The 288,358-nt window shown below is 43.7% G+C and overlaps 1 protein-coding gene and 2 non-coding genes across 3 annotated transcripts; 2 read left to right on the top strand and 1 right to left on the bottom strand.

Moving 5' to 3' along the window:
• The first annotated feature begins 53,450 nt into the window (after positions 1-53,450).
• Positions 53,451-252,431, top strand: LOC126146468 (uncharacterized). Its single transcript, XM_049915626.1, has 4 exons — positions 53,451-53,482; positions 57,711-58,076; positions 242,124-242,222; positions 252,320-252,431. Exons 1-4 carry the CDS (start codon positions 53,451-53,453, stop codon positions 252,429-252,431), a joined length of 609 nt encoding a protein of 202 aa, XP_049771583.1.
• Positions 110,846-110,920, top strand: Trnas-cga (transfer RNA serine (anticodon CGA)). The gene has a single exon. It is a non-coding gene; the product is annotated as a tRNA-Ser (tRNA).
• Trnat-ugu (transfer RNA threonine (anticodon UGU)) lies at positions 211,979-212,053 on the bottom strand. Its single transcript has one exon. It is a non-coding gene; the product is annotated as a tRNA-Thr (tRNA).
• Positions 252,432-288,358: the final 35,927 nt, after the last annotated feature.

The following is a 288,358-nucleotide window of genomic DNA, read 5'->3' as shown; positions in this document are numbered from 1 at the left end:
GACTTTAATTTATTGACATTAAATGTTTTATAACAATTTCTGTAGCACAGTTCTTATGATGAGTTTTTAATAATGTATACAGTGTTTTACTTTAGCTAATAATGAAATAGATACTAGTTTATTCCCTGCATTAGTCGCAAAAATATGAAGTGTCTGTACTTCAGACTCACATGATAAAAGAAAAATTAGTACATTCTGGCACTTCACAGTAATTACAAGTGTTTCATTTAGATATAACTGTAATGAATTAAGAAATAAAAGAAAGTTTCAGGAGTGGAATTAAAATTCAAGGTGAAAAGATATCAGTGATACGATTCGCTGATGGCATTCCTATCCTGAGTCAAAGTGAAGAAGAATTACAGAATCTGCTGAATGGGATGAACAGTATAATGAGTACTGGATATCGACTGAGAATAAATCGAAGAAAGAAGAAAGTAATGAGAAGTAGCAGAAATGAGAATTGCGAAAAACTTAATATCAGAACTAGGGTCACAAAGTAGTTGACGTTAAAGAATTCCGCTACCTAGGCAGTAAAATAACCAATGATGACAGGGTAAGTAGGACATCAAAAGCAGAATAGCAATGGCAAAAAAGGGCATTCCTGGCCAAGAGAAGTCTACTAAAATCAAATATATTGGCCTTAATTTGAGGAAGAAGTTTCTGAGGTTGTACGTCTGAAGTATAGCATTTTATGGTAGTAAAACAGGGATTGTCGGAAATCTGGAACAGAAGAGAATTGAAGCGTTTGAGATGTGGTACTGCAGACAAATGTTGAAAATTACGTGGACTTATAACGTAAGGAATGAGGCTCTGCGCAGAATCGGAGAGGAAAGGAATACGTGGAAAACACTGACAAATGGAAGGGACAGGACGAGTGGATTAGATTAGATTAGATTTACTTTCATTCCAATTGATCCGTAGTGAGGAGGTCCTCCAGGATGTGGAACATGTCAGAAAAACAACAATACATGACAAATATTTACAACTACAACAAATAAGCTAATGTACCATTCCACAGGTCCCAAGTGGAATGATCGTCATTTTCTAATGAACACTAAGAGTCATTTTACAAATACTAATGCACTGGATTTAAAATAAAAAAGTTTTTTATTTATTTATAAGGTAATAAACATGTAATACAACTACTGAAATACTTATTTACAATGAACACATTACTGCACTGAAATGGTGCAGAAGTTAGATTATACTTACACACAACCACACACACACACACACACACACACAGACACAGACACACAAATTTTCAGTGAACACATTACTGCACTGAAATTGTGCAGAAGTTATGTTGTACTTATATACAAATCAGTTGGTTTTACTAAGGAATTCATCAATGGAGTAGAAGGAGTTGGCCACCAATAAATCCTTTAGGCTTCTCTTAAACTGAATTTCATTGGTTGTTAATCTTTTTATGGCTGCTGGCAAGTTATTGAAAATGTGTGTTCCTGAATAATGCACACCTTTTTGTACAAGACTAAGTGACTTTAAATCCTTGTGAAGATTATTCTTATTTCTAGTATTGATTCCATGAATTGAGCTGTTGGTTTGAAAAAGTGATATATTTTTAATGACAAATTTTATTAAGGAATAAATATATTGGGAAGCTGTAGTTAGTATCCCTAGTTCCCTAAACAGGCTTCTGCAGGATGTTCTTGAGTTCACACCACATATAATTCTTACTGCACGTTTTTGTGCCTGGAAAACTTTAGCTTGGCTTGATGAATTACCCCAAAAAATAATCCCATATGACATTATGGAATGAAAGTAAGCATAGTATGCCAGCTTTTTCATTTTTATATCCCCTATGTCTGACAAAATTCGCATTGCAAACAGAGACATCTGTTAAGACGTGAGGGAATGATTTCCTTGGTTGAGGGCAAAATTGGAAAGGAAGACAGAGATTGGATTACATCCAGAAAATATAATTGAGGAAGTAGGTTGCAAGTGTTACTCTCAGTTGAAGAGGTTGTCACAGGAGAGGTATTCGTAATTCGTGGCGGGCCACGTCAAACCATTCTGAAGACTGATGAGTCAAAAAAACAAAAAAAGATCGTGCCTACTTGGGTGGAATTTGTGAAATGTGGTAAATAAAAATATGTCGTGTGACTAGAGCCTCCTGTCGGGTAGACCGTTCGCCGGGTGCAAGTCTTTCGATTTGAAGCCACTTCGGCGACTTGCGCGTCGATGGGGATGAAATTAGGTTAGGACAACACAACACCCTTAGCGGAGAAAATCTCGGACCCAGCCGAGAATCGAACCCGCGCCCTTAGGATTGACATTCTGACGCGCTGACCACTCAGCTACCGGGGGCGGACTGTATAATGTGGTGATGCAAACTGACAAGGCAGAAATGACTGAAGTTTAACTATACTGTTCATTTGATGAAACTGAAATGACAAAGAGCTATCAGAAATTGTATTGCCCGACAGTTATCTGAAAAATGATACACACAGTTGAAAATTGTTTTAGTCGGGAGACTGAATCGCACTATTAGTTCCGGGTGGAACCTGAATTTTCGTCGTCCTGCTAAAGACAGAAATGTCGTCATGTCCAGCCAAAGTCCAACAAAAGAAATGAATTATTCTCCGCAAATGGTAGGAAGACCTTTCGGATGTAACAATGAAAATGACTCTTTCTCATTAGATTGCCTACATGACTCTTGCAAGACACAGTCCTTTTCTTAATTTGTGGTCATGATTTACCTTTTTGTTTCTGAAGACAGAACTAAAGCTTCGGAAACAGTAATCCCCTAATACCTATCATTGCTGTTGTTGTATAAGATTGTTTGACAACATTCTTCGACTGCAGAAACCGCCTCTGTAATTTTTCCGTTCGAAATAAAAAAGTGTGATTTTCATGAAACCTGAGTGATCGGCTTCATCTGCAGCTTTTAGGGGATAACAAGAATCTTCGCCTTCATGTCATCTCCGAATTTCTCTTTAGTATTACCCACTTATGATGTCTCCTAGACTCATTTACTTCAGGTAATATTCGTAATTTTTCGACCCTCTTTCTCCATACGCTTCCTTTAAACTATTCAACCAGGTTTCAGAAGCCTGGATATACACTCCTGGAAATTGAAATAAGAACACCGTGAATTCATTGTCCCAGGAAGGGGAAACTTAATTAACACATTCCTGGGGTCAGATACATCACATGATCACACTGACAGAACCACAGGCACATAGACACAGGCAACAGAGCATGCACAATGTCGGCACTAGTACAGTGTATATCCACCTTTCGCAAGCAATGCAGGCTGCTATTCTCCCATGGAGACGATCGTAGAGATGCTGGATGTAGTCCTGTGGAACGGCTTGCCATGCCATTTCCACCTGGCGCCTCAGTTGGACCAGCGTTCGTGCCGGACGTGCAGACCGCGTGAGACGACGCTTCATCCAGTCCCAAACATGCTCAATGGAGGACAGATCCGGAGATCTTGCTGGCCAGGGTAGTTGACTTACACCTTCTAGAGCACGTTGGGTGGCACGGGATACATGCGGACGTGCATTGTCCTGTTGGAACAGCAAGTTCCTTTGCCGGTCTAGGAATGGTAGAACGATGGGTTCGATGACGGTTTGGATGTACCGTGCACTATTCAGTGTCCCCTCGACGATCACCAGTGGTGTACGGCCAGTGTAGGAGATCGCTCCCCACACCATGATGCCGGGTGTTGGCCCTGTGTGCCTCGGTCGTATGCAGTCCTGATTGTGGCGCTCACCTGCACGGCGCCAAACACGCATACGACCATCATTGGCACCAAGGCAGAAGCGACTCTCATCGCTGAAGACGACACGTCTCCATTCGTCCCTCCATTCACGCCTGTCGCGACACCACTGGAGGCGGGCTCCACGATGTTGGGGCGTGAGCGTAAGACGGCCTAACGGTGTGCGGGACCGTAGCCCAGCTTCATGGAGACGGTTGCGAATGGTCTTCGCCGATACCCCAGGAGCAACAGTGTCCCTAATTTGCTGGGAAGTGGCGGTGCGGTCCCCTACGGCACTGCGTACCATCCTACGGTCTTGGCGTGCATCCGTGCGTCGCTGCGGTCCGGTCCCAGGTCGACGGGCACGTGCACCTTCCGCCGACCACTGGCGACAACATCGATGTACTGTGGAGACCTCACGCCCCACGTGTTGAGCAATTTGGCGGTACGTCCACCCGGCCTCCCGCATGCCCACTATACGCCCTCGCTCAAAGTCCGTCAACTGCACATACGGTTCACGTCCACGCTGTCGCGGCATGCTACCAGTGTTAAAGACTGCGATGGAGCTCCGTATGCCACGGCAATCTGGCTGACACTGACGGCGGCGGTGCACAAATGCTGCGCAGCTAGCGCCATTCGACGGCCAACACCGCGGTTCCTGGTGTGTCCGCTGTGCCGTGCGTGTGATCATTGCTTGTACAGCCCTCTCGCAGTGTCCGGAGCAAGTATGGTGGGTCTGACACACCGGTGTCAATGTGTTCTTTTTTCCATTTCCAGGAGTGTATGTAACGTTCACCTCATTTACAATTCAGAGCACCCAGCCTCGTAGATCTCTGTTGGCAATGGTGCACTGACTCTCACGAGCAGTTCTAAGCCTTTCGAATAGTTTTTCATTCACATTTGTGCGAGTTTCATTTTTGGCACGTATTTCATATTTCGTCTAAATCTTTCTTCTATTTACACAATTCATGTTCAGATTTTACAAAAGGAAACCGGCTTTGCACACTGCTTTGGTTTAAGTATTTTCTCCACGTTCATTTAACCAAAACATTTACAGCCTTTTCTTTGTCATTGAAAACTATTATCGCAAGTGTTGTCTTTGGACTTGGAACGTATTCCAATCTTGTTGTTGACTTAAATTATCACAACACTCATCGTTCGAACCACAGTTTATGAAACGGGTTGAGTTACTGCCTGTTTCTTGTTATGTTTCCACAATTTGTAAAGAAATGTCGACATCATTGGAAATTAATGTTCAAGAAATAAAACAATTAACTAATAAACACCATAATTGTATGCAGCTTTTGTAGTGTAACGACGCAAGTTTTGTATAAATGATTTTCTTTTGACATATGACCATGTGCAGACTTCGTCACCTACGTCAGTTACAACACACTTCAAAATTATTTAAATTCTTTTTAAATTGTCTCTGAATGGTTCTTGAACGAAACTGTAAAACATCATCATTTGAGTCGCATGCACAGAATTTCGTTACTCACTCCAATTTGTTTCTGCAAACCTTTTCAATTTAGATGTCGTTTTGTTTCTTCTCAGAAATTATATTAATGCAAGTTATCTGATTTAACAAATATTAGAACCACATTGAATAAACTTTCCAGATTCAAACTCGCGATGAACGTTGTCAAAATTAATAATCAATTCATTCACATAATTCCTCATAAATAAATTCTCGGAACACGTATTTGAACTTTAGCAGTATCCACTAGTTTATTATCTTCCTATATATAGACGTGAACCTGAGCCTTGATAAGATAGTCTGGTCCCTTTCATCCCCCAAACCAACCAACCAACCTTGATAAGATAGGTCTGAACATTTACAACATCATTAAACTTTCTATGACGTCATTGTTGCACAAAATTACAAAATCTTATTTTTTCAGTTTTTAGAAGCACGACGCAACAACTCGGTTTCAGGATCTTCTGTTGCTCTTTGGCTGTCGACCCGCGACGTATAGTGGCCAGCAATTTTCTCTCTGGTCCCGGCAGCGAAGATACTGTCTCCGTTCGTTGCGCCGCCCTCTCCGTACATGAAACATAAAAAAAAAAAATACAAAACTTTAGATAATTCACAACAATTACAAAGATTACAAAAATACATAAACAAAACACTAAATTCAATTCATATTCACCTGCAGACTGGGCTGACACTGGTGGATGGGTGACGCTTCAATTTCGCGTCCCACTATACTTTTTAAAAGTAGGTGGTTTTGATCGCATACCACATTCTTGGAGGCCAAAAGCAATGAGCACGATCTTGTCCACGTCTTCCAGTCCAACGTTGTGAGAAGGTGTTGTTAACGTCGAACCTCAAGGTGAACGTGAGGCAGGGCGCCGTCGTGTATAAAAATGATCTAACTGGGATCTTCGCGAAGTTGAGGAAACAACTAACTTTGCAGCATGTCCAGGTATGACATTCGTGTCATAGTTTCCTCGGTAAGAACATAAAGGTATGTAATTTTTTTGTGCAGAAACAGCACGGGAGACATTCGGTTTCGGTGAGTCTCTGTCATGTTCGACGGCGACTCCAGGATACTGTGGCCTCTAAATTCTCACAGCACGGCGGTTCACTTCACCTGATAGATGAAACGTCGATTCGTCTGAAAAGGTGAGACGTTTGGAAAAAAAGTGTCCTCTGCCATATCCTGGAGAACTGAAATGCAAAATAATTATATTCTGTTATTGCCCCGGGAAGCAATTTTTTGAAGTACCTGCAACTTGTAAGGTTTCATATGCAGGTGTCATTTCAGAACAAGGTACGTCGTTGGTTAAGAAAGCTGATGTCTCTGACCTGCCCGTTTTGTGGGCTTCCGAGGTCTCCGTGTGAACGTTTCTCGGATACGCTCGAAATTTTCGTTAGACGTTTTTTCCTTACACTCTTCGAAGCCGGAACCGTAGAAAATTAATGTGAAAGTGATTCGATAAACTCTCTGCCAGGCACTTAAACGTGGATTGTAGAATAGTCATGTAGATGAAGATGTAGGCTTGACTACAATAAGCAAGTTCAGATGGATGACGGTTGCAATACTTATGCAAACACTAAAATGGTTCACTGGATAAATTTACATAGAGAGCTGTTTCAACAGTCTTCGGTCTAAAGACCAGGACAACAACAACACACTGAGAGCAACCTGCAAATAAAACCAAAGAGAAACTAGGAAAATGAATTAAATTTCAGGAACAATACGTAAACAAATTAAATTTTGCCAGTGACACTGTACTTTTTTCAGAAACAGCAAAAGGCTCGGAGGATCAGCTGGACAGAAAGGGTAGAGTTTTTAAAAGAGGTTATAAAGTAAACTTCAACAAAATAAAAACACTGACAATAGAATGTTGTCCGATGAAATCAGGTGATGCTGAGGGAACTAAATTAGGAAATAAGACACCAAAAGTAGTAGAATTTTGCTGTTTATGCAACTAAATTACTGAATAAGGCAGAAGTAAAGAAGATATAAAATGCATACTTACTGTAGCAAGATTCTTTTTATTTAAAAGTGCAATATGTTAAGTGTCAGGAAGTGTTGTTGACAGTATTTGCAATGTAGACTCATACGAAACTGAAACGTGGACTATAAACAGTTCAAAGAAGAGGGTATTATTAGCTCTGGAAATGTGGTGCTTCAGAAGTGTGCTGAGTATTGAGTATGTAGTTCGAATACATTATGAAGAGTTACTGGCGTGGAGAGCTGGATCAAACCAGTCTTCTGACTGAAATCCGCAACATTAACAATAACTACAGCTGTTACTGCTATTAATACTGCTACAGTGTAAGAGGAAGTAATATGCTGCCTGGCTCTTGTCAGAATGTCAGCAGTAAACCTCTCCGCAATGCACAACGCCTCTCTTGTAGTGTCTGCCATTGGAGTTTGATGAACATCTCTGCAACACTGCAGATAACAACAGTATCTGTTGAGCCACGGTGAATGTGTGAAGTGGCATCATTCGAAGCACATGTTAGTGCGCTTAATCGACGGAACTGAATAATCGGTCACCAAGAAATGGGTCTGTCATTCTGTGGCACTATGGCTCGTTCAAGCCTGGTGCTACTACTGTGACACAAGTATAGGTGGTACCTCTTTAGTGATACAATTTTGTGCTGTGCTATTAAGGAATGACCGCCTCTGAAGGTGACTGGACGCATCGTTCAAAGCATTGGACTGACGTGAGACACATTCGGTGATTATAGGGTGTTTAACCCTCAATGACCGAGAAGAGGAAATTATAAAAAAGCGGCAAAGTGCGTGCCTGGAAGCCGAAAAGTATTGGTTAGCGTTGCTGCGTGAGGTGTGCAAGAAGCAGGCTTCGGTTTTCGGTATATTCTCAGATATCTTTTGAGGTAGGTTGCTCTGCTACGGGAGCCACACGCCCGTTGTGAGGCGAAATGAGTAGATGCTTAGATAAAGAAACGGCGGCATCTTCGCAACCCATTGACTGGCTGGAGGGACTGAGGACATGCTGGAAACCGTAGGTAGAAAATGAAACAGGCCTGAGGTCTAACCTGTAAGTTCTTTATTTATTTACCGTTGAAGAACTGGACGTCTGCTCCATAGGACGTATAGTATGATAAATGTCATACTGATGTTAATGACATTTTCATGCTAATAATTGTCTTAAGTGAAACTGCAAAGTGTTTCTTCGTGTATTACTTTTTGCATCAACTTGTGGAGGTCGGGCGAGAGCACTTGCCAGCGAAAGGCAAAGGTCCCGAGTTCGAGTCCCGTTCCGGCGCACAGTTTTAATGTGCCAGGAAGTTTCATTCACCTATACAGTCCACGGTTGTCATCGCAAGAGGATTTCGAAGTTGCGCAAAATCTCCTACGACGATTATTTGTACAATGAAAAAAGTTTTTGAAGTGCACTGATTGTTGTTAATGTTGTATCAGTTCTTGCGCCTGTTCTGGCCACGAAAAAGTTAACATTGACGTTATTACTTAAAGTCTTAATACATGGCATTGGCAACATGACTTACAGCAGTCGTGTTGTACACATTTCTCTAACTGTAAATGAAGAAGTTTATTTTCAAAGTTTGTGTTTACGGAAATTGAATCAATTGAATAAATAAACTGAAAAAAATTAATTAATTAACTGTAGAGAAAGCAAGAAGTAACATCTCTCCTTTTGAAATATTTTGTCGACGAATATTTCAAAAACAGTAACTGGTGTTTTTTTAAAGGCGGAGTGAGACTTTAATTGAATGCGAATGAAAGTTATTGACTGAAAATAATAACAAGGTACATATATCAAACTGTAAATTACTTTATTTCATATTTGAGTGTTAACGCACGTATAAGAGATTTGATGTATATTATGTAATAGCGTTGGTTGTGTAAGAAACGCAGACGATCAACAATTAAATTACGAAGGTAAATTGCGAAGGTGTGAGACCCGGGCCGCCACAAGTTTCCAACTTTCCTCACTGATTTATTTCAATACTCAGTAGCAGCTATTGTCCACCTGCCCCTTGATTTATGTAGTATAAAGACTTCAGACAAGTATTTTAACCACAAATATAACTTTTTACGCCCTGTCCTAGCTCAAGAGAGACGAACCTGCAACTATTAAACATCTAAAGGAGTAGTACGGTGCACGTATCGCGACACGGTCAAAGTAAAATTCTAATATATTAAAAATGAGACGTGATAACCGCACTCAAGAGCAAGCCCGAAAGCAGTGACGACCCGCTGTTTCAGAAGTTCTCAGTGTGGCAGACTACAGCATCCCGGTCTCGATCTTGTCAATGACAGCAGTGCCGGAGAATCTTTATCATGATGAGCGTCGGAGGCAGCGCCTGCCGTCGAAACTTCGTGATCGTCGAGCAGATCTTTATTTTCCCCGAACGAAAAGCTCCCATCGTCTACCTGCACCTCAGGACTGCAGCAGGGCTTCACATGGAGGACACGGACGACGTCTCTGCGTCTCTGTGTTCTTCACGGCGGGTCACAGTACTCGATTTCATATTTGATATCGGACAAACGAAGGAGGATACGATACCACCCGAAGTAGTGCTTTAGAAACTTTTCCGGTATTCCCGCTTTCCAACTGCGCTTAAAAATGAAATGTTTCACCAACTCGTCCTGTGTACCGTCTGGTTGAAACAGGAACAGTGTACCCATTGTCGTCTCGACGTCGAGACTGTGAAGCATAAAGAGCCGTCTGAGGCCTGTACTCTCTTGTTTCGTAATCAGTGCGAATATCACGACTGGCGGTGTTATATCCTAGTCTCTCAGTATGACTCCAACGTACATCGAAAATGTACCTGCTAACGTCTTGTTAAAGAGTTCTGCGAGGTCATTCGTTTGCGGGTGGTAGGCAGTTGTCATCCCGTAGGCTATGTCGGAACGTTAAATTACCTCTGATACTAGTTGTAGTAGATACTACTGTGACGAGACACCAAAGGACTTGGAAAAGCAGTTGAACGGAATGGATAGCGTCTTGAAAGGAGGATATAAGATGAACATCAACAAAAGCAAAACGAGGATAATGGAATGTAGTCGAATTAAGTCGGATGATGCTGAGGGAATTAGATTAGGAAATGAGACACTTAAAGTAGTAAAGGAGTTTTGCTATTTGGGGACCAAAATAACAGATGATGGTCGAAGTAGAGAGGATATAAAATGTAGACTGGCAATGGCAAGGAAAGCGTTTCTGAAGAAGAGAAATTTGTTAACATGGAGTATAGATTTAAGTGTCAGGAAGTCATTTCTGAAAGTATTTGTATGGAGTGTAGCCATGTATGGTAGTGAAACATGGACGATAAATAGTTTGGACAAGAAGAGAATGGAAGCTTTCGAAATGTGGTGCTACAGAAGTATGCTGAAGATTAGATGGGGAGATCACATAACTAATGAGGAAGTATTGAAAAGGATTGGGGAGAAGAGCAGTTTGTGGCACAACTTGACCAGAAGAGAGGATCGGTTGGTAGGACATGTTCTGAGGCATCAAGGGATCACCAATTTAGCGTTGGAGGGCAGCGTGGAGGGTAAAAATCGTGGAGGGAGACCAAGAGATGAATACACTAAGCAGATTCAGAAGGATGTAGGTTGCAGTAGGTACTGGGAGATGAAGAAGCTTGCACAGGATAGAGTAGCATGGAGAGCTGCATCAAACCAGTCTCAGGACTGAAGACCACAACAACAACAACTAGCTGTGACAATATAATACAGATGTGCTACCTAAACATTTTTTTCCATTATGTTTATTATACATACACTGACGAAAAAAAAGGGTCGCTGCACCAAGGAGGACCTGTGGGACATGAACGAAACTTGGTAGGCATTTTTCTACACCTGACAGTTGATGTCCATTCCAATTTCGCGTCAGTCACATAAGGGTGGCACCAGTAACACCACTATGAGGATGCTAATCAGGTTTGTTTTAAACCACACTATAAAGTTCGTGACCGTTAGTTACCTTTGAGACTGAGCTGATGTTAGTGGACACGAAAATGTATGATCGCAAGAGGTCTGGGCTTCACACGGCCAAGTCGCAATACCGAGAGGGAAGGCCATCTAGTTTCGCGTAAGGCTTTGGCGCATCCTACTCCATCCACAGCAGCAACCTGAGCTGTAGCTGGCACCGCAGTGACACAACGAACTGTCACAAATCGGTTACTTCAAAGACAGCTCTGAGCCGGAAGCCCTTTAGTGTGCATCCCGCTGTACCCAAACTACCACCATTTGCAAATTCACTGGTATCAATCGGGAGCTCATTCGAGAACAGAGGTCTGTTGTGTTTTCTGATGAAAGTTGGTTCTGTTTAGTTCCGTCAGTGATAGCCGTGTGTTGATCAGAAAGAGGCCGGTTGAGGCCCTGCAACCAACCTGTCCTCGTGCTATACACGCTGGATCTGCACCTGGAGTTATTGTCCGTGGCGCACTCTCTTACGGCCTTGCCGCAGTGGATACATCGCTTCCCGTGAGATCACCGAAGCTAAGCGCTGTCGGGCGGGGCCGGCACTTGGATGGGTGACCATCCAGGCTGGCATGCGCTGTTGCCATTTTTCGGGGTGCACTTAGGCTCGTCATGCCAATTGAAGAGCTACGCGACCGAATAGTAGCGGCTCAGTCAGTGAAAACCATCATAACGACCGGGAGAGCGGTGTGCTGACCACATGCCCCTCCTATCCGCATCCTCAACTGAGGATGACACGGCGGTCGGATGGTCCCTATGGGCCACTTGTGGCCTGAAGATGGAGTGCTTAGGCGCACTCTTGTGGTAGTCCTAAGCATCTTGACTCGAAAATTTGTACCTCAGTCTGGTGATTCGACCTGTTTTGCTGCCTTTTGTGTATAGCATTCCAGGGGGTGTTTTCTAACATGTTAACGTCGCCCACATACCGCTGTTCTGACCCAACATGCTCTACAGAGTGTCGACACGTTACCTTGCCCTGTTTGCTCAGCAGATTTGCATGCAACCGAGCGCTGACGGCGAACGACAACAACAGCGTCATCCAGAATCAACACTAACCGTCCCTGTACTGACCGACCAAGTGCAACAGGCATGGCACTCCATCCCACAAACCGGCATCCAACACCTGTGCATCTGAATACAAGCACGTTTGCATGCTTGAATTCGATATTCTGGCGGTTAAGTCGGTTTTTAATGTACAATAATTTTACATTTTCAATGATGTACAGTAATCTCTGATCTTGCATTGTTAATCACATAAATAAGTTACCTAGACAAAGGTATTCCCTTCCCGAAACTTCATTACTCTGTATTAATTATTGTTTGATGTGCTTTTTTTCCGTCGTGTGTAATGTACTTGTTTAAATCTGTAAACATTTAGATATTATGGGTTAATTAGAAATGAAATATGTATTTATTTGTATAAATTATTCTGTATTATGATGCAATTATTCTGCGTTAATCCCTTCAGAGAAAGTAAGGAAAAACAATATCGTTGACAGAGCAAAAATTCGTGTAGGAGCATTATCTCTGGACCAGAGTGTAACGTCACAAAAGAGCGCGAATTAGAGTTACTTGGTTGCAAGACGTGGGAGTGAACACATGCAAATGGCGTGTACCGTAGAAAGACGAGCCTATGTGACACGGAATTGTTACAGGCGAGGCAACAAGACCATGAAAAATGTAGGAAAATTGAGAGACTGCAATAAAATGAAGATCCTACTACGAGAACTGGTCGTTTCAAGATGTGTCCCCAACATTAAATAGAGCTAATAGGTGCATTATCGACGACCAACGAACACGGCGACTTAACATCTGCAACGAACTGGTATGAACGTTTCGTTTTCGATCAAGTTTGAAACTTAGTGTATCATTATTCAGTGGCCTAATCTGAGTGACCTTAACTGAATAACAAGTAACGTCAGTAAAAACTGTTGGTAGCTAATCTTACCATTAACATTAGTCATTGTCACCGACTTAGGGTCCCATTTCTTTCCAGCTATTGAATACCCAAGTGTCGTTGCTTAAATCTAAAAGAAGACGTTAATAACTGCCATTGTCAGTTTATTTGCTTGATGAAAAGATAATCGTAAGTAATTAACAATGAAATCTCAATTAACAACGTTGCTCAATAATATTCAGATTCAAAGTTATACTTGTTAATTAAATGAAGACAAAGTAAAGTAATTTAAAGTAACTCTGGCAATCTCGTATGTAAGAAATGAATAAATTAAGCTTATATACTTCACCTCTGAGTCTATTTAACAATCCTGTTGTGTGCTGGTTTGGTTAGTATTTTGACTTTACCAGTTCGTTGAAATATAACATTTGCTTATTCAATACAACAAATTTTCATAGTAATTACAGCCATTCAAGGTACGTAGCTTGCAACATCCAGGAATCTAGTGAATGTAAGTAAACGCTAATCTGAGGTTAGGTAAATTTTTGTCACAACAAAAGAACTACCTTCAGTCAATCATTTACTTTTTAATAACGAGCTTGAGTATGTTTTACAAATTAAAATATGTGAGTAGTAAGTAAATAAGACAATTGTTTTCTTTATTCATAAATATTTCATAATGTGTCGTGTTGTAACAAACATTCGTCAACTTTCTGTTACTACACTTACAGTCAAACAGTTACGTATTCATTCCTCTCAGCAATATCGCTTAGATATTGAGCAGGGGTGCGCAGTTAGGTTGGTGATTGTGTTCGTTAACTTCTCTGTTATTTAAATTGAATTTCTTGTGGTCACTTTGAGTCACTTGGTACCCCAGTAGGATGACACTGTTTTTAGTACCAAACGAAATCCAAGTACGTTGGTAGTGCAGAAGTAGAACAGGCTGTTCATTAGAGTAACTTGTTGTACTCTTCTCTCCACTCAACCGGTCAAAGTCGATAGCCTTGTCCAAAATCAAATTCATTAGGCACAAACGATGACGCCCATATTGTAGCATTAATCTACTAGTAAGGCCAGAGGGTACATAGTCTAAATTAGAAAACTTTTACACAAGCAGAGATCATTGCACGGGGTACTCCGTGCCTTGAAATGATGTCTTCTGGAAGAAACTTTGTAATTTCCGGAGTTTCGCCAATATGCACGAGTTTTGAGACAGCGTTGTGGACCGGGTAGTCAGTCCAGACTGTCCATCGATTCCCGTTTGCTGACATCGGGAACCTCCCCAAGAGGTCCGTTCCAGTTCGATGGAATGGCGCTGTTGCAGGCGGTATTGGTTCCAGATGCCCCGGAGGTAATTGGGGCACGTGCTTCCGTTGCTGGAATTCCTTACAGTGGCTCACGGATCGATACAGACATAGCCAGTGAAACCTGCCGTCTCCAACAAACAATAACACGTTGTAAGCACACTCAAGTTCAAATCTGAATGCAACGTCGTCAATAAAGTACAATTAACACGGAAAGCATATCAACGTAATCAACGTACAACCGAAACATAACTAAACTGGATGAAGAGTGCTGCTGTTTATGCAAACATCGAATATTTCAAAAGATGCAAACATTACAAACATAAGAAATTTCTATAATATTCCAGAAACCTTGAATAGTAAATAACTACCCCTGATGGGGCTAGAGCTGGCGGCTCATAGCACACCAGCCAACGAAGTTCCCCCCTACTCCAATCTACACGCAACACAGCTCATGGCAATATTAAATGACGTCGTAACATGCATTTTTCGCTAAATGTGAAACACTATGCATTTCTCCTCGATTGTGAAGTCCAACCGCTTGAAACACACTGGTTTCTTGGATATTAATTCATTAACTAATAGCCATAATCGCCACTAAATAAATGTTTATTTCGTAAAGAAGCCAATAAACTTCGAACTTGCAGCGAAAGCTGACATGGTTAACATGATGACAACCACTAAATACTAAGATAGTCACCTCACAGATGGTGATAACAGACAGACGTCCGGTACATAAATAAATAATAAAGCATCGCCAGTTGACATTTTCCTGATCTTGCCAAGGCGTCTGAGTGTGTACGTCATGTTACACTCTACGAAAAACCTACGTTTAAACGAATTGATAGCTATATACAAAACAGGTTTGAATCACACTTAAGAAAAAGAATGTAAAAAGTTGTGCTTGATAATTCATACAAAGCTTAGAAAGGTAGAAATTTTTAGTAGTCGGGGTGAAATCAAAAAGGACTCCACTGGTGTTCCTTTTATATGCGAATTACGTTCCACTTATCATTCAACAAGCAGAAGTGGTACTTTTAGGAGACGATACTAGTGTAATAATGAATCCTATTAAATAGAAAGCAACAGAACAGACTGTTAATGATGCTCACCATAGAATGTGATTTCAGGTTAGTGGTTTCCTGAAGACAGGCTTCCCTTAGAGGAAAAATACTATATACAGTTCTGTAGAAGAAACAGAGTCACACCAACAATTGATGTAGCACTTAAACAGGAGTCAGGGAATAGCGTAGTTTGATACAAATTTTTGATGGACGTTGAACTTCCTGCAACTAATAAGGCGAGTACACCGTTCGCTTGTTACATATTTTGACGAGCTTCAAACTGGAGCGACCAACTTTCAGTTATCTTGATGATGATGATGATGTGTAGTTACTACACTCCTGGAAATGGAAAAAAGAACACATTGACACCGGTGTGTCAGACCCACCTTACTTGCTCTGGACACTGCGAGAGGGCTGTACAAGCAATGATCACACGCACGGCACAGCGGACACACCAGGAACCGCGGTGTTGGCCGTCGAATGGCGCTAGCTGCGCAGCATTTGTGCACCGCCGCCGTCAGTGTCACCCAGTTTGCCGTGGCATACGGAGCTCCATCGCAGTCTTTAACACTGGTAGCATGCCGCGAGAGCGTGGACGTGAACCGTATGTGCAGTTGACGGACTTTGAGCGAGGGCGTATAGTGGGCATGCGGGAGGCCGGGTGGACCTACCGCCGAATTGCTCAACACGTGGGGCGTGAGGTCTCCACAGTACATCGATGTTGTCGCCAGTGGTCGGCGGAAGGTGCACGTGCCCGTCGACCTGGGACCGGACCGCAGCGACGCACGGATGCACGCCAAGACCGTAGGATCCTACGCAGTGCCGTAGGGGACCGCACCGCCACTTCCCAGCAAATTAGGGACACTGTTGCTCCTGGGGTATCGGCGAGGACCATTCGCAACCGTCTCCATGAAGCTGGGCTACGGTCCCGCACACCGTTAGGCCGTCTTCCGCTCACGCCCCAACATCGTGCAGCCCGCCTCCAGTGGTGTCGCAACAGGCGTGAATGGAGGGACGAATGGAGACGTGTCGTCTTCAGCGATGAGAGTCGCTTCTGCCTTGGTGCCAATGATGGTCGTATGCGTGTTTGGCGCCGTGCAGGTGAGCGCCACAATCAGGACTGCATACGACCGAGGCACACAGGGCCAACACCCGGCATCATGGTGTGGGGAGCGATCTCCTACACTGGCCGTACACCACTGGTGATCGTCGAGGGGACACTGAATAGTGCACGGTACATCCAAACCGTCATCGAACCCATCGTTCTACCATTCCTAGACCGGCAAGGGAACTTGCTGTTCCAACAGGACAATGCACGTCCGCATGTATCCCGTGCCACCCACCGTGCTCTAGAAGGTGTAAGTCAACTACCCTGGCCAGCAAGATCTCCGGATCTGTCCCCCATTGAGCATGTTTGGGACTGGATGAAGCGTCGTCTCACGCGGTCTGCACGTCCAGCACGAACGCTGGTCCAACTGAGGCGCCAGGTGGAAATGGCATGGCAAGCCGTTCCACAGGACTACATCCAGCATCTCTACGATCGTATCCATGGGAGAACAGCAGCCTGCATTGCTGCGAAAGGTGGATATACACTGTACTAGTGCCGACATTGTGCATGCTCTGTTGCCTGTGTCTATGTGCCTGTGGTTCTGTCAGTGTGATCATGTGATGTATCTGACCCCAGGAATGTGTCAATAAAGTTTCCCCTTCCTGGGACAATGAATTCACGGTGTTCTTATTTCAATTTCCAGGAGTTTAGTTTGTTTTTGTAAGTTTTTGTGTGCTGGAGTGCTTCCTAGGCACAGCCTTTTGTTTCAATAAGAGTGTAGTGTACAGTACCGCCGTTGCTATCGACCCTCAATTCGTACAAGCTTCTGTTTATTTGGTTAGAACAGCTCGGTGTTGGTTAGACCGTCAGTGAGAGAGCACTTCAATTTCCCGCTGTTAATAAGGCGAGTACACCGTTCGTTTGTTGCATATTTTTACGAGCTTCAAACACGAAGGACTGCAATAATGAACAAGAACTGTGATTGTTGTGTACAGATGCGAGCTGAGTTGGTGACCCTTCGCTCACAGCTCCAGGCTGCGTAGGCGTTCGTCACACAGCTTGAGGCTGCTGTTAAGAGGCGTCACTGTAGGGGACTGTACGCGGCGGTGCGGGGGACGTTGAGCACGTCCACTGCTGTGACCTCCCATCGGTCCACTGCTGTGACCTCCCCGGGTACTGCCTGCACTGAGGTTGACGCCTCACCCGTGGTCGAGTGGGAGATCATTCCAAAGTCTGTCAGGCAGCGAAAAACTTTCCAAGGGGCCGATCGTAGTGCTTCCCCAGTTCGTTTGACGAACAGGTTTCGGGCATTATCTGTGACTGACGACGTCTCTGAGCCGGATACAGTCGTCCACCCTGTTCCAGAGGAAGCCACTCGGCCATCAAGGTCTCACATTTCACAGAGGGTGGGTTTTCTGGTAGCTGTGAGCTCCAACATTAGGCGCGTAATGGGACCCCTTAAGAACATCGCTGCCAAGCAGGGGAAGGAAACCAGTGTGCACTCCGTGTGCATTCCGGGGGGAGTCATTCCGGATGTGGAAAGGGTGCTTCCGGATGCCATGAAGAGTACAGGGTGCAGCCAACTGCAGGTGGTGGCTCATGTCGGTACCAATGACGTATGTCGCTTTGGATCGGAGGAGATTCTGTCTGGTTTCGGGCGGCTAGCAGAAATGGTAAAGACTGCCAGTCTTGCTTCCGAAATTAAAGCGGAACTCACCATCTGCAGCTTCGTCGATACAACCTACTGTGCTCCTTTGGTGCAGAGCCGAGTGGAGGGTCTGAATCAGAGGCTCAGGCGGTTCTGTGACCGTGTAGGCTGTAGATTCCTTGACTTGCGCCATCGGGCGGTGGGTTTTCCGGGTTCCGCTTAATAGGTCAGGAGTCCACTACACACAGGAAGCGGCTACACTGGTATTGGGGGCAGTGTGGAATGGACTTGGCGGTTTTTTAAGTTAGATTGTCTCAGGGAACCACAGAAGGGGCGTCCGTCTAAAAGTGGGCAGGTAGAACGCAGTAAGGTAGTTGCAGAAACGATTGGTATTCTAGTTGTAAATTTTCGTAGCTGTGTTGGGAAAGAACCAGAGTTCCAAACCCTAATAGAAAGCACTCAAGTTCCAATAGGTATAAGTACAGAAAGCTGGCTAAAATTGGGAATAAGTTAAACCGAAATTGTTTCAAATGATCTAACAGTGTTCAGAAAGGATAGATTAAATACATTTGGTGGTGGAGTATTTATTGCTGTCAGAGGTAGCTTGCCTTGTAGCGAAATTGAAGTAGATAGTTCGTGTGAAATAGTATTCGTAGAGGATATACCTGATAATCGGACTAAACTATTAACTGGATCGTTTTACCGATTCCCCCCCCCCCCTCCCCGATTTAGAAGATATAATTGCTGAACAGTTCAAAGAAAACTTGAGTCTCATGTCAAATAAGAACCCCGCTCATAAAATTATAGTCGGTGGTAACTTCAATCTACCCTCGATATGCTGGAAAAAATGTACGTTTAAAGCCAGCGGCAGGCATAAACCATAATCCGAAATTGTACTGAATGCTTTCTTAGAAAATTATTTTGATGAATTAGTTGATGAGCCCACTCGAAGTGCAAATGGTTGCGAAACCATACTTGATATTTTAGCAACAAATAATCGTGGACAAATAGTGAGTATTGAGACGAATACAGGGTTTAGCGACCACAAGGCAGTTGCTGCTAGGCTGAATACCGTATCACCTACAACCATCAAAAAGAAACGCAAAGTATATCTATTTCAAAAAACTGATATACAAAAATGCTCTTAACGCCTTTTTAAGAGACAGTCTTCACTCCTTCCGATCTGGTCATGTAAGTTTAGAAAAGTTGTGGAATTTTTTTAAAGAGATAGCTTCGACAGCAACTGAGAGATATATACCACTTAAATTATTAAGTGATGGTACTAATTCACCATGGTACACAAAACGGGTCTGATCGTTGTTGCAGAAGCCCCGAAAAAAGCATGCCAAATTTAAAATAAACCAAAATCCCCAAGATTGCAAAGTTTTACAGAAGCTCGAAGTCTAGCACGTACTGCAATGCGAGATGCTTTTAAGGATTTCCACAACGAAATTCTGTCTCGAAATCTGGCAGAAAACCCAAATACATTCTGGTGAAATCACTGATGACAGTGCCACTAAAGCTGAGTTATTAAACACGGTTTTCCGAAACTCCTTCACCAAAGAAGACGAAATAAATATTTCCGAATTCTAATAAAGAACAACTGCCAAGATGAGAAACATAGAAGTAGATATCCTCGGTGTAACAAAGCAGCTTAAATGACTTACTAAAGGCAAGACCTCCGGTCCAGATTGTATACCAATGATGTTCCTCTCAGAGTATGCTAATAAAATAGATCCATATTTAGCAGTTATATACAACCGATCGCTCATAGAAAGATCCGTACCTAAAGACTGGAATATTGCTCAAGTCACACCAATACCCAAAACGGGAAGTAGGAGTAATCCGCTGAATTATAGGCCTATATCACTAACATCGATTTGCAGTATGGTTTTGGAACATATACAGTTTTCGAACATTATGAAATACATCGAAGAAAACGATTTATTGACATGTAGTCAGCACGGATTCAGAAAATATCGTTCTTGTGAAACACAACTAGCTCTTTATACTCATGAAGTAATAAGTGCTATCGATAGGGGATGTCAAATTGATTCCATAATTTTAGATTACCAGAAGACTTTCGACACCGTTCCTCACACGCGTCTTCTTCCAAACTGCGTGCCTATGGAATATCGCCTCAGTTGTGCGACTGGATTCGTGATTTCCTGCCAGGAAGGTCACAGTTCGTAGTAATAGACGGAAAGTCATCGAGTAAAACAGAAGTAATATCCGGCGTTCCCCAAGGAAGTTTTATAGACCCTCTGTTGTTCCTGATCTATATTAACGACATCGGAGACAATCTGAGTAGTTGTATTAAATTGTTTGCGGATGATGCTGTCATTTATCGTCTTGTAAAGTCATCAGATGATCAAAATAACTTGCAAAATGATTTAGATGTTGTTGTTGTTGTGGTCTTCAGTCCTGAGACCGGTTTGATGCAGCTCTCCATGCTACTCTATCCCGTGCAAGCTTCTTCATCTCCCAGTACCTACCGCAACTTACATCCTTCTGAATCTGCTTAGTGTATTCATCTCTTGGTCTCCCTATACGATTTTTACCCTCCACGCTGCCCTCCAATACTAAATTAGTGATCCCTTGACGCCTCAGAACACATCCTACCAACCGATCCCTTCTTCTAGTCAAGTTGTGCTACAAACTTCTCTTCTCCCCAATCCTATTCAATACTTCCTCATTAGTTATGTAATCTACCAATCTAATCTTCAGCATTCTTCTGTAGCAACACATTTCAAAAGCTTCTATTTTCTTCTTGTCCAAACTATTTATCGTCCATGTTTCAGTTCCATACATGGCTACACTCCACACAAATACTTTCAAAAATGACTTCCTGACACTTAAATCTTTACTTGATGTTAACAAATTTCTCTTCTTCAGAAACGCTTTCCTTGCCATTGCCAGTCTACATTTTATACCCTCTCTACTTCGACCATCATCAGTTATTTTGCTCCCCAAACAGCAAAACTCTTTACTACTTTAAGTGTCCCATTTCCTAATCTAATTCCCTCAGCATCAGCCGACTTAATTCGACTACATTCCATTATCCTCGTTTTGCTTTTGTTGATGTTCATCTTATATCCTCCTTTCAAGACACTATCCATTCCGTTCAACTGCTCTTCCAAGTCCTTTGCTGTCTCTGACAGAATTACAATGTCATCGGCGAACCTCAAAGTTTTTATTTCTTCTCCATGGATTTTAATACCTACTCCGAATTGTTCTTTTGTTTCCTTCACTGCTTGCTTAATATACAGATTGAATAACATCGGGGAGAGACTACAACCCTGTCTCACTCCCTCCCGAACCACTGCTACCCTTTCAAGTCCCTCGACTCTTATAACTGCCATCTGGTTTCTGTACAACTCCTGACACCTTCAGAATTTGAAAGAGAGTATTCCAGTCAACATTGTCAAAAGCGTTCTCTAAGTCTACAAATGCTAGAGACGTATGTTTGCCCTTCCTTAATCTTTCTTCTAAGATAAGTCGTAGGGTCGGTATTGCCTCACGTGTTCCAGCATTTCTACGGAATCCAAACTGATCCTCCCCGAGGTCGGCTTCTACTAGTTTTTCCATTCGTCTGTAAAGAATTCGCGTTAGTATTTTGCAGCTGTGACTTATTAAACTGATACTTCGGTAATTTTCACATCTGTCGACACCTGCTTTCTTTCGGATTCGAATTATTATATTCTTCTTGAAGTCTGAGGGTATTTCGCCTGTTTCATACATCTTGCTCATCAGATGGTAGAGTTTTGTCAGGACTGGCTTTCCCAAGGCCTTCAGTAGTTCTAATGAAATGTTGTCTACTCCGGGGGCCTTGCTTCGACTCAGGTCTTTTAGTGCTCTGTCAAACTCTTCACGCAGTATCGTATCTCCCATTTCATCTTCACCTACATCCTCTTCCATTTCCATACTATTTTCCTCAAGTACATCGCCCTTGTATTGACCCTCTATATACTCCTTCCACCTTTCTGCTTTCCCTTCTTTGCTTAGAACTGGGTTTCCATCTGGGCTCTTGATATTCATGCAAGTGGTTCTCTTATCTCCAAAGGACTCTTTAATTTTCCTGTAGGCAGTATCTATCTTGCCCCTAGTGATACTCGCTTCTACATCCTTACATTTGTCCTCTAGCCACCCCTACTTAGCAATTTTGCACTTCCTGTCGATCTCATTTTTGAGACGTTTGTGTTCCTTTTTGCCTGCTTCATTTTCTGCATTTTTATATTTTCTCCTTTCATAAATTAAATTCAATATATCTTCTGTTACCCAAGGATTTCTACTAGCCCTCGTCTTTTTACCTACTTGATCCTATGCTGCCTTCACTACTTCATCCCTCAGAGCTACCCATTCTTCTTCTACTTTATTTCTTTCCCCCATTCCTGTCGGTTGTTCCCTTATGCTCTCCCTGAAACTCTGTACAACCTCTGCTTTAGTCAGTTTATCCAGGTCCCATCTCCTTAAATTCCCACCTTTTTGCAGTTTCTTCAGTTTTAATCTACAGATCATAACCAATAGATTGTGGTCAGAGTCCACCTCTGCTCCTGGAAATGTCTTACAATTTAAAACCTGGTTCCTAAATCTCTGTCTTATCATTATATAATCTATCTGATACCTTTTATTATCCTCAGAATTCTTCCATGTGTACAACCTTCTTTTATGATTCTTGAACCAAGTGTTAGCTATGATTAACTTATTCTCTGTGCAAAATTCTACCAGGCGGCTTCCTCTTTCATTTCTTAGCCCCAATCCATATTCACCTACTACATTTCCTTCTCTCCCTTTTCCTACTACCGAATTCCAGTCACCCATGACTATTAAATTTTCGTCACCCTTCACTGTCTGAATAATTTCTTTTATTTCATCATACATTTCTTCAATTTCTTCGTCATCTGCAGAGCTAGTTGGCATATAAACTTGTACTACTGTAGTAGGTGTGGGCTTCGTATCTATCTTTGCCACAATAATGCGTTCACTCTGCTGTTGGTAGTAGCTTACCCGCATTCCTATTGTTTTATTCATTATTAAACCTACTCCTGCATTACCCTTATTGTATTTATAACTCTGTATTCACCTGACCAAAAGTCTTGTTCCTCCTGCCACCGAACTTCACTAATTCCCACTATATCCAACTTTAACCTATCCATTTCCCTTTTTAAATTTTCTAACCTACCTGCCCGATTAAGGGATCTGACATTCCACGCTCCGACCCGTAGAACGCCAGTTTTCTTTCTCCTGATAACGACATCCTCTGGAGTAGTCCCCGCCCGGAGATCTGAATGGGGGACTATTATGTGATTATTATGGGAGGAGGGACTTTGAAAATTCTAGAAATAATGTTCCAAGTAGAGGAGATAGGAGATATGAAAATGATTTCAGAAACAATACACATGAGGGAGGATGGAGGAGAGATAACAGGAATGATAGAAATAGGTATTGGGGAAGAGAACAAGATAGATAGGTGGTTTGTTGAAAGTAGTGAACAAAACGACAACTACTAACGGACAGACCGAGGGAACCAGCCAGGAAACGGTGGACAGACCCACTAGATGTCCGTAGTTTTGGGGCTAGACAATATTATGACAGGGCAACACATAACCGAAACTGGAAAAGGAGAGGATACAGTGTAAAGAGTAAGTACTATGAAAATACTGATGTTGTTAGAATGAATAAGTTAGAATTTAATAAGAGGTTTTGGGATACTGTGAGTACAAGTGATGTAGTTAATAAAAACAGTGTTCAAGCACAGGTAGTTAGTGAAAGTGCAGAAGTGGAAGGTATTGCAGTAGTTGGGCTGAAAAAGATACTGGTGTTAATGACAAGTCAGACACACCACAAATAGAATCTATTTTTGGAGGTTTATTTGATAAGAAGGGGGATGATGAAGTGTTTAATGCAGCCATAGACTCAATTGCTGAAATTCAGATACATAGGGGGGAAACTGAAGATGGGGTTGTTGTGGAGAAGGAGGAAGAAGTAATAGAGGGACATTTAAATAATGATCCTAAGTCAAGTGATGTTGTTGATGAGAGTGTGGAGGAAGAAATAAAAGTATTTATAGAATTGAAAAGTAATGATGAAGTAAAGATAAGTGATGTGACAAATATGGGTAATAATGGGGTTAATTTAAGTGAAATGCAGGCAAGGGAATGTGTATCTGATGACAAGCTATTTCCTATTGGGAACTATGAAACACTAATTTATGAGAATGGTAATAATAATAATAATAATATTAAAGAAAATATAAAGGGATGGAATGTAAATGTGTGTTTTCAAGAAAAAGGGGAAAAGTTTTTAGAAGTTTTGTGGAACAACTATGGAAACTGTATAAACAAAGATGCCTTTTGGAAAGAATTGGCAAAGGTAAGGGCAACCTTATATCCTATAAGGTGGATAAGAATCTGTAGTGGACTTTATAAAAAATGGGGTGAAAACAGTAGTTTGTTAAGTGGCAACACAGTGTTAAGAGGAACAGATAAAAACAGATGTATGTGTTTAAATGTCAATGCTTTGCAAACAGAGAGGAATGTGTCTAAGTGTAGGAAAGAGACATTAGACTTAGGAACTAAAGAAATTGAAAATCATCTGTTGTTTGAAAATACAGAAATAGACAAAGATGTTGAGCTAGGTTGTCCATATGTTAAAGTAAACATTGACAAGTGGGTAGGAAGAGTGTTAGTAGACACAGGAAGTCCTGTTTTTGCCATCACTTCTAAACTTAGAGATAAGATCAGAAATTCTCAACATTTTCCTGAGATACCAGTTGTTGGATTAAAAGTGAAAGGAAAAGCTACACAGTTCAAACCAGGGGACCTTGTACTCGTCAAGACACAAGAGAAATCAAAATTATTGTCAGCTGAACTTAAGAAGTTTTTTGATATTTACATTGGTCCATTTGAAATAAAAGAAAGCCCACATCCTAATGCGTATAGACTCATCTTTCCCAGATCAAGAAGGTTATTCGGATTAAGAAACAACACTGAATTAAAACCATATAAACATGATTAAGCACATTTCCCTTTTTGAATAAAGTACTTACCAACTTTCTGTAAAGCATTTTACCAGCAAAGATTTTTACTGCGTGTGTCAAATAGCAACTGCCGCTCATCCTATAGACCCTGGAAAAGTTCCAGATCTCTGAGAGAATGTTTTAATATTTTCATTGTCACTATTGAATATTAAATTTTGAGACATCTTCTTTACTTGCAATGGGCAAGTTTAACCATGCACCCAAAGAGGTGACAAACATTTATTCCTTTTTTGTATTGTTGAATATGAGACATACTTGCACCAAATAAAAAAGACAATGTAAAAATTGTTGTGCAAGACCCATCATTTTGTTACTATTCGTTTTTGAGGCATAAGATATGTGTACAATTTTCTACAGCTAATCAGATGTTCACCAAGTTTGATGTTTGTGTTATATTGTGACCAATTTCAGTGTGCAATTTTGGTATTAATATGTTCTTGTACTATCTTGACTATGTGTCTCAATGGGAGACAATATTTAAAAAACACTTTTTCAAATGCATATTATATTCATACATGTGACTTTTCTAGTGTTCGTGTATATATATCATGTGCATACTTATAATTATGTTCTATGTTTTCAATTCCATTATGTGGCTCAAAAAGAGCAGACAGTTGCAATTTTTCTTATGGACATATGACCTGTCCATCTATGTAATATATTTATGTTCCTTCTATTATCTTGACTATTCTGTGACTCAATGAGAGCTAACTTTGAAATAATTTACATATATTTTTTATATATCATAACATCACATGTGATGTATTTGTGTCTGTGTTTGATCATTTTCCATGTGGCTCACTGGGAGCAAAGATTATACAATTTTTTTGCTTTCATACTTTACTAAATATTTTTGTTATGCTGTCATACTGAGAGTCATTACACAAAGTACATTTGAAACAACAACTAAAATATTTGCAGGAAAAAGTCATTTTCAAACGGTGTAACAGTCATTGTATACATACACATTATGCCTAATAAAACAAAAAACTTATTAAAGTAGAACTTTTCCAAATGTTAGCCATTTGACACATTGGTCCTAATCGGCTAACATCATTAACATTCTGTAAATGATATTACCCGAGGGGGGTATTTTAATGGAACATATTAAAGGCTTTACTTTACCAAAGTATACGATACCCTACAAATTCAACCATTTTAACGAGTATTTATGATTATAGAAAAGTTATTGTGTAGGTTAACAATCATTGCATAACATGTCTCGATAAACAGACAACCCATTAAATTATACTGAATAACTGACCCACATGAAAGCTAACATCACTTGATCACTGATACAGCAAATGTCATCATGTAAAAACACTAAGTTCATCTTAAATAATTAATATGAAGTACGAAAAATAGTGGCCAACATACATATTTTGGATCTTCTTAAATAAAAATCACCCAGTGAAACCTATTTGTTCGCTAGGACCGTTTTCACTCAGTATTCACGTAAACTCTCCTATTTTAGACGAAAACCAATGTAATTCTTAATAATTCATGTTATTTACTTATTTATGCAAATTAGAGAACTCAATTGACAAACTTTTAAAAAACGGCCTTTTTGTACCAAAGAATTATTCTGTCAAGTCAACAAATCTGTCTGTCATTTTAATAACATGTTAAATTACGTCACTCGATATAAATTAATAACTTTTCTGCACAAATTATGATAACAGATGTACATGTGACTTATAAACGATATCTCTTTTTAGTAGTTATTTGACAAGCTTATAAATACAAGCAGCAAAAAGGGTCGGGAGCGCAGGCGGAATGTCACTTTGGTAAAGTGTGTTTGTGTGTTATTGTTCGAGGTGGATAAACAATGCAAAGAATATGTAAAAGGAGTACTACTTCGTGTTGTGTCATTGCCTTTGGTGGACAGTGGAATTAACATGGCCACCAGAGTAATAAATATTTGAAGTTTAAATATTTGTTGGTTTCGCTCATTATTTATCATCAAAAGCACATCAAAAACACGGGACCTCATCTTTTTACCCCTAGACAACCAGATTTAGAGCCAGCATCAGCATCGAGACACAGCAGCGATCCAGCAAGCAGCAGCGATTACCACAAAGCATTTTAATGGCGCCAACCTAACATCAAGTGCTAACAAGCTCCGTAAATGGGAGTGAAATAGTGCGATTATAGCAATATCTACAGCCTCCAACGTGCTCACATGAGGAAAGTTTCCAACCGATTTCTCATACACAAACAGCAGTTGACCGGGGTTGCCTGGTGAAACGTTGTTGTGATGCCTCGTGTAAAGAGGAGAAATGCGTACCATCACATTTCCGACTTTGATAAAGGTCGGATTGTAGCCTATCGCGATTGCGGTGTACCGTATCGCGACATTGCTGCTCGCGTTGGTCGAGATCCAATGACTGTTAGCAGAATATGGAATCGGTGGGTTCAGGAGGGTAATACGGAACGCCGTGCTGGATCCCAACGGCCTCGTATCACTAGCAGTCGAGATGACAGGCATCTCATCAGCATGGCTGTAACGGATCGTACAGCCACGTCTCGATCCCTGAGTCTACAGATGGGGACGATTGCAAGACAACAACCATCTGCACGAAAAGTTCGACGGCGTTTGCAGCAGCATGGACTATCAGCTCGTAGACCATGGCTGCGGTTACCCTTGACGCTGCATAACAGACAGGAGGACCAGCGGTTGTGTACTCAACGATGAACCTGGGTGCGGGAATGGCAAAACGTCATTTTTTCGGATGAATCCAGGTTCTGTTTACAGCATCATGTTGGTCGCATCCGTGTTTGGCGACACCGCGGTGAACGCACATTGGAAGCGTGTATTCGTCATCTCCATACTGGCGTATCACCCGGCGTGATAGTATGGGGTGCCATTGGTTACACGTCTCGGTCACCTCTTGTTCGCATTAACGGCACTTTGAACAGTGGACGTTACATTTCAGATGTGTTACCACCCGTGGCTCTACCCTCATTGGATACCTGCGAAACCTCACATTTCAGCAGGATAATGCTCGACCGCATGTTGCAGGTCTTGTATGGGCCTTTCTGGATACAGAAAATGTACGACTGCTGCCCAGGCCAGCACATTCTCCAGATCCCTCACCAATTGAAAACGTCTGGTCAATGGTGGCCGAGCAACTGGCTCGTCACAATACGCCAGGCACTACTCTTGATGAACTGTGGTATCGTGTTGAAGCTGCATAGCCATCTGTACCTGTACACGCCATCCAGGCTCTGTTTGACTCAATGCCCAGGCCTTTCAAGGTCGTTATGACGGCCAGAGTTGGTTGTTCTGGGTACTGCTTTCTCAGGTTCTATGCACCCAAATTTCGTGAAAATGTAATCACGTGTCAGTTCTAGTATAATATATTTGTCCAATGAATACCCGTTTATCATCTGTATTTCTTCTTGGTGTAGCAATTTTAATGGCCAGTAGTGTAAGTTTTAAATCCAACGTAAAAATATTCCTCCTGGATATCTGCTCCTATTCCATGGACGAATTTCTATTTGCGAACTGGCAAGCTATAAAACAAAATAAAATAAACTACTTTTCAACTGTAGTGGGATGAAGAGGAATAATTAACATCAATACAATCGTGTACAATGTATACCAGCAAACTGACTCATTCCACATCATTTCGATAAAAGAATCGTTCAAATGATCTCCGCAGTCTGTAACCAAGTATCTAACATCATCAACTTCTGTTTGAGGCGGTCCTGTTTAATGAACACCACTGCGCACGTGATCATTTATGAGTCAAAATGTTTACTGAATGACATTCTTGTTTACTAAAGGTCAGAGAATCAGATATATTGCAGCTATAAATCATGTGCTTCGGTGAACTTCAATTCTTTTGGTAGAGAATGTCACTTTATAATGATCTTTGTAATGATTTACAATGGTCTTATAACAATCTTTATAATGCTTTATATTTGTCTTACTCAGCTGTGGCTGCAAGAAGATGACATCGTAGGTAAATTTAAAAAATAATTAGTTTTCGCTTGCTGATATGTGCCTTCAATTTTGTATGAAATAGCTGTTTCAAGTCTTTAAATGTCTCTGCATTGCGTATCGAGCTCGATATTATTGTACTTGGCCTCCTTGGCCATTATCTGATACATGCTGTGACGCTACAGTAAACATATTAATTCATTATTAACTAAAATATTTCATTTGCTTTCACACATTCTGTATCTAACGCACTTGCAAATCAATGTGATATGTGGTGTAATCAGCATGATACAAGACGGCCTAAGCAGATCAGCACCTGGATCACTACAATGAGGTTGCCCACATACAGCCTAGTATGTCACTATGAAGTCTGTCCCTCCCTTCCTTCCAATAAAAGTTAGCATGTGATGTAAGAACTCAGAGTCATGCATACGAATAAATGTATCCTATCTGTCTGATACAAAATAATACAGAAAACTGCGAGGAAAATTAATGTATTTTTCGGAACTATTTAATGTGTAACTGAAATTCCATTGCATTATTATGTACATCCAGATTAAGAAGCAAATTCACCCGCTTCTGCATGTCTTATCAGTTATCGATGATTTATATGCGTCAACTCTCTGTCCATGAAAGTCAAGAGATAATTTGAGATACAGGTGAAACACAAAGATATGAGGCACTAAGAACCATAAGGGTTCAGAGCCAAGAAATAAAGTTTTCAGAAAAATAGATGTTTTTGAAAATCAAGTCTGTAGACAAACTATCTGCCTCATAGGTGCGACTTGTTTTTTAATCAAGCCTCAACATCCTACACTTCCTACAAAAGAATCATGTACCCATTTTATATTACCAAATTTTAGGATTAGTATTTAGGATTGATATTATTAATGTTCAAATGGTGCAAATGGCTCTGAGCACTATGGGACTTAACATCTGTGGTCATCAGTCCCCTAGAACTTAGAACTACTTAAACCTAACCAACCTAAGGACATCACACACATCCATGCCCGTGGCAGGATTCGAACCTGCGACCGTAGCAGTCGTGCGGTTCCGGACTGAGCGCCTAGAACCGCGAGACCACCGCGGCCGGCTGTTAATGTTAACCCACAAAATTTTCACATATAGGCTATTGGCAATAGTGTTTTTTTACTGTTATGTAGTTTTTAATTAATATAAAAGTAGAATGGGAATGTAAATAACAGACAGTAATTGCACCAATCACGCAAATACCACTCATCCTGACACTGCGTGGTCCTCCCTCTCGCCATTCCGTTTTCATGAATCTTATTGTCTGGGCTGAGGTTCATATAACACTGTCTGTTTAATTTAGGCATGAAATCTAGTAGTTTTGTTGATACTACGTGTTTTAATGTTTTAAGTTTTATCTAGTCGTTTTGTTAAGTCTTTGTGTCTCTAGGTTGATATTTGTCTTTTGCAAGGCATCTACAAATTGTGGAGAAATGACAAATTTGGTCTCAATCGGAATGTCTTGAAGAAAACAGTGGCCTTCCATGACCCCAATGAAGAGTATGTCACTTTAAATAAAAGATCAAGGCAATCTATTAAAAAACTTCGTAAAATTTTTGAAATGTACATCATTGCCACGAACACTTTTTTTTTCCGAGTGAGATCAGAAACTGTCTTAAACGTTATGGTGGTGCATTCCTTCAAGAGCTTCCAGATTTTATGGAAGGCCTCAGTACAGCCACCGAGCGTTCCTACATCAATGAAAATTTGTACTTTGGGACCTTACGGAAGGGCTCTCCGCAGATATTCATATATAGAGCGTAGGGATACAGCACGAATGAAGCTGGTTCACCATAAGGTCAAAAGATGTCAGGAGCATGCATACATGCTGCAATCTCAAAACTGACGACAGTGTGCAGGCGCCTGTGGTTATCAGCGCTTCATATCGGAAAAATATTTCCTCAGCAACGCTTATAGTCTCATATTTTCTGTCGTCGCAGAACAGCAACCAAATTACGGAACTTTTTGACCGCTCTGTATTGGAGAGATACCCTTGAGATGAAGATTTTGACAGTGACGGAAATAGTGGCGAAACTTGAGAAACCAGTAATAACGCAGTCGACTCCAGCAGAAGAGGGTGAGTCTATCTCAATAGAAATTGGCAGAACGGTGCAAAGCTGGCGAAAATCTGCTGCAATCCGGTAAAGAGCTAGAAGAGTAGGAAAGAGATGGGTACAGAAGTAAGCTGCGCGGGGTGCAGAGAGTTGCTCGTTGTGGTTATTGACACGTGTGCTATGTGTGTGTGTGTGTGTGTGTGTGGAGAGAGACAGGAGTGGGACGGGACGGCCGCTATCGCCGGACGAGTGCCGCTGTGCGCGCCTGCAGCTGTTGCGCCGCGCTGTGTCTGCTGTCTGCTGTCTGCTGTATGCTGCCCGCCGCGTCGCTGGGCGCTGCTGGTTTTTGCGCCCGCCCTCCACAAGGCGGGCCTTTGTGCCTCTATCGGTATCGGCCGCGTTATTAGCGGCTTATCTGGCAGTGCGCTCTCCTCTGTGCATCGACCCACGCTGCTCTCTCTCTCCCTCTCCACTAGTAGTACCGCGTGCCTGTCCCGTTCTCTGGTCCCTGCCGGAACATCGGCTCTTCCGCTGTCCGCTTTGAGTTACGTGGGCCCCCTGCTTCATGCTGCTCCATCCCATCTCTGGCACTCTCGCCCGAAAAAGATCCCCACTTCTGCAGACTCTGTTGCCTACAAGATCGACAACTGTCCTCAGTCAGCATGTTACCTCGCGTCCCGCACGATTAAATAACGATATTACGAGGGCAGTTCAATAAGTAATGCAACACATTTTTTTTCTCGGCCAATTTTGGTTGAAAAAACCGGAAATTTCTTGTGGAATATTTTCAAACATTCCCGCTTCGTCTCGTACAGTTTCATTGACTTCCGACAGGTGGCAGCGCTGTACGGAGCTGTTAAAATGGCGTCTGTAACGGATGCGCGTTGCAAACAACGGGCAGTGATCGAGTTTCTTTTGGCGGAAAACCAGGGCATCTCAGATATTCATAGGCGCTTGCAGAATGTCTACTGTGATCTGGCAGTGGACAAAAGCACGGTGAGTCGTTGGGCAAAGCGTGTGTCATCATCGCCGCAAGGTCAAGCAAGACTGTCTGATCTCCCGCGTGCGGGCCGGCCGTGCACAGCTGTGACTCCTGCAATGGCGGAGCGTGCGAACACACTCGTTCGAGATGATCGACGGATCATCATCAAACAACTCAGTGCTCAACTTGACATCTCTGTTGGTAGTGCTGTAACAATTGTTCACCAGTTGGGATATTCAAAGGTTTGTTCCCGCTGGGTCCCTCGTTGTCTAACCGAACACCATAAAGAGCAAAGGAGAACCATCTGTGCGGAATTGCTTGCTCGTCATGTGGCTGAGGGTGACAATTTCTTGTCAAAGATTGTTACAGGCGGTGAAACATGGGTTCATCACTTCGAACCTGAAACAAAACGGCAATCAATGGAGTGGCGCCACACCCACTCCCCTACCAAGAAAAAGTTTAAAGCCATACCCTCAGCCGGTAAAGTCACGGTTACAGTCTTCTGCGACGCTGAAGGGGTTATTCTGTTCGATGTCCTTCCCCACGGTCAAACGATCAACTCTGAAGTGTATTGTGCTACTCTTCAGAAATTGAAGAAACGACTTCAGCGTGTTCGTAGGCACAAAAATCTGAACGAACTTCTCCTTCTTCATGGCAACGCAAGACCTCACACAAGTCTTCGCACCCGAGAGGAGCTCACAAAACTTCAGTGGACTGTTCTTCCTAATGCACCCTACAGCCCCGATCTCGCACCGTCGGATTTCCATATGTTTCGCCCCATGAAGGACCCAATCCGTGGGAGGCACTACGCGGATGATGAAGAAGTTATTGATGCAGTACCACGTTGGCTCCGACATCGACCAGTGGAATGGTACCGTGCAGGCATACAGGCCCTCATTTCAAGGTGGCGTAAGGCCGTAGCATTGAATGGAGATTACGTTGAAAAATAGTGTTGTGTAGCTAAAAGATTGGGGAATAACTTGGTGTATTTCAATGCTGAATAAAACTACCCCTGTTTCAGAAGAAAAATGTGTTGCATTACTTATTGAACTGGCCTCGTACTTCCCTTATGCATTCTGGACGCTGGACACTGCGACTGCGGTTAAAGCCTCGCGAGTTATGGCTACGTTTGTGAGATTCTTCTATTTTCCCTTTGCACATAGTTTTACTTTACGTTAAATGCTGTGTTATCATTTCACGAATGACACCATATTTCATTTGATTTAATTTATCCGGTACTGGTTATAATGGTCGCCCAACCGTTGATATTCCTATATTCGCACTATATCACTCCAATATACGAAGCTTGTTAGCACTTGAACTAGAGAATTGGGTTGGCGCCATTAAATTGTATTGTAGTAGTTGCTGCTGCTGCTGGCTGGTTCACTGCTGTATCTTCATGTTAATGTTGGCTCTATATGTATTCGTCTAGGGGTAAAAAGATGACGTCCCTTGTTGTTGATGTGCTCCTTGATAAATAATGAACGACAGCATAAGTGAACTTCAACTATTTATTGACATGGTTGCCATCTTAACTCCAGTGACCACCCAAAGACGTCGTCACAGTACAGAGTAACACTTCTTTTACAACATCTTCGCATTGTTTTTCCAGATAAGACAATAACATACACACTTTACAAAAGTTCTATCAAGACTGGGCTGACGAGGCTTCTTGCTGGTTGTATTCATAACCTCGTCAAAGAACAACTAAGAAGATACGTGGTTTATAAGTCAGGCATCCATCTTTTATCGTAATTTGTGCAAAAAAGTTATTAATTTACATTGAGTGACATAATTTAACAGGTCATTAAAATGACAGACAGATTTGTCAACTTGTCAGAACAATTCTTTGCTGCAAAAAGGCCGTTTTTCAGAGGTCCATCTATTGACTTCTCTCATTTGCATAAATAAGTAAATAACGTGAATTATTAAAAATTACAGTGGTTCTCGTTTAAAATAGATGTGTTTACGTAAATAGTGAGTGAAAACAGTCCTAGTGAATAGATAGGTTTCACTGGGTAATTTTTATTTAAGAAGATCCAAAATAGGGTAATTTTTGTTTAAGGAGATCCAAAATACGCAAGTTGACCAATATTATTCGTATTTTATATTAATTATTTGAGTTGAATATACTGTTTTTAGATAATGACATCTGCTGTATCAGTGTTCAAGTGATGTTAACTTTTGTGTGGGTCAGTTATTAATTATATTTTGATGGGTTGACTGTTTATGTAGACATGTTATGCAATCACTGTTAACATACACAATTGCTTTTCTATTATCAAAATTAGTTAAACTGGTTGAATTACGAAGGTATTGCATACTTCGTTATAATAAAGCCTTTAATAGGTTCCGTTACAAGGTGCAAATGATAAATTTAATAATGAGTGATAGACTCAGTTCTTCCATGCAAAGAATATCTTATAAATAATTTCTCTTTTCTGAACCGATCAGCTCTAGTACAGACATACAGAATCTCTGTGATTTCCACTACTCAAAAGAAAAATCACTATGGATCTTATACTTCATACAGTACACCATCTTTTTTTTCTTTTTAGCTGTACACACCTGCAACAACCACTTCGCAAATTTACTGCCAGTTGTTGATAGATGGGTGCAACGGTAAGATGTAAAATAAACCTCGCAGTCGCCCAAGGTAGTCTTACAGCGCCGCTGCTGGTAACGATTAGGATTGTGAAACTACCGTAGGCAACTGTAAACTACCATAAGTAAGCGTAAACTATGGTAGTTTTTCTAATATCCTTCGTCAGGTAAGATCGTACCTGCGTTACCTATAAGTTAGGCGTCTTGCATGGCTATCGGGCGTTACCCCATAACGATCGCTTTATTCACGTACGTGATCAGCGTCCTACCAGATTTCCCTAGAAACAGGAAGCGGCGAACCGTATATATATATATATATATATATATATATATATATATATATATATAAAGGGTCGTCTAACGTATGAAACATTTTTGTTCTACACAGTTATTCTCCTTTATGTTACTTAAAAATGGAAAGTACATACGAAAAATTTAAACTGTCAATGTTTAATTCAGATTTTAATTCAAAATTGTTGATGTGTGATGCAGATCTATCATATAGTGCCAGAAAACCCAATTCCTAAAAAAAGCCCTCTGACTACATCAAAAGTAATTGCTTTGGTTAAATGAAAGCGGAGAAGTTATTCAATTACCTAATTTTTATCACTTATTCTTTAAGGCTACAAAATACACAATGGAATAAAACTGAATCAAGTGTCGTTCTAATTATGACTAAAATAAACAATCAAACTAACATAAAAACAAAGAAAAGAGGTTGGCTACCTATTTCTCTCTTACGCATCATTCATGTCTCTTTCCCTACCAATACTACCAGCAATCCGACCAGTTACTACGTCACTTTTGTACTGTACCAAAACTACCGAAAGGAAGTTTGGCGGAGCACATGACATACGGCAATGAAGAAACGTTCGTAAGGCTCTTCACCGAAAATGCTTTCGCCTGCATCTCCATTTACATCTACAGCGTGAATTACCTAACACTTACGCCGCAAATATTGCTGAGACGGAAAGTGCTATTGATGTGAGGTTTTCAAATGAAATGGCTCCAAGCGGTAATGGAACTTAAAATCTGAGGTCATCAGTCCCCTAGACTTAGAACTACTTAAACCTAACGAACCTATTGACATCACACGCATCCATGCCCAAGGCAGGATTCGAACCAGCGACCGTAGCAGCAGCGTGGTTCCAGACTGAAATGTCTAGAACCGCTCGGCCACAGAGGCCGGTGGTGTGCGGCTTTCACAGAATTAATTGGTAGTCATGGGTTCGTCTTGTTAGCGAATCGACAGATTTTAATAATACTTACAAAGTGTATTTTTGAGTAAACAAACATTTTTTAAAACGAACTATGACTATTGAGATTAACAGACTAAAAATACAATGTCATTGATGTTTGTTACAGGATTCCAGTGGGAATCATTTACGAGACACCGTATTTTGAAAAGTTCCCACACCGACTCTTGTGCAATACCTGTGTTAGCGCACACTAAAGATCAATGTAAGTGCATACACTAGTCATGTGGATTGACCACTAACGAGATATTTGACCAACACAGATTGCGTTACAAATTACCACCGGCAGCGGCAAAACATGCTTCCAGTCTGGTATGGAACGACTACTGCACACTTGCTAGCATTTCAGTGGAGATGTCCGAGCAGGCTGTAGTAATACGAAATTGATTATCAACGGGTGTAGTTAGTATGTCGTTGTAGATAGCGTCTTTCTGCTTTCCCCGCAGAAAAAAATCTACGGACGTCGAGTCCGGGGAGCGAGCTGGCCAAGATACAGACCCTCTGCGTCCAGTCCAACGCTCTGGAAACAATTCGTGAAGACGTGCTGTAGAGTTCGTGCACTACGGGCCGGAAAGCCATCATGTTCGTACCACAGGTCCCTACTAGTTTGCAGAGGAACGTCTTATAGCATCTATGGAAGTTAGTTAGGAGGTTGTGATACTTTCGCGCGGTCAGTGTTCTATTTATGAAAAGCGGGCCTATGAGGTGATGGTTCACTGTCCCACACCACATGTTCACTCTCCATGGACGCTGACGTTTCACCCGAAGAAGCCAATGGGGGGACAGACCATTAGTGCATGTTTAGGCAGTTTACCTGACCGTGACTGGTAAATGTGGCGTCAACAGTAAAAAAGATACACGATACTTCCGTAGTGTCCTGCCTTAATACCCGTGTAGAGAACTTATGATTCTCATAATCGTTTCCACTCAACTGTTAAGGGAGAGAAATGTGATAGGGATAGAACTACACTCCTGGAAATGGAAAAAAGAACACATTGACACCGGTGTGTCAGACCCACCATACTTGCTCCGGACACTGCGGGAGGGCTGTACAAGCAATGATCACACGCACGGCACAGCGGACACACCAGGAACCGCGGTGTTGGCCGTCGAATGGCGCTAGCTGCGCAGCATTTGTGCACCGCCGCCGTCAGTGTCAGCCAGTTTGCCGTGGCATACGGAGCTCCATCGCAGTCTTTAACACTGGTAGCATGCCGCGACAGCGTGGACGTGAACCGTATGTGCAGTTGACGGACTTTGAGCGAGGGCGTATAGTGGGCATGCGGGAGGCCGGGTGGACGTACCGCCGAATTGCTCAACACGTGAGGCGAGAGGTCTCCACAGTACATCGATGTTGTCGCCAGTGGTCGGCGGAAGGTGCACGTGCCCGTCGACCTGGGACCGGACCGCAGCGACGCACGGATGCACGCCAAGACCGTAGGATCCTACGCAGTGCCGTAGGGGACCGCACCGCCACTTCCCAGCAAATTAGGGACACTGTTGCTCCTGGGGTATCGGCGAGGACCATTCGCAACCGTCTCCATGAAGCTGGGCTACGGTCCCACACACCGTTAGGCCGTCTTCCGCTCACGCCCCAACATCGTGCAGCCCGCCTCCAGTGGTGTCGCGACAGGCGTGAATGGAGGGACGAATAGAAACGTGTCGACTTCAACGATGAGAGTCGCTTCTGCCTTGTTGCCAATGATGGTCGTATGCGTGTTTGGCGCCGTGCAGGTGAGCGCCACAATCAGGACTGCATACGACCGAGGCACACAGGGACAACACCCGGCATCACGGTGTGGGGAGCGATCTCCTACACTGGCCGTACACCACTGGTGATCGTCGAGGGGACACTGAATAGTGCACGGTACATCCAAACCGTCATCGAACCCATCGTTCTACCATTCCTAGACCGGCAAGGGAACTTGCTGTTCCAACAGGACAATGCACGTCCGCATGTATCCCGTGCCACCCAACGTGCTCTAGAAGGTGTAAGTCAACTACCCCGGCCAGCAAGATCTCCGGATCTGTCCCCCATTGAGCATGTTTGGGACTGGATGAAGCGTCGTCTCACGCGGTCTGCAGGTCCAGCACGAACGCTGGTCCAACTGAGGCGCCAGGTGGAAATGGCATGGCAAGCCGTTCCACAGGACTACATCCAGCATCTCTACGATCGTCTCCATGGGAGAATAGCAGCGTGCATTGCTGCGAAAGGTGGATATACACTGTACTAGTGCCGACATTGTGCATGCTCTGTTGCCTGTGTCTATGTGCCTGTGGTTCTGTCAGTGTGATCATGTGATGTATCTGAGCCCAGGAATGTGTCAATAAAGTTTCCCCTTCCTGGGACAATGAATTCACGGTGTTCTTATTTCAATTTCCAGGAGTTTATGTCGATGGAGAATGCGACTGCGCGGGGGTACTGACGTGCGAATCAACTGCAACAGCAGCAAGAACACTAATTTCCTCATTTTCTGTCGGCAGTTTTCTCCTTCTGTTACGTTGTCTAGGTGTTACACTACCACTTTCATACAAATGGTTGAAGAGGTTGATAAATAACTGCCGAGATGGTTGAAGTGGGATATCTTGCCGCATGCAGCGTACAAGAACGATCTGCATTCTTCCTACACTCCATACACGCCATAAGCATTCGGCGTTTTCTGCATAGGTAAATCGATCATCCACTTACAGCCTACAGCTTGAACTTTCACGCATTAACCGTCTAGCGAGTCGCAGTGCACTCAAGGAACACACAAGCGCATTGTAAGCAAGCGTAAGATCTTGGCTAGCTGCTACGCAGGTTGAATGGCACAAACAAGTGTACGGTATCTCCTAAAGATCTCGCGCTAGAATCCTGCAACAAAGCAACAAACACTACTGACATTCTAATTTACCCTGTATTTAGCTCCATTTAAAAAACGGTGTGTTTGCCCAAAAATACACTTCCTGAGTATTATTACAATCTGTTTACTGGCAAACAATACGAACCCCTGACCACCAATCCATTCTGTGAAAACCACATATCAACAGCACTTCACATTTCCACAATATTTGCAGCGAAAGTTTTAAGTGACTGAGCCTGCACACCACATAAACCACATTGCGATGTGTGGAGGAGGGTGCCTTCGACGCCACTAGCTATTATTTCCCACCTTCCTTGTTCCAGTCGCGACTGGTGTGTGGGGAGAACGACTTTATGCAAACTTTCGTAAGTGCTGAAATTTCTCTGCTTTTTGTGGTGCAATCATTTCGCTAGACATTATGTGGGAAGAAGTAATATGTCGCCCGACTCTTCTTCGAAAGTACGCTCTCAGAATTTCAATAGTAACCCTCCTTGAGATACAAAACAGTCTTTCTTGTAGCGTAAGCCCCTGTAACGCTGTCATCCCGACCTTGCGATACCCCTTCTGTTAATTCTGTTTGGTGAAGGTCTTACAGTAATGAAAAGTCTACACTAGTGTCCAAAATTAAAGCAACAAACAGAAATTTTCCAATCTTGCGTTTATTTTCGCACAAAACGGAATCAACGAGTGATAATAAAGAAGAAACACTATAAAGAACACAGAAAGTAAACAACTGAAACAGGTATAGCGGTAAACAAAAATGTTATTCGTTTTTTTCTGGCTTAACGGACTAGCACACACATTGCGACTACTGGTTAATGTGCTCAGTATGAGGTGTGACCATGTCTTGTAGCAATGCATGCCCGGAAACGGCAGGTCATGTTGTGAATGATGTCATCAATCTCATGCTGAGGAAATAACGCCCATTCTCTCCCATCCGGAGAGTGACCAGGCCACGTCATACGTCAACAACCCGTACTCTATGAGGTCGAGCATCATCGTCCATCAGTACGAAGTCTGGGCCCACAGCACCTCACAGAAACCGCAGATGGGGTCCCAAGACCTCCTCACGATACCTGACAGCAGTTTAACCTTGCCGATTTAACCGTACAATTTCATGAAGATGTGTTCCAGTGGTCCACATAATCCCTGTCTACATCATTAGGGATCCTCATCGATCTCTTTCCACAGTGTTTTGGTCCCGAAATCGTGTTCAGTTTTCCCTTCAGATGCGAATCCATCGAGAATCACTCCCCAGACTAAGAGGGTTTCATCTATGAAAACGACATTGGTGACGTTCGACCGTCCAGGCGGCATATTGATGACTCCACTCTAGACGTTACCTTTTGTGAAGACGCGTCAGAGGTAGACATACCCGCCGGCCGCGGTGGTCTAGCGGTTCTAGGCGCTCAGTCCCGAACCGCGTGACTACTACGGTCGCAGGTTCGAATCCTGCCTCGGGCATGGATGTGTGTGATGTCCTTAGGCTAGTTAGGTTTAAGTAGTTCTAAGTTCTAGGGGACTGATGACCACAGATGTTAAGTCCCATAGTGCTCAGAGCCATTTTTCTTTGTTGACATACAGCAGGTCTCAGACAGTAAGAGCCACTCTGCCGAAGCCCTCTGCAGACCGTTTGCCTCGGTACTGCACAACAAGGCGGTACTGTCGTGCTCTTACAGCTAAATAATGGTCCTCTCTTCTGAAGTCACAGGTGGTTGGCACTGGCCTGGTCTTACGGATACAGTTTCGGTCTCTACAAACTGTCGCCATATCCGAGAAACAACACAACGATTGACTTCAAGCCATCGGGCCAAATCAGTCTGCGACTGTCCTACTTCCTTTCTTTCTGTGGCCCTGCACGGCAGAAGATCTGGTAGGTGTCTTTTCTGTACCATACTGCACCGCCTGTGACTGTATCCACATCAGTTGTGAATGTGGGGCTACCCAGCAAACACTACCTTGTTTCATAGGTGCTCTGACATCATCACTGGCATGGTTGTCCGTTGACCGGAATGCCATCTTCCGTTCAGAAGACGATCGTATGGACATCTGGTTGATTGTTTGATTATGTCGTGAATTAGACACGGGACGGGGAAACAGCGGTTTGCTGCTTTAATTTTGGAGACCAGTGTATATTATACTAATTGTAAGCTACTATCCGGGAGTAAGAAACGCGAATACAGTTGCATGTTGCCTATCAAACAGCTTCGAAAGACAACGTACATTTGTTTTTCATCATCTCATACAAACAGTGACCCAGTTTAAAGATTCAAAATGCTGGCATTATCTAGAGATATACGCGGACGTGACGAAAGTAATGGGATAGAGATATGAACATATGCAGATGGCGTTACTATCGTGTATAGAAGATGTAAAAGGCTGTGCATTTGCAGGGCTGTCATCTGTATTCAGATGATTCGTGTGAGAAAGTTTCCGACGTGATTATGGCTGCAGGACGGGAATTGCTAGACGCTTGGGACATTCCATTTCGAAAATCGTTAGGGGATTCAGGATTCCGAGATCCACAATGTCAAGAGTGTACCACGGATACCAAATTTCAGACATTACCTCTCACCATGGACAACGCAAAGGCCAACAGCCTTCACTTAACGACTGAGAGCAGCGGCGTTTTGGTAGTGTTGTCAGTGCTAACAGACAAGCAACACTGAGTCAGATAATGGCATAAACCAATGTGGGACGTAAAAAGAACGTATCGTTTAGGACAGTGCAGCGAAATGTGGAGACAATGGGCTATAGCAGCAGACCACCGACGCGTGAGTGATTTCTAACATCACGAATTCGCCTGCAGCGCCCATCTAGGGCTTCTGATCATATCGGTTGTATCCTAGACGATTGGAAAACCGTGGTCTGGTCAGATGAGGTCCGATATCAGTTGATAAGAGCTATTGTTAGGATTCGAATGTGGCGCAGACAGCACGAAGCCATTTGCCTAAGTTGTCAATAAGGCATGTGTAAGCCGGTGATTGCTCCATAATGGGGTGCGCTGTGCTTACATGTAATCGACTGGGTCGTCCGGTCCCAATTAACCGATCATTGGATGGCAGTGGTTACTATCGGCTACCTGGGGACCATTTGTTCCCACACAACGATAGCATTTATATGGATCAAAATGTGCCATGTAATCAGGCCAAAATTTTTCTTGGCTGGTTTGAAGCACATTCTGGTCAATTCGAGCGAATGATTTCGCCTTCCAGACTATCTGACACGAATCCCTTCGAACACTTATGGAACGTAGTCGAAAGGTCAGTTCGTGCACAAAATCCTGCAACGGAAATACCTCTGCAATTATGGACGGCTGTGGAGACAGCATTCCACGTCCAGTTGCTACATTACGTTGGGAAAAAGGAGGTCCGACAAGATGTTAGAAGGTATCCGTTAACTTTTGTCAGCTTAGTGTAATCTTATGTGAACGTTTTAATATAATAAGACAAGTATTGCAGTTATACACTAAGTATGTACTGTATTTTGAGACACTCCAATTCACCGCATGCAAAATATCCAGACTACATTAACCTATTACTGAAGAATGAGGGCACATAATGGCTTGCAACAGACTACGTATAGTTTCAAACGTTTGCGAAACTGTTTGTCTCTGTCAGGCCTTACAAGATGATGAAAAGAACAAGTACACTACCTCCTCAGGCATAACGTTAGTAATAACTGTATTCCGAACGCATTTTTCAGTCAGTGCCCACACAGACCAATGAATGAATCTGCATAATTATGTTACTCTACTGCCCATACTTTAGAAGATGTGACGCTATAAACGTTGAGATGTGTGAAAAACTACCTTTTACTTAAAAGGGAGCGAAAATTACCCGCAATTTACCCATCCTGTTTTCTATAACAAGAGCGCTTGGCGATTTCCAACAAACTCTAAACACAATTTCAAAACTCTATTTGTTTCTTTTCGTCGCTTACATGCTTAACGTCAGATATTTAACACCTTAACTCATTTGCCGGCCGGTGTAGCCGAGCGATTCTAGGCGCTTCAGTCTGGAACCGCGTGACTGCTACGGTCGCAGGTTCTAATCCTGCCTCGGGCATGGATGTGTGCGATGTCCTTAGGTTAGTTAGGTTTAAGTAGTTCTAACTTCTAGGGGACTGATGACCTAAGATGTTAAGTCCCATAGTGCTCAGAGCCATTTGAACCTTAACTCATTTGTAACGAAATCAGGAGTTTGGAGCTATTTCATACAATGGGAATTCGATTCTTTAAGGAATTGGTGGTTTACTGGTACTCAAGAAACACTATAACAATTGTTTCGTAAGCCACTTCTTTCGTGGATAAATTGCATTTCTTGAACATTCTTTCACAGAATTTCTGCTTGGCACCTGATTTTCTACAGTTAACAGTGGTCATTGCACTTTAGGTAACTCTGCACGATTACTCGAAAGTATTTTACCGACATTATAATGTGTTTTCACCAACAGCGTAATCGAACAGTAATGGATTTCCTCGCTTATTTATGCACAGTATGTTACATTTTTTGAAGCGCTTGGACAACATCTAGTCTATGTACCAATTATTGATCCTCCGCAGGTCTTGCTGCATTTTTCTGGCTTTACCACCTTTCTATAGTGAACAGCGTCCACTTCAAGAGCCTCGTGGAGCTTCCGATATTATCGGCTAGATAGTTATATATACTGTAAATAGCAGTATCCCTATAAGGCTCCCTTGGGGTACTCTAGATATAATTGTTACATCTACATTGTTGTGGTTGGCAGGAGAGCCAACACCGTGTTACTAGAGGAAGCCGAAAGGCACGCGTTTTAGCTCACGCAGGCTGTCGTGAGGTCTGGAACAGGACAAAGAAATTAGAATTCAGAAAAAACAGACGTAGCTGGTGGAATACTTAACTTTAATCCATTAATAGAGAACGTCGCTCTTGACCGTACATCATTCACAGTATCAATAGTAACTGGTAATGGCGCCTTGCTAGGTCGTAGCAATTGACGTAGCTGAAGGCTATGCTAACTATCGTCTCGGCAAATGAGAGCGTATTTTTTCAGTGAACCATCGCTAGCAAAGTCGATTGTACAACTGGGGCGAGTGCTAGGAAGTCTCTCTAGACCTGCCGTGTGGCGGCGCTCGGTATGCAATCACTGATAGTGGCGACACGCGGGTCCAACGTATACTAACGGACCGCGGCCGATTTAAAGGCTACCACCTAGCAACTGCGGTGTCTGGCGGTGACACCACATACACTGCAAGATAAAAAAAAACGACGCATCACGAAAGAATTAGCCGAAGGTAACGGTAATCGATAGATGGGATGCACATGTACAGACACAAAAATAATGACAATTTCAGAAAAATTGCTTGATTTATCGAAGAGTAAGCGCTTCACAAATTGAGCAATAGCGTGTTGGTCCACCTCTTGCCTTTATGCAACAAAATTATTCGTCTTGTCACTGATCGACAGAGTTGCTGGATGTCCTCCTGATGAAGGACGCCGTGCCAGATTCTGTCCAACTGGTGCGTTAGATCGTGAAACACCTGTGCTGGTTGGACAGCCCTGCTCATAATGCTCAAAACTTGGTCAGCTGGTCAGACATCCAGCTACCTTGCTGGCCTAGACATGGTTTGGGAAGCACCAAGACAAGCAGTAGAAACTCTCACCATGTGTGGACGGGCATCACCTTACTGCATTGTAAGCCCGGGATGACCTGTCATGGAGGGGAACAAAGTGGGGCGTAGAATAGAGTCGACGTACCATTGTGCTGGAAGGATGCCGCGGTTGACAAAGAAAGGGGACCAAGTATGAAATGAATAGCTTCCCACACCATCATTCCTGGTTGTCACGCCGTATGGTGGGCGACAATGAGGTCGGTATCCCACCACTGTCTGGGGCGTTCTCGGACACGTGTCCGATGGTCAATGGTTCTCAGTTCGATGTGGGATTCTTCAATAAAGAGCAAACCATCGTGGGCTTACAATTCAGCAAGATAACACCCGCCTGCACACGGCGAGAGTTTCCACCGCTTGTCTTCGCGCTTGTCAGACCATACCTTGGCCAGCGAGATAGCCGGACCCCCCCCCCCCCCCCCCCCAATTGAGAAAGTCTGGAGCATTGTGGTTTGGGCCCCAACCAGCTCGGGATTTTGACGATCTAACGAACCTGTTGGACGGAATCTGGTACGATATCCCCAGGAGGACATCCAAAAACTCTATCAATCAAAGTATGAAGGCTTTCACGACCGGGTGACATATCTTCTGGTAAATCTTCCGGGATGTAAGGTCGTGGTCCATGAAACTCTTCAGCTCCTAACGTTTCGTCCAGAGCTGCGCTGGACATCTTCAGAGGGGTGTTTCTCCTCCGGTGAGTCTTGCCGACTGACGGGTCGGATGTCTGAGAGCGACTTATATATCGTAGAAAGTGGGCGTGGCCAGAGTTACACGTGATATGCAGAGATAATCTTTGTCAGAGATAAAACTTAACTATCGATCGTGATCTCGTCACGGATAAAACTGTCTAGCAATTCTGTAGTGCTACTGTCCAAATATCACTAAGTTTCATGGTCTCTTCTTTCCGAATAAACATAGGGATAATTTTAATCGGAAAGAAGAGACCATGAAACTTAGTAATATTTGGACAGTAGCACTACAGAATTGCTAGACAGTTTTATCCGTGACGAGATCACGATCGATAGTGAAGTTTTATCTCTGACAAAGATTATCTTTGCATATCACGTGTAACTCTGGCCACGCCCACTTTCTACGATATATAAGTCGCTCTCAGACATCCGACCCGTCAGTCGGCAAGACTCACCGGAGGAGAAACACCTCTCTGAAGATGTCCAGCGCAGCTCTGGACGAAACGTTAGCAGCTGAAGAGTTTCATGGACCACGACCTTACATCCCGGAAGGTTTACCAGAAGATCTATCAATGAAGCCAAGCCGAATAAATGCTTGCATATAGGCCAGAGGTGAATCAAAACAGCAGCACGGTCTAGGGCGCCTTGTCACAGTTCGCGCAGTTTCTCCCATCCGAGGTATCCGAGGTTCGAGTCCTCCCTCGGGCATGGTTGTCTGTGTGTTGTGTTTAGCGTAAGTTAGTTTAAGTTAGATTAAGTAGTGTGTAAGGTTAGGGACTGATGACCTCAGCAGTAGAACTTACCACAAGTTTGCAAGTTTGAACCAAAACATTACTGACTTGCTCAAATTGTGAAGGTAGTTCTCTTGTAGAAATTATCCAATTTGACAGTACAGGTATATCACATCATCAACCAATCTCCGTCCCATTCAGATAATTGGTAAGAACGTATTTTGCTCGCGAAAAGACTGTGCAGAACTGTATCGAATGCTTTTGGGAAGTCAAGCAATACGGATCAAACCTGACGAAAAGAGCTATCTGCGTTCTCAAATATCTCTGTTTACGCCAGAAGTTGTAGCTCAACGACAGTCGTCCTTCTGGCGCTCTCTTCATCAAGAAAGCACCGAGTCTTCAGGCCACAAGTGGACCATCGGGACCATCCGACCGCCGTGTCATCCTCAGCTGAAGATGCGGATAGGAGGGGCGTGTGGTCAGCACACCGCTGTCCCGGTCGTTATGATGGTTTTCTGTGACAGGTCTCTTCATCAAAGGAAGAGGAAAATTAGGATATTATGGTGGCATCCAAAGTAACCTGTGCCACAAGCTGCAAAGTAGCTTTCGAAGTACAGAACTACATTACGGGTTCACTTTTAGGTTCATTTGGCTGAGTACAGCTATTCGTGTACAATAACGTGAATTTAATATACTGTGAAAAATCTTGGCCCTTCATATGACACGTAAACACTTCACTTTCTGTCTGTACAAGTATGCGACTAGCTAAACAACAATGCGGTCAATTTTGATTTTGAGGAGGGATAAGGTACTGCTTTGCGGCATAATGTACCCTGATGTCTCCATCAACCAGGCTTCTAGCTCCGCGCCAGGATTTGCACTGTCGTTGTGTCGCATTACTAATTCAAATATGTTGCAGGAGGCGTATGAAATGGGAAAATGGTATTCAAGGAATCGTCTTCAGCTTGTGGGCTGTTTTTCTGCTACCATTCTTTCTCTACATACCTCTTGCAAACGGCACTGAAAAGATGAACTATCGGACGTATCACGCAGAAATTCTATTCTCAACAGAGACATCCTCGTGCTTCGACTTATACTGTTCATGGGATATAAACAAATAATCTACAACGAAAACGAATGCCCCTGCTGTGTTTGACAAAAACTTCGTGACATTATTGTTCCTCTTTCTTCGATTTTTTATATCATATCAAACAGTTCTCCTACACAAAATAGTCACGAATTTTGGCTGAAGCCCACAGCTCGCCTTCGACAAAAAAGTAACAATAACAATTCATTTAGTATCGCTACACTATTTCGGTTACGGCTCAGAACAGGTTAGATTCAAATGAAGCACAGTAACCTTCCTTTCAAAATATTTCAGTTTGTGTGATGTGAAGGTCGATGGCAGCACGTCATGACCTCACATAAATGCAGGATGCTTTACGATCGGTATCCCTGGGATCTGCAGTGTGATGATAGAGACTAGCACGAGTCGGGTGGTTGTAATGACTATTGGAATACTTTAGTAAATAAATTTACTTAACTTTGTCCTGCTACAGCACTCCAGGAACATAACTAATAACAACTATCTTTCTTGAATACAAATGACTCAATAACAAACATTAACAGGATTATACAACAGGCAAGATAACACAGTTCAAATATTATGTGCGTAATACATGTGCGAACTAGAGGCTGCGAACCTAGCGAGCTGAAGGTTATTCTAATCTGACTTGGCTCACTACCTGTAGCTGACTCGGCCGATGCGATCTGTCAGTCTCTCTGTCCGTGCCACACGGCGACGCTGCAAGCGCCAGCGCGTCCAGAGAGGTTGCAAGTGCTGGACCGCTATCGATTATCGCAACCTCTAGCGTGGTGTCTAACTTTGACACTACATTGTGACTATCAGTCACAGTTACTGGTTGGTTAACACAGAGAACATGCTTCGTTCCTAAGAGAATTTAATTGTGATTCCCAATACGAAAACGTGCCTCATTACTTTAAGAATATCAATGTTCGTGTATTTTAAGAGGAAAAATGTTGTTTTGAAAGGATAACACTACAAGTCATTTTACTTCGTTTATAGACTTTTTGCGCGTAACACACTTCCTAACAACGTCTAGACGCAACCACGCCTATATTAACAGTTACATGTATTCCACTTTCACACTAAAGTTTTCCATTGTTCTAGTGCTTTTCCGAATTAATCCTTCAGGTTATAGCCGTCCACGGTAGCCTTGTTTATAACTGTTCAAAGAGTAATTGTTCAGCCAACTGAAACTACCGGCTAACACCGACGGTGCTATTTCGTCCACCGGTGCCGTATACAATTACGCTCAACTTCCATGAATTTAAAGCACATCCTTGCTCACTATTACTATACATACTTTTAAAACTCATAATTCATCACTTTAGAATATAATGCAAATAAGGGTGCATCTTGCAGAAGCAATAAATTAAAAAACCCCACACAAGATGCCACAGATGTGGCGACATGTTTGAGGGATAAAATAAATACACTCCTGGAAATGGAAAAAAGAACACATTGACACCGGTGTGTCAGACCCACCATACTTGCTCCGGACACTGCGAGAGGGCTGTACAAGCAATGATCACACGCACGACACAGCGGACACACCAGGAACCGCGGTGTTGGCCGTCGAATGGCGCTAGCTGCGCAGCATTTGTGCACCGCCGCCGTCAGTGTCAGCCAGTTTGCCGTGGCATACGGAGCTCCATCGCAGTCTTTAACACTGGTAGCATGCCGCGACAGCGTGGACGTGAACCGTATGTGCAGTTGACGGACTTTGAGCGAGGGCGTATAGTGGGCATGCGGGAGGCCGGGTGGACGTACCACCGAATTGCTCAACACGTGGGGCGTGAGGTCTCCACAGTACATCGATGTTGTCGCCAGTGGTCGGCGGAAGGTGCACGTGCCCGTCGACCTGGGACCGGACCGCAGCGACGCACGGATGCACGCCAAGACCGTAGGATCCTACGCAGTGCCGTAGGGGACCGCACCGCCACTTCCCAGCAAATTAGGGACATTGTTGCTCCTGGGGTATCGGCGAGGACCATTCGCAACCGTCTCCATGAAGCTGGGCTACGGTCCCGCACACCGTTAGGCCGTCTTCCGCTCACGCCCCAACATCGTGCAGCCCGCCTCCAGTGGTGTCGCGACAGGCGTGAATGGAGGGACGAATGGAGACGTGTCGTCTTCAGCGATGAGAGTCGCTTCTGCCTTGGTGCCAATGATGGTCGTATGCGTGTTTGGCGCCGTGCAGGTGAGCGCCACAATCGGGACTGCATACGACTGAGGCACACAGGGCCAACACCCGGCATCATGGTGTGGGGAGCGATCTCCTACACTGGCCGTACACCACTGGTGATCGTCGAGGGGACACTGAATAGTGCACGGTACATCCAAACCGTCATCGAACCCATCGTTCTACCATTCCTAGACCGGCAAGGGAACTTGCTGTTCCAACAGGACAATGCACGTCCGCATGTATCCCGTGCCACCCAACGTGCTCTAGAAGGTGTAAGTCAACTACCCTGGCCAGCAAGATCTCCGGATCTGTCCCCCATTGAGCATGTTTGGGACTGGATGAAGCGTCGTCTCACGCGGTCTGCACGTCCAGCACGAACGCTGGTCCAACTGAGGCGCCAGGTGGAAATGGCATGGCAAGCCGTTCCACAGGACTACATCCAGCATCTCTACGATCGTCTCCATGGTAGAATAGCAGCCTGCATTGCTGCGAAAGATGGATATACACTGTACTAGTGCCGACATTGTGCATGCTCTGTTGCCTGTGTCTATGTGCCTGTGGTTCTGTCAGTGTGATCATGTGATGTATCTGACCCCAGGAATGTGTCATTAAAATTTCCCCTTCCTGGGACAATGAATTCACGGTGTTCTTATTTCAATTTCCAGGAGTGTAGTTTTCTTGATTGAAGGCGGACGCTTTTAATTCATTATTCTTAGAGACATTCTGGATCATTCAAAGAGAGTCTCACTGACAGGAGGCACCTGCAGAAACTGTCCCATATCCACTGTCTGTAGCCGGCCAGTGTGGCCGAGCGGTTCTAGGCGCTTCAGTCTGTAACCGCGCGACCGCTACGGTCGCAGGTTCGAATCCTGCCTCGGGCATGGATGTCTGTTCTGTCCTTAGGTTAGTTAGGTTTAAGTAGTTCTAAGTTCTAGGGGTCTGATGACCTCAGACGTTAAGTCCCATAGCGCTCAGAGCCATTTGAACCACTGTCTGTAGCATAGCGTGACTTGAGAGCGACAAAATGGCGCCGTGACTCGGATCATAACCTGCGATTTCGATGAGTGACATACAGTGAAGAGTCAAACAACTGGCGCACCTGCCTGATGTCTTGTAGGGTCCCCGCGAACACTCAAAAGTGACGCAACACGAAGTGGCATGTCCGAAGTAGTGATGGAGGGAACTCTGACACCATAAATCCTGCAGGACTGTCCATACATCCGTGAGAACAGTAGGGAGTTATCTCTTCTGAACAGCACGTTGCAAGGAATCTCAGGTAGGTTCAATAACGCTCATGTCTGGGGAGTCTGGTGGTCAGTGGAAGAGTGTTCCTGGAGCCACTCTGTAACAATTCTGGACGTGTGGGGTGTCTCATTGTCCTGCTGGAATTGCCCAAGTCCATCGGTTTCCATTATAGACATGCGTGGCTGCAGGTGGTCAGACCGGATATCTACGTACGTGTCACTTGTCAGAGTCGTATACAGCCCTAAAAGTGGTCTCATATCACTCTAGCTACAAACGCCCCATACCATTACAGAGTCGGCTCCAGATTGAACAGTACCCTGCTGACATGCAGTGTCCATGGACTCACGACATTTTCTCCATATCCGCACTCGTCCATCTGCTCGATACAATTTGAAACGAAACTCGTCCGGCCAGGCAACATGTTTCCAGTCATTAACAGGCCAGTGTCGGTGTTGAAGGGCCCAGGCGAGGCGTAAAGTTTTGTGTCGTGCAGTCATCAAGGGTACACGAGTGGGCCTTTGGCTTCTAAAGCCCATATGGATGATGTTTCGTTGAGTGGTTCGTACGCTGACACTTGTCGATGGCCGAGCAATTTGCGGAAGGGTTGCGCTTCTGTCACGTTGAACGGTACTTTTCAGTCGTCGTTGATCCCGATCTTACAGAATCTATTTACGGCTGCGATGTCGGAGATTTGATGTTTTACTGGATTCCTGATATTAACAGTACACTCGTGAAATGGCCGTATTGGAAAATCTCTGCTTCATCGCTACATAGGAGAGGCTGTGCACCGACTGTAGCACCACGTTCAAACTCACTTAAATCTTGAATGAGATTTTCACTCTGCAGGGGAGTGTGCGCTGATATGAAACTCCCTGGGAGATTAAAACTGTGTGCCGGACCCAGCACTTGCCCGCGAAAGGCAAAGATCCCGAGTTCTAGTCTCGGTCCGGCACACAGTTTTAATCTGCCATGAAGTTTCACTTAAATCTTGATTACCTGCTACTGTAGCAGCAGTAACCGATCTAACACCTGCGCCAGACTCTTGTTGTCTTATATAGGTGTTGTCTGCCGCACCGCCGTATTCTGCCTGCTTACATATCTCTGTATTTGAATACGCATGCCTGTACCAGTTTCTTTGGCGCTTCAGTGTATCTGGCAGTAAAAAGGAACTAGACACAGTGCATTAACAATATTATATGATTTGTCACAGATATGGGTATTACGTATGTAGCTTTATACAGGGCTATTACAAATGATTGAAGCGATTTCATAAATTCACTGTAGCTCCATTCATTGACATATGGTCACGACACACTACAGATACGTAGAAGAACTCATAAAGTTTTGTTTGGCTGAAGCCGCACTTCAGGTTTCTGCCGCCAGAGCGCTCGAGAGCGCAGTGAGACAAAATGGCGACAGGAGCCGAGAAAACGTATGTCGTGCTTGAAATGCACTCACATCAGTCAGTCATAACAGTGCAACGACACTTCAGGACGAAGTTCAACAAAGATCCACCAACTGCTAACTCCATTCGGCGATGGTATGCGCAGTTTAAAGCTTCTGGATGCCTCTGTAAGGGGAAATCAACGGGTCGCCCTGCAGTGAGCGAAGAAACGGTTGAACGCGTGCGGGCAAGTTTCACGCGTAGCCCGCGGAAAATTGGCTCATGCCACAACTGGAGACCGACAGCACCGACTTCATCTTTCAACAGGATGGTGCCCCACCGCACTTCCATCATAATGTTCGGCATTTCTTAAACAGGAGATTGGAAAACCGATGGATCGGTCGTGGTAGAGATCATGATCAGCAATTCATGTCATGGCCTCCACCCTCTCCCGACTTAACCCCATGCGATTTCTTTCTGTGGGGTTATGTGAAAGATTCAGTGTTTAAACCTCCTCTACCAAGAAACGTGCCAGAACTGCGAGCTCGCATCAACGATGCTTTCGAACTCATTGATGGGGACATGCTGCGCCGAGTGTGGGAGGAACTTGATTATCGTCTTCATGTCTGCCGAATCACTAAAGGGGCACATATCGAACATTTGTGTGCGCCTAAAAAACTTTTTCAGTTTTTGTATGTGTGTGCAAAGCATTGTGAAAATATCTCAAATAATAAAGTTATTGTAGAGCTGTGAAATCGCTTCAATCATTTGTAATAACCCTGTACATATTAAGAACGTTCTGGCATAAGAACAGATATTAGTGGCAACCACTGTGGCGCATTCTACGGAGGCGTGACGACTAACAAGTCGCCAGTCCACACGAGCGCCCACCGGCAAACTGTGGCCGAGAGGCAGCTGGACCACCCAGTTGCTGAACATGCCCCACAGCACGACGTGCTTCACTTTGATGACACCTTTGCTGTTGTAACCTGTTGTGGCCGCGACCGGAACGGTCGCAGGGTGGCCGAGAAAGCGCGGCGGGACAAAACGGAGAGCGGCCCGCGCACAAAAAAACTAACGGAAAGGACGGACACGAAACAATGGCGGACTATGGAGAAATACCTTACGACGACAACATGCAAGACACAACGGAGTGACAGAGACAACCAAACGAATCCAAGACGTCCACGATTAACGAGATCAACACGCTGTCGTGTCGAGGCGATGTGTCGAGACCCACGTAACGATTAGACTCGCTGGCAGAGCGAGAGGCTGGCTCTGGAAACACGTGTTCCACTGTGGCGCCCTCACACTACAAGCGGGCCAGGAGGCGCGCGTCGCCACAGCTTACGGCGCGATGACGCACAGACCTCTATGGGTCTTCGACGTCCATGACGTCTGGCGGGGATTCAAATTCCGCGGCGCGCGGTACCAGATTTGCAACCCGTGCCATCCGGTTTCTTCATATCAGTATATGTGAAATTCACAGGAGGAAATTCCTTTGTAAAATATTCTTCGTTGCCGCTACCCCTCCCCCGCCCCCACCCCCTCCCCCGTCACATGCAGTGTCGTCTTCCCTACACACCCACCCTGCTATCCCTCCCCCTATCCGCCGCATGCCTCTTCATTATCCCCACCTTGCAACCCAGTAAGCAACTGCTCACGACAGACGCAATCACAATCAGGTCTAAGCGCCCGGAGAGAGTAGCCACGTGTTTGTGAGTTGTTGATGGGTGGACTTGTGTGAGCACTGTTTCTGAGTAAGGACTTCGCCTCGAAGGTTAAATATACTATACAACGCAGTTAAAGGGTCACATGTACCTAATCCCGCGATTGTCTCTCATTTCGACGTGAAAGTTTGAAATTTGGTTCAGAGGTTGTAACACCATAGCTCTAATACTCTACTGATTTATTTTGCTTTTGTTTCATTTAACGTTACATCGTTGAGCTTCTGTAAATATTGTTTGATGGAATCGATAACACAGAATTGTATACTCATTTCTTTGTACAAACTTTGAGTCAAGGACTGATTCTATGTAATGTAGAATATCTGTCGTTTAAATGCTTTGTTCCATTTGGAGGGAACAAAACTTACTATATATATTATTGTAATTTTGTGTGAATAATTTTTTTTAGAAATGTCAATATGTGCAAATTTTCTGTTTTATTTAAAATATTTGGTTACTGCTATGTAAACTGCTGATCCTCAAATAGAGTTCTTAGTTATTCTGTATGTAAAGACTGTTGTGGTTCTCCTCGGGAACGGAACTGTGTAGCGCGCGCAAATTGTGGTTGGCCCAGGTAGGAAAGGTGGAACTGATAGTCAGTCGGGGACAAGCTACGAGTCCGTGCACTGCCATGTAACAGATGCATATTGTGATGGTTCCGAGAGAGGCTTTTCCTGCCGCTTTCCAATGCCTCGGAATAATGGATAAATAGCTGGAAATATTTTGGGATTGGTATCGATCATCGCCACCAAGAAATGACAGAGACCAGCAATTCTACCTGTAATTCCACCTAACAACATGCAGTTGCCACCACATTGCGCAATCATTACATCGGAATACTACAATGATGTACAGTGAAGGATCAGCTTAATGAAAGTGTTAGTGTGCTCAAATATAAGGTAATTTGTATCTGAATTTATGTACCTACCTTGATTTTTCTCCTCATCATAACACCTCTCAGGTTCCTCTCCTTTTGAGCTGAAGTGATATCCGAGTGTCCCTAATGAAAGAACATTTATGACCAATGTTATGCTAATTAATGTCTCTTGAACTTAGTAAAAAGAAAGTTAATGTTAATGTGGCAAGAGAGTGAGTTAAAGTAAATGTTGTTTTTCCTATTAAAACTGCTTATTAAAGTGCTGTTGCCAACTGCAAAATTAAAAGTTCTTAAGACTGAGGCTTCTAATGTTTTGCTTAGCAAATGATCACCTTGATATCTGTAGTAAATAAAAAAAAGGTGAGTCAGTTTCTTGAAATTTTGTCAACATGGTGTTTCGCTGTAGTAAAAGTGGAAAACTGCAGTTGTGAAACGTTATATACTCATGTTTGTTAAGTGTGTGTCTCTCTTGTGTATAGGAAGTGCATATTAATAATATAACAAGATCCACAGTTTATCTATTGTATTATTGCTGGGAATCAAGTAATGGGAATACCACTAATTATAAAAAACCATAATTTCTTTAAAGCCTGAAAGTAATAGGGTGTTTTGGTATCTCTTATAATTTTGCAAATAGTTCTGCTGCTCTAACTGCTAGCTTCATTCTTAACGTAAACAAATGTATGTGTCAGAGTTCACTGCACTCCCGTGTGACAAAGTATAGGTTGTGTTTATCCACTAAAATTACTAATAACTATTTTCTTGAACGAGAATGTTAATCACTCTCTTGCCTAGTTAGGCTGGCGACCATTTTCTTTATCCATTAAACAGTGCAGATAGGCAAAATTCCGTTTGTTACTGTTCAAATATTTACGTAATTCTGACTTTTATTTCCGATAAGCCACCTCCGTTAGGAACAACACGGTCAACATAACAAAATTCCTCTCAGAGGGTAACACTGCTCCGTTGCTTTATACCATAATTGCTATAACAAAATAATTCTGTTTTGCAAACTGCCTCCAGCTTCGAGGTTAAGGTATAGCAGTAGCAGTTAGGAGTGTTATACGTGGCGACCGTGACAGGACTATTTGTTCAGTCGGGGACATACTACGTAATAAACCAAATTTGGTATTTCATAGTACAAGCTACGTAAATGCTGCTGCAGTGTTATAAGGTGTCTACAAATATCCTCCGCAATTTGCAAAAGCGTGAAGACTCGCGACGTCACCCACGTGCTCGGTGATGATTCAGACAGCGAGGTGTCGACACGTGCGAAAAAAAGGCCTGAGGTCAGAACTTCGTGTAAGGTGTAAGATGGACTAATGATGTCACATTGGCAGTGCATTTCACTACAGCTCTGCCCAATGGTACCGTGGGCGTGTCAAATGATGGGAGGGTCGTCACATCCTTTCCAAAACACTTTCCCTCTCTACGACGGAGATACGGAGATACACGATATACAGCGTTGAAATCATGCAGTTTTCTTGTGGATTTCAGACACATCAGCGCATTCTCTCGACACGAAAAGGCTTCAGGACTTGGCACGAATGCCGGAAATTAAGCTACCCCGTCCCAAGGGCGTTGATTCCACACATTTCAAGGGCGGAAAACGACAGTTTACTGTGCGATGAGGAACAGGGCAACGCTCTTAACAAGCTTTTGCACAGCTGACAGTCCTCCATTCCATTTCCAATGACTGTAATTGACTAACTTCAACTAACTGGTACCTTTCTGACATCACTGTTATGTACTTGTGCCTGATTTCCTTATCCTGAAGTTTTTCCACTCTTATCCTCCTACATATGGACCTGACCTCCAGCACTTTCGGCCTCACGATACCAATTTCACTGCAGATTAAATAGTGACCAGTGTCATCAAAGAATCCCCTGAATACACGTGTGTCCCTCACAGCCTTCCCGAATTCCTGATCTGTTACTATATAGTCAATGACAGATCTTGTTCCCCTGCCTTCCCAAGTGTACATGTGAATGTTCTTATGTTTAAAAAATGAGTTTGTGATTACTAAGCCCATACTGGCACAGAAATCCAAGAGTTGTTTCCCGTTCCTGTTGGCCTCCATATCCTCTCCAAATTTACCCATAACCTTTTCATACCCTTTCAAGTCCTGGCATTAAAATCACCCGTGAGCAGAACACTGTCCTTGTCCTTTACTCTAACAACTACATCACTGAGTGCCTCATAAAAACTATCCATCTTATCTTGATCTGTCCCTTCACAATGCGAATATACTGACACAGTCCTAATTTTCTTGCTAGACACTGTCAAATCTATCCACATCAGTCGTTCGTTTACTTACCTTATTGCAACTACACTGGGTTCCATTTCTTTTCTGATTTAAAGCCCTACACCCCATTGTGCCATTCCTGCTTTGACTCCTGACAGGTAGACCTTGTATTCTCCCACTTCCTCTTCTTTCTCACCGCTTACCTGAATGTCACTAATAGCTTAAACCGTCCACCCCATCTTACTTGCAGCTCTACCTTTTTCCCGGAGTAGCCCCCATTGATATTAATAGCTCCCCATCTCGTTAGCATTCGTTTGCCGAGTCGTATCTTAGGAGTCCCTGGTTTGTCAATTAGAGGTGGGACTCCGTCATTTCCCAAGGGCCCGAGGCATTTTGCTCTCATTGTTGCCAGCATCATATTTAAAGTACTAGGGAAGCAGGTGGCTAGCCTTACTTGCCGTTTTACCCCTAACGGTTGAGGGACTAACCGGCGGATTCGGTAGTCTTTGCCGTCTGAGCACAAAGGTAACCACGACTCAGAATATGTTCGAGATGCAAGTTTATAATTAGTTAAAAAATATCTACACACACTTCTGCAATTCTACCGCAGCTTTGTAAATTGCAGTTAAAAACCGTAATATAACTTCTACTGATACTCTTTGCTGGCATGTCAACAACGCAATGAAGCCTTGAAAACGAAGCTATGCTTAGAATTGTGCACTGAAGTAAAAATTCTACTGTAAAGACAATAGACACATTGTTTACAATGTTTTCTAGTTACTAGCAGAGTTTATGAAACATTTTTAAATACTCTGTATCTTTTTGTACGACAAACAGCCGCAGGATGCCAAAAATACACACAATTGTTTCAATAACAGGTTTATTTCTCTGTGTGACGTGGCGGAAGCGTCGCTCGGCTACCCTGCTCGCAGTGGTAGATTAGACCGCCTCTCGCCTGAACCCCCACCTCCGCATTGCCTGCGACTGTACTCCGCTGCGCCGTATAACTGCAGCTCGGTTGCAGCAGGACCGAGCCGGCCGCGCATGCGCACGACCGACCACCTCTCTCTGGGGGTGGGGTAGCGGGTTCCGAGCAGCGCTTCCTCTCAGTGCGTCGCTGGACGGCAAGCGGGCTGGACGTGCCGGCGACTGCGGCCTGCTCACAGCCCCCACTGGACGCTCCTTCTCGGCGGATAAACTGTCGAGTCCCGCGCGTGGCCTTCGATCCTGGAACGGGAAGGGCGGAAGGCAAGCCGTCTGCAGCCCGCGACGCTTTCAAGGGGACGGCCGCGACCGAGTGCCGTGTTTACCGACGCCCAGCCGGAACATCGCTGATCCGGCCGCTTGTCATCGCCAACTCGGATGGCCGTACGTGGAGGGCTCCACTATTAAGGTGAGGCCAGCAACTGCATGGTTACTCCGCAGTTTTACGTTCAACTGCCTGGCGAGAGGCGCAGGACACACTCGAATGACGAATGCAAAAAAAGAAAAAACGACACTTAAATATATCTCCAATTTTAGCACGATTGTCATTCTTCTTACTACACGCGCAGAGTAATAAAACATGGCATTCGGAGCAGAAAGTTGCTGTTTGAAGTTTGCAGAAAATATTTCGCCACAAAACGCCTTTGTATAAATGATTGTCATCGAAATTGGCTTTTGAAAACCGTGACACCGTCGAACTTACTGTGATAACACAAAACAACGTGTCCTTTTTTTGTGTCTTCTGTTAGTAATATTTGATAAAGATCCCATACCGGTCAACCAATTTCTTAGTGGGTTCGCTGTGCCTTGTAACTGTTCTGCGAACGAACTGCAGTATCTGTTTCGTCTTCTGCTCTGCGTTTTGTATACGAAACTTGCAATGTAAGATATTCATAACTTTAGTCACCTTATATTTACGTGGAAGGACAACCTCCAAATTTATGTCATTTATCACGTAATAAAAATTCAGCTGCATTCTCAAAGTACTGCGTTTGGAGGGCATTGCACTTTTTTTTTACGGGTTAATTGCTCTCCTTGACCTTTGCGAGATCTTAGCTGTCATTCTGTAACTCTTTTATATATATTGCTGACTTCATTACACATTAAACGATGTCACCATTCCCGAACAATGAAAGATCTTTGCTCATTCAGTCTCCTAATTTCTTTATGCAGCTCAAGAAAAGCAAAGGTCCTGTCACACTTCCTTGGAAAAAGTAACATATAACTTCGGCTTCACTGGATGATTTCCTGTCAGTTACTAAGTACTGTGACACTCCTGACAGGAAATCACGAATGTAGTTTCACGCCTGAGACAACAGTTCATAGGTACGTGGTTTTATTAGAAGCCGCTAGTAAGGAGTGTCGAAAGCCTTCTGCAACTCTAAAAATATGGGTCAACTGCCGGACGCGGTGGTCTAGCGGTTCTAGGCTCTCAGTCCGGAGCCGCGCGACTGCTACGGTCGCAGGTTCGAATCCTGCGCCGGGCATGGATGTGTGTGATGTCCTTAGGTTAGTTAGGTTTAAGTAGTTCTAAGTTCTAGGGGACTGATGACCATAGATGTTAAGTCCCATAGTGCTCAGAGCCATTTGAACCATGGGTCAACTTCATAACCTCTCTCGTTAACGCTGATTGTTTCGTGTGAATACATAGCCAGCTGTGTTTCACAATAACGATACTTTCTGAACCTGCACTGGTTTTGCGTCATTAGACTGTTTGTTTGAGGTACCTGTTAATGTCTGCACACAATGTATGACGTAAACACTTACAAATCTATGTTAATGTGTAATTTTGCAGACTGTACCTGTTTAGTTTTTTTTTGTGATGTAGTGAGCTGTTAAAGTACCTATTCCTTCGTATAGTGAATGACTGCACACTATTTTTGAAAATGGAGCTAGCCTGTCACAGACTCTGAAATGAAAGTACTTGTTATACAGTCTGCATCAGAAGAGTTTCCCTTATTAATACTTAGATTTCTTTGCTGTATTAAAGGAATTTACTGTTAACTTACCCTAGTTCGTAGTTAGTTTAAATTTTGGAATACTTACTGCATCTTCTATGATAGAATTTAGGAAATACGTGTTCGATAACTTTTCCACAGTATTGTCGCCGTTTGCAACTCTATTATAGCTGTCACACAGCGAAAGGGATTACTTTCTCGTGTCAGTCATATACTTTCCATACGACCGTAAGTGCTTTGTTTACGTTCAAAAGAGTCTGCGTCTCGAGAATTATTTCCAAGAATCACATTCTGAAACGGAGACGGCTGACTTTCTATATTAGGCACACTTTCAGTTGTTAGGGTACTGTTGGTCACCACGAGAGCATCAACATCTGTGTGACGGTGCGCTGCTGGGGTATAGCTACCTTTATACGTCGCAAACCACTTTGTAGCGTTTAGCGGAGAGTTCATCGTATTAGAGGACATCATCTGTTATCCGCTACCCACCGAGAATGTACTCTCTCCAAGCCAAGTTGTCATGACTGACAGGGGATTCATCATTTGTACAGACAGCTTACGTTGCTCTGCTCCCTCAATGATGCCCAGATGGGCAACAGTCAATAGTCTTCTATATGAGCTACAACATTACCGGTTCTACTCCGTCATCAGTTCGCAAGTACACGGTGTGTTTCAAAAAGAATCAAAACTCTGTATTTACTGATAAAAACATTACAAACATGGGATTAATTGAAAAATACTCACAAAATCTTTAACTTTTATCTGTGCTATTACAAATCCTCTGTGTCCACCAGCAGCAGCAGCAAGAACAATGTCTCGACGATAGCTAAATTCGTCGTAAACTTTACACAATGCAACTGCTTTTACAGAATTTACGGCGGCTGTTATTCTGTTCTTCATTTCTTTTGCGTCACGAGGTAGAGGGGAGACGAACACACTTTCCCTCACGCATCCCCACAAGAACAAATCACATGGAGTCACCTCTGGCGATCTCGGGGCCAACACTGCAGGGCGTTGTCTCGGGGGCCCCGTGCGACCTATCCATTGTTGAAGGATAGTGTCATTGAGAAACTGACGTACATCTCTGTGCCAGTGTGGTGGAGCTCCATCCTCTTGGAAAATGAAGTCGCCGGAGTTGTCCTTAAGTTGTGGGAAAAGTCAGTTCTGTAGCGTTTGAAGAGAGCTCACTCCAGCCACTGTGTTTTCCTCAAAGAAAGAAGGGACCGAGCACTTTTTCACGAGAAACGGCACGAGAAACCCAGTCTGATATTTCGTTGTGGGGATTTGTAAAGGAAAGTCTCCTCGTCTCCCCTTTACCTCTTGACCTTCAAGAAGTGAAGAAAAGACTGACAGCCGCCATAACCTCTGTAAAAGCACGTAAATTCTCTAAAGTTTCTGGCGAATTTAGCTAACGTCTAGAAAAGGAGTTTTGTTATTTGGGGAGCAAAATAACTGATGATGGTCGAAGTAGAGAGGATATAAAATGTAGACTGGCAATGGCAAGGAAAGCGTTTCTGAAGAAGAAAAGTTTGTTAACATCGAGTATAGATTTAAGTGTCAGGAAGTCATTTCTGAAAGTATTTGTATGGAGTGTAGCCATATACAGAAGTGAAACATGGACGGTAAATAGTTTGGACAAGAAGAAAATAGAAGCTTTCGAAATGTGGTGCTACAGAAGAATGCTGAAGATTAGATGGGTAGATCACATAACTAATGAGGAAGTATTGAATATGATTGGGGAGAAGAGAAGTTTGTGGCACAACTTGACCAGAAGAAGGGATCGGTTGGTAGGACATGTTCTGAGGCATCAAGGGATCACCAAATTAGTATTGGAGGGCAGCCTGGAGATTAAAAATCGTAGGGCGAGACCAAGAGATGAATACACTAAGCAGATTCAGAAGGATGTAGGTTGCAGTAGGTACTGGGAGATGAAGAAGCTTGCAGCATGTAGAGCTGCATCAAACCAGTCTCAGGACTGAAGACCACAACAACAACAATAGATGATGTTCGTGATGCTGCTGGTGGACAAGTAGAGCTCTTGTAAAAAAACTAAAAACTATAAGATATTGTATTTTCCAATTCGTTCCAAGTCTGTAGTATGTTTTTGTCAATAAACATGGGGTTTTGAAATGGGGTCATTCTTTTTGAAACACCCCGTACATGATAAGTAACGTACAAGCACCATTTTTCACATTTCCTGATCCATTAGCGGGTGGTGCGTCCGAAGGAGAACTGTAGCGGAAGGAAGGGAGGAATACTTAACTCTTTGTTTTGTTCCTTTTTCACAAACCTTGGAAAATGAACTCTCACAATTTCAACACTATGGACTTATAATTTTGTCCAACACTTTCTTCACATTGGTCACAGGACTCTCACAAAATTAATTAATATTTTAAACAGATAGCTGAAATATGCACATACGTGATAGATGACGTTTCCTGTAAGGGGCTCCACATTACAGACGACGTCTTCAGCGTTGGTATGACGCTCTGGCGTTTTGATAAAATAACCACACTACTACATACTCTGCCAAGACGTGCTGAATAGTAACGCTCTGAAATTCTTATGTGAAATGTGTTGAAGTCTTTTAAATGAAACAAACGTTACCAGTATGAAAGAGAAGTTCTTCAAGGACTTCTCTTGAAGATGATCTCCACGTATTGGAAACATTGGGCCCAAATCGGGATCGTGAGAAGAATGATGGAAAGAGGATGGAAGACAGCGAACCCAAGGGGTCTGATTGTTGCAGATGTCGCAGCGCTCGTACGTGGTCTGGCGTTGTCATGCTGAAGCACGCCGGCCGTTATGACCGAGCGGTTCTAGCCGCTTCAGTCCGGAATCACGCTGCTGCTACATTCGCAGGTTCGAATCCTGCCTCGAAATTGGATGTGTGTGATGTCCTTAGGGTTTTTTTTTTTTGTCATCAGTCTACTGACTGGTTTGATGCGTCCCGCCACGAATTCCTTTCCTGTGCTAACCTCTTCATCTCAGAGTAGCACTTGCAACCTACGTCCTCAATTATTTGCTTGACGTATTCCAATCTCTGTCTTCCTCTATAGTTATTGCCCTCTACAGCTCCCTCTAGTACAATGGAAGTCATTCCCTCATGTCTTAGCAGATGTCCTATCATCCTGTCCCGTTTCCTTATCAGTGTTTTCCATATATTCCTTTCTTGTCCGATTCTGCGTAGAACCTCCTCATTCCTTACCTTATCAGTCCACCTAATTTTCAACATACGTCTATAGCTCCACATCTCAAATGCTTCGATTCTCTTCTGTTCCGGTTTCCCACAGTCCATGTTTCACTACCATACAATGCTGTACTCCAGACGTACATCCTCAGAAATTTCTTCCTCAAGTTAAGGCCGGTATTTGATATTAGTAGAATTCTCTTGGCCAGAAATGCCTTTTTTTGCCATAGCGAGTCTGCTTTTGATGTCCTCCTTGCTCCGTCCGTCATTGGTTATTTTACTGCCTAGGTAGCAGAATTCCTTAACTTCATTGACTTTGTGACCATCAATCCTGATGTTAAGTTTCTCACTGTTCTCATTTCTACTACTTCTCATTACCTTCGTCTTTCTCCGATTTACTCTCAAACCATACTGTGTATTCATTAGACTGTTCATTCCGTTCAGCAGGTCATGTAATTCTTCTCCTCTTTCACTCAGGATAGCAATGTCATCAGCGAATCGTATCATTGATATCCTTTCACCTTGTATTTTAATTCCACTCCCGAACCTTTCTTCGGTAAGTTAGGTAAAGTACACCCCTGGAAATTGAAATAAGAACACCGTGAATTCATTGTCCCAGGAAGGGGAAACTTTATTGACACATTCCTGGGGTCAGATACATCACATGATCACACTGACAGAAGGACAGGCACATAGACACAGGCAACAGAGAATGCACAATGTCGGCACTAGTACAGTGTATATCCACCTTTCGCAGCAATGCAGGCTGCTATTCTCCCATGGAGACGATCGTAGAGATGCTGGATGTAGTCCTGTGGAACGGCTTGCCATGCCATTTCCACCTGGCGCCTCATTTGGACCAGCGTTCGTGCTGGACATGCAGACCGCGTGAGACGACGCTTCATCCAGTCCCAAACATGCTCAATGGGGGACAGATCCGGAGATCTTGCTGGCCAGGGTAGTTGACTTACACCTTCTAGAGCACGTTGGGTGGCACGGGATACATGCGGACGTGCATTGTCCTGTTGGAACAGCAAGTTCCCTTGCCGGTCTAGGAATGGTAGAACGATGCGTTCGATGACGGTTTGGATGTACCGTGCACTATTCAGTGTCCCCTCGACGATCACCAGTGGTGTACGGCCAGTGTAGGAGACCGCTCCCCACACCATGGTGCCGGGTGTTGGCCCTGTGTGCCTCGGTCGTATGCAGTCCTGATTGTGGCGCTCACCTGCACGGCGCCAAACACGCATACGACCATCATTGGCACCAAGGCAGAAGCGACTCTCATCGCTGAAGACGACACGTCTCCATTCGTCCCTCCATTCACGCCTGTCGCGACACCACTGGAGGCGGGCTGCACGATGTTGGGGCGTGAGCGGAAGACAGCCTAACGGTGTGCGGGACCGTAGCCCAGCTTCATGGAGACGGTTGCGAATTGTCCTCGCCGATACCCCAGGAGCAACAGTGTCCCTAATTTGCTGGGAAGTGGCGGTGCGGTCCCCTACGGCACTGCGTAGGATCCTACGGTCTTGGCGTGCATCCGTGCGTCGCTGCGGTCCGGTCCCAGGTCGACGGGCACGTGCACCTTCCGCCGACCACTGGCGACAACATCGATGTGCTGTGGAGACCTCACGCCCCACGTGTTGAGCAATTCGGCGGTACGTCCACCCGGCCTCCCGCATGCCCACTATACGCCCTCGCTCAAAGTCCGTCAACTGCCCATACGGTTCACGTCCACGCTGTCGCGGCATGCTACCAGTGTTAAAGACTGCGATGGAGCTCCGTATGCCACGGCAAACTGGCTGACACTGACGGCGGCGGTGCACAAATGCTGCGCAGCTAGCGCCATTCGACGGCCAACACCGCGGTTCCTGGTGTGTCCGCTGTGCCGTGCGTGTGGTCATTGCTTGTACAGCCCTCTCGCAGTGTCCGGAGCAAGTATGGTGGGTCTGACACACCGGTGTGAAAGTGTTCTTTTTTCCATTTCCAGGAGTGTAGTTCTACGTTTAGGGGACTGATGACCTCAGATGTTAAGTCCCATAGTGCTCAGAGCCATTTGAACCATTTTGCTGAAGCAGAGGCTGCTCCATCTACGGTTGGAGATTCGATTACAGCACGCTGTTCCTTCCGCCGAGACATACGCCAATGCAAGAATAAGTCGCAACACCGAGAAATAATTGTGCGAAATAAATGAAACTTGGTAGGCATCTTTCTACATTCAAAGATGATGTCTTTTCAAATTCTGCACCAGTCGCATAAGAGTGGCGCTAGTAGCTTCACTATGACGATGCAAATCAGGTTCGCTTTAACTACACGCTTTAACGGCCATTAGCGTCAATTACCTTTGAGATTGGACGAGGCGAGTCGATGCTGCTCAAGAACGCATTTAAGGCGACGAAGACGCCATCATCATCGCCTCACTGAGTCCGAACAATGTCGAGTAACAGGGCTACGAGGAACAGGATGTTCCTTCTGCGATACTGCACAGCGTCTTGGCAGGAGTGTAGCCACCGTACGTGACTGCTGGCAGCAGCGGTGATGAAAGTGTACGGTCGCAAGAATGCCGGTCTCCGGGAAATACGGAAGCGTCCGATCCCGCCCGTCTGCTTTGACCCATGACGTCACAAATATGGCGGAAACGACTATAAACCACGATTCCAATATGGCGCATATAAAGTCGTTACGTACACATTATGAGGACGAAAATACGTCGAAAAACAAACACACACATTCCACAAAATGCCTAATGACACTACCGGGACAAGCGCGGGAATAGGGGGTTTTTGGGAGGGGACAAACTAAATATAAACAAATTTAGACACCCACCCGCATACAAAACCACGCAAAACGACGAAAAAAACCGACGTCACAAAACTCTCCAAATACCACTAAACACAATATCATTTGAATCGGACACTTCCCTTGACCTATATACACTCCTGGAAATGGAAAAAAGAACACATTGACACCGGTGTGTCAGACCCGCCATACTTGCTCCGGACACTGCGAGAGGGCTGTACAAGCAATGATCACACGCACGGCACAGCGGACACACCAGGAACCGCGGTGTTGGCCGTCGAATGGCGCAAGCTGCGCAGCATTTGTGCACCGCCGCCGTCAGTGTCAGCCAGTTTGCCGTGGCATACGGAGCTCCATCGCAGTCTTTAACACTGGTAGCATGCCGCGACAGCGTGGACGTGAACCGTATGTGCACTTGACGGACTTTGAGCGAGGGCGTATAGTGGGCATGCGGGAGGCCGGGTGGACGTACCGCCGAATTGCTCAACACGTGGGGCGTGAGGTCTCCACAGTACATCGATGTTGTCGCCAGTGGTCGGCGGAAGGTGCACGTGCCCGTCGACCTGGGACCGGACCGCAGCGACGCACGGATGCACGCCAAGACCGTAGGATCCTACGCAGTGCCGTAGGGGACCGCACCGCCACTTCCCAGCAAATTAGGGACACTGTTGCTCCCGGGTATCGGCGAGGACCATTCGCAACCGTCTCCATAAAGCTGGGCTACGGTCCCGCACACCGTTAGGCCGTCTTCCGCTCACGCCCCAACATCGTGCAGCCCACCTCCAGTGGTGTAGCGACATACGTGAATGGAGGGACGAATGGAGACGTGTCGTCTTCAGCGATGAGAGTCGCTTCTGCCTTGGTGCCAGTGATGGTCGTATGCGTGTTTGGCGCCGTGCAGGTGAGCGCCACAATCAGGACTGCATACGACCGAGGCACACAGGGCCAACACCCGGCACCATGGTGTGGGGAGCGATCTCCTACACTGGCCGTATACCACTGGTGATCGTCGAGGGGACACTGAATAGTGCACGGTACATCCAAACCGTCATCGAACCCATCGTTCTACCATTCCTAGACCGGCAAGGGAACCTGCTGTTCCAACAGGACAATGCACGTCTGCATGTATCCCGTGCCACCCAACGTGCTCTAGAAGGTGTAAGTCAACTACCCTGGCCAGCAAGATCTCCGGATCTGTCCCCCATTGAGCATGTTTGGGACTGGATGAAGCGTCGTCTCACGCGGTCTGCACTTCCAGCACGAACGCTGGTCCAACTGAGGCGCCAGGTGGAAATGGCATGGCAAGCCGTTCCACAGGACTACATCCAGCATCTCTACGATCGTCTCCATGGGAGAATAGCAGCCTGCATTGCTGCGAAAGGTGGATATACACTGTACTAGTGCCGACAGTGTGCATGCTCTGTTGCCTGTGTCTATGTGCCTGTGGTTCTGTCAGTGTGATCATGTGATGTATCTGATCCAGGAATGTGTCAATAAAGTTTCCCCTTCCTGGGACAATGAATTCACGGTGTTCTTATTTCAATTTCCAGGAGTGTATATATATATATATATATATATATATATATATATATATATATATATATATATATATATATATATTCTCTAATGTCGTTTCGTGTTAACAGTACCACCTTATTCCCAAGAATTAGGAGCTTTCACTCGGTTAATACTACGCAGAAATCCAGTCTGCGTTTGGGTCGCACCTTCTTGCCTCTTGTGCAGAAAGGCGTGCAGAATTCTGCTGCATCTATTTTCAAATACGCTACCACAGGAGCCCAAAAATCTTAGCAGAAATCCACATGGTTTCAAATCTGAGCTGAAGGGTTTCGTCATAGGTCACTCCTCCTATTCTGTCGAGGAGTTCCTTGAAAAATTAAGCTGTTTTCTGTCTTACACTGTTGACTGTTTTTGTATTAACTTATAACTTGTCGTCTCTTGAGCAATCATAAAAGTATTATTTAATCTATTATTACTTTTCTGTTGTATTTTCCTATGCTTAGACTTTCCATGACCATGGAGATTTGCTCCTCAGTCTGGTTCGACGGAACTAGCAGTGTAAAATCAAAAATAGAATACATACTTCAGCATCAGAGCTAGCGTATATAACTCTCTGACAGACTCTGTGCGTCTACAGTTAATAATAACTGAAATCGGAACGATCACAGAAAATGTTGTGGAGAGGACGAACGAAAGATTCCTTTTCGTTGACAGAAGGGAAGGATCAACAGACGTACTAAAGACATTACCTACACTCTGCTTGTTGGTTGGTTGATATGGGAGAATGGACCAAACAGCGAGGACATCGGTCCCACCGGATTAGGGAAGGATGGGGCAGGAAGTCGTCCGTGCCCCTTCAAAGGAACCATCCCGGCATTTGCCAATAGCGATTTAGGGAAATCACAGAAAACCTAAATCAGGAAGGCCGGTCCCCCCCCCCCCCCACCAGGGGGTCCACTACTCTTTTGTGGATACGTGCGTAGCGAGCATGGGACCCCGAGCTTATGTGGCCCTCCTTCCTTTCCGGGCTACATACCTTCCTTTTCTGCATCCTCCCCATCCCCCATCTTGGCCCCCTCACCCTCACCTCCGCCTCCTTCCTTCCCTTTCTCCCCCTCTGGGAGTATGTTTTGTGCCTATGTCCGGAGACGAACGCTCGAAATTGTAACACGTTCTTCGCTTTCTCTTCTTGCAAGTCTTCATCCTTCCTTTGTCCTTCTCTTTTCCTTACCTCTTCTCTTTACCTTTTTCTCCGCTGCGGCGTTTGAGACCTCTCTTCTTTCCTTTCCCTTTCTTTGTTTTTCCATTTCTCTTTTTTCTTCCCTGCGCGTGTCTGAAGGCCGACCCACGCATTTTCATGCGTAGCTGGTGACGGGGTAACGAGTAATTCCCCGCCCTGGGTAGACAGGTAGGACACGTACCTACCCCCTGGTAACGGCCAGGCCCAGGGAGAGGTGATTACCCGAGCTGATACCTTCAGAAAGTGCCGATTGGTCCCTCCGTCCGTTTCTCGGGAGGTGTGACCTGAGGTGTGAACAATCACCTAAAACGGGAGTGCCCTCAGAGAGGGCCCCCACAAGGAAGGAGCGCGCCATCGGAGACGCCGGTAATCATGGGGGATACTTCCGCAATGGTTTTCTCATCTTCCACTGTGTCTGCTCACAAGCGTAAGTTCAATGAGTCTCAGCCACAGACAGTTCTTCCATCGTTGGCACAGTTCCTTGTTGTTTCTCGAGTCTGGCGAAGGTCACGACTTCTCCACGGTCAACCCTTTCATTATTCAGAAAGGTGTCGACGCAACTGCAGGTCCTGTAAAGTCTTGTTCCAGATTACGAAATGGCACCTTGTTGTTAGAAACAGTCAGTACCCTCCAGGTACAAAAATTGCTGCGTACTTCACTGCTACACACCATCCCTATCCAGGTGGAAGCACACCGCACTTTAAATTCCTCACGTGTGGTCGTTTATACACGCTCCCTCGACGGATTGTCCGACGAGGAAATTCAACACTACCTGTCTGACCAGGGCGTAACGGCTGTTCATCGAGTCATGAAAAGGGTTGACACGAACATCGTTCCAACCCGTACTGTCTTCTTGACATTTGACAGAGTTCAACTCCCATCGAACATAAAAGCGGGCTATGAGAGAATTTCCGTTCGCTATTACGTCTCAAACCCTACACGTTGCTATCGGTGTCAGCGGTTCAATAATACCAGCCAGTCCTGTTCCAATCCGGCCAAATGTGTTACGTGTGGCAAGGATGCCCATGGGGGTGCTTGTCCACCCCCATCCCCTCGTTGCATCAACTGTATAGGTGACCACACTGCTTCCTCTAGAGATTGACCCATTTTTAAAGAAGAAAAGCTCATTCAGGAAATCAGACTGAAGGAAAAGGTGTCGACCTTTGCTGCTCGAAAATTATTCGCCAGCCGAAAGCCCACCGTGCCTCAGACAGGAAAATACAGCACTGTCCTTGCCTCTCCTCGGCCAACAGAGGAGGCGGCCACGCAGACTTGTGATCTCACCTCTAGTGCCACAGTCGCCAGATCGGCCAACGCAAAGATCGCCCGTTCAACTTCCCCAACACGAAATCGCCTTCAGCGCCTCTCCTGAGCTGGTGACCACATCGGCTGGACCCTAGACCACTGGAATACAGTGGCCTGAACCCGTCATTGACTGGAAATAGTCATTGCAGAACATTTTCATCCATTCATGGACCTCATGTTCTCAAACAACGATCGAATTCTTACGGATGACAATGCGATTTGTCGCCAGGCTACAGCTGTTCGCAACTGGACTTGTACAATCCATGTCAGGTCTAGTTGCTGCATTACGTTGGCAAAAGGAGGTCCGACGATATATTATTGAGAATCCCATGACTTTTGTCGTCTCAGTGCATGCTGTTCCTGTGGGGAAGAAAAACAACAAAACCGTACCTATATTAGTTACTACCCACCTTTCACACGGAGCACGTCCATATCTCACCACTGACTTCTAGTATCAGCAGCACACAGTTGACGTCAACAAGTGTATGGGCCTGAAGATGACGTTGTTACAACGTTGAAACTAGTTGCCAAAATAAAATCGACACCTTAAATACAGCTGGACCAATTTCTTCAGTTTTAATATATATTTATACCAGCTGACGTCCCACTGTCCTCCATTTCAACCATGGATGTACGAAGATTACCTATATGAGTCGGCATTTGGAGATGTGGTGGTGGTTTCCTGTGTGTGATACGAGAAAATAATTATTCTCACAGCACGTCAGGCCAACTAGTGGCTGGCCAGTGGTGTGTCTGATGGCCAAGTTCACGAACGATCGTGTGACCGTGCGGTTCTAAGCGCTTCAGTTTGGAACCGCGTGACTGCTACGGTCGCAGGTTCGAATCCTGCCTCGGGTATGGATGTGTGTGTTGTCCTTAGGTTAGTTAGGTTTAAGTAGTTCTAAGTTCTAGGGGACTGATGACCTCAGAAGTTAAGTCCCATAGTGCTCAGAGCCATTTGAACCATTTCACGAACGATCCAGTTGAGGTATTGACCGTCCTTCTAGTAGAAGGAGCACGCAGTGATCCAGATTTTGTCCTGCAGGAACGGGATGCTACCGTCCTCGTGCAGCAGGCGAGTGGAGTATTCCTTCGAAAGAAGCAGGGCGGATTTCACCACTCGGTTTTGAACCGTTCGCAGTGAGTCTGTGGCCTTCCGCACACCACGGCTGCATACTCCAACACTGGTTGGACCAGCGCTAGGAATTGCGTGACACCGTGGTGCGGTGGTAGCGTCGACTGCAGGCTGAGCAGCAAGTATAGAGCGCGAAGGCTCCCTATGACTCTGCCTCTGACGTCAGGAATGTGAGGCGCCCGGGTCTAGGGTGATACACAGGTAATTCACCGTCCTGCTTCGTGGGACACGTGCTCCCAGGATCTCGATTGGCGGGAGATCTGGAGGTAGCATTCTTCCGGTGAAGTGGCTCTCCACTGCATCGTATTTCAGCCGTCACTGCGTCGAGCATGCACCCAACGCGTAACATCCGAGTTCGAGGCGACGTCTCACTCATAAACGTGTACAGCCGCACCGGACCCAAGACAGAACGTTGCATGGCGGTTCTAGCGGGAGCGGACCGATAAAGGGAACACCTGGAACTGCGCTGGACTAAAAACGGAACGCCAGCAGGCAGATGGGTGCATGGGACCGAAGATGAAACACCAGAGCTCGGCCTGGCGCACAGGACTAAAGAGGGAATGGACAGCAGAGAGAATACCTGGAATCGCAGTAGTCCGAACACGGTACGGCAGCCCACAGACATGCGATTCGGACTGAAGACAGACAGACAGGCAGACGTAACTCACGTGCATTCCAAGCACAGTTGATGCAGCTTAAGCAGAGGCTGCTGTTCCTGCTTCGGTGATTCGTGCAGAAAGTGTTGTCCTGCCGCAATTGTGTAGTCTTCTCGGCTGTCACGTTTATGTGTTTACTCTTCTCTTGCTGCTGGGTTCGTCACTCCAGCAGCAGGTTCGGCCACCTCCTGTCTGAGCGTCAGTGAGCTTGACCGTCCAGTCCACTGACCAGCGGGTTTGCCGACATTCGCGCCGACGTGTAGGATCTCGAGGCGAGCTCACGAGCCCGCGATATCGTGACGCTGCCTCGTGCTGAAATCTGGGCGCAGATGCAGCGCCAGCCGGAGGGCCTTGTTCCGCAGTCTTTGTGGTGTTTCTGCCGCCTTGCCCCACACTACAGCGGCGTACTCGTGCACCGACCTCTTGAACGCCAGATACACTGAGATGCGCGTCGCGTGGGCAGAGTAGTCGTTGGGTTGGGTAGGGGACACAGCAAGCGCATCCTTCCGAGCGCTCGGCCGCTCTCCTCTCGCATGTGTGGTCCCCAAGTTGGGCGACGGTCCAAGGTCACGCGAGGTACAGGGTGTTTCAAAAATGACCGGTATATTTGAAACGGCAATAAAAACTAAACGAGCAGCGATAGAAATACACCGTTTGTTGCAATATGCTTGGGACAACAGTACATTTTCAGGCGGACAAACTTTCGAAATTACAGTAGTTACAATTTTCAACAACAGATGGCGCTGCAAGTGATGTGAACGATATAGAAGACAACGCAGTCTGTGGGTGCGCCATTCTGTACGTCGTCTTTCTGCTGTAAGCGTGTGCTGTTCACAACGTGCAAGTGTGCTGTAGACAACATGGTTTATTCCTTAGAACAGAGGATTTTTCTGGTGTTGGAATTCCACCGCCTAGAACACAGTGTTGTTGCAACAAGACGAAGTTTTCAACGTAGGTTTAATGTAACCAAAGGACCGAAAAGCGATACAATAAAGGATCTGTTTGAAAAATTTCAATGGACTGGGAACGTGACGGATGAACGTGCTGGAAAGGTAGGGCGACCGCGTACAGAAACCACAGAGGGCAACGCGCAGCTAGTGCAGCAGGTGATCCGACAGCGGCCTCAGGTTTCCGTTCGCCATGTTGCAGCTGCGGTCCAAATGACGCCAACGTCTCGTGCGCCAGAGTTTACACCTCTATCCGTACAAAATTCAAATGCGGCAACCCCTCAGCGCCGCTACCATTGCTGCACGAGAGACATTCGCTAACGATATAGTGCACAGGATTGATGACGGCGATATGGATGTGGGCAGCATTTGGTTTACTGAAGAAGCTTTTTTTTACCTGGACGGCTTCGTCAATAAACAGAACTGGCGCATATGGGGAACCGAAAAGCCCCATGTTGCAGTCCCATCGTCCCTGCATCCTCAAAGTACTGGTCTGGGCCGCCATTTCTTCCAAAGGAATCATTGGCCCATTTTTCAGATCCGAAACGATTACTGCATCACGCTATCTGGACATTCTTCGTGAATTTGTGGCGGTACAAACTGCCTTAGACGACACTGCGAGCACCTCGTGGTTTATGCAAGATGGTGCCCGGCCACATCGCACGGCCGACGTCTTTAATTTCCTGAATGAATATTTCGATGATCGTGTGATTGCTTTGGGCTATCCGAAACATACAGGAGGTGGCGTGAATTGGCCTCCCTATTCGCCAGACGTGAACCCCTGTGACTTCTTTCTGTGGGGACACTTGAAAGACCAGGTGCACCGCCAGAATCCAGAAACAATTGAACAGCTGAAGCAGTACATCTCATCTGCATGTGAAGCCATTCCGCCAGACACGTTGTCAAAGGTTTCGGGTAATTTCATTCGGAGACTACGCCATATTATTGCTACGCATGGTGGATATGTGGAAGATATCGCACTATAGAGTTTCCCAGACCGCAGCACCATCTGTTGTTGAAAATTGTAACTACTGTAATTTCGAAAGTTTGTCTGCCTGAAAATGTACTGTTGTCCCAAGCATATTGCAACAAACGGTGTATTTCTATCGCTGCTCGTTTAGTTTTTATTGCCGTTTCAAATATACCAGTCATTTTTGAAACACCCTGTATTTGTCAGTGCGAGACCACGGAATGAGTCTCGGATGTGTGGTCCCCAAGTTGGGCGACGGTCCAAGGCCACGCGAGGTATTTGTCAGTGCGAGACCACGGAATGAGGCCTCCCACAATCCACACTTGCTGGAGCTCACCTGGAATCTGGGAACGCCTACAGATGCTGCTGATGAGAGCCTTATAGGAGTCGACTGCAGGCGGAACCCCGGAACCGACAGTGGTGGAGGAAGAGCGTAGGTATAATTATTGAACCCATCCCATGTTCAACTAGCATTGCCACTTCTAAGTTCAACAACCAACCTGACCTATACAAGGTACATAAGGCGTCCTCCTATGACCAACGGAAGGCCATGGAACTGGTGAAAATAGAGAAGCTGCATTGTTTTACCACAATGAAATGCCTCTTAATCAACTGAAGATGTTCTTGAAACGTCTTCCAATGAAGATGGGACCTGAGCAGCTGAAGAGGGAACTGGAGACCCTGGGATTCCCAATATGTTCCACACGCCTGAGGAAGTCACCTAGGACACTCAAGAGTACGCCGCTGTTCCTCGTTGTCCTAGTCGACAACGGCCAAAAACGGAAAATTCTCCAGGTTGGAAAGATCGCGGATATTCCAGTGACAGTGGAACGCCTCCGACCTAAGTGGCGAGAGAGCTCAGTACTGCCGTTGGCGATGCACAGACCGTGCAGCACGCCACTGCCACTTGCCAGTTCGCTGAGTGGAGTGCGCAGCATCGCACCAGAGCAGAGAATGCCCAAAAAAGAAGGAAGAGACTCATCTTTGCTACAACTGTAGCTAACCACATGTGGCCGGCTGCAGGGGCTGCAATGCCTTCAGGAGACGCAAAACTGTCGAACTAGTTCTGTCGGGCGTCAGCTTCGAGCGAATAACAAGATGGGAGGTACTCATCCGCCCTCAGCAGCCCACTTTTTCATTGTATTTGCTTCCACAGTGTGCTTCCACCGAAGCCAACTCTATGACTTTCCCTCTTTACGTTACACTGAACGCACTGTTCTATTACACTGATGGTATAATTATTCAAAGGTGCTCTTCAGTTTCTCGTTGTCATTGAATGTTAAATACATATAGGATAGGGGACTATTACAATTTTGCCTGGAACTAAGTGTATAAAATACTTTAGTTCATTATTGATGGCGATTGATTCTGCAGAAAAAGATTGAGGTTGGTTCAAGTGGCTCTGAGCATTATGGGACTTAACTACTGTGGTCATCAGTCCCCTAGAACTTAGAACTACTTAAACCTAACTAACCTAAGGACATCACACACATCCATGCCCGAGGCAGGATTCAAACCTGCGACCGTAGCGGACACGCGGTGCCAGACTGTAGCGCCTATAACCGCACGGCCACTCCGGCCGGCAAAAGATTGAGGTATTTTCTGCCAACTCACAGTTTCTTTATTCTGACTATGGGTAGTAAATGGTGCATCCTACATGTAATTGGTCCCAAGCATATCCTGATGCATCCGTACACTTGTTTAAACTGGACTTCACGTATTATCTCATGTAAAAGAGCCATAGTCGATTCTCGTTCGTAAGCATGCTCTATACATGTTAAGCAACATGCTACGATGGGCTGCCCACAACACGTGTCATAGTGCTTTAATTACATTTATAGCTTTCTTGTAGGACAGCATTAAACTATTTACACTAAAGCAGTTATTAAGTTTTGAGACTGACGTCTAGAAAGTATCTGTCCATAAGTACCTGGATGTCTTTCATGCATAACATGGTTCACAGTAAAAAAATATTCTTTGGCCCTTAGGCCATAAGCCACGGCCAACTTTTCTTTTATATCGGCTTTTGGCCGAAGGCCATACGGCCACGGTTCACATCAAAACAATTCCACATAGTCCCACACAATTGTCGCTATTAGCCGCTAAGCACGACAACGTCCGTATAACGATTGGAAGCACCGCCGAAACATGTAGGCGGGAAAGTCCCATACGGCTCCTCTCCTGGACAGACATGACCTCTACAGCCGAATCAAATCTACGCCTAAGAAGGAATGCTTTCATGCAGGGAAAGAGACAAAAATCGCTTATTTTAGTGTTGTGGAAACTCGGTGGATTTGGTTCGTGATGTTTGAGAACTTCTTGCTACAGTCGTGCTTATGATAGTGATGTTCAGTTTCCGGGGCACTGAACTGCGTGGTTGTTAGCACCCCGGTAGCGTTCTCGCTTCCCGCGACCGGGTTCCCGGGTTCGATTCCCGGCGGGGTCAGGGATTTTCTCTGCCTCGTGATGGCTGGGTGTCGTGTGCTGTCCTTAGGTTAGTTAGGTTTAAGTAGTTCTAAGTTCTAGGGGACTGATGACCATAGCTGTTAAGTCCCATAGTGCTCAGAGCCATTTGAACCATTTGTTAGCACCCGCACAAATTCCCAATCTTTACACAGTCCAATCTCGCCACTTCCACAAATGATGAGCAAATGACGAGGACAACACTCAGTCCCCAAAAAAAATGGTTCAAATGGTTCCGATCACTATGGGACTTAACATCTATGGTCATCAGTCCCCTAGAACTTAGAACTACTTAAACCTAACTAACCTAAGGACAGCACACAACACCCAGTCATCACGAGGCGCCCGCATCTTGTGGTCGTGCGGTAGCGTTCTCGCTTCCCACGCCCGGGTTCCCGGGTTCGATTCCCGGCGGGGTCAGGGATTTTCTCTGCCTCGTGATGGCTGGGTGTTGTGTGCTGTCCTTAGGTTAGTTAGGTTTAAGTAGTTCTAAGTTCTAGGGGACTTATGACCACAGCAGTTGAGTCCCATAGTGCTCAGAGCCATTTTTTGAACCATCACGAGGCAGAGAAAATCCCTGACCCCGCCGGGAATCGAACCCGGAAACCCGGGCGTGGGAAGCGAGAACGCTACCGCACGACCACGAGCTGCGGACACTCAGTCCCCGGACGGAACAAATTCCCGACCCGCCCGGGAATCGAATCCGGGATCCAGTGATCCAGAGGCATCAACGCTAGTCACTATACCACGAACTGCGGACTTCCGCTGGTATAGTGTATAGCTGAGGATACTTTCTGTTTCTCAGGTTCGTTAGTTCGAATTCTGTCTGTGTCAAACAGGGGTTTAATATAAGTGTGCTTCATACTAAACAGGAAGACATTTCCTAATGTCCTGTAAAATCATATTTATCTGGTCACGGAAAGGTTTTTGGCTTCCGACTTCTTAGGGTCCGCACAGAAAGAAAGAGGGTTATCTGCCAGCGCGAGGAGGATAGAACCAGTGCGCGAAGTATCCGAATCCTACCTAACTGGGCAGCAAACAATGCCTGCTCGGTGGGGGCAGCGACTGGGGTGGACCCGCGCCTGCCTGCGAGCCACAAAATACCGGTTTCGGCGCCCCGGCCGGCGACACGCTACGCTGACATAATTGAGGCTCGCGCCCATCAAACTTTCTCAAACGATTTTCAGACACTGTTGTTGTGGTCTTCAGTCCTGAGACTGGTTTGATGCATCTCTCCATGCTACTCTATCCTGTGCAAGCTTCTTCATCTCCCAGTACCTACTGCAACCTACATCCTTCTGAATCTGCTTAGTGTATTCATCTCTTTGTCTCCCTCTACGAATATTACCCTCCACCCTGCCCTCCAATACTAAATTGGTGATCCCTTGATGCCTCAGAACGTGTCCTACCAACCGATCCCTTCTTTTGGTCAAGTTGTGCCACAAACGTCTCTTCTCCTCAATCCTATTCAATACTCCCTCATTAGTTATGTGATCCACCCATCTAATGTTCAGCATTCTTCTGTAGCACCACATTTTGAAAGCTTCTATTCTCTTCTTGTCCAAACTATTTATCGTCCATGTTTCACTTCCATACATGGCTACACTCCATACAAATACTTTCAGAAATGACTTCCTGACACTTAAATCTATACTCGATGTTAACAAATTTCTCTTCTTCAGAAACGCTTTCCTTGCCATTGCCAGTCTACATTTTATATCCTCTCTACTTCGACCATCATCAGTTATTTTGCTCCCCAAATAGCAAAACTCCCTTACTACTTTAAGTGTCTCATTTCCTAATCTAATTCCCTCAGCATCACGCGACGTAATTCGACTACATTCCATTATCCTTGTTTTGCTTTTGTTGACGTTCATCTTCTATCCTCCTTTCAAGACGCTATCCATTCCATTCAACTGCTCTTCCAAGTCCTTTGCTCTCTCTGACAGAATTACAATGTCATCGGTAAACCTCAAAGTTTTTATTTCTTCTCCATGGATTTTAATACCTACTCCGAATTTTTCTTTTGTTCGGAGACACTAATAGACAAAAAAAGATTTTCTTGTTAGTTATAGCTTTATATGTCAGCTTCATGGTGAAGCGTCCATTATATCGTTAATGGTCCTAATATTGTGATATATCACATTTAAGTGGTATTCAAGAAGTTTGCAATAAAATGTAGGGACTGCTGTGATTTTGCGTTTGCGTTTGGTACATCTTATATCGTGCATTGCTGGGTATGAAATTTGGCTAACGCATTGAATTTCTTTTTAGATTTAGTAGGAGGTCTGTATCTACATACCACACATCTCGAGAAAATTGATTTCATATAGCACACTAAGCTCCGATTTCACTCGCCAGAATGAAATATTCCTAACTTGCCTCATATCTCACAAACAGTTCGGTATCTCCTAACAAGATTTTGGAAAATGATAGCACCCAAAGAGGCGAGTATTTTGCCATGTGCCTAACATGCAGAACTTTCATATCTACAGCACTGCAGAACCTATAGTGTTTATTTTATTATTTCTTTTTCTCTGTGCACTGCTGTAAATTTTTAAATACTGCGTATAAATTTTAACAGTCCCTAAAATTCTTTTGGGTTTGAGACCGCGTTGTTATCTGTAAAATTCTGACGTTTCGGCGACTGTTGCAAGGCGCCTACAGATGACAACGCGGCCTCAAACCCAGAAGAATTTCAGTGTCTGTGACAACGGCCGCGGAAGCCTACGTTTACATGTAAATTTTAAGTTCTTTCCTGTGCTTGCAGAAAAATAGAAAAATAATGATGAATTAAAGAGGGTCCACATTTTTGCAAGCTGACAGTAAGCGTTTTTCTGTAATAACCAGACATTGCTCCATCACAATTATGGCATCCTCCATGGAATTTTTTTTCTGTTGTTCCTGAAATAGGCCTATATACATACAGATTTACGTATGGTAGGACATACGTTATATCGGTTGTTGTTGTTCCTTAAATTACATATGCTCTTTACCTTTGTGTGTTCCCTGCGGCTGCCAAAAGAAATTAGTCACAGGTCTAAATTAGTACACCATATCATGTGCAAAAAAAAGGAATACCTGAATTGAATTTTCGTTTAGAATACAAGCTTTAAATACGTCCAGTTAAAATCGTGGTATATGCCTTGGTTAGGCTTATCATTGCTGTATTTGACTTGTCCTGAACTGCGGATGATTTTCATGTTGCCTGAAAAATAAGTTTTTCTTGTTGCTTGTGTATTTAGAATGGTCTGTCGGCATCAGTAGAAATTTGTGAGGCTTTTGTATGGAGCACTGTTTGGTGTGGTTTGTTATTTATAGATTGTATTGCGTATTTTAACAGCATTTAATTACATTTTCTCTTGCTCATTTATGAATTATGAGTTATGTTGCTTTGGTGTGGGAAACGTTTCACTGCACAATTTACGTATTTTATGCGATTTTGACAGTTATTTGTTTCACTGATTTTGTTTGTGATTGACGGCCGCTATATTTGAATTTGTTCTGATGTGTGTGTGTGTGTGTGTGTGTGTGTGTGTGTGAAGCTATGCCATTTCTGGAAGCGATATGTTTCATATTATTGATTGACTGATAACATACCGCTTCCAGAAATGTCTATAGCTCTGAGCACCACTTCTGTGCGCTGACCAACAGCAATCAGTCAATATTTATAAATCCTGGTGCAAAATTCCGAATATTGGTAACATTTCAGATAACTCTGCAAAAAAGCTAAAACCTCGCAACAACAGACCTGCATTCTATAACGCGAACAGCATACCAACAATTTTATTCAACAGTAAAGGCACTCTGCAACCCTTTTCACAGAGTGGTGTGTATAAAAATCATATGCAAGCAGTGGAAAACTTACATATTGGTCAGTTAGACAGAGCTGTGGCAATTACGTCACCTGAGCGTGACAGAAGCTGGACGTTAAGGAAGAAAGATTCAAACTTTGTTGATCATCTTTTAATAGAAAACTATTCAAATGATTTAGAATGTGAATTTTTACATTCTGTTACAAAAAGCAGAATGATGACCCTACAGGAAACACTGAAAACAGACAAACGCATGGCAAAGAATGCCACAATGCTTAGTATGAGATGATCAATTTCCTTTTTTAACTTTGTTAAATTAACATCTCGTCACAATACTGGATTCAAATTGTAAATTCATGTTATTTCTTATCGGTTGTTAAATATATATGCACATAAAAATTTCGTTTCGCTCTTATTTTTAATTAATGTGATTATTTCTGTGTGACAACAAAATTATGTTTTTCTACGTAAACGCTGTACGCTATTTTTGTATGTTCTGTACAAATAATACTTGATAAGTCGCACAGCACTTTTTTCTGTGTTTTTGGCGTAAATTTCTCGCCTGATGATGATTTAAAAGGCAAAAATCCGTTCCATGACCAAATAATTACGATTTTCCAGAATAGTAGGAATTATTTTCTTGTTTAATATTATTTCATGTTCTGCCAAGCATAAACGGAAAATTCAGTTAATGTTAAGAAATGTGCTTTTCACAATCTATGCTACACGCTGCACAGCCTCAGTGGAGTTCTGAGGTGGCTAAATTAGTGTTACATTGCTTGGTTTTTGCTTCATCGATGTGTCAAAATTTTAACTCTTCCGATTTTTTAAGGGGATAACTGGGTGTTGTGTCCTAATATCGAGAGAGATGGCTGAATCCGAACTAACATTGTCCTTTTTTTAATGTGCAGAGGGGCCATCATAAATAGCGTTGACTTCAGTGTAGTTATTGGTTCCAATGGCTCTGAGCACTATGGGACTTAACATCTGAGTCCCCTAGAATTTAGAACTACTTAAACCTAACTAACCTAAGGACATCACACACATCCATGCCCGACGCAGGATTCGAACCTGCGACCGTAGTTATCGCGCGGTTTCTGACTGAAGAGCCTAGAACCGCTCGGCCACACCGGCCGGCAGTGTAATTATTGTCTCTGAATAAAAGTGTCCTTTCTTTTCGCGTCACTGTTTATTTCTTTCAGTTACTTTCTGTAGTATACTTTAGCAGCTCATTATATGTACGGCCCAGGTTTCATCGAGCTATGTTACTTGGCAGTGCCTCATCTGGGAAATTTACTGTCGTCCTTACGTTTCGCATACCGGCGTACATATCCTAGAGAGCCAAAGCGTTATGACCACCTGATGGCGTGTTGTTCCACCTTTGTAACGCAGTACGGCAGCGATTCTACTTGACGTGGATTCTAGAAGTCCTTGTCGTGTTCCCGGAGCACAGGTCACGCAATTCATGCAGATCACGACCAGATGTTTCTCGGGCGCGGAGATAGCACCCCATAGCGTCGCAAGTGTGTTAAATTGGATACAGAACAGGAAAATTTGGCGACCAAATCCTCACTATCATTGTACGAGGTGCATTCAAGTTCTAAGGCCTCCGAATTTTTTTCTCCGGACTGGAAAGAGATAGAAACATGCGCATTGTTTTAAAATGAGGCCGCGTCCATTGTCAATACGTCCCAGAGATAGCAGCACCGTACGGCAGATGCAATTTTACCGCCAGCAGCGAGAATGAGAACTGTTTTAAATACTTAAAATGGCGACGTTTTCCTTACTTGAACAGCGTGCAATCATTCGTTTTCTGAATTTGCGTGGTGTGAAACCAATTGAAATTCATCGACAGTTGAAGGAGACATGTGGTGATGGAGTTATGGATGTGTCGAAAGTGCGTTCGTGGGTGCGACAGTTTAATGAAGGCAGAACATCGTGTGACAACAAACCGAAACAACCGCAGGCTCGCACAAGCCGGTCTGACGACATGATCGAGAAAGTGGAGAGAATTGTTTTGGGGGATCGCCGAATGACTTGAACAGATCGCCTCCAGAGTTGGCATTTCTGTGGGTTCTGTGCACACAATCCTGCATGACGACCTGAAAATGCGAAAAGTGTCATCCAGGTGGGTGCCACGAATGCTGACTGACGACCACACGGCTGCCCATGTGGCATGTTGCCAAGCAATGTTGACACGCAACGACAGCACGAATGGGACTTTCTTTTCGTCGGTTGTGACAATGGATGAGGCGTGGAAGCCATTTTTCAATCCAGAAACAAAGCGCCAGTCAGCTCAATGGAAGCACACAGATTCAACGCCACCAAAAAAATTTCTGGTAACCGCCAGTTCTGAAAAAATGGTGTCCATGTTCTGGGACAGCGAGGGCGTAATCCTTACCCATTGCGTTCCAAAGGGCACTACGGTAACAGGTGCATCCTACGAAATTGTTTTGAAGAACAAATTTCTTCCTGCACTGCAACAAAAATGTCCGGGAAGGGCTGCGCGTGTGCTGTTTCACCGAGACAACGCACCCGCAAATCGAGCTAACGTTACGCAACAGTTTCTTCGTGATAACAACTTTGAAGTTTTTCCTCATGCTCCCTACTCATCTGAACTGGCTCCTAGTGACTTTTTGCTTTTCAACAATGAAAGACACTCTCCGTGGCCGCACATTCACCAGCCGTGCTGCTATTGCCTCAGCGATTTTCCAGTGGTCAAAACAGATTCCTAAAGAAGCCTTCGCCGCTGCCATGGAATCATGGCGTCAGCGTTGTGAAAAATGTGTACGTCTGCAGGGCGATTACGTCGAGAAGTAACGCCAGTTTCATCGATTTCGGGTGAGTAGTTAATTAGGAAAAAAAATCTGTGGCCTTAGAATTTGAATGCACCTCGTAGCTCGATTCCTGCCGCGGGGCACGGACATTTATCCGGTTACAAGGTGCCATGGCTGTCGGAGAGGATATCACGCTTGCAATGATGCACGTTGTCCACAGTAATGTTTATTCACGTTACCATCACAGGTACTATGGAGAGATGGGTGTCATCTACAGGATAACACTGCCACCCACTGTCCTAGCACTGTGCATGCTTAGAGCAGTTGTTGACCAGAAAGATGGCGTATGCCGACTCTACCTTCGACCTCATCAACCATGAAACGTGATTCGATCGACCAGGTGAAACGTTTCTACTGATCGTTGGGTCGATACGGGAATACGTAGTGGTCGTCTCCTGCAAGTCCTAAGTTCAACAATATTGCACCGAACAATGTGCTAAGAAGCGATGGTCCCTGCTCTGTGCTCTGCCGTCAGTTCTGCAACAGGTCGGCACTATCCTGGTTTACAGAGCGGGTAAACCTCCAATTCCTGCTCTTTGTTGTGAGGCGTGGACGTCCGACAGCTTGTTGCCTACTTATGGTTTCACAGTCGTAGAACAGCTTTTCATGGTTGCTCATAACAGTGCCACGAGGTCAGCCAACTAGCTTCGGTTTTTCAGAGATAATCGTTCTCGGGTGCCGAGACTTACTATGCTGCCCTTTGTCATAGCTGCTTATGTCAGTGGATTTTCCCACAGACAGTCCGCATCATACAAGATGGAGATGGAGAGGGCGAGGGAGAGGGGTAGGGAGGGTGGAGGGGAAGGGGGAAGGGTAGAGGGGGAGGGGAGAGAGAGAGAGAGAGAGAGAGAGAGAGAGAGAGAGAGCAGCTGTTATGACATGGGGTACACCTGAACTTATGTGCATATACGACAATTCCGCACCTTTGAGGAAAACGTGTTAAAGCTTGTTTGCTGGAGAGTCCTGAATTAAAACTGGTCGAATATTCTCTAATCTTTTATAACATTAGGTAAGAAGCTGTGCAAACTGGCATCGAATGTCTTGCAAAAATCAAGTAACATTATATAATCCTAGCAAGTTCATCTACTGCGCTCTGTATTTCATGGACGAGCAGAGCATTTTCAAGATGACATGATCTGATCGACGGGATTTGTATTCGTATCTGTTGCGGAGATTTTCGTGCCACAACAAGGAAACAGTATGCTGGCATAAAACAAATTTCACAGTTCTACAGCAATTGGCTTCAGTGATATTGGGCTATAGTTAGGTGCATCTGTCTGGCGACTCTTCTTGAGAACGGGCAGGACAGAAGTCTCTTTGTTTTCCTTCAGAGAACACTGTTGCAGCGGTTCTAGGCACTTCAGTCTGGACCCGCGCGACCGCTACGGTCGCAGGTTCGAATCCTGCCTTGGGCATGGATGTGTATGATGTCCTTAGTTAGTTAGGTTTAAGTAGTTCTAAGTTCTAGGCGACTGATGACATTAGAAGTTAAGTCCCATAGTGCTCAGAGCCATTTGAACCATTTTGAGCCACACTGTTGCTTCAACGACCTATGATACAAGGGGTATCCATAAAGGTTTATTTATTGACGATGGTGTAAGTCCCCTACATATATTCAAAAAAGGACGCCCCTCGAAGTAATTACCCGTATGGGATGCTAGTCAGTAGATACGATTTACATGTACAGACTAACAAATGATATGTTTCGGAAAAATTGGACGATTTATTCAAGAGAAAGAGCTTCACAAGTGGAGAAAGTTGGTCCACCTCTGACACACCTGCAAGCAATATTGATTGATACGGTTGTTGGATGTTCTCCCTTGGAATATTGTGCCACATACCGTCCAATTGGTGCATCAGATTGTCAAAAAGCCCGAGATGGTTGGAGCGCCCTGCCCATTGTGCTCGAAACGTTCTGTCCGCTGCTCGTGGTCTCGCGGCCGCGTTCTCGCTTCCCGAGCAGGGGGTCCCGGGTGCGATTCCTGGCGAGATTTCCAGCTGCCTCGAGATGACTGGGTGTTTGTGTTATTCTCCTCATTTCATCCTCATTCGTGAAAGTGGCGAGATTGGACCGAGCAACGGTTGGGAATTTGTACGGGCGTTAATACAGCGCAGTTGAGCGCCCCACAAACCAAACATCATCATCGAAACTTTCTCATTTGGAGTAAGGTACGGTTTGACAAGCACGAACACAAGCGCAGAAGCTCTCACCGTGTGCAGGCGGGAATTACCTTGCTGATATGTAACTCGAGGATAGCTTGTCATGAAGGGCAACAGAACGGTGCGCAGAATGTCGTCGACGTTCCACTGTGGTAAGAGTGCCGTGCATGACAACCAAAGGGGTCTGCTGTGAAAAGAATCGACTTCCCAGACCGTGTTTGGTTGTCGGGTCGTATGGCGGGTGACCACCAGGATGGTTCCCCACCGCTGTCAGAGCGGTGTCCAGAGGCGAGTCCGGCCTGCTGCCTCATTCACCTGAGTAGAATTGTCTACAGTGACCAGCGAAGACTTGTCTGGAGACACCCCAAACAGCAGTGGGATACCAACCTATCACCTGACAAACGGCTTGACAAGCAGGAGTTACGGTCTGGGGTACCAATTCTTTTCGTAGCAGGACGCCTTTCGTTGTCATTTGCGGCACCTTTACAGTACAGTGGTACGTCGACGGTATTCTAAGCCCTGTTTTGTTGTCCTCCATAGGAAACGATCCTGGGCTTACATTCCAGCAAGATAATACACGCTCGCACAAGGCGAGAGTTCCTAACGTTTGTCTTCACGATTTCCAAATCCTCCGTGCTCGCCAAATCCTGACTTGGTCAGCAAGGTCCCCGGATCTGCCACCATTTGAGAAGGTTTGGAGCATTGTGGGCGGGATGCTACAAGCAGTTCATGATTTTGAAAATATAAGGTACCAGGTGGATAGACTTCGGCACTATACCCCAGGAAGACATCCAACAACTCTATTAATCAGCACCAAGCCGAATAACTGTTTGTATAAGGACAAGAGGCAGACCAGCGTGTTACTGAGTTGCTCAATCTGTGAAGCTCTTTCTCTTAAATAAATCACCTAATTCTTTTGAAATTGTAATTATTTGTTTGTCTGTATATGTCTGTACATATACATCACGTGTAACGATGTGCGTCCCATTCACATGATTCCTTCGTGGGGAGTAGTTTTTTTCATTTTTTCAGTACATTTGGAGCGTCCAGGGGTATGGGAGCATCTCTGTGTGAGGTTGGGTCGAGGCAATGTGCAGCGTCTCGGGATCAGGCTATTAGCCTTGGCAGACATCATCAAAAAAGATAACGTTCATTTGGTAATCTCTTACAGCACGTGGTGAGAATGGTCAGTGGCATTGAATTACCTGATGGCTGTCATGACATTAGTACCCAGCAATGCCGACTCCAGTAACTCAGGCAGCAGGCAGTGTGACTCGGCCGCACACTGTCAGAGACAGTGGCGTTGCAAACCGCCGAGTTACTTGCGGGGGATGTCAGCCTCCAGCAGTGGAACTCGAACCATCGAGTGACTGTGCTTTGGCCTAGGCGGCCACACTAGCACAGAAGGGTGGACGTCTGCACCTCCCACGCCTCATTCCACTGTCATCCAGGGCAGAAGTCTGGCAGCCGCTCGGCTGGGCCACGAGGTAACCCACGAGTGGAGAAGTAAAAAGTCCAAGGAGGAGGACTCGACACTACCAGAAGGTGCGGTGGTGGACGCCCGAACCTGGAGCGTCGCATACTGCCGCATGTCACACGCTGGTCCGGCGTGATCTTCTCGTCCCTGTAGCTGCTGGTGGTCTGCTCTCAAATTAATGATAATTTATACCCATTCCTGACCCACTTGTTGTGCTAATGCGCCGTTTACAGCGGCACTTAATGCAACAAATCCGTGGTGGGACAGTGGTAACTGCTTGCCTTGTTCTGCAAGAGCTGTGGTTTCCCGCTGTAGCTGCAGCACTGCGGTGACTGGCTTTGTCCACAACGTACTGCATAAAGAGCTGCATAGGGTGCTGCATTCGGCGTACCTGCATGTTTTGCGCCGTTGGCTGCCTTCCACTATTGTTTCCGAGCTGCTAATTTCTGAGGGACCGCCAACAAAATTGGTGGCGCCGTCAGAAAATTTACCCGTCATTGCGATAACTTGTTCCCAATGGGAGACCTTGTTCCCTAGAGACTTCATTTTAGCCGTTGAGGAGACAGTCCATTCATAAAAGCCACAGCGCCATTTCCTCAGCTGTAGAATGAGGAAGTAATCACGGGGTGCATTGTCAGGAGAGTATGGGGTGGTGAGACAAACGATCAGCAAACACCCCCTTGAATTGCTTCCCATGACGTTTCATTTTGATAGCCTCCACTAACCTCAGCTGGTGGATACGGTAGCATGCTTCTGTGACGATTTTCTGCCTTGCAAAGATAATCTACATTACCGTTTGTGGAAACTGCAATACCAACAGGGAAAGGCATGAATTGGTTCAAAAATGGTTCAAATGGCTCTGAGCACTATGGGACTTAACATATGAGGTCATCAGTCCCCTAGAACTTAGAACTACTTAAACCTAACTAACCTAAGGACATCACACACATCCATGCCCGAGGCAGGAATCGAACCTGCGACCCTAGCGGTTGCGCGGTTCCAGACTGAAGCGCCTAGAACCGCTCGGCCACTCCAAAGGCATGAATTCAATCAATTTATTACCACAGGTTAGGTTCATGACAAGTAACAAATAATTACCATGTCCTTTGAGGCCGACTATTCTGTATGTCGTGTGGCCACCATGCGCTGCAATTAGAGCTGCTATACGCCGTGGCATTGAATCAATAAGGTTCTGAATACGTTCCTGAGGGATTTCCCTCCACGCAGTTTGTATCCGAGGCCACAAATCCGTGACACCAGTTACTGGAGGACCGTGACGCAGCAGATGCCGACCAACCATATCCCAGACATGTTCGTTGGGCGACATGTCTGGCGAACGTCCTGGCCAGGGAAGCAATGGTAGCCGTCGCTCTTCGTAGTAGGCCTGTACATTCCTCGCAGTATGTGGCCGGGCACTGTCCTGTTGAAATGTGGCCTGTGAAGGTGCCTGAAGCAGGGCGAGTACCTCAGGCTCCACAACCTCCCTTAGGCACCGGTTGCTGTTCAAAGTGAAGTGTCGGCAGAATTGCCAACACTAATTTAGAGAGGGGGCCGAAATGCACGCGTCAGCTCACGCAGGCTTGCTTTAGGTCTGAAACAGGATACGTAATGAATGCTATAAAGAAAAGTACGTAGCTGCTGGAATACTTAACTTTAATCCATCATTTGTATACAGCATTCTTGATGATACAAGTGAGACACTCTCTAGAAATGGTTAATAGCGCCTTGCTAGGTCGTAGCCATGGACTTAGCTGAAGGCTATTCTAACTATCTCTCGGCAAATGAGAGAAAGGCTTCGTCAGTGTAGTCGCTAGCAAAGTCGTCCGTAAAACTGGGGCGAGTGCTAGTAAGTCTCTCTAGACCTGCCGTGTGGTGGCGCTCGGTATGCAATTACTGACAGTGGCGAAACGCGGGTCCGACATGTACTAATGGACCGCGGCCGATTTAAAGCTACCACCTAGCAAGTGTGGTGTCTGGCGGTGACACCACACAAAGTGCCCGCAACGCGTACGAGGCCAGATAGGTTGTTTAAACCAATGGAACCCCAAACCATCACCCCTGGTGATTGTCCGATGTGCCGCTCCACGATGAAGTCCTCCGGGTAGCGCTCACCACGGTACCGCGGAACACGTATGCGGCCATCACTGTAGGACACGTTGAAGCGAGACTCGTCGGAAAAGATTACATGTTGCCACTCAGCACCCCAGCGACGGTGTTCTCGTCCCATTGCAGTCGGAGAAGCTTGTGTTCTCTGGACAATAGCAGGTGACGTAATTGCATGTGTGCAATCAATCGAACCTGCAGCAGACGGCGTCGAACGGTCGATGCAGACGGGTTCACACCTGTTGCAGTGCTCCAGCGACGAGCAAACACTGTGGATGACGCTGTACGGTTTGTAATAGCCATGCGGACAAGATGTCGGTCATCCCGTGCTGTGGTCATGTTCCGTGGTCCAGTTCCCACTCGTCGCTGAATACGACCACCCTCTATCCACTGCTTCCACACACGCGTCACTGCCGTAGCGCCATGCCCTGTGCGAGCCGAAATGTCACGGTATGACAACCTCGTTTCCCGGAGACCGATCATTCTGCCCCATTCGAACTCGCTCACATGCCAATGTGTCTCCCTTTGACGTCGACGAGGCATACTGGCATTCACTGTATTGTTTCCACCTCGCGTGACAGCTCTGCACCGCCTACACCAGGCGCAACACCGACCCTCTCGGACCGACACGAGAGGGCGCTGCTCGGACTACGTGTGCCCCACCTCGCTGCAGAACGTATCACGCGTTGTCTGCACACCCGTCACCACTTCCACCAAGTGTGGAGCTATTCGGGTAAATACTTCTCGGTGTAGCATTTTTCACAAACAGCAGTGTATTAACACTAAATCACTGCAGTCCCAAAAATCACAAAGCATCACTTTGCCCAGTGATGCTGGGTGTTCGCCTTTTTCAGTGGTGTCGATTCCACACGTTTCCAGTGCTTCTTTTTTTTTGTCTTGGACTCATAGTGATACATTGTAACCTCCCCCTCACTTATCGACCTTAATGACAGTGAAAAATGAAACCGCGTGTACCTAATGGGAATTTTGGAAAAGCAATCGTCACCGAAGTTAACCTGTCAGTAAAGAGGGAGAAAAGGGTTACATCTAAATGAAAGGATAAATACAAATGAGACTGGTGGAAATTAATTTTGAAAAAGGGGTAAAGTTAATAAAGAAAGTAAATGTGCGGCCGTTCCATTAACAATTAACTAGCGGTAATTAGATATTTGAGATTTGGGGGAAATTACGGTCGCCAGTCCTAAGGACAATTACTATAGTAACTGAAAAAGAAAGGTTATTACACATATAATTAGCACTAGAAGCGTGGCAACTGAAGGTTGACACATGCAGTGTGAAAACTGAACGTTTGTCACAAGTAATCAATTTCGCTACACTCTGTCTTAATTTAGCAAAAGAATTAATAAAACCGGAAAATCGAAAGTTAATTTAGTGACTGAAGTTAACAGTGAGCTTTCTTTCAGAAGTACATCGAAATTCAGTAAAATACGGTTAGTCTTGGACTACCTCAACAATCATTTCAAAAGCTATTTGAATCTACGCAATTTAGAAATAAGAGATTTAACATTGATCTTGAATTAAATGATTCTGAACAATTAACAATAGTAAAATTTAGTACGTACCAAGCTGAGCTGCAGTCACAGGTAAGCTAAAATACGGTAACAAAACTCGCACTCTTAATTTCTGCTTGTGTAATCTAAATATTGTGGCCAGCTATGAATACCTTAACTGAACTTTGAAATTAAAGCAGTGACATCGAATGATATTACTTTAATGCTGGCGTCTGAATTTCAACGACACTCGGGTTCTTTTCGGAAAAGGAAGGGACCCTGCTTGGTAATGCAATTGGGACAATGAGCAACAAATGTTCATGCTAAGTTGCTCTAATTATAGTTACGAAAATGGTACAGTTTGAAAAGCTGAGGTCTGCCATACAGTTCTAAAACTTTACGTGCCCCCAGTCTTCCTTGTTGGCTGCTTGAAGGTTTGAAACCGTCGATCGAGGAGGTGGCGACAGTCACTCATTGTCGGCCGTCGCTGTTGCAGAAGCTGGATGTTGGCGCGCCTTCTTCTCGACGCGGTCACCAGACGAAACGGGCTCTTGATGTGCGCCAGCTAATGCTTCCCGTCCGCGACACCATGTCAGAAACTATCATCGCAAGTCGAGCGCAATTACATGCTGCCAAACCCCGAAAGCGCGGCAACTCGCGGGAGCGTCACACAACACACCTGCTCCACTCGCTACTCCATCCAGACTCTCCCTCTGCCCGCGCTCCACGCGACCGAGTTCACTACCAAAGATCCTAAACACTTTTGTTCTCCACACGACCTATCGATGTAATCGTTCGATAGCAGTTTTCCCTAGGCAAGACCCAGCGTAAAAATACAAATAATATTTACGAAACAAACCAATTATATATCGACATAAATGCATAAATATACAAATAGTAAAACAATTACAATATACAAAGACACAGAAATGTTATATCTTCAGGTAACAAAATAAGGAAAACAAATTTATAGTACAATAGATGGAAATAGGAGGTTACAACATGCGTTACAACATGCAGCACTTCGCTATGGTGATTAGGTGGCTAAAAATACACTCCTGGAAATTGAAATACGAACACCGTGAATTCATTGTCCCAGGAAGGGGAAACTTTATTGACACATTCCTGGGGTCAGATACATCACATGATAACACTGACAGAACCACAGGCACATAGACACAGGCAACAGAGCATGCACAATGTCGGCACTAGTACAGTGTATATCCACCTTTCGCAGCAATGCAGGCTGCTGTTCTCCCATGGAGACGATCGTAGAGATGCTGGATGTAGTCCTGTGGAACGGCTTGCCATGCCATTTCCACCTGGCGCCTCAGTTGGACCAGCGTTCGTGCTGGACGTGCAGACCGCGTGAGACGACGCTTCATCCAGTCCCAAACATGCTCAATGGGGGACAGATCCGGAGATCTTGCTGGCCAGGGTAGTTCACTTACACCTTCTAGACCACGTTGGGTGGCACGGGATACATGCGGACGTGCATTGTCCTGTTGGAACAGCAAGTTCTCTTGCCGGTCTAGGAATGGTAGAACGATGGGTTCGATGACGGTTTGGATGTACCGTGCACTATTCAGTGTCCCCTCGACGATCACCAGTGGTGTACGGCTGGTGTAGGAGATCGCTCCCCACACCATGATGCCAGGTGTTGGCCCTGTGTGCCTCGGTCGTATGCAGTCCTGATTGTGGCGCTCACCTGCACGGCGCCAAACACGCATACGACCATCATTGGCACCAAGGCAGAAGCGACTCTCATCGCTGAAGACGACACGTCTCCATTCGTCCCTCCATTCACGCCTGTCGCGACACCACTGGAGGCGGGCTGAACGATGTTGGGGCGTGAGCGGAAGACGGCCTAACGGTGTGCGGGACCGTAGCCCAGCTTCATGGAGACGGTTGCGAATGGTCCTCGCCGATACCCCAGGAGCAACAGTGTCCCTAATTTGCTGGGAAGTGGCGGTGCGGTCCCCTACGGCACTGCGTAGGATCCTACGGTCTTGGCGTGCATCCGTGCGTCGCTGCGGTCCGGTCCCAGGTCGACGGGCACGTGCACCTTCCGCCGACCACTGGCGACAACATCGATGTACTGTGGAGACCTCACGCCCCACGTGTTGAGCAATTCGGCGGTACGTCCACCCGGCCTCCCGCATGCCCACTATACGCCCTCGCTCAAAGTCCGTCAACTGCACATACGGTTCACGTCCACGCTGTCGCGGCATGCTACCAGTGTTAAAGACTGCGATGGAGCTCCGTATGCCACGGCAAACTGGCTGACACTGACGGCGGCGGTGCACAAATGCTGCGCAGCTAGCGCCATTCGACGGCCAACACCGCGGTTCCTGGTGTGTCCGCTGTGCCGTGCGTGTGATCATTGCTTGTACAGCCCTCTCGCAGTGTCCGGAGCAAGTATGGTGCGTCTGACACATCGGTGTCAATGTATTCTTTTTTCCATTTCCAGGAGTGTATTTCAATCGGTTTGACACAGATGCAACATTTCCACTATAGCGTTGTTTCGATGGGCTCTTTGAATGAGTAACAGTCTCAGAGCCTAGCAAGTGGAGATGATCGACAGGTACAAAATGTCACGCAAGATGTTCGCGATGATGGAGGGCGTGGTGGTGTTGGACTCGAGAAGTGCGCACAAAGACATTCCACAAATAACCAATTATCATTAAACAACACAAATACCCCCAGGTTAATCTGAATACCCAGTCAAGGGGAAAGCTACAAAATTAAAGTTTTATAACGACCATAAACCATCCCCCTTCCCTAACTCTACCATCATTCACATCCACACAACGTGACTTCCTTTCGAAATTTTATGTATGATGATCCCCAAAATACACTACAATTTAAACAACACGAAATAGTTAATTTGTTCATATTGAGTAGGAAGGAGCGATCTGTAAATATTCAACTTGTAAGAAGACAAATTCTTAGCTAAGGCTGCTTTTGTAAAACCTTTTCACATTTGATCTGTGAAATGTGAATAGTATATACAAGTGTAAAATATTAAATTATAAAAATAACTTGCATAGTTATAAACATAATACATAGAGAGAATTATTATTAAACATACCTCGGTATAGGTTAATGCAAGTACCCAAAGCAACATTACGTGGAGAGTTGTCCAATTCTTTCAAAATATATCAAGAAAGAGCAGGACAAGAACCAAATGAAAGAAATATCCTGACGTCAACGCAGCATTAAAACAACAGCAGCAGTACATAACGATCGTAGACAGTTTGAAGATCAAGTTAGCGAAAGGCACAGGTGAACGACAAATCTTCCTCATGTCAAAAGTGGCAGAACCTTGTTTGAATAAAAGGGACTAACAAAATATACAGCAATAAAGAAGAGTATTAGAAGCAAGTGATGGTGATGAATATTATTAAACTAATGCACACTCACGGCCATCCATTAGACCACACAAGATAACACGAGTCTCTTAGCGTCAAATAATGATGAATGGCCACGGCTTGTAATGTGCACATCTGCCTAGTGTGATTAAACGCCAGCGTTAGTCACAGAGTGGCGCTTGCCACTGCGCGACTTCCCAGCAAGCCAAACATTACATATGCACAAAAGAAACAGAGAAAAAATCGTTCAAATGGCTCGAAGCATTATGGGACTTAACATCTGAGGTCATCAGTCCCCTAGACTTCCGCTCTGCCACAGTGGTCGGTATCGGTAAAAGAAACAGAGCAGGCTAGCGTTCCAACGTCATATACTGGCTGTACGACCCGATAATGATTACCATTTTGCGGTACATCCAGCAACACGTCTTGTGTTAACTGGGACTGCTGATATTTTAAAAAATATCGGCAATCCGATACATCGATACTTAAATTAATATCGTTACTGGCAGTCGGTATATCAAAAAATATCGATATACCGACATATCGGCGGAGAAAATATCGACATACATGCCTATGAAATTATCGGCTGCACATTGTTAATATACTACCGGTTTTGTTTGTTGTTGTTGTTGTGGTCCTGAGACTGGTTTGATGCAGCTCTCCATGCTACTCTATCCTGTGCAAGCTTCTTCATCTCCCAGTACCTACTGCAACCTACATCCTTCTGAATCTGCATAGTGTATTCATCTCTTGGTCTCCCCCTACGATTTTTACCCTCCACGCTGCCCTCCAATACTAAATTGGTGATCCCTTGATGCCTCAGAACATGTCCTACCAACCGATCCCTTCTTCTGGTCAAGTTGTGACACAAACTTCTCTTCTCCCCAATCCTATTCAATACTTCCTCATTAGTTATGTGGTCTACCCATCTAATCTTCAGCATTCTTCTGTAGCACCACATTTCGCAGGGGCAACAGTCTGGATAATTGACTGATCTGGCCTTGTAACAATAACCAAAACGGCCTTGCTGTGCTGGTACTGCGAACGGCTGAAAGCAAGGGGAAACTACGGCCGTAATTTTTCCCGAGGGCATGCAGCTTTACTGTATGATTAAATGATGATGGCGTCCTCTTGGGTAAAATATTCCGGAGGTAAAATAGTCCCCCATTCGGATCTCCGGGCGGGGACTACTCAAGAGGATTCAAGAGTTGTCTTGTGACAGCCAGAGCGAGAGCACCAGCAGCAGCGAGTACTGTTTGTATAAAGCGTTTATTTTGCATTTTGTTTACGACCTTCCACTAAGGAAGGGATTCTATTTGTGTTTATCTGCTCTGCATAGTAACTAACAGTTCTTGATAAAACTTTACGTAGTTTTCGTGTTAGATTTCTTAGTGTTTTCTTGATCGTTTAGAACAGGAAGCGCCCTAAAACCGTCTTTGTTTGTTTCGCGGCCGTTAGCCACTAGTCACTTGAATCAGCAGTTGTCTTGTGACAGCCAGAGCGAGAGCACCAGCAGCAGCGAGTACTGTTTGTATAAAGCGTTTTTGTACTTATTTGCTGCGCTTAGCTTTTAAATAGTTTTTCTGGGAAAACCTAGCGTAGTTTTCGCGTCTCGTATTTCAGTGAGTGTTTCTTGATTATCAGAGTAGCTCATCAGAAGATTATCTTGGGAATTTGTCACTGTATAGGGTAGGGTAAACATAGTCATGTGTAGGGACTGTGGTTGTTGTGAGCGGACGCAAGGAGAATTGGCCACTCTTCGGGGGCAGGTGGAGGCTTTGTCTGTTAGGCTCATCGAGCTCGAGGCGCAGGCGTCGGCTCGTAGTGGCGTTGGGGCAACTATGGTGAGACCTATGCCTACTTCGGTGGCCTTGGAATCACATGGAACCCCTGATGTCGCTGCGTCTTCCGGCAGTGAGCATCTTACCGGTCAGCCATCACTCCAGGGTGAATGGCGGACAGTGGTGGGCTCGCGCGTGCCTGGCCGAAAGGCGAAGGTGGGATCTGGCCGCGTGGCAGCTGCCTTACCCCTTTCCAACAGGTACGGGGTGCTTCCTAGTGGTGATGACATCGTTTCCGAGCCACCACAGGATGCCTCGCCTGTTGGGCCAGTGGCCGATTCTCCGGCAAGGTCCCGACAGTCACAGAGGGCGGGCCTATTAGTTATAGGGAGCTCCAACGTTAGGCGGTTTATGGAGCCCCTCAGGAAAATAGCGGGTAGGTCGGGGAAGAATGCCAGTGTGCACTCGGTGTGCTTGCCGGGGGGTCTCGTCCGTAATGTGGAGGAGGCCCTTCCGGCAGCTATTGAACGCACTGGGTGTGACCGGCTGCGGATAATAGCACATGTCGGAACGAATGACGCCTGCCGCTTGGGTTCTGAGGCCATCCTTGGTTCCTTCCGGCGGCTGGCTGATTTGGTGAAGACAACCAGCATCGCACGCGGAGTGCAAGCTGAGCTTAATATCTGCAGCATAGTGCCCAGAGTCGATCGCGGTCCTCTGGTTTGGAGCCGTGTGGAGGGTCTAAACCAGAGGCTCAGACGACTCTGCGACTATAATGGTTGCAAATTCATCGACCTCCGTTATTGGGTGGAGAACTGTAGGGCCCCCCTAGACAGGTCAGGCGTGCACTACACACCGGAAGCAGCTACTAGGGTAGCAGAGTACGTGTGGCGTGCACACGGGGGTTTTTTAGGTTAGAGGGACCCCCCCTTGGGCGAAACGATAAAATACCTGACGGCTTACCAGAGAGGACATTATCATCGTTGATAAAGAACGTCCGTCCTCAGAGACCAAAAACAGGAAAAGTTAACGTAATATTGGTAAACTGCAGGAGTATCCAGGGCAAGGTTCCTGAATTAGTATCTCTTATTGAAGGAAATAGTGCGCATATAGTATTAGGAACGGAAAGTTGGTTAAAACCGGAAGTGAACAGTAACGAAATCCTAGACACAGAATGGAATATATACCGCAAGGATAGGATAAACGCCAATGGTGGAGGAGTATTTATAGCAGTAAAGAATTCAATAATATCCAGTGAAGTTATTAGCGAATGCGAATGTGAAATAATCTGGGTTAAGCTAAGTATCAAAGGTGGGTCAGATATGATAGTCGGATGCTTCTATAGACCACCTGCATCAGCAACCGTAGTAGTTGAGCGCCTCAGAGAGAACCTGCAGAACGTCGTGAAGAAGTTTCGTGATCATACTATTGTAATAGGGGGAGACTTCAATCTACCAGGTATAGAATGGGATAGTCACACAATCAGAACTGGAGCCAGGGACAGAGACTCTTGTGACATTATCCTGACTGCCTTGTCCGAGAATTACTTCGAGCAGATAGTTAGAGAACCAACTCGTGAAGCTAACGTTTTAGACCTCATAGCAACAAATAGACCGGAACTTTTCGACTCCGTGAATGTAGAAGAGGGTATCAGTGATCATAAGTCAGTGGTTGCATCAATGACTACAAGTGTAATAAGAAATGCCAAGAAAGGAAGGAAAATATATTTGCTTAACAAGAGTGATAGGGCACAAATCGCAGAATATCTGAGTGACCACCATCAAACGTTCATTTCTGAGGAAGAGGATGTGGAACAAAAATGGAAAAAATTCAGAAACATCGTCCAGTACGCCTTAGATAAGTTCGTACCGACTAAGGTCCAAAGCGAGGGGAAAGATCCACCGTGGTACAACAATCATGTACGAAAGGTACTACGGAAACAAAGAAAGCTTCATCATAGGTTTAAGAGTAGTCGAATCATAGCTGATAAGGAAAAGCTGAACGAAGCGAAAAAGAGCGTAAAGAGAGCAATGAGAGAAGCATTCAACGAATTCTAACATAAAACATTGGCAAACAATCTAAACAAGAACCCTAAAAAGTTTTGGTCATATGTAAAATCGGTAAGCGGATCTAAATCCCCTATTCAGTCACTCGTTGACCACGATGGCACCGAAACAGAGGACGACCGAAGAAAGGCAGAAATACTGAATTCAGTGTTCCGAAACTGTTTCACTGCGGAAAATCGTAACACGGTCCCTGACTTCAGCCGTCGCACGGACGCCAAAATGGAAAATATTGAAATAAACGATATCGGAATTGAAAAACAACTGCTATCACTTAGTAGCGGAAAAGCATCCGGACCAGACGAGATACCCTTAAGATTCTACAGTGATTATGCTAAAGAACTTGCCCCCTTTCTATCAGCAATTTATCGTAGATCGCTGGAAGAACGTAAAGTACCTAGCGACTGGAAGAAAGCGCAGGTCGTTCCCATTTTCAAGAAGGGTCATAAATCAGATGCGAATAATTATAGGCCTATTTCGCTTACGTCAATCTGTTGTAGAATAATGGAACATGTTTTGTGTTCTCGTATTCTGACGTTCTTAGATAATACAAATCTCCTTCATCATAACCAACATGGATTCCGCAAACAGAGATCATGTGAAACTCAGCTCGCCCTATTTGCCCAAGAAATTCACAGTGCCGTAGACACTGGCGAGCAGATTGATGCCGTATTCCTGGACTTCAGGAAGGCCTTTGATACGGTTCCGCACTTACGTTTAGTGAAAAAAATACGAGCTTACGGAATATCGGACCAGGTTTGTGATTGGATTCAGGATTTCCTAGAAGAAAGAACACAACATGTCATTCTTAACGGTTCAAAATCTGCAGATGTAGAGGTAATTTCGGGAGTACCGCAAGGAAGCGTGATAGGACCTTTATTGTTTACAATATACATAAATGACTTAGTTGACAACATCGGTAGCTCCGTGAGGCTATTTGCAGATGACACGGTTGCCTACAAGAAAGTAGCAACATCAGAAGACTCGTACGTACTCCAGGAAGACCTGCAGAGGATTAATGCATGGTGCGACAGCTGGCAGCTTTCCCTAAACGTAGATAAATGTAATATAATGCGCATACATAGGGGCAGAAATCCATTCCAGTACGATTATGCCATAGGTGGTAAATCATTGGAAGCGGTAACGACCGTAAAATACTTAGGAGTTACTATCCGGAGCGATCTGAAGTGGAATGATCACATAAAACAAATAGTGGGAAAAGCAGGCGCCAGGTTGAGATTCATAGGAAGAATTCTAAGAAAATGTGACTCATCGACGAAAGAAGTAGCTTACAAAACGCTTGTTCGTCCGATTCTTGAGTATTGCTCATCAGTATGGGACCCTTACCAGGTTGGATTAATAGAAGAGATAGACATGATCCAGCGAAAAGCAGCGCGATTCGTCATGGGGACATTTAGTCAGAGCGAGAGCGTTACGGAGATGCTGAACAAGCTCCAGTGGCGGACACTTCAAGAAAGGCGTTACGCAATACGGAGAGGTTTATTATCGAAATTACGAGACATTCCGGGAAGAGATGGGCAACATATTACTACCGCCCACATATATCTCGCGTAATGATCACAACGAAAAGATCCGAGAAATTAGAGCAAATACGGAGACTTACAAGCAGTCGTTCTTCCCACGCACAATTCGTGAATGGAACAGGGAAGGGGGGATCAGATAGTGGTACAATAAGTACCCTCCGCCACACACCGTAAGGTGGCTCGCGGAGTATAGATGTAGATGTAGATGTATCAGGAGAAAGAAAACTGGCGTTCTACGTATCGGAGCGTGGAATGTCAGATCCCTTAATCGGGCAGGTAGGTTAGAAAATTTAAAAAGGGAAATGGATAGGTTAAAGTTAGATATAGTGGGAATTAGTGACGTTCGGTGGCAGGAGGAACAAGAGTTCTGGTCAGGTGACTACAGGGTTATACTACCGGTTTTAGAGCTGTATATTTAAGTATTGCTTTGTTATTAGATATTCTGTAAATCAACAAAGTAGCAGCCTTTCTATCCCCCTTAGAGCAAGAATTGAAATGAAAACGATGCATGCTCAATCTTGGCGATAACCACTTGGGCTACAATAGAAACTTCATGTAAGTGGCGCAATTAAAGGTGAGTGATAGGGCCGTTGTTCGGTTTTGTCACATATCGGGTTTGACAGGAACACTTCAAATTGTTCTCCCTGTTCTTTATTTATTTATTTTCGTTTCTGCAAACGCCAGCTACCTAGCAGGTGTAGTGTCAAAATTACGTGGTGAAGCTAAACGTTGCAGTTTCTGTTGGCGGTGTCGAGAGCCGATTACGGCAGCATTTTCGCTCACACGTTTCCGCCCACCGCAACGACTGCTCTTGTCATTTAGATTTTTGTTGATCATTTTCAGCAACTGTTTGTGAAGAATATCGATGTGAAGAAACAGAACACCAGGTGCGTTAAAAATAGCGCTGTTTTCTCACACTCGAAATAAATCTTGTTGTTCCATTCACGCCGCAACTCTCCCCCCCACCTAACCCCTCTCGCCCCATTAGTTCCGTTGGAGTCCTTTTGTACCACATAGAATTGCTTCTCACAGTCGAAAAGAAAGATTGGGTGTAATGAAAACTGAGAAGGTAGTAAGACTCCTTCACACAGTAAAGTTATACAATTTCAAAAGAATAACTTTAAATGTTTTCATAATATTGTGAAAAAAATGTAATATAAAATAAAATTATTGACACTCGATACGGTTTTTTTTTTTTATATTGATATGTCGGGGTAAGATGTCCCCGGTATGCGTCAACTCTTTCTCGATAAAGTATCGATATATCGATATTTTACGAACAACCTGTGGGGCGGCGGGAGGAATTACTTTGTTTTAAAATGTTCCTATTATTTATGCTGTTGTTTTGCCGTTCTCAACACTGGCTCTCTAACTACAATTTTGGCAACCAGAAAGTGATTAGCAAAACGTGAAGGCTGTAATTAGAATTCCTAGTGCCCACTTCATCTGATAAATACACTTATAGCTGCAGCTTATAGCTCTGAGGAATTAGGAGATTGTCTGGGATCCATAATAAAAAACGATCGTGAAAAAACGTTCTCTGTATTCTGAAAGTCACAGATGAGAAAAAAAAAAAAAAGAATCCACACAACCTGACTAACAGAGCAGTTCAGTCTAATGCGCAGGTGCAACTATAACTGTCCAAATTAAATGTTTAAATGAATGCTCGCCATAATTTGATGATAATGTTCATCAAACGCCACGCTAAATAATGGTAGAATGTCTGTCCCGCGGCGGCACGTGAAAATGCGACATACGCAAACTGAAGATAGATCATTCAAGTCATCCCAGAATTAACACTTCACTCGAAAATGATATCATGGTTACGCGTATCCCGAGTAACTTAATACGGCACCCGAGGCTGTTTATAGCAATGATACCAACGCGACGCGACTCCCGACACAGATGGTGTACTATTCAGCGTCTGGAGAGAACTGCGGCCTTCCTTAATCGCGCAGCGTTCTTATATACACTCCTGGAAATGGAAAAAAGAACACATTGACACCGGTGTGTCAGACCCACCATACTTGCTCCGGACACTGCGAGAGGGCTGTACAAGCAATGATCACACGCACGGCACAGCGGACACACCAGGAACCGCGGTGTTGGCCGTCGAATGGCGCTAGCTGCGCAGCATTTGTGCACCGCCGCCGTCAGTGTCAGGCAGTTTGCCGTGGCATACGGAGCTCCATCGCCGTCTTTAACACTGGCAGCATGCCGCGACAGCGTGGACGTGAACCGTATGTGCAGTTGACGGACTTTGAGCGAGGGCGTATAGTGGGCATTCGGGAGGCCGGGTGGACGTACCGCCGAATTGCTCAACACGTGGGGCGTGAGGTCTCCACAGTACATCGATGTTGTCGCCAGTGGTCGGCGGAAGGTGCACGTGCCCGTCGACCTGGGACCGGACCGCAGCGACGCACGGATGCACGCCAAGACCGTAGGATCCTACGCAGTGCCGTAGGGGACCGCACCGCCACTTCCCAGCAAATTAGGGACACTGTTGCTCCTGGGGTATCGGCGAGGACCATTCGCAACCGTCTCCATGAAGCTGGGCTACGGTCCCGCACACCGTTAGGCCGTCTTCCGCTCACGCCCCAACATCGTGTAGCCCGCCTCCAGTGGTGTCGCGACAGGCGTGAATGGAGGGACGAATGGAGACGTGTCGTCTTCAGCGGTGAGAGTCGCTTCTGCCTTGGTGCCAATGATGGTCGTATGCGTGTCTGGCGCCGTGCAGGTGAGCGCCACAATCAGGACTGCATACGACCGAGGCACACAGGGCCAACACCCGGCATCGTGGTGTGGGGAGCGATCTCCTACACTGGCCGTGCACCACTGGTGATCGTCGAGGGGACACTGAATAGTGCACGGTACATCCAAACCGTCATCGAACCCATCGTTCTACCATTCCTAGACCGGCAAGGGAACTTGCTGTTCCAACAGGACAATGCACGTCCGCATGTATCCCGTGCCACCCAACGTGCTCTAGAAGGTGTAAGTCAACTACCCTGGCCAGCAAGATCTCCGGATCTGTCCCCCATTGAGCATATTTGGGACTGGATGAAGCGTCGTCTCACGCGGTCTGCACGTCCAGCACGAACGCTGGTCCAACTGAGGCGCCAGGTGGAAATGGCATGGCAAGCCGTTCCACAGGACTACATCCAGCATCTCTACGATCGTCTCCATGGGAGAATAGCAGCCTGCATTGCTGCGAAAGGTGGATATACACTGTACTAGTGCCGACATTGTGCATGCTCTGTTGCCTGTGTCTATGTGCCTGTGGTTCTGTCAGTGTGATCATGTGATGTATCTGACCCCAGGAATGTGTCAATAAAGTTTCCCCTTCCTGGGACAATGAATTCACGGTGTTCTTATTTCAATTTCCAGGAGTGTATAAAGCCGCGGTGCGGACGGCTAAGGGAACGCCAGATCAATTCCGTTCTCCCGACTAGCCGCTAGGCTAGCAATGCACCACTGTAAGTTATTGAATAAATCATCGCTTCCTTTGCTGATGGCCGATGAAGCTCTCAATTTAAATGTGCATTCAGCACACAATTAAGTCATCATAATAAAAGTCTGACGTGGCTAAGTCAAATATTTTGGGTGAGAGAATTAATTTAATTACACTGCATGCAGTAGACGAGCTCTGAGCTTGCCCTTTGGAGATACGCTATCGCTATAGTTTTATAGTTACTCAGTTGAAACTTCTCACATCTTTATGATTATAGCGGATCTCCATTCTACTTAAATTTAAACACCCCAGCCTTATTTATTAGCCTACTTAATCTATCTTGCTTCCTTAATTTTTAAGTCAAAACCCAGAAAATCATGAATTTCAAAAAAAATTTTAATTTGTGAGATCCAAAGTACTGTTTCTATTAAATTATTATGAAAAAGGAATCTGAATATAAATTTTTAAGTCTCTAGCTCTTTTCTGTTGCGCCAATGATTTTTACAGAAAAACGTCCAAATTTCGAAAATGGTTAAAGTTACTGAACTGACATTCAACACATATTGATTTAGTATTACTCCTGACATGCTAGAAACGTTTCAGGTTATTTACCTGATTTTTAAAGTATTGCGCAACATTTATGACGTCAGAGCTAGGCTGGCACACAAGGGAAGGACTGATGAGACTTTTATAAGGCGTGAACAGGCTGCTTCCCTACAAACCCTAGTGTTAACTTGGTGGCTACCACATAGGACCAGAGAGAGCACGACAAGGCAACCGCGCCGAAGCGGTCGCGGCGGATCGCCCTCCACAGGTGCGGCCGACGTGGGCGGTTCTGGACAACGCGCTGGCCGCGGCGGCTCAGTCGTAGGGCGTTCAAATCTGCTCGTAGCCGTGACGAACGAGAACCGTCACAGTGCTAAAGACTGATCCACGAGTTACCCTAACACCTCGACTGTGCTACGCCGATCTTTGAGGACAACGGCCTCCTCGTGCTATTCCTGTTCCTCATAGAGAGATTGTGTGTCGCTTTGTTCTCTGCCTTCAAAATTTTTAATCACACTGGAAGTGTCTGTACAGCCTAATCTCTGTAATAAGCTGGTGCATTGCTGCAGCAGGTCTCTACCACATTATAATATACTGCTGCAGCATTCTTCAAATGAAGGAAACGAATTACCACTCGGTACTCCATTTTGGAGCGTAAAATGTATCAGTTGACATTCGGAAAAGCATCATCCACGCAATTCTGAAGATAACAACCGACAAGTGCGAGAATTATCGCACAATCAGCGTAACACTTCATGCATCCAACAATAATAAGATACAGAAGGATCAAAAAGAAATTGGAGGATCTGTTACATGACGATCAGTTTGGCTTTAAGAAAGGTAAACCCACCAGAGAGGCAATTCTGATGTTGCGGCTGATTATGGAAGCAAGGTTGAATAAAAATCTAAACACCTTTAGAGGATTTATCGACCTGGTTCAAATGGCTCTGAGCACTATGGGACTCAACTGCTGTGGTCATAAGTCCCCTAGAACTTAGAACTACTTAAACCTAACTAACCTAAGGACATCACACACATCCATGCCCGAGGCAAGATTCGAACCTGCGACCGTAGCGGTCGTGCGGTTCCAGACTGTAGCGCCTTTAACAGCTCGGCCCCTGCGGCCGGCCTTATCGACCTGGAAAAAAGAGTTCGACAACGTCAGATGAACAATATGTTCAAAATTCTGAGGAAGATAATGGTACGCTGGAGGAAGAGATGGGTTTATACAACATGTACAGGAGCCAAGAGGGTGTAATAAGTGTGTGAGGCCAAGAACGAAATGCTGGGATTAAAAATGGTGTAAGGCAGGGTTGTAGCTTTCCGCCTCTGCTGTTAAATCTGTACAATGAAGAAGCAGTGATGCAAATAAAAGATTCAAAGGTGAGATTAAAATTCATGGTGAAAGGATATCAACGATAAGACTCGCTGATGACACTTCTATCCTCAGTGTAAGAGAAGAAGAATTACAGTATGTGCTGGGTGGAGTCAACAGTTTAATGAGTACCTAAATATGGATTAAGAATGCAACAGGAAAAGACAAAACTAATGAGAAGTAGCAGAAATGAGAATAGCGAGAAACTTAACATCAGAACTGTTGATCACGAAGCAGATGAAGTTGGGGATTTCTGCCACCTTGGAAGCAAAAACCGCTCGTGACGGTGAAATAAGGACATAAAGGACAGACTGGCAATGGCAGAGAGGGCGTTCCTGACCGAGACACATCTGCTGGTGTCAAACATAGCCTTAATTTGAAGAAGAAATTTCTGAGAATGTTAGTTTGGACCACAGCATTCTGTGGCAGTGAAACATGAGCTGTAGGAAAAGCTGAACAGAAGAGAATCGAATCATTTGAGATGTGATGCTACAGAAGAATGTTGAAAATTAGGTGCAGTGGTAAGGTAAGGAATCGTTGAGCAATGGAATATACAGAAAACTGTGGTGTCACCGCCAGACACCACACTTGCTAGGTGGTAGCTTTTAAATCGGCCGCGGTCCGCTAGTATACGACGGACCCGCGTGTCGCCACTGTCAGTAATTGCAGACCGAGCGCCACCACACGGCAGGTCTAGAGAGACGTACTAGCACTCGCTCCAGTTGTACAGCCGACGTTGCTAGCCATGGTTCACTGAGAATTACGCTCTCATTTGCCGAGACGATAGTTAGCATAGCCTTCAGCTACATTTGCTACGACCTAGCAAGGCGCCATTACCAGTATAGATATTGAGATTCTATTAATGTATCATCAAGAGCGATGTTCTACAAATGTGGATTAAAGTTAAGTATTCCAGAAGCTACGTACTTTTCTTTATAGCATTCATTACGTATCCTGTTTCAGACCTCACGCCAGCCTGCGTGAGTTTAAGCGCGTGCCTTTCGGCTTCCTCGCATTGTGTCTAGGCTGTCTTGTCTAGACACAACAAAAATATTGACAAGAAGCAGCTACAGGATGATCGGACATCTGCTAAGACATCGGGAATAACCTCCCTCACTCTACAGGGGGCTGTGGAGGGTGAAAACTGCAGAGGAAGACCCAGATTGGAATACAGCCAGCAAATAAATGAGGATGTAGGCTGCAACTGCTACTCTGAGACGAAAAATTTTGGCACAGGAAAGAAATTCGTGGCAGGCCACATCCTACCAGTCAGATGATGCTTCACACAAAAAGACCTCATGTTGTCAATGGCCCACAGAACTTTGATTTGGCTCCCCTAGAGGTGCGCCGCTGCGCTGTGGCGAAGGGCTTTATTTTTCCCGTACTGGAGACGTTTATATGCAAAGGAACAAACAAAATTGATTAGAGGAGGTGAGATCCCACTGATGCTGCTGCGAGAGTACGCTGGAGTCTGGCAGCTGGAGGCCCTGCTGGAACGAGCACAGTGCCCGGAGCGCCGGCCACTTGTTAGGCGGAAGGCGGCCCGGGCCCCTGGGTCGCGGCAGTAAGCGCCGTAAAGCCCGCTAATGTACGCTGAGGGCCCCGGCGTCACGGATAAGCGACGCGGCTTGGCGCGCTCAGCGCTCGCCAGGAAATTACGCTGTGCGCTAATATCCCGGCGCTTAAAGAGCGCCGCGCAGCGGTGGATCAACCCTCCTCCCCTCACCCCTGTCCCCCTCCGCCGGAGGTGTGTGAGCCACGCATTCCGCTCCCTCCCTCGTGTAAAAGCGACGCCGGCACCTCTAGCAAACACAGGTCGTCTCGATACTAATTGAACATATGCTCACCGCACGAAAAAAAAAGCGATCTCAGAGACAACCTGTAACGCCGGAAATGCATATCCTCCTATTTCCATCTATTGTACTACAATTTTTTTCCTTGTTTGGTTACATCAAGATATGACATTTGTCTCTTTATATATTGTAATTGTTTTACTGTTTGTATATATATATATTTACGCATTTATCTCGATGTATAATTGGTTGCTTTGTAAATATTATTTGTATTTTTACGCTGGGTCTTGCCTAGGGAAAACTATGCTATCGAACGAATATGTCGATAGGTCGTGTGGAGAACCAAAGTGTGTAGGATCTTTGGTAGTGTTAACTCTGCCGCGTGGAGCGCGGGCAGAGCAGAGGGAGTCTGGCTGGGGTGGTGCAGTGGAGCAGGTGTGTTGTGTGACGCTCCCGCGAGTTGCCGCGCTTTCGGGGTTTGGCAGCATGTAATTGTGCTCGACTTGCTATGATAGTTTCTGACACGGTGTCGCGGACGGGAAGCATTAGCTGGCGCACATCAAGAGCCCGTTTCGTCTGGTGACCGTGTCGAGAAGAAGGCGCGCCAACATCCAGCTTCTGCAACAGCGACGGCCGACAATGAGTGACTGTCGCCACCTCCTCGATCGACGTCTTCAAACCTTCAATCAACCAGCAAGGAAGACTGGATGCACGTAAAGTTTTAGAACTGTATGGCAGGCCTCAGCTTTTAAAACTGTTCAAATCACAAAATTACAGCAACTTAGCATGAACATTTGTTGCTCATTGTCCCAATTGCATTGCCAAGCAGGGTCCCTTCCTTTTCCGAAATGAACCCGAGTGTCGTTGAAATTCAAACGCCAGCATTAAAGTGATATTATAGCATTTCACTGCTTAAATTTGAAAGTTCAGTTAAAGTATTCATAGCTGGCTACAATATTTAGATTACACAAGCACAAATTAAGAGTGCGAGTTTTGTTACCGTATTTTAGCTTACCTGTGACTGCAGCTCAACTTGGTACATACTAAATTTTACTACTGTTAATTGTTCAGAATCATTTAATTCAAGTTCAAAGTTAAATCCCTTACTTCTAAATTGCGTAGATTCAAGTAGCTTTTGAAATGATTGTTGAGGTAGTCCAGGACTAACCGTATTTTACTGAATTTCGATGTGCTTCAGAAAGAAAGCTCACTATTAACTTCAGTCACTAAATTAACTTTCGATTTTCCGGTTTTTTAATTCTTTTGCTAAATTAAGTCAGAGTGTAGCGAAATTTATTACTTCTGACAAACTTTCAGTTTTCACACTACACGTGTCAACCTTCAGTTGCCACACATCTAGTGCTAATTATATGTGTAATAACCTTTCTTTTTCAGTTACTATAGTAATTGTCCTTAGGACTGGCGACCGTAATTTCCCCCAAATCTCAAATATCTAATTACCGCTAGTTAATTGTTAACGTAACGGCCGCACATTTACTTTCTTTATTAACTTTACCACTTTTCAAAATTAATTTCCACCAGTTTAATTTGCATTTTTCCTTTCATTTAGATGTAACCCTTTCCTCCCTCTTTACCGACAAATCAACTTCGGTGACGATTGCTTTTCCCAAATTTCCATTAGGTACACACGGTTTAATTTTTCACTGTCATTAAGGTCGATAAGTGAGGGGGAGGTTACAAACCCTTGAAATTTCCTGACCACAATAATACACAGGTTGATTCAACAAGAAGCAATACACTACCGCTCATTAATTTCAATACACCCAATAAATGACATCTAGTTCTCTGTAGATAAGGTCTAATACCGTGGGTACGGTTGAGGAAGCGAAGGAATAGTACAGCAGTTGTACACAGGCCATGATTTTTGTTGGTGGTCATCGACATACAATAGTATCCGACAAACAATGTTGTGTACATAAACGTTATGTACCTACCTGATATGTTTGTTTGCCTATCTGATATGTTTGTTTGCCTATTTGCGGATGGACGCCGCATGTGGTGCACCTATGTTGTTCTCTGTAATGGTATCGTGTCCACAGCGAACGGCAAGCATTGCTACGATACATAATATGTGTGCACATCGCTAGTATGGCTCCACGAGTAGAGATATCTATGGAAAAACGTGCTGCAACATTAGCACTTAGCCAAGTAGGTTTATCTATTCGCCAAATTGCGAAACAGTGTAGTGTGTCTATAGGTGGAGTGCAATACACCCTTCACCGCCAGAAGACAACAAGTAGCAATAAAATGGCTCTGAGCACTGTGGGACTTAACATCTATGGTCATCAGTCCCCTAGAATTTAGAACTACTTAAACCTAACTAACCTAAGGACATCACACAACACCCAGTCATCACGAGGCAGAGAAAATCCCTGACCCCGTCGGGAATCGAACCCGGGAGCCCGGGCGTGGGAAGCGAGAACGCTACCGCACTGCCACGAGCTGCGGACTAGTTAGCAATAAGGACATACCACAACCAGGACGACAACGTAAAACAATTAAAAGTGATGGAATTACCAGTAAGATAAATAGATTCAAAACATCGCCCCAAATTCGTGCAGAATTGGTAGAAATGAAGACCACAACAATATCTGTTGCAACAGTAGGAGATTGACAGTAGCCGGCTTGAAAGGAAGTATCACAGCTAGAAAACCCCTTCTAAGACCCATACGTAGACAGAAGATAGTTAAATGGGCTAGAAAACATCGTAATTGGACATCGGAAGAGTGGGCGAAGGTATTATTCGCCGATGAATCAAAGTTCGAGATTTTTGGAACCTGAAGGAGATTTGTTCACCGATTTGCAAGAGAAAGGGTGGCCCAGCAGTGTGTTCTGCCTACAGTTAAACACGGTGAAGGTTGGGGATGTTTTGCATGAGATAGAGTTGACGGCATTGTGAAAAGAGGATGTATGGATCAGAAGCAGTACCACCGCATACTTCAGTACTAAGTGGATAGCACTAACAGGGAAAGGGTGCACCTTACAACAGGATAATGACCCAAAACATCGGGCGGCACACTGTACGAACTACATTGCATCAAAGGAAAAACAGAAAGTGCTGAATGATGTGGTATGGCCGTCCCAAAGCCCAGATTGTAATCCCATTGAAATGGTCTGGGACGAAGTGGACAGACGTATCGCGGAAGTTAACATAACCAGCAAGGAATGTCTCTGGTATATTGTTAACGATGTGTGGAATCATATAGATTGACGATACCTACAAAAACTGACTGACCGCATGCCTCGAGTTTGTGAGGCAGTCATTAAACCCAAAGGCTACTATGATGAAGTAAAATATAATGATTGTGATTGTATTACATACGAGGTGGAAGTTCATATAATTATATTTTGTGAGGAATAACGTTTTATTTGTATTGTAAATCTGAAATACCAGGGTGTATTGAAATTAATGAGAGGTAGTGTATATTCCAAGTGTTTATTACAGAGACAGAAAAAAAATTCGCATGTCAGCGGATAGAGTAAGTTCCCAAGTTTTATGTTCGCACAGACACTATACCCAACTATAAACCTGAGAACCATGCGTTGCTCGAGAAACATCGAAACGATTTCATTCCAAACGAAGTTTATTCCGAGTTTATTCAATCAACAACTTCAACAATTCTATTTCTCATCTCTTGCAGAGTAGCTGGCGTAGGTGGGACAAGGAACCTGTCTTTCATGTAACCCCACAGAAAAAAAAATAGCGATTTGTGGGCGCTGGTGACCTGGGAGGCCAAAAGAATGTACAACCTCTTCCAATGTTGTTAAGATAATGCCGCACCTCGAGGTGAAATGGAGATGCTGCGCCGCCATGTATGAAAATGAGATCATCGGAATCTTTGTGAATTTGTCACTCCCAAATCCTTACATTATGATTGTTTACTTTACCCGATAGAGGTAACGTCGATTCGTCCGTGAATATGAGTTGTTCGGAAAAAGTGTCGTCTGCCATATCCTGGAGAAATTAAATGCAAAGTTCGTACCTTTTGTTGTGATTGCCTAGACGCAATAGATTCAGTAACTGCATCTAGTAAGGCTTCACACGCAGGTGTCGTTTCAGAACAATGCTATGAAATTGTTTGAGGTAGTTGAAGTTCCTGGCCTGTCAGTGTCGTGGGCTTCCGAGGGCTCTGTAGGAACTCATATCGGATACGCTCGACATTTTCATCAGACGTCCGTGGCCTACCAGTGCTCTTCCCTTGGCATATGCAACCATCTTCCAAGAATTTTGCACGCCGATCATAAAACTGATTGTGCATTTGAACATCGGGTGACTTCGCGCAAATTCCAACACACAAAATGATTTCTTTTGTGGTGCAGGCGCCATGTTGCTACAACCAAACAACGTAGTTGTACCACAACGTTGAAGCTTCCTCTATCCACTGACATGAGCAATGTGTTTCTATCTTTTATAGTTTGTAATAAACAACTAAAATCTGTTCTTTCTTTTTGTGGCAGCCGCTACTGAACATTAGAAAGAGGAGGAGGTGTAATGTAGTGAAGTCGAACTAAATCAGGCGATGCTGAGGGAATTAGATTTAGCAACGATACACTAAAAGTAGTAGAAGAATATAGCTCATTTGGGTAGCAAAGTAACCGACGACGTCCGAAGTGGAGAGGATATTAAACGCATATTGACAGTATTAAGATCATCATTTACGAAAGGGACGAATTTTTCAACATTGAATGTAGACCGTTAGGAAATCTCTTCTGCAGGTGAAACGTCCTGGCAGATTAAAACTGTGTGCCCGACCGAGACTCGAACTCGGGACCTTTCCCTTTCGCGAGCAAGTGCTCTACCAACTGAGCTACTGAAGCACGACTTACGCCCGGTACTCACAGCTTTACTCCTGCCAGTATCTCGTCTCCTACCTTCCAAACTTTACAGAAGCTCTCCTGCGAACCTTGCAGAACTAGCACTCCTGAAAGAAAGGATATTGCGGAGACATGGCTTAGCCACAGCCTGGGGGATGTTTCCAGAATGAGATTTTCACTCTGCAGCGGAGTGTGCGCTGATATGAAACTTGCAGTATCCTTTCTTTCAGGAGTGCTAGTTCTGCAAGGTTCGCAGGAGAGCTTCTGTAAAGTTTGGAAGGTAGGAGACGAGATACTGGCAGAAGTAAAGCTGTGAGTACCGGGCGTGAGTCGTGCTTCGGTAGCTCAGTTGGTAGAGCACTTGCCCGCGAAAGGCAAAGGTCCCGAGTTCGAGTCTCGGTCGAGGACACAGTTTTAATCTACCAGGAAGTTTCATATCAGCGCACACTCCGCTGCAGAGTGAAAATCTCATTCTTCTGCAGGTGTTTGTCTTCTGCGTAGCCTTGTACGGAAGTGAAAAGCGGACGATAAGTGGTTCAGACAAGAAGAGAACAGAAGATTTTGAAATGTGGTGTCGCAGGTGAATGATGGTGATTATAAGGGCACGTCAAGTTGTTAATGACTGAAGAGGTAATGTATGAAACTGGGGAGAAAACATACTTATGCTGTAACTTGAGTAAAAGAAGGGAGGTATCTAGGTATCGGGAATTTGGTAATGGAAGTAAGTGTATGTATATGTTGGGGGTGGGGAGTAGAGTGGGTTGGGAAGGAGGAATGTAAGACTTGCAGAGAGAAATCAACGTTTGAATACAATAATAAGATATTACAGAGATTACGGGATGCACTAGCTATGCGTAGATAAAAGGCTTAAAGTGGACAGACTAGCATCGAAAGCTGCAGCAACCAGAATCCAGACTGAAGACTGGAACACTAGCGACAACGACAAGACTGCGAAAAAATGAAGAATGAATGGAAGAGGAACAGTTTGGATCTGTGAAGGGAAAAGGTAGAAGAACAACAATTCTCATGCTACGCTCCGTAGTGAAATGTGGATTGAAGTAAAAAGTCGGGTAACTTCATGGCATTTGTGGACCTGAATAGCTATTAGTATGGGATGAAATAAGGTATCCCCAATAAACCTGTACTGCTCAAGCTACGGCGTTGTATGTGGCGCAGGCTAGGCGGTGCATCGTCATACCCTTCCGTCCTCAACTCCCTCCCCCCATTCCCCCTCCTACCTTTCCTGTTCCACTCACTGGTGGTGCAATGGATGGAGGAGCACTGTGGGAAACATCTCTACAAGTCAGAACAAACTCTCTAATTTTACAGTCATTGCCATTAAGCATAGTTTATAGTGGATAAATGGTTCAAATGGCTCTAAGCACTAAGGGACTTAACATCTGAGGTCATCAGTCCCCTAGAACTTAGAACTACTTAAACCTAACTAACCTAAGGACATCACACACATCCATGTCCGGGGCAGGAGTCGAACCTGCGACCGTAGTAGCCCCGTGGTTCCGGACTGATGCGCCTAGAACCGCTCGGCCACAACGGCCGGCTTATTTTGGATAAACTAGTATAATTCTAGGCACGGTTTCGTAACGCCTGTTCTCTTAATTTGACGAGAAAATTCTCTACAATGCACATCGCCATTCTTTTGACGTCCCCCACTGTAGTTCGGTGATGATCCCTGTGACAAAGATAACCGTCGACGGCTTGTGCACCTATTATTTGAATCTTTCCTATTTTTTCTTTTAAACTAACTTGATAAAAACTAATAAAAGAATTAAGTATATAATATTATTTCAGTATATAATATTATAAGTTTTAATGGGCTTCATTCTCAGTGAAATGCAGTTACAAGTAGATGACATCCGCTTTCGGATGACTAGCAATCCCTTTCAGTTAATATGAATACCCTATAATAATACTTAAAAATGTATTTTTAATAACATCTACATCTACATCTACATCCATACTCCGCAAGCCACCTGAAGGTGTGTGGCGTAGGGTACCTTCAGTATCTCTATCGGTTCTCCCTTCTATTCTACTCTCGTACTGTTCGTGGAAAGAAGGATTGTCGGTATGCCTCTGTGTGGGCTCTAATCTCTCTGATTTTATCCTCATGGTCTCTTCGCGAGATATACGTAGGAGGGAGCAATATACTGCTTGACTCCTCGATAAAGGTCTGTTCTCGAAACTTCGACAAAAGCCCGTACCGAGCTACTGAGCGTCTCTCCTGCAGAGTCTTCCACTGGAGTTTATCTATCATCTCCGTAACGCTTTCGCGATTACTAAATGATCCTGTAACGAAGCGCGCTGCTCTCCGTTGGATCTTCTCTATGTCTTGTATCAACCCTATCTGGTACGGATCCCACACTGCTGAGCAGTATTCAAGCAGTAGGCGAACAAGCGTACTGTAACCTACTTCCTTTGTTTTCGGATTGCATTTCCTTAGGATTCTTCCAATGAATCTCAGTCTGGCATCTGCTTTACCGACGATCAATATTATATGATCATTCCATTTTAAATCACTCCTAATGCGTACTCCCAGATAATTTATGGTATTAACTGCTTCCAGTTGCTGACCTGCTATTTCGTAGATAAATGATAAAGGATCTATAAAAGTATTTATTCATTAAAAATAGTAAAAAAATTAACCATGCTTACACTAGAATCGATAGCTAAGTACATCTTTGACCACAAAAACATCGTTACTAACAGTAACTTCTCAACATTAAAAGGCTGGTCCAAAACCGGTAGGAGACGGTACTAGATGCAGTACGATGCGCCAGAGCCATACTTCGAGACGATGGTCTTCTCTCCTCGGCAGTGCCACGTGGCCGTCTTGAGCCCGTACATTCCCGTGACTACCGCTGCCAGCATTCATGTACAGTAGCTAAATTCCTGCCACGTCCTTCTGCGATATCGCAGAATGAACATCCAGTTTCTCGTAGCCCTATTAAATGACTTCGTTCCAACACATTGAGGTGTTGATACTGGCGTCTTTGTCACCTTAAAGGCTATCGTGACCAACATCAGCTCACAACGTCCGGCTGCGAAGGTAACAAACGCTTACGACCATTACAGCGGGTATCTAAAGCAAAACTGGCATCGCTCTTGTGCGACTGGCGCGAAAACCGAATAAACGCCATCTCTTTGATGTAGCAACATACCTACCAAATTTCGTTTATGTCGCACAACTGCTCTTCGTTGTTGTGATTTTTTTCCGTCAGTGTAGATTGTGTACTACACAATCTGTACACACTAGATCTGTGCACTGTGAGTTATGCTGCCTCCAGACATACACACACTTTCTAACTGTAATACTCGATTTACTGTGTTACAATATTAACATAAGAGACTTCCTGGCTGATTAAAACTGTGTGCCGGACCGAGACTCGAACTCGGGATCTTTGCCTTTCGCGGGCAAGTGCTCTACCAGCTGAGCTACCCAAGCACGACTCACGCCCCGTCCTCACAGCTTTACTTCTGCCAGTACCTCGTCTCCTACCTTCCAAACTTTACAGAAGCTATCCTGCGAACCTTTCAGAACTAGCACACCTGAAAGAAAGGCTTAGCCACAGCTGCAGAATGTTTCCAGAATGAGATTTTCACTCTGCAGTGGAGTGCAAGGTTCGCAGGAGAGCTTCTGTAAAGTTTGGAAGGTAGGACACGAGGTACTGGCAGAAGTACAGCTGTGAGGGCGAGGCGTGAGTCGTGCTTGGGTAGCTCAGATGGTAGAGCATTTGCCCGCGAAAGGCAAAGATGCCGAGTTCGAGTCTCGGTCCGGCACGCAGTTTTAATCTGCCAGGAAGATTCATATCAGCGCACAGTCCGCTGCAGAGTGAAAATCTCATTCTGGATTAACATAAGACTTCATCTGTTAATGAGTAGTTTATGACAGCATCCTAACTTTTTTTAATTCGATCAACAACAACCGCACAGTATAAAGTTCTGAAAATTGTATATCTGTAGCCCCTAGAAGCCGCTGGATAGGCAGCTTCTATCTGGAATGTGGCTCGCGTTAGCCGTATAGTAATACACTCTGGTGTGTAAAACTTAAGGATGACAGTAACTCTCTCATAATGTGTCACTGCCTAATAACATAGCTCGATGAAACTTGGAAGTGCTCCGTCCCGTTCTACATAGCGAGCTCCGAATATTCCGCGAATCTACAGACGGGTCATACTTCCCGGCGACACTCAGCTGTTCTCTGTGTTACCTCTCGCCGCAGCCGTTGGTGCACACTGTGGCCTTCTATTAGAACAAATCGTGGAAATTTCCAGAAAGTTTTTGACAAGCGACTTCTAATCAAGCTGCGGGCCTATGTGGCATCGTCTCAGTTGTGCGACTGGATTCCTGATTTCCTGTCAGGAAGGTTCGTAGTAATAGACGGCAAATCATCGAGTAAAACTGAAGTGATATCAGGTGTTCCCCAGGGAAGCGTCCTGGGACCTCTGCTGTTCCTGATCTATATAAATGACCTGGGTGACAATCTGAGCAGTTCTCTTTGGTTGTTCGCAGGTGATGCTGTAAATTACCGTCTAGTAAGATCATCCGAAGACCAGTATCAGTTGCAAAGCGATTTAGAAAAGATTGCTGTATGGTGTGGCAGGTGGCAGTTGACGCTAAATAACGAAAAGTGTGAGGTGATCCACATGAGTTCCAAAAGAAATCCGTTTCCAAAAGAAATCCGTTGCAATTCGATTACTCGATAAATAGTACAATTCTCAAGGCTGGCAATTCAACTAAGTACCTGGGTGTTAAAATCACGAACAACTTCAGTTGGAAAGACCACATAGATAATACTGTGGGGAAGGCGAGCCAAAGGTTGCGTTTCATTGGCAGAACACTTAGAAGATGCAACAAGTCCACTAAAGAGACACACTACACTCGTTCGTCTTCTGTTAGAATATTGCTCCGCGGTGTGGGATCCTTACCAGGTGGGATTGACGGAGGACATCGAAAGGGTGCAAAAAAGGGAAACTCGTTTTGTATTATCACGTAATAGGGGAGAGAGTGTGGCAGATATGATACGCGAATTGGGATGGAAGTCATTACAGCAAAGACGTTTTCCGTCGCGGCGAGATCTATTTACGAAATTTCAGTCACCAACTTTCTCTTCCGAATGCGAAAATATTTTGTTGAGCCCAACCTACATAGGTAGGAATGACCATCAAAATAAAATAAGAGAAATCAGAGCTCGAACAGAAAGGTTTAGGTGTTCGTTTTTCCCGCGCGCTGTTCGGGAGTGGAATCGTAGAGAGATAGTATGATTGTGGTTCGATGAACCCTCTGCCAAGCACTTAAATGTGGATTGCAGAGTAGTCATGTAGATGTAGAAATTGGGGGTTCCACGTACTGTCCAACTGGTAGTGACTATCATGGTTCATCAGATATTCCACCAGGCACATTTCTACGGATTCTTTAATAGTGCAGCCGGCCGCGGTGGCGGAGCGGTTCTAGGCGCTTCAGTCCGGAACCGCGCGACTGCTACAGTCGCAGGTTCGAATCTTGTCTTGGGCATGGATGTGTGTGATGTTCTTAGGTTAGTTAGTTTTAAGTAGTTCTAAGTTATACGGGACTGATGACCTCAGATGTTGAGTCCAATAGTGCTCAGAGCCATTTGAACCATTTTTTTCTTTAATAGTGGAGTCAGAATGACAGTTCTATCATACTGTGAATCTGGGCAGAGCAACATATATACTGCTAGCCGTCGTCGTAATCATTTTGTGTTTCAATATTACCGAGTTATACCAAAGTGATGACCTCCACTTTGACCTAAAACAAAATACCATTGTAGGATCCATCCTACAAATTATTGATGATACGAGAGAGCCCTGATTATTGAGAAACCATTGCAGTGTTATTATTAAGGAAGTAACAGTAATTAAATTTCAATAATTTTCAGAGCAATAATTAAAGTAATTGCAATCGAACGGAATCTTAGAGGGTGACCCAAGGAGCCCTTTGCTATACATTCTTGCCACTGAAGAAGTACTCCGAATTGGAGAAAATGAAGAAGATGTGTATGTATATTCATACGCTGACGACATAGCCGTAGGTTCAACAGATATACAGAAGCTGCAGAGAATCATTGAGAAAATAGACAGATGGTGCAGTGAACACAAACTACACATAAATAGCAAAGACAGAAATGGTAATTTTCAGAAAAGGAGGCAAAACACCCAAGAATGCGGAAATCAGTATCCGAGGACAACAAATAAAAATCTCATCAGACTTTAAATACCTAGGAGTGACATTACAACCAACAGCCAAATGCTTCACAAAACATACAACAGAACGTGCAGCCCTAGCAATAATAGCAATACATGACATCAAAAACATCCGCCTACTCAGTCTAGAAACGGCCATGAAATTATTCAGCGCAAAAATCTTGCCAATCCTGGCCTATGGGATGGAGGTTATATGGGACCACCTGACAGAAAAAAATCTAGAAACACTAGAAAAGGTAAAATCGACCTATCTAAAAAGAGCACTAGGTCTCTCAAAGACAACAACATCTAGACTAGTGTACCTGCTAGCGAGAGAGACATTCCTAATTGAAGACATCAGACTTCGATATATGATGCCACACACCAGGGCTTCCAGAAAGCAACTGAAGATCATGGAGGACAAACGAGAAAAAATATGGCCGGAGTTTTATGGCACCGAAGCAACAACGAACCGCTCATGGACAGCACCAAACTTCGAACAGCGACATGTTGTAACTAGACTTTCTACTCACGGCTTTCATCATCTAATCTGCAAAAACAAAACTTACCACGACCCAACCGCAACATGTGTATGTGAACTGTGTAACGAAGCCTGTGAACGATATCACATAGAACTGTGCAGTAAAAGACTGAAATCGATAAATGAATATGCAAAAATGTAAAATGTAAATGTAAAATGTTAAGCAAAGTAACTGTATATGGCTATTTGGCTGCAATTTTATTAAATAAGTAATTGCTACAGTCCAGTAAGCAGTAATTTGAAAGATAGTGCTCAACAAAGTAAAAGCCAATGAAAGATATTTTTGTTGTCCTATTTCATGGATTAATAACGTTAACAAAACTACAATCAGTCAGAAATGTGTGTTAACGTCTTGAGCGAATAATAATAGTAAACGAACGGAGTGATTAGTAGGAACTGTTAATGATTAATAATAAAAGTTGAAATTATAAGAACCCAATGAGTCAGTAAAATCGTATCACGAACTTGGCCATTCTTTTACAATCGTAATTTTCACTTTATAAATTAATTAACTGTAATTCACAGGAAAGTGATTATTAAACGAAGCTATATCACCACAGTAAATCTGAAGGTAAATGACAGCGTTCGGTAATGAATAAACATAAATAACTATTTGAGTAAAATTAAAGACAGTAAGCATTATAGTGGGTGACGTCACTAACTTTTGTCGAATCCTGATTCGGCATGGATGTGTGTGAAGTCCTTAGGTTAGTTAGGTTTAAATGGTTCTAAGTCTTCGGGACTGATGACTTCAGATGTGAAGTCCCATAGTGCTTGGAACCATTTGAACCATTTTATACTAATTTTTGCATTTACTTAACCGTTTACTAGTGATGAGATTTTCTTGTTTTTTTATTATTTTCTAATTGATTTCCATGACCTGTTACATAATTGGAAGGTATTTGTTCACTGTGATGTATCCATTTGAAATCACGCAAGACCAATATTTACCAGCATTCTTCCGAAAGTTTTTCACCAGCAACAGACAGTTATTATAATGACAGTAATTTTCCTCACTTAGTGATTGGCGACCGTTGATTTTCTTTAATTCATTAACTACAATTACAAAATTTTCCAAATTTAACTAACTACTGTGATTCCATGCAGCGATATTTTATGTTCGTTTGATTTTTAGTTCGTTTGATTTTTAGTTCTTTTCATCATTGCTGCAAGTACGGAGTATTGGCGATTCGGTTATAATTGAACCTACATTTCTCTGATTTCGTTTATTCTTGGGAGAGATGCCTTTCCCGCGCTACGGGGAACCTTAGGTACACGATCCTTCTAAATTCTAATTATCCGGAAGTTTAGCGGCGGCCTATAATCATTCCTGGAAAAACCGAGTATACAGCAGACGAGCTGCACAAAGTGTGCCTCACGCCGACGCGTCTTCCTTATTTCTGTTCCCTACCTGCGGCTTCGGCGAAGACTTCGGCGACTGCAGCGGCGGAGACGAAGGTCGTCGGTACAGTAGTGCTGGTGTGGAGCAAGCTACCCTTAAAGGGCTTAGGCAGAAAACACGTACAGAAAATCAGGGCTGGGATGGCTTTATATGCGTAGAGAAGCAAAACCGCTCTCGGGGAGGAGAAGCGAACGACAAATCCTGCCGGCTCGGAAGCAGTGAAGTGGCGGCCCCATTACTGGGCTAACCCTGTGCAGCGCGCGTTTCGCGGGTAGGGGACACTGAATCACTGGTAGTTTTCAAATAAAAACAAACTCGAACAGATTTCAGAGGAAAAGAACAAGGTGCGACAAGGATAAGAATTTTGGAATAAAAGATTGTATTAAGCCAGCAGCTTTCAATGTAATGGGTTTGGGTTCGCAGGAGGTAGAACTGTTCAAGGAATTACACGATGGAAAAGTGCGAATTGGCATGTTAAGTGAAACCGAGAAGGAGCTAAAGGTACAAGAGAGGATATATAGCTGTTTTTAAATGAATAGACAAGCTTGTTGAGCACTGGCAATGGCGATAGTGGAGGTCAAGATTAGAATTTCAGCAGACCAAAATTCTCCTCTATAGGAGTATACCATCTTGAGTCAAGATGGTATACTCAGTGATAAAACAAAGCAGTAAGATTTTACCAGAAACATTGACCCTTAGACAATGTGTCTAATAGTGTATTTTAAACACGACAGTATGCCATCTGAGGCACTGTATAACATTAAAACACTTGACAATGGCATTATAAGCCGAAATCATGATCGTGTAAGTGTAAATGTAACACTGCAAATAAAAAGTCTAATGGCGGTACTGACTTTAAAGAATTGTCTAAATATTAAGAAGCCCAGAATCGCGGAAATTACAAAGTAAGAGTGAATCATATCAAAACATGATAAATAATGGAAACCGTGAGGAAAAGAAGGCTGTCATTTATTTGAGATTTATACAGAATGGCTGACAATGAAACAGATTTTTAAGTAAGTCAGAGACAAGAAGTAATCTAGACACTGAATCAGAGGATTTAAAAAAGGTAAAGAACTTTAAGAATATGCACGACATTAATGAAGAATAGTAAGGAAGCAGAACAAAATGTTTAAAGCAGGTGGAGAGAGATCTGATGATCGAGCAGGCCAAGGCAACATGTTGACATCCTCTAGAGGATTTTTGGTTACAACAGTGGCATGTGAACGAGCGTTATCCTGCTGGAATACTGTTCATCAATTGCAGCACAACAGGTCGGATCGCAAGACTGGTGAACGAATTTTCAGTCAGGGCGCGCGGGGTGACCACGAGAACTCCCCTGCTGTCATACGAAATCTCACTCCAGACCACAACTCCAGCCGTAGCTCCAGTGTGTCTTGTACAGGTTATTTGCCGGTCCTGAGCTGGGGTCCCTGTTACGAACACAAAACCATCAATGGCAAGGGGGCAGAACCAGTATTCGTCAGAAAACACAACAGACCCCCACGTTACCCTCCAATGACTTCTCGCTTGACCCCACTGAAGTGACTAACAGCGATGGTTTTGGGTCAGTGGGATGCACTGTACGGGGCGTCTATTTCGGCACTGTCCTTGATGTAATCGATTTGTAACATTACGTTGTGTCACTGCGGTGTCAACTGCTGCCAAACTTACTGCTGCAGACGCAGTACGATGCGCCAGAGTCATACGCCGAACACGATGGTCTTCCCTATCGCTAGTGCCACGTGGCCGTCCGGAGCACGATCTGCTTGCGACCGTACATTGTTGTGATGACCGCTGCAAGCACACATGTGCTCTAACTACACTCCTACTAAGTCTTTCCGCAGTATCGAAGAAGGAACATAGAGTTCTTTGGGGCTCTATTACATGACCTCGTTTACACTGAGTGAGGTGTTGGTAATAGCGCCGTTGTCGCCTTGAAACATCCCCTCACAAAAAGTTATCAATTACTGTACTGGTTAACCCCTTGCGTTATTTTATTTTCAAACAGCTGAGCAGAACTGAACGTATTCAGACATTTCTCTCTTTACTTATTCTGATCAACACTAAACTGACACACAATATTTTTAGCCCAACGCAATCTGGCTTTCAATAATCCCTACAAAAGAATGGCCCTGACTAACAATAACCTATACCTTTCATGGATCACTTACCTCACAAAAATCTTCGTTACTCGAACTACTACAATACAGTGGGCGCCAATACTGGCAGCTAAATAAAGGATCCTAACTACTGAAGGCACTAACTACTGATAGGCATAGTTAGCAAATGAAAGATTTTGATAGAGAACAAACAATGTATTTACCTTAATAATGTTCAAAAGTCACACACACATTATATATATATATATATATATATATATATATATATATATATATATATATATATATATATATATAAAATCAGTTCATGATATTATACAGTATTACAAATTTACTCCTTCTGATGGACACACGTCCAGATCGTCCGCTCTCAAAATTCTGCCATCTCTGCCCATATCCACCTCTGCTGGCGGCTCACCTCCAACTGCACAACGCTACGCGCTGTTCACATCCAACTGCCCAACACTACAATATGAAGTATTCCAACAATGCAAACCAGCCACAGACTGCCCACAGCACAGTCAGTGATTTTCATACAGAGCGCTACGTGACGTTACCAACATAAAAACCTCGACAGCCTACTTACAGCCTAAATGCATTGTTGACTAACATCAACTCAACACGTCTAATATCAAAGGTAACTAACGCTCAGGACCGTTAGTACGTATATTTAAAACAAACGTGATTTGCATCCTCATAGTGGCGCTACTAGCGCCCCTGTATGTGACTGGGGTGAAATCTGAATAGGCGCCATCTTTCGGATATACGATGGTTTGAACTTTAATAGTGGTAACTATTTAGTTACAGCTCGTACAAAATAGATACGTGTTTCAAAGTTTTACTTACCTTCAAAGTAGTCGCCAGCATTGTGTGTAACCCGATGCCAGCGTTGTGGAAGTCGTAGGGTACTCTTTGCAAAGCCAGTTGTGTTGACAGTTCGAGCGGCGCGGTCTATTGCCCGACGAATTTGTAGCAGTTTTGAAGCGAATACCGTGAAGTGTTACCTTCAGTTTAGAAATCGAGTTGAACTCGCGAGGGCTTAAGTCAGGGTAGTGCAGTAGGTGGTATAGCACTTAGTAGTCAAACAAATCAGCAACAGCTTGCACTGTACGTAATTGAGCATTGTCCTGCAAAATAATGGTCAGGCCCTACAGAAAGTGTCATCACTTCTGTCTCTAAGCTGGTCGTAGGTTGTGTTCCAAAAATGAACAGCGTAGAGACAGAAGGGATGCAGGACCTGACCATCATTTTGCAGGACAGTGCTCAAGCACGTACAGTGCAAGCTGTTACTGATTTGCTTGACTGATGAGGCTGCTAAGTGCTGTACCACCTACTGCACTCCCCTGACTTAACCCCTAGATTTCTAAACTGAGGGAAACACTTCACGGCATTTGCTCCAGAACGGCTACAAATTCGTCGGGCAATAGACCGCGCTGCTCGAACTGTCAACACAACTGGCACTGCTAAGAGTATCCTACGACTTCCACATGGCTGGCAACGGGTTATATACAATGTTGGTCACTACTTTGAAGGTCAGTAAAACTTTGAAACACGTATCTATTTTGTACGAGCTGCAAATAAATAGTTGCGACTATTAAAGTTCCAACCCTCGTATAAACACGCTTACCAAGTTCCGTTTATATCGTACAGCCCCTTCTGAAGTTGCGATTTCTTTTTGGTTCAAATGGCTCTGAGCACTATGCGACTTAACTTCTGAGGTCATCAGTCGCCTAGAACTTAGAACTACTTAAACCTAACTCACCTAAGAACATCACACACATCCATGGCCGAGGCAGGATTCGAACCTGCAACCGTAGAGGTCGCTCGGCTCCAGACTGTAACGCCTAGAACCGCACGGTCACTCCGGCCGGCCGATTTCTTTTTCGTCAATGTATTATTGCATTGTATTGCATGTTAACCGGGGACCTATAAACGACGGAGAGGTTCCGGCCAGCAGTAAATTGATTCTCAAGATCTCTACTAAAGTGAGTATGGTTAACATGCAACAGTATTAAAGTAGAGATCACTTGAAACTGACTGATGGGACAGTGTTACGAAAAAAATGGTTGAAATGGCTCTGAGCACTATGGGACTAAACAGCTGTGGTCATCAGTCCCCTAGAACTACTTAAACCTAACTAAGCTAAGGACACCACACAACACCCAGTCATTACGAGGCAGAGAAAATCCCTGACCCCGCCGGGAATCGAACCCGGGAACCCCGGCGCGGGAAGCGAGAACGCTACCCCACGACCACGAGCTGACAGTGTTACGAAGTATTGCAGTAGCAGTCACAGGATTTGTAAATATCCAACCACTTTTTGAAATCAGCATAGTTACTCAGTACTTTGCAGCCTAATGAAGTAATGGGTTACCCTATTGTACCTCGTGACGCCCTCGAAACACCGGAGGCATTCGCAAGTAGCATTAATCTACCGCACAGCTGTGCTTCGGGTCGGGCAGGGGTGTGTTGGCTCTGACACGGCAGTAATTAGCACCGGCGCAAAACCGTGCAACATGACGGCAGCAGCAATTTAACCCGCGGCCGTAATGGGAAAGCGATTGGCCGCAGCGCGGTTGCCAGGCCGTGCGTATCTGGGAGGGGTGGTATCACTCACAGAAGGGGAGGCTAAAACCCCCCCCCCCTTCATCCCCGTCCCTATCACCACCGTTGCTACTGTTCGGACGCAACCAGGCTACACAGAAGTGAAGCAGAATATCAAGTTTCACGTGTCTGATAACAACGATCACTCTTTTTTTGATTTTACTGGCGACTCGGTGCGAATACACCTCAGTTGTCCAAGTCCTTCCGCCAGTTCATCTACTTCTACATCTACGTACACACGTACATAAATACTCCGCAAGCCACCATGCAGTGCGTGGTGGAGGGAACTTGTACTATTGCCAGTCATTCCCTTTCCTGTTCCACTCTCAAATGGAGCGAGGGAAAAACGACGGTCTGTATGCTTCCTTACTATCTCTGATTTATTTTGTCTTTTCTTCATGGTCCTTGCATGAGATGTATCATCGTGGCAGTAGAATGGCTCCAGAGTCCGACCCAAATGCCGGTTTTCTAAACTTTCTCAAATGTGTAAGTCTGCAGGCTTTCGTGGCCATTGTCACTGAAGTTAAAAATCTTCTGGGTTATTAGGCCGTGTCATGTTCCTTCTAAAATGCTCGACGTTTCGACCCCTCTGCTGGGATCGTCCTCAGGATTTTTGGTGTCCACTACTGCTAGAGGACTGTCAGAGACGAGTGTCGCGTCCACTTATAAATGGGTAATTTTCTGGCCTTCGTGCTGGAGAAGTGATAGTATTGGTTAAAATTCATATCGCTACCATTGGTGGGCCATAGTCATAGGCTAATACAGAAGAAGCGGCGTTGGTAGCTCATCTACTGTGGATACCATTGGCGGTCGTCGTCATTGGATAGAAAGGCACTTGCGACCGAACCGCTGAATCTTTCCATCAGTAAATGGGGTATGTTCTCCACTGACTCGGTTGTTTTAACCCCCTCCACTGGCGGAATGACCCACTTCCCAATTCCGTATGTATAAAACCAATACGGACTTGTAGCTGCCACGCCTTTGCGCTTACTGCTACGTATTTTAACTGTAAATAGCTCAGTCCCAATGGTAAGAGGCAGTAGTGAATTCACGTAGTTAATATTTGAATCCAGCACAGCTGCCACAATCTCAGCTCACTTTTACTCCACTCCTACCCTCGCCATTGCACCACATTAACTAGGTGCTACGTGGACCTTGCTAAATCCACTTGCGTATACATTTTTGACCGTTACTCGCCAGTATTTACCTAATGATTAGTACACTCCTAACCGGACTATTTCCCTACGAGCTGTGATGATTGAACGGGTTCGATCCACGACCTACAGTTCCCTACAGTTCACACGGTAACACTGCCTACCTGACCCACTTAACTTGGTAGTGAGCTTATGTATCCAATCACCACTGCTAGCAGCAGTGGATAATCCTATCAGCACGACGAGAGCAGCAGACTTACCGTCGAATCCTCCTGAAAATACTTATAACTACGGTCGCCAGCTCTGAAGGAGCAAAAGAATAAATCAATTTTTGGGCTCGTTTCAAAGTGAAATGGCTTGAGTTGAATTTAAACTTAATTCTGAATATTACTATTTCTGATCATTCTAGATGATTCTACAAAGCAAATACTCTCTCAATTTCTGTGAGTTGGCTTGGTAATTACTACCAAGACAGGTTATGCAACTTCGGTTAACAAAATTCTATCCTTCAACTTATAAATGATTTTGGATATTACTCTTTGGACCATTGATACAGAATTAGTTAAGTGACTTTACTTAAAAGGTTGCTCAGAAAAAATTAAGTAACTATAAATAGGCGACTCATTCTGGTGTGACCATTGCTCTTTTCAACATTCTTATATGCTAAAGTATTCTACAACCAAAAGAATTGTAAATGAAAGAGGCGATGGTGGCCTCAGACTGATTTCACTATACTATGTTTGAGGTAACTACACTTTACAATGAACAACATGCGTCGTAATTTTACTCATTACTATATTCTGTCCTCTGCACCTGCATAAAAGAAAACTGGTATTCTCCTTTCACATGTATACAAAGTTCGACTTAACAATTGCAAGCAGTCTTGCCTTGGGTAGACGTGTCGGTGCTGGTGGTGAGATGCATGTGGCTAATGCAGCTCTTCACGCCTCATGCCCTTAATGGCGGCTGGAACTATGAGCTGTAGCACTCGTATAAGCTACTGCACGTCCGCCATAAAATCTGGGCACAGGAACTCTTACAATCAGCCCCAGTGGCATAAAGGCGGCTTCAACAACCATTCGTCGCGTTTTACTCCAAAAACGGCGACGATATTCGCCTCTTCGCTGTCGCACAATCACTTTTGCCAGAGCACAGTTACGCACGTCCGATCACGTCAACACTCCCCAGGCCATTCCATTGTTCAGTCCCTGTGTCTCCAGCTACCCCTAGCTACGCTCGTATCACCAAGAGTGGGGGCATTCCCCTACCACCTTTTTACCGAAATCATTTAGTATTTAAGAATATTTATATTTACTACCCTGGAGTCCATACCAGTCATAATAATTTACTACTAGCGCTTTACAACATTAAATTATACAGTAATAACTTATAATTACCAAGAAAAAGAATACATTTGACTCCGAGAGCTTAGTGCATTGTCTGACAGGCAGCGCTAATTCCCAGTTTCGCCAATAGATGGCATCAGGGTGCACTCCCTGGCAGTCTCACACAAGCGCGCCCGTTTCCGACGCGCGGGCTCCATATTACTGTCAGCCCACCATCATTTCAGTTCCGTTACACACTATTCCACACTTATGCTGGAGAAGGGTTATTGGTTGAAATGCCTGATACCGCTATTGGTTGGTCGTCATCAGTGGCTAGATTCGAAACGGACAGATCAAGAGATGGGGAATGTTTATCCAAAATATTCTTGTCCGCCGAGGTGACTCGCAGCGCGTTCTTTATGCCGCTCACACACCGCGGCCGCATATTTACTTCCTTGATGGTGGGGAGCCACGATGCCGGAAGCCTATAGCCGTCCTCTCTATTGAAATTAGATGCATTCTTAGAAATTTCAACCGCTTCTCGGACCTTTCTTCTTTAAATATTTGTTTCTTTAGCCAGTACACGTATGTTATTAAAATCGATGTCAGAGCCACAGTTCTCGTGATGTTCCGCTATTGCCGATTTTGCACTTTGTTTTAGCCGCATGTGCCGTTCGTGTTCCTTAATGGGTTCTTTCACAGTTCTTCCCGTTTCGCCCATATATACTTTGCCGCAGCCACATGACAGTTGATAGACGACTGCACTGTGGAGGTAGTCAGGTGCATCCGTTTTCCGTCGGAAAAGTCTTTTATTTTGTTCTGACTAAAGAAAGATGTCGGAATACCATTTTTCTTTAAAATTCTGCTTATGCGGTCAGTGACCCCAGAAACGAACGGTAAGTTGACGGAGTGAGAAGGCGATTCCTCGTTATTCTTATTAGTGGTATAAATATTCCGCCTAAAAGCCCTGTCGATTGAAAACTATCATAACCATTTGCCTTCAATGTCGTCTTTAAAAAATCCAACTCCGATTCTAAGTTGTCGTCATCGCTGATGCGGAAGGCACGTGAAGACAGAGTGTTGAGTACTGCTTGCTTCTGGGCTTGGTGGTGGTGCGAAGTGGCATCTAAATACCTGTTTGTGGTAGTCGGCTTCCTGTACACTCTGTGACCTAGAGTGTTATCAGATCTTCTGTATACCAACACATCAAGGAACGGGAGACCGACCTCACTCACAACCTCCAAGGTGAATTTGATTTTGGGGTGAATTCCATTTAAGAAATTGTGGAACGCATGAAGTTCTTCTTCGCCGTGTGACCATATAACAAACGTATCGCCCAAATAGCGGAGCTAGCAACAAGGCTTCGAAGGAGCACTACTTAACGCTTGTTGCTCAAAATGTTCCATAAAAACGTCTGCTGCAACTGGCGAAATGGGTGAGCCCATGGCAAGGCCGTCAGCCTGTTCGTAGAATTCACCATTGTATTTAAAATGGCTCGAACGAAGACATAATTCAATTAAGTCACAAATATCTGGAGAAACATTTTCTCTTATGATCTCCATTGTATCTGATAGTGGGACGTTACTAAATAACGAAGTCACATCAAAGCTAACCGTAATGTCACCTGCAGATATCCTCAGTGTGCGTATAATTCCTAAAAATGTTTCGAATCTTTCATAAAAGTGTTTGTTTTACCAACGAGATGTCTCAGTTTGCCTAACAAATGACGTGCTAAAAAAAATAGGAAAAAGAACGTCTGCTTGCCTTCAGGAATTCGCATTCTTGACACAGCATTTCCGTAACACTCTCGTGTTGACCGAACCTACCGGTAACCAACGTGGAAGCAGCTCTCTCAGTTGCTTCGATGTCTTTCATTAATCCGACCTGATGGGAAGTGTTGAGATGTGAAACGTCCCCTTAGAAAAATTATACATGACTTTGTTTAAACTGACACACAATATTTTTAGCGCAACGCAATCTGACTTTCAAAAATCCCTACAAAAGAATGGCCCTGACTAACATTAACCTATACCTTTCACAAATCACTTACCTCACCAAAAATCTTCGTTACTCGAACTTCTGCAATACAGCGAGCGCCACTACTGCCAGCTAAATAAAAGATTCAAACTACTGAAGGCACTAACTAATAATAAGCATAGTTAGCAAATGAAAGATTTTGATAGAGAACAATGTATTTACCTCAATAGTGTTCAGAAGTCATAATGTATATAGCAGTTCATGATATCCAGTCTTACATATTTCAAAACTCCGCCATCTCTCTCCCCACATCCACCACTGCTGGCGGCTCACCTCCAACTGCACAACTCTACGCACTTTTCACATCCAGCTGCCCAACACTACAATGGCACACAACAATGCAAACTAGCCACAGACTGCACACAGCACAGCCAGTGATTTTCATACAGATCGCTACTTGGCGTTACCAGTAAGAAAACCTAAACAGCCTACTTACATAGCCCCCATGCTCCCCACAAAAAATTTTACAAAGTGTTTTGGGCACTGGCCAATACAGATTTGAAAAAAATTTTCATAATTACAGTAAGAAAGATATCAAATGCACACACTTATTAATACAATGTTGGTCAAAAGCTAAAATTTTCTCACAGTCCATAAAGACAATCCTGATCATTCATCACAGTAACTCTGCCGTTCCTTTTCTCAAAGTCTGAGCAGTAAAAGACAATGCACACGGAAGTAGTGGATTTCCATGCAGTCTTGAAAAAGTAGTGTTGTCCTTCCAACGGAAAGACAATGCTGACTCTCGACATGCAGACAGGTAATGGGCCACAACAGAGCAAACCCACAGCAGAGTCATTCGAAGCTTTGAAGAATATTGGTAGGTAGGTCATCACAGAGTAGACCCACTGTAGTCCTGGTAGAGATTACGGTATTGGTGGGCCACCAGAGGTGCAGACCCACTATAGTCCTTGTAGAAATAATGGTACTGGTGAGTCAGCAAAGGTGTAGACCCACTGTAGTCCTTGTAGAGATGGCCAGCAGCACATCTGTTGTGACTGTGCAGGTGCACAATCACCATTGAAGAGTCTTGCGGAGCAAGCAAGTCCATGAACTACCACTTGTGCACTCACAAAAATTTTTTTTGAAATGTCCTTAGAAACAGCAATGCTGTTATCCAGTCCCTTGCTGAATTATTAACACAAGTGCAAACACTAAAAGTCCCTACTTCTCACATATTGTCCATGACCAACAGAAACGTGTGCAGTGAAATGTAACTTACAAGTTAATAATATGATGAACTGATGTCAATTACAATTTTATAACATAAGAATACAATTACAAAGGTACAAAATATATCATTAAAGAACATAACAATACAGATAAAATTTGTAGTAATACGGGCTTTAAAAAGAAATCGAACTAACATATTCAATAGTGTTACAAGAATTATGACATAAGTAAATACATAAAAGATCAGAATAACTTTCGAGACATCAACTTCACACATGAGCATTAAAACAGAACAGAATAAATAATGTCTAAACATCTTTACAAAGAAAATAACATATTATCAGAAAAATTCTACAACATAACTCTTATTAGCTAAACACTTTAACCGAGCGAGGTGGCGCAGTGGTTAGACACTGGACTCGCATTCGGAAGGACGATGGTTCAATCCCGCGTCCGGCCATCCTGATTTAGGTTTTCCGTGATTTCCCTAAGTCACTCCAGGCAAATGCCGGGATGGTTCCTCTGAAAGAGCACGGCCGACTTCCTTCCCCATCCTTCCCTAATCCGATGAGACCGATGACCACGCTGTCTGGTCTCCTTCCCCAAACCAACCAACCAACCAACCAACCTAAACACATTAAGACAGGAAAAACACAAATTCACATAGTGTAATAACACAAAAATAGAGGACAGGGTTTGTTTTCATTGTGACATTTGGTACTGCAGTCCACCCCAAAACTTCATTCCATATATCTTTCCTCTTATTTCAACATTTGTTTCCACCAAAAAAATTCTATCCCATGGGTTAATGTTAGTCAGGGCCATTCTTTTGTAGGGATTTTTGAAAGTCAGATTGCGTTGCGCTAAAAATATTGTGTGTCAGTTTAAACACAGTCACGTATAATTGTTCTAAGGGGACATTTCAGATGGTTCAAATGGCTCTAAACACTATGGGACTTAACATCTGAGGTCATCAGTCCCCTAGACTTAGAAGTACTTACACCTAACTAACCTAAGGACATCACACACAGCCATGCCTGAAGCAGGATTCGAACGTGCGACCGTAGGAGCAGCGCAGTTCCGGACTGAAGCGCCTAGAACCGCTCTGCCACAGCGGCCGGCGGAAGCGTTTAGAGATGACTACATTTCCCTAGAATTCTCTCAATGAACCGAAGCCTCCCGTACAGTCGAAAAATTTTTGAAAATTTGTTCATGGAAATAATAGCGGTCGAAAAGCATTATTAAAAAATTTTAGTTAGAAAACAGTGTTTACCAATGAAATAATTTATTTTTGTTTTAAAAGTTGATCAGTTTCGTTTTGTGTGATATCATGTTCAGATCAACTTCTCTGTGAAAGGAGTAACATTGAAATTTTAGAGGAGGAGTAAAAATACGCACAATATTAAAATAATGCAACTTAAATAAATGAAGTATCTAAGATCACTGTTTATATTTGAAAGATTTACCAATTAACAATATTACGTTAATTATAAATTACAGTTATTTGTTTCGAGTCAAAACTTTAATAACTGTACACTACTTCTACATCTTTTACTGGTGGACGGAGCACTTTGATGTAAATACCGATCACGTGATTACTTGTGGCGTCCTTTACGAGCTCTTTGTGCTCCACAGGCGTCTCGTGTAAGTGCTTATAGAGAGCAGTTTAGATTAGATTAGATTATATTTACTTTCATTCCAATTGATCCGTAGTGAGGAGGTCCTCCAGGATGTGGAACATGTCAGAAAAACAACAATACATGACAAATATGTACAACTAAAACAAATAAGCTAATGTACCATTCCACAGGTCCCAAATGGAATGATCGTCATTTTTTAATGAACACTAAGTCATTTTACAAATACTAATGCACTGAATTAAAATAAAAAAGTTTTTTATTCATTTATAAGGTAATAAACATGTAATACAACTACTGTAATACTTATTTACAATAAACACATTACTGCACTGAAATGGTGCAGAAGTTAGATTATACTTACACACACACACACACACACACACACACAAATTTTCAATGAACACATTACTGCACTGAAATTGTGCAGAAGTTATGTTGTACTTATATACAAATCAGTTGGTTTTACTAAGAAATTCATCAATGGAGTAGAAGGAGTTGGCCACCAATAAATCCTTTAGGCTTCTCTTAAACTCAATTTCATTGGTTGTTAAGCTTTTTATAGCTGCTGGCAAGTTATTCCTGAATAATGCACAACTTTTTGTACAAGACTAAGTGACTTTAAATCCTTGTGAAGATAATTCTTATTTCTAGTATTGATTCCATGAATTGAGCTGTTGGTTTGAAAAAATGATATATTTTTAATGACAAATTTCATTAAGGAATTAGGATTAGGGAACGGTGGGGAAGGAAGTCGACCGTGCCCTTTCACAGGAACTATCTGGCATTTGCCTGAAGCGATTTAGGGAAATCACGGAAAATCTAAATCAGGATGGCCGGACGCGGGTCGAACCGTCGTCCTCCGGAATGCGAGACCAGAGTGCTAACCACTGCGCCACCTCGCTCGGCAACAAACGTACCAATTGTGCGGCGCAGCGGCCATTTTCTGTACTGCTAAGTGCCTGGATTTATTACTAAAACTTATAGAACAACGTTAGGTATCATTATTTCATGTGACTTACCGCAACCCATCTAATAATGCGAGCCGGGCATCAAAGGCGTCGTCCGATTCCCAACTCGATTTGTGCCCTATACTCCCGGCCAGTGTGGCCGAGCGGTTCTAGGCGCTACAGTCTGGAACTGCGCGACCGCTACAGTCGTAGTTTAGAATCCTGCCTCGGGCATGGACGTTTGTTATGTCCTTAGGTTAGTTAGGTTCAAGTAGTTCTAAGTTATAGGGGACTGATGACCTCAGAAGTTAAGTCCCATAGTGCTCAGAGCCATTTGAATCATTTTGTGCCCTAGAAGAGCCGCATATTATATGGAAATCACCACTTGGCCCTGCACCCATCACTGGCATGAGATATCACTCCAAACGCAAAATACACTCCTGGAAATGGAAAAAAGAACACATTGACACCGGTGTGTCAGACCCACCATACTTGCTCCGGACACTGCGAGAGGGCTGTACAAGCAATGATCACACGCACGGCACAGCGGACACACCAGGAACCGCGGTGTTGGCCGTCGAATGGCGCTAGCTGCGCAGCATTTGTGCACCGCCGCCGTCAGTGTCAGCTAGTTTGCCGTGGCATACGGAGCTCCATCGCAGTCTTTAACACTGGTAGCATGCCGCGACAGCGTGGACGTGAACCGTATGTGCAGTTGACGGACTTTGAGCGAGGGCGTATAGTGGGCATGCGGGAGGCCGGGTGGACGTACCGCCGAATTGCTCAACACGTGGGGCGTGAGGTCTCCACAGTACATCGATGTTGTCGCCAGTGGTCGGCGGAAGGTGCACGTGCCCGTCGACCTGCGACCGGACCGCAGCGACGCACGGATGCACGCCAAGACCGTAGGATCCTACGCAGTGCCGTAGGGGACCGCACCGCCACTTCCCAGCCAATTAGGGACACTGTTGCTCCTGGGGTATCGGCGAGGACCATTCGCAACCGTCTCCATGAAGCTGGGCTACGGTCCCGCACACCGTTAGGCCGTCTTCCGCTCACGCCCCAACATCGTGCAGCCCGCCTCCAGTGGTGTCGCGACAGGCGTGAATGGAGGGACGAATGGAGACGTGTCGTCTTCAGCGATGAGAGTCGCTTCTGCCTTGGTGCCAATGATGGTCGTATGCGTGTCTGGCGCCGTGCAGGTGAGCGCCACAATCAGGACTGCATACGACCGAGGCACACAGGGCCAACACCCGGCACCATGGTGTGGGGAGCGATCTTCTACACTGGCCGTACACCACTGGTGATCGTCGAGGGGACACTGAATAGTGCACGGTACATCCAAACCGTCATCGAACCCATCGTTCTACCATTCCTAGACCGGCAAGGGAACTTGCTGTTCCAACAGGACAATGCACGTCCGCATGTATCCCGTGCCACCCAACGTGCTCTAGAAGGTGTAAGTCAACTACCCTGGCCAGCAAGATCTCCGGATCTGTCCTCCATTGAGCATGTTTGGGACTGGATGAAGCGTCGTCTCACGCGGTCTGCACGTCCAGCACGAACGCTGGTCCAACTGAGGCGCCAGGTGGAAATGGCATGGCAAGCCGTTCCACAGGACTACATCCAGCATGTCTACGATCGTCTCCATGGGAGAATAGCAGCCTGCATTGCTGCGAAAGGTGGATATACACTGTACTAGTGCCGACATTGTGCATGCTCTGTTGCCTGTGTCTATGTGCCCGTGGTTCTGTCAGTGTGATCATGTGATGTATCTGACCCCAGGAATGTGTCAATAAAGTTTCCCCTTCCTGGGACAATGAATTCACGGTGTTCTTATTTCAATTTCCAGGAGTGTATATTTGGAAGCAGTAGTTAGTATCCCTAGTTCCCTAAACAGACTTCTGCAGGATGTTCTTGAGTTCACACCTCATATAACTCTTACTGCACGTTTTTGTGCCCCGAAAACTTTAGCTTGGATTGATGAATTGCCCCAAAAATAATCCCATATGACATTATGGAATGAAAGTAAGCATAGTATACCAGCTTTTTCATTTTTATATCCCCTATGTCTGACAAAATTCTCATTGCAAACAGAGATTTGTTAAGACGCTTCAGCAGTTCTGTGGTGTGCTCCTCCCAGTTGAATTTATTATCAAGCTGTAATCCCAAGAATTTAACACTGTCCACTTCTTCTATCTTCTTGTCATCGTATGTTAGACATATACTCTTGGGACACCGCTTACAAGTTCTGAACTGCATGTAGTGTGTTTTTTCAAAGTTTAGTGACAAAGAATTGGCTAGGAACCAGTGATTAATGTCCACAAATATTTTATTGGCTGATCTTTCTAAGACTACACTTGATTTGCTATTTATTGCAATGTTTGTATCATCGGCAAACAAAACAAACTTTCACTGGTAATGTTACTGATGAAAGGTCATTGATGTACACAAGAAAAAGTAAGGGCCCCAAAATGGAACCTTGTGGGACCCCACATGTAATTAGTTCCCAGTTGGATGATGCCTGATAGCTTCATACATGTCTCTTTCCTAATAACACCCTTTGTTTCCTGCCAGAGATATAAGCAGTGTATTATCGTTGACGAAATGACTATTATTCCAATTGCATTTATTATATCTGTAATATCTACCGTGTGTGTTAATATTATCACGCATATTTCGTTCCGAGTCAAAGTAGTAATATTTCTTTATGTTTGACTTGTAATCGGATCATATCGATATTTACACAATTACAGTGGTTACTAAAGGGGCATTTCCGGGCCATCTTCGCTCTTCGTGTTTCACGCACGTCCCCTTAGAGGGCACTCTGTGTGATAAATCAGCCGTCAGTGACATGATCTTTTGTTGTATTTCGTTAAGAAATATTTCTATCTGTCTCTATTGATTTTATCCATATTCCACGGCTGTTGGCCATCGTTGACGTAGTGCTAGAGACGGTGGGCGGAGTTCTTGCTAATTACACGACGGCAACTACACGGCATGTGGCAGCTGATCTTCGGCCTTCCCGGAGGGGTTCCTGCTCCGTGCCACCGTCTCCGAGAGCCATCGTAAACATTTCATGTCTTACTGTTATGGTTGTCTCCTTTTGTAATTTTGTATATTTTCACGTCGACTCTAAAATTGTAATGTTACTCATTTCAAAGACTAACTAGTGTGAAGATGATCTGAGACAGAACGAAATCGACGGCCTTTAAAGATAAAAATAAATTACTTTATCGCTCGAGGCTGCTTTTCAATTTAAACATTTAATTCCTTAGAATGGACCTTAAATTGCTCCTTCTATTAAATTTCGCTTTGCAGCATTAGGATGATACAGTGTTTAGCCAACGTGACTGTGGCCACTTACATGAACGTTAAGGGAATGTTTTTCCTACTCTTCTGCATTAATTTACATTTTTCCGGATTCAGAGAAAACCTTCATTCATAACACAAAACAGAAATTCTATGCAAGTCATCCCGTGTCATCCTACGGCCACTCAAAGACAATTTCCCCTGCACTACGACATTGTTAGCAAACTGTCAAAGACTGCTGCCGACCCTAACTGTCATACTATTTATGTTTATAGAGAACAAGAGTGCTCCTGTCACGCTTCCCTGCGATACATCTGATGATACCTCTGTCTCCGATGAACACACGCCGTCCAAGACAATGTACAGGGTTCTGTCGTTCAAAACATATTCTGTACGCTCTTACCTTTATTAACAGTCTGCAATGCGGCGCGGCGTTATAGCTGCCCAGATATTTACGAAAGTGGAATCTGCCTGAAGTCCCTCATCCCCGATCCTTCAGACTGACAAGGGGACCATCAGACCGGTTAATTATGGATTTTCACGAGTCTCGGGTATGTTGTAGAGTGTCCTGTCCTGAGCACCTGGATGGCGACTTTTCCTGTTGTGGGGCAGCGGGCCGTCTTTTACAAGAGCCTGGAAATCATTTCTGTGGTCAGCCAGAAAGCGATGGACAACATACTGACCGTAGTTCCCAGTGTGCAAGTCGAGCCGACTGAAAGAAATATTTCTATTCTGTATTTACTGTGCGGGGAGCGGTTCTAGGCGCATCAGTCCGGAACCCCGTGACTGGTACGGTCGCAGGTTCGAATCCTGCCCCGGGCATGAATGTGCGTGATGTCCTTAGGTTAGTTAGGTTTAAGTAGTTGTAAGTTCTAGGGGACTGATGACCTCAGATGTTAAGTCCCATAGTGCTCACAGCCATTTGAACCATACTGGGATCAGGAATCACGATTATAAATGAAAATTTTGAGTTCCAATTGACACATAAATTTCATCAACTTTCACACGCACAACATAGTAATATTCCTGATGATAATCGCTATTTCTCTATCATGAACAGCACTACGAGCAGTTCAGAGACGACCCCTACGGTAAGTTCCCAATAAACGGTCTTTCGCCTTGATTTCTAATAAACTAATTGCTCGCCACAGAAGCGGGAAATAAATATAACCAATTGCCACGGGGTTTTGTTAACATTACGGGCGGCACACAGTTATTTCAGCTAAATCTAAGCGACCCATGACGGTGTACAGTCCTCGCGAGTTCACTTCCAACTTGTACCGCACACATGCGTTTAATAGTGGCCGGTTTGTGACGTCACGCGAGGCAGCCGGCGTTTGACTGACGCGGACCGTACAGTAGCTGGGTGCGAAGTGAAGGGAAGTCACTGCCTGTCAGGCCGTATTTATATATTTGCGCAGCCGACGGCCAAGGGAACACCTGCTGTCATCCGCTCTACGCCCCCGGCAATAGCCGCTAAATGGCCGCTCTCTCGGACACAAAATATTTTATAACACTGTTGTGTATTAATTTAGAATTTTCATAATTTTTGTATGAATTTAATTAAGTTGGTTATAATCACGGAAAAATATTTAGCTCGACTGCATTTAAATTTTGCCGTCTAGAATTTTTAGAACGGAACCGACAGTAGAATATGACCTCTGAACTACAGTTTTAAGGGACCTTGTATTGATTGTCATTAAAGCAGACTCTTGAAACTTGTTATAGCCGCATCATTTAATGGATTTAATCACGGGCTGTAATCAGAACTTTCTATCATTACTCTAAACAATAATTAATCTACTGCAAATAAGGACTTTTTGTTCCAAACTTAATTTTCAGTGAATTACTCGGAAACCATTAGAGGTAGCTCAATGGGGTCACGTAGTTACTGAGGCTTCATACAAATTTCTTAGCTTTCTAGGTTTATTTCTTAGCGCCACTTATTTTTCGTAAAAACGTAGATTCTGACTAAAATTTTGCTCCGATCAAGTTGAAACTTGTAACAGTTGACTTTGACATACATTTGCATATTCTGACCAATTTTTGGCTTTCTAGATTTACTATTTAGCGCTACTTGTTTTTTAATTTAAAACCATGTATTTAGGGAAAGATATTCATCCGATCGCTCTGAGATTTGAGAATTTAAACATTAATATACTGAAGCATATGTTGACAAAGCTTGGAAAAGTAACTTTACTTTTTAATTTCATTCTTAAATTATGGTGCAATACTTGTATGCTACGCGCATGCGCGTTATGGTGACATGGAGCTATAGTTCAATTCTTTTATCTTGGCGGCTCGCGCATGCCCGCCCAGGCGCGGGAGATTGCTGCGTTGCCAGTTGCACACGACGCACGCGCCAATAGAAGCAGCGCCATAGTATAGCATAGTTCGCAAGCTTACGTTTAGGGGGAAGTGCGCAGTTAATGAAGTAAAGCCACCACGGCCACATTATCCCTTTCGCTGCTACAAAGACGTACTCCCTGCATTCCGTGCTGTGCGTGATTTTGTCACTGCACTGCTCGCCTGTGCAGACACATCGTGTTCCGACTGCTTTGACACTCTTATCAATCGATTCCACAAAAACTATTTGGCCCAAAAATTAGATTTTTACACGTCTTCTTGACTGATACCTTCCCCCCATAAATGACTTAATTTTGTTTCGATGTTCAACGCAGTTATTATGCAGCATTAAATATAGTAAACCATTGCACGAAATTTTGAAGAGTTTGCAGGGGTAAAAGTCCATAGAGTATACTTTCTGTATGGTCGATTTTAGTTGCCACAATGTTGAGAATGAAATGTGGACAAGATACCTAAATTTCAATAAAATTTACTGTATAACAATATCTCATTTAAGTACGACATAGGTGCCGTATGTAATATTGAGAAATATTCCGTCTTTCGCGACTGTAATAAACGTTTTATTTACACTGAGCACGTTTGGCTTTATTTTAAAGCACTTCAATCAAAAGGAAGTAGACAAAATACATTAAACAAAACTGTGGACTTACAAAAACATTAGGACTTGAATATACCGTCTATCAGTGAAGTGCTCTGAGCTATGTCAAATATAATTTTTGTGTGTGGCACACACAAACATCATTTATTTGCTAAAACACTGATCTGCCAACACAAACGTTGAATATTGTGTTACCGCAGCACAAAACTACGAAAGGTGACTTGGCAATGGAGGAGACAAAATACTGTCCACTGAAGATTCTTCAAAAGAGAGAAACGCGTCTGGTCTAAATAAGCCTCTTATTACAGGTGCAGAAGAGGAATATATTTCAGTACCATTGGTAAAACTGCGACTGTGGAACAAAAACAAGAAGGAGAACATGAGTATGTGCCATACCTTTCCTTGATTGAGGTGCTTTAAAATAAAGCCAAACGCGTCCGGTGTAAATAATACTTTTATTACAGTCGCGAAAGATGGAATATTTCTCAATATTACATACGACACCTATGTCGTACTTAAATTAAATGAGATATTGTTATACAGTAAATTTTATATGAAATTTAGGTATCTTGTCCACATTTCATTCTCAACATTGTGGCAACTAAAATCGACCATACGGAAAGTATACGCTATGGACTTCTACCTCTGCAAACTCTTCAAAATTTCGTGCAATGGTTTACTACATTTAATGCTGCATAATAACTGCGATGAACATCGAAACAAAATTAAGTCGTTTATGGGGGGAAAGTATCAGTCAAGAAGACGTGTAAAAATCAAATTTTTGGGCCAAATAGTTTTTGTGAAATCGAATGATAAGTCTGTCAAAGCAGTGGGAACACCATGTGTCTGCACAGGCGAGCAGTGCAGTGATGACAAAATCGCGCACAGCGCGGAATGCGGCGAGCACGTGTCTGCAGCAGCGAAAGGGTTAATGAAGAGACAAAGCACTAGAAATTTCAAAAAATTGCATTCAAACGAATATAATTCGTGAAGTAAGGCACTTCAATATTGTTTTAAATAATGAAAATATTACGCACCGGACAAGGTTTGAACTCATAACCTTTCGCGTAGCAGCCCAACACCTTTGCTGTTACGCTAACGCACCTCGTCTGACTGCCTAATGCCATGAGAACTATAACACATACGCAAAATACTGACAAACACTGTTGGTATGACTATGAATTACTCACGTTTCGTCGAAGTACAATAGGAAATAAACAATTACTACTGTTCTTTATTGCAAAAAAGCGGTTCGTGAGAGTGATACAAACACCTTTCCTTGCTATCGCCTGGATTAGGAGTCTTATTGCTTGTTTGGTTTAATTAATTAATAGAATGTGAAGCAATTTGTATAAAGAATGCTTTTTCCAAGCTTTCTATAAAAGAATGTCTGCTATCAAGACATTGCTGTTGTTCTATTACTTTATTTATGACTGAACGTTTCTAAAACTGAAGACACTCGTCCATGCTCTGCACTGCAGTCGAGATGTGGCAACGTCGTTCTCTGTTCATTGGCTGACTGTGTTTTGTGACGTCAGATGCGCAGAACGAACCTAAACTCGGCCGCCAACATAAATGACGCGCACTTTAGTAACAGTGAACTGTGTTTAAGCCCCGGCACACTCGCTCACCCCTGTACCTCTCAAATGATGCAGCGCTTGTTTCGCCAAAATGTGACGGCCACTAGTTTCCCAGAAAATCGAGGTAGAAGTTTTCTGCGTGTCTGCTATACACGTAAAACGTTTATTGTATTTTGACCTAGCGAGTGAAATGCAGTCGCTAAAGTTAACGGCTGCTACGCTGGCGGTACGGCTTCCATTCGAGCCCCTATACTTTCTATTTTTTTTCTATTTCTTTTTTTCTTACTTACAAAATAACATTCGACAGTAATATCAGGTTAAGTTATTCAGAAATAGTCATTTCCGCAATAGTAATTACAGTAAAAAAGAATCATCCCAGCAAGCGTTCTTCAAATCTGTATTCCGTTTCTTACAGAATAGATTATAGAAGCATCTTACTCAATAGCGCTTGCAGCGTTTGCGGTGCTAGAATGTATCATTCTGCATGGTGTTTGTCATAAAAGCAATCGAAACGCAAATTCGTAGAGCACTACGCACGTTACTTAAAGCTGTTGCGTTGCAGGTTCATGGATTTTTCAGAAGCTATACCGGAAAACACAGGTCGTTTAAATTCAGAAGCAATATTTCTTTCTTCGATCTTTTCTATGCGAACCACCTGTATTTGATCATTCCTGTGAAAGCACATGAATGAAATAGACACAGAATTAAAAAATGTATTTTTATGGCATCTTCCCTCGTTTAAGCGATTTCTCTGTTAGTCTTTAGCAAGTCGAGGGCATTTTGAATTTTTCATAGTAAAATTTTTAACCTGCTTGTAAAAATTAACCTCTCTCAGTTCTCAATGGGAGTGCAATTGGCTGAATAATTTTTACAGTGAAAATGCATGAATTTATTTGGTCTACAAGATTTGATCGTAATTCATCTAATCAGTCTGCCCTCCCCACGTATCATAATGTAAAGAAATTTTTCGTGTTTGGAACAATGTCAGATTTTAAAAATTCTTCGTACAGCACTTTGGTCAACATCCTTAAATTACGTTTTTTTGAATTTATGATCCAACTCATCAACTCCTTTTTGTACCATCCGATCAAATTTCCCCGATGGTTCTTGCATACATAAGGAAACTTAAGAGAATATCTTTCCTGACGCAGTGCTCTGAAGGAATACTAATCTTGTTCATTTTTTTTTCTGCACAGTGACTGTTTTCACTCCTTCTTCCATAAGAGATCTATTACACGTGTATTGGTACTAGCAGCCGGTTTGATCGATTTCAATTACATAATCGAAGTCAGTATTAGAGATGAAGGCCTCTCACTGTACCTGGTATCCTTCGGAATCTTCTAATATTTCGTTTATCGTTGTGAAATCTTTGGAGCTGTCTATATATTTGGAAATTTAACTACGAACCCAAAACGTAATAGGCATTTGAAGGAAGCGTGCTATAACAATCGCTTTATTCGTGAAATTACTACGGTGAAAACGTCTATTTTTGAACAATTTTGCCGGTCGGGTTGGCCGTGCGGTTCTAGGCGCTTCAGTCCGGAACCGCGAGACTGCTACGGTCGCAGGTTCGAATCCTGCCTCGAGCATGGATGTGTGTGATGTCCTTAGGTTAGTTAGGTTCAAGTAGTTCTAAGTTCTAGAGGACTGATGACCTCAGATGTTAACTCCCATAGTGCTCAGAGCCATTTGAACCATTTTACTGACACCTACAGCACTCGCGAACGCTCTTTACAGATCACGTCTACGTGCAGGGTGCTTCAGAGACGGTGTTTTCCCCTGTAAGTTACAAAACAATAACAGAAAGAAACTTTTATTTAGGCAGGTAAACGAAAGAAACGTCACTCTTTCTGCGTAATTGATTTAGTTATTCTCCGTTGTTACAGCAGCAAGCTATAATTTTTTTAATGGACCATTATTTTTTCTACCACGTAGTTGATGTGTTTAAAGCAGTTGTGTAAAAATCAGTTTAGATCGAATTTGTAGTAGTTTTAGTTCGGGAACTAGAAACATTCAAAGTTTTTGGGGTAATGTTGTACGTAATTGGCTTTGTCCGGATTGATTTTCTGGTGGCCGACTGTTCATTTGAGTTGGTGTTCAAACGAGTGTCTGTCTTCCGGACTGCACAGCTCTATCCGCCTTATAAACGATCTGTGAACGAGATGTAAAGTAAATGGTGTGACGGAGCGATCACCTTCTTCAATGGGCTGTTCTAAGAGATGTTTGGTTAGATTACAGAGTATAGCCTTACACAGCCGTACAGGGGACAGCCCGGAATGTTAAAGCAAATGAGATCTCGTCTGCCACGGATATGATGTGGAGTAAACGTGGCGTATACCGGGTGATCCAAAAGTCAGTATAAATTTGAAAACTTAATAAACCACGGAATAATGTAGGTAGAGAGGTAAAAATTGACACAGATGCTTGGAATGACATGGGGTTTTGTTACAACCAAAAAGAAGTATTTCTAGACGCGTGAAAGATGTCTTGCGTGTGTCGTTTGGTGATGATCGTGTGCTCAGGCGCCACTTTCGTCGTCCTATCCGCCGTCTGCTTCACGTCTGCTGTGCAGCGAGCTACCTTAATTTAAGTATTAACTGTATTTTTCTTACTTGTAACTTCTTCTTCCGTGTGTTTTTGTTTTTAGGAAGCTTTAATTGTCGAGTACTATTAATAGTGTTCCATAGATTTCGTGTTTGTTTTGAATACAGTCAGAGAGAGTCCCTTTAGTCAACCATAGTGCCAGTAGTGCTAGTGTTTGTTTTCAATACAGTCCAGAGACAGGTAGTGCTATTTTCATTGTTTTCTACAAGAAGTGGCTAGCAACCACAGTTTAGTCAATAATCAGCCGTCTCTAGTGAATTAGCAGTCTAGTTAAAGGTTGATTAACTCTCTTCAGTAAATTGATTCCTTAGGATGGATAGGATGTGTGACTGCTGTGTACGGACGCAGGAGGAGCTGGCCACTGTTCGAGAACAGCTGAGCGTGTTGATGGCCGCGGTCAGCCGTCTTCAGGCTGCTGCCTCGGAGTGTAGCGGCAGTGGGGAGTCTGGTGCGTCGCAAGGTACACCCCACGTGTTACATACGTCTCACACTGTCCCTGCTGTCGAGACATCTTCGCGGGTACCGGGCGCGGTTGGGCCACCCTCTCCCCAAGGGGAGTGGCGGGTTCAGTGGCGTTCGCGGCGCACGAGGCGGAGGGTCAATGTGGAGGCTGGCCGTGTGGCATCGCCCGCTCTGCCTGTGAGTGGACATGTGGCTGCTCCTTCAGCAAGGTCCGAGCAGGCACACGGGGGGAGGGGTTTATTAGTTATTGGGAGTTCCAATGCGAGTCGGGTGATGGAGCCCCTTAGGGAAATAGCGGAAAAATCGCGGAAGAAGGCCAGTGTTCACTCTGTCTGCTTGCCGGGGGGTCTCATCCGAGATGTGGAGGAGGCCCTACCGGCGGCTATAGAGAGCACTGGGTGCACCCGACTGCAAATTGTTGCTCATGTCGGCACCAATGACTCCTGCCGTCTGGGTTCAGAGGTCATCCCCAATTCGTACAGGCGGTTGGCGGAATTGGTGAAGGCGGAAAGCCTCGCTCGCGGGGTGGAATCAGAGCTAACTATTTGTAGTATCGTTCCCAGAACCGATCGCGGTCCTCTGGTTTGGAGCCGAGTGGAAGGCTTAAACCAGAGGCTCAGACGATTCTGCGGAGATCTGGGGTGCAAATTTCTCGACCTCCGCTATCGGGTGGAGAAATGTAGGGTCCCCCTGAATACGTCAGGCGTGCACTACACGCCGGAAGCGGCTACAAGGGTAGCGGAGTACGTGTGGAGTGCACATGTGGGTTTTTTAGGTTAGAGAATTCCCTCCCTAGGCCCGACAAGACGCCTCCTGAGACGCGGCAAGGTAGGAGTAGGCAAAACACAACAGGGAATAACAATATTAATGTGCTAATAGTAAACTGCAGGAGCGTCTATAGAAAGGTCCCAGAACTGCTCTCATTAATAAACTGTCACAACGCCCATATAGTACTAGGGACAGAAAGTTGGCTGAAACCAGACGTAAACAGTAATGAAATCCTAAACTCAGATTGGAATGTATACCGCAGACAGAGGCTGGACAGTGAAGGGGGAGGCGTGTTTATAGCGATAAGAAGTGCAATAGTATCGAAGGATATTGACGGAGATCCGAAGTGTGAAATAATTTGGCTGAAGGTCACGGTTAAAGCAGGCTCAGACATGGTAATTGGATGTCTCTATAGGCCCCTTGGCTCAGCAGCTGTTGTGGCTGAGCACCTGAAGGATAATTTGGATAATATTTCGAGTAGATTTCCCCACCATGTTATAGTTCTGGGTGGAGATTTTAATTTGCCGTATGTAGACTGGGAGACTCAAACGTTCATAACGGGTGGCAGGGACAAAGAATCCAGTGAAATTTTTTTAAGTGCCTTATCTGAAAACTACCTTGAGCAGTTAAACAGAGAACCCACTCGTGGCGATAACATATTAGACCTTCTGGTGACAAACAGACCCGAACTATTTGAAACAGTTAACGCAGAACAAGGAATCAGCGATCATAAAGCGGTTACTGCATCGATGATTTCAGCCGTAAATATAAATATTAAAAAAGGTAGGAAGATTTTTCTGTTTAGAAAAAGTGACAAAAAGCAGATTACAGAGTACCTGACGGCTCAACACAAAAGTTTTGTCTCAAGTACAGATAGTGTTAAGGATCAGTGGACAAAGTTCAAAACCATCGTAAAATATCCGTTAGATGAATATGTGCCAAGCAAGATCGTAAGAGATGGAAAAGAAGGGACGTCGAGCAGATGTGCAGAACTATAGACCTATATCTCTAACGTCGATCAGTTGTAGAATTTTGGAACACGTATTATTTTCGAGTATAATGACTTTTCTGGAGACTAGAAATCTACTCTGTAGGAATCAGCATGGGTTTCGAAAAAGACGGTCGTGTGAAACCCAACTCGCGCTATTCGTCCACGAGACTCAGAGGGCCATAGACATGGGTTCACAGGTATATGCCGTGTTTCTTGACTTCCGCAAGGCGTTCGATACAGTTCCCCACAGTCGTTTAATGAACAAAGTAAGAGCATATGGACTATCAGACCAATTGTGTGATTGGATTGAGGAGTTCCTAGATAACACAACGCAGCATGTCATTCTCAATGGAGAGAAGTCTTCCGAAGTAAGAGTGATTTCAGGTGTGCCGCAGGGGAGTGTCATAGGACCGTTGCTATTCACAATATACATAAATGACCTGGTGGATGACATCGGAAGTTCACTGAGGCTTTTTGCAGATGATGCTGTAGTGTATCGAGAGGTTGTAACAATGGAAAATTGTACTGAAATGCAGGAGGATCTGCAGCGAATTGACGCATGGTGCTGGGAATGGCAATTGAATCTCAATGTAGACAAGTGTAATGTGCTGCGAATACATAGAAAGATAGATCCCTTATCATTTAGCTACAAAATAGCAGGTCAGCAACTGGAAGCAGTTAATTCCATAAATTATCTGGGAGTACGCATTAGGAGTGATTTAAAATGGAATGATCATATAAATTTGATCGTCGGTAAAGCAGATGCCAGACTGAGATTCATTGGAAGAATCCTAAGGAAATGCTATCCGAAAACAAAGGAAGTAGGTTACAGTACGCTTGTTCGCCCACTGCTTGAATACCGCTCAGCAGTGTGGGATCCGTACCAGATAGGGTTGACAGAAGATATAGAGAAGATCCAACGGAGAGCAGCGCGCTTCGTTACAGGATCATTTAGTAATCGCGAAAGCGTTACGGAGATGATAGATAAACTCCAGTGGAAGACTCTGCAGGAGAGACGCTCAGTAGCTCGGTACGGGCTTTTGTTAAAGTTTCGAGAACATACCTTCACCGAAGAGTCAAGCAATATATTGCTCCCTCCTACGTATATGTCGCGAAGAGACCATAATGATAAAATCAGAGAGATTAGAGCCCACACAGAAGCATACCGACAATCCTTCTTTCCACGAAGAAAACGAGACTAGAATAGAAGGGAGAACCGATAGAGGTACTCAGGGTACCCTCCGCGACACACCGTCACACACGCTGGCGGAGTATGGATGTAGATGTAGATGCTTAGCCTCCCAGGTCCCCAGACCTCAGTCCGTGCGATTATTGGCTTTGGGGTTACCTGAAGTCGCAAGTGTATCGTGATCGACCGACATCTCTTGGGAAGCTGAAAGACAACATCCGACGCCAATGCCTCACCATAACTCCGGACATGCTTTACAGTGCTGTTCACAGCATTATTCCTCGACTACAGCTATTGTTGAGGAATGATGGTGGACATATTGAGCATTTCCTGTAAAGAACACATCTTTGCTTTGTTTTACTTTGTTATGCTAATTATTGCTATTCTGATCATATGAAGCGCCATCTGTCGGACATTTTTTGAAGTTTTTTTTTTTTTTTTTGTTCCAATAAAACCGCATGTCATTCCAAGCATGTGTGTCAATTTGTACCTCTCTATCTTCATTATTCCGTGATTTATTCAGTTTTCAAATTTATACTGAGTTTTTGATCAGCCTGTACTTCTAACGAATACGTTGCCATGCTGCTGATGCACGGCGAATATCGACGCGATGCCAATGAAGCAGCCATGGTTCATACCGAGATACATCTGGTTCAAGATCACCATTAGCCATTAAGTTTTTCGTGCTGAACAAAGACTTCGAGAAACAGGTACTTTGAAAAAGCGGGTCGGTAACAGACGAATACCAGGAAGAAGTCGCGATAAGGGATACGGAAGTGCGGAAGTGTTTTGTTTTAGCTGTAGTCTGTAACACCAACAACTTTATATCTCATCCGCATGGCGTTTGGAGGGTAGACCGAGTTGTGCACCCAGGAAAATGGACACACGTTTGAACGCCTCGTTTAAATGAACATTCCGCCACAGAACATCTGTCTGAACACAGTATAGCACGTTTCAGCCTCCTTTATCTATCTTCTACCCCGAAGAGCAAAAGAAACTGGTACACCTGTCTAATATTGTGTGCTGGCTCCGCGAACACGCAGAAATGCCGCAACACGACGTGGCATGGACTTGACTAATGTCTCAAGTTGTGCTGGTGGGAAATGACGCCGTGAATCCTGTAGGGCTGTCCATAAATCCGTAAGAGTACGAGGGGATGTAGATCTGTTCTGAACAGCATGTTGCAAGGCATGCCAGATATGCTCACTAATGTTCATGTCTGGAGAGACCGGTGGCCAGCGGAAGTGTTTAAACTCAGGAAAATGTCCCTGGTGCCACGCGGTAGCAATTCTGGACCTGTGGCGTGTCGCATTGTCCTGCTGGAATTCCTCAAGTCCGTCGGAAAGCACCGTCCACATTTATGGATGTTTGTGATCAGACAAGATACGTACGTCTCACTTGTCAGAGTCTTATCTAGACGTATCAAGGGTCCCATATCACTCCTAACTGCACACGCCCCACACCATTACAGAGCCTCCCTGAGTCGCAGTCCCCTGCTGACAAGCAGGGTTCATGGAGTCATGAGGTTTTCTCCATACTCGTGCACGTCAATGCGCTCGATACAGTTTGAAACGAGACTCGTCCGATCCGGCAACAAGTTTCTAGCCATCAACAGTTAAATGTCGGTGTTGACGTGCCGACACGAGGCGTAAAGTTTTGTGTTGAGCAGTCATCAAGACTACATGAGTGGGCCTTCGGCTCCGGAAGCCCATAATCGGTGATATTCCGTCGAATGGTTCGCACGCTGACACTTGTTGACGGCCGAGCATTCAAATCTGCAGCAATTTGAGGAAGGGTTGCACTTCTGTGACATTAAACGATTCTCTTCATTCGTCGTTGGTCCCGTTCTTGTAGGATCTTTTTCCGGCCGCAGCGATGTCGGAGATTTGATGTTTTATCAGATTCCTGATATTCACGGTACACTCGCGAAATCGTCGTACGGCAAACTCCCAACGTCATTGCTACCACGGAGATGCTGTGTTCCATCGGTCGTGCGCCACTATACCTCTACCTTCAAATTCGGTGAAATTCATTTAAATGTTAATAACCTGCCATTGTAGCAGCAGTAGCCGATCTAAAAACTGCGCCAGACACTTATTATCTTATGAAGGTGTTTCCTACCGCAGCGCCGTATTCTGCCTGTTTACATATCTCTGTATTTCAACGTGCATGCCTGTACCAGTTTCTTTCAGTGTATCTACACTACTGGCCATTAAAATTGCTAAACTACGAAGATGACGTGCTACACAAGCGAAAATTAACCAACAGGAAGACGATGCTGTGATACGCAAATGATTAGCTTTTCGGAGAATTCACACAAGGTTGGAGCCGGTGGCGACACCTACAACGTGCTGACATGAGGAACGTTTCCAACCTATTTCTCATACACTAACAGCAGTTGACCGGCGTTGCCTGGCGAAACGTTGTTGTGATGTCTCGTGTAAGGAGGAGAAATGCGTACCATCACGTTTCCGACTTTGATAAAAGTAGCCTATCGCGATTGCGGTTTATCGATTCGCTACATTGCTGCTCGCGTTGGTCAAGACCAATGACTGTTAGCAGAATATGGAATCGGTGGGTTCAAGAGGGTAATACGGAACGCCGTGCTGGATCCCAACGGCCTCGTATCACTGGCAGTCGAGATGACAGGCATCTTATCCGCATGGCTGTAACGGATCGTGCAGCCACGTCTCGATCCCTGAGTCAACAGATGGGGACGTTTGCAAGACAACAACCATCTGCACGAACAGATCGACGACGTTTACAGCAGCATGGACTATCAGCTCGGAGACCATGGCTGCGGTTACCCTTGACGCTGCATCACAGACAGGAGCGCCTGCGATGGTGTACTCCACGACGAACCTGGGCGCACGTCATTTTTTCGGATGAATCCAGGTTCTGTGTACAACATCATGATGGTCGCATCCGTGTTTGCCGACATCGAGGTGAACGCACATTGGAAGCGTGTATTCGTCATCGCCATACTGGCGTATCGCCCGGCGTGATGATACGGGGTGCCGTTGGTTATACGTCTCGGTCACCTCTTGTTCGCATTGACGGCACTTTGAACAGTGGACGTTACATTTCAGATGTGTTACGACCCGTGGCTCAACCCATCATTCGATCCCTGCGAAACCCTATATTTCAGCAGGATAATGCACGACCACATGTTGCAGGTCCTGTACGGACCTTTCTGGATACAGAAAATGTTCGACTGCTGCCCTGACCAGGACATTCTCCAGATCTCTCACCAACTCAAATGGTCTGGTCAATGGTGGCCGAGCAACTGGCTCGTCACAATACGCCAGTCAGTACTCTTGATGAGCTGGGGTATCGTGTTGAGCCTGCATGGGCAGCTGTACCTGTAGACGCCATCCAAGCTCTGTTTGACTCAATGCCCAGGCGTATCAAGGCCGTTATTACGGCCCGAAGTGGTTGTTCTGGGTACTGATTTCTCAGGATCTATGCAACCAAAGCGCTTGAAAATGTAATCTCATGTCTGTTCTGGTATAATATATTTGTCCAATGAATACCAGTTTATCATCAGCATTTCTTCTTTTTGTAGCAATTGTAATGGCCAGTAGTGTATACATACATAAATTAAATTCTGGTGTTGCGCTTTCTGTCTGTACATTTGGCTTAATTCAGCTATTACTGTAGGGATTTTGGTCCAGATTTGACTAACAGACATTTACGAGGAAGGTTAATGTATTATCCCCCGAGCTGCGTAAAGGATGACGCTGCTATTTGGCAGTACAGCCGGCACATTCCTAGACAGCAGCAAAGTTCGACCAACATCCCAGGTGGATGTGGTCTGGAAACTGAGGGTGTGAGGCAACGAAACCAGGCCCGACCACTTCTTCCTCGGGGACTGATGACCACAGATGTTAAGTCCCATAGTGCTCAGAGCCATTTGAAACATTTGAACCAGGTCCCATACGATTTTCATGTGTTTCGAAATCCTTAAGAACAACTGCGATGACTTCGCTTTGATAGTGATGAAGAGGTGCAAGTAGAGATGCGGTTGTGGCCACGTCAACAAATTCAACGTTCTACAGCGACTGTATCTCTCGTTGGGAGAAATGTATTCGTCGCCAGAGTGATTTAGTACAAATGAAGAATAAATATGCAGATTTTTAATAACGTTACTACACTACCGGCCATTAAAATTGCTACACCAAGAAGAAATGCAGGTGATAAACGGGTATTCATTGAACAAATATATTATACTAGAACAGACATGTGATTAAATTTTCACGCAATTTGGGTGCATCCATCCTGGAAAATCAGTACCCAGAAAAACCACCTCTGGCCGTAATAACGGTCTTGATACGCCTGGGCATTGAGTCAAACACAGCTTGGATGGCGTGTACAGGTACAACTGCCCATGCAGCTTCAACACGATACCACAGTTCATCAAGAGTAGTGACTGCCGTATTATGACGAGCCAGGTGCTCGACCATCATTGACCAGACGTCTTCAATTGGTGAGAGATCTGGAGAATGTGCTGGCCATGGCAGCACTCGAGCATTTTCTGTATCTAGAATGGCCCGTACAGGACCTCCAATATGCAGGCGTGCATTATCCTGCTGAAATGTAGGGTTTCACAGGGATCGAATGAAGGGTAGAGCCACGGGTCATAACACATCTGAAATGTAACGTCCACTGTTCAAAGTGCCGTCAATGTGAACAAGAGGTGACCGAGACGTGTAACCAATGGCACCCCATACCATCACGCCGGGTGATACGCCATTATGTCGATGACGAATACACACTTCCAATGTGCGTCCACCGCGATGTCGCCAAACACGGATGCGACCACCATGATGCTGTAAACAGAACCTGGATTCACCCGAAAAAATGATGTTTTGACATTCGTGAATCCGGGTGTGTTGTTGAGTACACCATCGTAGGCGCTCCTGTCTATGATGCAGCGTCAAGGGCAGCCATGATCTCCGAGCTGATAGTCTATCCTGCTGCAAACGTCGTCGAACTGTTTGTGCAGATGGTTGTTGTCTTGCAAACGTCCCCATCTGTTGACTCAGCGTTCGAGGCGTGGCTGCACGATCCGTTACAGCCATGCGGATGAGATGCCTGTCATCTCGACTGCTAGTGATACGAGGCCATTGGGACCCAGCACGGCGATCCGTATTACCCTCCTGAACCCACCGATTCCATATTCTGCTAACAGTCATAGGATCTCGACCAACGATAAACCGCAATCGCGATAGGCTACAATCCGACCTTTGTCAAAGTCGGAAACATGATGGTACGCATTTCTCCTCCTTACACGAGGCATCACAACAACGTTTAACCAGGCAACGTCGGTCAACTGCTGTTTGTGTATGAGAAATCGGTTGGAAACTTTCCTCATGTCAGCACGTTGTAGGTGTCACCACCGGCGCCAACCTTGTGTGAATACTCTGAAAAGCTAATCATTTGCATATCACAGTATCTTCTTCCTGTCGGTTAAATTTCGCGTCTGTGGAACGTCATCTTCGTAGTATAGCAATTTTAATGGCCAGTATTGTATTATTTTAAAAAACTGCAAGAGTATTTTCATAAAATGGCATTACATTTCAGCACAACCTCGAATTGATAATTTGTGTGCATTTTCTGTTATTGTAATTTAAATGCTTAACTTTTTTGTGAAATAAAATTTGTGCAAACGGAGGTAGTGTCACTCTACAAAAACGTGAGGTAAAGCGGGTCAGTGCCGCAGTTGCTTCTACGATTTTTCCATTTAAAAAAAATCCGTCTACACACAATAAAAGATACCTCACAAAGGAATTATGCTAAGCTCGAACGGCTAAAACCAAATAAAAACAACTTCAAACGCCTAGCTGTGTCACTTCTGCCACCCACCAAGGTCATATATATGAAGATGGTATCTGTTCTTTAGGATATGTTAGAAAGAACATAAGGCTTACCGGCCAATGATCTTCTTCTGTGTGGATGCACTCACATTGCTCAAACTCTTACGGGAATCGGTAGATTGACTGCCGCGTGTAATGAGTATAGGGGGCAGGGGCACTGCAAATGTAGTGTGTGGACAGTCAGTTGGAAATATGAGTCTCACGGGGAGCGTGCCAGAGATAAGTCCCTGCAGTCGCACTGTTATGTGTGTCCTCGATGGCTCAATCAGATAGAGCATCTGCTACGTAAGCAGTAGATTCCAGGTTCGAATCCTGGTCGGGGCACCCATTTTCAACTGTCCCCGTTGATTTTTATCAACGCCTTTAAGCAGCTAATAGTCTGGATTTCATTGTAATTTCAAGGTCGTAGGTATTTGAAGTTGTATGTTCTTTTCCAACCCATGTTTGGAGGTTAAAGAATGTAACGACAGCAGAAACAGAATCCGCTACGGAAAGAATACAGTTTTCTACGGACTCGTATTGCCGGAAAAGATGTAATTCTCCGTTACGCGGCAATAATTTTCCACTGAGTTGCTAGTCTCTAGTCTTTAGGTTGGTATCCTTCAGGTACCGAATGTAGAAAAATGCGGAGTTTTTCAGTTAGATTTTTCTGTTAGTCCTGTTCGGTAGGGAACCATGGATTCGTACAATGTTGTAGGATGAGACGCGCAATTGATTTGTAAATGAACCCTAGTGTACCACCTGATTAACTGCGACAAAGCCAAAGCTCTCATTTCGTTTCATATCCTTCGAAACTATTACAGCCAGATATTTACAGGAGCTGACTGATTCCACTTGTGAATTATTGATGTTGCAACCATAAAACACTACCTTCTGTCCGTTTTCTGAGTTTTCTAGATTTATATTTGTGTGCATTTAAATTAAGTTGTCAATCTTTGAACCGCTCTGAAACCGTTTCAGGATGTGACTGAATACGTTTGCAGTTTGTTTTTTTTTTCAGACAATACTTCATTACGTCTGCAGAATACAAGCCTCTCCATACATTACGATCTTCGACTTTTCCCATCCAAGTTTGTATTGCTTGTTTCTCTGTGTCGTTACTCCACCTTCCAATAACTATTTCCGTCACGAGAAATCCAACACGGAAGATCCTTAGGCCGTCGTTTCATGCCGCTATGTGCTCGCCGCATTTGCACTAAAGTTTAATAGCAATAAACATGATGTTCTGAACTGTTTCTCATCAATTTGTTTGTCTTGTTGGCTTTGTTGGTTTGCAAAACATGCCTCTTGCCACTGTTGGTTTTGTAGCCATAAATTTTTGAACAATTTGAGCTTTTAATTCCCACAGTTCGCTCCTATATGTATGTACTGGCAGTACTTAAACAGTATACACAGGGTGTTTCAAAAAAGACCGGTATATTGGAAACGGCAATAAAAACTAAACGAGCAGCGATAGAAATACACCGTTTGTTGCAATATGCTTGGGACAACAGTACATTTTCAGGCGGACAAACTTTCGAAATTACAGTAGTTACAATTTTCAACAACAGATGGCGCTGCAAGTGATGTGAACGATATAGAAGACAACGCAGTCTGTGGGTGCGCCATACTGTACGTCGTCTTTCTGCTGTAAGCGTGTGCTGTTCACAACGTGCAAGTATGCTGTAGACAACATGGTTTATTCCTTAGAACAGAGGATGTTTCTGGTGTTGGAATTCCACCGCCTAGAACACAGTGTTGTTGCAACAAGACGAAGTTTTCAACGGAGGTTTAATGTAACCAAAGGACCGAAAAGCGATACAATAAAGGATCTGTTTGAAAATTTTCAACGGACTGGGAACGTGACGGATGAACGTGCTGGAAAGGTAGGGCGACCGCGTACGGCAACCACGGAGGGCAACGCACAGCTAGTGCAGCAGGTGATCCAACAGCAGCCTCAGGTTTCCGTTCGCCGTGTTGCAGCTGCGGTCCAAATGACGCCAACGTCCACGTATCGTCTCATGCGCCAGAGTTTACACCTCTATCCATACAAAATTCAAACGCGGCAACCCCTCAGCGCCGCTACCATTGCTGCACGAGAGACATTCGCTAATGATATAGTTCAGAGGATTGATGACGGCGATATGCATGTGGGCAGCATTTGGTTTACTGACGAAGCTTATTTTTACCTGGACGGCTTCGTCAATAAACAGAACTGGCGCATATGGGGAGCCGAAAAGCCCCATGTTGCAGTCCCATCGTCCCTGCATCCTCAAAAAGTACTGGTCTGGGCCGCCATTTCTTCCAAAGGAATCATTGGCCCATCTTTCAGATCCGAAACGATTACTGCATCACGCTATCTGGACATTTTTCGTGAATTTGTGGCGGTACAAACTGCCTTAGACGACACTGCGAACACCTCGTGGTTTATGCAAGATGGTGCCCGCCCACATCGCACGGCCGACGTCTTTAATTTCCTGAATGAATATTTCGATGATCGTGTGATTGCTTTGGGCTATCCGAAACATACAGGAGGCGGCGTGGATTGGCCTCCCTATTCGCCAGACATGAACCCCTGTGACTTCTTTCTGTGGGGACACTTGAAAGACCAGGTGTACCGCCAGAATCCAGAAACAATTGAACAGCTGAAGCAGTACATCTCATCTGCATGTGAAGCCATTCCGCCAGACACGTTGTCAAAGGTTTCGGGTAATTTCATTCAGAGACTACGCCATATTATTGCTACGCATGGTGGATATGTGGAAAATATCGTACTATAGAGTTTCCCAGACCGCAGCGCCATCTGTTGTTGAAAATTGTAACTACTGTAATTTCGAAAGTTTGTCTGCCTGAAAATGTACTGTTGTCCCAAGCATATTGCAACAAACGGTGTATTTCTATCGCTGCTCGTTTAGTTTTTATTGCCGTTTCAAATAAACCGGTAATTTTTGAAACACCGTGTACAATAGCTACGACCATCAGATCGTTATGATGATATTTTCGCTTCATCCAATATAGATCATAATTAACGGCGCAAAGGCCTACAGCTGAAAACACACGATAATACAAGCAAAAGGGTCTCAGTAAACATGGGCCCTAAAAACCATACCTTCAGAGCTAAGCGCACCTCTTCATCTTCGTTACCGTGAAACAAATCTCTTCCACTGCAACTCTTTGCTTTCCAAATTTTGGTAGAACATACTATGGACCTAAACAAGAAGAAAGATGTCCAATAAACATGGGCTTTATTATGTGTACTTTAAGAGCTGTGAAAACTTGTTCATCATCACTACTGTGAAACATCTCTTCTACTGAACAAGCCGTCATTGCTCTTAAGGCACGTATTTCAAGCTCATTTTTACTGGACTTTTTTTCTTGTTTTCGCCCGTGCTACCTCCTTGGAAAATTTGGAACGCAAAGAGCTTACAGTAGAAGAGACTTGCTTCACCGTATCGAAGATGGAGATATGCTCCTAGCTCTTAAAAATGGTTCAAATGGCTCTGAGCACTATGGGACTCAACATCATAGGTCATAAGTCCCCTAGAACTTAGAACTACTTAAACCTAACTAACCTAAGGACATCACACACACCCATGCCCGAGGCAGGATTCGAACCTGCGACCGTAGCAGTCCCGCGGTTCCAGACTGCAGCGCCATCCTAGCTCTTAAGATATTTGTTTTAGAGCCCATGTTTACTGAGACTTTTGTCCTTCTGGTATCGCGTACGTTCAGCTGTATGCATTTACGCCATTCAACATGATCCACCCGGTATAACTTCGTAACTGAACTTGTAAGTAAGTTATAACAGACAACTCTGATTTACCTCTAGAAATCTACCCCCACATTTGTACACTGCTGTCAGCTGTACAGTTCACAGTGCAGGGTACGTCGTTCCAATATTTGCGATTTTCTGTCCTGTTCGGGCAGCGAACGAGGGAAAACAGGCTGTACCCATTTCTACGTCTCCTACTCTCTTTTATTCATGATTCCTGCTTGGAATAAAGAATCTCGACAGCAATAATGTCCAGGACGCTTCGTAGAATACATTCATCCAAGACTGCTCCACAAGAAAACACTCGCCTTCTCCCCTGAGATGTCTATTTAAGTTCTCCTAGTACTTGTGGTACACTTTTGTAGGTACTGCCACAGCTGCTGAGATTCTAGCAGCGCGTTCCGAATTCGTTCAGTATCTGCTCTCATCTCTGATTCATTAGGATTCCACTCTCGGTAAACAGTATTCTGGATTTGGTCGTATTATTGTCTCGTATGGTGTTTCCCTTAACATACGCTGCACTTTCCAAGACCAGTTTCAGTAAACCGGCCGCGCAGGATTAGCCGAGCGGTCTCAGGCGCTGCAGTCATGGACTGTACGGCTGGTCCGCTAGCCACCCAACGGTGTGTGGTGGAGGACACTTTACGTGCCACTGTCATTACCTCCCTTTCCTGTTCCAGTCACGTATGGTTCGCGGGAAGAGCGACTGCCGGAAAGCCTCCGTGCGCCCTCGAATCTCTCCAATTTTACATTCGTGATATCCTCGAGAGGTATAAGTAGGGGGAAGCAATATATTCGATACCTCATCCACAAACGCACCCTCTCGAAACCTGGACTGCAAGCTACACGGCGATGCAGAGTGCCTCTCTTGCAGAGTCTGCCACTTGAGTTTGCTAAACATCTCCGTAACGCTATCACGATTACCAAATAACCCTGTGACGAAACGCGCCGCTCTTCTTTGGAGCTTCTCTATTTCCTCTGTCAACCCGACCTGGTACGGATCCCACACTGATGAGCAATACTCAAGTATAGGTCGAACGAGTGTTTTGTAAGCCACCTCCTTGATGGACTACATTTTCTACGGACTCACCCAATGAATCTCAACCTGGCACCCACCTTACCAACAATGAATTTTATATGATCATTCTACTTCAAATCGTTCCGCACGCATACTCCCAGATATTTTACAGAAATAACTGCTACCTCCCTCGGGCATGGGTGTGTGTGTTTGTCCTTAGAATAATTTAGGTTGAGTGGTGTGTAAGCTTACGGACTGATATCCTTAGCAGTTAAGTCCCATAAGATTTCACACACATTTTAACAGTAAACCTAAGTTCCTCATTTCCTTAATACAGGTTTTATTGCACTTATTTAATTTTCAGCAGTACGCCGACCACTTTAAACAAAGTGACATGCTCCAAATATAGTTTTCCATCTTCTATAACATTTTTACTTTCAGGACTTGGTCTGTGTTATTGTGAATATTTTAACGTTCAGTGTCGACCCTGAATACGTAGTACCGTCTGTCCATTTTCCAGGTATAGCGTGGCAGTAACGGACACCGTATTCACAGAAACCACTGTTTGCGGGCTAGATGCGGTCACTGTATTCTGAAGTCAGGCCTTCACCGCACGTCCTGAAATCGCACAGTAGAGTGGGCGGCCCCTCTATCCGCTCTCACAGTTCTCTTTGACGTCAGTGAGTCGGCAAACTTTCGTAATGTGAACTAAATTCCGCGGAAGCACCCACGCCCACCATAAGAGATGCTGGAAGTTCCTGGAATGTTCTCGCGTGCGGATGGCATTTCGCTTCGTTCTGAGAACACCATTACCGATCCTCTGTTCCGGATGTCGAAGAAGGATGGAGGGAAGCGAAACTTCTGGATTGAAGGGCAGCTCAGCTTGAAGTGTTGGAGGAACGCGAGAGCACATACCACAGCTGGAACGTTATTTCGATCTCTCTGAAACTTCTCTATATGTTACTTTGAAAGTGGTCTCGTACAAGGAAACACTGTGGAATTTGTCACACACATGAACCTTACTTCGCTTAATATTTTGTAGTCCCAATTTCTTCCCATAATGATGGTAGCTAAACAGCAACAATTACCACATTTTAAGCAAACCTGTGAAGATGCTGGAATTTTTTGTCATATGAAAACTTTGTGCCCCATAGTACCTCCCCTTTGACAAGAAATGGTCCACCGGTTCAGCTAACAAGATACGACCAGTGAGCCACTTTAACAGCTTCACTTTCGCCAATATCTCTTTCCTATCTTCCAAATCTCACAGAAATTCTTCTGCATACCTATTTGCACTATGGATTTCAGAAGATGGCTCAACGTAAACTACAAGACACAAAGAAAATATACACACATCAGTGGATGAAATTCGAAGTCTGTGGGTAGCGTTGGCGACACAGCAAATGTCAATGTGTGTGCGTGCAATCCGTTGAAGTAACTGCTGCTGCCGATGATGCCCAGAAAGGCGCAATGACAGCAGCCCGCTTGCCAAATCAGTTCATTTGGTTGCCTATCTGCAGGCGCATACTTATTCCATGCAACAACATCAGCCGGATCATTTGTCAACATGTCAAATTCGTAACTATCGAGCCATACATTTGATAAGATTCCGTAAAATCGCGTCTTTTTTTTTTATCGTTTCAATGTGGACCTAACTGATGAAATGTGAGAGGATGAAGTCAACCTACTCACATGTATCAAATTTTTGAAATATGCGACCGAACCGCCGAATCTTTCCATCAGTAAATGGGGTATGTTCTCACCTGACTCGGTTGTTTTAACCCCCTCCACTGACGGAATGACCCGCTTCCTAATTCCGTATGTATAAAACCAATACGGACTTGTAGCTGTCACGCCTTTGCGCTTACTGCAACTGTAAATAGCTCAGTCCTAATGGTAAGAGGTAGTAGTGAATTCACGTTGTTAATATTTGAATACAGCACAGCTGCCACAAGCTCAGCTCACTTTTACTCCACTCCTACCCTCGCCATTGCACTACATTAACTAGGTGCTACGTGGACCTTGCTAAATTCACTTGCGTATACATTTTTGACCGTTACTCGCCAGTATTTACCTAATGATTAGTACACTCCTAACCGGACTATTTCCCTAAGAGCTGTGATGATTGAACGGGTTCGATCCACGGCCTACAGTGCCCCACAGTTCACACGGTAACACTGCCTACCTGACCCACTTAACTTGGTAGTGAGCTTATGTATCCAATCACCACTGCTAGCAGCAGTGGATAATCCTATCAGCACGACGAGAGCAGCAGACTTACCGTCGAATCCTCCTGAAAATACTTATAACTACGGTCGCCAGGTCTGAAGGTGCAAAAGAATAAATCAATTTTTGGCTCGTTTCAAAGTGAAATGGCTTGAGTTGAATTTAAACTTAATTCTGAATATTACTATTTCTGATCATTCTAGATGATTCTACAAAGCAAATACTCTCTCAATTTCTGTGAGTTGGCTTGGTAATTACTACCAAGACAGTTTATGCAACTTGGGTTAACAAAATTCTATCCTTCAACTTATTTAATGATTTTGGATATTACTCTTTGGACAATTGATACAGAATTAGTTAGGTGACTTTAGTTGAAAGGTTATTCAGAAAAATTTAAGTAACTATAAATAGGCGACTCATTCTGGTGTGACCATTGCTCTTTTCAACATTCTTATACGCTAAAGCATTCTACAACCAAAAGAATTGTAAATGAAAGAGACGATGGTGGCCTCAGTCTGATTTCACTATACTATGTTTGAGGTTACTACACTTTACAATGAACAACATGCGTCGTAATTTTACTCATTACTATATTCTGTCCTCTGCACTTGCATAAAAGAAAACTGGTATTCTCCTTTTACATGTATACAAAGTTCGACTTAACAATTGCAAGCAGTCTTGCCTTGGGTAGACGTGTCAGTGCTGGTGGTGAGATGCATGTGGCTAACGCAGCTCTTCATGCCTCATGCCCTTAATGGCGGCTGGAACTACGAGCTGTAGCACTCGTATAAGCTACTGCACGTCCGCCATGAAATCTGGGCGCAGGAACTCTTACAATCATCCCCAGTGGCATAGAGGCGGCTTCAACAACCATTCGTCGCGTTTTACTCCAAAAACGGCGACGGTATTCGCCTCTTCTCTGTTGCACAATCACTTTTGCGTGAGCACAGTTACGCACGTCCGATCACGTCAACACTCCCCAAGCCATTCCATTGTTCAGTCCCTGTGTCTCCAGCTACCCCTAGCTACACTCGTATCACCATGAGTGGGGGCGTTCCCCTACCACCTTTTTACCGAAATCATTTAGTATTTAAGAATATTTATATTTATTACCCTGGAGTTCATACCAGTCATAATGATTTACTACTAGCGCTTTACAACATTAAATTATACAGTAATAACTTATAATTACCAAGAAAAAGAATACATTTGACTCCGAGAGCTTAGTGCATTGTCTGACAGGTAGCGCTAATTCCCAGTTTCGCCAATAGATGGCATCAGGGTGCACTCCCTGGCAGTCTCACACGAGCGCGCCCGTTTCCGACGCGGGGGCTCCAAATTACTGTCAGCCCACCATCATTTCAGTTCCGTTACAAATATGTCCTGTGCGTATATAGCGAGCTATGTTCAACGTGAGTGATGTTTTTTGAAACCTTTAATTTATTTCACAAGGTGGTATCAGCGATATCGAGTAGTATGATATGCTAGTGAAATATGGTATTTCTGTAAATATCAGACTAATTAACACTCTGTTAACTAGTTTCCTTGTTTCAGTCTGGTGGAATGTGAGTAGTGACATCTAACAGAAACGTGTAGAAAATATTGGCTGGTCAGAGGAAGAGCAAGAAGAATTGGACTGAGGTTATCGTATGGATTGGGCGGAAGAAAAAAGAAACAGAAAGGGATGAGGAAAGCGTAAACGGTGTTGTCAGCGTGGCAAAAATGCTTGTTTACTGTTTGCCAGAAGGCAGGCAGCTGGGATACTTCAAGATGGAGCGACACCAATAATAGGAAAATTTTTTATCTCGATCAGAATGCAAAGCGGTTTTACATTAGAGACAGATTACTGGGATAATAGTAAGTTCCAAAGTTATATGGTTGAAATGGGGAGAATGTGGAGACAGAAACTTAAGCACGGGGCAGTGAAAATGCTGTACATATTTAATCTTGTTTTGCAGTTATGGAATGATTGCGGGTATTGGAAATGCGAGGACAAATCTTTTGGCACCATTGACTAAGAAACCGGTAAAACTGCAGAACGTGTGAAAATCGCGTCACCTATCCATTTGCATATATGCTAACCAAGCCCAGAAAGCACTGACCTAATCAAATAATCCAATGCTAAAAATAAGTTTTATGTTCTATGATTGTGCAGGAAACCATGTATCCATTCTTCTGGAAGTGGTACCAGTGGCCTAGTAATATACAGTGTGAAAACTGTCCCTGGCAGCTTACTCTAAGCCAGAGCCACAGCGAGGTGATACTGAACTCTTGGCAGAATTGCCGAAGCTGTACATATTTAAGAAATTTTGTAGGTTTGCAAGTAGGTTTAATAAAAATGAAGCATAACTGAAAAGTATTGCTTAACTAAACTGCGTCGATGAAAAATAATGGAACCAACAAATTAAATGTGTCATTATAATAAATATATTTGAAATTGAATGTAAAAAAATCTGTGTCTTATTGTTTATGGCAGCTTCTGTACATAGGTTTAAGCTGCTGTTGTGATCTTCAGTCCGTGGACTGGTTATATTCAGCTCTCCATGCTACTCTATCATGTGAAAGCCCTCAATACCTTGTGCAACCTACATCCTCCTGAATTTTACCCCCACCCCCAAAAAAAAGAAACACACACACACACACACACACACACACACACACACACACACCTACTTCCCTCCAATACTAAATTGGTGCTCCCTAGATGTCTCAGAATGTGTCCCACCAACTGATCCCATCTTCTAGTCAGGTTGTCCCACATGTTTCTTTTCTCCCCACCTACTCATTACCTCTTCGTTAATTACGTGATCTAGCCATCTACTATTCAGCATTCTTCTGTAACACCACACTTCAAAAGCTTCTGTTGTCTTCTTGTCTTAACTGTTTACCGCCCATGTTTCACTTCCTCACAAAGCCACACTCCACACACAAACACTTCCCCAAAACACTTTCTAACTCTTAAACCTATATTCGATGTTAACAATTTTCTTTTCTTCAGAAACGTTTTCCTTGTCCTTACCGATTTACATTTTATATCCTATCTACTTCAGCTATCATAAATTATTTTGATGGCCAAATAACAACACTTATCTAATACCCTCACAAGGGAACCTCCCCATCGCACCCCTCTCAGATTTAGTTCTAAGTTGGCACAGTGGATAGGCCTTGAAAAACTGAACACAGATCAATCGAGAAAACAGGAAGAAGTTGTGTGGAACTATGAAAAAATAAGTAAAATATACAATTTGAGTAGTCCATACGGAAGATAGGCAACATCAAGGAAGTGTGAGTTCAGGAGCGCCGTGGTCCCGTGGTTAGCGTGAGCAGCTGCGGAACGAGAGGTCTTTGGTTAAAGTCCTCCCTCGAGTGAAAAGTTTTATTTCTTATTTTCAGTTTATGTGACAAACTCTTATGTGTCCATCATTTTTTTGGGAGTGATTATCACATCCACAAGAAAACATAAATCGCGCAAGGTAGAAGAATCTTTTTACCTATTCACCAAGTGTACAACTTAGGTGATTCGACAACATATTCCTGTCATGTGACGCACATGCCGTCACCAGCGTCGTATAGAATATATCAGACGTGTTTTCCTGTGGAGGAATCGGTTGACCTATGACCTTGCGATCAAATGTTTCCGGTTCCCATTAGAGAGGCACGTCCTTTCGTCTACTAATCGCACGGTTTTGCGGTGCGGTCGCAAAACACAAACACTAAACTTATTACAGTGAAGAGAGACGTCAATGAACGAACGGACAGATCATAACTTTGCGAAAATAAGAAATTAAACTTTTAACTCGGGGGCAGGCTTGAACCACTGACCTCTCGCTCCGCAGCTGCTCACGCTAAGCACGGGACCACGGCGCTCTTGAGCTCACGCTATCCTTGATGTTGCCTATCTTGCGCATGGACTACTCAGTTTGTATATTTTGCTTATTTTTTCATAGTTCCACACAACTTCTTCCTGTTTTCTCGATTGATCTGTGTTCAGTTTTTCAAGGCCTATCCACTGTCCCAACTTATACTAAATCTGAGGGAGGTGCGTTGGGAGGTTCCCTTGTCAGTATGGTCTGAGTTAATTCGGGTACATTCCATTATTCCTATTTTGCTTTTGTTGATACTCATATCCTCCTTTCAAGATACTTGTTTTAATATAATGTACAGCAGAGAACTGATTTATTTTATCCTCACAAAACTAATACTACGGCTGAAATTAATAATTAGTAATAAAATAAAAGCGCCATAATTAAATGTTAAGAGTGTATCCCTTTCCAAGAACAATGCTTTTCTTAAAATTTTACTTTGCAAGTTTTTTTTTCTTTGAGTGAAACAAATTCATGATATGACAATGTAGTTAAATTTAGCGGCTGTGTCGTACTCTATCGGCAAGATAGATACGCTTAAGTCTGCTTTCAGTCATGCGCCACATGAAGTAGTTTTCTTATCATCTCTAATTTGCTGAAGCGACATTCACAGATGTTTCAGCCACTGGCATTGTCACAAATACTCTCAAAGCTACTTCAGTGTTTGAATATCTGTCTCGTAATCCGTGCTTTGAAAGAATCTCGAAAATATGCATATAGGAAGCCTCGTCAGTGCTCATTATGAGCTCTTTCGCCACAAACTTTAAACCAGATATTTCGTCAACAAGCTCTGCTCTATTTGATACCAAAATCAGTTGCGCATTTTTCAAGGTTATATACAGAGCTTTAAAACATTTCCTGGCAGGAAATCAAATTCAAATGATATGGTGTGACAATATGTGAAATCTGTTTTCCATTTCAGTTATTATCCTACCAAATGCTCAGTCTCGCTCCAGTCCTCAGTGGGCAGGAATAGGAAGCACTCGGAAGCCTTCGGATAAATAGCATATTTGCTTCAGCGCCCTGTAACATCCACGAGATAAATTTTAGCTACAGTGCGACGAGAGGAAATTATGCCTCTAACAGTTATAAACATTATCTATCCGACATGTGAAAAAACAGTGAAAACGATGATAAATATTAATTATTTATATAATATTTTATGATGTAATTGGACAAATCGATATGTATCATACAAAGACAATGATAATTGTACATTCCTTTTATGATCTGCGTTTGTCTTCCTTTGTTCTTACCTTTTGTTGAATGGCTTTTGTAGGTTGCGGACGCATATCAAACTGAGGTCTGTTAAGAAATTGTAATTATTTGTTAATTATTACTAGAGAATAGGGTTCACTATTATTATAAATATGAGTGAATAATTATTTGTAACTTTAATTTCTCTCTCAGTAAGCATTATCTGTGTTAATTATTTCTTTCCGCTGCAATGAGCGCAGCCATTAATGATAGCGATTTGTATCGCGATTTTGTCTGTGTTTTCCTTAGAAAAAAGTCAAATGTTTGCTTGATGAAGTCTAAATAGTGCACAATACAAAAGTAGAGTTTAATAAGCATTTCAAATACTTATTTGCTCTAACAATGGAAAGTCTCTATCGATTGTCTGCCGCCATCTTAACAATTATCTCAGCGGCAAATTCAAATTACGAAACTCTGCTGATATAAATACCGAAGGTAATACAAATGTGTAAAAATAAATGTGCACCGGTGGTCCCGAACTCATTTCAATGAAAATGATTCGAATCAGATTGGTTCTTTAAAAACAGTGCTCATAGCACGATACTTATAACAAAATTTTCTAGCTGATGTATGGAGCCGAAATTAATTATGCACGAGTTGCGAAGAATATTGTTTCAGGCAACATACGTCAGTGTTGTCGCGGCTGATATTCGGTGGTTTTAATGATCATTTTGCTGAAGATAACTGTTTCCATCATACTCAATAGCTGTATATAATCTGTTGTATGAACTGTGATTTAGTGACACTTACACAACTTGCAGACAACACTTTAACACGACGTTAACTTGGAGTTCTTTAGCAACTTGACCAAATCTTTAGCCGGAAGAAAAATTATTTAGTAATTACTCAATGTAATAAAGTAAGATTATCATTTTCATTTACAAATTAATAAAATACCAAACCACCGAATAAAACAGCGAACGCCACAGCCCGCTCGCGGATTTCTTAGATCCTGCGGTATCGTAGTGCAGAAGCAGCGAAAATCCCATTGTGGAACATGAGAGAGCTGTGTGGTGGTAGCTGTCAGAACCAAGCGCGCCGACCTAAACCGTGCTAACAACAGACGTCTGGAAGCTATTTCTTAAGGACACTGTGGAAATGAAGTGACACTGTGACAAAACCTTGCGCTTATAGTGCATTCCGAGGGAATAGCTTGTCCTCGCAGCTGCTAGACAGGAACACGGAGGTTGGCAGAACTCACATACCTGTCCCGGTTCATTCTTAAGGCGTCATCCTTTCTTATTCTTTTTGTTTCTGGACAGTTTTTACCCTCCCTTTGTGCCTGCTCCCATGGAAGGGGTCTGTGTTTCCAACCAATCGGTCCTGCCCTTCCCCAGGTATGAACGCTGTTTTAGGAATCTGTCGACAGATTCTTCACGAAACTGCTGGAACTGTACAAATAACTAATATTTTCTAAAATTGCTGCTCGTCAATTTAAAATATTGTTGGAAAACACGACATATACTCTGCTAAAATGAGCCAAAACAATAACAGCCTCGAAAATGACCGCCCTGTATAGAAATACGCTACCATATTCTCGAATACGTCTGAAAAAATTTTAACCTTCATAACTGGATCTGATCTTAAAAATACCTTATTTGATACAGAGTGGTCGTTTTCGAATTCAGAATCTTTTAGGTTTCTGTGCCTGGGGGATTGTCGTTTATTATCTGAACTGATAGCGAGGTAAACTTCCCGTAAACACTAGTCACAGTTTAGAATACCAGATTAGCTCGATGCACAGAAGTGACTGTAAGACAGTGGGCATCGCCGCAGCGCACTCGTAAACGAAAACAGCAACATGCCGAAGCTGGTGAATAACGAATACCACATCGCGTTGGCCAACAAGTGACGGCTTCCTTGCAACAACTAAGCATTTCCCAGATTTGCAGGAGGCTTTTGCTAATTATTCTCAGGAAGCGTGTTACCAAAACGCTTCCGTAGCCGAATAGTTAAAAAAAATAAAACAATTAAAAAGTGTTTATCGTCTCTGCCTTCGGTGCGGAAGGAACCGGGTTCCATTCCCGGTACCTCCTCAGTTGTTTTCTCAATTAGGGAAGTCTGGAATGGGATCTACTCAGCCCTTATGAGGCTTGAATACAGAAGTAGCGGCATCGTCAGGATTCGTGTACTGGCAGTAACGGCTGGATGGATTGGCGACGTACTGTCCCATGATTGTAGATCGCTCCTCGTACTACCATGCAGGCTGGAGGAGGTCAGTCGGAATAGGCCTAAGGCATAAGTCGTGATTGAAGGGAACGTGGAATGCATGCTCACAGAAGACCAGTTTGGCTTTAGAAGAGGGAGAGGTACGCGAGAAGCCATTATGGCCCTAAGTCTCATAATAGAAAAAAGAATGGAAAAAGGAAAGGACACCTACATAGCATTTGTTGACCTCCAGAAAGCCTTTGATAAGGTTGAATGGAAAAAGCTATTCCAGATATTGAGGGAAACCGGAGCTAGGTATAAGGACAGGAGAACGATATGGAACATATACAAAGAAGAGGTGGCAATAGTGAGATGTGGGGAACATCAACAACAAGCAAAAATTAAACAGGGTGTGAGACAGGGATGTGCACTCTCCCCTGTACTCTTTAATATGTACATACAGAAAGCAATGGACGAGGTCAGAGAAAAGTTAGGACAAGCTAATGGAATCAGGATCCAGGGAAAAATAGTTGATATGCTGCGTTTTGCGGATGACATTGCTGTCCTAGCGGAAAATGAGGAAGAATTACAAGTAGTGTTGGAGGAAATGGAAAACACTCTTGCTACACGGTACAACATGAAAATTAATAAGTCAAAAACAAAAATCTTAGTTGCAAGCAAACAAAATAATCAAGCAATTACGAATATAAGGCTGAATGGAGAGAAGCTGAAAGAAATACAAGACTTTGTCTACTTGGGAAGCAGAATAACATCAGATGGTCGTAGTAGGAAAGATGTAATAAGTAGAATAAATCAGGCAAAGATTGCATTCTATAAAAGGAAATGACTCCTCTCATCAAATATGATAAGTCTGTCGTTAAGGAAGCGGTTAATAAAGACCTTTGTTGGGAGTGTGCTTCTCTACGGCAGCGAAACCTGGACACTTGGAGAGGACGAAAGAAGAAGGATTGAAGGATTCGAAATGTGGTGTCTGCGAACGATGTTAAAAATTCCATGGACGGCCAGGATGACAAATGAAGAAGTCCTGCAGAGAGCGGAGGAAGTTCCAGTTCTTTGGAAGACGGTCAAGAAGAGGAGAGATATATGGATGGGACACATTCTGAGACATGAAAGTCTTCTCCACACTATAACGGAAGGCCTTGTGGAGGGCAAATGGGCAAGAGGCAGACCTAGAAGAAAGTACATAAGCCAGATAATGCAGGACCTAGGATGCGGAAGTTCCACGGAATTGAAGAGGCTGACCGACAATCGCACTGAATGGAGAGCTGCTGCAAATCAATCGTAGGATTGGTAACTTAAGAAGATAAGTCGTGAGTGGTGTTTGCTAAGTGTGGCATCAACAACAGGGATAAATTGGAAATCAGTTCTCTTTATGCTGAACTACCATAGTGATTCAGGACGGCAAAATCAGGATAAGTGTAAGGCTAAGGCAAGGATACTGTCACCACCGACATTTTGTTTGTATACAGAAATAGCAATGAAGAATGTAATGCACTGTCTCCATATAGAAGTTCTTTTCCATACAGAAAAACAGCACGATACGTTCCGCCGATACCAGAAAGCAAGGAAATGGATAGAATTACATAGAACTTTCGCCAGCCTATGGCTATAATGTAGAGATAACGTCAAAATGGGTCGAAATTATATGGAAATTCTGCCAGCTAATGGCTATAGTGTACCGATAAACAAAAGGAAATCTACGATAACAGTCTGCACAGCAGGAGGACACGCTAGAGGACTGTTATATTAGGACGAGACACTCACGAAGAAGTGGATGAATTTTGGTGTCGGAATAGAGAAATGAAGAAGGAAGATGTAAGGGAGATATCACTGAAAGGATTTCATGAGGTTAGAGTTTCTATAAAAGGAAACAGTTGATGACTTCTAAAACTGTACTCCTGCCATCAGAAAAGTATTCTGGAGGAGCCATTTTTTGGAGCACTGCTCGGTATGGCAGATACCTGGACTGTGGGGATAGCGGAAATCAAACGACTGAGCCTTTTGATATGTGGTGTTACAAAAGAAGATTTGATCCATTGATAGAGTAAGGAGTAAAGTAGTCCTCCAGGAGTCAACGATAAAAAATTGTAATAAAAATGCAACGAAGACAGAAAATGATTTGGGCACATACTGCGACACGAGCTGCGAAAACTGCAGTTGAAGGGATGGTGGAAGGAAAGAATCACAGAGGAAGGCTTTCATATGAGTACTATAGACAGCTGTCGCAGATTTGGGGAATTTCAGTTTGTAATTTATTCATCCACATAATTTTGCAACGGTTTCTAGCAGTTACGTGAAAAGTTTACGGTATTACGTCTCTACAAAAAGAATTCCCAGTAGTGGTGTCTAGCCAAGATACAGGCGTGCACAATCACTTTCTGACTCGCACCCACCTACGTCCGACACGTCGGCGAATTTAGCGACCCTAAAACCTGTAAAACTCCCCCGTTTCGCTTCCACTGCACAAGCTCTTACGTTGCACTCCATCTGGTGAGACATTCTTAGACTTTGAACAAAATGATAGGATAAGGAAGAGGTTGGTTGCCCAGCAAATAAATACCAATCTCGTCTGGTAAAAATAAATTATGTTGTTGAGCTCCTTTTCCCGCCCATAAAGTTTGTACAGGTAAGTATCATATGTATAATCAAAGCAATATGTGCCTAGCACCAGAATTCAGGAACCTTATACTTGAGTCACTATTTCAGAATAATTTTCTTCCCAGCGTACTCTACGAACTCGCGATACCAGTGGGCAGAGTTGCGCTCAAAACTTTGGTTCTGTAGTAAATGGTAGGATTGGAAGCGTTCGCAGGGAGAGAAACATAAGTGAATTTGTGTGAGAGGAACTGAAAGCCGTTTATTAGTTTGTCTGTTTGTTTTTCATACTTTTAGAACCGCATCATCGTTCACTGTGTGTTCCATAGCCTTACAAAATACAAACTGCATTTTATAAGTAATAAAAATTAGTTGCTCGTGTACCTTCTGCACTTTTATGTAACCAAAGCAATTAATTTTGACGCACAAAATATCTATATAATTATAGTTGATATTTTGTACTCAATAGAACATTCTGCATTATGTTCAATCGAAAGAGTCCCCTATTACCATTGATAGGTGCGGAAGTAGTTTAGCAACAACCAAAAGCACGTTTTATATAAGGTCGACGAAGTATTCAAACGATGTCTGATATGCGTGGCTTTTTTTTTTTTTTTTTTTTTTTTTTTTTTTTTTTTTTTTTAGTAAATTCCGTTGTCTAGCGCCTTACGATAAATCTGTATTGGTCTTTTGTCTGTTTCTATTACATCACTGTTTCACGTTACAAATCGACAATTTTCTAATAAAATCTGAATGAAACACTGACAATTTCAATTTTGCTATGAATTCCGTTCATTTTTAAGTAACAGACGGTAGGATAATTGTGTAGAACAAAAATTTTCCGGAAGTGACACAGCCAGTTATATATATCCTCACTCAGTTTCTAGACAGGTCACTGCGTACAGTTTCTGGGGAAACCCGGTAATATACTGATCACATACGAAAAAAAAGCGATCGAAATGAGGTAGCGCCCGATAGGTATGAAACAGTTACTGACAACAGTTACTGGGCAAAATACCTTACTCTACGCTTACTTACTATAGTACATCCTGTCCTACGGTAGTTTTACAACTGTACCAGTGGGAGATAGATTTCCACGCAAGCATTACTCGCACACGTCCAACAACTCTACTGTACAAAATATTCTACCACGTGGAACTGTACACATTAAACGCAAGGATGTTGAAATAGTTGTTGGCACCGTTCACCAAAGGATTCTCCAGCCCTAACACATTTACCGTCTCAATCACGACCCTAGGGCCATTCGCCAACGTATAAAAAACCACTAAAAATATGTTCCAACAGGACAGCATGGCCCCAGTTACTATTACGGTCCCTGCTCCTGAAAAAACTTCCGCTCGCGTTAGCGTCCTCGTTGTTCACTCTGCCGTTGCTGCCGTCGCCTTCTGGAACACTGGCAAACATGACTACCTTACACGACCTTCAATTCCACTGCTCTGCCGTCTTCAAAAATGCATAAAAATAATACCATAAATTCGATTTTTATGCGGAATGCAACAGTTACTTGGAAAGTTTCTACAGCATATTTCCTAACCTTCTAACTTACGTTATTATGTAATCTAATGTTTGCTAATGCGCGTGGTCAGGGAAATGAAATAACACTGGCACGTCGTGCTGAAATGAAAAAGATGCTGTAGCTGGTAAGTGACAGCGATGCGCGACTGCATCAGACCAATGTTAGCTCTAAAGACCGGAACAACACTGCTACAGAGACTTTCATTGCCTAATGCAGAGCGATTGCTGCATCCGCTATGTTCCATTTATCTATGTTCTCATTTCCTCGTAGTCCTGCGTATCGTTAAAAGGACAGAAATTTGTAAGCCATTCATAGATGCACGGTTCCCGGACAATACTCGTTACTGGACATTGCTAGTTTTGCGTGCTGCCACGTTCTGCCCCCCGGTTTCGGGAGGAGGAGTAATTCGCCGTTTGTGCGCCTGCTCCACCCCGGGACCAATTTTGCGGCATAATTTGCCATTCAGCGGGCGCTGCGGGCTGCGCCGGGTGATGGCTGGTTCACAGCCAGAGCGGCGCCCTGCAGCTGCCAGCCGCGGCTAAGCACGAGACAAAGCGGCCAATCCGCTCGGCGCCTCTGGTTTCTGTTGTTTATGGGGGATTCCCCGTGCGGCCCTTGATTGTTCCGCTCTGCGACGACGCGCCCTCACTCAGCCCTGTCCCTACCACACACACACGTACACAATGGAGCCGCGCGACACACCACAAACCTGTGAGGGCCTGGTGGTAGGGCGGAAATATCAGCTCCCTGCAGCCCAGCGATATCAAAACTGCGTATACATCTTCATCTACATCTGCAATCGACGAATCATTGTGATGTTACTTAAAATCCGTCTTGATTGCAAATTTTTTTTTTTTTTTTTTATTATTCATATGACCGGTTTCGGTTCATTCAGAACCATCTTCAGATCTGATATTTCAGTTACAGGAGTAACCTGTCCAAATCCAGCAACTTTCACATGCTACGTCATAGATGTGACGTAGCATGTGAAAGTTGCTGGATTTGGACGGGTTACTTCTGTAACTGAAATATCAGATCTGAAGATGGTTCTGAATGAACCGAAACCGGTCATATGAATAATAAAAAAAAAAAAAATGCAATCAAGACGGATTTTAAGTAACATTATAAAATCACTGATTGCTGTTTCCCCTTAAGACATTATATCTGTTTTTGCAAAAAATCAATCATTGTGAAATGCGTAGCAGGGAACATTCTGTACTGTGTCACAAGTTGTTTTAGTGGTCTTTAGTCTGAAGACTAGCTTCACGCAGCCCTCCACGTGACTTTATGCTGCGCATCTTTGCGTGACTACATCATGATGGTCGCATCCGTGTTGGCGACATCGAGGTCACTACTGCATCCTACATCAATTTGAAATTTTTTACCGCATTCAGAGCTTTATCACCTCTACAAATTTTACCGTCTCTCCCTAAACTACCAATTACTACCAAACTGATTATTCCTTGATGCCTCAGCAAGAGTCACATCAACCGATGCCCAACTTCAGTCAAGTTGTGCCACAACATTCCTTCCTCTCCAATTCCATTCAGCTACCTCTTCATTAATTATCCGATGTACACCACTGGCCATTAAAATTACAACACCGAGAAGAAATGCAGATCATAAACGGGTATTCATTGGACAAATATATTATACTAGAACTGACATGTGATTACATTTTCACGCAATTTGGGTGCATAGATCCTGAGAAATCAGTACCCAGAACAAACACCTCTGGCCGTAATAACAGCCTTGATACGCCTGGGCATTGAGTCAAACACAGCTTGGATGGCGTGTACAGGTACAGCTGCCCATGCAGCTTCGACACGATACCACAGTTCATCAAGAGTACTGACTGGCGTATTGTGACGAGCCAGTTGCTCGGCGACCATTGATCAGACGTTTTAAATTGGTGAGAGATCTGGAGAATTTGCTGGACAGGGCAGCAGTCGAACATTTTCTGTATCCAGAAAGGCCCGTACAGGACCTGCAACATGCGCTCGTGCATTATCCCGCTGAAATGTAGGGTTTCGCAGGGATTGAATGATGGGTTGAGCCACGGGTCGTAACAGATCTGAAATGTAACGTCGGCTGTTCAAAGTGCCGGCAATGCGAACAAGAGGTGACAGAGACGTGTAACCAACGGCACCCCGTATCATCACGCCGGGTGATACGCCAGTATGGCAATGACGAATACACGCTTCCAATGTGCGTTCACCTCGATGTCGCCAAACACGGATGCAACCATCATGATGATGTACACAGAAACTGGATTCATCCGAAAAAATGACGTTTTGCCATTCTTGCGCCCAGGTTCGTCGTTGAGTACACCATAGTAGGCGTTCCTGTCTGTGATGCAGCGTCAAGGGTAACCGCAGCCATGGTCTCCGAGCTGATAGTCCATGCTGCTGCTAACGTCGTCGAACTTTTCGTGCAGATGGTTGTTGCCTTGCAAACGTCGCCATCTGTTGACTCAGGGTTTGAGACGTGGCTGCACGATCCGTTACAGCCATGCGGATAAGATGTCTGTCGACTGCTAGTAATACGAGGCCGTTTGAATCCAGCACGGCGTTCCGTATTACCCTCATGAACCCACCGATTCCATATTCTGCTGACAGTCATTGGATCTCGACCAACGTGAGCAGCAATGTCGCGATACGATAAACCGCAATCGCGACAGGCTACAATCCGACCTTTATCAAAGTCGGAAACGTGATGGTACGCATTTCTCCTCCTTACACGAGGTATCACAACAATGTTCCACCAGCCAACGCCGGTGAACGGCTGTTTGTGTATGAGAAATCGGCTGGAAACTTTCCTCATGTCAGCACGTTGTAGGTGTCGCCACCGGGGCCAAACTTGTGTGTATGCTCTGAAAAGCTGATCATTTGCATATCACAGCATCTTCTTCCTGTCGGTTAAATTTCGCGTCTGTACCACGTCATCTTCGTGGTTTAGCAATTTTAATGGCGAGTAGTGTACCAACCTCATCTTCATTACCCTTCTGTAACACCACATTTCGGAACCTTCTTTCCTCTTCTTGTCTGAAACTTTTATCGCCCAGGTTTTATTAGCGTACAAGGCTAGAACCTAGACATACACTTACAGAAAACACTTCGCGAAACATTTAAATTATTGTTACCAAATATCATTTCTCCAGAAACGCTTTTCTTGAAATTGCGTTCTAAATTTTATACACCATCTGCTTCGGTCATGGTTACTTATTTTCTTGCAAAATGATTTTTTTAATATCTCATTTCATAATCTAATTGTCTAAGTATCGGCACATTTAATCCTAATACAGGGTGTTTCAAAATGAATATACGGGTTTTGTAGTACATATCACATTCACCTTACAGTTATAAATAATACACCAAATGCAAGAGAAACGCAAACAGTTTTTCTTAGAATTATTCAGTGTGGTCACCGATCACGCATCTAGTCGATAGGCGAATTATTCTGAAGCCCTGATCAATGTGTCACGAAACTGTTGCAATAACTCTGTGTCTAAAGTCGGATAGATCAGCTAGTATCGGAAGCACGTACACATGATCGCCTCAGATCGTGTGTGAACGCGGAGGTCATGCATAAAATGCTGTGTCACCCGGTCCGTTGGGCCCAATCCACAGGGCGGACAGAATGTCTTTTAACCAGTCGCGTGCTGAGTTACGCCTGTGAGGCGGCGCACCATCTTGCTCCCAAATTGAGATGTGTTGTTCAGCTTCTTCCCACTGAGGCACGGGCCATAGCTGTAGCACATCAAGATAAGAAACATCAGGTACAGTCGATACATTGAAAAAGAAATGCTCATAAACTTTCCGCGGCGATATTCCTTGGGGCTAAGCGTGAAAGACTCGCACTCGTTCAACACGTTTTTCAGACACTCTTCGTCATTCCATACGCCTACCGGCATACAAACAAAACTGTTTGAGTTGCTCTTTTATTTAGTGTGTTATTTATAATTTAAGTTGAACGTAATAAATGCTACAACGCTTTAAAACCGGTATATTCATTTTGAAACACCCTCTACTTTCCATAAACAGTCGTATAGTGGTGCGGTATCTGTATTCTACAGTGTCTCTATAGTTCGATGCAATGTTCCTTCGGACACGTGTGCTTGTCCACGGAAACAATGCACCCAATTCTAGAGACACTGCAAAATACAAACACTACAACACTGCACTGCTATTCTTCATGGCAAAGCACGATAGCCTGACGAGAGGAACAATGTCTCTTCATATACGGTAGTTACATGAATGGTGTGCGAGCACTATGGGACGTAGACACTAGGACATGCATATGAAAGTTTGGGGCGGGCCCGGATGAGTGATCGGGTAGTGGAAGTGGTTAAGACAACCATTCGCGACATGAGGGGAATGTAGGTTCGATTTCCGGTCCAGTACACATTTTACTATGTTTCTAGTAAATCGTATAGCTGTTGTACAGTCGTATTCTCAGTTTGCGAGTTCATTTAACCACATTTCATAAACTTTAACATTTTTGGATGTTCATGTTATAACTTATTTTCGAGATGCTATTGCAGTCCACTGCTCTTACAAATCCTCTGCTGCCTTTGAATGAATTACAATGTCATTGGTAGACCTCAGAGTTTTTATTGCTTATCGTTCAATTTCACTTTCCTCTTCAAATTTCTCCTTGATGTCCTTCACAGCGTAGTCATTGTACAGTTTGAATAACACCAAGGATTGGCCACAAACCTTTCTCACTCACTTCTCAACTACTACTTCCGCCACTTGCCCTTCGACTCCAATAACTGCATTCTGCTCTACATATAAGATACAGATAAACTTCCGCTCGCTCTGCTTCATTCCTGCTACTTTCAGAATCTGAAAGAGTGTATTCCAGTCACATAGTAAAGAGATTTCTCTAAATCTGTTCCATATATCACGATCTCTACTCGTTCCGTTCACGGTTTGAATTAGCGTACAACGACAGCTTGTATGACTCTGTGCGAGTTTTTATTTGGCTGGTTTTATCTCCACGAGCTGTACAGGATATCCTCTGAATATTCGTAGTTTCTTCCTAGACATCTCTTAAACACGGTCTCTAGAGACATATGACATCTTTTTTCTGCAAGTTAAGATTTTTAAACGCTCGTGTTAGATGAAAAATTTTCTTTGGACGACTATCAACAACATCGATATACTTGGAAGAATGCTTCATACGCACTCTACCGTGTTACAATATATTTATTCACTATCGGTTTCGATCATGGATCATCTTCACACTGGAAAAAAATTTATTGTGACAGCTTCACGACTCATACACGTTATTTAACCAGTAAGGTACGTGCCGTTACTGACCTGAAAACGTCAAAATATGATCATAATGCTCTTTACGATATTGTGGCCAAGTATAATCGTTCTAAGAAATCTGGAGAAGGTTTCGCTCACCCGGTGAAGAAACCTCTTTCGAGGAAACGTGGTCACGAACTGCGACAGTCATGGAAAAGGCTGAGGCGCTGAAATCGCAGTACCCGGGGCAATCGCTGGGAAAACTGGCGTCACTATTGAATGTCAGCGAGCGAACGATGCGTCGAATGGCAGAGGAGGACCTCATGCGAGCCATTTCATCTACATCTACATCTACATGGATAAGCTGCAAATCAGATGTAAGCGCCTAGCAGAGGGTTCATCGAATTTAGTCCAAAACTGTCTCTCGGATAACGTTGAAATATTCTGGTCAAAGGAGTTCTGGCCCCCGAATAGTCCGTATTTAAACCCCCTCGACTACTATGTTTGGAGCGTTGTCGAAAGAGTTACCAATAAGATGTGTTGTTGTTGTTGTTGTGGTCTTCAGTCCTGAGACTGATTTGATGCAGCTCTCCACGATACTCTATCCTGTGCAAGCTTCTTCATCTCCCAGTACCTACTGCAACCTACATCCTTCTGAATCTCCCACAACGGAGGGGTATCTGTTGAGAGGCCAGACAAACGTGTGGTTCCTGATGTGGGGCAGCAGCCTTTTCAGTAGTTGCAGGGGCAACAGTCTGGATGACTGACTGATCTGGCCTTGTGACACTAACCAAAACGGCCTTGCTGTGCTGGCACTGCGGACGGCTGAAAGCAGGGGGAAACTACGGCCGTAATTTTTCCCGAGGGCATGCAGCTTTACTGTATGATTAAATGATGATGGTGTACTATTGGGTAAAATATTCCGGAGGTAAAATAGTTCCCGCATCTCCGGGCGGGGACTACTCAAGAGGACGTCATTATCAGGAGAAAGAAAACTGGCGTTCTACGGATCACAGTGTGGAATGACAGATCCCTTAATTGGGCAGTTAGGTTAAAAAATTTAAAAAGGTAATTGGATAGGTTAAAGTTAATATAGTGGGTATTAGTAAAGTTCGGTGGCAGGAGGGACAATACTTTTGGTCAGGTGAATGCTGAGTTATAAATACAAAATTAAATAGGGGTAATGCAGGAGTAGGTTTAATAAAGAATTAAAAAATAAGAATGCGGGTAAGGTACTACAAATAGCATAGTGAACTCATTATTGTGGCCATGATAGACACGAAGCCCACGCCTACCACAGTAGCACAAGTTTATATGTCAACTAGCTTCGCAGATGACGAAAAGATTGATGAAATGTATGATGAGATAAAAAGAAATTATTCAGATACTTCAGAAGACGGAAATTTAATAGTCATGGGTGACTGGACTTCGATAGTACAAAAAGGGAAAGAAGGAAACGTAGTAGGTTAATATGGATTGTGGGGGGGGGGGGGGGGGGGGGGAAGAAATGAAAGAGGAAGCCGCCTGGTAAAATTTTGCACAGAGCGTAACGTAATCATAGCTAACACTTAGTTCAAGAATCATAAAAAAGGTTGTATACATGGAGGAAGCCTGGAGATACTAGAAGGTATCAGACAGATTATATAATGGTAAGACAGAGATTTAGGAACCAGGTTTTAAATTGTAAGACATTTCCAGGGGCGAATGTGGCCTCTTACCACAATCAATTGGTTATGAACTGTAGATTAAAACTGAAGAAACTGCAAAAAGGTGGGTTCAAATGGTTCAAATGGCCCTGAGCACTATGGGACTTAACATCTGAGGTCATCAGTCCCCTAGAACTTTGAACTACTTAAATCTAACTAACCTGAGGACCTCACACACATCATGCCCGAGGAAGGATTCGAACCTGCGACTGTAACGGTCGCACGGTTCCAGACTGAAGCGCCTAGAACCGCTTTGCCACTCTGGCCGACCAAAAAGGTGGGAATTTAAAGAGATGGGACCTGGATAAACTGACTAAACCAGAGGTTGTACAGAGTTTCAGGGAGAGCATAAGGGAACATTTTGACAGGAATGGAGGAAAGAAATACAGTAGAAGAACGGGTAGCTATGAGGGATGAAGTAGTGATGGTAGCTTTGAGGGATGAATTAGTGATGGTAGCAGAGGATCAAGTAGGTAAAAAGACGAGGGCTAGTAGAAATCCCTACGTAACAGAAGAAATATTGAATTTAATTGACGAAAGTAGAAAATATAAAAATGCAGTAGATGAAGCAGGCAAAAAGGAATACAAACGTCTCAAAAATGAGATCGACAGGAAGTACAAAATGGCTAAGCACGCATGGCTAGAGGACAAATGTAAGGATGTAGAGGCTTATCTCACTAGGGGTAAGATAGATACTGCCTACAGGAAAATTAAAGAGACCTTTGGAGATAAGAGAACCACTTGGATGAACATCAAGAGCTCACATGGAAACCCAGTTCTAAGCAAAGAAGGGAAACCAGAAAGGTGGAAGGAGTATATAGAGGGTCTATACAAGGGCGATGTACTTGAGGATAATATTATGGAAATGGAAGAAGACGTAGATGAAGTTGAAATTGGAGATATGATACTGTGTGAAGAGTTTGACAGAGCACTGAAAGACCTGAGTCGAAACAAGGACCCGGAGTAGACAACATTCCATTAGAATTACTGACAGCCTTGGGAGAGCCAATCCTGACAAAACTATACAATCTGGTGAGCAAGATGTGTGAGACAGGAGAAATACCCTCAGAATTCAAGAAGAATATAATAATTCCAATCCCAAAGAAAGCAGGTGTTGACAGATGTGAAAATTACCGAACTATCAGGTTAATAAGTCACGGCTACTAAATGATAACGCGAATTCTGTACAGACGAATGGAAAAAACTTGTAGGAGCCGACCTCGGGGAGGATCAGTTTGGATTCCGCAGAAATGTTGGAACACGTGAGGCAATACTGACCCTACGGTTTATCTTAGAAGAAACATTAAGGAATGGCAAACCTATGTATCTAGAATTTGTAGACTTAGAGAAAGCTTTTGACAATGTTGACTGAAACACTCTTTCAAATTCTGAAGGTGGCAGGGGTCAAATACAGGGAGCGAAAGGCTATTTACAATTTTTACAGAATCCAGATGGCAGTTATAAGAGTCGAGGGACATGAAAGGGAAGCAGTGGTTGGGAAGGGAGTAAGACAGGGTTGTAGCCTCTCCCCGATGTTATTCAATCTGTATATTGAGCAAGCAGTAAAGGAAACAAAAGAAAAATATGGAGTAGGTATTGAAATCCATGGAGAAGAAATAAAAACTTTGAGGTTCGCCGATGACATTGTAATTCTGTCAGAGACAGCAAAGGACTTGGAAGAGCAGTTGAACGGAATGGACAGTGTCTTGAAAGGAGGATATAAGATGAACATCAACAATAGCAAAACGAGGATAATGGAATGTAGTCGAATTAAGTCGGGTGATGCTGAGGGAATTAGATTAGGAAATGAGACACTTAAAGTAGTAAAGGAGTTTTGCTATTTGGGGAGCAAAATAACTGGTGATGGTCGTCGTAGAGAGGATATAAAATGTAGACTGGCAATGGTTAGGAAAGCGTTTGTGAAGAAGAACAATTTGTAAACATCGAGTATAAATTTAAGTGTTAGGAAGATTTTCTGAAAGTATTTGTATGGAGTGTAGCCATGTATGGAAGTGAAACATGGACGATAAATAGTTTTGACAAGAAGAGAATAGGAGCTTTCTAAATGTGGTGCTGCAGAAGAATGCTGAAGATTAGATCGGTAGATCAAATAACTAATAAGGAGGTATTGAATAGAATTGGGGAGAAGAGGAGTTTGTGGCACAACTTGACTAGAAGAAGGGATCGGTTGGTAGGACATGTTCTGAGGCATCAGGTGATCACCAATTTAGTATTGGAGAGCAGCGTTGGGGGAAAATCGTAGAGGGGACCAAGAGATGAATACACTAAGCAGATTCAGAAGGATGTAGGTTGTAGTAGGTACTGGGAGATGAGGTAGCTTACCTGAGAAGAATGGAGAGTTGCATCAAACCAGTCTCATGACTGACGACCACAACAACAGTTACGTTTAAGTAACAACAGCTAAATTAGAAGCACAGTGGCTGATCATGTAAGAGTGAGGAGAAAATAAATGGTACAGACACAATACGAGTACAAACTATGTCATAACATGACGGAAATGTTGTATCACAATTGATATATAAGTGACCAAAAAATGAAGGAATCTGCAGTTTTCAACATTACGCTAAAGAACTTCGATGTTTTTCCTGATAGGCAGCACGTTGAAATTCTATCAGTGATCTTATTCAAGTCCCACAAGCCAAAGTCACAGAGAACGTTCGTTTGGAGAAACACATTTATTAATAGTGACACAAAATTTTCTTGACAACAGTTAACGAACGAAAGATATAGCACTATCACATTCCAGCTTCGTTTAGGATTTTATTGTTGTAGCTAAAGAAAAGTAATTATAATCTCTCACCACGTACAATATTTAAGCGTGGGTAGTAAAATTTGAAAATAATACTTTCTTTTATTTTTATTTAGACTATCCACGACACCGTGTTGTGTTCTGTCTGGAAGGAAATTTCTGATCCGGTCGGAAACCAAGTTATATAACTGACAGGACCATATTTTCTTTGGAAGTGATATGGAAACAAAAGCTTTTCCGAAGTCTAGAAACACCGAATCACGTTCCCCGTCCACCGTGGTCAATATCTGCAGTTCTTAGTGCGAACACTGCACTGAATAGAAAATTGTCTTGATTGATGCCCTCGAGCAAATATCATTTATATTAGTATCTACAGTTTAACATGAATTTCGAACTAGCGTGCAACTTGGAAATTTTCACGCAATAACAAACGATTGCAAAGGTAAATTAAGCGATATGTGGCAGATCGACTGCAACCTGAATTCGGAACTCTTGAATCCGCAGCTTAATGCCTACACATCGAGCCTTCTATTAGATGTAACTAAGCAAAATGTGCAAACCTCCTTAAGAATTATATGCAGCTTCACGATACCATTTATAGGCGTATTAGTATATAGACTATAGAAACGCTATGTTGCAACTAAAAGACAGTACTTTTACATTCAACTTATAGTAATATTCAGTATTACTCTGCCAGAATTGTCTTCCTTTCAGATATTAACGCAAATATTAATTTAATTGGTTTTTTGGTGAAGAGAACGGCGTTGGAAAACGGGAAGCTTGTGCAGGGCGCACAAAAATAGCATTATTGCCCTTGAAGTTCATAGTACAATAAAAAGTACCACGTGAAAAGTGACGTGCTACGGATATTAAAAAATATAAAATATATTGATACTCTCACCGCCATTACCTCCTAACCATACTTAACTCACAAACCTCTCCGTATGCACTAAGGCCAGTCCAGAAGGCGCACTTTAAGAGGTCTCCCCGTTGTTGGCTACAGAATTTATAGCGAGCGCCTTTCTTTGCGTCTTATTAAGAGGCAGAATTATACCTGCCGCACGCAGCGAAGCCGCTTTCTGCATTTTAAGGCGGGCACGAGGAGGCGCTCTGGGATAATACAAATTAATTTAATTAACCTATAATGCATAACTTTGCGAGAAAGGAAAGATAGAATCTGCGCAAATTGTCTTTTCCAGTATTTATATTTCATATTCGCGCTCACCGTGGTTTATTTAAGTCAGCGGGAAAACGTCTTAAGCCAGCTTCGTGCAAAGGTGTGAGGAGGACCCCTTCGTGATTATTCGCTCTGAATATTTCTGCGCTGCACCGCGCAGCACCTGGCCCCAATCTGCAACGCAGATGGCGCTGCTGCGCCCGGTGTGGGGGAAATTTGGCAGGATGGCCAACCTGCCAACGGGAGGGGAACCCCCCTATTGCGATATCTTGCTCGGTGAGTGCCCAGGAAACACAGACGTCAATCAAAAGTACACGCTATATGATCTATTATCTACTAGATCTGCTCTGAATGTAGCAAAAAAATGGTTCAAAAAATGGTTCACATCGCTCTAAGCACTATGGGACTTAACATCTGAGGTCATCAGTCCCCAGACATAGAACTACCAGGTGCATTCAAGTTCTAAGGCCTCCGATTTTTTTTCTCCGGACTGGAAAGAGATAGAAACATGCACATTGTTTTAAAATGAGGCCGCGTTCATTGTCAATATGTCCCAGACATGGCAGCACCGTACGGCAGATGGAATTTTACCGCCAGCGGCGAGAATGAGAACTCTTTTAAATCCTTAAAATGGCGACGTTTTCCTTACTTGAACAGCGTGCAATCATTCGTTTTCTGAATTTGCGTGGTGTGAAACCAATTGAATTTCATCAACAGTTGAAGGAGACATGTGGTGATGGAGTTATGGATGTGTCGAAAGTGCGTTCGTGGGTGCGACAGTTTAATGAAGGCAGAACATCGTGTGACAACAAACTGAAACAACCTCGGGCTCGCACAAGCCGGTCTGATGACATGATCGAGAAAGTGGAGAGAATTGTTTTGGGGGATCGCCGAATGACTGTTGAACAGATCGCCTCCTGAGTTGGCATTTCTGTAGGTTCTGTGCACACAATCCTGCATGACGACCTGAAAATGCAAAAAGTGTCATCCAGGTGGGTGCCACGAATGCTGACGGACGACCACACGGCTGCCCGTGTGGCTTGTTGCCAAGCAATGTTGACGCGCAACGACAGCATGAATGGGACTTTCTTTTCGTCGGTTGTGACAATGGATGAGACGTGGATGCCATTTTTCAATCCAGAAACAAAGCGCCAGTCAGCTCAATGGAAGCACACAGATTCACCGCCACCAAAGAAATTTCGGGTAACCGCCAGTGCTGAAAAAATGATGGTGTCCATGTTCTGGGACAGCGAGGGCGTAATCCTTACCCATTGCGTTCCAAAGGGCACTACGCTAACAGGTGCATCCTACGAAAATGTTTTGAAGAACAAATTCCTTCCTGCACTGTAACAAAAACCTCCGGGAAGGGCTGCGCGTGTGCTGTTTCACCAAGACAACACACCCGCACATCGAGCTAACGTTACGCAAGAGTTTCTTCGTGATAACAACTTTGAAGTGATTCCTCATGCTCCCTACTCACCTGACCTGGCTCCTAGTGACTTTTGGCTTTTTCCAACAATGAAAGACACTCTCCGTGGCCGCTCATTCACCAGCCGTGCTGCTACTACCTCAGCGATTTCCCAGTGGTCAAAAAAGACTCCTAAAGAAGCCTTCGCCGCTGCCATGGAATCATGGCGTCAGCGTTGTGAAAAATGTGTACGTCTGCAGGGCGATTACGTCGAGAAGTAAGGCCAGTTTCATCGATTTCGGGTGAGTAGTTAACTAGAAAAAAATCGGAGGCCTTAGAACTTGAATGCACCTCGTACACAACACTAACTAACCTAAGGGCTTCACACACAGCCATACCCGTGGCAGGATTCGAACCTGCGACAGTAACAGCAGCGCGGTTCCGGACTGAAGCGCCTAGAACCGCTCGGCCACAGCGGCCGGCCTGTATGTAGCTTTCTATCACAAATTTGTTGCGATCAACAGACGTACTAATTTTTTCATTTGTATGACCACATTTTCAGTAACTGCTTTACAGGTGTTAATTTTAATTCCATCACGGGAGCAACAAGAAAATTCGTGCTTTGTCACCAGGCGCGTTTCGTTTTATTGAAGTAAAACACCATCAGCAGCCTGTAATGAAAGATTTTTACAATTTGACTTGCTTTTTAGGTCGAAAAATAGTTCTTTACAAAAGATGTTGATTTTTAGAATGAGATTTTCACTCTGCAGCGGAGTGTGCGCTGTCATGAAACTTCCTGTCAGATTAAAACTGTGTGCCGGACCGAGACTCTAACTCGGGGCCTTTGCCTTTCGCGGGCAAGTGCTCTACCAACTGAGCTACCCAAGCACGACTCACGCCCCGTCACTCCGCTGCAGAGTGAAAATGTCATTCTGGAAACATCCCCCAGGCTGTGGCAAAGCCATGTCTCCGCAATATCCTTTCTTTCAGGAGTGCTAGTTCTGCAAGGTTCGCAGGAGAGCTTCTGTGAACTTTGGAAGGTAGGAGACGAGATACTGGCAGAAGTAAAGCTGTGAGGATGGGGCGTGAGTCGTGCTTGGGTGGCTAAGTTGGTAGAGCACTTGCCTGCGAAAGGCAAAGGTCCCGAGTTCGCGTCTCGGTCCGGCACACAGTTTTAATCTGCCAGGAAGTTTCATGTTGATTTTTAGTTACGGTATTTCATCCCTTCTTTTCCACTCACGTCTGGGAACACCGCCTGCTTGTTCGTTTTTGGGTCATTTCTTTCATCCTCAGTAGGCGGATGTGATATCGATAGGTACGATGCCACAGTGTAGGTACAAGTTCTTAGGTTGGCACTACGACATCGACGACAGCTCCCTCTAGGCGGCGCTGTGCAGCTCTACGAGCGCCGCTCCAGATTCTGCCCAATTGTTCACGAGCACACGACCAACTAACATTGTTCCATCTTCATAGTGGGCGAGCCACTACAGATTTTGCCTGTGTTAACTTTGATACATCCGACTTCGCACCTGTGTGCTCGTCATAGCCAAAGTTATGCTAACCCCGTACTTATTGTCTTACCTTGAGTAAACATCTTTTACTTTCAAAGTAGTACCGAGATTTTTACCTCACCTGCTCCTACTCGCTTCCTACATTCGGGCTATCCTTCAGTTTACAGGAGCAGATCCACGCGCCGTCTTCCAGGCGAGATACAAAAGAGGATGTAAGTGATTCACTTCCTTGCAATTACCAAATAAGCAGAAACCAGTTGCAAAATCATGTTTCTTTATGATTTTGCGACTGGTTGCTGCTTATTTGGTAATTTTATGGTTTACGGTCGCTACACAACTTGGGAACTACATGGAGCCCACCATTCATCATTTCCTTGCCATATGAACGCGGAGACATAATGTCGTTGTTTCACAGCAACGACATCGGCGACATAGCAGGAATCGAATATATTTGATGGAACCAATTTGTATCTTAACCATCTTCATTGTTTGTGCTAGTTATCGATTGGATCAACAGCCGAAATTTGGCCCCGTTATGGTTGCGGGATAGCAATTAATTGGCGTTCACCAGTAATATGTTTGACGGCCGCCTGGTAATTCAAGGTGAGTTGAGGTCCATATTTACCCACTGTTAAATGTCTAATGAACGATGGCGCCTGGGAGTAACGAAACGGCGGAACAATTACTCCTGCCGAAAAAGAGACGCGATCAGCTCTGAATGTTCCATACAACCAGCGATCCGTAAGATACACGATGGTGTACGTCATTCCACTACAGTAGTAACCCTTACACAGTCACCGAAGAAGACCACGAGTCATGTCAAATTAAGAAAAAGAAAAAAAAACATGGTTTGAACCGATGCACATCTATTTGTTGTAGAATCCTAGAACATTTAATCAACTGAAGCGTTATGATCCACCTAGAACAAAATAAGCTTGGGTAGGGAAGCTACTGTGGGGTACTGATACAGATCACGAGAAGTTCAACTCGCCCACTTGTTGCAAGATATCCTCAGTGCAAGCATAGTGGAAATCAAGATGATCCGGTGTTTCTATAAATTATAAATTATATCTATCCATTAACACAGCTCGCAAATAAAATACGTTCCTGTGGGATACCTGATCAGGTTTGCGACTGGGTCGACAATGTCCTGGATCGCAAGACGCAGAGTCATCTGCAGAAACTGAAGTAATAGCTGGCATGACCCAGGGGAGTACCTGCAATAGGTCAGTTGCGGTTCATTTATGCTGTAGCAACATAGTCCGAACAGTTCTAGAGTATTGTTCCTGTGATCAGGGTCTTTGTCAAGAAAACACGACAGCAGAGACCGAAAGAATTGCGAGATGCCCTCCTGGATCGTAACAGACTGGCATAGCTCAAACGACAGAGTGATAGAAATGGTCGGAAAATTCAAATTTTAACCCTTGGAAGATACGCGGAATAGTTCTCGTGGAACACTCCTGGGTAAATTTAGAGAACTTGACTCAAAAAAAACTTTGCCACCATTAAGCTGCCACCGTCATGCATCTCCTGCAGAGATAGTGACAACAAGTACGAGAAATTAGGGCGCGTAAATAGAATACAGTCATTTTTCTGTCGCTTATTATACTTAGGGAATAGGACAGAAAGTCGATAGCATTGGTGCCATATACATACCGCGATGCACCGCACGATGGCTTGTGGAGTGATGTACGCAGCCTGACAAGAAATTGAAGCACACAGAACACGCAACTGGCAGGTACAGGGTTATTCTAAATGATGGGCTCATTTTCAAAACTTCGTATGTATTCAAGTACAAATCCAAAATGAACAACCTTTTCTTTTTTTTTTTTTTTTTTTTTTTTCATCAGTCTACTGACTCGTTTGATGCGGCCCGCCACGAATTCCTTTCCTGTGGTAACCTCTTCATCTCAGAGTAGCACTTGCAATCTACGTCCTCAATTATATTATTTGCTTGGCGTATTCCAATCTCTGTCTTCCTCTACAGTTTTTGCCCTCTACAGCTCCCTCTAGCACCATGGAAGTCATTCCCTCATGTCTTAGCAGATGACCTATCATCCTGTTCCTTCTCCTTATCAGTGTTTTCCACATATTCTTTTCCTCTCCGATTCTGCGTAGAACCTCCTCATTCCTTACCTTATCAGTCCACCTAATTTTCAACATTCGTCTATAGCACCACATCTCAAATGCTTCGATTCTCTTCTGTTCCGGTTTTCCCACAGTCCATGTTTCACTACCACACAATGCTGTACTCCAGACGTACATCGTCAGAAATTTCTTCCTCAAATTAAGGCCGGTATTTGATATTAGTAGACTTCTCTTGGCCAGAAATGCCTTTTTTGCCATAGCGAGTCTGCTTTTGATGTCCTCCTTGCTCCGTCCGTCATTGGTTATTTTACTGCCCAGGTAGCAGAATTCCTTAACTTCATTCACTTCGTGACCATCAATCCTGATGTTAAGTTTCTCACTGTTCTCATTTCTACTACATCTCATTACCTTTATACCAATGAAAAGAAGCAGTTCCAAAGTTTTTTGGCGGGCGGCGGCGGGTGGGCTGTGATGGTTTCAGAAGCGGTCGGCAGTCATCGCGCGGCTATAGGGCCGTCATTCCGTTTCACTGTCAGCTGTGAGTGAGATGGCGACTGTCGAGCACAAGGTTTTCTGCGTTCTTGAGTTCACGTAAAGTGAGTCGCAAATTGCAGTACAGTAGGCATTTCGTGCCAAATTCGGTATTCAACCACCATTCGCAGAAGCATTGGCCGTTGTTTTAAGCAATTCAGACAGACTGGGAGTGTGTGCACAGGAAAAAGCACAGGCCGACAGCGTGTGTCATAGGATGATGTCCGACGGATGCGAGAAAATTTTGTGTGCAGTCCCATTAAGTCTACCAATAGAGCCAGCCGAGTACTTGGAATACCCCAAGCAACTGTATGGAAAGCTCCGAGACGGCGTTTGCTGTATAAGCCATACCAGTTACAACTTGTGCAGGGTCTCAGCCCCAATGACAAAGAGAAGCTTTTTCAAATGGTTCAAATGGCTCTGAGCACTATGGGACTCAACATCTTAGGTCATAAGTCCCCTAGAACTTAGAACTACTGAAACCTAACTAACCTAAGGACATCACACACACCCATGCCCGAGGCAGGATTCTAACCTGCGACCGTAGCAGTCCCGCGGTTCCGGACTGCAGCGCCAGAACCGCTAGACCACCGCGACCGGCAGAAGCGTTTTCCATTTTGTGGTTATGCGCTAGAAAAGATGGAGGATGACGCATTTCTACAGCGTGTCATTTTTAGCGATGAAGCGACGTTCACCTTAGTGGAAAACCCAACAGACTCAATGTTCGCATACGGGGTTTGAAAAATCCACATTCACCATTGCAACACGAAAGAGATTCACCGAAGACCAAAGGGTTGCTTGCCGTATCCCGTAGAAAGGTTTATGGACCATTTTTCTTTGCGGTAAGGACTGTAAGGGGTATCACGTACCTGGACATTTTGGAACAATGGCTTTTCCCTCAAGCTATGGAATATTCCCAGGACTTCGTTTTCCAACAGGATGCAGCTCCGCCCCATTGGCACCGTGATGTACGAGGCTTTTTGAATGACTCCCTTCTTCAGCGCTGGATCGGTCGCACAGGACATGACGACCTGGCTCTGCTGGCCACCGAGACCTCCTGACATCACAAAAAAAATGGTTCTGAGCACTATGCGACTCAACTTCTGAGGTCGTCAGTCGCCTAGAACTTAGAACTAATTAAACCTAACTAACCTAAGGACTTCACACACATCCATGCCCGAGGCAGGATTCGAACCTGCGACCGTAGCGGACATACGGTTCCAGACTAAAGCGTCTAAACCGCACGGCCACACAGGCCGGCTCCTGACATCACAACCTACGACCATTTCCTATGGGGTTATGTGAAGGAAGATGTTTACGTCCCACCTGTACCAACCACTCTGAACGATCTGCAGGAACGGATGACTACTGCCGCGCACTCAGTAATAGCAGACACGCCTTTTGCGTGTGTGGGACGAGTTTGGCTCCTGCGTCGATGTTTGCCGTGCTGCCAACGGTGACCACATTGAACAGTTGTAACATTTATCACATTTATAATTATTAAACAATTTTATAAACTAATTGATTTATTACATTGACATCTAACGTTATGAACAAAAAACTGTGAAACTTCCTCTTTTCATTGGTATAAATCTTGTTTATCTTGGATTTTTGTTTGAATAAAAATGAAATTTAGAAAATGGGTCCATCATTTAGAATAACCATGTATGTAGATAATGTGTGAGCTGCAATTCTGTCTGACAGGAGCAATGGTCACCAGAGCGCAGCCGTGTTGTTAGTGTTTAGTTCTCTTACGAGGCCTAGTAGAGTAGAGCAGAGTAAGAGGTGCATTCAAATTCTAACGCCTCTGATTTTTTTTCTCTGGACTGGAAAGAGATAGAAACATGCGCATTGTTTGAAAATAAGGTCACGTTCATTGTCAATACGTCCCAGAGAAGGCAGCACCGTACGGCAGATGGAATTTTACCGCCAGTGGCGAGAAAGAGAACTGTTTTAAATACTTAAAATGGCGACGTTTTCTTTACTTTAACAGCGTGCAATCAATTGTTTTCTGAATTTGCGTCGTGTGAAACCAATCGAAATTCATCGACAGTTAAAGGAGACATGTGGTGATGGAACTATCGATGTGTCGAAAGTACGTTTGTGGGTGCGACAGTTTAATGAAGGCAGAACATCGTGTGACAACAAACCGAAACAACCTAGGGCTCGCACAAGCTGGTCTGACGACATGATCGAGAAAGTGGAGAGAATTGTTTTGGGGGATCGCCGAATGACTGTTGAACAGATCGCCTCCAGAGTTGGCATTTCTGTGGGTTCTGTGCACACAATCCTGCATGACGACCTGAAAATGCGAAAAGTGTCATCCAAGTGGGTGCCACGAATGCTGACGGACGACCACACGGCTGCCTGTATGGCATGTTGCCAAGCAATGTTGACGCACAATGACAGCATGAATGGGACTTTCTTTTCGTAGGTTGTGACAACGGATGAGACGTGGATGCCATTTTTCAAAAAGCGCCAGTCAGCTCAATGGAAGCACACAGATTCAACGTCACCAAAAAATTTCGGGTAACCGCCAGTGCTGAAAAAATGATGGTGTCCATGTTCTGGGACAGCGAGAGCGTAATCCTTACCCATTGCGTTCCAAAGGGCACTACGGTAACAGGTGCATCCTACGAAAATGTTTTGAAGAACAAATTCCTTCCTGCACTGCAACAAAAACGTTCGGGAAGGGCTGCGCGTGTGCTGTTTCACCAAGACAACGCACCCGCACATCGAGCTAACGTTACGCAACAGTTTCTCGTGATGACAACTTTGAAGTGATTCCTCATGCTCCCTACTCACCTGACCTGGCTCCTAGTGACTTTTGGCTTTTTCCAACAATGAAAGACACTCTCCGTGGCCGCACATTCACCAGCCGTGCTGCTATTGCCTCAGCGATTTCCCAGTGGTCAAAAGAGACTCCTAAAGAAGCCTTCGCCGCTGCCATGGAATCATGGCGTCAGCGTTGTGAAAAATGTGTTTGTCTGCAGGGTGATTACGTTGAGAAGTAACGCCAGTTTCATCGATTTCGGGTGAGTAGTTAATTAGAAAAATTTGGAGGCCTTAGAACTTGAATGCACCTCGTACGTCGTCAGACGTTGAGCGGTGACTGAAGGACACCGAGATACCGCGTATTCGTGAGAGACAGCATTATCAACACCTGGCAGAGTTTGAAAGAGGCCTCACTGAGAGGGTCGCTGTTTGGTTGACTGCTCGAAGTATGCAGTATCCAGATTATATGGGTATTCAGAGGTGGCAGCGGCCCTCTGTTGGCCTGCATGGGAACTTGATGGTGGGCACACTCGACGTCAAGGTTTCGCTGACTAAAGAAAACAGATCGTAACGCCTTCACATCTACGCCTCACATCTGAGAGCTCCCTGCAACACAGTGCGTCACTCCGCAGCACTGCAGCCCGACAGCGGAATTATTGCCCCGTGTGTAGGCTGCTGTTAACACCGCAACACACACAGCTGTGTTTGGAGTGATGTCGGAGCGGAAATCACGGACTGGTGGTGAATGTCGTCGCACTGTGGCCAGTGATGAATCCCAGCTCATCGCCTTAGTACTACCCCCAGACGACAATTTTCGGTGGGTATGGTGGCGATGTCCGCCCTCGTGGTCTCGCGGTAGCCGTCTGGCTTCCCGAGCACGGGGTCCCGGGTTCGATTCCCGGTGGGGTCAGGGATTTTTCTGCCTCGAGATGACTGGGTGTTGTTGTGTCGTCTTCATCATCATCATTCATCCCCATTACGGTCGGAGGAAGGCAACGGCAAATCACCTCCAATGGGACCTTGCCTAGGAAGGCGGTGCGGGTCTCCCGCATCGTTCCCCTACGCTCTGTAAAGAAGCGTGGGACTTCATTTCCATTTCATGGTGGCGATCTGAGGAGCGGTCCCTTTGTCCTAATGTTCTGGAGTTGTGCAGAGATGTCACCCCGGTGTCATGGTGTGGCAGCCATGGCGTATGACTGAAAGTCAGGTAACTGCTGACGTCACAGTGGTACGTCACGGTTGTCTTTCGTTCTCACGTGTTACCTCCCAGGTGACAGAATTCTGGTGGCATTTTTCAACGGAACAGTGCTCGTGCACATATGGTAAGTAACTCTACGAATTTCTGCCTGATGTTGAGGTACTTCCTTGGTCAACAAGAGTCTCGAACTGTCAGGGGGCTATCTCTGACGCCAGTTGCGACCCAGTGTCAGAATGGAGGATATCAAGGACCAGATACGACAGATGTGCGCCATATTGCCTCTGGAGAGGACAGAAGGTCTTAAGACATAACTTGCTACCAAATCAGCGCGTGCATCAATGTCAGACGCAGTGCAAAGAAGTCCCGATAAGTTGGCTCCTATTGATAAGTTCTTTGTAAATTTCACTCGATACAGAAATCAATGCAGAAAACATCACATCTCCTCCCAACCCAGAAAGCTACATTTCTGTTTCCTCCTCCCATTCCGGGTGTTCCACATTTTTTTTTTTCCTTTGTCAAGCCGTGTAGATGTAGATGAAACGGATATGATTAGTTGTAGTCTCAGATCTTCACAGTGGTGTAGTTGTCTATGACGAAATCGTATTCAGCAAAAATTGCGTACCGGTCTCTTCATCTCCAAGTAACTTCTGCAGCCTATGTCCATATTAAACTGCTTGGTGTCCCTCTACAGTTTTTACATGACACACTTCCCACCACTACGACACTAAAGATTGTTTCATGCATCAGGATGCGTCGTATCAACCGATCCCTTCTTGTAGTCAAATCGTGTCATAACTTTCCTTTTTCCCCAATTCGAATCAGACTTCCTCATTAGTTAGTCGATCTACGCATATAATTTTCAGTATTTTTAGTTAGTCGATATATACATATAATTCTCAATATTATTCTGTAGCACAACATTTGAAATACTTCTGTTTTTGTCTATTTTGTATCATCCAGACGCAGAGATGGGCAACTAGCTCTTAAAGTAGATAAATGTGAAGTTGTGCACTTAGTGAGTACAAGATTGATGAGTCCCAACTAGAATCAGCCATGTTATACGGATATTAGAAGGTAATAAAATTTAATGATATGAAGGTGCAGTAATAGGTAACGCAATTTTCAGACTACAATTCATTTATCGCATAAGTCACTGGTCAGCGCGACGGGATGCCAAGGAAATGGGCTCGGGTTCGATTCTCGGGTGGGTCGGAGACTTTCTCCGCCTAGGGACTGGGTGTGGTGTTGTCTTCATCATCTAATCCCCGTCGACGCGCAAGTCACCGAAGTGGTTTCAAGTAAAAAGAGTTTTACCAGGCGGTCGGTCTACCCGACGGGAGGCCCTAGCCACACGACATTTCATTTCATTACACGAAACCGCATGTTGCCTTGAAAAAAATTGCATGTAAAATATTTGCACAGTTCGTACATGAATACAGCTCAAGTGAAGGGAGTTGATCAGGAGACATCGAGCGTAGAGAAAGGAAGGATAGCGCGAATTGTCACAGACTTGTTTGACTGGCTGGGTAGGGTAGCAGACATGTAAAAACGTTCTGGCAGGTTAAAAAAGTGTGCCGGGCCGGGTTTCGAACCCAGAAAGTTTTCCATTCGTGGACGAATGCTCTGCCAACTGAGATACAGCCACGATTCATGACCCATCCTCACAGCTTTACCGGTAAAAGAGAGTTATCAGCAGAAGTCAAGCTGTGAATGAATGGGGGTCGTGAATCGCATCTAGATGTCTGATATATGGGCAGAGCATTTGCCCGTGAATGGCAATGGTTCCAGACTCGTAACACAGCCTGTCACACAGTTTTAATCTGCTAGGTAGCCTCAAATCAGCATAGCCTCCACTGCGGAGTAGAAAGTCCTTCTCGCCGTTATTAAATCTTAACTGGCAGACACTGAAAGACAGACGCCATACGTATAGCGTGGAACTGCTTCGAAAATTTGAAAAAGCGCCTTTCAGGGCAACACTTACGAATATGAAACCTCGGCTAAAAACAGTGGTAAGGAGTAAGTTTGATGTTTTGAAATACTCCACAGTAAAGGTTTATGGTTCAAATGGCTCTGAGGACTATGGGACTCAACTGTTGAGGTCATCAGTCCCCTAGAACTTAGACCTACTTAAACCTAACTAATCTAAGGAGAGCACACACATCCATGCCCGAGGCAGGATTCGAACCTGCGACCTGCGACTGTAGCGCCTAGAACCGCTCGGCCATCCCGGCTGGCATTAAAGGTTTAGTAATACTTCATAAATAAGATATTTCAAGTACATGTACTATGATTTTTTATTTGCTTAAGTCTTAGTTTGTAAATATAAATTTATCTACATAAAGAACATGTTCTTAAAATACTAATTTCTACCCAAAATTTTATTCCCAAAATATTCGCCAAAGGGTACTTAACATCGTTTACTTGCAAAATTAGTGCACTTAACATAGGGCAGCACTGACTTACCACTGTTTACTTGCTGGGGGAATAATGTTTTACTGCAAAATCTGTCAAAAATACAAATTTAAAATTTCCGAATTGTTTCTGCGGTTGATACTAAAATCTTCATTAACCATATTTGGAATAATAAAACATAACAACCTCAAAGATTATTCTATGATTCAGCACATTACAAAATTAATTTTAGCAAGCACCTTACTAACTCGTGTAAGTAATGTTAATGTTGACCCTTCACATTTCTACTACCACTCTGTCGCGTGTATTCACGTAAACTATGTTAAGGCGCACAACTTAACATTGTTTATATTTATCTAATGAGCAACAATTCTTGGAGCACATTTACGTCCAATAACATATTTAGGATCTTTTTGTCTGAGTCCTAATTATCCACGTTATCCTCAGATTCGCACAAAACGTCACTGAAAATTTTCCTGGCACGAGCATCGCTTGAATGAATGCTGCGAGGAGGTGGCAACCTTCAGATCTTTCTCCTCACATTTTATCCTACTTGCATATTGAATCTGGGTGCGAGATTTTCTTTCTTCATTTAATGTTCGATTTAGTTGTTACTTGTCGACTTTTGTCTGGTGTTGCACGGTGATTACATGAGTGTTTAGGGGGTACCTTGCTACGTAGTTACGGACCTCTGTGTACTTAACATTTCATTCTTGTTGGAGTCTTTTCCATAAAAGACGTTTGGTCTTGACCAGGAGCGCTGGAGGGGAAACAGACGGAACTTTCGCACCTTCTGGTAAAGCTACCGGTCAGTTAGACAGCAGGGTCCTACGTTAGCGAACAGCACAGACAGTCGGGCGAGCTTTTCAGGGATTATCCCGCTGGCTCAGCCTCCGCGTACAATGAGCGACGGAACAGGAGACGTGTTCTCAGTAGCAGAACGGGAAACCACTGGGGGAAGAGGGTGGGAACTCTGCTTGTTAGTAAACTTTGTGTGGCATTTTCAGCTGTACGTTTGCCACTGTACTGCTGTGTGTGGTCTCCAGACACGTAACCTCATGCAAAATATATAAAATATATAGCGTCCGCAAGTTTCCAAACTTTTCAGTTCCGATGGCAATGCTGTGCGTAGCCCAACAAAATTAGCAAAAGTTTCTGACAAGTCTGGATGTGGGAATGGGGTGACACTTGTTTCCGTTTTCCATGTAGTCGGTATCTCATTTACGGACACATCTTTAATTTTGTTGTGGACGCCAATGAACGGACTTGCAGATCCCTGACTTGAATAGCACTTAGGCCCTTTCTGGGACTGATTAGAAAAGATTATGCCAGATGCCTTTCCGAGGAAGGCTATCAAAGTTGAGAGAGGCATTCAATTCAAACTTCTACTTCGTTATTCTACTCTGGACTCGGCACTCTTACGTGTTTTTCATTGACTTCGGCCTTCAGCCAAGTCTTCCAAGTTTCACTTTTAACTGTGAAGAGTATTAAGGAGTATCGCAGTTGGCATGGGCTCAGCCCAGCAACAGATTAGCAGCGGCTGTCGCACCACGGCTTGGCCGCAGCCTCTTCGACGGCACTCTTGGTTAAGACAACGTTTACACTGTGCTCTCCCGGATTCAAAATCTGCTATATATTGAGGGAAGTGTAGTCCATCGCTGGTTTCTATTTTTAGTCTTCCTAATCTGGCCTACCCACTTCATGCACTAGTATGCAAGTTGTTCTGCAGTCTAAATCTTCTTTCAAAAAGGGATTTTTTTTCCATAACCACTCATGTTTTCTTTTGTTATCGTGTTAACTCATTCGAGCTCACCCGCCTGGCGATGTTTCCTTCTGATTCTTCCTTCACTCACTGATCTTTTGTGCGCCCTGTTCGAATACATACCTTTTTTGAGTAATTTTATAGTTGTGCAGTCACGGTTGAATGTGTAATTCGTGTCCTTTATGTGTCTGGACACCATCTCAACTGTAATTGTCCAGCATTCTACCCTCATAACCATTCACTTTCCCATCATTGCTGTAGTTTAAATACCTAACTTCATTCTCAAATTGTTTTATAAACTCAACGATTATGTGTCGTGTGTAATTTTGCATATTATTTGAATAAATCTTATTTTACCAGATCGAATGCTACCATTCAGCAACAACTGAAGTAAATTATTTAACTGAAATGTCCAGGTCCTCCAACCACAAGGGATACGTGAGACCCCTGACGAGTTCAGGAACTTATCAAATAATATTTTGGTATGAGCGTGGGAGTTGGTTTTTTCAAGCATCCTGTTAGCTTCATGTTGGTAATCTATTATTTTACATGATCTGGGGTGATAGATTCAACGTCAATCTAATCCGCACACACGCAAAGCACCTGATGAGAAAGACATCATGATCACAGAACACCCGGCTTCTGGGACTACTACTTGCAGTTGTGTTTTTGGCACTTACAACATGTACACATACTAATGAAGTTGCAGTTGGGGAGAATTTGGGACAGAGTTGCCTTATTCTCAGTTTACTGCGCAAATGCCAGCCATGTGAAACGTCCCCTTAAAAAAATTATGAATTACTGTGCTGGTAAACCCCTTACGTTATTTGATTTTCAAACAGCTGGGCAAAACTGAACGTACTCAGACATTTCGCTGTTTACCTATTCTGATCAACACTAAACTGACACACAATATCTTTAGCGCAACGCAATCTGACTTTCAGTAATCCCTACAAAAGAATGGCCCTGACTAACATTAACCTATACCTTTCACAAATCACTTAGCTCACAAAAATCTTCGTTACTCGAACTACTGCAATACAGCGAGCGCCACTACTGCCAGCTAAATAAAAGATTCTAACTACTGAAGGCACTAACTACTGATAAGCATAGTTAGCAAATGAAAGATTTTGATAAAGAACAAACAATGTATTTACCTTAACAGTGTTCAAAAGTCATAATATATATATATCAGTTGATGACATCCAGTCTTACAAATTTACTGTCTCTGATGGACACACGTCCAGATCATCCGCTCTCAAAACTCCGCCATCTCTCTTCCCACATCCACCACTGCTGGCGGCTCACCTCCAATTGCGCAACGCTACGCGCTGTTCGCAGCCAAGCGATAGAGCAGTGTTACCCTCTGAGATAAATTTCGTTATGTTGACCGTGTTGTACCTAACGGAGGTGGCTTATCGGAAGTGAGAGTCAAAATTACGTAAATATTTAAACAGTAACAAACAACATTGTTCAAAGAATAAAGAAAACGGTCGCTAGCCTAATTAGGCAAGAAAATGATTGACATTCTTGTTCAAGAACTGAAACTAAGTATCAGTAACTTTAACGGACAAACACAACCTATACTTTTCCACACGCGAGTGCAATGAACTCTGGCACCTGAATACAGTATGTTCGCGTTAAGGTTGGAGCTACCAGATCAGAACAAACTATTTGCGTAATTATAACCTTATAATACTACACACTATTACTTTCAGGGCTTATTCAAACTGAATGGTCTTTATAATATTACTATTAATATTCACTGTAGAATCATGAATTGGACATAGGTTCAGTATTACTTTTCAAACATTTTCCTAGCTGACAAAATTGTAAATGTAGTTCACTGCAAAATTACGAACTGGTCACAGATTAAGTCTCTCTCAGGTAAATAGTTTTCTATTTAGAATGAAAGTTAAGTGGAATTCACTAGCAGATTGCTTCTCACTGTCTTTTGAATAAAAAAGTTACTGCTTTCATAGATAGTTGTCTTTCAATTAATTGTTATGTAGCATGACCACAATAGACAAACTATGGATCCTGTTACAACATTAATATGGACTTTTAATACACAAGAGGAACCCAATATTGTATAGAATTTGACTTGAATAGCAAGAGCAAATAAAACTTTCTGTAATTAAGTAACTTTGGCATTTGAACTACTTTCAATGGAGGGGGCCCTTAATCTTGGCCACTGTAGCAGTGCACACTAAACACACTTTCAATACACTAAAGAAACAAGTACTTAGCAAGCATGAACATATAAATCTCAACAGGTGCAGTTCTGAACTTTTACTACAGTGAAATACAAATGTAAGATATTTGTGAGATCCTTTCAACGAACAATATTAAATTTAGCACACTCTATTGCCATATTAATTTTAATATGCTTTCAATAAAGGACACTCGGTAATCACTTTCGTTCAAACGGAGAGGAACGTGAGAGGTGTTATGACAAGGAAAAAATCAAGGTACGTTCGTAAATTCAGTTATAAATTACCTTATATTTTAGCACGATAACACATCCAATGAGCTGATCCTTCACTGTACATTACTATTTGCAGGTAGAATTGCTGGACTCTGTCATTTCTTGGTGGCGATGATAGATATCACTTCCAGAGTAGTTCCAGCTCTTTATCCATCCATCGGAGGCATTGGACAGCACCACGTAAAGCGTCTCTCAGCACCAGCACAATACACAACTTTTACATGAGCAGTTGACAGTTCGGTCGCTCGTCCCCGACTGACTCTCAGTTCCACCTTTTCCACCTAGGCCAACCACAACTTGGGCGCGCTACAGTTCCGTTCCCGAGGGGAACCACAACACCATTTACATTCCAAATAACTAAGAACCCTAAGTGAAGGTCAGCAGTTTACATAACAGCAAACAAACATTTTAAATAAAACAGAACATGTGCATATATTGGTAGTTCTACACAAAATTATTTAAATAAAATTATTTAATTTTAAAGATAACCAAAGAGATTATATAAGGAAGACAAAACATATAATTTGCTCATATTGTACATATTACAAGGATTGCACTTCCTACACACTAAAAGACATCAAAGTTTTTAACAGAAAAGAATAAACACCCTCATGCTATCTATTCAATCCAACAACATTTACAGAAACTCGACGATATAACACTAAATAAAAAAAAGAAAAATAAATCAGTGCAGCATTAAAGCTGTTGTTATTGTTGTTGACGTCTTCAGTCCTGAGACTGGTTTGATGCAGCTCTCAATGCTACTCTATCCTGTGCAAGCTTCTTCATCTCCCAGTACCTACTGCAACCTACATCCTTCTGAATCTGTTTAGTGTATTCATCTCTTGGCCTCCCTCGACAATTTTTACCCTCCACGCTGCCCTCCAATACTAAATTGGTGATCCCTTGATGCCTCAGAACAAGTCCTACCAACCGATCCCTTCTTCTAGTCAAGTTGTGCCACAAGTTTCTCTTCTCCCCAATCCTATTCAATAACTCCTCATTAGTTATATGATCTACCCACCTAATCTTCAGCATTCTTCTGTAGCACCACATTTCGAAAGCTTCTATTCTCTTCTTGTCCAAACTAGTTATCATCCATGTTTCACTTCCATACATGTCTACACTCCTTACAAATACTTTCAGAAATGACTTCCTGAGACTTAAATCTATACTCGATGTTAACAAATTTCTCTTCTTCAGAAATGCTTTCCTTGCCATTGCCAGTCTACATTTTATATCCTCTCTACTTCGACCATCAACAGTTATTTTGCTCCACAAATAGCAAAACTCCTTTACTACTTTAAGTGTCTCATTTCCTAATCTAATTCCCTCAGCATCACCCGACTTAATTCGGGTACATTCCATTATACTCGTTTTGCTTTTGTTGATGGTCAGCTTATATCCTCCTTTCATGACACTGTCCATTCCGTTCAACTGCTCCTCCAAGTCCTTTGCTGTCTCTGACAGAATTGCAATGTCATCGGCGAACCTCAAAGTTTTTATTTCTTCTCCATGGATTTTAATACCTACTCCGAATTTTTTTTTGTTTCCTTCACTGCTTGCTCAATATACAGATTGAATAACATCGGGGATAGGCTACAACCCTGTCTCACTCCCTTCCCAACCACTGCTTCCCTTTCATACCCCTCGAGTCTTATAACTGCCATCTGCTTTCTGTACAAATTGTAAATAGCCTTTCGCTCCCTGTATTTTACCCCTGCCACCTTCACAATTTGAAAGAGAGTATTCCAGTCAACATTGCCAAAAGCTTTCTCTAAATCTACAAACGCTAGAAACGTAGATTTGCCTTTACTTAATCTAGCTTCTAAGATAGCATTAAAGCTATGGTGCTACAAACAGTTAAAAAGAGATCGAAGAATTACTTCAAGAAATCTCGTAGTTACAATGCAGTGTTTGCCATGTGTCAGCTCTAAGATCTCAATTTCACTTTACGATAGATGACCTTTCTTTTTATCATGCATCAGGTTCACTGACTTAGTTGGTCGAATTTCGACCACAGGCCGTACTAGTGTTCATAAATGTAGATCTAAAGCGCGGGAGGCGATAACCACCGCTGAGGTGTAAACTGTAACTTTGTTGCGCCTCTTGAACAAAATCAGGAGGATCACGGTTTAAAAGTGTTGAAGTTTCGCCTTCCCGGCGGGGCCTGCTTTAAGCTAAGCTGACACGCCGGAGCGCCGCAGGCTAGAGAGGCGCGCTTTTGTTTTCCCGCCGCCGTCACAAAGCAAAGTGCGAGTAACGAGCTCACCCACGCCCGGGTTGGACGCCACGCCGCCGAGGAACCCGATTCTTTAATGAAGGCCGGCGACATCAAACGCCTGTCCTGTCCTGTCCTGTCCCGGTCTCCCCCCCCCCCGCCCCCGCAACGCTATCACGGCCTGCACTCGCGCCGCCCTTCCGCCTTCTACCCCTGTATTTTTGCAACCCCCCCTTCTCCACAGCCGCCAGCCCGCAATAATTGGCGGGAGTCCTCGTGCTCTCGCAGGGTGCTGAGCTGGGCTATGGTGCGCCACGGTGTGTTGCATGGGGCGCTGGCGCCGCCGCAACCAGAGCGCCTAACTGCCCTTTGATCGCGCACCAGAATTACGTTACGACTTTCAAGCCGACGTGGCGCCGCAGCCCACCGGCTCTCGCCATCTCTCTCTCTCTCTCTCTCTCTCTCTCTCCCTCTCTCTCCCTCCCTCCCTCCCCCTCACACACACACACACACACACACACACACACACACACACACACACACTCAATCACCCACGCACTCAAGGACAAGCATGCCTGTGCAGACCACCACGGCGACCTGGTGGATGCGTCAACAAACAGCTGTCGCAAAGTGTTGGTGCAATGCAAGCCGTGCCTTCTCGAATTTAACCACTCTGGTAACAAACGACGCTGTAACGGTACTTTGACTACCGCGCCGCCGCCAGTACAAAGATACGATTTACGATCGCGCATGCAGAAGAGCGCTGCGCCAGCGATAGATTTTTTATAAGTAATTTTGATTTTTTTGTTTTTTTTTTGTTTTAACAACTAGTTGATTACTCTCTTGTCTTCATACGTTCAAGACGTGTATTTTTCGGCGCTGTGTTAAATAAGCTTTTATGTGGAAATTAACACTATATTACGAAACTAAGTTACTTCAGTAGTGATTCGCAATGCTTATCACCAAATTTATAAATTAATCCTAACAGTGACAACTTCAAGAAATTTTCATCAAACGGAGAACAAGAGGACTAGTGAACAATGAAAAAAAGGACATACTACAATAAAATTAAGTATTCCAGACGCAGCCACGAAGACTATATTGTAATAAATACTACGCTTCTAACAGAATTATAAGGTAAATTTCAACTTATTTCTGATGATATTTCCTTACAGTCGCTTTTGTAGTGTTCCCGACCCGGTCTGTCATGCACGGTCAAATTACAGCACTATTTCAATCAGTAATACGAAGTCCGCCTTCTCTGTAACTTATTCCATCAAAATTCAAAATCCAATCAGATTTTCTGTTTTATATTTCCACGGCAGAATCCCGAGGAAAGGAAACACTACAACGCACAACGGGTTTCATTTTTATCTTTGCTTGTGACATAATCTCGTAGTCTGCTATCGATTATTGACCTCAAAACCATGATTTTTTTGTTTGTTTTTGGTCATAAATATCCCAAGTTATTTAGAGGGGTAATATTGGGAGTATTTCGATGTAATAACGTAGAAACATACATTACAGCTGTTAGACGTAATAGTTCGCATTCTGTTTTCATAAATGATACATTCGAGAAACAAAAATAAATTTACATTTGGATCATATTGGCCGCAGTGGGACTGACTGCTAAAAACCATGAAGTAAATTTTAGTATCATATTGGAGTTTTCATTTCAGTTCCCGTCCTTGCAAAAAAATTAATGAATTTAGGATAGATCCACCTTTTTGCAAATACACAGACTTTTGTTTCGATTTATCACCGAAACATTTTTCACCGCAATTTTGTCGTCCTAAGTGGGCTTTTTCTTTCATTTTCCTCAAATACATACATACAGATTATGTTTAGGTTACAGCATCTGACACATCAGATTTTGTTTTTATTTAAATTATATATGGACTTTACCTTTCATTTTACATTGTATGTGTACATTTTATTTTACATTGTAATGGTCCTGTAGCTGCCAACCAAAATCATTACGTACTAATTTAGACCAATGGCTTATTTTGGTAGGTAGCCATAGGACACATACAATGTAAAATAGAAAGTAAAGTGCATACATAATTAGAATAACAACAAAGTCCAATGTATCATATTCCCTAACCTAAACATAATTTATACATATATACTCCAGGAAAATATAAGGAAAAAACCACTGAGGATGCCACAGTTGTGTTTGTACGATAAAATAGAACAATAATTTGTGTACTTGCAAACAGGCTGACCCATCCTTAATTCTTTATTATAAATTTTATTACCTTGCAACAGAAGCTCTCCTTCGCAGGAGAGTTTCTGTGAAGTTTGAAAGGTAGGAGACGAGATACTGGCAGACGTAAAACTGTGAAGACAGGGCGTGAGTCGTGCTTGGGTAGCTCATATGGTAGAGCACTTGCCCGCGAGAGGCAAAGGTCCCGAGTTCGAGTATCAGTCCGGCACACAGTTCTAATCTGCCAGAAAGTTTCAACTTTCCTTTTACTTATTTAAACCACGCCACTAGAAGGACACAGGACCCAAATCTCCAGCGCACTCTGCATCACATCTCTTGAATTGGTGGGGTGATGCACGACCATGAATAGACTTTTGGAAGTAGCCAACAGGCAGTTCAGTGTAATTTAACATTGAGGTAGGTCGCGTGGACGAAAATACATGTAATTTTGTGATTGTCTACCAAAGTTAGGTTCGTTAATTGACTGAAAGCTGTTGTTGTTCTGTTTGTCAACTGCTTTTTATAATAAGTAAAATTATATGATGACGTGTTCTGAATTATTCCTTGGTATATGGAACATGGTGCCAGCACAAGTGAACCCTAGGACCAAACTAATTGACTGGACTGTAGCCAGTGTAATTCATTATCGTTCTTTGTCGAAATCCACAGAAAATGAATTTGTGGTGTAATAGTATGGGGACTAAGAACATTAGTGATCATTAACCTCAAGTGTTAGGAGACGACACATGCTCCACGGAAAGGGTTGCATTAACAGATTCTTAATAATGTAAGTGTAGCTTTACCCATTTCTATGATTACAAACCGAAGTAAGTGTTTAGACATTTGGTCTAAAGGTATGTTGACATAGCCAAAAATTGGATATTGTCAACAATGTAACCGGGACTGTTGTTTGGCACACGAACTGTAGCCAAATGTTTGCAACATTTTACCGGCCACTGTGGGTCGGAAATGTTGTGTCACCGTATTTCCGAGTCAGAAATGTTTACGCGGTCTACAGCGTGGCCGCCAAATGTACACTCCTGGAAATTGAAATAAGAACACCGTGAATTCATTGTCCCAGGAAGGGGAAACTTTATTGACACATTCCTGGGGTCAGATACATCACATGATCACACTGACAAAACCACAGGCACATAGACACAGGCAACAGAGCATGCACAATGTCGGCACTAGTACAGTGTATATCCACCTTTCGCAGCAATGCAGGCTGCTATTCTCCCATGGAGACGATCGTAGAGATGCTGGATGTAGTCCTGTGGAACGGCTTGCCATGCCATTTCCACCTGGCGCCTCAGTTGGACCAGCGTTCGTGCTGGACGTGCAGACCGCGTGAGACGACGCTTCATCCAGTCCCAAACATGCTCAATGGGGGACAGATCCGGAGACCTTGCTGGCCAGGGTAGTTGACTTACACCTTCTAGAGCACGTTGGGTGGCACGGGATACATGCGGAGTGCATTGTCCTGTTGGAACAGCAAGTTCCCTTGCCGGTCTAGGAATGGTAGAACGATGGGTTCGATGACGGTTTGGATGTACCGTGCACTATTCAGTGTCCCCTCGACGATCACCAGTGGTGTACGGCCAGTGTAGGAGATCGCTCCCCACACCATGATGCCGGGTGTTGGCCCTGTCTGCCTCGGTCGTATGCAGTCCTGATTGTGGCGCTCACCTGCACGGCGCCAAACACGCATACGACCATCATTGGCACCAAGACAGAAGCGACTCTCATCGCTGAAGACGACACGTCTCCATTCGTCCCTCCATTCACGCCTGTCGCGACACCACTGGAGGCGGGCTGCACGATGTTGGGGCGTGAGCGGAAGACGGCCTAACGGTGTGCGGGACCGTAGCCCAGCTTCATGGAGACGGTTGCGAATGGTCCTCGCCGATACCCCAGGAGCAACAGTGTCCCTAATTTGCTGGGAAGTGGCGGTGCGGTTCCCTACGGCACTGCGTAGGATCCTACGGTCTTGGCGTGCATCCGTGCGTCGCTGCGGTCCTGTCCCAGGTCGACGGGCACGTGCACCTTCCGCCGACCACTGGCGACAACATCGATGTACTGTGGAGACCTCACGCCCCACGTGTTGAGCAATTCGGCGGTACGTCCACCCGGCCTCCCGCATGCCCACTATACGCACTCGCTCAAAGTCCGTCAACTGCACATACGGTTCACGTCCACGCTGTCGCGGCATGCTACCAGTGTTAAAGACTGCGATGGAGCTCCGTATGCCACGGCAAACTGGCTGACACTGACGGCGGCGGTGCACAAATGCTGCGCAGCTAGCGCCATTCGACGGCCAACACCGCGGTTCCTGGTGTGTCCGCTGTGCCGTGCGTGTGATCATTGCTTGTACAGCCCTCTCGCAGTGTCCGGAGCAAGTATGGTGGGTCTGACACACCGGTGTCAATGTGTTCTTTCTTCCATTTCCAGGAGTGTATAAAAGCGAGCTGCGTTTCAACAGGAAGAACGTCAGCAATAAAGACGGAATCGGGCTTTGCAGATGTGTTCTTGTTTGGGTAAGCAAACTGCTGTCAAATCTTTAACTCCTGGGCTGATGCTGACTCCTTCCTTTTCCAGAATGCTGAAACAAGATTTCGAATATACTTACATTGTTCATAAGCTATACGCTCGAGACCTGTTAAGACCAGTACCAATATAAAATGCAATATATCAGTCACCCTTCGGTGTTTGGCTACTTATGATTCATGCAAGAGTCTGAAAGTATACTTCTCAGCGAAATTCGTCATGGTGCCAGGCGTTTGAAATCTATAGCGTAAGAACTGAAAAAGTTCATGAAAGTAGTACGAAACAACGCCAATATAATAAATATTTTATTGTGATTCACCAATGCAATGACAGAATATAATTTTGTAACGGTTAATATTAATGCGAGCCACCACAGCTGTACCGATATACATTTATTGCGTCAGGATAGATGATGGAACTCGTTTGTTAAAAAATTGTCTGATTGCCGATTTATGCAAGTATCATGGCTTAAGAGATGTAGTTTTCAAGAACGGGACCTACAACTACTGAAGAGAATCGTTCAACGTGACAGAAGTGCAACGCATCAACAAATTGCTGCAGATTTCGATACTGGTCCATCAACAAAAGACAGCGTGCCAACCATTCAACGAAACATCATCGATATGGGCTTTCAAAGCCGAATGTCCACTCGGGCACCCTTGATGATTGGACGACACAAAGCTTTACGTTTGGCCTGGGACCGTCGACACCGATATTGCACTGTTGATGAATGGAAACAAGTCTCGTTTGAAATCACATCGGGCAGATGGACATATCTGGGTATGTGAGTCCATGGACCCTGCACATCAGCAGGAGACTTTTCAAACTGGTGGAGGCTCTGTAATGGTGTGGGGCGCATGCAGTTGGATTGATATGGGACCCCTGATACGACTCCGACAGGTGATACCTACGTAAGCATCCTGCCTGATCAACTGCATCCATTCATGTCCATTGTGCATTCTGACGGACTTGGGAAATTCCAGCAGGACAATCTGACACCCCACAGGTCCAGAATTGCTACAGAGTGGCTCCAGGAACACTATTATGAGTTTAAACACTTCGGCTGGCCACCAGACTCCTCACACATGAACATTAGTGAGCATATCTGGCATGCCTTGCAACGTGCTGTTCAGAACAGATCTACATCCCCTAGTACTCTTACGGATTTATGGACAGCCCTGCAGGATTCATGGTGTCAGTTCCCTTGAGTACTACTTCAGACATTAGTCGAGTCCATGTCACGTCGTGTTGCGGCACTTCTGCGTGCTCACGCAGGCCCTACACGATATTAGGCAGATGTACCAGTTTCTTTTTTTCCAGGGGCAGATGTGGACTCTGACCACAATCTATTGGTTATGACCTGTAGATTAAAACTGAATAAACTGCAAAAAGGTGGGAATTTAAGGAGATGGGACCTGGATAAACTGAAAGAACCAGAGGTTGTGCAGAGTTTCAGGGAGAGCATAAGGGAACAATTGACAGGAATGGGGGAATGAAATACAGTAGAAGAAGAATGGGTAACTTTGAGGGATGAAGTAGTGAAGGCAGCAGAGGATCAAGTAGGTAAAAAGAGGGCTAGTAGAAATTCTTGGGTAACAGAAGATATATTGAATTTAATTGGCGAAAGGAGGAAATATAAAAATGCAGTAAATGAAGCAGGCAAAAAGGAATACAAACGTCTCAAAAATGAGATCGACAGGAAGTGCAAAATGGCTAAGCAGGGATGGCTAGAGAACAAATGTAAGGATGTAGAGGCTTATTTCACGAGGGGTAAGATAGATACTGCCTACAGGAAAATTAAAGAGACCGTTGGAGAAAAGAGAACCACTTGTATGAATATCAAGAGCTCAGACGGAAACCCAGTTCTAAGCAAAGAAGGGAAAGCAGAAAGGTGGAAGAAGCATATAGAAAGTCTATACAAGGGCGATGTACTTGAGGACAATATTATGGAAATGGAAGAGCATGTAGATGAAGATGAAATGGGAGATACGATACTGCGTGAAGAGTCTGACAGAGCACTGAAAGACCTGAGTCGAAACAAGGCCGCGGGAGTAGACAACATTCCATTAGAACTACTGAAGGCCTTGGGAGAGCCAGTCCTGACAAAACTCTACCATCTGGTGAGCAAGATGTATGAGACGGGCGAAATTCCCTCAGACTTCAAGAAGAATATAATAATTCCAATCCCAAAGAACGCAGGTGTTGACAGATGTCAAAATTACCGAACTATCAGTTTAATAAGTCACGGCTGCAAAATACTAAGGCGAATTCTTTACAGACGAATGGAAAAACTAGTAGAAGCCTACCTCGGGGAAGATCAGTTTGGATTCCGTAGAAATATTGGAAGACGTGAGGCAATACTGACCTTACGACTTATCTTAGAAAAAAGATTAAGGAAAGGCAAACCTACGTTTCTAGCATTTGTAGACTTAGAGAAAGCTTTTGACAATGTTGACTGGAATACTCTCTTTCAAATTCTAAAGGTGGCAGGGGTAAAATACAGGGAGCGAAAGGTTATTTACAATTTGTACAGAAGCCAGATGGCAGTTATAAGAGTCGAAGGACATGAAAGGGAAGCAGCAGTTGGGAAGGGAGTGAGACAGGGTTGTAGCCTCTCCCCAATGTTATTCAATCTGTATATTGAGCAAGCAGTGAAGGAAACAAAAGAAAAATTCGGAGTAGGTATTAAAATCCATGGAGAAGAAATAAAAACTTTGAGGTTCGCCGATGACATTGTAATTCTGTCAGAGACAGCAAAGGACTTGGAGGAGCAGTTGAACGGAATGGACAGTGTCATGAAAGGAGGATATAAGCTGAACATCAACAAAAGCAAAACGAGGATAATGGAATGTAGTCGAATTAAGTCGGGTGATGCTGCGGGAATTAGATTAGGAAATGAGACACTTAAAGTAGTAAAGAAGTATTTCTATTTGGGGAGCAAAATAACTGATGATGGTCGAAGTAGAGAGGATATAAAATGTAGACTGGCAATGGCAAGGAAAGCGTTTCTGAAGAAGAGAAATTTGTTAACATCGAGTATAGATTTAAGTGTCAGGAAGTCATTTCTGAAAGTATTTGTATGGAGTGTAGACATGTATGGAAGTGAAACATGGACGATAATTAGTTTGGACAAGAAGAGAATAGAAGCTTTCGAAACGTGGTGCTACAGAAGAATGCTGAAGATTAGGTGGGTAGATCATATAACTAATGAGGAGATATTGAATAGGAATGGGGAGAAGAGAGGTTTGTGGCACAACTTGACTAGAAGAAGGTACCGGTTGGTAGGACAAGTTCTGAAGCATCAAGGGATCACAAATTTAGCATTGGAGGGCAGCGTGGAGGGTAAAAATCGTAGAGGGAGACCAAGAGTTGAATACACTAAGCAGATTCAGAAGGATGTGGGTTGCAGTAAGTACTGTTAGATAAAGAAACTTGCACAGGATAGGGTAGCATGGAGAGCTGCATCAAACCAGTCTCAAGACTGAAGACCACAACAACAACAACCAGTTTCTTAGCTCTTCAGTGCGCATATATATATGACTTTCTGTGTTCCATAGCTGTGGACTTGGCAGTACATATGACAGCCCAAAAAACTGTCATGACTAAATTTTGGATCAGCCACAATGTTACGCAGGAATCTTTACCGTAACGGGGTGTACAAATCAGCTCATAAAAATAAATAATATTTGTAATTGTGTATCTAGTTGAAGGATTAACTCCTTTTTGACAATTTGAGGATAAACCATCTAAAAAGTCGCAAGATAACTGCACCACGTAATTCGTAAGGAAGCAGACCTAGTAAAGTCATTTCGTGGTGTGGAGTCAAGAGCGGAAGGGCAATCTAAAGGTCGATAGCTGCAGTATAATGTATTCGTAGCTGAGAGGCATAGTCGGTGGTCTGCAACAAGGCTTGTTTAGTTCAAGCTTAAAGGATTTCTTCGTTAATTAATTAATTTGTTTAATCCGTAGAAATCACGAAATTAGCAGAACCAACAGTTATTATTAAGATACACTGACAGAAGAACATCGTAGCACCAAAAAATAACTAATATAGATTAATGAAATTTCTGGAACACATTTGTCTTGGTAAAGTATTTAAGTGATTACCATTGCAAGATCACAGGTTAATATAAGTGCGAGATTAGCCATTGCAAATGTGAAAAGCTGGTTCATTAATAACCAGTGTAACCGCCAGTATATTGAATTGAAGCGTGAAAACGTGCATACTTTGTTTTTTTTTCAGATTCTGGTTGTCAGTTTCTGGGATGGCGTTCTATGCATGTTGCACTTGGTCGGCCAGTACAGGGCCGGTCAAGGGTGTTTGTGAATGGCGATGAAGTTGCCGTCCGATGACGTCCCATATGTGCTCGATTGGAGACATATGTGGTGATCGAGCAGACCAAGGCAACATTTCGACACCCTGTACAGCATGTTGGGTTACAACAGCGAAAAATATTCCTGGAATGAAACTTCCTGGCAGATCAAAACTGCGTGCCCGACCGAGACTCGAACTCGGGACCTTTGCCTTTCGCGGGCAAGTGCTCTACCATCTGACCTACCGAAGCACACCTCACGGCCGGTACTCACAGCTTTACTTCTGCCAGTATCTCGTCTCCTACATTCCAAATTTTACAGAAGCTCTCCTGCGAACGTGGAGAACTAGCTCTCCTGAAAGACGGAATATTGCGGAGACATGGCTTAGCCACAGCCTGGGGGATGTTTCCAGAATGAGATTTTCACTCTGCAGCAGTGTGTGCGCTGATATGAAACTTCCTGGCAGATGGTTCGCAGGAGAGCTTCTGTAAAGTTTGGAAGGTAGGAGACGAGATACTGGCAGAAGTAAAGCTATGGGTACCGAACGTGAGTCGTGCTTCGGTAGCTCAGATGGTAGAGCACTTGCCCGCGAAAGGCAAAGGTCCCGATTTCGAGTCTCGGTCGGGCACGCGGTTTTAATCTGCCAGGAAGTTTCGTATCAGCGCACACTCCGCTGCAGAGTGAAAATCTCATTCTGGATTCCTGGAATGCTGTTCATGAATGGCAGCACAACAGGTCGACTCACAAGACTGACGTAGAAATTTGCAGTCAGATTGCGTGGTATAAACACGAGAGTGCTCCAGCTGTCACACGAAATCGCACGCCAGGCCGTAACCCCAGTCGTATTTCCAGTGTTGCAGTGCTATTGTAAATATAATACTGCCATTAATTTTGAAAAATTAAGCAAATACTATAACGAGAGTAAGCTTTTGTTAAGTGTGGTTTATCTGTTTAAAATAACCTCTTCGACGCAGCTGGAATAAATGTATTAAAACATATTTTGTAAATGATTATGTAATAGTTCAAGTACAACTGTAATTAATTACGTCAATTTTGTATGTATATGCTCTAATGCAATTGTAGATGGTTCATACTTAAGGTTTTTGTAAGCAGAAGTGTAAATTGAAAAGATGTAGGGATCAGAGGTAGAGCGGAACTCCGTTCTGTGGTGGAATGGAAAAAGTGGTGGGGCGCGCGAGTGAGATTTGGCGCGCAAGTGGCCCATACAGTCGGTAGCTGCCCTGCAAGTGGTGAACACGCATTACGTTGGCCAAGCACTAGAGGCCCTGAATTTATTTGCAAGACTGGGTTTTGGCCTCGGACGTGTTCTACATGATTGGCGCAGTATTGCAATAAATTAATAGCTCAGAAATTTGCAATTTTAACGTCGCCACCAAGAGCAAGATAGAGCTATGTACATCAAGAGCCGTACCTGCGCAATGTTACTATGCAGCACCGCCTCACGCCACCTTCGACATCAGTAACAGGCAAAGTACTTTATTTAGAAGTGTATCACAGTAAGAACCATCTTTCTTCATTCAGAGGAACATAAGTGTTAAATGTAGCTTGGTGTTTAACCGTGATTTTCCTATGTCATTTACCTCAGTAGGGTCCTTACCCAAACGAATTTATTCCGAGTATCCTGATGTTTATTGAAGCTTGAATAATAGTAAATTACTGGCAATAGTACTGTTTAGATAGTAAATTTTGAAAATCATTATTAAATAATAAAGTTTGCACGTATCAGTTTAAGGGGCACCGCTTTGCGTGACCATGAGAATAAGTTTTCAATAGCATTTCTGAAAGTAAAGCAACATAATTGTTTAACTGCAACAATCTTAACAGTAATTGTTTGTGTTGCTTCTCCATGTCAAAGAAAGCCAGACAAATATTGGTGTTAGCAAAACATTAACAAATAACAATACTAAAGAAATGAAATTTGGTCGTGTTAAATAATAGTTTCGGTCTATGAATGATAACTATAAGTTTAATATTTTTTTATATACTTGTTGAAACACATGTGTGCCTTCTTTAAATAATTACTGAAGTATAGTGACAAATTCCATAAGTAACAGAAAGTGGGATTAATAGTACTTACTGCCAAGTGATCGTAGTAAATGGAAATTAAGCGGTTGTGTTTAAATTACGTAGTAAGTGAAAGTAGTTATTTATTCAGTGTCGAAAATGGACTTCATCTTTTTGTGTAGACACTGTGCCCGATTTGGGTTGGCGCCCGTTTTATTAAGCGAAACAGTTTATTGTTATAACAGGCTTTGTCTGATAAAAGGTTTCCAAAAGTAATTATTCTCACTGCTTTTCCCACAAACTGGATGATTCGGAGAAAAATAGTTCGACACTTTACCATTAGGTTGAACACGGTTAAAATCTCTCTCCGAGAGTCGATAGTTTGGAGTGTTAGTGCTGCGTAAATTTGTGGTGGTGTTCCTGCCGCTACTTACCACACAGCTCCGTCCTTACAGTGGTAGAATTTAAACGTTCTGGTGCCGTACTGACGAGAACGCGAAAGTACCGTTGCACGCACGGCAGACCATAACTCCAGTCGTATGTCCAGTGTGTCCAGCACGCAGACAGGTTGGCTCCAGACAATCAACTGGCCTCCTAACCGACACATGGTCGTCACTGGCATCGAGGCAGAATCAGTTTTCCTCATAAAATACAACAGATCTCTTTCCTCCAATGACCTCTCGCTTGACACAACAGAAATCGCAAATGATGGTAATTTGGGACGTATGGATCGGACCTGTCCTTGAAATAACCAATTTTTTAACAGTTCATTTTGTCGCTGTTGCGCCTACTGCTGCTCAAATTGTTGCTGCAGGTGCGCCACGGCACGCCAGAGCCATCCGCAGAACACGACGGTCTTCCCTCTCGGTGCCCGCATCTCGTGGTCGTGCGGTAGCGTTCTCGCTTCCCACGCCCGGGTTCCCGGGTTCGATTCCCGGCGGGGTCAGGGATTTTCTCTGCCTCGTGATGGCTGGGTGTTGCGTGCTGTCCTTAGGTTAGTTAGGTTTAAGTAGTTCTAAGTTCTAGGGGACTGATGACCGTAGCAGTTAAGTCCCATAGTGCTCAGAGCCATTTGAACCATTTTCTTCCCTCTCGGTAGTGCCATGTGGTCGACCGGAGTCCGGTCTTCTTACGACTGTACATTCTCGGGACCACAGCTTCTAGCAATCATGTACAGTGGCTACTATCCTGCAAAGTCTTTCTGCGATAACGCGCAGACGCAACATCCAGCTTCTCGTATCTCCATAACCCGACGTCGTTCAAACTCAGCGAGATGCTGATAATGGTGTCTGTGTCGCCTTAAAGGCGTTCTTGACGAATATCACCACGTGTAGTCACAAAGATAACCAATGCTCACTACAGTTACACTGTGTATTTAAAACGAACCTGATTTCCGTCCACAAAGTGGCGCCACTAGCTTCATTCGTATGCGAATGGCGCAAAACGTTGAATGGACATTACGTATCAGATGTAGGCACACGCCTCCCGACTTACGTTTACGTCGCACAACTCCTTCTTAGTGTTATTTTTTTTCTGTCGGTGTATTTCCGGCCCTCAATAGATCACAGCATGTGGCTGTAACACCGAAAATGCAGGATGCATGGCAGCATGGCACATGCCACCTTTGTATAATTTTTTTCTGAATTGTATGTAAATATTTGTAATTTAAATGAAATGATAATTAAATTGACACCCTAGCTGCAAGCAGGCGTTGATACACTTCATTGGGGACATGTTGAAAATGTGTGCCCCGACCGGGACTCGAACCCGGGATCTCCTGCTTACATGGCAGACGCTCTATCCATTTGAGCCACCGCGGGCATAGAGGATAGTGCGTCTGCAGGGACTTATCCCTTGCACGCTCCCCGTGAGATCCACATTCCCAACATGTCCACAACACTACATTCGTAGTGCGCCTAATAGATGTTTGCCCATCATACTCATTACTCGTGGCAGATTAATCTACTTGTCCCGTACGAGTTCGGGCATAGCGTGTGCGTTCGCACAAGAAGGTCAAAGGCCGGGAACCCATATTTTTAACTATATATGACGGTAGTATCTGTTCCCGAAAGAACAGTTACCGTCGATGACCATGCAGCTTTGCTAGAAATGAAATGATAATTAAATTGACACCCTAGCTGCAAGCAGGCGTTGATACACTTCATTGGGGACGTGTTGAAAATGTGTGCCCCGACCGGGACTCGAACCCGGGATCTCCTCCTTACATGGCAGACGCTCTATCCATCTGAGCCACCGCGGGCACAGAGGATAGTGCGTCTGCAGGGACTTATCCCTTGCACGCCCCCCGTGAGATCCACATTCCCAACATGTCCACAACACTACATTCGTAGTGCGCCTAATAGATGTTTGCCCATCATACTCATTACTCGTGGCAGATTAATCTACCAAGCAGGAGATCCCGGGTTCGAGTCCCGGTCGGGGCATACATTTTCAACATGTCCCCAATGAAGTGTATCAACGCCTGCTTGCAGCTAGGGTGTCAATTTAATTATCATTTCATTTCTAGCAAAGCTGCATGGTCATCGACGGTAACTGTTCTTTCGGGAACAGATACTACCGTCATATATAGCGTAATTTAAATACTTTCTTTTAGTAAGTAAGTACATTGCTTCACTGTATGCGTAAATTTAGGGAGAAGTCTGTTGACGTTTCGTTGTATTTATCTGTGTCTTACTGTGAAACTTGTAACCTCTGGGAAAAAGCCAAAGGAATTGTTATTTGCATCGACTAGCCGCGATAATATCTGTGCTTGTGCGTTGTAAAATCTTTGGGTAAGGATTTGTTGCGCGGAGAGAGAGAGAGAGAGAGAGAGAGAGAGAGAGAGACGGGTTCCAACGCTTATAGTGTGCGGAAGTGTGGCGTTAACGCTCCCGCACTAGAGAGAACCACTTTCGGCGGCACCATGTACGCGCGCCGGCCAGATGACTGGTAGCAGGAGTACGGACAGTGGACGGGCGGAAGAGGCTGTATTAATTACGATTGCCCGTTCCTGTAACTAGCCGTGGCTCCACAAGATGCTACCTTCTTCAACAGCTGCAGCAGTTCCAGCAACACAGTTTCGTCGTATGCAAAGCACTGAAGTAAGACTGTTCATTGGTAAAAAGGCTAACCCAGCAGCACAACTGAATGTGATTTGATTCATAAAATTTATTTAAATAATAATCAGTTAAACTCAGGGCGATTGCGTCCTCATTGCCCCAGACATTGTTACCAAGCAGGATCCTTGTTCCTTTTTCTTTCCTTACATGCTAACTGAGTGTCATAAGAAACAAACTGAATAGTTACAGCGAGTCTATTAATGCATAATTTCACTTTTAAGAATTTTAGACTCAGTCTACTTTCAGTTAACCGTTGTACAACAGAGGTTTCAGTATATGACTAAAGTAAAGCAATTTCATTTTTCAAGTCTGAAAATCAATCACTGGAAAAAAATCCAATTCTAAAGAAATGTACAAACTAAGAGTGCGGAAGTTTTATTTATTGGAGCACATACCTGTTTGGTTTGGTACAGATTGTAGTGTTTAATTCTCTTCAGGTCAGTAAGAGAGGCTCAGCTATTCAGACAATAATATGAAATCCAATTTGCAAAATAATTAACCGCAAAGTAAAATCCGCTTGTTTTCTTTCTAAATTTCTTTGATGACGTTACTTTGAAGTCACTGAAAGTAGTCATTCTTCCCGTAACGTAGTTCAGTACTAACATACAGTTTAATTACGTATTTTCAAATCATTACTCGATTGCATTTTTAAAAATTTAATGCCAGACATTACCTATGAGTGACTTCCCAGTTTCCTTTATCGTTACACACTCACTTAAAATGACTGACAAAAAAAAAGGACAATCTTCAGCTGCCACGCCAGTGTTTAATAATACATGTTTTTCTTTCCCATCATCTTGTACAGGATTTTGGATGTAAATTGTCCTAGTGAGCTGGCGACCGTTAATTTTTTACTTTTCGTTCATTAGTGTAACTTTTGGATTCATGATCAGTGGTACCCCTTTTGTGTCCAGTGTTGTTCGTGAGTGAATGCACAAAATAACTTTCATTTTCCAAATTGTAGCCCTGTTCGGTTTAAATTACTTTTCAATTTTAGTAGACTTTCCATCAGAAGGGTCGGTTGTACACTTTCCTCCTACTTATAGGTACCACTTCTTTGGGAAAGATAGCCTTATCCAATTAGAAAAATTCCATTAGGCATACACGCGATCCACTGTCATATTTTATATCGCAAGCAGGATACGCTGATTAGTAAGAGGGAGGTTACATGGCCTCTTTACCATTTAATAACTCGTCCAAAGGTTTTGAACTTCAATGACTGTGTGCAACCCGCGAGGATGGATCATAAATCTTCTGCCACCTCCTACCGGTCAGCTAGGTGACGTTATAAAGGTCATCACGGGTTTTTGGCTGTTTGTCACAGGTCATTTTTCTTACATAGTACGTTTCGTCTCCGCACACACACTTTCAACTGGATTTAGGTGCAGGAGAAGGTCCATCGAGAAGCGAAATTGTAACCTCCCCCTCACTTATCGACCTTAATGACAGTGAAAAATTAAACCGCGTGTACCTAATGGAAATTTGGGAAAAGCAATCGTCATCGAAGTTAACCTGTCGGTAAATAGGGAGGAAAGGGTTACATCTAAATGAAAGGAAAAATGCAAATGAAACTGGTGGAAATTAATTTTGAAAAGGGGTAATGTTAATAAAGGAAGTAAATGTGCGGCCGTTACGTTAAAAATTAACTAGCGGTAATTAGATATTTGAGATTTGGGGAAAATTACGGTCGCCACTCCTATGGACAATTACTATAGTAACTGAAAAAGAAAGGTTATTGCACATATAATTAGCACTAGAAGCGTGGCAACTGAAGGTTGACACGTGTAGTGTGAAAACTGAAAGTTTGGCAGAAGTAACCAATTTGGCTACACTCTGACTTAATTTAGCAAAAGAATGAATAAAACAGGAAAATTGAAAGTTAATTTAGTGACTCAAATTGATAGTGAGCTTTGTTTCTGAACAACTACGAAATTGAGTAAATCACGGTTAGTCTTGGGCTACCTCAACAATCATTTCAAAAGCTACTTGAATCTACGCAATTTAGAAATAAGAGATTTAACTTTGAACTTGAATTAAATGATTCTGAAGAATAAACAATAGTAAAATTTAGTACGTACCAAGCTGAGCTGCAGTCACAGGTAAGCTAAAATACGGTAACAAAACTCGCACTCTTAATTTGTACTTGTGTAATCTAAATATTGTAGCCAGCTATGAATACTTTAACTGAACTTTGAAATTAAAGCAGTGAAATGCTATAATATTACTTTAATGCTGGCGTTTCAATTTCAACGACACTCGGGTTCATTTCGGAAAAGGAAGGGACCCTGCTTGGCAATGCAATTGGGACAATGAGCAACAAAGGTTCATGCTAAGTTGCTGTAATTTTGCGATGCAACAATTTTAAAAGTTTGAAAAGCTGAGGTCTGCCATACAGTTCTAAAACTTTACGTGCTTCCAGTCTTCCTTGTTGGTTGATTGAAGGTTTGAAGCCGTCGATCGAGGAGGTGATGACAGTCACTCATTGTCTGCCGGCGCTGTTGCAGAAGCTGGATATTGGCGCGCCTTCTTCTCGACACGGTCACCGGACGAAACGGGCTCTTGATGTGCGCCAGCTAATGCTTCCAGTCCGCGACACCATGTCAGAAACTATCATCGCAAGTCGAGCGCAATTACATGCTGCCAAACCCCGAAAGCGCGGCAACTCGCGGGAGCTTCACACAACTCACCTGCTCCACTGAACCACCCCAGCCAGACTCTCTCTGCCCGCGCTCCACGCGACAGAGTTAACACTACCAAAGATCCTAAACACTCTGGTTCTCCACGCGACCTATCGACGTATTCGTTCGATAGCATAGCTTTCCCTAGGCAAGACCCAGCGTAAAAATACAAATAATATTTACGAAACAACCAATTATACATCGACATAAATGCATAAATATATATATATATACAAACAGTAAAACAATTACAATATATAAAGAGACAGAAATGTCATATCTTGAGGTAACAAAGCAAGGAAAAAAATTATAGTACAATAGAAGGAAATAGGAGGATATGCATTTCCGGCGTTACACGATCTCTTCCCGTTCTGCAAACCACTCCTGCACCATCGGTGACATGTGTGCGGGAGACTGGTCGTAGGTTACTCCGTCAAGATGTAGTTGTCGCACTGATGGGACTATAATGTTACTCACACTCGGCAGCATCAAGTCCACTATCTACCCTGCGAAGCATTCCAAATCTTCGTGAACACATCCAGCATCAAATTTCGACAAACACACGGCCACTGCGGGGTTACTCATGGATGTAATTGGGTTCGAAACTAGCATCTTGCCGCCTGTACACTCGTACTGGACTACTCTTCGTTGAGGACAGCACCGATTACGCCACTCAAGATTGACGGTATCCTCAGCAAACACTAATCGGTGCGTCGATGACCATCAATGAGCGTCTCCTTGATGGCTGCATGTTTCCTGAGTACTCCGGCCTCCGGAAGCCGGCGCCAAAATATATCTACCGAGTCGAGACACGAAACGCAGTAGTTTGTTTCAACTGCATCGTGTTTAAAAAAGCATTTTTGTATTGACAGGTTCATTATCCTGGACAGGTATCGTTAAAGGCCAAAATCCAGTTCCCAGACGCCTACTGGATTCTTCAGTATCTCGAGAACATTTTTTTCATTGTCGCGCATTGCACTCTCGAATACGATACAGTGCCCTGGCCTCCAACTCCATCGTATTCCCTTTCTCAAAATGAGCAGTGTCGCGGTCACCAATGGCCTGTTAACGATGAGGCATGGCGCACAGATAGTGCGACTCAGCTGAGAGCGATACGCTGCAGATAGCTGACCTTGTTCGTGTAGCGTCATTGGCTACTATCGAACGGATGGTGCGCTTGCAGACCTAACGCGCCGTAACAGACTGTTAGTCTGTTACCGTGTTATATCAGTGAAACTGTGTGAATAATTCTCACATATGATGTAAAACGGAGGTATTAATTTTATGATTGGTTCGAATATGAGACACTTTACATATACGAGGTGCATTCAAGTTCTAAGGCCTCCGATTTTTTTTTTTCTAATTAACTACTCACCCGAAATCGATGAAACTGGGGTTACTTCTCGACGTAATCGCCCTGCAGACGTACACATTTTTCACAACGCTGACGCCATGATTCCATGGCAGCGGCGAAGGCTTCTTTAGGAGTCTGTTTTGACCACTGGAAAATCGCTGAGGCAATAGCAGCACGGCTGGTGAATGTGCGGCCACGGAGAGTGTCTTTCATTGTTGGAAAAAGCCAAAAGTCACTAGGAGCCAGGTCAGGTGAGTAGGGAGCATGAGGAATCACTTCAAAATTGTTATCACGAAGAAACTGTTGCGTAACGATAGCTCGATGTGCGGGTGCGTTGTCTTGGTGAAACAGCACACGCGCAGCCCTTCCCGGACGTTTTTGTTGCAGTGCAGGAAGGAACTTGTTCTTCAAAACAATTTCGTAGGATGCACCTGTTGCCGTAGTGCCCTTTGGAACGCAATGGGTAAGGATTACGCCCTCGCTGTCCCAGAACATGGATACCGTCATTTTTTCAGCACTGGCGGTTACCCGAAATTTTTTTGGTGGCAGTGAATCTGTGTGCTTCCATTGAGCTGACTGGCGCTTTGTTTCTGGATTGAAAAATGGCATCCACGTCTCATCCATTGTCACAACCGACGAAAAGAAAGTCCCATTCGTGCTGTCGTTGCGCGTCAACATTGCTTGGCAACATGCCACACGGGCAGCCGTGTGGTCGTCCGTCAGCATTCGTGGCACCCACCTGGATGACAGTTTTCGCATTTTCAGGTCGTCATGCAGGATTGTGTGCACAGAACCCACAGAAATGCCAACTCTGGAGGCGATCTGTTCAACAGTCATTCGGCGATCCCCCAAAACAATTCTCTCCACTTTCTCGATCATGTCGTCAGACCGGCTTGTGCGAGCCCAAGGTTGTTTCAGTTTGTTGTCACATGATGTTCTGCCTTTATTAAACTGTAGCACCCATGAACGCACTTTCGACACATCCATAACTCCATCACCACATGTCTCCTTCAACTGTCGATGAATTTCAGTTGGTTTCACACCACGCAAATTCAGAAAACGAATGATTGCACGCTGTTCAAGTAAGGAAAACGTCGCCATTTTAAGGATTTAAAACAGTTCTCATTCTCGCCGCTGGCGGTAAAATTCCATCTGCCGTACGGTGCTGCCATCTCTGGGATGTATTGACAGTGAATGCGGCCTCATTTTAAAACAATGCGCATGTTTCTATCTCTTTCCAGTCCAGAGAAAAAAAATCGGAGGCCTTAGAACTTGAATGCACCTCGTAAACCCTGCACTTCGTTTATTCAGCTACGAACTTACAAGTACTCTGTTAACATGCACCAAGTCCGTAGATAGCATTTTCACGAAAGATTTTGTGGTTTCTTGGAGCGAATCTGGAATACTGACAAGGTCAGTTTCCTGTACTTTTTGTAGTAATATTTCCTCTTCCAGACGTTCCCGAGGTAAGCAGAATTAATATGGCATGCTGCATTTCATTCCCATCATTGCTATGCCGGATTTTATTTCTGACTGCCATTTACAATGGCCAGTTATTGTGTTGTCAGGTGTACGTATCGCTTTTATGGAATTCGAGATGCTCTCGTGTACTCACTTATACATTCCCACAGATAAAAACATATCGATTACCTCTACGGGCGCTCGGCATTTTTTGACTCAGGCGAAATAATACTGTTTCGGCGCTTAAATTCCGCCATTCCGCGTTAGAAAGAGGAAGCAAGGCTTAGCTTAGGGCGATAGCGAAGCAGTTACAGACAAAGGCAGGTGTGGCCCGGAGTAGCTCACTATATACACGAACAATCCATCCCTTCAGAAATACATCCCGGTCATACTGCAGTATTGCCATGCATTGCAGCCATATTGCAGCACTGTTGACGTTACACTATTGGGCCAAGCACTGCCGTATGGTGTGACCTGTATAAACGCAACTTACTGGAAACACATGCGACTGGCCTGTAATCAAAGTTCTTTTACTCTATTTTTTCCAGCATCCGGTCCCACAAATGGTATCGTAACTGTTACGATATCATGATGAATTTAACTTTAATATACCCGCTAACTGAAAACCATTTAGAACAGCAGCTGAAAGGATGCGTTTGTAACAACACGCAACTAAAAATCAACAAGTATGTAAACAGTATTCGTGTCGCTATATTTCACGAAATTGTCTGCTTCAGTGGATGACTAAAAGAGAACCACGCACTGCAGTTAGGTCCAGTGGTGCACACAATGCCGACCGGCCACTATTTCATCCTCTGGATTCGATTAAAGTGTGGAGGGTCATGAGTAGTGGAGCAGAGCAGTTTCTGAGATAATGATGTATGACTCTTTATGAACTGAGACATCGCATAGCAGCTGCTGTGGAAGCTGTAATACAAGACATGCTCGCTGCAGTGTGGGAACAGTTTCTATTCTGCTTTAACATATGCTGTGCATCTCAAGGGAGACATATTAAACACCTATGAAAAGGTATGAAAAAAATTTGAGTTTCCCGTTGATAAAAAAAAACAAAATTCATTGTATATGTTTATTAGTTTCAGAAATATAAACGTGCCAAATCGGATGATTCTTTTGGATACACCCTATATAACACTGACCCTTTGTGACCCACAGAGAACCTACTTTTGCAGAATGGTAAAGTGTGAGAAGTGAGCCCATGATGATTGTACAGGATGGACTGAAGATGACTTGCATGAATATGTGTGTTTACCGTGGTTGATATGAAAAATATAAAATTTCCCGTTTGTGACCTACAGAGTACCTGCTTTTACACCATGGTATGGGGTGTAACAGTATATTGCACAGTGCTGGGTTATATTAAATATAATTTAAACCCTCAAAAATATGATCTCATAGTCCATACACAATGATCATGCGTTGTTTAGTTTTCACTGAAAAAATTTGCCATTGTCATCTAGTTTTCTCCTTACCAACCCGATTATATCCAAAATTCCAGTATGTAAGGTTCCTAAGTAGTGATAACCTGTCTTCGGTAACTAGCCAATAAACTGAAAGAGGTAAGTGTTGAGTTTGCGAACAATATTATATGTGTACATCCACTTTTTTGGGAACAGAAAAGGAATGCCTTTCTCGACCTCGGTTACCTACGCCCCCTGCCCTGTCAGATCGGCTCTGCCGCTTCCTGCTGGCTATAAACGCCGGCGCTCCGGGTGTGAAGCGGATCGCTCGGATGGCGCCAGCACGCACCCCTGTGGGGCGCTCAACGGCTGCCAGCGCGCCGCTAACGCGTCAGTCGAGAACCGTCGCGTCGAGTCGAGTCGAGTGTAGTCGACCCTGGGGCCGTTATCGATCAGCGCGCCTGGCCCGTGCTCACCCCACCCCACCCCCCTCCACCCTAAAGCGCTCTCGCCCCTTCCGTGGCTCGGCGCGTACCCCACGGCTGCTCTGCGGCTGCGCCCCTAAGTTTGCGCGAGGAAATTAAATAGACCGCTGCCGGCACCGCATCCTTCCTGCTGCGCCCAGACAGCGCCGCACGCGGTGTGTGTACGCTGCAATCACCGCTGGGCTCCGCCAGTCTGCCAGCTGTCTGCCCATCCCTAGCGACGCCGACACGCGGTCGGGTGTCTACGAAAGAGCAGCGGGAAGAACTCGGTACCCTGACTGCAACATTCTTTAGTTCAACTTATCGTCACTGTTTCTGATCAAGAAAATGTGGTCTTGCCAACAATAACTCAACGAACACTGTTTCATTTTTATAAGCACGGCCAGTTACGAGAATTTATGCTCATTTTAGGCACTCTTTTTCTCACAACGTGACACAACGAGCTACTCCAGCGCCTCATCTGTATGACAGGGAATATAAACGTAATATGTGGCACCTCGACTGGAACTAAAACACAACTAACGATAATACATGGTAATACGTAAAAATATACATCCAGGAAGTAAAAATTCCGAAAATGATCCTGGAATGGGAGCCAGAGGGAAAGAAGAGAAGAGTACGCACTGTGACCACCTGGCTCCAAAATGTACGATTAACGATGAGAAGCTTGGCCCGGAGGAAGAAAATACACAAGATCGAATCATCATGAGGAGATAAATAACGATCTTATGTAAAAGATGTAATACTTTGTCATGTTATATTTGTTATGTCGGAGAAAAACCTTTGTATAGAGGAAAATCTCAATAAATAACTAATAAAAATATACGTCTGAAGATGAGCATAAATGCTCGAAAAGCCAAATAAGTAATCGGTGCTTCGAGAATGTATACTCATTTTCAAGTGTATATTCTTACGTTTTTCCATCTATTATCGTCAGTTGTATTTTAGTATCAAAATAAAATAACACTTCTGACCCGACTGGTGACGTTAATTCATTTACTTTATACAAAATAACCTAATAAGCATAATATCACAGGCTTTCCATCAGTTATTGCGCCGTTTAGATTATAAGTGTCTTGTGTTTCATTAAAACCTTACACAGGAACTTAATTTGATAGACCAAGCCATACAATAGATCATTTCACTATAAAAACTGCTATAAAGCGATATAATTACTACAATACCCCAAGTTGTACTCGTCGTAGTAGTGTGATAAAAACGTCGACCAGAAAATAAATCAGGACATGTTCCTATTAATAGTAGGAAACCGGATTGACAGAAATAAATAAAGGCTCTGATAGACTGCAGCGCATATTAAATCGCCATCCAGAGATAAAAAGCAATGCTGATTGATCAGAAGCTGGAAGTCTTAAAGACACACTCACTCACTCACTGTCTCTTGTGTCAGCATGTTTCATATACACACTCGTATACACAAGTACACAGGCCTATAACGTAATGAGCATAGTTACAGTAACAATGGTTGTTTCACTAAGCTTGTGAATTCACTATTGTGCGAGGTGGCTTTTTATCGGTTAGCTATCAAATCTCTGTGTCATTGCATCCAATAACGAACATGTACATCTAAACTCTGTAAACCACTGTTAAGTGTATAACAGAGGGTACATTCCATGGTATCATTTATTAGGGGTCTATCCCGTTAATTTCACATATTGAGGCGGGAAAGCATGACTGCTGACTCCTTAATGCCTCTGTGAGCATTCTTTTGTCTTCGCGATCTGTATGGGAGTGATACGTAGGAAGTTTGTACTATATTTCTTAAATCATCATATTTTTTTGCAGGCTTTCACAGGATGGCTTGGATGTATCTCCAAGTGTCTGCTAGTACAATTTTTTCAGCATTTCGTGACATACTCTTATGGGTCAAAGTAACCTGTTTCCATTCGTGACGTTCTCCTCTGTGTTCGTTCAATACTAACGCCGTTAATCGTGTTTGGTATGGATTCCACACATTTGAACAAGCGTTGTGTATGCAATTTCTTTTGTATGCCGACTGCATTTTGCTAGCAGTCTGCAATGAATCGCAGTCTGTAGTGTGCTTTATATACAACTGAGATTATGCTATCGTTCCACCTCGTATACGTATGAACTGTTAGACCTATGTATTTGTACGAATTGACCGACTCCAACTGTGAGTCATTGATGTTATAAGATACTGCATTTTTTTAGTTTTGTGTTGTGCACAGTTTTACAAAAAAAATGGTTCAAATGGCTCTGAGCAGTATGGGACTCAACTGCTGTGGTCATAAGTCCCCTAGAACTTAGAACTACTTAAACCTAACTAACCTAAGGACAGCACACAACACCCAGCCATCACGAGGCAGAGAAAATCCCTGACCCCGCCGGGAATCGAACCCGGGAACCCGGGCGTGGGAAGCGAGAACGCTACCGCACGACCACGAGATGCGGGCGCACAGTTTTACATTTATGAACATTTAAAGCGAGCTGTAAATATTTGCATCATTTTGAAATCTTATTAAGATCTGATTGAAGATTTGAATAGCTTCTTTACACATTACTGTATTATAGATAACTGCGTCATCCACAAAAAGTCAGAGGTTACTATTAATTTTCTCTGCGAGGTCATTATTATACAATAAGAGCAGCAAGATGCCTAACACACTTTCCTGTGGCACACTCTAAGTTATTTCCACGTATTTCGATGGAGAGTCATCACGCTGTGTCCTCCCCACCAAGAGATCCCCAGTTCAGTCACAAATCACTCTTGATGAGCCTATAATAAGCGCAGGAGGTTTATACATGCTGGAGATCAGAAGGGTTCGCAAGATCTTGTTGCGGCGATGACGCCTCGCCCAAAGATTCGTCGTGCTTTTGTTCACTGTCAGGTCTCCGTAGGCATTCTGCAGTTACCTATTAATATGTGTGATGTTCCAGATTTGTGCCAAAAGAAACTCAGTGACAGCTCTCTGCTAGGAAAGCACCTCCGTTATGGATGCCGTTTTGAACGTTTCGTATACCGCCGCCGCCTATAATAATTCCTTGAATGTTCCACGATGTCCAACAACAAATTCTGCCTCTTTTTCCAGAGAAATTGGCTATGAAAAAAAAGTATTGCTGTACTTACTGACCACCTCTCTTACATTGCATGTGGCCACCTGTGCAGTATTTCGTCAGAATCAGTAAATAAGATTGGCCTGCATCTATTGGTAGTAGAAATTCCTGTTTGACCTGAAACCTATTGCGAGTGAGAAGTCATGACATTCGTCTCTAGTCCCTGTCCGTTAGGATTTTCTTAGGACTACCGATCTTACCGCCGTGTTAGATCACTGCGTGTGCTTCGCCATTCCTTGTAGTCATGCCGGGCAGTCCGCGTTGATACAGACAAATCGGACAACTCCATCCACGGTCTACATCTACATCTACACCCATACTCCGCAAGCTACTTGACGGTGTGTGGCGGAGGGTACCTTGACTACCTCTATCGGTTCTCCCTTCTATTCCAGTCTCGTATTGTTCGTGGAAAGAAGGATTGTCTGTATGCCTCTGTGTGGGCTCTAATCTCTCTGATTTTATCCTCATGGTCTCTTCGGGAGATATACGTAGGAGGGAGCAATATACTGCTTGACTCTTCGGTGAAGGTACATTCTCGAAACTTTAACAAAAGCCCGTACCGAGCTACTGAGCGTCTCTCCTGCAGAGTCTTCCACTGGAGTTTATCTATCATCTCCGTAACGCTTTCGCGATTACTAAATGATCCTGTAACGAAGCGCGCTGCTCTTCGTTGGATCTTCTCTATATCTTCTATCAACCCTATCTGGTACGGATGCCACACTGCCGAGCAGTATTCAAGCAGTGGGCGAACAAGCGTACTGTAACCTACTTCCTTTGTTTTCGGATTGCATTTCCTTAGGATTCTTCCAATGAATCTGCTTTACCGACGATCAACATTATATGCTTATTCCATTTTAAATCACTGCTAATGCGTACTCCCAGATAATTTATGGTATTAACTGCTTCCAGTTGCTGACCTGCTATTTTGTAGCTAAATGATAAAGGATCTATCTTTCTGTGTATTCGCAGCACGTTACACTTGTCTACATTGAGATTCAATTGCCATTCCCTGCACCATGCGTCAATTCGCTGCAGATTCTCCTGCATTTCAGTACAATTTTCCATTGTTACAACCTCTCGATACACCACAGCATCATCTGCAAAAAGCCTCAGTGAACTTCTGATGTCATCCACCAGGTCATTTATGTATATTGTGAATAGCAACGGTCCTATGACACTCCCCTGCGGCACACCTGAAATCACTCTTACTTCGGAAGACTTCTCTCCATTGAGAATGACATGCTGCGTCCTGTTATCTAGGAACTCCTCAATCCAATCACACAATTGGTCTGATAGTCCATATGCTCTTACTTTGTTCATTAAACGACTGTGGGGAACTGTATCGGACGCCTTGCGGAAGTCAAGAAACAGGGTATCTACCTGTGAACCCGTGTCTATGGTCCTCTGATTCTCGTGGACGAACAGCGCGAGCTGAGTTTCACATGACCGTCTTTTTCGAAACCCATGCTGATTCCTACAGAGTAGATTTCTAGTCTCCAGAAAATTCATTATAGTCGAACACGGTGAGATGGTTACCACGGCCGAACTCAGTATCTCATTTCCGTTATTCTGTCACCCCTCCATATCAACCCACCTGAGTGCGATTATTTCATACAAACTGACTGGCACATGCACATCACTTCACTCCCAACACTTTTATGAAGCGTTACAGATGTGTCTGTTGCCAGTTCTATTGGAAGTATAGTGCTCCAAAGCGATCGCTGAGCTGTTTAAGGAGATGACTAGTATTTTGCCCAGCACCGTAAATGTCACAGTCTCAATATTTGATGTTTGCTAAATAACCGATAATGAGAAGTTAATACCTGATATTTATTTCATGTTTGCCATTTCGGAAGGGATATCAGTTTTGCTAATCCGCTGTAACAACCTCGCTCTCGAACGGACATTAATCGCCAGTCAAAAACGAAATGGGAAATGCTACTCATTTACATCGTCATTAATACGTCCAATATACAAAAACATAACATTTTATTGCGAATTGTGTTTTTTTTTTTTTTTTTTTTTTTTTTTTTTTTTTTTTTTTTTTTTTTTTTTTTTTTCTCTCTTGTTTATTCTATGCGTCAGTGATTTGTGAACGAAGCTTTCTCGCCGTTAGTCGGTTCTTCTTGTTGTTGATCTGCGAGCTCTCCTCACCTCACAGCAGTATCACTAATTCAGATAACAAGTCGTTATTCTTTCTGTCTCTTTTCAGAGTGTTAGCGCCGGCCGGTGTAGCCGAGCGGTTCTAGGCACTACTGTCTGGAACCGCGCGACCGCTACGGTCGCAGTTTCGAATCCTGCATCGGGCATGGATGTGTGCGATGTCCTTAGGTTAGTTAGGTTTAAGTAGTTCTAAGTTCTAGGGGACTGATGACCGCAGATGCTGAGTCCCATAGCGCTCAGAGCCATTTGAACCATTTGAAGAGTGTTAGCAAAGTTGAACATAGGAAACAGAAGTCATCTATTTGCGTGTTTCCCTTGAGGTAATTGTGGTAGTACAACTAAGTCACTATCTTGACAGCGAAAAACAATATATTGTAACGGAATTATTCTCCCACAGTTAAATGGTGAAACTTAACATGGGTCTGATTACATTAATTTTGTGGAGCGAGCTCTACGATTGTACACGATGTGCTTAGTTACTGCCTGTTGCACGATGGAGTAAGAATTTGTGTTTTAACCTGTGCTGTAAGAATCACTGCCACCATTCCTTGAGTATTCTTGTTGTGATTTTCAGCCCGATGGCTGGTTTGATGCAGAACTCCACGCTAGTCTATTCTGTACAAGTTTCTTCATCTCTGTGTATCTATTGCAACCTAGATCCACTCGAATCTCCTTACTGTATTCATCCCTTGGTCTCCCTTTAAAATTTTTGACCCCTCACATCTTCCTCCGTCACCAAACTCACTACCCATTGATTCCTCAAAATATGCCCTATCAACCTACCCCTTCTTGTATTCAGAGTATATCACAGACTTACTTACTTCCCTATTGGTTGCAGCACCTCTTCATCAGTTAATCTACCCATCGAATTTTCATCCTTCTTCTATAACAACACATTCTAGAAGTTTCTACTCCCTCCTTCCCTGCACTGTTTATCATCCACGTTTCACTTCCCTATAAACCTGCGCTACAGACAAATATCTTCAGAAAAGATATCCAAACACTGACATACATGTATCTTTTTCTGTCTGTCAAACACGCCCGGGTTCCCGGGTTCGATTCCCGGCGGGGTCAGGGATTTTCTCTGCCTCGTGATGACTGGGTGTAGTGTGCTGTCCTTAGGTTAGTTCGGTTTAAGTAGTTCTAAGTTCTAGGGGACAGATGACCATAGATGTTAAGTCCCATAGTGCTCAGAGTCATTTTTTTTTGTCTGTCAAAAACACCCAAAACGTCGCGGAAGGGCAATGTGACTGTAACTCTGGGAATCTGATGATGCAGCCAATCAGAAATTAGCCACGAAAAATAGCTTTTTCAAAGTATTTGTATGTTGCCATGAATCTCTATGGTAACCCCTGAAAGGCAAAAGATGTAGGAACGTTTATACACTATATTTTTAGATTCGCTCACTGTTAGTGACGTATTGTAGCACGTCAACATGCAGAAACGACCATCCAGCAATTGTCAACCGCACTGGTGTAGGACTGGGACGACCTGCCACAATAACTCCTTATTAACCCTCTGGTCGGCGTGGGTGCAAGGTTGCACGCCACAAACTGCCGCCCACGGCCTCCACACTCTGTATGTCCCACCTTCTGTAATGTCCAGGGAACCACCATAAATCGTAGTGAATTCAGTGCACTTATTGTCTTCGTACAAAATTGTCATTTCTGTTCGCCTCATTACGCAGTTCTTTCACTTTCCTATGGTTCTATACCGCAGCTCTTTTTTCTATTATATACTGTCGAAGTTTCATCGAGCTGTAATACATGTAAGTGAAACACCACGCTAAAGCGGTTTTAGTCCGTAAGTTTCGCACACCAGTGAAAAAAATATTTTTTTTCTGTGTTTAAAATGTATGTAGCTGTATTACATGTCAGTGAAACACCACGCTAAAGTGGCTTTCGTCCGTAAGTTTCGCAACAACAGTGAAAAAACTAATTTTTTTCTTTGTTTAAAATGTATGTGCTTCGTCATTAGCCGCGTTTCCTACATGTAACGATCACCGAACTATGTGATTTTCTACAGCCTGCTTTGTTTTCGTGCCCAGTAAGTATTAAAGCTATTAAAAGTGACTGACTGGTAGGGATGGGAAAACTTCGCGTAAACAATAACGCGACAAATAAAGCGCAATATGCAGTTCGTACCTACTTAACCAAGAAGCAGTAGTTTTTTGCAAGACATCACAAAACGTTGTTTTCGTTCGTCCCCGTGTAAAAATGTTGAGAATCTGAAAGCAAAATTACGGTAATACTGTTAACTGACAATTATTTGGTACTGAAATTATGACTTAATTTTCTTTTTGCAATGCGGAGATACACGAGTAACGTAAAAAATGATCCTTTCATTCCAGCCTAAAGAACTGATGGCTATGTGTGACGTCTAATGGTAATTTCTTCAACCGTTGACGTGAAATATCACGAAGCTTCTGTACAACAAATCCTACCGCAAAAGAGACCTTTTTGAGAGATCTTTAATACAGTGCACCATCTGAATTGTCCATTTTCCTGGTACGTAAGTTGTAAGGTGGCTATAATTTCGCACCTCACAAGCACTCATCTACATACTTTTCCGTGATTTACAACCGTAATTAAGTATCATTTGATACGTTGTACATCGTATATATGAATATTTAAAAAAGACTGACAATGTCACGTACACCTTGCAAATAGCTCTTAACGCTTATTGCATGAAAGGTGATGTTGTTGTTGTTGTTGTTGTGGTCTTCAGTCCTGAGACTGGTTTGAAGCAGCTTTCCATGCTACTCTATCCTGTGCAAGCTTCTTCATCTCCCAGTACCTACTGCAACCTACATCCTTCTGAATCTGCTTAGTGTATTCATCTCTTGGTCTCCCCCTGCGATTTTTACCCTCCACGCTGCCCTCCAATACTAAATTGGTGATCCCTTGATGCCTCAGAACATGTCCTACCAACCGATCCCTTCTTCTGGTCAAGTTGTGCCACAAACTTCTCTTCTCCCCAATCCTATTCAATACTTCCTCATTAGTTATGTGATCTACCCACCTAATCTTCAGCATTCTTCTGTAGCACCACATTTCGAAAGCTTCTATTCTCTTCTTGTCCAAACTATTTACCGTCCATGTTTCACTTCCATACATGGCTACACTCCATACAAATACTTTCAGAAATGACTTCCTGACATTTAAATCTAAACTCGATGTTAGCAAATTTCTCTTCTTCAGAAACGCTTTCCTTGTCATTGCCAGTCTACATTTTATATCCTCTCTACTTCGACCATCATCAGTTATTTTGCTCCCCAAATAGCAAAACTCCTTTACTACTTTAAGTGTCTCATTTCCTAATCTAATACCCTCAACATCACCCGACTTAATTCGACTACATTCCATTATCCTCGTTTTGCTTTTGTTGATGTTCATCTTATATCCTCCCTTTAAGACACCATCCATTCCGTTCAACTGCTCTTCCAAGTCCTTTACTGTCTCTGACAGAATTACAATGTCATCGGCGAACCTCAAAGTTTTTATTTCTTCTCCATGGATTTTAATACCTACTCCGAATTTTTCTTTTGTTTCCTTTACTGCTTGCTCAATATACAAAGGTGATGGATAGTCTTTATTATGAAAACGGCGTAATCTATGACTGCCTATACTATTAGAGGTTGGAACGCCAGTGGAAATGAAACTGCAGGCGTAACTCAGGCCCTCGGAGGAAAAGCCCGCACATGTGTGTTGGTCCTGTTTAACACAGGAAGTAACTCAAGACGGACGGTCGGCACACCTGGGCGCTGAAGCACAGTACGCCGGTGGCCGGCTGGTTTGTAGCAGGCCCGGAAGGATAACGAGGTAATACTTCGGAATTTTTGCACGCAACAGAGACGAACGAGTAAGCGTTACCTGGGAAACCAAGCACGCTGGGCTATTTCTGAGTATTTTTACTCTGAGAAGCGTGCCATTGTATGAATTCCTAATTAACGGGTATAGGTATTCCTTCGCAAACATTCCGCGCTGGACGACAAAAGATTAAAATATGGTTGGTTGGCGTTCGGAATAATCTGTAGAGAGGGAGAATGTTCAGTGGTTTCGAGAATGATTCGCCTTGTGCAGTTACGAGCGATGGGAGCCGAGCTTTGCTGGGAAGCCTACGGTGGAGAGAAAGATCCTTCCGTTTTGAGCACCCGTGTTCGACAGTCGCTCAGCACCAGCTTTGTTGCTACAGACGGAGTTGCTGTCTTTGCTCTCAGGAGATTTTATAGTTAGAACAGTTAGGCACTGTACTGTTGCGAACTTACACGACTCTGAACTTCGCCTCCGAGTAGGAAGTCGTCATTCAGTACGCAGCATTCAGTGACTGAGAGCACTTCTTCTGCCTATACTCTCTTTGAGACGTTATCTGAACTCCGTCCTTGTGGCTGGGAGTTCGCGTTTCTCGTCCGTAGAACACATAGAGGAGAAGACAACATTAGATTATACTATTATGCTGTTTGTGTGTGTTTGAATGATTTTTTTTAAATATTTTGTGGCTGGACTTCTTCCATCGTCGCAGACGTGTACGAGAACTATCACCCAGACGCACCGGACGCAGTACGTCAGGTGATATTGGTCACTGTTTAATTTTATTAGGGCTATGAAGCTAAACAGCTGTGATCACGTAAATTTTATTTCCACTGATGCTACACACCACTGTAGATCATCTTTGAAAGTAGTGTCTTCTAGTGTTTGGTACGTAGACGATGTCAGTCATCTTGCGTTATTTATATTAGATAGCTTAAGTATAAAAAGGGCAGATTTGGGCAATTGATCACTCGTATTAGTTACGAAATTCATTTGTATCTCTTTATGTCCATTGGACATTGATATATAAGTATTTGCAATGTATAAATGGTTTTAATCTACAATAAATGTATAAGCAGAAACAGCATTTATCATTTGTGTTTACTACGAGGTGCATTCAAGTTCTAAGGCCTCCGATTTTTTCTCTAATTAACTACTCACCCGAAATCGATGAAACTGGCGTTACTTCTCGACGTAATCGCCCTGCAGACGTACACATTTTTCACAACGCTGACGCCATGATTCCATCGCAGCGGCGAAGGCTTCTTTAGGAGTCTGTTTTGACCACTGGAAAATCGCTGAGGCAATAGGAGCACGGCTGGTGAATGTGCGGCCACGGAGAGTGTCTTTCATTGTTGGAAAAAGCCAAAAGTCACTAGGAGCCAGGTCAGGTGAGTAGGGAGCATGAGGAATCACTTCAAAGTTGTTATCACGAAGAAACTGTTGTGTAACGTTAGCTCGATGTGCGGATGGGTTGTCTTGGTGAAACAGCACACGCGCAGCCCTTCCCGGACGTTTTTGTTGCAGTGCAGGAAGGAATTTGTTCTTCAAAACATTTTCGTAGGATGCACCTCTTACCGTAGTGCCCTTTGGAACGCAGTGGGTAAGGATTACGCCCTCGCTGTCCCAGAACATGGACACCATCATTTTTTCAGCACTGGTGGTTACCCGAAATTTTTTGGGGGCGGTGAATCCGTGTACTTCCATTGAGCTGACTGGCGCTTTGTTTCTGGATTGAAAAATGGCATCCACGTCTCATCCATTGTCACAACTGACGAAAAGAAAGTCCCATTCATGCCGTCGTTGCACGTCAACATTGCTCGGCAACATGCCACACGGGCAGCCGTGTGGTCATCCGTCAGCATTCGTGGCACCAACCTGGATGCCACTTTTCGCATTTTCAGGTCGTCATGCAGGATTGTGTGCACAGAACCCACAGAAATGCCAACTCTGGAGGCGATCTGTTCAACAGTCATTTGGCGATCCCCCAAAACAATTCTCTCCACTTTCTCGATCGTGTCGTCAGACCGGCTTGTGCGAGCCCGAGGATGTTTCGGTTTGTTGCCACAGGATGTTCTGCTTTCATTAAACTGTCGCACCCACGAACGCACTTTCGACACATCCATAACTCCATCACCTCATGTCTCCTTCAACTGTTGATGAATTTCAGTTGGTTTCACACCACGCAAATTCAGAAAATGAATGATTGTACGCTGTTCAAGTAAGGAAAACGTCGCCATTTTAAGTATTTAAAACAGTTCTCATTCTCGCCGCTGGCGGTAAAATTCCATCTGCCGTACGGTGCTGCCATCTCTGGGACGTATTGACAATGAACGCGGCCTTATTTTAAAACAATGCGCATGTTTCTATCTCTTTCCATTCCGGAGAAAAAAAATCGGAGGCATTAGAACTTGAATGCACCTCGTATTTCCCTTAATCTTTCATTTATGTTTATGTTGTAACTTACATGTTGAAGAGCAAGAAGGAGGAGATAATATCACCATTAAGAGATCCTACACCTGCTTCAAGAGGTAGTCAGACAGGGCCAAATCTTCATTTTCGCGTTCAGTGTATTCCATTGCGCACATTCATTTTACCCCTTCCTGGACTAGCATCTTGGAAAGTATAGATACGAGAAATACTAATTAGTGCACTTTAACTTCACAAAAATGTAAATCAACGTAATACCAGTTCGGTTTCCTGCTATCAACCAACCAGACACCTGGCTTCGCTACACTTCAAGTTGTCATTACAGAGGTCATTCCACGAAATAGAATTATATTGAGATAAACACTCTAAAAGTTCTGTTGTGTCGCCAGTAACGCGAGTGTGTGACGTCATGTAACATTTCTGGTTTCAGGAGCCCTAATACTCATCCCCAACCGTGGTTTCTAATTTAGCCGAGATTGCATTAGCTGAGGTGTGACGTAAGAAGTAGAGTGAGGTGTAGAGAACACACGTACAGTGGGTAACGATTTCGTGAGAATCTGTGTCAATTTATTAGTCGCGTAACCTGATTGGCTGTCACAACTGAAGATGTAGAGATTACCCTTGGACCAGCACTCCAAATCTCTATTTTATATTTACTAATTTTAAACACATAACTCAGATTTGACAATCATACGATCATCCACCCACTTTAGATTTTATTTTAATAACCACCTTGAGTAACACTACAATAACGATAAGCAGACGAAGCAGTTCATACGTCATCGGCTCCCGCCAAAAAATGCGTATCCAGAAAGCTGATTCGTGCTGACAAAACAGTCTGCAAAACGGTCAGTATGATACAGTTTGGTTTATGGGCGGCACTATTCAGATCCGAGTCGAGCGTCGTGTACAATGATCTTAAGTAATCGCGACCCTAAAACCAATGCAGAGACGATCGGAGTATGAAATGCCTACTTTTATTTAAAAGCCATTGGCGTCCCCATTAATTTTGGATACTCATTTAGTAGCGTAGAGAGTGTTTGCCAATTTACTAGTAAATTTCATCGTCTCTTTAGAAGATATCAGGTGGGTGGGTAATTACAGAACCCCAGCGTTCTGCTTTGTTGCGGCAGAACGCAAATAGGCCCATCAAATGTCCTGCGTTTCCAATACGAATAGGAGCAGTTACATGCTGTCTATGCTAACACATAGAAGAGCATAAATACGCAGAGCGCATTTTGCAGTGGACACAAAACTGTTGCCGTATTCGATTGCCACAAGCATTTCTTCATTGTGCTTCCTGTGTTGTGATGTAACTGGCTGAAAGAAACAAACCAGACAGGTGCCATGTTGATTTACTAATTTGCGAATCTGCAGTGCCGTATTTCGCTTCCGTATGTACACGAGCGTATTACAAAAGTATGTAGTTTAGTCGAGGCTCCAATTAAAGGTTCAAAAGCTGTCGTGTTTCGTACTATATATTGTGCAAAATAGTCGGATACGGGACGTTTGTGGACAAACTAGAAATGGCGGTTAGTGGTTATCGGCTATACCGGTATTTTTCGTATCCATTTTAAACTGGCCATTAAAACCGCCCAAAATAACCAGTATCTGAAATAAACGGTTTTCGCTTTTGTTATTGCTATTATTTCCACTAATAAACGTAGACTTCGAGCAAAGATTGAAAAATTCTGATGACGGCGAAGGAGTAAAAGATCTCGATCGACAGGGTTGAGGCTATGGCAGAAATTGGTCTCATTGTCTCCAGAAAACATGGCAGGGGTGAAAGAGACAGGCGCGGCGATGGCGTGAGCCAAGGGTCATACGTTCATGACTTCTTTGCGTCGTTACTTATGGGGAATTTCAATTTCTCACCATGAAAAAGCCATAAAATTAAGAGATCAGCTATTAACCCAATTTCATAGGGCGTCAATAACATTATCTGTGTAACATTCAAATTTATCTTCTCTTCCAAGGAACATTGTCGATATTTTCTCCTTATATTATGTCGTAATGTTGTTGTACCTCCTCCCATTTTTAATCTTTCAAAACAAATAGAGCACTGTTCTTTATAGCTACTGCCCACTGTAAAATACCACCAAACTAGGGAAGTGCCACTGTGCAATACAAGCGATGTCTGAGAAAGACAACGTAAAAATAAAGTATAGACCCGGTGTAGGCACGCTTTGCACATTGTGTGTAAGCGTGGACTATCAAAAAGACCGCGCCACAGGGCAACAGGTACATTACTGTCTCAACAATGCTGTACGGATTCTTTCGTAGTGTTTGTTGCTCGGTCCTGCATTGTACTTAAAGTAACACTGATCGTTTCTCTCACTTTCTATAATAACCTTACATTTCCAAGTAATGAAAAATTTGCGATTAAACGTAACTTTCGGCCGTGTTTGCCGAGCGGTTCTAGGCGCTTCAGCCTGATACCGCGCGACTGCTAGGTCGAAGGTTCGAATCCTGCCTCGGGCATGGATGTGTGTGATGTCCTTAGGTTAGTTAGGTTCAAGTAGTTCTAAGTTCAAGGGGACTGATGACCTCAGCAGTTAAGTCCCATAGTGCTCAGAGCCATTTGTACCATTGTAACAAAAACAAAAAAACTGTTATAACCAAAACACAAAAAATACCAAAAAACACCGGTTATTCAGAACTGACATATCGGTATCGGCTTAACCTGTCGTTTTCCCCATCCCTAGCACAAAATTCCTATCTCTCTTTAAATCTAAAATGGTTTGAAGAGGGACTCAATACTATTAAAGAAGAATTTTTAATAACGAAACTATCAAAGCTATGAAAAACATTGTGACATATCGTATATGATAGCGAGCTACCAACCACCCAAATTTGTTGACAGATTGATGGGTGAGTATCGGCTCCGCATTAGAACATTGATGAGTAAGTATTGGCTCCGCTGATGGAAATGGCGAGGGTAGGGGGCTGACTCGACCGCTGTCGACCCACGACCGCTGCGCTTGCTGGAAGCGCCCACCGACAGGAAGCTGGAGGATTCTGCCAGACCTCTGGAGGTGGAGAAGGCACACCATGTGCGACGAACGAGTCGGCTCTAAAGATAGCGGCAGTGGAAATATGGCAGACTGCAGCTACTTGTAAATACACACAACAACAAAAGTTTTGCATCACCCCGGTTCCCAGAATTCCTGAAGACAGACGTTGACTGTGGATATTGTATCACAGACACAGTCCCTTTGACTGTTCAGAGATGTCACTAAAGCCTACGAAAAATGTAAACAACCAAGCACGAGCCGCGCCTATTAGACGGAGGGAGACGGACAGCCGATTCCTTTGTTATGCCCATCCGGCTTGGATCTCCGCCCCCCTTACCTTTTACAAATCCCTCCAAATCCTTGAACGCCATGCTCTCCGCCTCGCCTATCGCATCCGTCTCCCCTCCCCCACGCGGATCCTCTACGATCTCATCCCCTTCCCCCATCTTCTCCTCTTCCTTGAAAGGATACGGATCCTGTACACCTCCCGCAAACTCGATCCTCCTCACCCGCTCGTCTCCCCGCTCCTCTCCCACCCCCGCCCGCTGCCGCGGCTGTATTCCCACGTCCCACCCAGTCTCCATCTCTCCACCCTCCTTACCCTCTCCTGAGGTGGCTTCCGCCAGCTCCCCCTCGCTGATGATGTCCTCCTCCCCTCCATCTACTCCTCCTACCAAATTTGATCCTCCCTCTCTCTTCCTGTATCTGTTCCTTTGGGCACCCTCCATCCCTCCCCCCCTCCTCCCCACTTCTCCCCCGGGCCTCCCCTCCCCTGTCCTTCTACTCCTCCTCCCCTCTCCTCAGCCATTGGCATCTCTGTTCTCCCCTCTCCTCCCTCTCTACCCACCCTCGCCCTGCTTCCCCTCTTGGCAGGTCCCCGGACTCGGACACGCTACGTGGACTTTCGCGCGCCGGAGATCATCGCCATCTGTGTCTCATTTGTGTGACGTCGTTTCGTGTTTTTAGTGTCCGCCGTCACGCTTCTCCGTTCACTTGTGCCATCGGATTCGTCAGTGTTCTGTGCGCCGTGTCAACGTGTTTTCAGTGTCTTTCTCGTCGAGTGTGAATGGCTCCGTGTTTTTTGTGTGACTGTGACCACTGTTTTTTGCCCGTCACTGTGTTCATTTCATTCTCCATTTTTTGTACTGTGATTGTCAACTCTCTGGCTGAAGAGCGGCGTAGCATGCCGCTGCTAGCCTACCTGTTTTTTTCAGGTGTTAATATAACAATAAAGTAAAAAAAAGTAAAGAAACAGCCGATCAGTTCCACTCTTTCCACCAGGAAGGAGGTACACAGCTCGTGTTGTCTCTAGTTCAACCATGCCTGGACAGTCAATACCGCAGTTCGATCTCGTCCGCATGGTTAGTTTTAGCCAAGAAGGGCTCTCAACAAGGGAAGTGTCCAGGTGCCTCGGAGTGAACAAAAGCGATGTTGTTCGGACATGGAGGAGATACAGAGAGACAGGAACTGTCGATGACAGGCTGTCCAAGGGGTACTACTGCACTGGGTGACCGCAACCTATGGATTATGGCTCGGAAGAATCCTGACAGCAACGCCACCATGTTGAATAACGCTCTTCGTGCAGCCACAGGACGTCGTGTTACGACTCACTGTACGCAATAGGTTGCATGATGCGCAACTTCACTCCCGACGTCCATGGCGAGGTCCATCTTTGCAGCAACGACACCTTGCAGAGCGGTACAGAAGGGCCCAACAATAAGCTCAGGATTGGCATCACGTTCTCTTCACCAATGAGTGTTGCATGCACCTTCAACCAGACAATTTTCAGAGACGTGTTTAGAGGCAACCCGGTCAGGCTGAACGCCTTAGATGCACTGTGCAGCGAGTGCAGCAGGGTGGAGGTTCCCTGCTGTTTTGGGGTGGCATGATGTGGGGCCGACACACGCCGCTGGTGGTCATGGAAGGCGCCGTAACGACTGTACAATACGTGAAGGTCACATCCTCCGATGGATAGTGCAACCATATCGGCATCATATTGGCGGGGCATTCATCTTCATGGACGTCCCTCTATCGTGCACATCTTCTGAATGACTTCCCTCAGGATAACGACATCGCTCGACTGGAGTTCCCAGCATGTTCTCCAGACATGAACCCTATCGAACATGCCGGAGATAGTTTGAAAAGGGCTTTTTAGGGACGACGTGACCCACCAACCACTCTGAGGGATCTATGCCGAATGTGGGACAATCTGGACCATCAGTACCTTGTTGAACTTATGGATAGTATGCCACTACGAACAGAGGCAAGCTTCAAAGCAAGAGGACTTGCTACTGGGTACTGGAGATACCAATGTGTACAGAAATCTGTACCACCACCTCTGAAGGTCTCGCTGTATGGTAGTACAACACGCAATGCGTGGTTTTCGTGATAAATAAAAAGGGCGGAAATGATGTTTATGTTGATCTCTATTCCACTTTTCTGTATAAGTTCTGGAACCGAGGTTATGCAAAAGTTTTTTGGTGTGTGCCTCAAAAGTAAACAATAACTCGCAGTTTCTATATATACAGGTATATAGCAAAACCGATCACATCAGAGTGCACGGATTGAGATGTTGAGACATTAATGTTACGTGTATCACAATAACTACCGATGTTAATTCACACCGGCCGCTGTGACCGAGCGGTTGTATGTGCTTGAGTCCGGATCCACGAGGCTACTGCGATCGCAGGTTAGAATCCTGCCTCGGGTCATGGACGTGTGTGATGTCCTTAGGTTAGGTTTAAGTAGTTGCAAGTCTAGGGGACTGATGATCTCAGAGTTAAGTCCCATAGTGCTTAGAGACATTTTTTGTTGATTCACAGCAGTAGCGGTCTATTCGTATAATAATCATTAAAAATTAGAAACAGGCGTGTACTTCATGTGTTCTTGACAAACAAGGTGTTAAATGGTGTTGTAGGACACCTGCTGCCGTCAGTAAAGGTATATATATATATATATATATATATATATATATATATATATATATATATATATAATGAGTCATTAAATGCTTTACATGTTTTTAATTATGTAAATGTGTCAGCTCGTTGTATTTCACACACTCACACAAAACATGAATGCAGTTTAACTTTCATTATACGCTCCTCTATGTGCCCATATGTAACATGTCTAGATTATTTCTACTTTGTGTAATTAAGTATTAAATTTGGAATTCATCATCTCTTATAAGGTAGTTGAATTGTAATATTTTATACTACCATTGAATAGAGCGCAAAGAGACGCTTCTATTGAACAGGCCACCTTTTTTCCCATATTTTGACACCAATTGCTTTATGAGTTTTCGTAAGCTTGTGTGCACAAATTTTATGTTTTGTTTATTTGTGCATAAATTATTAGGCATAGGATAATGTATATGGTCCAGTCATGAATTATATTACCTGAGCAGATGGCTCTGAGCACTATGGGACTCAACTGCTGTGGTCATAAGTCCCCTAGAACTTATAACTACTTAAACCTAACTAACCTAAGGACAGCACACAACACCCAGCCATCACGAGGCAGAGAAAATCCCTGACCCCGCCGGGAATCGAACCCGGGAACCCGGGCGTGGGAAGCGAGAACGCTACCGCACGACCACGAGATGCGGGCTACCTGAGCAGGACGGGGAGAGAAACACCTTTCATTTGACACATATGTCGTATTTGTAAATGACATGTATTTTAAATAGTGGTCCATTTTCTATACTTTATTTTTGTAGGGGATTTTGGCTGGCAAACTGATGGCGAGTAACCGGTAGCTCCGTGTTATTCTCTGTCACTCCTGCTGTGTGGATCAGTCTTACAAATAATTCGGATACTGAGCAGCTGATAGCATGGTTTCAAGACTTTCGAAGTGACTGATTTTGGCTGGCAAGCTGCTGCTCACATAATTTAACACTGGTTGACACTTAACAAGATTTACGCAAAGGTTAGTCGATGTGCAGTGTTCACATCTGGGCATTTTCGGCTGCAAAACTTGAACTATTATTGAGCAGACTGTAGGAATCTGCTCATTATTACTCTATTTCTGATATGTTGATAACCCTAGTAAGCCGGCCGCGGTGGTCTAGCGGTTCTGGCGCTGCAGTCCAGAACCGCGGGACTGCTACGATCGCAGGTTCGAATCCTGCCTCGGGCATGGGTGTGTGTGATGTCCTTAGGTTAGTTAGGTTTAAGTAGTTCTAAGTTCTAGGGGACTTATGACCTAAAATGTTGAGTCCCATAGTGCTCAGAGCCATTTGAACCATAACCCTAGTAAATTTTATTTATTTACGATTGGCGAATATTCTGTTTTCAGTTTAAAGGAATAGGTCTCTGTTCTTTGCCAACCATTGTTGCACAATAATCTTCTTCTTCTCCTCATCCTTCTTCCTTTTCTCCTGTATTCCTTAGAGCACGAAATACTGCCTGTTCTGGCATCAAAACATACCTGAGCATCTTTTCCTTAGGGCTATAAGACAATAGTGTTCTTCGGTTAGTCTCCTTTGACATTCTATCTACACGCTTTCTCCAGTCATTTCTATAGTTTTCTATAGTTTATAATCATTTCCTGCAAAAACTTTATTCGTAGTCCTTTCCCTAATTTTTTAGTTGCAATTTTATCTGAAAGGGTACATCCTTTTAATGTTCTTAAAAGGTTGCCTGTACCTCGTTTCTATCAGCTTTTGTCATAGACCAAGTTTCACACTCATAGAGGAAAGCAGGCACAGCCATTACTTTGTAGAGCCTCATTTGTGTTTCTTTGCTGGTTTAATATAGTGCCACTGTTTGAAATTTTGGTACTAACAGTACATTTTGCTTTGAAGGTAATTGTTTTGTCTGATTTACGGAAATTTTAAAATTATCGTTTTCGTATAATTCTGTAACATAGTATACGTCTCTTTGCAACTCGACTCAGTTTTACTTGTAATAATCTGCTCACTATTAAATAGCATCGTCCTAAGAGTAAAGTTTGATGCAACACAAACACCTCCGTTAATTTTATACATCTATTCTCTAGGTGATTCGGATATCCTCTTTGAATCATATTTTCTCGTAATTTTCCCTACTTCCTTGCTCGAATGATTTTCCGTACTCAATAAAAGCTGTATGTTTCAGGGTTACATCCCCTTCTTTTTTTACCATCTCCTTAACTGTGAAAGTGGCGTCTGTACAGGATCGACCCTCTGAAACCGTTTTGTTCTTCTAGAAATAAAACGTCTGTGATGGCTCGTATTCTTTTCTTAACGTACTTGCATGTACTTTACACCCTGTATTCAAAAATTATTCCCTTGTAATTTTCACACCTCCTTCTAGAGCCTAGTATCAGTGTAGGCGTAACTCGGTCATGCGAGTAGAATCTTGGAATACGACATCCATTCCAAAATATATTAATAGATTCAGAAATTTTTGACCTAGTATTGGGTCCCCATATCACCGTAATTCTGTATTTATTCCATCTTCTTCTGTAACCTTCCTATTCTTCATTTCTTTTTATGCTGTTCCTAATTCTTCTGAGGTAATAGGATGTACATTTCCATAATGCATATTTCCACACACACACACTCTTCATTTCCTTCTTTATCCAAGGAGTTATTAGACCACAAACGTCTATAACGTTGTATCCGTAGTTCTTTTTCGATTACAGTTACACGCTACTGCTTCATATGGAGATGAAGGAAAGACTGGAAAGCACTGGGCTGCACCTTCAAACTATACTGTTAAACCTTATCATCAGATATACATTGAAGTTTGCCTTCATAACCATAAGTTATGGTTTCAGACCTAGGATGATGGTGATGAACTCTAATAATGATGACATAGTAAAGGTTTCTTTTTGTGATGGAATAAATTAGATGGGTGATTCCATAAGTGTAATGTAATTAGTAAGTTTTCATTTTGAACAAGATACTAACAAACAGAGAAATACTACAAAAATAATAAGCAGACTTGACAAATAAACTATCAGGTAACAACTCCGAAATTGGCCAAAAAAATAAAATGACTTTTTTCTGTCCCTACTGACAGGATACGAATATCACTATGTAAGTTGTTGTGACTTGGCAAGACAGACAAGTCACTATGCGAGGATGGCGAAAGGCACGCGTTAAGCTCACGCCGACTGGCGTGAGGTCTGGAACATTACAATGTTATTAATATAGCAAATAAAGTACGTAGTTGAAGTAATACTTAACTTTATTCCATAATTGGTGAACATCGCTCTTGTTGATACATAAGTGCAATCTCAATATACACTGGTAATGGCGCCTTGCTAGGTCGTAGCAAATGACGTAGCTGAAGGCTATGCTAACTATCGTCTCGGCAAATGAGAGCGTATTTCTCAGTGTAGCTTCGCTAGCAAAGTCGGCTGTACAACTGGGGCGAGTGCTAGGACGTGTGTCTAGACCTGCCGTGTGGTGGCGCTCGGTCTGCAATCACTGACAGTGGCGACACGCGGGTCCGACGTATACTAGCGGACCGCGGCCGATTTAAAGGCTACCACCTAGCAAGTGTGGTGTCTGGCGGTGACACCACATAAGTGACACCCAAAGTTAACTGTTACTGGCTATTATCATTGGTCGCTGCAATTTTCATAACTTTTAGTGTATGGATAAACGATCAAGTACTTCAGCAGTAGTGTGTTCAATCCACATAAAGTGTCAGTAAGTAATTTAAGCAACAGAAGTGAGCAGTTCAGGCTGCAGCCGGATTATACATTAACACACTAAGAGTATATTTATCAAACAAATGCGACATTCTGCTATCATTCCAACATACTTTGTAATTAAATACACTCCCGCCATATCTTAGCTCGTGGATGAACAACTTGTTGTAAAAGCAGTACACATCAGAGTGTTGTATGTAACACGATGCCTTTGTCTTCCATCAGATGCGGCGGCCGCAGTGATGCGATGGTGTCCCCGGCGCGCGCCCTCTTGTCCTGGGTTCGCGCCCGGCTGCAGCCCCGCGCCGTGGCCTCCCCACACAGGTGAGCACAAGTGTGTCTGACTAGCTGCCGCAGTTCTGTACAGTATAATACAGTGTGTTCCAGGAGGAATGGTCAATATTCAGAGATACTACAGCAACATTCTTCGGAGCAAAAAACTTAATGTGGGAATATGCCCTATTCCGAATGGTTGAAAGGATGTTGTTGTTGTTGTTGTTGTTGTTGTGGTCTTCAGTCCTGAGACTGGTTTGATGCAACTCTCCATGCTACTCTATCCTGTGCAAGCTTCTTCATCTCCCAGTACTTACTGCAACCAAAATCCTTCTGAATCTGCTTAGTGTATTCATCTCTTGGTCTCCCTCTACGATTATTACCCTCCACGCTGCCCTCCAACGCTAAATTTGTGATTCCTTGATGCCTCAGAACATGCCCTACCAACCGGTCCCTTCTTCATATCAAGCTGTGCCACAAACTCCTCCCCAATTCTATTCAATACCTCCGCATTAGTTACATGATTTCCCCATCTAATCTTCAGTGTTCTTCTGTAGCACCAGATTTCTAAAGCTTCTATTCTCTTCTTGTCCAAACTACACTCCTGGAAATTGAAATAAGAACATCGTGAATTCATTGTCCCAGGAAGGGGAAACTTTATTGACACATTCCTGGGGTCAGATACATCACATGATCACACTGACAGAACCACAGGCACATAGACACAGGCAACAGAGCATGCACAATGTCGGCACTAGTACAGTGTATATCCACCTTTCGCAGCAATGCAGGCTGCTATTCTCCCATGGAGACGATCGTAGAGATGCTGGATGTAGTCCTGTGGAACGGCTTGCCATGCCATTTCCACCTGGCGCCTCAGTTGGACCAGCGTTCGTGCTGGACGTGCAGACCGCGTGAGACGACGCTTCATCCAGTCCCAAACATGCTCAATGGGGGACAGATCCGGAGATCTTGCTGGCCAGGGTAGTTGACTTACACCTTCTAGAGCACGTTGGGTGGCACGGGATACATGCGGACGTGCATTGTCCTGTTGGAACAGCAAGTTCCCTTGCCGGTCTAGGAATGGTAGAACGATGGGTTCAATGACGGTTTGGATGTACCGTGCACTATTCAGTGTCCCCTCGACGATCACCAGTGGTGTACGGCCAGTGTAGGAGATCGCTCCCCACACCATGATGCCGGGTGTTGGCCCTGTGAGCCTCGGTCGTATGCAGTCCTGATTGTGGCGCTCACCTGCACGGCGCCAAACACGCATACGACAATCATTGGCATCGCTGAAGACGACACGTCTCCATTCGTCCCTCCATTCACGCCTGTCGCGACACCACTGGAGGCGGGCTGCACGATGTTGGGGCGTGAGCGGAAGACGGCCTAACGGTGTGCGGGACCGTAGCCCAGCTTCATGGAGCCGGTTGCGAATGGTCCTCGCCGATACCCCAGGAGCAACAGTGTCCCTAATTTGCTGGGAAGTGGCGGTGCGATCCCCTACGGCACTGCGTAGGATCCTACGGTCTTGGCGTGCATCCGTGCGTCGTTGCGGTCCGGTCCCAGGTCGACGGGCACGTGCACCTTCCGCCGACCACTGGCGACAACATCGATGTACTGTGGAGACCTCACGCCCCACGTGTTGAGCAATTCGCCGGTACGTCCACCCGGCCTCCCGCATGCCCACTATACGCCCTCGCTCAAAGTCCGTCAACTGCACATACGGTTCACGTCCACGCTGTCGCGGCATGCTACCAGTGTTAAAGACTGCGATGGAGCTCCGTATGCCACGGCAAACTGGCTGACACTGACGGCGGCGGTGCACAAATGCTGCGCAGCTAGCGCCATTCGACGGCCAACACCGCGGTTCCTGGTGTGTCCGCTGTGCCGTGCGTGTGATCATTGCTTGTACAGCCCTCTCGCAGTGTCCGGAGCAAGTATGGTGGGTCTGACACACCGGTGTCAATGTGTTCTTTTTTCCATTTCCAGGAGTGTATTTATCGACCATGTTTCACATCCATACATGGCTACACCCCATACAAATACTTTCAGAAACGACTTCCTGACACTTAAATCTATACTCGATGTTAACACGTTCCTCTTCTTCAGAAACGCTTTCCTTGCCATTGCCAGGCTACATTTTATATCCTCTCTACTTCGACAATCATCAGTTATTTTGCTCCCCAAATAGCAAAACTCCTTTACTACTTTAAGTGTCTCATTTCCTAATCTAATTCCCTCAGCATCACCCGACTTAATTCGACTACATTCCATTATCCTCGTTTTGCTTTTGTTGATGTTCATCTTATATCCTCCTTTCAAGACAATGTCCATTCCGTTCACCTGCTCTTCCAAGTCCTTCGCTGTCTCCGACAGAATTACAATGTCATCGGCGAACCTCGAAGTTTTTATTTTTTCTCCGTGTATTTTAATACCTACTCCGATTTTTTCTTTTGTTCCTTTACTGCTTGCTCAATATACAGATTGAATAACATCGGTGTTGCTCACAGGAGGACCTCCCCAACAGCGAACCACAGAAACGAAACACCCCAACATGAAGGGACGTGGCTTGGGTAGTTGAAACCACTACTCAACTTTGACGCCTTGGGTCGGTGAACCACGAAGCTCGTAGCTATCGGACAGCTCCACACACGCTCCGACACTGCGCAGGGACCACCAGCGGACCCAGCCGACTGCACTGCACGAATATAACTTCCCTGGTCCGCAGCAACCGACCGACTCGCTCAGAATGCCGGCAACACCTAAAATACTCGCCAATGGAAATGACGCCAATCACACACACAACCTGACAAACACTTGCACGAAGACATGAACGGTACACAACAATAACTAAGTACAGATGAAGAAGACAATTCGGGAGTCGATGCACACACACACAGCCGACTCATGAACGATCGGCGAGCCAAAACGCGTCGTCCGGTAGGACGACCGACCGACCGACGATTCACCAAGACCGTGGCCCGGCTCAAGTGATGCGTGGCGGCAATGGTCGAGCGAGCCATGTCGTCGCAGGCCCCACTGCTGCTCCAACCCGACTGCACCACTGCCGCTTTTCAACTCCCTAACTGGCAGGTCCGGACTACGCTCCAGACGCGTTCCAACTCACTGGCAGCCCGAACTCGCGATCCGAACTCGCCTTACGACAGACAACGACCGGGAAGTCATAGGAGTCGAGAGACGATACTGCGAGAGGGGACCCATCCATACGCGGTGGTAATACCGGTCACGGTCAGGCAAAGCAGTAACTCAGTGACAGCAATAATTTAAATTAACGTAGTGAGGTGGAAGTACGTTAAAAACAGGGTGTAAAGTACATGATGGCGGAGACATGAGCCACGTACCGCTCAAACTGGTCTTTGAATTGGTAAATTGCGAAACTGTGCAAGAGACAGAGAAAGAAAAGATGTTGTTTCTAAACTAAACTGCCTTTGGTTAAGCAACTGACTTTGGAAGAAAGTCGAATCTCGCCTGTTGTAGTCGGCTTGCCTTACTAAGTACACTTGTTCAAATATAAAGGTCCCTACCTGTTTATTCAAAGCGTCGGCTGGGCTTCAGTGTCTAGTATGTACTACCTCTGCTTGCCTTACGTTCTACTCTACAACACTGATATGTAACTTGAGTTACAGGCTCCGGATTATTCGTGCAGCCCATATACAGGGAGGCGACGCGTTCTGGTTGCAAAGACGGGGTAGCCTTCATCTCTCCTTACATCTTCGTGTGGGGAGGTAACTCCATTTCCTCTACTCAGCGACGTGCGTCGTAGATTCTGCGGCCCACGCTGAAGCCTCTCAGTTACACGCACAGAAAGTTGACGCGTCACGATAAGCGCATGTACACGCGCCATTTGCACTCGTTAAACGTTCACTGAAAGGGACAACACATCACACGTTGCGTATTCAAAAGAAAGCCGCCACCCATTGCATCAGTTTGCGTCCACTGATGGGAAACTGCAGACAGTACGGGTAATGTAACGGATGATGACGGTAGAGGACTGCAGCACCATTCCCCCTTTCATTTATCGAACAAGCACAAAGATGGCTGACGTAGTATTTAGTGTATGTGGGATTGTAAAACAGTTAACATCCTTAGACGCCAGATAGGCATCTGGCCCGGACGGTATCCCCGTAACATTATACGTTGACTATGCTAGAAATATAGCACCATTCGTATCCATAATCTATCAGAGATCATTGGAACAGCGGAAAGTTCCACGGGACTGGAAGAAGGTCCAGGTCATAGCAGTCTACAAGAAGGGGAGGAAATCGGGTGGACATAATTACCTGCCAATTTAACTGCCATCGATTTGAGTACAGACATAATGACCTTTCTAGACTCTGAGGAGATCATCTGCAGAAACCAGCACGGTTTTAGGAAACAGCCGTCATGCAAGACACAGCTGGCCCTCTTTGTGCATGACACACAACAGGCTCCAGATACCGGCTCCCAGGTTGATGCCATATTTCTCGACTTTCGAAAGGCGCTCGTCTCAGTTCCACACTGTCGCTTGCTCCAAAAAGTGCGCGCTTACGGTCTATCCGATGACATAAGCGGTTGGATAGAAAGTTTCCTAACAGACAGAGAGCAGTATGTCGTCCTGAATGGGGTGACTTCAACAGAAAAAAGCGTAACTTCCGGTGTGCCCCAGGGCAGCGTAACAGGTCCGCTGCTTCTTACGATTTACATAAACGATCTGGTTGATGATGTTGACATCGGCTTTAGACTGTTTGTCGATAATGCTGCAGTCTATAGGAAAGTAGTATCACACGAAAGTTGTGAACAAATCAATGAGGATTTGCAGAAAATAAATGCGTGGTGTAATGACTGGCAGTTATCTCTCAATATTAGTAAGTGTAACCTACTGCGTATAACAAGGCGAAAATCCCCATTCGTGTACGAGTATAAAATAAATACCACATCTTTGGAAGCGATAACATCCGTCAAGTATCTGGGTGTAATTATTCGAAATGATCTCAGATGGAATGATCTGATTACACAAGTAACGGGCAAGGTGAACTCTAGATTGCGGTTTATTGCTAGAATCCTGAAGTGATCCAGTCCTTCAACAAAGGTTACAATACGTTAGTTCGTCCAATCTTAGAGTATTGTTCGTCTGTATGGGACCCTTACCAGTTAGGTCTGATTCAAGAGATTGAGAAGTTCCAAAGAAGAGCGGCAGTATTGGTGACTGGTACATTTAGCCATCGCGAGAGCGTTACAAATCTCATAGAAAGTTTGAAGTGGGACACACTTGCGGACAGACGAAGCGCTAAGTGGAAGGGGCTGCTCACTAAATTCCAAAATCCGATCTTCGCCGAGTATGTAGAGCATATATTATTACCAGTAACTTGCAAATCGCGCAGTAATCACCATTCAAAGATAAGGGAAATTAGAGCTCGTACTGAGGCGATCAGACAGTCGTTTCTCCATCGCGCGATCCGCGAGTGGAACAGAGTGGTGCGTTGGGGGGGGGGGGGGGAGGAAATATGACTTTGGTGCCAATTGTGCTCTCCGTCACACACCGCTTGGTGGCTATCGGAGTATATATGTAGATGTAGAAGTCGTTAGATACAATGACTTGGAAGGTTAGCATCAACTTGATTCAATTTCCTCGCTCCTACGATGTATAGGGTCACACGAAACTAGCCCTACACTAAACTCCTCCCGAATGGGCCATGAAGGCCCAGTGGTTCCGTCTGGCCGCAGTGTCACCCTCAGGTCACAGGAGTCTCTGGATGTGGATATGGAGAGGCATGTGGTCAGCACACCGCTCTCCCTGGCCTATGTCAGTTTCCGAAACCGGAGCCGGTACTTCTCAGTAAAGTAGCTCCTCAATTTGCCTCACAAGGGTTGAGTGCACCCCGCTTGCCAACATCGCTCGGCAGACCAGACGGTCACCCATCCAAGTGCTAGCCCAGGTGCGACAGGTGTTACCGCTGCGGCAAAGCCGTTAAACTAGCCATAAATCAATTCGAAAAAATTAAATTTTTATCGCTGTAACAAGGTTCTGACTACTGTTTTAGTCTTCAGATTGTTACGGTTATGTTTCTCACACAGAAATGATAGAACAAAATTACGGAAGTTACACATACACTACACAGAATCACTGCCTGTGCTAGTAAACGTAATTGGCTCCTGTCTCGAAAGGGCAGCCGTCCGGTCCATTAGAGAAGACGAAGATCTGATAGTTCTACCAGCGGACAAAGGCAACGCAACGGTTCTTCTGTCACGTTATGACTATCTGGGAATGATGGATCTCTTACTTGAAGACTCAGCATACAGAACATTGCGGGACGACCCAACTGAACGGATAAAACGGAAGACGCTTTCACTGCTGAAGAAGAGTTCTTTACCTGACGACGTTCTCAAAAAACTTCGTCCTGGTGCTGCCGTGCCACCGAGATTATACGGTCTTCCCAAGATTCATAAGAGAGGGGTCCCGCTTCGTCCGATCGTGCGTAATTTGGGTGCTCCTACCTACAATCTAGCCAAGTATTTAGCATCTGTTCTTGGCCCTCACGTCGGTAAGTGCGAACATCACATATCCAATTCTATGGTGTTTATTCAGAGATTGAAGTCCTTGTCTGTTAGTCCCTCGGATTTACTTGTGAGCTTTGATGTCGTGTCGCTTTTTACCCGGGTTCCTCTGGAAGAATCCTTGCAGTTAATTGGTGAGAAACTGGATGAGGAAACAACCGGGCTTTGTCGCCACGTGCTGACGTCGACGTACTTTTTATTCAATGACAAATATTTTGAACAGACTGACGGAATGGCTGTGGGGAGCCCATTGTCCCCAATAGTCGCCAATCTTTTTATGGAAGATTTTGAGGACATGGCGCTGAAGACGGCGTCCTTAAAACCAACCTGTTACTGGAGGTACGTTGACGATACGTTTATGGTGTGGCCTCATGGTAGAGAAGCTCTTGACCGCCTCCTAGATCATTTTAATTCCCTGCATCCTAGCATCAAGTTTACCATGGAGGTGGAAAGTGATGGAAAGCTTCCGTTTCTGGATGTTCTGGTGTACAGAAAGGATGATGGGTCACTGGGACACAGTGTTTATCGAAAGCTAACGCACACGGACCGTTACCTGCATGCTTCTAGCTGTCATCCATCGTTCCAGCGTACGGGGTTCCTGCGGACGTTGGCGAGAAGAGCTTATGCCATTTCAGATGGAGAAAGCTTGACACAAGAATTGTACCATCTTAAGGTTGTGTTCAAGCAGAATGGCTATACAGATAAACAGATCCGTCGTGCTTTCCAGTTTGGACCTTCGCCTGAACCACCAGAAGATACCTGCAAATCGGTGGCTTTTCTGCCTTTTGCTGGGAGCATTTCCTCGAAGGTAGGAAGAATTCTGAAAAGATACCATATCAAAAGTATTTTTCGTCCGTCAGCCAAGATTAGAGCGCTCCTTGGCTCTGTAAACGATGACTTGGGTTTGAGGAAGCCCGGTGTGTATAAGATCCCTTGCCACTGTGGGAAGGCTTATATTGGGCAGACAATCCGGACCATTCAGGGCCGATGTGTTGAGCATCAGCGGCACACACGGCTGCTTCAACCTGAGAAATCTGCAGTGGCGGAGCACTGTCTCACCGAGGGAGACAGAATGCTCTATGACGAGACACAAATGGTTGCCCCTGCATCTCGCTATTGGGACTGTGTTTTAAAAGAATCCATAGAGATTCGTTTATAGAGACAAGGGCTATCTTTTAAGTAAGACATGGGACCCGGTGTTATCTGACATTAAAACACAACGATCTGTGTTTCGATCGTCGGAATAAAAATTTTTTAATTTTTGACCGCGATATCTCGATTTCGCCTATTTCCACCACTGGCGGCGCGGTATGTTTACTGCGCTAGAGGGCAGTTACGGCACCTTCTCGCGCACGCGTTGTGGGTCTTCTGCGGCCTATATAGGGGCCGCCGCTTGCGCTAGGAAGTCAGTTCCGGCGAGGTCGTGCACCAGCACTCTCACCTGAAGATGGCGGCCAGTTGGACCTCGGAAATATTGTGTCATGAAGACGTTATGATCCGGCTGCATACCCGAGAAGAATATTATCAAAATTGAGGATGATTTGATGACGATTAGTTTGTCTTTAGGTAAACGTTAAGGCACCATTGTGGCAATTCTGACGTTGTGGCTCGTAACGGAAGCAAGACTAAACATAAGTTAAGACACGTTCATAGGATTTGTCGACCTGGAAAAAGCGTCCAACAATGTAAAATGGTACAAGATGTTCGAAATTATGAGAAAAATAGGGGTAAGCTGTAGGGAGACAGGGGTAACATGCAATATATACAAGAGTTGACGACCAAAACGAAGAGGTCGCATTAAAAAGGGCGTAAGACGGAACAGTCTTTCACCCCTACTGTTCAATCTGCACATCGCAGACGTAATGATGGAAATAAAAGAAGGTTCAAAGTGGAATTAAAATTCAAGGTGAAAGGACATCAATGTTACGACTCGCTGATGACATTGCTATCTTGAGTGAAAGTCAAAAATAATTACGTGATGTGCTGAATGGAACGAATAGTCTAATGAATACCAGAATATGGATTGAGAGTATATCGAAGAAAGACGAAAGTAATTATAAATAGCAGAAATGACATCAGCGAGGCGCTTAGTATCAGGATTGATGATCATGAAGTAGATGAAGTTACAGAATTCTGCTACCTAGGCAGCAAAGTAACCAATCACGGACGGAGAAAGTTATCTAAAACAAAAGCCAGTTCAACATAACGAAAGAAGTCTTCTTGTTCACAAGATACGAAGCATCACCTCTAACCCATACTTTATTGAGTCGAAACTGAGAAGGAACTACAAATTTTCGTGAATAATCATTCTTCAGTATTACACGTTAATCTGAGGCCTGTACTAAGTAGCATTAACAGAAAAGACAGAGACTTTGCAAAGAAGAGTTTTGCGTCACGGAGCCGTTTAGTAAAGGCGAGGGCGACACGAAGATACTCAACGAACGAAAGTGGCGAAGGCTACGGGAGAGGAGTTGTAGGTGACGGAGAGGATTACTGTTGAAGTTTCGAGGGTGTATGTTCAAGAAGTGTCGGGGGAACACATTTCTTCGTGCCTCATACGTCTCGCGAAGTGGTCGCAACTGGAAAAGTCAGCGAAATTCGAGGCGATCCGGTCTGGACAAATACCATTCTTCCCAGGCACCATTCACGACAGGGACACGGAAAGAGGGTAGCGATGTTTGTACCCAAAGTAACTTCCGCCACATACCGTAAGGTGGCTTGCCGGATTTAGATGTAGATAGTAGGTATTACTCCTTTCGTGCACGAAGAAATAATGTATAAGAGAGAAGACAAGTCGAAAACCATTAGTTAAACTTCATTTAAAAGTTTATCATAATATATGGACAGCGATAGTAAAATGTGTTGTTTGATTATTGTTGGTTCGTGGTTGTGCACCGAGTTTTCTTGTGTTTATACGGCTCTAGTTATTCTGTACAACATATCGAGCGGCGTAATGTACTCTGAAATCTTGCTATCGTCTCTCAAAGCACACAGTTTATTCTACCCAGCTTGACAGGTCTTAGTTGAAAAGCTCTGAAGATATCGTCAACAGACTTGCACGAAACACCAAGCAGGTGTGTGCCCTGGTGACAGGATATACTTACAGCAGTCAACTGTCACTTTTCGTCAGAACTACAGTACAAACGTAACAAAACCTGAAGCCTTCCTGTTACCATAATAAAACGCGCCGGAATTTTTTCTAGAGAGATTGTATAAACAGGAGCCAACATACTCACACGCACACTATTTAACAGGAGGCTGAGTTGGGTGATGTTTCAGAGTAAACTCGTTCCCCATTCTCTGGAATGGACAAATGATATTCTACACCGAAGTCGACATTATACGAGCGTAATTACTCGCAAACGATTCCACCAGAAGGGGACTAATTAGAGGGCTCGAGTGAGCACCCCTCTCCGTCGATACGTGTGTAAAGCGGCAATTTTTTTAGCATGGTTATTTCCGTGTGTAATGTATTCCACACTAATTCGAGCGCCAGGATCTTTTTTCCCCTCTGTGCAAAGCCTGAAGCAGCCGCCAAGCGATTTCGGCACATTAATGAGTTATTAACGACTTTCATTTAATTTCAGGGCCAGTAGAGAGCGCGCCCAAGAGCCCCCGACAATAATGAATTTCAATGCGTTTCCCGGCATAGCAGCTACCGAACCTGTCGGCGGTGATACAGCTTGCAGGGTCCTCTAAGCTTAGCCATTATAAACAGAAAATTTTTGGAAATCAAATCGGTTATAGGAATTACTACGCTACCCGGGTTTCAGGACACTAGTCTCATATTCAGGTGCTGGTTAATTGCGTACAGCAGAAACGTACGTAGAAAGGTGGTAGAAGTATTAACAAATTTATCCCGTAATATGAAAGAGCCTGTATTCTCTCGTGTTACGGAAAAAATGAGGTCGACCGGTAAAGTTGTAAATAAACAGGGCCTTATGAAGGATCAGGCGTCTGGACACGAGTACAGCCACCTTATACTGAAGCACAGGGAGGCGTTCCAGTTGTGAGTTAACAGGAAAGTTGTGGCTCCCTGAAAACATTCTTAGTTCGGAGTTTGCGTGGCCACACGGGCAACCACGTGGTGCCGAACGTTATCCGGAGCAAGAGGGGCAGCCCCAGCGCGTGGTCCAGGGCGACCGCGTGGCTGGGAACTCCATGTTGACACTGTGAGCGGGACTGTGCTTTATGTCGATGAAGAAGATTTGTATGCCTGGAATGCCAAACATTAGATTAGATTAGATTAGTTTTTCGTTCCATAGATCCGTGTTGAGGAGATCCTCGTGGATGTGGAATACGTCACTTTTCTTTCTTTTTTTTTTTTGCTGAAATAACAATACTAATAATATGAATATCTACAATACATCATTTGTTTCTATAAAAAACTTCGGCAATGGAGCAGAAGGAGTTAGCCACTGGTATGTCTTTCACGCTCCTTTTAAACTGATCTTTATTTGTAACTAAATATTTATGTTTGCTAAAAAATTATTGAAGATGAGTGTTCCTGAGTGGTGGACCCCTTTTTGAACTAAAGTAAGTGCTTTTAAGTCCTTGTGCAGATCATTTTTGTTCCTGGTATTGTATGTATGAACTGAGCTGTTTGTTGGAAAAAGAGATATATTATTTAGGACAAATTTCATTAAGGAGTAAATATACTGAGAGGCAGTAGTTAGTATACTCAGTTCTTTGAAGAGGTTTCTACAAGATGTCCGTGAATTTACTCCACAAATAATACGTATTACACGCTTTTGGACGCTGAAAATTTTTGTTTGACTTGAAGATTTACCCCAAAATACTATACCATATGACATTATGGAATGAAAGTAGGCAAATATGCAAGCTTTTTCACTTTTATGTCGCCTATGTCTGCTAACACTCGAATTGCAAATACAGACTTGTTAAGGCGTTTCTGCAGTTCTGTGGTGTGCTCCTCCAAACTTAATTTGTTATCAAGTTGTAATCCCAGGAATTTAAGACTGTCAACCTCTTCTGTCTGCTCTTTTTCGTACTTTTTGCATATGCTGGGTGGAAACGTCTTACAGGTTCTGAATTGCATATAGTGAGTCTTTTCGAAGTTTAATGTCAGTGAGTTGGCTTTAAACCATTTATTAATATCCATGAAAATATCATTATCAGATCTTTCTAGAACTACACTCGACAAACTATTTATTGCAATACTTGTGTCATCTGCAAACAAACCGAACTCTGATTCTGGCAGTGTAACTGATGAGAGATCATTAATGTACACAAGAAAAACCAATGGCCCTAAGATGGATCCTTGTGGGACACCACATGTAATTTCTTCCCATTCTGATGGCGGACTTTGTGAAACCCTAATAGCAGACATTTCACAGCTCATGTCGAAATTAATAATAACCAGAGGAAACATGATACCTTAAAAAGAAACATGTATATTACCATTATTTGCACGACGATTGTGATGGTGTAATCAGATTTTCAATATCTTTATTAGTTTAAAGTTTAGTATCTAACTGTAAATTATACAGGTAACATCCAGCAACGAATTTCCAAAATACAAACGGTTCATCCGATTTTGTCGATCGACATGTCTTTAGAAAGCTATTAGTGTAAACCTAAATTGGTATGAATTACAGGCATGTAACTTGAATTGTAGATGAGTTATTGAGGGTCAAAGTGGGCGATTACTATTGATCGCGTCAGGCCATAAGTACTCCACAGTTGCACGATAAAACGGTAGCAGCACGCTTATAAATACACTTAGTCGTCTATGTCTTTGTTTATATCCGGTATATACTATTCATGAAGAAATTGGTCAACTGTTTACTGTGTTTTAGAAAGCACAAAGACATTAGGCTACTGGCTTGCTTTTCTTTCTATTCCTTTGATGTATGTTTATTTAATTTGTTTATGTATTTAATAATGTGTGTTAGAGGGTGTTTATGGTCCAGCCGTAGGAATATTTATTTAATTTAAAGTTATTTAAATGTAAATCCAGTATTTTGTATGTGTTTCTATATGTTTGTGAGTGTGCATTGGCTTGGAGACATGGCGGGGAATCTCTAGACAATCACAACACTCGTTACTACGGTAGACGACTACCAAAGAATGGACAGACTATACGGAAGTGGGGGAGGAGTATCGTTTCCACAGAGGATACGGGGAGCACTGAACAGGACGGCGCGATGGACACGGGCAGTGCTGGATGGCAAGGCGCGACGTAAGGTCAAAGGAAAGACTTGGAGAGTGGAGCAGTTATGCGAGTGGTCGCGGGAGATTCGTAGTGTCGACTTGTGCACTTGTGAGATTTCCGTGGCTACTGCAGTGGAGATGCAGTATTCGTTTAGAAGTGACTACCGTGCCAGCTATATTGTTGTTCATAACTAATAACGTGAAGTAGGAATCTATTGTTTGCCTGTTATTCAACTTATATTTTATTTAATTGCTGGACCATCGACACCAATAAGTGTTTTGCAGTAATAAACGGCAATCTTAAAGGTACTTCTGCCATTGTACTCAACATTTAAAGTCCTTAAAATAGTAGCTACAGAATTTATTTAATTGCAATCTTTCATTTATTAATTTCTGTGTTACATCCAAAATTCGCAATTGCCGAGTGATAGGAACCTTCAATCATGTGTGTATTCATATTGTATACTGTATACTCAGCCGTATTTGGCTTGTAAAGCGGCAACTACGTATCCCAGCCCTTAGACAACGAAACCAGCCAAAACTTTTAACATTCCAACTCTCAACCTGAGGGTACGTAGTTGAGGGCCACCTCATTTTTTTATTTGAAAGCCCGGACAGTACAGACACAACATGGAGAGTAGTGCTGTGCGTTCTCAAAATGTGGCTGCCTGATTGCTTATATGATCCTGTTTACCTCGAGTTTTACAGGTCGACCCCATATTTTTGTGCCTCAAAATGTTCAAATGTGTGTCAAATCTTATGGGACTTAACTGCTAAGGTCATCAGTCCCTAAGCTTACACACTAAACCTAAATTATACTAAGGACAAACACACACACCAATGCCAGAGGGAGGACTCGAACCTCCGCCGGGATCAGCCACACAGTCCATGACTGCAGTTCCTAAGACCACGCGGCTTTTCCCCCGCGGCTTTGTGCCTCACCCACACAGGCTCTCATATTATTGGATATATTTCATAATTTGTCTAGTGACTTCTACAGTTTTGTCGTACACATGTAAGTAGGACATGAATACGAAATTAGTGTCCCGAAACCTGGGTAGGGTACATGCCTTGATCTAAATGAAGGAAGTCTGAAATTACAGCGTGTTTTATTCACTGCGAACTATCCAAGTAACTGTCGTGAATGGTGGCCGTGCGGTTCTAGGCGCTTCAGTTTGGAACTGCGTGACAGCTACGGTCGCAGGTTCGAATCCTGCCTCGGGCATGGATGTGTGTGATGTCCTTAGGCCAGTTAGGTTTAAGTAGTTCTAAGTTCTAGGGGACTGATGACCACAGATGTTAAGTCCCATAGTGCTCCGAGCCATTTGAACCATTTTGTTGTTGTGAATATTGCCTTAACAAGGCAACATCCGCAACTACACCTCGTATTTTTTAAGAGGAAAAAGCATATGTGCAAGTTATCGGCCCCAGGAATCGATCCCGTGCAAAAAAATTCGTCAGTTGTACTGTCAGTACGATCCTATGACCTTCTCAAAGTACAGCTTTTAATCACGCACGCGCATCACTTGTTTGTCATTCGTTCCACTCGACTGCGCCTGTTTAATGCCTGGGCAGGAAGTGCTGTACAGTGAAGTGGTAAGAGGTTTCTATTTCTAGTGACTCTGAACCAGCAACCGACAGTGCGGCATCTCCAGGAGCACTACGAAATGACTGCCAAATTCCAATGTTTGAACGTCAAAGAAAGAGAGCTCCTGAATGTCCTGACTGGAAAGCATCATTACAATCTACATCTACATTTATACTCCGCAAGCCACCCAACGGTGTGTGGTGGAGGGCACTTTACGTGCCACTGTCATTACCTCCCTTTTCTGTTCCAGTCGCGTATGGTTCGCGGGAAGAACGACTGTCTGAAAACCTCCGTGCGCGCTCGAATCTCTCTAATTTTACATTCGTGATCTCCTCGGGAGGTATAAGTAGGGGGAAGCAATATATTCGATACCTCATCCAGAAACGCACCCTCTCGAAACCTGGCGAACAAGCTACACCGCGATGCAGAGCGCCTCTCTTGCAGAGTCTGCCACTTGAGTTTGCTAAACATCTCCGTAACGCTATCACGGTTACCAAATAACCCTGTGACGAAACGCGCCGCTTTTCTTTGGATCTTCTCTATCTCCTCTGTCAACCCGACCTGGTACGGATCCCACACTGATGAGCAATACTCAAGTATAGGTCCAACGAATGTTTTGGAAGCCACCTCCTTTGTTGATGGACTACATTTTCTAAGGACTCTCCCAATGAATCTCAACCTGGTACCCGCCTTACCAACAATTAATTTTATGTGATCATTTCACTTCAAATCGTTCCGCACGCATACTCCCAGATATTTTACAGAAGTAACTGCTACCAGTGTTTGTTCCGCTATCATATAATCATACAATAAAGGATCCTTCTTTCTATGTATTCGCAATACATTACATTTATCTATGTTAAGGGTCAGTTGCCACTCCCTGCACCAAGTGCCTATCCACTGCAGACCTTCCTGCATTTCGCTACAATTTTCTAATGCTGCAACTTCTCTGTATACTACAGCATCATCCGCGAAAAGCCGCATGGAACTTCCGACACTATCTACTTGGTCATTTATATATATTGTGAAAAGCAATGGTCCCATAACACTCCCCTGTGGCACGCCAGAGGTTACCTTAACGTCTGTAGACGTCTCTCCATTGATAGCAACATGCTGTATTCTGTTTGCTAAAAACTCTTCAATCCAGCCACACAGCTGGTCTGGTATTCCGTAGGCTCTTACTTTGTTTATCAGGCGACAGTGCGGAACTGTATCGAATGCCTTCCGGAAGTCAAGGAAAATAGCATCTACCTGGGAGCCTGTATCTAATATTTTTTGGGTCTCATGAACAAATAAAGCGAGTTGGGTCTCACACGATCGCTGTTTCCGGAATCCATGTTGATTCCTACAGAGTAGGTTCTGGGTTTCCAAAAACGACATGATACGCGATCAAAAAACATGTTCTAAAATTCTACAACAGATCGACGTCAGAGATATAGGCCTATAGTTTTGCGCATCTGCTCGACGACCCTTCTTGAAGACTAGGACTACCTGTGCTCTTTTCCAATCATTTGGAACCTTCCGTTCCTCTAGAGACTTGCGGTGCACGGCTGTTAGAAAGGGGGCAAGTTCTTTTGCGTACTCTGTGTAGAATCGAATTGGTATCCCGTCAGCTCCAGTGGACTTTCCTCTGTTGAGTGATTCCAGTTGCTTTTCTATTCCTTGGACACTTATTTCTATGTCAGCCATTTTTTCGTTTGTGCGAGGATTTAAAGAAGGAACTGCAGTGCGGTCTTCCTCTGTGAAACAGCTTTGGAAAAAGGTGTTTAGTATTTCAGCTTTTGCGTGTGTCATCCTCTGTTTCAATGCCTTCATCATCCCGGAGTGTCTGGATATGCTGTTTCGATCCACTTACTGATTTAACGTAAGACCAGAACTTCCTAGGATTTTCTGTCAAGTCGGTACATAGAATTTTGCTTTCGAATTCACTGAACGCTTCACGCATAGCCCTCCTTACGCTAACTTTGACATCGTTCAGCTTCTGTTTGTCTGAGAGTTTCTGGCTGCGTTTAAAGTTGGGGTGAAGCTCTCTTTGCTTTCGCAGTAGTTTCCTAACTTTGTTGTTGAACCACGGTGGGTTTATCCCGTCCCTCACAGTTTTACTCGGCACGTACCTGTCTAAAACGCATTTTACGATTGCCTTGAACTTTTCCCATAAACACTCAACATTGTCAATGTCGGAACAGAAATTTTCGTTTTGATCTGTTAGGTAGTGTGAAATCTGCCTTCTATTACTCTTGCCAAACAGATAAACCTTCCCCCTTTTTTTATATTCCTATTAATTTCCATATTCAGGGATGCTGCAACGGCCTTATGGTCACTGATTCCCTGTTCTACACTTACAGAGTCGAAAAATTCGGGTCTGTTTGTTATCGGCAGGTCCAAGATGTTATCTCCACGAGTCGGTTCTCTGTTTAATTGCTCGAGGTAATTTTCGGATAGTGCACTCAGTATAATGTCACTCGATGCTCTGTCCCTACCACCCGTCCTAAACATCTGAGTGTCCCAGTCTATATCTGGTAAATTGAAAGCTCCACCTAAGTCTATAACATGCTGAGAAAATTTATGTGAAATGTATTCCAAATTTTCTCTCAGTTGTTCTGCCACTAATGCTGCTGAGTCGGGGGGTCGGTAAAAGGAGCCAACTATTAACCTACCTCGGTTGTTGATTGTAACCTCCACCCTTAATAATTCACAGGAACTATCCACTTCTACCTACTACTACTAACAGCGACAAACACGCCACCACCGGTTGCATGCAATCTATCCTTTCTAAACACCATCTGTGCCTTTGTAAAAATTTCGGCAGAATTTATCTCTGGCTTCAGCCATATTTCTGTACCTGTAACGATTTCTGCTTCGGTGCTTTCTATCAGCGCTTGAAGTACGAACCCGAAACCCCACCACCGTATGGCGCAAGTCGAGGAATCTGCAGCCCACACGGTCGCAGAACCGTCTCAGCCTCTGATTCAGACCCTCCACTCGGCTCTGTACCAAAGGTCCGCAGTCAGTCCTGTCGACGATGCTGCAGATGGTGAGCTCTGCTTTCATCCCGCTAGCGAGACTGGCAGTTTTCACCAAATCAGATAGCCGCCGGAAGCCAGAGAGTATTTCCTCCGATCCATAGCGACACACATCATTGGTGCCGACATGAGCGACCACCTGAAGATGGGTGCACCCTGTACCCTACATGGCATCCGGAAGGACCCTTTCCACATCTGGAATGACTCCCTCCGGTATGCAGACGGAGTGCACATCGGTTTTCTTCCCCTCTCTTGCTGCCATATCTCTAAAGGGCCCCATTACGCGCCTGACGTTGGAGCTCCCAACTACCAGTAATCCCACCCTCTGCGACCGCCCGGATATTGCAGACTGAGGGGCAACCTCTGGAACAGGACGTGCAGCCATGTCCGGCCGAAGATCAGTATCAGCCTGAGACAGAGCCTGAAACCGGTTCGTCAGACAAACTGGAGAGGCTTTCCGGTCAGCCCTCCGGAATGTCTTTCGCCCCCTGCCACACATCGAGACGACCTCCCACTCTACCACATGTGAGGGATCAGCCTCAATGTGGGCAGTATCCCGGGCAGCCACAGTCGTAGTCCGATCGGGGGATGCGTGGGACGAGCTGGCCGTCCCCGACAAACCCCCATCCGGACCCCCACAGTGATGCCCATTGGCAACAACCTCAAGCTGTGTGACTGAAGCCAACACTGCCTGAAGCTGGGAGCGAATGGATGCCAACTCAGCCTGCATCCGAACGCAGCAGTTGCAGTCCCTATCCATGCTAAAAACTGTTGTGCAAAGAACGTCTGAACTAATCTACAGAGAGCGCAAACAATTCGACACAAAATTTGAACGGTTATTAAAATACAAGATTGCCTAATAGATGCAGTAATGCTGCTACTTGCGCACTGTTGACACACTGCTCGGCGGCGGAAGGAGACTACGCGATTTTACACTATTCAGGTACTAAAACGCGATGCTACTCTCTCAAATACTATAATACGCCAGAAATTTATGAATTAAAGAATGCAAGTACCAAAAACACGCAAAGGAATTAAGACTTAAAGTATGTAACAAATAAGTGAGCTAAGAGTATACAACTTGCTGCTGCAGCTGCTTATCCAACGGCGGCAGGGAGCACATCCGTGGTGATCACATCGTATCCGCACTTTGGTAATGTTCAGGGGACCACCAAGCAGCGTGGTGACTTCACTGTAATTATTGTCTTTGAATAAAAGTGTCATTTCAGTACGTGTCTATTCGACCGTCTGTTATACAGATTCGTTCATTTGCTCCTACCGATGTTGTCCTATGGAACCTCACATGACAGAACAATGTTGATGGCATTTCACTCTGGAGATGTGATAAACATTGTCAAAATGTCGCAGAATAACTGGTGAAGTACACGAAGACACCTTAGTACTATTGTACAAATTTCGTCCATGAAACTACTTTAGCACATTAAAGCGGCAAATCATATATTAATCTTATCACTGGATTATATACATCAGAAAGTTATTACTTTAACGCTCTTCCATTTTAATATCTCCTGTTAATTTCGCTGTTACCGATGAAAAACAGACCGCACAAGGCAACGTTTCTGAACCATTTACGAAAGATCAAATACTATAAACGGAATAAACTCTCAGACTTATCCAAAACCTGTATGACTACATTGCTAATTACACAAAGGAAGATCGGAGACACTTGGCTAAATATGACCCAAGTAAGGTGTATCTTGGTGCAAAATTCATCACCAACCCTCACTTCTATTTTTTACAGCATGATTCAATTTTCTAACAGTCCCCAAAGCTCTGGAAGGGAACTTCAACGATTACGTGGCTGTCACCTGTCTGGATACCGTCTCTGATACAGATGTGGTGCGGGTTGCATAAAACAACATAGTTAAGGGCAACGGAATACCCTGTCACATTTTGCTACTATTTGTACCTTTAAATTTAATTGCAGAAATCACAGACTACATTATGAGGGAAGACGTGCTCGAGGCAGAGCAAAATGGAGAACCAACGTTCGCTGGTTATTTGCTAGGGGATGACGATGACGATAACGAGGCTGACCTCATCGAAGAGCGTCATTGGCACAACGAGACAGGATGTGAAAACGGGCAAGTGAGAGATCAAGAAGCCAACAGCCTTGCGGCAGTGCTAATAACGGATGCTGTCAGATCACCGAAGTCAACCGCTGTCGGGCTCGGCTAGCACTTGGATGGATCACCGTCTGAATCCGCCGAGTGATGTTAGCAGGTGGGGCGTACTCATCTACATCCATACTCCGCAAGCCACCTGACGGTGTGTGGCGGAGGGTACCTTGAGTACCTCTATCGGTTTTCCCTTCTATTCCAGTCTCGTATTGTTCGTGGAAAGAAGGATTGTCGGTATGCCTCTGTGTGGGCTCTAATCTCTCTGATTTTATCCTCATGGTCTCTTCGCGAGATATACGTAGGAGGGAGCAATATACTGTTTGACTCTTCGGTGAAGGTATGTTCTCGAAACTTCGACAAAAGCCCGTACCGAGCTACTGAGCGTCTCTCCTGTAGAGTCTTCCACCGGAGTTTATCTACCATCTCCGTAACGCTTTCGCGATTACTAAATGATCCTGTAACGAAGCGCGCTGCTCTCCGTTGGATCTTCTCTATAACTTCTATCAACCCTATCTGGTACGGATCCCACACTGCTGAGCAGTATTCAAGCAGTGGGCGAACAAGCGTACTGTAACCTACTTCCTTTGTTTTCGGATTGCATTTCCTTAGGATTCTTCCAATGAATCTCAGTTTGGTTACCGACGATCAACATTATATGATTATTCCATTTTAAATCACTCCTAATGCTTACTCCCAGATAATTTATGGTATTAACTGCTTCCAGTTGCTGACCTGCTATTTTGTAGCTAAATGATAAAGGATCTATCTTTCTGTGTATTCGCAGCACATTACACTTGTCTACATTGAGATTCAGTTGCCATTCCCTGCACCATGCGTCAATTCGCTGCAGATCCTCCTGCATTTCAGTACAATTTTCCACTGTCACAACCTCTCGATACACCACAGCATCATCTGCAAAAAGCCTCAGTGAACATCCACCAGGTCATTTATGTATATTGTGAATAGCAACGGTCCTATGACACTCCACTGCGGCACACCTGAAATCACTCTTACTTCGGAAGACTTCTCTCCATTGAGAATGACATGCTGCGTCCTGTTATCTAGGAACTCCTCAATCCAATCACACAATTGGTCTGATAGTCCATATGCTCTTACTTTGTTCATTAAACGACTGTGGGGAACTGTATCGAACGCCTTGCGGAAGTCGAGAAACACGGCATCTACCTGTGAACCCGTGTCTATGGTCCTCTGAATCTCGTGCACGAATAGCGCGAGCTGGGTTTCACATGACCGTCTTTTTCTAAACCCACGCTGATTCCTATAGAGTAGATTTCTAGTCTCCAGAAAAGTCATTATACTCGAACACAATACGTGTTCCAAAACTGAGGAGCTACTCGACTGAGAAGTAGCAGCACTGGTCACGAAAACTGACAACGCCGGGGGAGCGGTGAGCTGACGACACGCCTTTCCGCAACCACATCCGATGACGCCTCAGGGCTGAGGACGACACGGCGACCGGTCGGTACCGTTGGGCCTTCGAGGCCTGTTCGGACGCTGTTTGTTTCTTTGTTTGCTTTTGAAAGTTCATGAAGCCATCTTTGAAGATATGTCGTCGGATACCACATTGCCCATGTCAGTAACACAGTAGTATATGAAGCGAGTTGCCACCTTTTGAGAAAGTGAAAAGAAGTGGCATCTGTCTTTCACAACCGTCAAGAGGAATTTTGAGTTATTGAAACAACAAATAAATCAGTACATCTGCGGTAGAGACATTGAAACTCAGTGTATGCATCAATAAAAGCTTATCAAGGTCAACACAGTCTATGTACATAAATTTGATAACGCATTCAGGAAAAAGATGACGACCCACGATATTGATATATGGCAAAGGGAAGTGTGGATCTCTTCGTCAAGCCACATCGTACTGGTGGTCCAAGGTTTCTATGGCAGGCTCGAATCCTGGAAGTGATCTTTTTCCGAAATGTGCTTTTTCTGGACTGGTTTCTTAGGCGGCGTGAGGGATTGGTAGTACGTTCCCCAAACTCGCACATTGACTTTCATTGCGACGAGTCTAGTGTCTAGGTACATCTACGTTCACATTCCGAAGCGTTTTTTCTTGTTCCAGTATCGTTCGCACGCCTTTCCTGCTTCATTTGTGGATGACGCGTGGGAAGAGCGAATGTCCGCAACTCTCCGCATGACCTCTAATTTTATGGTGATGCTCATTTCGCGAGCCGTATGAGGGAGAAAGTTCCAATTTCTTGGAACGTAGACTTCCTGAATTTTAATAATAATGCTCCGTAAAGCTGTCGTGCTTAGCAAATGTTTCCAGAACGAAATGTGCTTCTCTTCATTAGATGTTTTGTATTGGTGGTGAAAGAGAAATAACGATAGAAGAAGAGTCTGACAACGTATCACTCTTCCCACATACTCTCAGAAGCTAACGGACGGTCGTTCTTAACACACATAGTTTCAGAATGAAAGGAGACGATTTGGGAGGGGGGACATTATAGGATACTTCTACCAGACCTGTCCTCTGTTCAAATGATTCAAAGGGCTCTAAGCACTATGGGACTTAACATCTGAGGTCATCAATCCTCTAGACTTACAACTACTTAAACCTAACTAACCTAAGGACATCACACACATCCATGCCCGAGGCAGGATTCGAATCTGCGACCGTAGCAGCACCGCGGTTGCGGACTGAAGCGCCTAGAACCGCTCGGCTACAACGGCCGGCCTGTCCTCTGTAAAAAAAAACCATAAGGTGCTTCGCGTAGTGTCGACGGTGGTATACACTATCTGATCAAATGTATGCGGATAGCCCTATGTAATGTGTAGCTGACTATCAAATATCCAAGAGATGAACCTGCCTGCAAAAAGGAGGCGAGCAGTACTGGGCTGTTAGTAGAGAAATGGAATCAGCAGAGTGGGTCGGTCAGAGCAGCTCAATGACTTCGAACGTGGACTAGTCGTTGGATGTCACCTGCGTAACAAATCCATCAGCGACATTTCAACTAATCTGGAGTTGCACAAGTCGTCTTATGACTGTGAAGTGGAAATACAAAGGAAGAGTCACAGCTAAATCGTGTCTTCATCTGCTAACGGACAAGAGCGTTTGAGCATTTCTGAGGGCGGCTGTAAAAAAAAATTGTGATGGTCGCTGTAATGTAGATTTTCTTAAAAACTGTTCCAATAATAATTTATTACAGTCAGTAATACTGTGTCACTTATTTTTTATGTATACTATCTAAATAGGGTAGCTAATTTTTCACAATCAGTATTGGTATTACTTTTATGGAAAGACTTAACGGGCAATATGATAGATTTTGGGTGGGGAAAAAATATGGAAACACCGCCAGAAATGGATGGATGAACATAAATGCAAATAATAGCCAAGCCTGCAGGTTGCGCTGTTGTGTTTGACCACAGACGGCACCGGTAAAATGTGCTCAACACGTTGCAAGTCTCAGTCGTGGTCAGAATACTGTTCTGTGTAGTTTTGAGTGCGTTGTTTCGGAGCTGAACAAATTCGAACGTGGCCAAGTCGCTAGTGTTAGTGTGGTGGGTACTTCTGCAACCAAGGGAGCCCAAGTCCTTGGTGTTGTAAGAGGCACCGTATCGAAGATTTATACCGCATACAGGCAATGCGGAAAACATCCTTAACAATTAAAATACTCAGTAGTAAATCTACTTTATTAAAAAAGAGAAAGCTGTAATGTAGACAATTTTAGACCTATTTCTACTCCATCAGTGTTTGCTAAAGTTATTGAAAAAGCTGTGTTTGTAAGGATAATTGATCATTTTATATCACATAATTCGCTATCAGATGTACACTTCGGCTTTAGAAGTAGTTGAACAACTGAAAGTGCTATATTATTTATTCTCTGTGAAGTGCTGGATGGGTTAAACAAAAGGTTTCGAACGCTAGGCATCTTTTTCATTTAACTAAGGCGTTTGATTGTGTTGATCACAAAACATTGCTCCAGAAGTTGGAATAGGGGAGTAGCTCACAACTGGTTCACCTCTCACTTTAAAAACAGATAGCAAAAAGTCATTATTCACAGAGTGAGGTCTGAGTGGGGTACGGTCAAATGGGGGGGGGGGGGGGGGGTACCACAGGGGTCAGTGTTGGGGCCACCCCTGTTCCTTATTTATGTAAATGATATGCCCTCTCATATTACAGGTAACTCTAAAATATATGTTTGCTGATGACACTAGCTTGGTAGTAAAGGATGTTATGTGCAACAGTGGCTCAGTTTCAAATAGTGCAGTTCATGACCCAAGTTCATGGCTTGTAGAAAATAAACTAACACCAAATCACGGTAAGACTCAGTTTTTACAGTTTCTAACACACAATTCAAGAAAACCGACTTTTAAATTTCCCAGAATTGGCATATGATTAGTGAAACTGAACAGCTCAAATTTCTAGGTGTTCAGATAGATAGTAAACTGTCGTGGAAAGCCCATGTCCAGGTTCATGTTCAAAGACTTAATGCTGCCATTTTTACTATTCGAAAGGTATCTGAAGTAAGTGATCGTTCGACGCGAAAATTAGTCTACTATGCTTATTTTCATTCGTTTCTGTCGTATGGTATTATATTTTGCGGTAACTCTTCCCATTCTAAAATGATATTTTTGGCTCCTAAACGGGCGGTTCGGGCAATAAGTGGTGTAAGTTCGCGAATTTCTTGTCGACCCCTGTTAATCAGTCTGGGTAATTTGACATTGCCCTCTATCTCTCTCAGAGAAAATCTTCAGCAGTTAGACTAGGATGAGGTGTACAAGTAACCCGATGCTAATTTAAAATATAACTTATATCATGATACATTTGTAAGAGAATTTGAAAACTGTTTCCCCAAGAAAGTAGTTAAATCAAATTATAAGAAACCATGCAAAAAACCTTGGCGTACTAAAGGAATAAAAATATCTTGTAACCACAAAAGGGAACTGTATCTAACAACAAGAAAGAGTAATGACCCAGAAACAGCCCAATATTATAAAAACTACTGTGCTACATAAGAAAAGTTATTAAAAAGTCCAGAAGCATGTGCTTCATGTCTCAGATTAATACCCCTGATAACAAAATCAAAACAATTTGGAATATTATTACAAGGGAGACATGGCAACCAAGAGAACAGGACGACAGCATCACCATCAAAGTGAATGGAAACTCGATAAACAACAAGCCAGAAGTCAAAAACATTATGAATAATTATTTTTTAAATGTTGTAGAGAAAATTAGATCTAAATGTTCATTAGAAGAAGCATGGCAGCTAATGGAAGAGGCCTTATGCACACCATTTGATACAATTGAAATTCCGCCCACCTCTCCTTCTGAAATTAGGAAGATAATAAACTCTCTCAAGAATAAAAGCTCACGTGGAATTGATGGCATTTCCAGCAGGATAATAAAATCTTGTTCCCAAAAAATAAGTGGGATTCTTAGCCACATGTGTAATAGCTCTCTGAAGCAGGGTATTTTCCCAGATAGACTGAAGTATGCCATTGTTAAACTATTGCATAAAAAGGGGGATACGTCTGATGTCAACAACTACCACCCAATCTCTCTTCTGACTGCCTTATCCAAAATTCTTGAAAAAGTAATGTATTGTAGAGCAGCTTCACACCTTTCTAAAAATAAAGTCTTAACAAAATGTCAGTTCGGTTTCCAGAAGGGTTTTTCAACGGAAAATGCTTTGTATACTTTCACTAATGAAATATTAAATGCTCTGATTAACCGGAAGTCACCCGTTGGGATTTTTGTGATCTATCAAACGCTTTTGATATCTAACTGGAAGAGTGCAGAAAATTGAAATAAGCAGTTCAGATAATATGCAAAAAACTGGTGATTTCTCAAATTGGGGAACAATCAAGAATGGGGTGTCAAAAGGTTCGGTGTTGGGTCCTCTGCTGTTCTTAATATATATTAATGACTTGTCATTCTATATTCACGAAGATGCAAAGCTGGTACTTCTTGTCTATGAGACAAGTATAGCTATCACACCCAACAGACAAGAATTAACTGCTGAAATTGTAAACGATGTTTTTCAGAAAATCATTAAGTGATTCTTTGCAAATGGGCTCTCATTAAACTTTGACAAAACACAGTATATATGGTTCCACACAGTAAATGGAATGACACCATTAATAAATATAAACTTCGATCAGAAATCGGTAGCTAAGGTAGAATATTCAAAATTTCTAGGTGTATGCATTCATGAGGGGTTCAACTGGAAAAAACACACTGAGGATTTGCTGAAACGTTTGAGTTCAGCTACTTATGCTATTAGGGTAATTGCAAATTTTGGCGATATACATCTGAGTAAGTTAGCTTACCATGCCTATTCTCATGGTCTGCTTTCGGATGGCATCACATTCTGGGGTAACTCATCGTTGAGTAAAAGAGCTTTCATTGCACAAAAGAGTGTAATCAGAATAACTGCTGGAGCTCATCCAAGATCATCCTGCATACACTTACTTAAAGAGCTATAGATCTTCACTGTAGCCTCACAATATATATATATATATATATATATATATATATATATATATATATATATTCACTTATGAAATTTGTTATTAACAATCAGAACAAATTCAAAAGTAATAGCAGTATACATGGCTACAACACTAGGAGAAAGGATAATCTTCACTATTCAAGGTTAAATCTAACTTTGGCTCAGAATGGGGTAAATTATGCTGCTACAAAAGTCTTTGGTCACTTACCTAATAGCATCAAAAGTCTGACAGATAGTCATATAGCATTTAAAAGGAAATTAAAAGAATTTCTTAATGGCAACTCCTTCTACTCATTAGATGAATTTTTGGATGTAGTAAGTGGGCAATTTCCCCAACCCCGACAAAAAAAAAATACTAAGTGTCATACAATATTTTGTGTAATGTAATATCTTGTATAGACACTTTTTATTAACCTGACACGTTCCACATCATTAAGAAGTGTCGTATTCATGATCTATGGAACAAGTACTAATCTAATCTAATGTAATTTCACTTCACTGGCCCCTGTTGTATTTAGATTGAGCCGTGGCAGTGATGCCGTAAACCATGGACTTCGAAGCAGTGGAAGAATGTCATTTGCTCGGATGAGTCTTTTTTCACATTGTTTCAACTAACGGCCAAGTTTACGTCCCAAGAGTGAAACATGGCGGGCCCTGTAAATTATCTGGGCAGACATATCGTGGTACTCCATAGGCCGCAAGGTTGCCCTTCAAGTTCGCAGACTTCCAAGGACTGTGAGATCCTTTTGGCTACTAGCCCCATCACATATTTCAATGTTTGTTCCCCAGTGATAATGTTCTGTTCGAGTGTGACAAGACCCCTGTTTACAGAACTCAAGTCGTCGAGGACTGGTCTGAGAGTATGAGGTTGAATTGTCGCATCTCCCCTGACAAGATTTCAGTATTATTGACCTTTGTAGTCTATTTTGGAGCCTACGTACTCTCTCTTCACCCTCAAAGCCGTTACCTCAACTTGTCACTAGTTAGCAGAAAGAAAATTATGACATTCCCTCGAAAACTATACAGGACCGCGGCCAGCTCGTGCCTGGGAAAATGTTGTCTTCTCTGGAAAGTCATGAGTCATAGCTTGACAGTTATTGAACATGGACTATAGACTGTTTGGAGTGTCAATGAATGAGTTCACAGCTTTAGCTTTTCGGTTGACACAGGAAAGTATACTGAAGCGCCCGTTTAATGAGGAATTAAAAATGACAGGTGAAGACCGGATGAGTCAGTTTCTTTCGAGGAATCAGGACTTAATTAATCGAAAGCCGGAGGCTAGCTCTGGTACTCGAGCAACAGGCTTCAGCTGTGCAAACGTTTCCAAGTTTTTCGATCTTTCTGCAGGTCGCACTTATAATTGTGACGAGACTGGGATATTTGCCAGCCCAAAGGGGCATTCGAAGAAAATTGCTCTCTTATGAAAGCGTCAAGTAGGCACGCCACCGGAGTGGGGAAAAACCGTAACAGTTTCAATACGCGTTTCACTTTCCGGTGCCTTCTGTGCTTACCTTCCCCAGTAAAAGGATCCAGGAGGAGTGTTTGGACGGAATGTAGTGAATCAAACTGAATAAACACCGAGAATTTTACAAAATGGTTCAAGAAATTCGTAATGTTTTCCAGCTCAACCAAACAATACTTTGTGCTGTCAGTGGCTTGGCGAGAGAATATCATTTGGTTATGTTATGTCTTCCGCCCCATTCTCCTCATAGGCTACAGCCTCTTGATGTATAGCTAATGATCCCTCGAAAGTGGCCCAGAAAACATCCTGACAAACTTATCACTCTGTAACAAGTAGCATCTCTTTTTTGGCTCAACGTTTCTGAATGTTGGTGCCATGAAATCTACAATCAAAGGGTTTTAGGCTGCAGGAATTTGGCCTGCTGGCGCGGGTGTTTTCGCCGATGCAGACTTTTTACCATCAGCACCAACTGATCGACCTATGGGAGACACGACGTCAAGTCCATCAGCTTCGTCTGACACTGTCGTAGAACCAGCAATGACTCTTTATTCTGATAATTAGCCGAAACAGAGTGCACGAGAAGACAGAAATAGGCCTCCTGAAGAAACAGCTTCCCCTTCAAATTCCACAGAAGTTTCCCTTATTTCTCCACAGCACGTTGTTGCCATTCCAAAACTTGATGCGAAAGAGAGCTACAAAAAGAAAGAAAGGTCGTGCTGTAACCCTGACTTCTTCTACGTACAAGAAATAACTTCAGACAGCTGTCGAAAGTTCTAACAAGAAAAAAAGGCAGGAAAAGATGAAAACAAAAAGAGACAGAAATTCATTCCTGATAAAAGGGAAAGGAACATGAAAATTCAAGAAGAGTAAAACAAAAGTCGAAGGTGGAGCATGTAGGGAAGCAGCCTACTCACGCCGTATAAAATTCACATCAGTCTTTCCATTGTGTGCCAGCCAGTCCGCTGTAATTAGCTCTGACATCATAAATGTTGCGCAATACTTTAAAAATCAAGTAAATAATCTGACACGTTTCTAGCATGTCAAGAGTAATACTAAATCAATATGTGTTTAACCATTTTCGAAATTTAGACGTTTTTCTGTAAAAATCATTGGCGCAACAGAAAAGAGCTAGAAACTTAAAAATTTATATTTGGATTCCTTTTTCATAATAATTTAGTATAAACAGTATTCTGGATCTCATAAATTAAAATTTTAGTTGAAATTTATGATTTTCTGGTTTTTGTCTTAGAAATTAAGGAAGCAAGATAGACTAAGCAGGCGAATAAATAAGACTAGGATGTTTAAATTTAAGTAGAAGGGAGATCCGCTATAATCATAAAGATGTGAGAAGTTTCAATTGAATAACTATAAAACTATAGCGATAGCGTATCTCCAAGGGGCAAGTTCAGAGCTAGTCTACTGCGTGTATTGTAATTAAATTAGTTCTCCCGCCCAAAATATTTTACTTAGCCACGTCAGACTTTTATTATGATTACTTACCTGTGTGCTGAATGAACATTTAAATTGAGAGCTTCATCGGCCATCAGAAAAGGAAGCGATGATTGATTCAATAACTTAAAGTGGTGCATTACTAGCCCAGCGGCTAGTCGGGAGAGCGGAATTGATCAGGCGTTCCCTTAGCCGTCCGCACCGCGGCTTTATATATAAGAACGCTGCGCGAGAAAGAAAGGCCCCAGTTCTCTCCAGACGCTGAATAGCACACCACCTGTGCCGGGAGTCGCGTCGCGTCGGTATCATTGCTATAAACAGCCTCGGATGCCGTAATAAGTTACTCGGGATACGCGTAACCATGAAATCTTTTTCGAGTGAAGTGTTAATTCTGGGATGACTTTAATGATCTATCTTCAGTTTGCGTATGTCGTATTTTCACGTGCCTCCGCGGGACAGACATTCTACCATTATTTAGTGTGGCGTTTGATGGACATTATCATCAAATTATGGCGAGCATTCACTTAAACATTTGGTTTGAACAATTATAGTTGCATCAGCGCATTAGACTCTGAACTGCTCTGGTAGTTGGATTGTGTGGATCCTTTTTGGTCTGTGACTTTCAGAATATAGTGAACATTTTAGAGGGATTCGTTTTTTTATTATGAATCCCAGACAATCTCCTAATTCCTCAAAGCTATAAGCTGTAGCTATAAATGTATTTCTCAGATGAAGTGGGCACTAGGAATTCTAATTACAGGCTTCACGTTTTGTTAATCACTTTCTGGTTGCCAATATTGTAGTTAGAGAGCCAGTGTTGAGAACGACAAAAGACTGCATAAATAATAGGAAGATTTAACAACAATTAATTCCACCCGCCGCCCCACAAGCAGACGGGATGGACATTGAGTGTCTTTACTACAACTATTTATATTCGACATCGAATGAAGGTTGGGTGGCTTGTGTTTCGAGTCAAATAGAACTGACAGGGAAATTGAATTTATCTGTGAATGTTGTGCCCAATGTTACAGTTTTATGCCCAATATCACTAACATTCTTGTGCACTCATACGCTTATTGTGTTATGGATTTTTAGGAAATTATTCAGTTGTGAGAAGAAACGCTTTCGGAGTAGCAACTATCAAAGGTCAAACGTTTTCTGAGCACCACATCCGTAATTCAGTAATAATAGGCTTCAGTACAGCGCGCGGCAGGAATTGCGGTAAACTCTGACCACAACAGGTCGTGAGTTACTTGCTTTATTATTACTTATTTTGCTCGGCCAGCTAGAGCATCTTGAGATATTCGTCGCCCTGATGACACCACGCCAAAAATTCCGAATCACGCTCAGGACTATCCGAAGCTTTGAGGTCTTTCCACCAGGAGGATTAATATCGCAGGATGCTCTCGTTTGCAGAGCTGATAGTGGAGAGGCAAGTAATGTACAATTTCTTCTGTTTCGTCTCCGCGTTAATAACATTACTCTGTGGGTTCATCTTTAGATTCACAACGTCTCTGCACCAAAATTTTATTTATCCACCCTGGAACTATTTTGGAGAAAACGCACTAACAACAGTCAGACGTAAAAATTGTAGCATGACGCCCATACATACACTCTGTTAGTTGTACATGTTGCCACGTCTGACTTGACAGTGGGTTTCTCCCGAAGCATGTACTGTTGAAGGGGAAAAATAATTACCTTCCTGAAAATGGTGTAACTGAAGAACTATCCAGGATTATTGGCATGATGGTGAACATTTACCAACGCTTTCAGTAATCATGCGAAACACTCGTTCCCACATCCACTGTCAGCAGTGATTCACGCAATTATTAAAACCCTTAAAAGACCAATGCGAAATCAATTTCAGCATTTTCTCGTATAGGCCGCTGGAACCGCACCCGGGTCACCGCCAATTAATTAAAATAACAATAACAACAAACGATTTTTGACAGCAAATGGTCAGCTCTGCTGGTCATTACGTGTGTCGCGTTAACCACAAAAAACAACAATAGCGTGCGGTTAAAAGCTCGTCATTATCGCATTCGATAGCAACAGCTTACGCTAATGGGCACTGAAATTGAAACACACAGCGTTCTGAAATCGTACGACAACAAGGCCCGCTACTGCAGTACCCCTGTCTACCGTCGGAGATCGTCTGGGCATTCAAGGCGAGTTCCAGCTTCGTGTTTGAGCAACGTTTAGTAGCGTTTAAGCCCTATTGACACATATTGTCCTGGAATGGTAATGCGATAACTTTTTGGTAGAATATTACTTGAAAGCAGCTAGTCGCAGTAAACATAGGTACACTGCGTCATATAAATCTATGCATTGTTTGCTGCTATGCAGTACACTACTGGCTATTAAAATTGCTACACCAAGAAGAAATGCAGATGATAAACGGGTATTCATTGGACAAATATATTATACTAGAACTGAAATGCGATTACATTTTCACGCATTTTCGGTGCATAGATACTGAGGAATCAGTACCTACAACAACCACCTCTGGCCGTGATAACGGTCTTGATACGCCTGGGCAATGAGTCAAACAGAGCTTGGATGGTGTGTACAGGTACAGTTGTCCATGCAGCTTCAACACGATACCACAGTTCATCAAGAGTAGTGACTGGCGTATTGTGACGAGCCAGTTGCTCGCCCACCATTGACCAGACGTTTTCAATTATGGTGAGAGATCTGGAGAATGTGCTGGCCAGGGCAGCAGTCGAACATTTTCTGTATACAGAAAAACCCGTACAGGACCTGCAACATGCGGTCGTGCATTACCCTGCTGAAATGTAGGGTTTCGCAGGGATCGAATGAAGGGTAGAGCCACGGGTCGTAACACATCTGAAATGCAGCGTCCACCAATGTTCACAGTGCCGTCAATGGGAACAAGAGGTGACCGAGACGTGTAACCAATCGCACCCCATACCATCACGCCAGGTGATACGCCAGTATGGCGATGACGAATACACGCTTCCAATGTGCGTTTACCGCGATGTCGCCAAATACGGATGCGACCATCATGATGCTGTAAACATAACCTGGATTCATTCGAAAAAACGACGTTTTGCCATTCGTGCACCCAGATTCGCCGTTGAGTACACCATCGCAGGCACTCCTGTCTGTGATGATGCAGCGTCAAGGGTAACCGCAGCCATGGTCTCTGAGCTGACAGTCCATGATTCTGTAAACGTCGTCGAACTGTTCGTGCAGATGGTTGTTGTCTTGCAAACGTCCCCATCTGTTGAACCAGGGATCGAAACGTGGCTGCACGATGCGTTACAGCCATGCGGATAAGATGCCTGTCATCTCGACTGCTAGTGATACGAGGCCGTTGGGATCCAGCACGGCGTTCCGTATTACCCTCCTGAACCCACCGATTCCATATTCTGCTAACAGTCATTGGATCTCGACCAACGCGAGCAGTAATGTCACGATTCGATAAACCGCAATCGCGATAGGCTACAATCCGACCTTTATCAAAGTCGGAAACGTGATGTTACGCATTTGTTCTCCTTACACGAGGCATCACAACAACGTTTCACCAGGCAACGCCGGTTAACTGCTGTTTGTGTATGAGAAATCGGTTGGAAACTTCCCTCATGTCAACAAGTTGTAGGTGTCACCACCGGCGCCAACCTTGTGTGAATGCTCTGAAAAACTAATCATTTGCATATCACAGCATCTTCCTCCTGTCGGTTAGCACCTTCGTGGCGTAGCAATTTTAATGGGCAGTAGTGTATTTTCTTACTGACATCTAGGTTCTCATTATTTTTGTCGTATTTTAACCGCATTTCATGACTACTTTCAAACTTACTGCGTTAAATTCTTTCATTCTTTTTTAAGCTGGACAGTATGGATAATTTTAAGTTTTGTGTAGAAACGGGCGCACTGGTCCATCATCAATGTCCTCTGCACTACAGAAAGGAAAATATCTTTCAAAACACATCTTAAATTTATCTCTGGTGTAAAGTGTTTCGTATTAACTAATGCTACTGCCACTTTCTCATATAATTTGACGTGCCACATATACGATGCCGGGAAAAAAAGTTATACACAATTTTAGAGGTTTTCAATTTACTCAAAACTTTTTGTTGCAAAAGCGTATATGAAGTACATTATATAATGAGTTACAGATCAATAACACTAGTGGTTGTGAGGTACGAGGTACCCACCCATGCTGGAACACCCACGCTGGCACGTGGTGCAGCCTCCGTGGGCGGCAGTGTAGGCGCTGTCTCTGGCATCCAGTCCATCATGCAGATGGCGAATACGGTCGTGGGACAAGTTACGCCACGACAGCTCGACATTTTCAGGTAGTTCTGTAAGAATAGTTGCCTGACGAGTCTTACGAGTCACACACAGAGTGCTGCGGGTTATCATTATCCTGTTGGAACAACACATCACCTTCCTATTTCAAGAACGGCAAAAGAACGGGTCTAAAAACAATCTGCGTGTACCGACCGCTGGCTGGCATCCCCTCCAGAAACACCAAGGCTGAACGAGAGTTGTAGCTTATTGCATCCCATACCATAAGGTCTGGGATGTGGCCAACGTATTGTAACGCCGGAAATGCATATCCTCCTATTTCCGTCTATTGTACTATAAATTTGTTTTCCTTATTTTTGTTACCTGAATATATGACATTTCTGTGTCTTTACATATTGTAATTGTTTTACTATTTGTATATATATGCATTTATGTCGATGTATAATTGGTTTGTTTTGTGAATATTATTTGTATTTATACGCTGGGTCTGGCCTAGGGAAAACTGTACTATCGAACGAATACATCGATAGGTCGTGTGAAGAATCAAAGTGCGTAGGATTTTTGGTAGTGTTAACTCTGCCGCGTGGAGCGCGGGCTGAGCAGGAGAGTCTGCCTGGAGTAGCGAGAGGAGCAGGTGTGTTGTGTGACGCTCCCGCGAGTTGCCGCGCTTTTGGGGTTTGGCAGCATGTAATTTCGCTAAACTTGCGATGATAGTTTCTGACATGGTGTCGTGGACGGGAAGCATTAGCTGGCGCACATCAAGAGCCCGTTTCGTCTAGTGACCGTGTCGAGAAGAAGGCGCGCCAACATCCAGCTTCTGCAACAGCGACGGCCGACAATGAGTGACTGTCGCCACCTCCTCGATCGACGGTTTCAAACCTTCAATCAACCAACAAGGAAGACTGGAAGCACGGCAAAGTTTTAGAACTGTATGGCAGACCTCAGCTTTTCAAACTTTTAAAATTGTTGAATCACAAAATTACAGCTACTTAGCATGAACCTTTGTTGCTCATTGTCCCAATTGCATTACCAAGCAGGGTCCCTTCCTTTTCCGGAATGAACCCGAGTGTCGTTCAAATTCACACGCCAGCATTAAAGTACAATCATTCCATTTCACTACTTTAATTTCAAAGTTCAGTTAAAGTATTCATAGCTGGCTACAATACTTAGATTACACAAGCACAAATTAAGAGTGCGATTTTTGTTACCATATTTTAGCTTACCTGTGACTGCAGCTCAGCTTGGTACGTACTAAATTTTACTATTGTTAATTGTTCAGAATCATTTAATTCAAGTTCAAAGTTAAATCTCTTATTTCTAAATTGCGTAGATTCAAGTAGCTTTTAAAATGATTGGTGAGGTAGGACAAGACTAACTGTATTTTACTGAATTTCGATGTGCTTCAGAAAGAAAGCTCACTATGAACCTCAGTCACTAAATTAACTTTCGATTTTCCGGTTTTATTAATTCTTTTGCTAAATTAAGTCAGAGTGTAGCGAAATTTATTACTTCTGACAAACTTTCAGTTTTCACACTACACTTGTCAACCTTCAGTTCCCACGCTTCTAGTGCTAATTATATCGGTAATAATCTTTCTTTTTGAGTTACTATAGTAATTGTCCTTAGGGCTGGCGACCGTAATTTCCCCCAAATCTCAAATATCTAATTACCGCTAGTTAATTGTTAACGTAATGGCCGCACATTTACTTTCTTTATTAACTTTACCCCTTTTCAAAATTAATTTCCACCAGTTTCATTTGCTTTTTTCCTTTCATTTGGATGTAACCCTTTCCTCCCTCTTTACCGACAAATTGACTTCGGTGACGATTGATTTTCTCAAATTTCCATTAGGTACACGCGGTTTAATTTTTCACTGTCATTAACGTCTATAAGTGAGGGGGAGGTTACAGTATCTTGCATGAATGTATTCAACGAAACAGCGCTTACCAGTTGTGACGTATAGTTTTACATATATAAATTTTCGGTGCCTCCAGTGTCACGCCTTTCAGTGTCACACAAATTTTTATTTTTAAAGGGGATCACTTAAGGCTATTTCCATGGGTTCGCCCCTCAAATTTCTCCCTCATATCACAAAATTGTCGTCTGATGTAGTACAAACTTAAAAAATAAATTCCTTTTAAAGCACAGTTTCGTATATAATTTATATTCAAAACCTTACACCTGTGTCACAGAACAAACCCTACATCGAGAATACTTTACACAAGTTTAGGGGGAGAAATGCTCCCGATAATATTTACAGTAGTTAAAGAACATCAAAATATGAACAGGATTAAATGAACAAACAGTACATGGGACTATGTTAATCAATTCAACTGTGAAAACCTAAGAAGCATATTATTAGCAAAATGAGAAATATGCAAAAGTGAAATGCCAAAACGAGCACTTCTCAATTGGGGGTAAATCAAAACAATAGGAATGGCTGAAAGAGAGCCCAATAATATGAGCCATAAACGAATAAGAGCTAAGCAACTAAGCAAATAAGAGAATAGGCAAAAATGAGATGCCAACAAAATGAGAGCTGGCTGAACTCCGACGGCCCTTATATACGGTTGCGCTAGTGGCGGCACAGCGCGGCCCGTACGCAACACGCGCGCCTACGACTGCAATGCACTCTTAGCGCTCGCGGTGGCGTCTAGTAAAGGACCATCACTTTCGAGCAGGCAGAATCTGCTTTCTTCGAAGAAGACAACTGTGCGGATTCCAAGTGAACCTCTGACGCCATCAGTCACCATTTCAGATGTTGTGGTGTGAGCGGAGGAAGGGTTAGAGGCGTGCCTGCCTGTAATCCCTATGCTAACAACCGGTTCGCAACACTTCGTGTCGAAACATCTGTGTTCATAAGCCCTCTTAATAGCGCTGTGGCAGCTGTAGGATCTACCACCGCTACTCTTAAAATACGACTATCCTCATCGGCGTCCGTGCTGTTTGGACGTCCAGTACCTCATCTACAGCGGTGAGATTGTTCACGTGACCACTTACACCAGCATCGTTGCACAACTGACGCAGGACGTACAACGTGTGTAATAGTCCTCTGAAAGGACCATCCTGCCACCGGAAGGTCGCAATTTGCCCCTTTCGAATGGTTCGGTTGGCTGTAGGAAGTGCGTCTCCGTGGCCTGATTGCCTGCTTGCATCACAGCTCTGCACCACTCTGTGCCTTCAGGCTGTGAGCAGTCCTCATTAAAGGCATATGGTGTTCTGGTAGCTATGCAGAGACGCTATCTGTTGGTGGACGACGTTGAAATCAAAATCGACGTCATCTTTATAGTCCGGCAGTGCATACTGGTTCATTAGCACTTGACTTTTCAAAGACGTTTACTGATGCCAGTCTCATAATTACCTAACTATATGACAGTGGTAATCAGCCTGTACATTTGAATATTGTCCGTCATTGGCAATGTTCTTTACTTTCAAAGGTAATGATTGAGTTGTTAAGCTAGTTAGATAGGTTCGTGTTCTATGGACCATTTGCAAAATAAATCATAATGATGTGAGAACGCGTCATTTTATATACAAAAAAAAACAAATTATTTTGTAAACATAGCTAGATGGTGATCATTTATAAGTGACTTTTTTAACAAAAAAAGAGGACATACAGAGGTGTGTCAGTAATTCCTACCCACTATCTTTTACACATAACTATCACAGAAAATCGTCTACTGATTAAAAGAAGCTGCCAGAGCGACACTTTTTCAGTTTGTTTCCAGATTTTAGTTTGCTGTCTGTCAGACATTTTATATCACTGGGTAAGTGTTCTAAAACTGTGGTACCAGCGTTGTGTACCTCTTTTGGTACTAAAAACAAGCTTAATGTGTCGTAATGGACGTCGTTTTTTCGTTCTGGTATTGGAGTTATGTACGGCATTATTCCTTTTGAAGTGCAGTGCATTATTCACAACGTTCTTCATAAAAGAAGAAATATACTGTGAAGCAATAATCAAAATGCCTAACTCAAATGACTCTGAGCACTATGGGACTTAACGTCTGAGGTCATCAGTCCCCTAGAACATAGAACTACTTAGACCTAACTAACCTAAGGACATCGCACACATCCATGCCAGAGGCAGGATTCGAACTGAAACGTCCCCTTAGAACAATTTATACACAACTGTGCTTAAACTGACACACAATATTTTTTTAGCGCAATGCAATCTGACTTTCAGAAATCCCTACAAAGGAATGGCCCTGACTAACATTAACCTATACGTTTCACAAATCACTTACCTCACCAAAAATCTCCGTTACTCGAACTACTGCAATACAGCGAGCGCCACTACTGCCAGCTAAATAAAAGATTCAAACTACGGAAGTCACTAACTACTAATAGGGATAGTTAGCAAATGAAAGATTTTAATAGAGAACAAACACTGTATTTACCTTAATAATCATAATATATATACAAGTTCAATTTCAAAACTCCGCCTTCTCTCTCCCCACATCCACCACTGCTGGCGGCTCACCTCCAACTGCGCAACGCTACGCGCTGTTCACATCCAGCTGCCGCTGCCCAACACTACAATGGCAGACAACAATGCAAACTAGCCACACACTGCAAACAGCAGAGCCAGTGATTTTCGTACAGAGCGCTACGTGACATTGCCAATAAGAACACATAAACAGCCTACTTACATAGCCCCCATGCTCGCCATAAAAAATTTTACAAATTGTTTTGGGCAGTGGGCAATACATATTTGATAAAATTTTTCATAATTACAATAACAAAGATGTCAAATGCACACACTTATTAATACAATGGTGGTCAAAAGCTAAAATTTTCTCACAGTCCATAAAGACAGTCCTGATCATTCATCACAGTAAAACTGCCGTTTCTTTTATCAAAGTCTGAGCAGTAAAAGACAATGCACACGGAAGTAGTGGATGTCCATGCAGTCTTGAAGAAGTAGTGTTGTCCTTCCAACAGAAAGACAGTGCTGACTCTTGACATGCTGACAGGTAATGGGCCACAACAGAGCAAACCCACAGCAGAGTCAGTCGAAGTTGATGAATATTGGTAGGTAGGTCATCACAGAGTAGACCCACTGTAGTCCTGGTAGAGATTGTGGTATTGGTGGGCCACCAGAGGTGCAGACCCACTGCAGTCCTTGTAGAAATAATGGTATTGGTGAGTCAGCAAAGGTGTAGACCCACTGTAGTCCTTGTAGAAATAATGGTACTGGTGAGTCATCAAAGATGCAGACCCACTGCAGTCCTTGTAGACATGGCCAGCAGCCATCTGTTGTGACTGTGCGGGTGCACAATCACCATTGAAGAGTCTTGCAGTTAATATAGCAAGTCCATAATCACCACTTGTGCACTCACAAAGTTTTTGGAATTGTCCTTAGAACCAGCAATGCTGTTTTTCAGTCCCTTGCTGAATTATTAACACACATGCAAACACTAACAGTCCCTACTTCTCACATATTGTGCATTACTGTGACCAACAGAAATGTGTGCAGTGGAATGTAACTTACAAGTTACTTAAATTGATGAACTGGTGTCAATTACAATTTTATAACATAAGAATACAATAACAAAGGTACAAAATACATCATTTAAGAACATAACAATACAGATAACATTTGTAGTACAAGCTTTACAAAAGAATCGAAATAACATATACATCAGTGTTACAGGAATTATGACATAAGTAGATACATAAAAGATCAGAATAATTATTGAAACATCAACTTCACACATAAGCATTAAAACAAAACAGAATAAATAATGTCTAAGCATATTTACAAGGTAAATAACATATTATTAATGCCAATTTTATTTGAGGATAACAGTATTCCTCATCATAGTGAATATAGCTTAGTATTAGAAGAAGAAAAAATTCTATGAAACTGCACAGAGAAAGGAAGAAAACAACTACACAAGGGTACACAAACACATAGTGGGATAACACAAAAGGAAAGGACAGGGTTTGTTTTCAGTGTAACATTTGGTACTGCAGTCCTTCCCAAAACTTCATTCCATAGATCTTTCGTCTTATTTCAACCTTTGCTTCCACCAAAAAAATCCTATCCAAGCATGCTTTCTGTATTTATTTCACATATGTCTTACACCATTATTTATTTCCAAGAAAATCCTACCTATACCTGTACTTTAACTTCTCAGTGCATTTCTTCAAATTCATTGCAACTCATTCTCTTAGAGGCTACCCCATCTTAAGCTAACTTAAATCTACTGAGCTCAGATGCTAAACTAAGGGACGAGGCAATGCAGCAGCATAAAACAATTAACACAAACATCAAGGACAAAAATTTTAAATAGGCAAAGCAATTGCAGTACTACAACTAATATAAGGCACTGTGCAGCAAACAAGAAAAATTAATCAGTAGTAAACTGGCTTAGAAGAGTAACACAATTTAAAATTCAGTAGCACTATGCCTTGCAAACAGCAGCAGCAAATATAAAAAATATAAAAAATATAAAACTTATATCTATACATGACAAAAACTCAAGCAGAAAAAATATTACAGTAAAAATGGCCATGTTTAATACCTATGTCACATCTTAACACTAGAGTGATGCATCACGAGAACTTACACTAGCAGATAAGTTACCAAATCGTAAAGAAATTATTTATGCAATTCCTGTGAAGGGAAATGTCTATTTATGTGCCCTCGTTTTCTTGGAAGTAGATCATAAATTTCTTATTGACTGGATCTGTAGGCATCAAATAACTATATTAGTACATATATTAAATTTTATTTTAACCAATGCTGCAGTGCAGCTAGGAACTAGATATTAAAGAAAATGAGCAAATATGTACAAAGGACGGCATGAAACATCATTCATTAGCCATATGGCATTTCATAACACAGTAAAATTCCCTCAATTCTAGAGAAAGACGCTTGTCATAATCAGGTGTGCAGATGTAAGCGTGTCGTATTTGCAGTGCTTTCTACAAAGGTATGTCAAAAGCGAGGATAATGGCCTCCCTTTTTTTTCTTTTCTACCTGTCCCTCTGAAAAGGCACGCACTCTAATGGCTTGTTCTCCAGGCGTCTGACACAGCTGGGTGCCCACGACGCATTACGTGCAGCTGGTCACTTAACTTTCTTACGGAAATATTTACGACAGCAGTTTCCGCTACAGTAACAGTCTCATATAAAAATATTTCACAGGCCAAGAATTGGCGTTACAAATCTGTAGAAACCAAATGCTATTGATATAACAGTGTCCAAAAAATTTTCGTCGGCATTGTGATACATTCACGCATTTACATACATTTCATAACTCTTAAAGTACATTTCTTGGTTTCCAACATCCTTTTCATAAATCAGAGTCCCTAACCACTATTCATTACTCCTTACCTTACTACACATATACATATTCGTCGACACTTTTCAATATTTCATCTTAATAAGTTTGTAGCATAATCAAATTCCTCATATAACATCGGCTTATTGATCATAAACATACCTCAACAGCATAATACACATCGTCGTCGTAAAAATAACATCATAACACCTCAGTCAAATCTCAAAAACGTCGTAGCTTTCTGCAATAATATCAAATCATGATCTCATACCAAATACATCATTCAAAGCTCTCATAGTATCACAATGGGTCCAAAAAAATATGAACAGTTCACACAGTACAGACAAAATACAATTTCGTAAGTGTGAAGTAATCCAACTCTGTAATTGCGTAAACATGTGTCACTGATGTAATAAAAAAGTTTGTCTCTCTCAGTTAAATGATCAGATAGCTATGTAATTTATGTGTTAGAGAAATATGGTACCGATGTGTAAAGTTGTATAAGCAAATACCATATTAGCTAGGGCTCCTTGTGCTTGCCAAACACATGGTACACAAAGTAGGCGTGTACTCCCCTGAGGGTTATTGTAATTATACCCTCAGGTGTTACAGATTACAGCAATGGAATGAAAAGTATCACGGAAAACTTTCTTTGTAATTCAAAAATCTTTAAAAATAAATGATTTAAGTACAAAATTAATCACTCAAATGCGTGTCCTGTAGCGCTAAACTGTGCGTCTTGTTGTAAGATAATCTCTGTGGAAATGTCGTAGTTATTTTCCTCCGAAAGCTAAGTTCTGCAGAAGTCCATGTACTTACCTCATGATAAACAAAAGTGAAATGCTTTGCGTATAGATATCCTAGTTATTACGCTTATTGTTCTGATGAAGAAATTACTGTGCTGTAACATATTGTTGTGCTACGGAAAAGGCTGTCTCATTGTAGCTATACCACAAAAGTTACTACTAAAACATGTTTTACTGTCCAGAATAATACAGAAAAACTGTGCAGATATGAAACAGAAACACCGCAAAAGCAACATTGTAAACTGTCACTCATTAGTAACGTCGTGATATAATCGTGTAGCTGTCACATAAACTAACCACTGTGTCATCTGGTATCTCACAGAAAGTACTTTACATCCAGAATGTATTTTCAAGTAAACCAAAATGTTGCAGTAAAATCTCATTAGCAGTACTGTTATACGTTCTAAGTATGTAAGCCTGGTAGTCGTTACATAATCGTGCAGCTAACAAGCAAGAATGTAAACACACAATAACACTGTATCGTCTGTTCACTATAGCAATGCACTCGTAAATATTGTCTAAATATGTTCCCTAGGTTCTTGACTGGATAGTTAACTTCAAAACATTGTTGCATGTTAACAGTTTCTCAGTGTGACAAATTGTACTGGTAGTGTGAAGTGAAAAATTTTATGGGAAAGACTAAGTTAAAAAGCAGATTATCTCCCAATAAATGGTTTCACATGTGAAATGTGGTGTAAACCTTTACTCTTCCTAGTACGCAGAGTTTCAACTTTAATGCAATTATCATGAGATATACGTCGGTGAGGAGTATCAAAATTTTTCTCAAGGTTTTTCTCTGAGCTAGCCGGCGCACGCGGCAGTCTGCGGTGCGAGTCACTGTCTGTTCCTTTGTTGGCGCGCGTCGTTATTGGGATTTGAAGACCTAACTTCTACAAATTCACCGTGACGAGAGTGCACTGCTCTGTTTGAACCCCGCCAGTTCTGATGCAGTTCAGGTCAGTCGTTACGATCATATCGTCTGTCGTCATGTCGGTAGATTCCATAGTTTCTTTCTTGTCGGTCACATGGTGGAGAATTTCTCCCTGAGTCCTAACTGCGCGCTGGACCGTTGCGTCTAAAGTTATTCTGTCTCCCTTGATAATAATTGTTCTGGTTGCCATATTGTCTGTTTCTATGATTGTCTCTGTCATATTCATTACTATGGAAATGCGATCTTTCCCTGTAATTATTACTACTCTGCCAACGGTTGTCATACGGGTGGTGTCTGTTTTGATCACGATTTACGTTATACGAATAGCCTTGTCGTGTATTATTTCTGTCATCGCGGAATTGTGACAGATGTGACCTGTAATTGTTGTACTCCTGTTTTCGCGTTCCGCAATTGTCAGTGTCAATTTCCAGTTCTTGTAACAGTCCCTGAAAAGCTTCAATGTCGTCTTTGCAACGTCCTGCTAAAATAATATGTCGTAAATGTTCAGGCAGTTTGATTAAGCAAATGCGGATGAGTTCTGAGGGGCTGTATGGGTTTGAAAGATACTGATTCTTGTGCAACATGTCTTCAAAATATTTCACAAGACTGGAAAATTCAGATTGTTCGAAATGTTTCATCATTATGATGCTATGCTTTACTCGGTCTTGTGTAGCTTGAGACCAATATGCTGAGAGGAAGGCATGATAAAATTCTCCTTCACTGTGACAATCGTGAATGACCAATCGCATTCTTACAGCTGGTTCATTCTCCAAGTAGCCACACATAAATTCTAACCTGTGCTCCAATGACCAGTTGGGAGGAAAACAATGAAAAAATTGATGAAGCCATGCTTGTGGATGAATGTCGTTGCCAGAATTCTTAAACGTTTTGAATTTACGTGTAGTAATGAACAGCTTATAGTCAAAATCATCATGTCGGCGAGTCGCATGTTGGTCATTGTTACGTCGTTTCGGCGGTTCCATCTCAAAATTCGGTGCACATTGCCAATTTCTTTCATAACTTCCGAAATGCCCTGTGTTATTATTTTGTGGCTGTTCCGTATTTCTATGTCCCTCTTCCCGTATTGGGGCGCGAGTGTCCTCTGAAATACGTAATTCTTGTATTATCTGTGTCAGCTGATCTTGTACTTCCCGGATTTCTCTTTGGTGTTGCGTATTAATTTGATTCTGATTTTGTTTCAGTTTCCTAATTTGTTCGCACTCTTCTGTGTCATTAAAGACTACCGGTTTTGTGTCATTCAGATTATCATCTACCTTCATGGATAAATTATTTAGCTGATCTGAAAGTTCAACTACTTTCTCTGATAATGAACTAATTTCCTCCATGTGTCTTTCTGAACCAATTTTCAGAGTATCTACTGTGTCCTTTAGGTTTTCCTGAGTTTTTGCAAGTTGTGTAACCGAATCGGTAGATGCAACTGAGTCAATTTTAGCTTGCAAGGTCTCATGATTTTCATGAACAATAGTTTGCAGTTCTTTTATGGCTGCTTCGTGATTCTGTAATGCATTTTCATGCCGCGAAAAAATAGGTTGAAAATGCTCACAAATTTGTGTTTTTACGTCATTACAGACTTTTTGACATTTCGATTCAATGTTATGTAACTCAGTAGTTAAATCTTCACGTGTTTGTTCAAGCTTATGTTCCACTGAGTCTAACTTTTGAAGCTTTTGTTCCATTGTGTCTAACTGTTGCTGTGTTTGCCTCTGGTGTTGTTCCATTGTGTCTAACTGTTGTTGTGTTTGTCTCTGGTGTTGTTCCATCGTGTCTAACTTTTGAAGATTTTGTCCCATTTGTTGCATTAATTGTAATAACAATGCATTAGTGTCTGGAATCTGTTCCTCTACACTTTTCGGCAGTGCATTTGCACCAGCAACATTCACATTTTGACGAGTGTCTTGACTCATTTGAGAAAACGGTGAGAACCCAAAACCTGAGTCTACAGTATTTGCAATATTGTGTTCTGTCATTCCCAATTCCTGAGGCGAGCTGTTGCCGACCGATCGATCGATAATGCTGCCCTGTTTACTACCTGTTTCACTGTCTACACCACTATTTGACGCCCGCTCCATTTCCCGTTGCACAGTTACCAAATTACTACTTTGAATATTAGTTAATTCATTACATGGTGGCGTTAACACACTGCTTTCGTCTTCACTGTCATTTCTCAGTTTACTTTGGAGCCTAGTGTTACGTTTTTCACACGCCATTATTGTCACAATATTTCACATGACAACACAGAAAAACACAATTTGAAGAGCAAAAATAGGGGAACTCATTAACATAGCACTGAAAATAATATCTAGTTAATTGCAAGCGTAGCTTCGAAATACTTACTGCAATTCTACATGCATGCCACAACTCTTTTACTGTACAACAATGAAAGGCTGCAACTACAAAGGAGATTCTCTCTACAATTATGCACTAGCAGTAAACAATGTTGTTGTTGTTGTGGTCTTCAGTCCGGAGACTGGTTTGATGCAGCTTTCCATGCTACTCTATCGTGTGCGAGCTTCTTCATCTCCCAGTATCTACTGCAACCTACATCCTTCTGAATCTGCTTAGTGTATTCATCTCTTGGTCTCCCTCTCCGATTTTTACCCTCCACACAGCCCTCCAATGCTAAATTTGTGATCCCTTGATGCCTTAAAACATGTCCTACCAACCGATCCCTTCTTCTAGTCAAGTTGTGCCACAAACTTCTCTTTTCCCCAATCCTATTCAATACCTCCTCATTAGTTACATGATCTACCCACCTTATCTTCAGCATTCTTCTGTACAGTAAACAATAGCTACACTAATTATACAAACTACAAGAAAAAAATCAGAAGATTCCAGTGAGGTATCCTGGCAGGGTCGCCATATGAAATGTCCCCTTAGAACAATTTATACACGACTGTGCTTAAACTGACACACAATATTTTTTTAGTGCAACGCAATCTGACTTTCAGAAATCCCTACAAAGGAATGGCCCTGACTAACACTAACCTATACGTTTCACAAATCACTTACCTCACCAAAAATCTTCGTTACTCGAACTGCTGCAATACAGCGAGCGCCACTACTGCCAGCTAAATAAAAGATTCAAACTACGGAAGTCAGTAACTACTGATAGGGATAGTTAGCAAATGAAAGATTTTAATAGAGAACAAACACTGTATTTACCTTAATAATCATAATATATATATATATAGCAGTTCGATTTCAAAACTCCGCCATCTCTCTCCCCACATCCACCACTGCTGGCGGCTCACCTCCAACTGCGCAACGCTATGCGCTGTTCACATCCAGCTGCCGCTGCCCAACACTACAATGGCAGACAACAATGCAAACTAGCCACAGACTGCACACAGCACAGCCAGTGATTTTCGTACAGAGCGCTACGTAACGTTGCCAATAAGAACACATAAACAGCCCACTTACAGAACATACGACCGTAGCGGTCGCGCGGTTCCAGACTGAAGCGTCTGGAACCGCTCGGTCACTCTGGCCGGCAATGCCTAACTCCTTCAACAGTTGTGTACAAGATGATTATTCTTACATCACGTTTTTGACCCATGAATACTTTATTTCTTAAACACAAGGTACCCCACAACATTATTCGATATGACATTATTGAGTGAAAATACTCTAAATCTATCAAGTAATTGATATGTCTTTCCCCGAGATTTGCGATGACTCTAAACACAAATGTGGCAAATATAAGCTGCGAAAATGCGTTGTTTAGAGGCTAAATTCTCGTCAATGGGTACGTCTAAGAATTTTGCATTTTCCAGTTTATCATTTCCTCGCTATGTGTTACACTTATCATTGGTGTAGTACCTCTATATCTGCAGAGCTGAATATGTTATATCTTTCTAAAGCAGGGAGTGAGACTGTTCACAGAAAACTAGTGGTGTCAGGTCAGATGGGTGTTCCGAACACAATTTCGACACAAAGCAGCTCAATAGGCTGTGGAGTGGAAGGGGTAGGCTAGCAATAGAACAGTGCAT

The sequence above is a fragment of the Schistocerca cancellata genome, chromosome 1 (genome assembly GCF_023864275.1).
Source record: "Schistocerca cancellata isolate TAMUIC-IGC-003103 chromosome 1, iqSchCanc2.1, whole genome shotgun sequence".
In the NCBI taxonomy this organism is placed as follows: domain Eukaryota; kingdom Metazoa; phylum Arthropoda; class Insecta; order Orthoptera; family Acrididae; genus Schistocerca; species Schistocerca cancellata.
This window is presented reverse-complemented; position numbering and strand designations above follow the sequence as displayed.

Bases quoted from the DNA above. Each gene is read 5' to 3' on its own strand.
- LOC126146468 (XM_049915626.1), top strand. From the start codon at position 53,451: ATGCCTCTTCATTATCCCCACCTTGCAACCCA. The intron at 53,483-57,710 runs GTAAGCAACTGC...CGGTTGCAGCAG, and splicing joins TATCCCCACCTTGCAACCCA to GACCGAGCCGGCCGCGCATG. The intron at 242,223-252,319 runs GTGAGCACAAGT...ATTTAATTTCAG, and splicing joins GCCGTGGCCTCCCCACACAG to GGCCAGTAGAGAGCGCGCCC.